The sequence below is a fragment of the Lepus europaeus genome, chromosome 10, assembly GCF_033115175.1.
Source record: "Lepus europaeus isolate LE1 chromosome 10, mLepTim1.pri, whole genome shotgun sequence".
Taxonomy (NCBI): domain Eukaryota; kingdom Metazoa; phylum Chordata; class Mammalia; order Lagomorpha; family Leporidae; genus Lepus; species Lepus europaeus.
The window spans coordinates 4,796,427-5,070,542 of NC_084836.1; the positions used below are offsets into that span (position 1 = coordinate 4,796,427).

Here is a 274,116-nt window from a genome sequence, read left to right on the forward strand (position 1 = left end):
GGACCCAGGCCTCCCCTCGCACCTGCCCAGCGGCCACGCCTTCCACTCCACCCCCAGAGAGGAGGGGGCTCCCTGCAGAGCCCCAGGGGACCTCAGGCCCAGGGAGGGGGGGACCACAGGAGCACACGTGAAGTGGGAGCAGCGGCGCCGAGACCCCGGCCCCCCCGACTCGACTCTGGGAGCCGCAGGCCAGGCTCGGGCAGCGGAGGAGTGAGCAGAGGTGGGTCCAGGAGGAGGAACCATAGATGCCGGCCTCGGAGCCTCCCAGAGCCCGGCTGTGGGCTGGGCGGCAGCACCACACACATCATACGGTGGTGCACCATACTACATACATCCCACACTACATACTACATACATCCCCACACTACATCCCCACATTACATACATCCCACACACACACTGCACACACCATGCGATCCACACACACACACACACAGGTCACCCATTCTGAGAAAAGCTGCCCAGACAGAAAATGGAGAAAATGAGGCCGAGGTGGGGAGAAAACCTCGGTGTGGTCAACGCCCCCATGAGACGGCAGAGACGCGGCACCCGTGGGGCTCCGGCAGGGCACTCAGCCAGGGAGGCACCTGTGGCACCGGACCTAGAACATTCTCCCGGGGAGCAGGAAGCAAGCCAAGACGGAAGACAGCGAAGTGAGTGACCGGTGAGAAGGGCGAGAGACCACGAGGCTCGTTCAGGGCCTGACCCTGGACAACGCGCCGATGGCAGAAAGAGCTGGCACAGGAAGCAGAGGGGCCAGCACTGTGGCACAGCAGGTAGAGCCGCCACCTGCAGTGCCAGCATCCCATGTGGGCACCGGTTCGAGTCCCAGCTGCTCCACTTCCAATCCAGCTCTCTGCTGTGGCCTGGGAAAGCAGAAGATGGCCCAGGTGCTTGGACCCCTGCACCCACATGGGAGACCAGGGAGAAGCTCCTGGCTCCTGGCTTCGGATCAGCGCAGCTCTGGCTGCTGTAGCCAATTGGAGAGTGAACCAGCGGACAAAAGATCTCTCTCTCCTCTCTCTCGCCTCTCCTTCTCTCTGTGTAACTCTGACTTTCAAATAAATAAATAAATCTTCAAAAGAGAGAGAGAAAGGTGGAGAAGCAGGAGGAGATGCTCCCCAGAATTAAATCTGCTTCCCCTAAAGGGCAAGTGAAATGCCCAGAAAAAAATGGGGAAAAAAGCCACTCACACCCCAGGCCCATCGTCGAGAACGGACGTGGACAAAGAACGAGGAGCCCCAACAGCAACGGAATTCTTGATTGCAAAGCTGGGAGCTAAGAGAAAACAGAACGGCGGTTTCCAAATTCTGGGAGAAAATTACTCACAACGCAGGCTGCACACTGCACAGACCGTGAGCAGAACAAACAGTTCTGCAGACACTTGTCTCCAGGCCGTCTTTCTCAGAAAGCTACAGCAGGGCGTGTTCCAGCACAATGAGGGAGTAAACCACAAACAGGGAGGCCACTGAACTCCAGAAGCCGAGGCTCCAGGGTGGGAGAGGGCGGTGGGGGAAGAGGGTGAGGGGACCTCTCAGTGAGGGGCTGGCATCCATCAGTCCAGGCGGGAGCGGAGCGCAGAGGCCAGCTCTGGCTTGGCTATGGTTGGTGTGTTACCCCCAGTCCATGTGTCGGAGGACTGGGCCTTGGCAAGGTGATGTGAAGAGGTAGTGGAGGGGCCGGTGCTGTGGCACAGTGGGTAAAGCCACCACCTGCAGCGCCAGCACCCCATATGGGCGCAGGTTCTAGTCCTGGCTGTTCCACTTCCGATCCAGCTCTTCTGTGGCCTAAGAAGTGGAAGATGGCCCAACTCTCCTGCATGAGAGACCCAGAGGAAGCTCCAGGCTCCTGGCTTTGGATCAGCCCAGCTCTGGCCATTGTGGCCATTTGTGGAGTGAACCAGCAGATGGTTCATTCTCTCTTTCTAACTCTACCTATTTATTTATTTATTCAAATAAATAAATAAATAAATCTTAAAAAAACAAAAAGAGGTGGTAGAAACTTTACAAGGTGGGGCCCAGCCAGAATCATCAGGTCCCTGGAGGCACCCGCCTTGGAGGGGGCCCCAGTGCGCACCCTCAGGGTTGCTGTTACCAAGAGCACATGTCCACCTCTGGTTCCCGGCTCCCTGTCTCACCCATGACCTCAGCCACCTGCACGGCCACCCCTGTGGCACCAGGCAGCACGGAGCCCTCACCGGAGCCCAGCAGATGCCAGTGCCATGCTCCTGCAGCTCCAGAGCTAGGAGGCAGCCGACCTCCCTTCTTCATAGACCACCCAGGTGTCTCACGACAAAAACCAGCCGGAGGCCCCTGCCAGGAAAGCGAGTGCATGGATGACCCGGCACACCTGCCACGCCCCCGAGGGGGACCCAGGGCCACAGAGAACCCACAACCACCAAGCAGAACAATCACAACTCTGCAAGAAAGCAGTGTGGTGTGTGATACGGCAGATTTCTCACCCCAAAACCGTGACCAGGCTTCCCGAAAGGGACAGGAGACATGTTGGCGGGAGCCAGGGGTGGGGGCTACATCTCTGATCCTTCAATATTCCCCATGAGAATTCCAAAATGACTGTCTAAAGTTAAATAGCAACATCAGGTCGGGGCTCAGAGGAACCGGCACACAGCGTCCCTGGGAGCTGCACTGGGGGTGGGACCGGGGCTGGGAGGGGGCAGGGCAGCCCCGTGCATCTGTTACTTGCAGGACCTGGATGTGCACAGAATTTTGACCAAATCCAAAGAAGGCACGGGACGGGGGTGGGGAGACCCTCACTCACCTGCCGGCTCTCTACCAGGCAGTCCGACCTCACGTTTGTGCTGCCCGTCACTTAAAACCAAGGCCAAAAGCAAACTCGGTCACAGCCAAGATGGACAGCAAGGCGGAACAGGGAGGAGACCCAGCCTGGCAACCCCTCAGAGGCTCTGAGGTCAGTGGCCACCCAGGCAGGTGACCAGGCAGCCGCCAAGGACAGCACCGCCATCACCCGCCAGGACTCTGAGCCACACTCGCTCCTGTCCCACTTCCGATCCTCACCAAGGAAGTGCTGTTCTGCAGACGAAGACGTTTAAGTGATGGCACGGCTGGCGCGCGGGGAAGTGGAAATTTGAACCCGGCTCCGCCGAGGCCCCCGGTTTCTCCCTCTCTACCACAACCACCGAGACATCACACTCCAGAGTGACCTGAACTTCAAACTTTCTGAACGCTCACAGGAAGCCACGAGTGGGAAATTCCACCTCGTGAAACTCTGATGCACAAACTCACTAAAAATATGAGGATAATCTGAAAAAGGAAAAATATCCCGGGTGCAAAAACCATCAGAAACCGCGCGGCTCTCGTACGACGCATCTTCATGAATTTTTGAACCCCCTCAAGTGCATGTATTTGCACCGAGATAAACGGGTATTTGAATTTCATTTTCCATGAATTTTTTAAAGTAGCCTCACACTATCTACAAATTACCTCAGGCTATGTGTACAAGACACACATGAAATGTAAATGAATTTTGTGTTGAGACTTGGGTCCAAATGTGCGAATGTTCCAACATGAGAACCCGAATTCCAGACACTTCTGGTCCCAGGCTCTGCAGGTTCGTGCAGGAAGGGTCGGCTCCTGGGTGGCGCCAGCGTGCAGGTGGCCTGCTCCATCACAGCGGCCAGGGGCCCTGGGCAAACGATGGGAGAGTCACCTGCCCAAGCCACGAGAGAAGTCTCCCAGCCAGCAGCTGACCACCGAGCTGACCAAGCAGAAGCTTTGGTGACCACACAGGACTAAGAACACAAACTTCAAATTCCCAGAGAAGCCACCAAAGAGAAGAAATGCAGAAGGGGCAGATCTCCATGGTTGGCAAAGTTCATGGTTTAAAATATCCAATTTCAGGGCCAGCATCCTGGCACAGTGGGGTAAGCCTCCACCTGTGACGCCGGCAACCCACACAAGTACCAGTTGGAGTCCTGGCTTCTCCACTTCCAATCCAGCTCCTTGCTAATGCCCCTGGGAAGGCAGCAGAGGATGGCACAAGTACCTGGGCCCCTGCACCCACGTGGGAGACCCAGATGGAGTTCCAGACTCTTGGCTTTGGCCTGACCCATCCCCAGTCATTGTGGCCATCTGGGGAGTGAACCAGTGGATGGAACATCTGTCTGTCTCTCCCGCTCTCTGTAACTCTACTTTTCAAATTAATAAACAAACACGCTTTAATGACCAGGAATGTCTTCACAGGACTGAAGGAAACCACATCAAAAGAACTCAAGGAAATTGTAAAGATGCTGTTTCGGGGCCAGCACTGTGGCTCACTAGGCTAATCCTCTGCCTGCAGAGCCGGCATCCCATATGGGCACCAGGTTCTAGTCCCAGCTGCTCCTCTTCCAGTCCAGCTCTCTGCTGTGGCCCAGGAAGGCAGTGGAGGATGGCCCAAGTGCTTGGGTGCCTGCACCCATGTGGGAGACCAGGAGGAAGCACCTGGCTCCTGGCTTCATATCGGCACAGCACCAGTGTGTCAGCCATTTGGGGGATGAACCAACGGAAGGAAGACCTTTCTCTCTCTCTCCCTCTCTCTCTCTCTCTCTCTCTAACTCTGTCTGTAATATAAAAAAAAAAGATTGTTTCAGAGACTATAAAGAGATGTAATTATTTTTAAAGATGAAATTCTAGAATTGCAAAGTTTAACTGCAGATTCCATTCCAAGGTATCAACAGTAGTTTCGATCTTGTAGAAGCAGGAGTGAGAAAACAGCAAGATGGGTCAGCGGAGATCACACAATGTCAGGGACGGGAAAGACCAAAAAGAATGAGAAAGAGAGCAGAGCTTGAGTCCGGAGGGAACCATCGGGCCCACAACATACACACAATCAGAGTCACAGGAGGAGAAGAGCGAGGGGGTGGAAGGATGCCTTAGGAAATAACAGCAAAACTTGACTTTGATCTTAAAACAGCATCTCCACATCCAAGAAATGCTAGTGACTCCAAGCAGGATAAATCCAAAGAGACCACAATCCAACTGCCAAAAAGCAGAAGAAAAAAATACTCATCACACGCTAATAATCCTCCGGAAGATGGACAGCTGACTTCTCAACAGAAACCATGGCAACCAGGAAGCAGTGGCACCACACTGCGGAGTGGCAAAGTAAGAGCATTCTATACCTAGCACAACTATCCTCTTAAATGAGGGAGAAAGCAAGTCACTCACAGATACACGAAACCTGGCGGCGTCCACTGCTGACAGACACACCTGCTGAGAATTACAAGCAGACGATTTCCCAGCTGAACTGATCCACGGCCAGAAGCAAAGAGCACTGACGAGGGGAATGGCCCAGACCAACACAGGAGCACAAATGTATCCGTGTCTGCAACCCCTTTGCTGTCCTGGGAGACAGTTACCTAAGCAATAGCTGCAAAAGTGTGCTGATGAGGGGCCGGCGCTGTGGCGTAGTGGGTAAGGCCACCTGCAGGACAGCATCCCACACCAGCTTGAGACCCAGCTGCTCCATTTCCAATCCAGCTCTCTGCTATGGCCTGGGAAAGCAGTAGAAGATGGCGCAAGTCCTTGGGCCCCTGCACTCATGTGGGAGACCTGGAAGAAGCTCCTGGCTCCTGGCTTCAGATCAGTGCAGCTCCAGCCATTGTGGCCAACTGGAGGGTGAACCAACAGATGGAAGACCCTTCTCTCTGCCTCTCCTTCTCTCTCTGTGTAACTCTGACTTTCAAATAAATAAATAAATCTTAAAAGAGAGAGAGACAGACAGACAGGTTGGAAGTAAAGGAAGAGGAGGTGACACACCCTGCCAGCGTCAGGCAGGATGGGACAACAGAAACCGTCACTGCAGAGAGCAGCTTACTCCCCAGAGACGAAAAGCTGAGCCCTGGATGGCTCCCCTGGTGACTGTATCAGACATTCCGGAAAGAATTCACAACCAGGCCTTGACAGAATCTCCCAAGATACCAGAGGCAGCAACTTTCCAACTCGCTCCATCACGCCCTGACACCAGAACCCAAAGACCTCACCAGAGATCGCAAACCCACGGACCAATGTTCCTTCTGAACACAGAAGCAAAATCCTCAGCCAAAGACCAGCAAATCGGAGCCAGCAACCTGCGAAACAGAGGACCCACCACGGCCACGTGGGCTTTAGTCCCAGGAGTGCAAGTTTGCCTCAACACACAACAAGCGATCCATGCAACAGCCCACGAGAATGTGGGAGAAGACACGCCTGGGTGCCCCAACAGTCCAGAAGACTGTCACAAACCCCAACCCCCTTCAAGACAGGAGCTGTCAAACACAGAGCAGAGGGACCTTCTCAAACCCCTGATGGACAGCACCCACAGCTAGCACCACGCTGTGCCGCAGGAGACGGAGCGCCCTCCCCCCAAGCTGCAGGCGAGGTGAAGGTGCCCATGCTCCCCACCTCTGTTCAGTGTCCACAAGCCAAGGAGGGAGCCTCGGGAGCAGCCCTGCGCGCACACACCTGGAGCGTGGCCTTGCAGCTTCTGGGACTATGGGCTGACCCAGTTCTGTTGTCCAAGTCTCTCTCTGCAGGGCGATTTTACAGCAACCCTAGCACCAGATCAACATCCACACAGAACACACACTCCAAGAATCCAAACACAAATTTTCCATGAGACGTGGGAGTAGAATATTTCATAAATGAGATTAAAGTACATAACTACAGCATAATAACACAAGTAGACCTAATTATGAAAGGCAGAGTTTAGAGACAGACCGACCAAGACACACACACACACACACAGAGGTCTTAAATCCACTGGTTCACTCCACAAATGGCCGCAGGAGCCGAGGCTGGGCCAGGCCAAAGCCAGGAGCCTGGCACTCATCCGGGTCTCCCACTGGGTGGTCCATGCACTTGGGTCACCTTCCACTGCCCTCCCAGGTATAGTACTGGGGAGCTGGATTGGAAGTGGAGCAGCCAGGACTTGAACAGGTGCTCATATGGGGTGCCGGCACGGCAGGTGGTGGCCTAACCGCCTCCACCACAACCCAGCCCTGAGACCCAGCGATTTTATCTGTATCCCTAAATAGCTCTCTGCTCGAGTTCAGTCTTACACCGTACTGTTTCTCTGTGCAGTAACAGTACCTTGAAGCAGAGGTAGGCAATGGCCAGCCTGCAGGCCACAGAAGGTCCACGAAATCACGTGGTCTGGCCCTGCCAAGGCAGCCGCAGGCAGGGCTCGAAGTCCAGGCAGTCTGTAGCAGGTGGATTTTTAAGTTGATCGCTCTGTATGTCTGTGGATGATGTCCTAAACAGCCACGTGGCTCTCGGCAGAAAAACAGGTTTCTCAGCTCTGCTACAGAAAAGTCCCATCATTCCAGAGTCTCAGAGGAGAGCCAAGTGGATCCTGGTATGCCTGTGCATACAAGCAGCCCAAAGTGCACAGTGACAGGCGGACGGCTGACACACCGAGCAGACGTGGTCAGCGGAGCATCACTCGGCCTGCGCAAGCACACGCGGGCCCCTGCCACGAGGCAGGTGGAGCCGGGTGGATGTGCTCAGAGAATTCAGCCCGGCACGGGAGGACAAATCCCGGGCGACTCCACTTCCAGGAGGAAGCTGCAGAAGCCAAGGTCAGGCAGGCTGGGCGCCAGGCACCGGGCAGGATACGAGGACTTGGCTCTCAGCAGACACAGAGCCCCAGTCTGGGAGACAAGAAGTTCTGGGGGTGGATGCCAGGGATGGTGGGCCAGCAACGTGAGTGAGCTCCACGCCACGCCCGGCATGCTGCTGAGGTCCAAACAGGAGTGGGCATCGTGGGGCAAAGGCTAAGCCGTCACTTGTGCTGCCGGCATGCCACACTGAGCGCTGGTTCCAGTCCCGGCTGCTCCACTTCTGATCAAGCTCCCTGAGCAGGTGATGGTTCAAGCACTTGCATCCCTGCCACCCACGTGGGACCCCAGGGGGAGCTCCTGCCTGTGGCTTCAGCCTGGCCTGGCTGCTGCAGGCATTTGAGGAGTGAACCAGCGGACGGAAGCCTCTCTGTCATTCTGCCTCTTAGGTAATCAATAAATAGGTTAAAGTGGTAATATTATATCACTCAACTAACGTCATATGATTTAACTCCTTTAAATTTAAACATTATGTGGTTTAAACCAATACAGAATCGGAGGAGTCGGGGCCTCAGACACCAAGAACTGGGAGCAGCGCTGGCCCCGCCCTCAGAATCCCGAGGCCAACCCTTCCAAACACGTCTAGAATCTTAGAAGCCACTGAGGGCTCCAGGTGGGCCACCACCCCGCCCTGCCACCCAGTTCCTGCTGGGAGGCCTCGGAACAGGAGGCCGGGACCCACTTCCGCCCCACCAGAGAATTCCAGCACAGATCTCCCCAGAGTCGGGCCCAAGGCCCTGGATGGGCTGCAAGGCTGGCCACTCGGCCCTTGCGTCACCAAACTCTTCCTCACATGGGTCTGCAGCGCCTCTTGGCCACAGACAAGCCACCGAAGGAGGGTCTGGGGAACTGGCCCAGAGCGATCTCCTTTCCCATGGCAACTGAAGTAAGCATTTGAAAATGATTAAGACTAAAGGCGCCCATCTTTAAAACATTTCCTAGTAAAGCCAGGCTTCTTAAGGCTAAACAAACATTTTGGATGTTAGGAGCCACTAAAACACAAGCATCCCACCGCCTCTGGGTGTCCGTTCCTCCATCCACAGCCGCCCTCCCAAGCGCCAAGGTCCCACCCACCAGAAGGCCTGCAGCCAGCGCGGGAGAAGACGGGGGCGAGCGGCTGGGGGACCTGCAGGGGGCGGCACCGAGCCCTCCATGCTTCCTCCCTTCCTTGGACAGGGAGCTTCCGCCAAGGGGGAATCCCAGAGGGTGATAACGGGGCCGGGCGTCAGGGGGAACAGCCTCTCTCCAGGTGCGTATCTGGCCACAGCCTGGACGCCCAGGCAGATAACGGAGGGAGGGAAGTCACCGCAGAGGCGCTGTCCAGCAGGTGGAGGGTCTGGACCCACCCAGGACATAGCAGGGACCCCCAGGCAGCTCGCAGGCCGGGGCGCGGTGGGTGATGGCTGCATCAATGAACAGAGGAGTCCTCGCAAACACCCATGTGACAAATGTTAGTTTGGAAAGCGACTATTTTGAGAGGCTGGGATGTTACCAAAGAAAGCCCGGCTTTGTCAGCGCGATGCTTCCCCTTCAGTGTCGGGGCTGTCAAACCAGCCTAGAATTAGCTCCGCAGGGCCCTCGCCAGCGCTCAGATCTTCATTTGCATCGAGCGCCCTCAGAAAGGTGTGAAATTCCTCTTCTTAAGAAAAAAAATCAAAGAAACAAACCTATACACTTAAAAAAAAATCTGCTTTTCTTTGAAAACACATTTCAAAGAACTAAATCCTAACTTTTAAATGCCCCATTGAAACGTGGAAGAGGCAGACATCCTGGGAGGATATTAACAACGGTAATTAAAGCCACAGCCACAGAGCGTCTGCTTCGTGTGGGGCACGTCGGGCGTGTTCAGGAAACAACCAGTACAGCGACAGCTGTGTCTATTGCGTCTCTGGTCCTGGACCGAGCCCAGATCACGCGCTGCCTCCCACAGCCCTCTCAATATCAGCCCCATTTACAGAGGAGACACTAAGGCCCTGAGAGAGCCCCAACAGGCCCAAGGCCAGGGTGCTGCCCCACTGTCTTAGTCCTCACCAGAGCCCTGGCAACCGAGCACGCTGCGCCCGACCGCAGGACAGAGTGACAGCTCTCTCAAGGCTGCTGGCCAGCCCGCAGCCAGGCAGGACCCAGAGAAGTCTGCTCATGCCTTCCCACTGGCCTCTCTCTCATTTCAGGAATCAAATCAGGCCAGGGCCACAGTGGCGTCCACATCACACCTCCCTCTGAAATCCCGACGAGCCCTGAAGGACCCCAGGCCACAGCGACTGGGAGGGAGGCTGCAGCCTTCCTGGGACCGGTTTCCAGACCGGCTCTCTCTGCAAACCACTGCCCAGAGGGCCTTCCCCTGCACCCACCCACCCTGCAGCCTCATTCCTCCTGCCCCCCACCCCCACCTCCGCACCATCCCAGCTGTAGGCCTGCTTTGCTGTTTTCAAATGCACCGTGCTCCAGAGAGGGGCAAGACCAGCCCCGGGCTTCCACTTCACCTACACCGTCTGGTCCAGCCCCCATAAACGCCCTGTAAGAAATGTTCCGTTATCTCCCCATTTCATGAATGAAAAAAATAAACCAGAGGCCCAAGGAGACTGCGACACCTGCCCAAGGTCACACATCAAGGGAGCAGAGCCACCCAGATCAGCTGCAGGGCAGTCTGGGCTCTGTGTGTGAACCTCGCCTGCTGGCTGGATGGTGGCTGGAGGAGTTCCAGGGTCAGGACCCAGACAGGAAGAGGCCCAGCAGCTCCACAGTCTGCTGGGGGACCCACAGACGAGCACCTCGTTCAACCAATCACAGCCCACGTGCCTACAGCAGACAGGTGCTGTCCATGGTGCTGAACTCACAGCCTCCACCCAGACACTTGAAATCCCTGCCCTGCAGACTGGGGGACGTCCAGGGAACAGTGTCCCCAGTTTGCTCACCTGTAAAGTGGGGACAACACACGCAGGACCCAGCTGTTCCCTGCAGGGGGTAAGTGAGAAGACAACGGCGCCGGGCCTGTGAGCTGTGAGGCGCCGTGCTGAGAAGGCTCACTAAGGGAGGCTTGCAGCAAAATGTGTTTCCAAACACGAAAGCCAGCACACCAGAAACTCTCAATTCCCATCAGCCACGGAACACGACCTGGGTCTGGACCTCTCGCGCCGGAGGGCGTCCCTCCTGACCGTGAACGTCAGAACCGTCTGGGAAAGGGGCTCTTGCTAACAGAGACGCCCAGGGCCTTCTAGACACACAAGGGCAGTTCCACGTGGGAAAGGCCGCCTTGGGAGCTAACAGCGTCCTAACAGCTTTAAGAGCTGCGTAGACTGTGGGTTAGAATCCCAACTCCGCTTCGCTGGGTGGCCTTGAGCAAGCTCCTCCGTGTGGAGCTCAGTCTTTCCATCTGGGAAGCAGACAGCAGCCACAGGGGCCCCAGGGCTCTCAAGCTGTGTCCAGGGTGTTAACCAGGAATTACCAGAGCTATCTTAAAAAATGTATTGGAGAGACAGACAGAGCGCTCCATCAGCGGGTTCACTCCCACATACCCACAATGGCCAAGGTGGGCCAGGGCTGAAGCTGGGAGCCGGGGACTCGGCCTGGGTCTCCCACACGAGTGACGGGAGCCATCACTGCTGCCTCCTGGAGTCTGCCATCAGCAAGAAGCTGGAGTCAGGCGCTGGAACCAGAAACCAACCCAGGCCTCTGCCGTGGGATAGCAACACTGTAACCACCAGGCCAAGCCCCTACACCCTTGGCTATGTGATTCCAAATTAGTTACAATGAAATAAAACAGAAGTCTCTCCGCTACACTCACTACACTGAACAGGCTCAAAACCCACAGGGTGTTGCTGTGATGGCCTCGGGGCTGGGCGGCTGACCCAGAATCTCAGCAGCCGTGGCCACCGTGTGGTCTGCGCCACAGCCACCTCTGTCACCAGCGCAGAGCATTTCAAGAAGGGCCCAAGATCTTCTGCAGCCTCCACGAAAACCTGCCAGCCATGCCCGGGGCAGGGCTGAGGACACGGACGGAAGGGAAGTCAATCAGAGATTTTGACAAAAAGCAGCAAGAGGCGAATGCAATGCTGGCAGAGGTGAAGAGGAGCCACGTGGAGCACCTCTGCCTTTCTGTAAACCCCACAGCATCTAAGCTTCAGAACTACTGCAAGGACCTCAGCGTGCGTTGCCTCTGTAGGACACTGACGGGCCGAACCAGGCCACCCAAGCACCAAGCCTTCTCATCGGATTGCCAGAGACTGACCAGAGTGGCTCAGAAATCAGAGAAAAGACCAGGCAGAACTTACCAAGGCAGCCTCACGAACCCAAGCGAAAACGAGACGTCAGAAGGGTCTCAGTTCAATGTCAGAAAAGTGACAACCAACAAGCCACTCCCCACCATGATCGAGCTGGAGCTGCCACCCTGGGACCCCCAGTCCACGTCAGATTCCTTCACAAGCATGGGCCAAGGGCTGAGCCCCCAACTCTGCCCCCGTGGATGAGGCACGCGGCTGCTGTAGGCCAACAGGTCCAGGCTGCCCCGCGTAGCCAGAGGGTGGGGGTGGGGGAGCTGGAGGCTGCGTTACTGCGAAGACCGGCAATGAGGCCAGTGATGCACCAAGGCCGTGAATGCCGCTTGTGCCTGCTTGCAATTCAAAGCACCGGGGCCGGCGCCGTGGCTCACTTGGCTAATCCTCCGCCTGCGGCGCCGGCATCCCATATGGGCGCCAGGTTCTAGTCCCGGTCGGGGCGCCAGATTCTGTCCCGGTTGCCCCTCTTCCAGTCCAGCTCTCTGCTGTGGCCCGGGAAGGCAGTGGAGGATGGCCCAAGTGCTTGGGCCCTGCACCCGCATGGGAGACCAGGAGGAAGCACCTGGCTCCGGATTGGTGCAGCACGCCGACCATGGTGGCCTTTGAGGAGTGAACCCATGGAAGGAAGACCTTTCTCTCTGTCTCTCTAACTCTGCCTGTCAAATTTAAAGAGAGAGAGAGACAGTGCAGAGACAGAGCACCTCGGCAAGTTCCTTAGGTTCTGCTGCCCAAGTGTGGCCCCCATAGCAGGCCCCAGGACAAAGGGGCTGTGCTCTGGGAGCCCAGTAGAAATGCTGAGTGTCGGGAGCCCCCGGAGAGCAGCACCAGCGTCTGGCGGGGAGGATTCGATGAGCTGAGGAAGGAGGCACCCCGAGAACGGGCAGCTCTGGACTGATGGCGACGGCATCTGCCGGTTCTGCCCCTCGAAGCAGCAACCACGCGGCACAGACCCACGCAGTCACGGATATTCCGACCGAGTCCAGGTGCAGGAGGCTGGCAGCGGGAGGGGGACTGACAGGAAGATGGCGGAACCTTCCAGACACCAGCGAAGTTTACGTGCACAGAGGGACGGAATAGCTTAGCTCTGTGCTGGCCAGGATTTCCTGGCTTGTTGACTACTCCTGTTCTGGAAGAGAATCCAGTACGAAAATGACATTTTAAAAACCCGCAGGCTTCTTTCACATCCAAACGCATCTCTTCGTGTTTGTGAAAAAAGGGAAGAACCAACCAGCAGGGAGATCTTGCCCCCCCCCCTTGCTCCACAGCAACCAGGCAGCCACTTCTCCCACGGCCTTGACCTTGAAGGAGAGCGGAGGAGCACAGATGCTCCGAGGGCCAGGAGCGAGGTTCCCCCAGGAGGCCCAGCGAAGCCTCAGACCACACGTGCGGCACACACACCAGCTGCCCGGGAGAGCCGAACCCCACTGCACAGGGGCGACACCTGCCTCCATCTCACACCTGGGGCAGGCGAGGTGCGAGCTCACCTGGGTGCTCCGACTCGGTCCCCAGCTGCCCCCTTACCCCGAGCTCAGGGCGTTGAACCAGATGTTTCCAGAGTGAAGCAAGGACTGCACACCCACGGCAGGCAGGGGCTCCAGCCCCGGAGCCCAGGCTAGCCCGCCCCTGCCAGCCAGAAGGCCTGGGCCAGCCCCGCACTCTGCCTTGAGCCCAGGTCTGCTCAAGCGCCGCTTCCTGTGTGAGGCAAACACCCTGCCCACCTGTTTCTCCCTCTGCCCCCTCGCCAGCACTCACGCCCACCACCAGCACCCCTGCTGGGAGCCCCCGCCTCCACCCACAACGCCCCCCAGGCACGCACTGCAGCTGCTTCTCTCCATTCAGAGGAAGGGGGCATCCCTGGACCCAGCGCCCCACCCCTCCCTGTCCCTCTGTGACCCCAGGGCCTGACCCTGCCCCCTGCAGGCCTCGGGGAGACAGGGACCACGTTTCGCTCACTGCCACATCCCCGTGCCCAGCAAACACCCACTGAGCCACCAACCGAGGGGTCACGAGGACGGGGACCACGCTGGGGCGGGGTGAAAGGGGAACGGGCAGTAAAACACAGGCAGCCAAGATGCCTGTGCCGGGGCCCAGTGCGGGTGGAAGGGGCCCGGGGTCCCATCGGGGCGAATGGACACGCTGATTAGCCTTAGACTGTGTTAAGTCAGTATTAAAAATTCATGAGTAGCTGGTAAACAAATCAAGAGAGAATGTAGAATTTCCAAACCAATAGAGAGGAAAAAAAGAAGCTTCAATCAATTCTAAAAGAAGGCAGCGTGGGGGGAGACGAGTGACAGGGTGGACATGTTCATATACTGGGGAACACTGAACGGTATTCAACGCGATCATTCAAATGCAAAAGCTTGTAGCAGGAACGACGTGGGTGCAGGTCTGGGCCCTGGGGCACTCGCAGCTGACGGAGACAAACGCCAAGCACACCGGAGACCGCAGGTCTACCCGAGGGGCCGCCGCAACGCCCAGGCGTCACAGCCAGCAGCCCTTGCATCTCCCTCTTCACTCTGGCCACCAGGGAGCTCAGATCCCAGCTGCTCACTCACAGAGCGCACACAGCCTTGGTGTTGACAGCTAGTACCTCCCATGAACTGCTCCAACTCCCCCAGAAAAAAAAAAAAAAAAAAAAAAAAAAAAAAAAAAAACCTTGGCTTTCAGTGTCTTACCAACACGTTACCACTTACTGTTCTTGTTGTTTTTAGAAGCCTTGATGGCGAACCGTCTGACACAAGATGAGACATAAAAATCAAATGCAGAACAGAACGCACAAAATAAAGCCAGGCAGGAGTTCCCAGGCCCGGACCTTCAGAGAAATGCGTTGTCTTTACCTTCTTCAAAGATATTTAAAAACTTGTTGTCATTGATTGAAAAGACATTTAGAACAGTAAAGATATTCAGAATGATAAACACCCTTGCAGAACACTTTTGAAACATACACGCACACGTGTGCACACTCATACATGCACACACACACTCACACACGTGCAAAGCCTTGTGCTCTAAACACACAGCACGCAAGCTCGCCTTTCCAAGGGCTTCGCGGGAACACACCAGCCATCACTGGGGCTGGCCAGCATCGCCGGCCTCCACTGAGCATTCTGGACTTTCTGTCTTTATTTGAAGTCCGTTTTCTCCTTTTAGTCCCTCAAATGCAGCCTGGCTTGTGGGGGATTCGTTGGGTGAAGGACACAGAAAATTAACTTCTCATGGGCGCACCAGCCCTCGGCCGCACCGCCCATCACTTCCACTGCCCCGGCCCCGGCCCTGCGCCCTCTGCAGCTCCGGCTCGCAGGCCAGCGCAACAGCCGAGCAGAGGGCGCCAGAAACAACGCGAGTGTTCCAAACGGCACACAAGTGCTCCACCTGAGCCCGTGCCAGGCCGTCTGATCCCAGCCACCGCCCCCGGCCAGCGAGCAGAGGAGCCAGCCCCTCCAAGCCCTCTGCACGCCCACTGGGCGCCAGCCAGGCTCTCCAACAAACGTCGGCTGGACTCTAACTGCAGCGCTCTCATCCCAACACGCAGCTTCCCTCGTTCCCGTCACAAACGCCCCCTCGCGCCAGGCTGGGGGACGCTGTGTGTACCAGGTCAGCAGGCCCCCTGCCCGCCACACATCCCCTCGGCAAACCTCGCTGCTCTCCCCCCACCTCGGCCACGTCCAGTGCAGTCCAGCCGCCCTGGCCCTCGGGACGCCCATGCCAGCTGCCTGGCGTGCCCAGGGTCCTCCACGCCGGCCGCAGCCCTTGTCCTGGGTGGTAGAGAGGCCCGAGATGCCCAGCCCGAGGCATGCCCTCCGGGGGCTCTGACTTGCTGAGCCAAAGCGACCACACCCTGCTGCTCCCAGCCCTGCCTGTCGCAGCCCCCGGCCCCCTCCAGGGAATCCACGGCTGGGGACCCTCAGCTCAGCCCCTCTCGGATGCCCCCAGGCACTAAGGTCTCCCCGTTAGGTCCTGTCGGCTCCCCGGGCCTCCCATTCACACCATCTCTGCACTCACCCCCGCTGAACCCCAATGTGGCAGCCCCTCCCCAACCCCACAGCCCAGGGACTCTGTCCCAGGACCAGGTCCCCAGGGAGTCCGAACATCAGGAGAGGGCCGAGGTCACCCAGGGCCCGGGGAGGTCGCCTGTCCAAGGGGGACAGGAGAGGGAGCCGGCCCAGCTGCTGAGAGGCAGAGCCCGGAGTGGCCCCGGGCCCCGGCTTCAAGTGTTCCGTGGCCTGCACCAGCGAGCGGGCTCCACATCCCAACCCGGTCAGCGTGAGGCCCGACCGCCAGCACCAGGCTCCCGGCCTAAGCTGCTGACCCAGGCAGTGCGGCCGTTCCCAGGGACCTCGCGCCCACCACTGGAGGCCAAACCACAGCACAAGGCGAGACAGCAGCAGAGCCCTGCCGTGCACCTGCCGCGGGGGCCCGGGAGGTGCAGACCATGGCGTCCAAGCTAGCGCCCCCTCACCTCCGCCAGGGTCCCTGGGGAGAGGAGGCACCTCAGCGGCTCCCGGGCCTGCGGGAAATGCGTCCTCCCTCGCTTCCCGCCCCTCCTCCCTCAGTCTAATTAAGGGTTTCCTTGCAAAAGACCCAGCTCTACGGAACCAAATAGCCCCCTTTTATATTGTCTCCTGCGTCGCTGGGTGCCAGGGCGCCAGCACAAAGTTAATTATAAGTTCTGCGCACCCCGTGACAGGTCCTCGGCTTCCTCCCGGCCCGACGCCACCAGGGGGGTGCTCACCGGCTGCTCCCCAAACCGGGCCTCGCCTTCTGCCACAACACCCACATCCGCCCAGCACCACCGCTCTGTGCTGGCCGAGGACCACGCTGCCCGAGCCCTGCCAGAGCACCCAGGCTCCCTGCAAGCCGGCGACTGGGAGGCCCACAGCGCTCAGCAGGCGACCAAAGGTAAGTGAAGGAGCTGCAGGGGCAGCCGACACAGCCCCAGAGGACAAGGGAGCCTGGTGGGGCAGGTCCCAGACGCCACCACGGCAGGCTGCACCTGACCACGGAGCCTGCAGGGAGGGCCCAGAGGCTTCGGAGATCAGGAGTGTGAAATCTTGGTGGACACCCAGGAGGAGGTGTCTGGAGGACACAGAACAATACCCAGCTGGATCTCACGGAGAGCTCTGGGCCGCAGAGACGTTCTGCAGGTCGGGGGGGAGCGAGAGGTGAGAGGCCCGGGCAGGAGGGGCTCCCCGGGAGGAGCCACCCTGGTGGGCAGGAGAGTGGGGAGGAGTGAGGAAGGGAGGTGAGGAAGGAGGAGGTGCCGTGGAAGCTGCAGGGAAAGCCCACGTTAGACCAGGCTGCGCCCAGCACCAGGTACCACGGAGCGGAGCGCAGGCGAAAGGGGGCCCAGGGCAGCCTCTCCCCAGGCAATGCAGGGGCTGAGGCCTGAGGCTGCCCCGGGCTGGGGCTGGGGCTGGGGCGGGGCTGGGGCCTGAGGCTGCCCTGGGCTGGGGCGGGGCTGGGGCGGGGCCTGAGGCTGGGGCGGGGCCTGAGGCTGCCCTGGATGGGGGCGGGGCTGGGGCAGGGCAGGGCTGGGGCGGGGCCTGAGGCTGCCCTGGGCGGGGCGGGGGCGGGGCTGGGGCGGGGCTGGGGCCTGAGGCTGCCCTGGGCTGGGGCGGGGCTGGGGCAGGGCTGGGGCAGGGCAGGGCTGGGGCGGGGCCTGAGGCTGCCCTGGGCTGGGGCGGGGCTGGGGCGGGGCGGGGCTGGGGCGGGGCTGGGGCGGGGCTGGGGCGGGGCTGGGACAGCCTGCCCCTGCCAGTCACAGCCGGCACACAGCCCACCCCGGCTGTAGAGCTGTCCTTGCACACGTGGCTGTCACTCGGCAGCAGAACCCGGGCCTGGCGCCCTCGCCTGGGGAAGGTATCGGGGCCTCGGGGCCCGGTGCTGCCCTGCGGCCAGCACCACGGGCAGCGGGGAGCCACCGGGAGCCCCATGGCCGCCAGAACACCTGCTAGCCTCCACTGCGGCCCCTGCTCAGAGCCCCACTCCCCGCCAAGTCCCGGGCGGCCACAGTGACGGCCCATGCCGGTCCGCGTCACAGCCTGCCTTCCCCCACCTCGGTGCCGCGGTGCCTGGTGGGCCCAGGCACCACCAAGCCACTCGTTGTGCCCGTCCCTGTCCTGGCTGAGCCTGGGGATTAGGTCCCCCCCCTTCCACGCCGCCCTCCACGACAGGAGGGCCAGGGCTGGGGGAAGGGAGGGGCAGACACCTATGACCCCACCCCCACCCCGCGCCATGGTGAAGGAGGCACCAAGGCCTGGACAAGGAGCCTGGGTGCCCACAGGGTGCAGCACCTCAGGGCGACAGCGTGGTGGGGACAAAACGGCCTGGGCGATGCTGACGATGGACGGACGGGCAGGGCGCATGGCCGGGGCTGCGGGCAGCGGGGAGAGGCAACTTCTCAGAATCGGCAGCTGCCGCTCACTCCCTGCCGGGGAGCGTCAGTCCCAGGAGACTGCCCGACTCTGCCATCTCACAGGTGGGCACTCAGGGGTGGAAGGAGGCTCGGCTACGGTCACACCGGCCAGAGGCAGTGACAGTGGGGCCCAGACAGAGCTGCTGGAGCTCTGGGCCCGAGCCCTCAGCCCCAGTGCTGTCCCACCGCCGCCAGGATCCCTGAGCTGGGCGGGGCGGCAGGGGGCGGCCGGCACCTTCTCGGCTGTTCCCCGCAGGTTTCGCGGCTCGTCCTGCGTACTGGACGTTCCCAAGGGAAACCCGTGTTTAAATCTCACGATCCCACCTGGGACCCGCAGGGCCAGGGGAAAGAGAATCGGATCGAGGGTCCCATCTCCCCTAGCCAGCCCTCGCAGGGAACGCCAGCCTGGGAGGATGCCCGGCCACAGGCAGGGAGCGGGGCGCCGGCATGCCCCCAGCCCACCCGGCCCCCTCGTCAGTCGTTTAAATCTCTTGGGTCCCTGGAGGCGGCCCCTGGAGCGATTTTAAAGGGTTTCCCTCGAGACCAGGGCTGGGAGAGCAGGTGGCTCTGAGCTTCCAATCTGCAACTTTTATCAAGGTGGGGGGGCATCGGGCCGGGGAAGGGGCGGGATGACACCAGGGTCACCCGAGGCCAGCGCTGGCCCACGCCAGCCCCACGGGGCGCGCTCTGCGGCCGGCGGCGTGTCTTTAAATGCAGGGAGTGGCCGGCTCCTGGCACTTAGAGCAGTGCAGCTCCCCTTGGAAAACCAGCCCCTCCCCGGCTCGCCGCCTCTCAGATTAATTAATTAGTTCATTTCAAAAAGCACAGAAAGGGTGGGCATTCCGCCTAGTGGTTCACATGGCTGCAATCCACATCCAAGTGCCTGGGTTCGACTCCCAGCTCCGCTCCCAACGCCGGCTTCCTGCTATGCAGACCAGGGAGGCAGCGGGTGGTGGCTCAGGGTCCCTGCCGCCCACAGAGCAGACCCAGCCCTGGGCTCCAGCCTGGCCCAGTCCCAGCCACTGCGTGCGTCTGGGGAGCGAACCAGCAGGTGGCAGGTGCCTGTCTCCCTGCCTCTCAAATAAAAATTTTTTAAAGATTTATTTATTTAATAGGCAGAGTTACAGAGGGGAAGGGGGGGGAGGGAGAGAGGGAGGGAGAGAGGGAGGGAGGGACTTCCATCTGCTGGTTCACTTCCCAGATAGCTGCCCACAGCTGGAGCTGCACCGACCAGAAGCCAGGATCCTCTTCCGGGTCTCCCAAGCAGGTGCAGGGTCCCAAGCACCTGGCTCATCCTCCACTGCTTTCCCAGGCCATAGCAGAGAGCTGGATCAGAAGTGGAGCAGCCGGGACTCGAACCATATGGGATGCCGGCACTGCAGGCGGCAGCTTTACCCACTATACCACAGCACCGGCCCCTAAGTTTTTTTTTTTTTTTTTAATCAAAGGGCAAGAGACAACTAGAAAATAACTCTCCATGATCCAGACATCAGTTCTGGAACATTCCCACCCTGATAGATCGGCTCAGCCTTTGGAAACCATGGCTCCTGGCACAGGCTCTTGTCCCCAGCCCTGCCCACAAGGCCACACTCACTGGTGCCCTCTGCCGCCCAAACTCTCCCCGTCCTCCACTTCCCCTGTGGCCACCAGGGGCCTCTGCAGCTGCCCCCTACCCGGCATGGTCCTCCCCCAGGTCTGCACAAAGCTGCCTCCGCTCACCCAAGGACACCACCTCAGGGAAGCCTTCCAGGACTACCCCCGAGGGACCACCACCATGAGCGTCCCGGTTGATCCCCAAAGATGCCTCCCGCTCTCTCCAGCAGTCCCCACTGCCCCCTGGGAGTTCCTGTGCACCCACAGTCTCCCTGTGTCACCCCTGTGCCTGGGCAGGCCCCGCACCCTCCATCCCCGCACCCTCCCACCACTGCCTGGGCCTGTTTCCTGTGCGTGCTGAGAGCAGGGGGCTGCGGATGGCAGAGCCCACACGCCGGCACCCACCAGCCTCCGCCGGCTCCGTGCCCCTCCCACAGGGAGCCCTGACCTGAGGAGGGGGCGTGGTAGTGATGGCGCCTGCCAACCTCCACAGGTCTTCCCTCCCAGGACAGCCTCGGGGTCAGGCAAGACTGGCCAGGGGCACACTCCCTGCTAATGCAGCCAGGAGAGCAGCGGAGGACGCCCCAATGCCCAAGCCCTCGCTACCCACGTGGAGACCCGGATGGAGCTCCTGGCGGGGGCCTGGCCAGCCCTGGCTGCTGTGTGGCCACCTGCACAGTGAAACTCTTTTCCCTTCTCTCCAGCCCCCCCCCCCTTCAAATAGAAAAATAAATCATTTTTAAAGAAGTCAACGAGGCTAAGGCCCAGAGGGTTCACGCGGCTGCCACGCCACCCAGGCTGAAGAGGCCAGAGATCCCGGCCCCGAACGGTGACGTCCACACCCTTAATTCAGATCAGAGAGAACAGAGAGGCAAGAGGGAGAGGGCGCGAGAGGTGGCTCTGGGATCCACTGCCCAGGTCTGGGTCCCTGCGTTAAGGGAGCCACAGCCGGCAGGTGCTCACGGCTCAGGAAACACAGCTCCAGGGAAAGCCACGCCCAGCCAGGGCCCCCCACACCACGCCATGCCAGCCGGGACCCCGAGGGGCTGCCCGAGCCCCAGGGCCCAGCCAAGCCCGACGTCGGCACAAACACTTGCAGGCAGCAAAGGGAGAGGCCCCTTGCCGAGTTCATGATTTCCACCCATGACAACCCAGCAGATAAGAAAAAAATGAACCCCCCCACAAGTGCCGGAGAGCGCAGCCGCCGGGCCCGCCCTCCCCTCCGCCACCACGCGCCAACTCGCGACTCCTCCCGGGAAGCCACGGGCGGTGACCCCGCAGCCCAGGGACTCCCGCTCCACGCAGTGCCGTCCTGGGGTCGGGGCACAGGAACCTGAGTTGTCCTCTGTCCAGCGGGGACTCCAACAGGACCCTCACGAGACTCGCTGGGTGACCCCGCCGAATGCCCGGGAAACCCACGCCATGCAGCCAGGTGGGGGCCGCCCCAGGCGCAGGGCCCCACCCACCCGGCCTCCGCACGTTGCAGACCTGTGGGGCCCTGGATGTGAACTCCCCGTTCAAAAAATCGACATTTACAGCGCTGAGCCACCTGCAGGGGGGGACGCCCCCGTGACCGCCGTGGGCCTGTGCCCGCTGTGAGCCCCGCCAGGCAGCTTTTCCCAGGGCACCCCTGGCTTCCCTCTGATTTTGGGGGAGGGGAACACAGACAAAAGCCTAGGGGTGTGAGGGTGGCTAAAGCCCCCCCACCGTCCCCGGGGAACAGTAAGCCACTGCCTGTGCCAGCGCCGCCAACCGGAGCAGCCCCCGTCTGGCCCCCCAGGCCCTACCAGGGGCCACGGAGGCCGGGGTGCCCCTCCCTGCGGAAGCCCAGCACCCACCCCGGCACCGCCATTCAGAAAGTTACCCACACATTCACTCACCAGCTGCTGGCGCCCACCTGGGCACACACGGGCGGCACAGCCCTGAGCCAAGCCCCAGGTCCTGCATTCCCACCAATGGGCAGTCACGGCCCCAGCAGGCATTGCCGGGGTGTGCGGGGTGGGCGATGGGGGCCCGGGGGGGACAGGAGAGGGGGGGACACGTCCTGGTCTGACCGGGGAAGGCTCCTCGGGCAGGTGCAGGCAAAGGCCCAGGAGACGGCTTCATGGGCAGAGAGGAGAGGCCGCCAGGCCGAAGGGGCAGCCTGCATGGGGCCCTGGCAGCTGGGCCCTGTCACTTCCCGGGGGCACAGGCGACCCTCGGCAGGTGCAACCCATCCCGTCCCAGGAGCACGTGTGGCCCGGGTGGGTGGGACCTTGGCAGGTGCAACCTATCCCGTCCCAGGAGCACGTGTGGCCCGGGTGGGTGGGACCTTGGCAGGTGCAACCTATCCCGTCCCAGGAGCACGTGTGGCCCGGGTGGGTGGGACCTTGGCAGGTGCAACCTATCCCGTCCCAGGAGCACGTGTGGCCCGGGTGGGCGGGACCTTGGCAGGGGCAACCCATCCCGTCCCAGGAGCACGTGTGGCCCGGGTGGGCGGGACCTTGGCAGGGGCAACCTATCCCGTCCCAGGAGCACGTGTGGGCCGGGTGGGCGGGACCTTGGCAGATGCAACCTATCACGTCCTGGGGCACGCGCGGCCTGGGTGGGCAGGACCTACCGAGCCACTCGTTGAACTTCTTCACCTCGCTCGGCAGCCCCAGCTCGGTGAAGTCGCCGGCGTGGATCAGCACGTCGCCGTACGGCATCTGGATGGGGTCCGTCCTCGAGTGGGTGTCGGAAACACAGACAAAGCGGGTGTAGCCGGGCGGCTTGGGAGCATCGTGAGGCACCGGGTCCACCCTGCGGGGAGAGAAGTCCCTGTGGGCCACGGGGTCACAGCGCACCCTGGGGTGCAACCAGAGCTTTAGGACACCCGGCCCTATCAACCCAGATCAGATCCGACCCAACGGGGGCCGCCTGGGTCCGAACCCAGACTGCACACTCGCCAGGCAAAACATAGCCTGTCCCCACAGCCAAAGTCCCCCCATCCCCAACATGGGAACCTTAGAAAGCTGCGAAGGTCAAGGGGACGATGAGCGAAAGGGCTGGCGCAGCGAGCACCACTGTGTGGACGTGCGGTGGCACCGTCACCCCAGCCTCTCGACAATGCAACACCGCCCGACCCCTTTCGCGCTGTTGCAGCCCGAGGGGATTGCAGGCTTTCCCGTCCCTGCCGTGAACGTCTGACGTCACAGATAACGCTGCCGTCTGCCCATCGTGCCGCAGACCCGAGAGTCCACGAATGAGTCGTCTCCTACCCCAAGCACCCCCCGGGGGAAGCACGGACTCAAGTCCACGGTCAGTCACCAGGACCAGCCCGGCACTGCAGGGCAGGTGGCACTCAGAACCACGCAAAGCTCTGGGCGTCTGCGGCCGGGGCCCGCGGGGGTGGTGCAAGGGAACAGCTGGAATCTGAGGTCCCGGCTCTGCCGCTCACCGCCGGGCCTGGGTTTGCCCATCTGGCAAACGGAGCCGCTTCCCCAAGCAAGGGGACCCGGAAGATTCCGAGGGGGCAAAGGCAGGTCGCAGCCCTCCTGTCCCACAGCCCGGCTCCCGCCCCCCCACCCCCCGCCACGCGCCCCGCAGGGCTCCAGACCCGGAAGCACCACGCGATGGCGTGTCCACGAGCGGCCCCTCCGGCTGAGCACGCACTGGAGGGGTTTTTGTGTTCAAATCTAATTATGCGGCAAACCGAGAGCCGGGCGTATCAGTTACATAAATACTTTTAAAGACATCTTTCTAATTATCCTTTTTTTTTCAGACAATATACTCCGAAGAAATTTAATTAACACCTTAGGAGAGCCGCGGGTTCCACATGCTAATGTACAGACGTACGAGGGCACTGCGCCCGCCCACCTCGCCCCAAGCTGCGGCGGGAGGGGCGCCCGGCCCAGCCCCTGGCCCCAGGTGGCACCCAGCAGGTGGCAGCTGGCCGGGCTGAGGGACAGTCCCCCAGGAAGGCGCCGCGCCGTCCACGTCTTCACCCCACACGGCTGACTCCTGCTCGCCACCTGCCCTGAGCTGAACCAGGCCTGGTGGCCATGCGCCAGGGCCATGGACCATGGCCAGTGGCGGCACAGCCAGGGCGGCCCAGGGGCACAGCAGGCCCTGCCCTGCCCCACCCTGGGGGCTTTGGGAAGCCTCCAGAGGAGGCAGCGTCTGACTGTGGTGGGGGCTGGACTCTCCCTCCCCGTGAGTCCCACAGCTCCTGTCCTCTGGGCCCCCTCCTCCCCCAGTCTGCAGGCAGCCCACAGCCCCGCCCACCCCATACAGCAGACTGGGCCAAGGGCAGCCAATCAAGACAGCAGGTAAAGCCATCACCTCAGTGCCGGCATCCCACATGGGCACCGGTTCAAGTCCCGGCTGCTCCACTTCCCATCCAGCTCTCTGCTGTGGCCTGGGAAAGCAGTGGAAGATGGCCCAGGTCCTTGGGCGCTACACCCACGTGGGAGACCCTGAGGAAGTTCCCAGCTTGGGACTGGCCCAGCTCTAGCCATTGTGGCCATTTGGGGAATGAACCAACAGATGGAAGACCTCTCTCTCTCTCCTCTCTCTCCTCTCTCTCTGCCTTTCAGATAAATAGATCTTAAAAAAAAAAAAAAAAAAAGACAAGCCTGGGCTATTGGCTGACACAGGCACAAGTAAGCCAATCACACTCACTCATCCTCCCCCTCCCCCCCAGTTGAAGACCCCACCAGGAGGCAAAGACCAAGCCACAGAGACAAAGAAGGGAGAGAGGGGGGCGGGGCATGATGGCAGCCCTGCAGCCCTGGGGCCCCAGCCCCTCTCCTCCCCAGAGCCCGGCTCAGTAGAGCAGCCCCGAGCCGGCCTCAGCTCCCCCCCACCCCCACCGCCAGCTCCGTGCCGAGCGCCGAGCGCCGAGCGGACGCTGAGGGCTCTTGCGCTGGGCCTGCTGCTGGAGCCAGAGCTCTTAATTAACTCTGCTCTGATTTCCTGCGCCCAGAGGCCTCAGAGCTCGGAGAAGGCAAACCCAGCGATCCCCGAGGAGAAACGGAGACTCTACCTCCCTGTGCCGTCGCTGGCTGGGGGGATGAAGCACACACTCACCCCTGTAATCCTGGCCCCACCGATGGGGAGGCCCCACGGGGCAGCAGCACTCGGGTGCACCTGCTCTGCCCAGCCTCCCGATGACGTCGGAGCAAGGCACCGGCCCTGTCCTGCAGGTGGGAACCAAGGCTCGGAGCGGCCTAACTCGCTGTGGAGTGGGCAGCCGGTTCTTGGTTCCGGAAGCCACCGCAGCTGTGGCTTCCAGAGCCACTTCATCTCACCATCCGTCTACAGACAGAAGCTTTTCCAGGGCCTCCTAAAACACATTCCCCTGCCCAGCGGGAGGGGCGCCCCCGTGAACAGGACGCCACGGAGCTCAGCGGCGTGGGGCGCCCAGAAGCCCGGCGCAGAGCCCAGACCCGGAGACAGTCTGTGCGAGGGGGCATTCGAACCGCAGGTGTGGCTGCGCCAGGGTCAGACCCACACGTGAACGGCCGGCCCGGCCTCTGCCTCTCAGAGGCACCTGAGCACGCCGCCGCCAGGTGCGGGGATCCAACCCCGTTAACGACGGCCTAACAGGTGTGGTGACCTAACCCCGTTAATGACGGTGTAACAGGTGCGGGGATCCAACCCCGTTAGCGACGGCCTAACAGGTGTGGTGACCTAACCCCGTTAATGACGGTGTAACAGGTGCGGGGATCTAACCCCGGTAACGAAGGTGTAGCTCACAGCCGGCCTGGGGGCCCGCCCTGTGGCCTCGCGGGTTAAACTGCTCCCTACGCCATCAGCATCCCATATGGGACCGGCTGCTCCACTTCCAATCCAGCTCCCCGCTAATGCACCGGGGGGGGGGGGGGCAGTAAAAGATGCACAAGTGTTTGGGCCCCTGCATCCACGCGGGAGACCGGGAGGAAGCGCCTGACTTCAGCCTGGCCCAGCCCTGGCCATCGCGGCCATGTAGGGAGTGAAGCAGCGGATGCAAGATGTCTCTTTGCCTCTCCCTCTCTCCCTCTGTAATTCTGACTTTCAAATATATATATATATAATATATATAATAAACAAATGAATAACTGAAGCCTAGAAAAGGCTCAAGGTTTCAGCTGGTCAGCTCAAGACTATGAGGGGCCGGCACTGTGGTGTAGCAGGTAAAGCTGCTGCCTGCAGTGCCGGCATCCCATATGGGCACAGGTTCAAGTCCCAGCTGCTCCACTTCCTACCCGGCTCTCAGCTATGATCTGGGAAGACAGTGGAAGATGGCCCAGGTGCTTGGGCCCCTGCACCCAAGTGGGAGACCTGGAGGAAGCTCCGGGCTCCTGGCTTCGGATCAGCTCAGCTCCAGCCATTGCGGCCATCTGGGGGGTGACCTCTCTCTCTCTCTCTGTTTCTCCCTCTCTCTGCCTCTCTGTAACTCTGCCTTTCAAATAAAAAAAATTTAAAAAAAAAGAGGGTGAATGTGGGCCCAGGTCTTCATGAGTGGAACTTGGGCCCGGAGCTCCGCACCCCGTGCCGAGCAGTGTGGTTGCTTCCTGGTGGCACCCTGCAGGTGCCACGAACGCTCTGTGCCCACTTGCCCGACGCCTCTGCCTGCTGGGGTAGCTGGAGCGCCCACCCCCCATGGGTCCCCGTACCCTCACTTCCTTCACCAGGGTTTGCGCAAAGTTCTGTTTCAAAGCGGGGCCCTGGCCAAACCCCCAGAGGCCTCTGAGCCACCTGCAGAGGCGACGGCATAGAGCAGTTTGGGAGGCGGGGCCGACCAGGTATGGAGCCACCTACCCGCCTACACAGGAGAGCCGCTGGGCTCTGTCCCCGGGCGCTGTGGCTGTGTGGAGCCCACACGAGGAGGGCACGCTCCCACACGCTAACTGGCACGCAAGCCCACTGCGGGCAGGCAGGCATCTCCGCTCACTGCCATGTCCCCAGCACCCAGCCCAGCCGGGTGCGGGCTCGCAACATGGAAGGCTCACCGCCCACCTGCCCCCTGGCCCGAGCCCTGGCCCCTCAGAGAGAGAGGAGCCCGCCCACGGGCCCTGCGGGTGAATGCTGCCCGCGGACCTCAGCCCCAGACAGGCCACCAGGCTGTGTGCGGACAGAGCCCCGGGCTGCGGCTCGCAGCTTCTGTGAGCGGAGAGGGGCTCCTGACCTGCCTGGGCCCTCTGCTCCCCAGGTAAGGCCTGCAGGGAGGGGGCGCCCGGGGATAACGGAGGAGGGTCCCACGGCAGCCAGCAGTCGCCCAGCACTGCCCAGGCCCTCCTCTACCCCTGCCCCCGGGGGCCTCAGGGGAGACTCGGGGGAGAGCAGGGGTCAGCTGCGTGGCAGTGAGGACAAACCCTTGGCGCTGCTGTGAGGGGGGTGCCCTGCCTGGGTGTCCCCCAGTCCTCAGGTACCCCTGCACCTGCCAGCAGAGCCCTGGGGGGGGGGGGCAGGAGACCCTTCCCCACTGCCAAGTCCTGTCGGAGGAACATCACTGACAAGCAGAGGGGCAGCGAGGGGGAGACCACCACCCCCAGACCAGGTCCCAAGGGCCCGGGGCCTGCAGCAGGTCCCCCTCCTCTCTCTGGGACCCAGTCGTCCCCACCCCAACACTGAGGGAAGTCCATCCGACCAAGGGTCACACCCGGGGAAAGCTGAACTCAGCCCCTCAAAGCCGCCCCCGAGCTGTGGGCCCCGGGCGGCCAGCCCTTCGGCTTCGCCGTCTGGAGTTGCACGTGCGTGTGAGCGTGCACGCGCCTGTCACCTCGTGTCCTGCAACGCCTTCCCTGGCCAAGGAGCAGGACTCGGGCTGCCCAGCGTGGCCAGTCCGGGCGCCCCTCCCCCCCCGGGGCTGTGGTGCCCGCCCCCCCCCGCCCCCCCCGCCCCCCCCCCACTTACATCTGCACGTGCGGGGGCTGGAAGCGGCCCTGGTTGATGTTGTAGAAGGTGAAGGCCTGGGTAGGGTTGGAGCTGTATTCGTCCACCTCGACGAGGAGCCGGCTGTGCTGGTGTCGCCGGGCGGCCATCACGTGCGACTGGGAGAAGGCCATGCCCAGGCCGCAGGGGAGGAGGGCCAGGGCCTCGGCCTTCAGGACGCCAGCATCCCACCTAGAGTGCCACATGGACCTGGGCGGGCCGCCCGGGCATCGCCCACCGCCGCCGCCGCCGCCGCCGCCGCCGCCGCCGCCCGGCCCCCCGCCAGACCTGCAAACAGCCTGGGGAGACGGAGCAGAACCGAGCGACAGTTAATCTGTTTGGGATTTGCTTTATTTAATGTCAGATGAAGATTTAGAAAGAGGGAGAGGGCGGGGGCCGGGGTGGGGGGAGAAAAAAAAAACCACAGTCGTACAGCTCAAAAACTCATTACAAATCTTTCCAACTCAGCAGTTTGATGAATATACTTTGGTAAAAAGAAAGGGGAAGGGAGGGAGGGGACAGGGAGAAAAAATCATAAAGAGCCCGCCGCCCGCCCGGCTGCACGCGGGGCCGGCACGTGGGAATCTCTTCATCGGCTTTCCCACCCCCCCAAGACGCCCTGCCCCACACGGCCAGACTACCCAGACTACGGCGGCTGTGTGTCAACAGGCTCACGTGTACTTTCCCGAGCTGGAGGGTGGGGGGCAGGTTCCCCTCCAGCCCCACCCCTCCCCGAGGACCCCCACGCACACCCCTGCAAGCCCGAGCAGGTGCCTGTGGGCGCGGCCGAGAATTCCTTCCTTGACATCAGAGATCTTGAAGGGACTTCCCCACACGCCTGCCTCCTCCGCAGGCCGCTCGGCGGGACCTGGCTCAGCAGGGCCTGGGGAAGGCGGGGACACGGCTTTCACCTCTCCCGCTGGGGAGTGTGGGCCGCACCTCTCCTCCCTGGATGGCAGTGCCCTCTGGCGCCTTGGAAACGCAGGCGGCATGGGCGGGACCCCGCCCGACACCCATCAGGCCCCCACCCCATCCCTTCCCTAAGGATTCTTTTTCAAGTTTTGTGTGTGGTTGTGTTTTCAAGGTTTTGGTCATTAAGAGCCTCCGATGGTTCCATTTGCACTGTATTTAACCAAGGAGAAAATAATGTAATGTAAAGTATTCCTGGACAGCCACAGCCCAGTCACGCTGAGCAAAGAAAACCCCCTTTGCTTTGTGCTCGGAAGAATCGACACAGAAAACAAATTAGATTAGGAAAATGACAAAAATTAGAGACTGGAGAACATTTTAATTGTGTGCAAAGGAGAAATGGGTTATTAATTTTTTTAAAAAAATCTCCATCATCCCCATACAAGGTAAGATGCTCCCCACCTGTCCCCGCCCCCCAAAACTGCACCTGAACTCACAGCACTTCCCTAAGGAGACAAAAAGTCTGCCTCTCCCGGGCTTCGTCCTTGCACCTGGCTCCCAAGTGCATCCGAGTGGGGGCCCATGAGTCCCGGGGACTCCCAGAAGCCCCGGGGGAGGCCACAGGGTGTGGGACACCAAAGGTTCTGCCTGCTGTGAGCCGGGCCTGCCGGGACTGGACGTGGGCTTGAGCCCCAGCACATGGCTGAGTGCCGGGTGACGTGAGGGCAGCTCCCAAAGCCTCAGCGTCCCCCGGAACACGGCTTCCACCCCGGCAACGCCACCTGCCAAGGCGGGCATGCAAGAGAAATAAGGAAACAGAACAGTGGCAGGCACCGCGCACCCAGCCAACAGACGCCAGGACTGGGACGGTCCCTGCTGGTGCAGCGCGGCCCCTGTGCACTGGGGGGCTGCCGTCTGCAGGTGCCGCCCGGGCCTCGGGGCACCTGATCCCGGGGTGCAGAGTACAGACCGAGGGGCCGGCTCCAAGAACTGGCAGCACCTGCCAGGGCCCGGGAGAACTCAGAGTGTCCTCAAACGCAAGCTGATCACACCGCCAACCTGCGGGAAGTCCCTGTAAGACCCTCGCCTGGAGGCCTGCACAGCCTGGCCCCACCCACACCCAGCACGTGGCCAGCCCCTGCACCTCGGGTCCATAGCCACACAGGGGGCCTCAGGGGGCCCTGTGTCCCGAGGGCGGAGCCTAGGTGTCCCTGACTCACTCGGCAATATCAGCACCAGCTCCGGGCCCCCGAGCGAGCGGCTCAACTCCCAGAGAGCCTGCCCCCCCCCCCCCCCCCCGTTTAAAAGCTGGAAGAAAAAGCATCCCAGTGTCAGAGTGGAGAATGTGAGGAAACAGGTGCAGATCCAGAGCCCAGCCCACGGCAAGTGCTCAGCGGATGCTGGCTCCCAGGTCCTCACCTACCCCCAATACTTCATAAATACCGAATTAGTGAACTAGGGACAGGGGCAGGGAGACGCATGATGGACGGATGGGTGGATGCAAGCAGGGAGGGAGGGATACAGGGACGATGAACCAGGGTGCGTCTGGCCAGAGGAGGTGCACGGCCTGGAGGAGGGGGGTGCCACGAGGACTCAGCTGAAGACTGAAGTGGTTGCCGTCTCCCCTTCCCCAGGGGGCTGCCAGGCTGGGCACAGCCCCGGGGAAAGGAGGGTCCCAGGGGCCTGCGCCCAGCCCTGTCCCCGGGAAGCAGGTACCAGCCTGCCCGCCGCACCAGGGGACTGTGCCGGAAGAGGCGGGCGGCAAGGCGTCCCGGCGGCACTCCGCGGTGAAATGCCGCATTTCACATAAAGGGGGATCGCAACGGGCCCCGCGTGGAGAAATCAGGGAAGCCGGAATGCAGAGCCTTCTTTTAATGCCCATTTAATATTTATGGAGCCGCAGCAGCACGTTAGCCACCGTGCGGGAATGCGAGCAGCCTCGGCTGCCAGCGCAGGCATCTGCTGCGGGGGGCGGGGGGCGGGGGGGCGGGGGGCAGGGCTTCCCAAGCAAACAGCTCTCCCAGGGAGCACTGACATGGCCCACCACGCCACATCTGCCTGCCTGGACCCCGGGGCTCCCAGCCTGGCTCTGTGCAGCCTTGGGCAAGTCGGGCGCGCTGGTGGGGGCTGCAGGTGCCTGTCTGGGGGCTGGGACGAATGCCACGCAGCGTCACTGATTCCACAGACCCCTGCCGGGGCCTCAAGCAGCCGCCGCTCCAGGGGCCAGAAGAGCCATGGAAAAGCAGGCAGCCAGTCCTGGCCCTCGAGGAATGGGGGTGGGGGGACAGGCCAAGTAAACAGAAAAGACCCTCTCAGGGGACGGATGCCGGCCACCAAAGATGTTTGGCGGAAACTGAAGTCAAAAGGTATTTATTTCAGTGCAAAAAAAAGTTCCGTAAGGCATGCACACTTCATTCAGAGGCCGGATCTTCCTTGGCCTCTGCGTATGTACCTGGAAGAGCGATGGGGTGACGGGGAGACGCGTGATGGGTGGGGCAGCGGAAGGACCTTACACCAGGCAGGCAAGAAAGACCCAAGTGAGGAGGTGACGTCACCTCACACCCGCGAGCCGGGAGCAGCCGGCCACACCCAGACTCATGAGAGAACCCAGCAGAGGAAGCAGCAGGTGCAAAGGCCGGGAGACGGAGGCGGCACTGACGCGAGGCGGCCGCGAGCTGTCCTTGCCCGTCGCTGGCGAGCTCCGGACTTGGCAGTCGGAGGACGCGGGCTTCGAATCGGCTGTGGGTCGTGGGGCGAGTCTCTAAACCTCTCTGTTTCTGCTTCCTCGTCGGTGTGCTCCCCGGGTTACCCCAGGGATGGAAAGAAACTCACTCCAGCCTCTCCAAAAACTGGGAAGCTCTGGACCCTCCTGGGCCAGAAATGAACTCCATTTTCTCTTTAATTCCTTTTCTCTTTTTTTTTTTTTCCTTTTTTGAAAGGCAGAGAGAGACAGAGAAAATTGCCCCTACCTGCTATTCCTCTCCCCAGAGACCCAGGAGCCAAGAACTCCATCCAGGTCTCCCAGAGGGGACCCGGATACGTAACCACCACCTGCTGCCCCCAGGGTGCCCGTTAGCAGGCAGCCGGGGTCAGAAACAGAGCAAGGCCAGGACTCAAACCCAGGCCCTCGGTGTGGGAGGCGACTGGGGTCTCGGCGGCTCCGGCTGCCCCGGACGCAGGCGCCGGCTCCTCTTCCAAGAGCTTGCTTTGCCGGTCTTACTCTTTCACACGGTATTCACTGATTGGTCCCTGGGTGCTGGGGGCCGCCTCAGGCCCGAGTGCTCATGGGGGGAGTCGGATGTGGCCACTGGACCCTAGCTGATGTCTAGGCAAGGCACGTGGCCCAAGGGCCCCACCCCTCCGACCTGCCCCTCGGGCCGCTCACTGCCCACAGCACGCCAGCCTCCAGAACTCACTCCTGGCCACACCATGCATTGTGGTGCCCGAACCACTGCCCTCCGCTGAAGCCCAGCTCCTTGGGTGGGCTCAGGGCAGGGGGAGGTGGGGGGGGCTCGGGTGGGGTGGGGGGAGTAGGGGTGGGCCCCAGCCTCCTCTCCTTCTCAGGCTGGCTCCAGCACGGCCAGGATCGGGGGGCCTCCCAGGCACAAGAGGAGCCCGACCTCGGGCTGCCCCAAGGCTGCTCCTCTCTGGCCCCGGCCACTACCCCACCTGCTTCCCGGCTCTCGCCCACCCCACCCAGGATGGCTCATGGCCCTGGAGACATCTTCCTCGACCCCCAGGCTGGGCCAGGGGTCTCCACCCACAGCCCCCAAGGGCTTCCCTCATCAGGGCGCCCAACACACAGCCTCCACCTGTCCCAGCCAAGTGCAGAGCCACAGAACAAATGACGGGGAGGGACGGAAACAAAATGCCTGCGCAGGCACGAAGGAGCCGATGAACCAAGCTGCACCGCCTCTGGGCAGCATCGGCTGGGAATCCCTGGGAATCAGCTTTGCTTGGCAGACAGGCAGACCCAGGAGCCTCCTCTCGGGGCCTCCGGGAAGATCAGAGGACCCAGGAGGAACAGCCGGCACACAGCAGGTGCTCACGAAATGTATCCCCCACTCCGGTTAGAAAGGTCTGCAAGGAACATTCCAGAACCCAGAAGTTTCTCAGCTCCTGAGTCGCCGGTGGTTTGACTCCTGGTGTGTGGTGCTGGTTTCCCAGGCACAGGTCACCACCCCATCCTGGGCAGCCTGGGGGACCCTGGGCAGCCCCCAAACACTACTGCCCCCGCTCTGGGCAAGACCTCATCCTGGACCCTAACGACCCAGAAGGGCAACAGGACCTCAAAGGGCTTGGGACCCAAGGGGAGCCGCTGGTCAGCTCAACGGGCCCCCCCAGGACTCTGCCAGAGGAGCAGATAGTGGGGGTGGGGGCGGGGTCTGGTGATCCTAAAGCCAGGAAGGAGAGACACTTAGAAGGGCAGCAGGTGGACTTCCGCAAAGGTGCTGCCTGGGTCACCGGAGCAGCCCAAACCCGCCCAGAGGAAGCCCTGGAGCGCGTGCCCCGCCCGGGACGTTGCCGACCAGCGGCCAAGGCCAGGGTTGTTTCACTGTGGCCTGAAGCACCTGCGTGCATCCCACGCAGGCCTTGGAAGTCAGCACTGTCACCAGCGCCGTCGCCGGCTCTCAAAGGCGCCAGGCGGACGTCAATGGTGTTAAAGGCAGCTCCCAAACACTGACGCTTCCCGCTCACTGCCAGGCCCCGCACAGTAACCGAGAGGCCAGAACAAAACCATGTCCGAGAGGCCGGAACAAAACCATGTTGTCCTGAGCCCAGAACTCGGGGACAACCGCGACGGTGCCGGGACAGCCGCCGTGTTCCGAGAGCCGCCGGCCAGAAGCGGCGACAGCCCAGCGCCCGGCCGGCTCTCCCTGAGCTCACGGCCTCTCGCTGCTCTGTCTCCTCTTCTCTGGGGAGCAGGGGCCACCGGGCGCCCCCAGACTCTCCAACTGCTTGGCTGAGTACAGTCCCCAGGCGGAGGCTCGGGGCCCCACGGAGAGGAAGGCACCGCTCCCGGGGCTTCTGTCGCCCTGTGGAGAGGTGTCCTGCCCGCCACACGGCCCCCAGCGCAGCACAGGCGCTGGCGACAGTGCCCAGAGAGCACCGAGGTGCGCAGACCTGGGAGGGCTCCCTTCACAAGCCGTGCATCCCACGCAGGCTCAGAGCACCGCCAAGTCCTAACTCCTCTCCTAGAACAGGCAACCGATTCCGTCGGTAGTTGGGAATGTCATAAAGAGTAAAATGAATAAATAAATATACAAGGTCAGGGCCGACAGCCCAGCAGGGGGAGGGAAACCAGCCCCCACGGGCCCCACCGTGGGCCGGGAGGAGGGAGCCGGGCTCGGGCCTCCCTCTCCACGCAGGGAGGAGCACGCGGACCTGCAGCTGGTCCTCGCCGTGCGACTGATCGAGCTGACGAGTGGGAGGCAGAAGGAATCCTCACATCGGGGGAAATCAGACCGTGGTCCTTGACAACGCATCACCCGCACGTGACTTTAAAAACCTTTTAGCTGGGCCCAATCTGAATCACGACTACACGACTTTCAATTACACTTCCTAATTCCCCACCACGGCCCCCAGCCCCAGCACTCACTGCCGCCTCCTTTTCCAATTATACACTTTCATTTCAGGACGACGGCGACTGCTACTTACTGGGTCGGGTCCCGTCTGCCACAAATAGTTGCTCACTTATTCCTTTAATGTCAGGTACCAAGGCAGGCCGTCCGCCCGGCCTCTCTTCGAGTTCGGAATCTCCTGCGTTCCCATGCCACGGAACGAGGGCCGAACCTCCCAGGAAGCCCCGGAGCTCGGGCAGGGAAATCGGCCGCTAACCCGGGGCTGCACGCCATCAGTTATTATAATCCCGGGTGCTTGCTACATCCATCGCGTAGCTCAGCAGGCACAGGAAGAATGGTGGGGAGGCTGAATCTCCTTCTGCAGAACGCTGTGGCCTCAATCTCGAAATAAAGCACTCGGAGGTTCCTGTTATCTGCGGAGTCGAGATGGGGAGCTGCCCAGATCCGCGGCAGACGAGCACACAGACAACCCCCACGCCACGGCCAGTAAGAGGAAACGCCGTAGAAGTCAGCACTCCCCATCGCCTTCCACGGATGCACCCCACGTTCACGGGGCTTCCGGAGCGGGGAGAGACGGGAGGGTCGCGGTGGCTCAGGCTTCAGATGCAATTTGCCCAGAAAGTAAATGCAGACGTACAGCTCTTGTGGAAATCTATTAAACAGATGTCACTGGAGCATCGTCAAGCCGGCTCTATGGTAATTCCACGCTGAAGTCTGAGATTGGGGTTTTGCCATTTTTATGATCAGCTCAAGTGTGTCTTTTGTGATCTTGCAGGGATTTGCAATTAAGGATTAAACACCACCCCCACCCCCACCCCGCCCCGCCCCGCCCCAGTCTGATCAGTGAAATAACGTGTCTGAACCACAAACTCACTACAGCAAAACTCCGTCTGCGCCCGGGCTGTGCAGGCGGCCCGGGGCAGGCGAGGTGCAGGCAGGGAGGGTTTGCCTTTTCCAGGAGTCCTGCAACCCCCAAAAGCGCCGCGTTGTGCTGCGGGAAAGGCAGGGCGCGGGGAAGGGCTCCCGCGTCGCAGGTAGCCGGTGCGACAGAGCTGCAGCATTGTCTGGGAAATGCAGAAGAGTGAAATGGAGGGGAAACCGTAAGTGTGCTGGAAATTGGACGCGGCGGCATTTTCTCCGTAAAGTGATGAAATTAGCATGGGCGATGCCAAAAGTCTTTTCTGTGCATCAGCGCTAGGCCTGCAGCTCTTCTTGCGAGGCGGGGATGGGGGAAGACGACCCAGAGCCGAGCTCCGTGGTCACACACACAAACTTTCCCGGGCAGCCTGGGCCACAGGCTGGGGCCACCCGGCCACTGCCGCTCCGAGCAGGGTGCAGGTAGCCATCCGGCTCAGGGCAGAGTTTTTCTCTTCCTCGTCTTTTTTTTTTTTTTTCCCGGCAGCTGCTTCTAATAAGACGAATGTCCAGTTGTGGCACCAAGCTGGCCAGGCTCACTCTGGGGAAACCCTGCGCCCGCCCCAGCATCATTCACACAAGGACCAGGGGACACCTGCAGCCAGTGTGCGAGTTCAAAATGACTACAAGTACCTCGAGGTCGGAGAAGGCTTTAAATGAGACTAGGCTGCCATCATCAGCCATAGATATTTCCAATAAAACCAGAATAGAAGCAAGTCTTGCTCCTTGGGGGGGGGGGGGGAGCCAAAATAAAGCAAACATTTGGTGTCAGCAGCAGCCCCGTCGGGTCCCCAGGGAGAAGGTGCTGCCGCCTGCCCTCCCACACCACCCCCACAGGGGCCTCTTCTCTTCCTGCTGTCCCCCCTCCTTGCTTTTGCTGTGTGCGCTTTCGTCACCTCCTCAGGCCCAAGTCTGTGTCCACGGCACACGGAGAGGACAATCGCTGGCAGTGTCATCCCACGCGTGGCGACATCCACGCCGGGGACCAGGGTCCCGGCACAGCCGGCAGCAGCTGGCTCCTGCCACACGCCACAGCCCTCTACCCGTCTTCCCCCTGCGCCTCCCTGCCAACTGCCTGGTACATCCGACCCAGAAGGAAGACCCCGCCGCAGGCCTGCGGGTGCAGCGTGGGCCTGCCAACCTGCACCTGGACGCCCTTGTCCCCCAAGCAAGGGTCCCTCGCTCCAGCAGTGCGGGCAGACAAAGGTGCCGATTGCCGAGCGAGCGGGAGAGATCTCAAGGAGAAGAATGGAAAAGGGGGAAAACGTGAAAAGACCCTTTTTTGTTCCCAGCGAGGGAGGGGCAGTGGGAGAGACGTGTCACGTTGTCACTTGAAAGATTCTGACAGACAATTCAGGGATAACGAAGAAATTCCGCCCGGAACCGCTGCAGCGCGCCGGCGGCAAGTCCCGGCCTGGCCCAGCCGCTTCCCAAACCCCGCTGGCCGTGACCGGAGCCAAGGCCGCAAAGTGGGAAGACGAAGCAAGTGCATCTTGGGGAGGGCCTCTTCCTTCCAGACTCCCAGACCTGCCTCGGATCGGATCGCTCCCTGCTGTGACATCCGGCCTCCTTCCTTAAACTCCTCAAAGGAGCAAGGGGAGAGAGGGAGAGAGGGAGAGAGGGAGAGAGGGAGAGAGGGAGAGAGGGAGAGAGGAGAGAGGGAGAGAGGGAGAGAGGAGAGAGAGAGAGAGAGAGGGAGAGAGGGAGAGAAAGAGAGAGAGAGAGAGGTGTCCTGGATGCCATGAGCACCAGGGGCCGTCATGGCCCCCGTGGTAAGGTAGCAAGTTCAAGGCAGAACCAATGAATTTAATCACATTCAGTGCACTGAGATTTGAGTCTCCAGGGCGCACTGGGACAGTTTTTAAAGGAGGGCTTTCCATGGACGGTTATTCCCCACGTCGCTCTGTGGATTCCGGGCCCCGTCTGGGCTGCTGCACAGACACCCCGGGGTTCCCAGCTTCTACCTACACCCAGGTCTGCTCCATCTGCCCACACACAGGGCACGGGCTGGGGTGCACGAGCAGGGGCCCGGAGCGCACCACGCAGTGGCCACGGCTGAGGGGCTTCACCTGCCAGGCAGGGGACACACCGGCATCCAAGCCAGGCCCTGGCGAATCCCCGGGGCTGGGGGGTAAAAGGAAGACAGCGCCAGGAAGAACCCCTCGCCCAGGCCTCCGGGAGCGGCCACCACCGCGGCGCGAGCCCTGGATCCCTGCAGCCGGCTCACCGAAATCCATCTTGGAGAAGAGAGATTTTCCAAGTGCTGTGGCGCTGCCACTCGGAAGCTGATTTGCAGGGAGCGGGCACAAGAGGCCCCGGCGTCGTGTGCACGGCTCGCACACAGCGGGCCCCCGGAGGAGGACAGAGCCTTGCTCCAGAAGCGCCAAGGCCTGGGGCCGCGTCCCCTTGCCTCAGCCCAGCCGAATACAGGAGCCCCTCCCTGAATGGCCCCTGGGTGCCCTGGCTCCCGGGACCCAAGGCCTTGCTTCCAGCTGGGAGTCGGCGGCCAGCCCATGGCCTCCCCTCCTCTCCCCAAAACCCCCTCAACCGGGCGTCAGAGTGCTCACAAAGTTGGCTGCATTTTTTTTTCTTTTTCCACAGGCCGGTCAGGGCCTGCCTGACCCCACCCCCCGCCCGGCAGCTCCCCGCTAGCAAGTCTCCCTCCACCATTCAACTCCGGTCCGGCCAGCTCAAGCATTCAACGGCGCCTCACTTTTGTCCCCCAGTTTAACAAGCTCGGGGCTGTTCAATGGGGCCGTGGCAGTGGGGCTGTGGGAGGCAGCCCAGCTCTGAAGGACCGGGAGCGAGGCCAGCCCCTGGCCACGGGGGAAGAGGCATCCCCAAGCGGTCAGCCGGACAGGGCGGCAGCTCCTGGATGCCCCCAGCCGGAGCCGGGGCGGGCTGGGGAGGGCCGGGCACTGTGTGCCTTGCGCGGAGGCTTGCTCACAGCTCTCAGGCCGGCCGGGGCCACTGTCCCCAGGCTGGACAGGGGCTCTGTGGCTAAACTCACTCTCCTACAATTAAGGGGTCTGGGAATAAACACCCAGGAGTCACAAGGGCCCCGTGGCCTGGACAGCCCAGAAATGCCACCTTTGAGGGTGGGACCCCCTCTGGTTCGCCACTGAATCTCCGAGCTCGGCAGGCAGCCCCGCAGCGCTCAGTGCTGTCCGAGAGAGTGGACGGACGCGTGCGCGCATGCATGCGCGGGTGGACGGATGGAATGGACGGAGTTTCCAGCCACATCCAGCAGAAGTGGACATCCCAGCGGCGCGGGGGCCCTCGCCTCCCCCCAGGGCCAGCAGGGGCTCCGCGGCGCACAGTAGGCGCTCCCCTGCCAGGGGCACCATTGTTAGCACCGCAGCCCGCTGCTCCCGCCGGCCGCTCCGAGCAGCCGGCCTCGACTGCGAGCCAGGGAAAAGTTTCGCTGACCCCGCGGCCCCGGCCGGAGTCCCGCGCCCAGGCCGAGGCCCCGCCCGCGCGCACCCGCTCCGCAGGCAGGGGCAGCCGGAGCGCCCGGCCGGGCGCGGGCACCGGGTAAAGTAACTTTGAGGGCGTCCCTGCGCAGAGCCGCGGGCGTCACCCTAAGCCTGGAGAGGGTCCCGGCCGCGCCCCCTCCCGGCCGGCCGGCCGCCCGCGCCCCGCGCCCCGCGCCCCCGAGCCCGCCACGCCGCGGCCCGCGCCCGGCCCGCCCCTGGCCCTACCTGGCCCCGGGCTCCTCTTCGGCGGCCACGGCGGCCGCGAGCAGCAGCGCGCACCGAGGGAGGCAGGGGCCCGGCTCCCGGGAGGGCGGCGCGCAGGGGCGGGGGCTCCTCCGGCGGCGGCCGCCTCGCCGCGCGTCCGAGGCTGCAAGTGGGAGCCAGACTCCTCCTTCGGGGGGCGGGGGGCTCCCCGCGCCCCCTCCCGCCCCGCCCGCCGCGAGGCTCCGAGCCGCCCCGGCGCCCCCGCCCGCCGCCGCCGCCCCCCGCCCGCCCCGCCTCCCACCGCCCGGGCTCCAGGGGGGGCGCGCTCGCGGCCTCGGTCCCGGCCCCTGCGCGGCAGCCCGCCGGGGCCCCCGCCAGGCCGGTCAGGCCTCGGCCCTCGGCCCCCGCCCGGGCCCGGCGCCCGCATCCCGCCGCGGAGGGGCCGGGCGAGGGGGAGGAGGCGCGCGGGGCCCGCGCTGCGGAAAGGGAAGGCGGCCGCCCCCAGCCCCGCGCCCCCGCCCGCGCCCGCCCCCAGCCCCGGGCCGAGCCTGGCCGCGCGCGGGCGGGGCGGGGGCGCTCTCACCTCCGGATCCGCGGCCGCCGCGCCGGGCCCGGCGAGCAGGGGCGTGCGCTGCTCCTTCCGGGGCGCCGCGGCCCGGACCCCTCCCAGGGCCTCCCAGGGCACCGGGCTCTGGCCCCCTCCCGCTCTGGGTCTAGGATTTCCCCCGGCCACCCCGCTTCAGGAGACGTGCAGACCCCAGCTCCGAGTCCTGATGGGCCGGGGTCCTCCTCCTGCGCCCCCATCTCTTCCCCTGGGGGTCCCAGGCCCCAAGGGAGGGGGCAGGGAAGTGGGGCAGGACCCAGGAGAACCCCGCGGCCCTGCCTTAGTGGGCAGAGCTTGGGAGTCCGCTGGGGCTTGCAGCCCCCTGCAGCGGTGGGAGGTGCCAAGAGTTGGGCGGTCAGGGCACGTTGTCAGGCCGGCCTGGGCCTCCCAGACAGAGCGGCTGCAGAGAGTCGGGTGTGGCCCTGCAGAGGCCCCCCAGCGAATGCTTGGGGACCCCTCCCCCACACGGTCACAGTCACATCGGGCCTTGCTCTCATCCCGAGACCCAGTCCCCAGGGTCCTCAGCCTGGGCTGCCCCTGAGGGGGCCCAGCAGGATCAGGGAGGCAGGTGCAAGGGGGCCGGCCCCCTGGTGTGGCTTCTAGGGGCAGAGGGGTTAGCAAGTGCATGCCGGGGACAGGTGTGGGGATGGTACCCCATGCGGGAGGAACAGTGTCAGGGGGGAGGGGTGGGAGGCGATGGGCGCCTGGCTGGGCCCAGGGGTGGGCCTCCTGGGGGGGGGATGGGGAGGCCCAGGGGGTGGAGTTGGGAGGTTCAGGGGGAGCAGCAGGTTTGGGAGCAGGATGTGACTTGGTCAGGTTTATCTTGGAGCTCACAGTGGTGGCCCTGACAGAGGAGGAAGGGGTGGAGACAGGGCGGGAGGGGCAGCCCAAGAGGTCTCAAGCCATCACCCCTCTCCTGCCTCCTTGTCTTGGGCCCCCACCTCTCTCCCCCGTGCCCTTTGGAGCATCCCAGACTCAGAGAGCATCTTTCTCTGCCTAGGCTGCAGGCCTCCTGGGAACCAGGACGACTGTGGTGCCTGCCGCATACAGTCACAGCTTTAGACTGGTGACTGAAGAATGTGGCTCCCTGGTCCCTGGGGTGAGAGCGAGACATTCATGGGACCCTTGTCTTCCGAAGCCAGCCTCGCCACCACCCCCAATCCTACCAGAACCTGCAACCTTCCCTGGATGGGCATTTATTGAGCACCTACTGTGTGCCTGGCAAAGCCCGAGCTCCCCACCGAAGGCCCCTGCCCCAGGCACTGGGCTGTGCCCGTGACCCACGCTGTGTCACGTGACCCCCTGCCTCCCCTGCTGGCCTGGTGCAGGCTGCACCTGCGAGGTCAGGCTCTCCAGAGCCCGGAGCTGCACGCCTCCAGGGCTGGGGCTCTGCAAGACGGTGGAGTGAGGAGTGCAGGGTGGGGAGGACAGACCCACTCCTAAAAGAGCAACCAGTCTGGCAAACACAGCAGACATTCTGCTTTGGAAAAATGAAATAACACAGTGGCACTTGTTCCTGGACTAATAGGAACACCACACGGTCCCATCCTGCTGCACCAGCCAGCGGCCGGCTCGCGCCACGGCGAGGCATTTCCCAGGCACCTGCCGTGTGCTGGAGGCCAGGGGCGAGGAGGAGGAGGAGGAGGAGCAGGCAAGCTCTCTGCCCAGGAGAGGCAGGAGGGCTCCCGACACCCAGGACAGGACAGCAGGGAGCCAGGGGCAGGGAGAAGGGCCACAGGTGCAGCCAGGGTGCTGCAGAGGCGGGGGAAGAGGACTTCCCAGCCAGGACACACTGGGACCAGCCTGCACCAGCAAGCCACCTGTCCTCACAGCACAGGTGATGTCCCCGTGACCCAGCTGAAATTCACCCTCCAGGAACCAGCCCAGAGGCGCTCACTGCAGGCCGCTTGCAGTCCCCAGTTCAAGGCGACCTCTGTGTCCAGCCAGAGGGGATCGGTTTTTTCAGCTGCGGGATGTCCCAGGCATCTCCGGGAACAAATCGCGCTGCTAACAGGAAAATGAGGCCATGCTCGCTCAGCACACGGGCCAGGAACCGGGGAGGCGGGTTATACAAGCGCACCGCATTCTGTGCTTTGGAAAAATGGGAAAGGGAAGGAGACAGAAGGTAGCAACCAGGAACAGGAAAATGCCCACCTTGGGATAAGGGTCTGGGCTTTTTTTTTTTTTTTTTTTTTTCTTTATGGGATGTTTTTTGAAAAGATTTGTTTATTTGAAAGGTGAGTTACAGAAAGAGGGAGAGACATACTGAGAGAGGTCTTTCATCCGCTGGTTCCCTCCTCAAATGCCCACAACAGCCAGGCTAAAGCCAGGAGCCAGGAGCTCCATCCGGGTCTCCCACGAGGGTGCAGGGGCCCAAGCACTTTGGCCACCATTCGCTGCCTTCCCAGGCACAGTAGCAGGGAGCTGGATCAGAAGCGGAGCAGCCGGAACTTGAACCAGCGCCCATATGGGATGCCGGCATCACAGGCAGCGGCTTACCCACCCCACCACAATGCCAGCCCCTTGGTGGGATTGTTTCTTGTCTCCAACTTCCCTGCAGTCATCAGACTATGACGAAAGACGGAGCTCCTGGGCGCTCCTGTGCACGTGGCTGAGGCTCAGGTCACAGAGAGCTGACGGAGTGACCGAAGCTTTCATGCCTTCCCAGGATGCTCCACGGAGACCGACTGGCAATCAACAGGCCAGCAAATGCTCACAGGCACGTGTGAGGCCCCAGGAATGGCCCTGGCAGAGGCAGGGAAGCCAGAAGAGACCGGAGGGTAAGATCAGCACGGGCTGGCGGGTGAGAGAGGCTCCCGGGGTGGGCTGGAGGCTGGAGACCCTGCCAAGCCATGCACCAGCCAGCCCAGGTCTGCCCCGGGCCCCATCCTGGGCCTTCCTGTAGGCAGAGCCAAGGCAAGAAAGCCACGCCCTGTGGGGAGCCTGGACACTGCCCACCTCCAGCAGGCTCAGGTGCAGCACAAGAATACCCACCAAGGCTGGCGCTGTGGTATAGCAGGTAAAGCCACCACCTGCAGCGCTGGCATCCCACATGGGCACCAGTTCGAGTCCTGGCTGCTCCACTTCCGACCAGCTCTCTGCTATGGCCTGGGAAAGCAGTAGAAGATGGCCCAAGTCCTTGGGCCCCTGTACCTGTGTGGGTGGGAGACCCGGAAGAAGCTCCTGGCTCCTGGCTTCAGATCAGCACAGCTCTGGCCGTTGCAGCCAATTGGGGAGTGAACCAGCAGATGGAAGACCTCTCTCTCTCTCTCTCTCTCTCTCTCTCTCTCTGCCTCTCCTCTCTCTGTATAACTCTGACTTTCAAATAAATAAATAAATCTTTTACTTAAAAAAAAGACTGCCCAGCTCCTGAACCATGCCCTAGCCGTGTGTCAGATCCTGCTCTGCCACACTGACTTGACAATCTCTACCTCAGGGGCCACGCACATAGGGCGCCTGGGGCATAGTCAGTGTCCAGCAGGTTCCAGTGGTTAGCGCTGTCATCTACCAAGTCTGGGATCTGGGTTCTCAGAGAGAGAGAGAGGGAGAGAGAGGGAGGGAGGGAGGGAGATGGAGGGAGATGGAGGGAGAGAGAGAGAGAGATGGAGGGAGAGAGAGAGAGAGGGAGGGAGGGAGCTCTTCCATCTGGCAGTTCACTCCCAGATGCTGACAGCTGGCCTTTGGCTGCACCAGGCCAAAGCCAGGAGTCTGGAACGCGCTCCAGGTCTCATGTGGCACCTGCTGCCTCCCGGGGTGCATAGCAGCAGAAAGCTGGATCAGGAGTGGGAGTGGGACTCAACCCCAGGCCCTCCAATATGGGGTGCAGCATCCCAAACAAGCTCCCTTGGGCTCCGGATTATTTTCATTTTTTTTTAAGATTTATTTACTTATTTGAAAGTAAGAGAGAGAGGTAGAGACACAGAGAGAGATCGTCCGTCCTCTGGTTCACTCCCCAGATGGCCACAACAGCCAGCCCAATCCAGGAGCCAGGAGCTTCTTCCCGGTCTCCCACCAGGTGGCAGGAGCCCAAGCGCTTGGACCCTCCTCCGATGCTTTCCCAGGTGCATTAGCAGGGAGCCGGATCAGAAGTGGAGCAGCCGGGACACGAACCGGAGCCCTTACGGGATGCTTGGGGCTGCAAGCTCTGGCTTCTAACCCAGTTCTCTCACTAACTTGCTCAGGACCTTGCAAGGATGGAAAGACCCCAGGCTGTTCCTCCTCCTGCCTCCCCTAGAGCTCTGGTCAGGCTGTGGTCCAAACGCACCCCCACCCCACGGCAGTCCCGCCACGTGACCCGAGCTGTTACCTAGAAAGCCAGGTGGGCACTGGCTGCAGGAACAGCCACCCCTGGGTATGCAGGTAACCGGAAGGTGCTGTAGCCCGCGGCTCTGCAGAGGGGGAAGTCACTGCCCTGTCCCTGCTCTCGAGCCCCCCCCACCTATGGCTGTGCCCCCCACCTGCTGCCTGTGAGGCCTGTCCTGTCTTCACAGACCTTTCCCAGGTGTCTTGGATCTGGTTTATTTTTCACAACAGCCTGGCGGGGACCTCAACCAGGAACAACCTTTCCTGTGAGGGAAGACTTAGAAGACCCATTTTACAGATGAAGCAGTCGAGGCTTTGAGACGTTTCAAGAGCTGTCCAGCCAGTGTATAGTAAAACTGGGACTCCTGGACACCTGCTTTGCCCTCCACCCAGCCATCAAGGCACCAGGCCAGGTCTTTCCAAGCGACTCAGGCCCCCAGTGCGCCCCAGCACTGCCAGCCTCAGGCCAACTCTGCTGAGCTGTCCAGGGTCCTGGCCGGGCCCAGGCCTGCCCCAGCGCCGTCTCTGCACCCTCCCGGGCTGCCCCCTCCCTGGCCCCGTCCCTGTGCTGCCTGCATGCCATGGATGCCACACACCAACACTCAGGGTCTCAGTTTCCTTTTCTGAAAAGTGGGTGCAACACAGGCTGGAGCAGCAGCCTGGGCTTCCAAAAACTTCTGCAAAATGTCTCTGCCACCCGCTCTGGGCCAGGAGATCCGGACACAGGTGCTCCAAGCTGGCCCTGCCCTGAACAGGGGGTCCAGGCGCTGTGCAGCTGAGAACTGTTGAACAGAGGGGCCCCGGGCTGGGGGGCACAGACGTAGAGGGCTGGAACAAGGCAGAGAGAGGCATTCCAGGCACAGGAGCTGAGGACCTTGAGAGGGTGGCTGGGGCCAGGGCTGGTCCTGGGGCGTGGATGGAGGCTGAAGGTTGGAAGCTGGGCACAGCGGGAGCTGAGATCCAGGGCCGAGAGGAGGAGGCCCGGGCGGGGCACAGGGACAGCAGGGGCGCCAAGCTGGGCATCTGCGTCTTCACATTCGCTCCTCCCACTGCTCCATCCGCTCAGCGGGGGGTGCTGGTGCTGGGCAGGGGTGGCAGGAGCTCCTCGGGCGGCCAGGGACCTCCTCCCGCGGGGGCCTTAACGTCTCCGCACACCCACCCCGAAGGTGGGGAGAGCACTGCCCACCCTGGGGGAGGGGCCAGCGAGAGTCAAGTGCACACTGCAGGCGGCCCTGGAAGGCTGGGCCCCCTCTCGCTGTCCGCTGTGCAGCCGGGAAGCCTGCGTCCTGTTTGCAGGGAGGGGAGATGCCTGCCTGTCCCGCCAAGCATACGCCTCCCTGGGCAACCCACCCCTCCTGGCCCACGCCGGGGCTGTGCCGGCTCTGCCCTCTTCCCTGGTGCACCTCGGGCTCCTGAGCCTGTGAACCTCGGGAGGGGTCAGAAACCAGGAGGCAGGAGGCAGCCTGGGGTCCAGCGGCGCACAAGGCTGGGGCCTCCTGAGGTACAGGTCCCTTCCTGGAGCCAGCTCCTGCTGCGTGCAGAGCCCCACGCCTGCCTGCCCCTGCGTGGGGAGGGGAAACCCCAGGAGCACCCCCGCTTTGGGTAACACCTGACATCCCCAAACTAGGGAGCCGTGATCCTCTGGTCAGATCCAGGTGCAGAGGGGACAGAGGACCTCGGAAGCCCATGCAGGTGCCCAGGACCCCACACTCTCAGGGGCCTGCCTGCCTCCTGTGCCCACCGCCCCCCACTTCCCCGGGGCCCTGTCCTTTCTTCGGGGATCCCTACCTGCCATAAGCTTCCTCCCTTTGCTGCCCGCCTTGCCTCCACAGCTGCTTTCCAGAATGGCCCTGGGGACCTGAGCCATCAGCAGCCTCCCTCAGCGGGCTCCTCCCTGGACCCACTGCCCATCAGACCCTGGACACAGCCCTGAGGCAGCCTGGGAGGGGAGGACCCAGCGAAGCATTGCCGTGCTGCTGCCCTGGCAGGACGTGGCACCTTGCCTGCGGCTTCCGACTCGCTCCTAACAGCAAATCCGAGTCCAGATCACCAACGTGCAGCCTAGGCGGCACCTCAGTGCCCTGATCCCACTGTGCACATGGGAAAACTGAGGCCCAGGCTGACCACAGGGAAGCAGAAGTCGCAGGCATAGGGGATAGGGCCGCCGGATTGTTGCCAGCCGGGTATCAGAGGATGAAGACAAACCCCCTGCTCTGATCCATCAGGCTGCTCACCCATCCCAAAATCACACTGTGAGTATCCAGCAGGGCTAGAGGGACATCTAGTCCCGATTTCACTCTGACCCCCAGCCTCTAGCTCCCTGCCGCAGCCTGGGCCAGGGGGAAGAGTCCAGAGAGTGGCAGCAAGAAACTGTTCAAGTTCTGCACTGGCCCTGGTGCACCCACTGCAGACATCACTAATCAATCCCAGCCCCGCAATCCTTACACAGGCCTCCAGCAGCCACTGTGAGAGGCTGTCCCTGGAACTGACGTCCACTTGCCGCTCTGGGCCAAGCCAGGTCTCTCTAGGACCGCCGTCCTCTGCTCTCGTTCATCTTGGAAGACCCAAAACTGATCCAGAATCCCAGAGCCTCTGGCTGCAAGGACTCCGTTAAGCTCCGGGCTTGGCGGTAGGGAATTACCTGCCCAGGTACACAGCAAGCAGGTACAGCAGCCTGCGCTTTGGGCCACGATGGGGTTCCTGCTCCCCGCCAGACCAGGGCCCACCACACAGCCTCCCTGAAATGCAATGCAGTAGGCTACCCCAGACCTGCCCCACCAGCTCAGCAGCAAAGGAGGCTGGGTAGCTGTCTCCAGGAAGCCCATCCTGGAAGCTCCGCCTCCCAGAAAGGCCCTGGGGCCTCAGCAGCTCTCAGCCACGGGCACAGGTGACCAGGCCAGCACTGACCAGGGCCCCTCCATCAGGCAGGGTTCCCCAAGCCTGCGTCCTCTCTCCCCGACACCCGGCCCTCCTCACACCTCACTGGGGTCTCCCGTCCCTTCCTTTGAAGATGACCATGCTTTAGACCCCACTGCACCGTGGGACCCCTCTGGCCTAACCCCAAAGCGGAAGCCCTTCCTGAAGCCCCTGACTCCTCTCCCTCCAGCCTCTGGGAATCCCCTAACACCCCCAGGACACCAGCCCCTCTCCACGTGTGCTCAGCCACAGCCCCTGTCTCTCCCACATCGCCCTCCAGCCACTGCCCCATCTCTTCCACCTTCTCACCTGAGCTTCCCACGACGGCCGCCCGGGCCAGGGCAGGGTCGCCAGCAGCCCCCGGGGTCCACAGCGGCCTTGTCCAGATCCCATCTGGCAAACGCCTGGCTACTCAGGCCTCTCCCCCTGCTCTCAGGACAGAGTCCAGCTCGGGCACGGCCCCCAAGTCTCTGTGTTCTGGTCCCACCGTCCAGCCTCGCGCCACGATGCCTAAACTTCCTTCTCCTTGGCTCTGGGGCTCCCTGCTGGCTCAGTCTGCAGCCTCAATAAACAATTGCACAAACTAAATTGACAAAGCGACTGCTTACCCACAGCTACCACGCGCCTGCCAGGCGCCATGCTGAGCGTGGGTCAGCCCGTCCCTCCCTTTAACCCCATTCGTTCACTGCCTCCGGGCACCTGCTGGGCCCCACACCCCAGTCCGAGCTCTGGGGAGGCAGCCCTGACCAGTGCGCCACTGGTCTGGTTAGATGGCTGTGCTAACACGGAGATTCAGAGAGGCCAGGAGGCCTGCCTGGGCCCACACAGCCACGAGGTGGACTCCAAATCCCACAGCCACAGCCCCGCCCCGTGTCCTGACCTCCTAGTGGGCCACCCATCCAGAACCTGCCTACCCCAGCCCCAGCCCCTCGAGCCCAGCACCCTCAGTGCTTTGTTCTTCTCCTGGGGAGCCCCGCCTGTCCTCCCCGCCACCCGGCCGCCAGCCCGGCTGCTGCCTCCCTGGGAGCGGCTGCCAAGCCGTCAGCTCCCATCATCACCCCAAGGCAGCCAGAGGGAGCGCGGGCAGCAGTCTCCGCACCCTCCTCCCCCTCCCCCCTCCTCCCCCTCCCCCCTCCGGCAGGGCAGGCACCCAGCCCGTGGCTATGGGAGGGGGAGGGAGGGTCAGTGCTGGGGAGTGCTGCCCTTCCCATCGCAAAACAGGGAGCTGAGGCTGGGGAGGAAACTTCCGGATTCAGCTAAATGGGTCAAAGCCGCCCACCCTCGAGGAGGAGTCTGGAAGGCAGGGCCGTGGCTGGAACGGACCCCCACGCAGCGCCCAGCTCCCTCTGGCACCCGCCCTGGATGCTGAACCAGCAGCCAGCCCCCACTGGACACTGAACAGCCCAGCCCCCAGTGGGCGTGGGGCTGCCCGGGGCCCCACTGTTGGCCACCTGCTGGTGCTGCTTCCCCCCAGCGTGGGCGCTGGGCCAGCTCTGCACAGTGGTTGGGCCGGGCCCCTGGAGTCTGACCTCCACGTCCAGGACCCAGCTCTGGGCTCCCAGGCATCAGGGCCCAAGCGCTGAGATCCAGCCCAGGGTCAAGCGTCCGTCCGCTGTCTCTGTCCGAGCCGTTGCCCCCTCTGACAAGCTGATTCCCACTCTTTCAGGTCGGGCTGGTGGCAGGTGAGAGGGGCTGCTCACGGCCCCTGGCCCGCCCACCTCCGGCCGCCCGCCCCTCTCAGAATGGGGAAGCCCCCGGGGAGGGGGCCGCCTGCCCTGTCTGGGCCCCCACACGCGTTTGGCAAAGCCCCTCACCGTCTGCCACCTCAGGGCGCCAGGGAGGAAGGTGGGCAGTGCCAGGACTGCAGCCGCCAGCTTCCTGCCGAGGGGACAGGGGAGAGGGGCCAGCACCCCTCCTGGCCGTCTGAAGAGCTTCCGGAAAGAGGCTGCCCGCTGGGAGGGCAGTTGGTTCAAGGACAGGCCCAGGAAGGGGAGGCCCCAGGCCCCACAGCTGTCAGTAACCCCTGGCTCCGCCTCTAGGGCCCCCCCTTCCGCATTTAGAATTGAGGGAGAGAATCCCATTGGATGGCACTTGGGTCAGGTGTCCACCGTGGGCCAATCATCCATGGTGGGGGTGGAGCCACATAGCACAGGCTTGGGCGGGGCATTCGCTGCGAGACACTTCGCACTGAGCAGATGCGTGGCTGTGTCGCAGCGTCCTTGACCCCAACCCAGAGGAGGACCCTGTGGCGGGAGGGGGCCAGATGTGTCCTTGTGAGGGGGAGGCTGGGGGGCCCCAACAGGGGTGCTCACCGAAAGGCCCGGGGTATCTCTAGGAGAGGGTTGCTCATGGGGCTGGAACAACAGAGGGGGAAAGAGGAGACCACTGTGGCTTGGTGGGTAAAGCTGCCACCCGCGGTGCCAGCATCCCACGTGGACACTGGTTCAAATCTCGGCTGTTCCACTTCCGATCTCCATCTCTGCTATGGCCTGGGAAAGCAGTAGAGGACGGCCCAAGTCCTTGGGCCCCTGCACCCACGTGGGAGTCCCAGAAGAAGCTCCTGGCTCCTGGCTTTGGATCGGCCTGGCTCTGGCCATTGCAGCCATTTGGGGAGTGAACCAGCAGATGGAAGACCTCTCTCTCTCTCTCTGCCTCTGCCTCTCTGTAACTCTGCCATTCAAGTAAATAAATAAATCTTAAAAAAAAAAAAAAAAAGGTAGACACAACCTCCCCCCCCCCCCCCCCAAGTATAGGCCTTCCTGTACCTCCTGTGACGCGGTAAACAGTGACCCTCAGCGCCGGCACAGGCAGGACCTGGCCATTGTCCGCAACCAGTTGAAACGTGGCCGCCCGCGTCCCCAAGGCCGCCTTGTGGAGTCAAGGCTACCCCCACTTTACAGGTGGGGGAACAAGCAGCAGCGACTCAGCCGGGGTCCACGGCACGTCAGAGCAGAGCTGGGCCCCTGCTTGGCCCTGAGGCCCTTGGCAGACCAGCCCGTGGGGCCAGGGAGAGCTCTCCCTGGAGGCCCCGGGGCTGCCCTCCACCCCTGCCCCGGCTCCGCCCAGCACCAGTGCCTGGACTCCAGCAACAGCGACCCCCAGAGGAGGCCCGAGGGCAGATGGGACAGCAGCAAGGCCAGGAAGCTCAGGGGGCCCCCGTTCACGCCCTGGCTCTGCCACGTGCTGCCTGGCCCCCCGGCTTCTGCACAGGCCTGCGTCCCAAGGTGACCCCGAGGATCCAGGGAGCTGCCCTCTGAACGGGTGTCCAGCGCGGAGAGGGAGGGACTGTGTTGGTGTTGGCGTGGACCTTGGGGCCAGCTAGAGATGAAGGGAGGGACCGGAAGGCGGGCATGGCGGGGGACTCCCAGGTCCCCGTGTCCCCAGCAACGGGGGCTGGTGACATCTCCACCGCCTGCCTCTGCCTGTTCTGCGTCCTCGGCTCCGTGGCCAGGCCCACCCTCTGGGGTCTCCGCGTGTCCCCTCCCTGGTGTCAGTGCCGCACAGGCAGCCGCCTGAAGCTCGTGTTCAAACAGCTAGCCCCCCTCAGGGGCATGGGGACCCCCCTCCTGCGGCTCGCGCCTGGCACCCAGGGAGGCCCGATGGGCAGGACGGGGCGGCCCCACACAGGAAAGTGAGTGTTTACACTGCAAACACGGGCTGAGAGAGGGATTGGGCCGTGGATTCAGCTCCAAGGGGGCGCAGACACCCAGGTGCCAGGCCCGGAGCTGGCCCCCATCCCCCGGGGGCTCCTGCCGCCGCCCGCAGCGTTGATCACTCAATTTGTCTTCAACACGTGCGCCCTGTGCTGTGTGTGGGTGGCAAGGAACGCACTTTATCTCGGCATGGCTGGGGTGGGACTTGGCAGGGGCCTGCCACCGAGTGGCCTGGCCCTTCTCCCTGCTCCAGCAGAGGGCCCTGCCAGCCCCCGCCCCGCTCGGGCATCAACTCCCCACTGAGAATCACCCTGTCCGACCACTGCCGCCCTGCCCCAGCCCTCCTCCCTCTGGCTAGCACCCTCGAGACAGGCTCCACCGCCCGCCGGCGGGGGAGGGTAAAGGAGCCGGACTCTCACCTCGGGCAGGTGCCTGCGCTGCCCTGGGCCTCGCTTCTCCGTTTGTTAGACGTGGAAACGCTAACCGGCGTCCAGCTCCGAGGGCCATCCTGGGAATTAGGGAGTCGGGCAGGTAAAGCCCAGCCTGCGAGCTCAGTGGACATCAGGGGCAGGTCCCTGGCTGACATCGTCGGCGCGGGGACTGTGGGTGGGGGGCCGGGGCGACAGCACGGGGCACGCACGCCTCCATCCTCACAAAGCCCCACGAGATGCCTGCTGTCCCAGCCATAGGACAGAACCCGAGGTTGCACCGAAGCCACCAGGCCGTGTGGAGCCTGGACCTGACCCCCAAGCCCAGATGGGAAGGACTGGGCAGGGATGGGGGGTACCCTGCTCAGCTGTGGCAGGGAGGTGGCTCCCAGGGGGCTTGTCCAGCGCCTACCAGGGCCGATCCCAGCACCCAAGTCCCTTAGGAGACGACAGCCCCCAGACCCCTCTCAGGGGCAGCCATCCCTCCCCCTCCTCCCAAGGCAGGGTGGGGTCAGCAACAGCACCTGTGGGCCCTGTGCCCCAGAGCCTGCCTTCCCCGTGTGTCTGCATTGAGGCCCCTGCACGGCTCACCCAGAGCAGGGGGGTACGAAGGGGCCTCGAGGCCTCCCCCTCCCCTTCTCTCAGAACCGACGAGGTGGGCTGGGGGGAGGCACAGGAGCCGGCGGCTGCCGGTGACCCGGCCTCACTGCTACAGTACAGCCAGAGCCGTAGCACCTGGGGGAGGCCCGGGGTCCCGAGCCTCGGTTTTCTCATCTGTAGAGTGGGGCTGATGGTGTCAAGACCAGAGGCGCTGGACCGCGGGCAGCCACACCTGTGCGAGAGGCCGGCAGGTGCCGGCTTCCCCGCCCCAGCGTTTCTCGGGGTTACAAAGCAGGCCTGGCAGCGTGGAAGTGTTAGGTAGGAAGTCGGAAATGAGCCCAGGTGTGTGCGAGAGGGGCCCGGTGCCCCGCACCCACTGCGAAAGCCCCCGGAGCCCGGCATCCTGCACTTCCAAGTCCTGCACAGACCCTGAAAACCTCCCAGGTGGTCCCAGCCCTGCCCCCAAGGGAAGCTCCCAGGAGAACTCTCTCCTCAGGACCAGAGGGGTCACCTGCCCTGAGAACACGGGGCAATAAAACCTCACAGACCCCTAGGGGAAGCCCCTCTGCTCTGCCAGGCCCAGCAAACCTGGGGAGGAAATTGCTAATTTTCACCCAACAAACCCTTTTTTTTTTTATTTATTTGAGAGGCAGAGTTATAGACAGTGAGAGGGAGAGACAGAGAGAGAGGTCTTCCTTCCCCAAATGGCCACTACGGCCAGAGCTGCGCTGATCTGAAGCCAGGAGCCAGGTGCTTCTCCTGGTCTCCCATGGGGTGCAGGGCCCAAGCACTTGGGCCATCCTCCACTGCCCTCCCGGGCCACAGCAGAGAGCTGGCCTGGCAGAGGGGCAACCGGGACCAGAACCCGGCGCCCATATGGGATGCCGACGCCGCAGGCAGAGGATTAACCAAGTGAGCCAGGGCGCCGGACCCCCAACAAACCCTTTCACCAGGGCTCCCCATCCTTTGTCCTGGCTGGGGGTAAACAGACTCCCTTAAACACCTAGGGAGTCCAAACAGACTGCGCGCTCAGCCCTCCGCGCTGTGCCGAGCCCAGGTGTCCACTCAGCCCTGCCACCTCGCTCTCCCCAGTCCAGCGGCTGGGCGCTCCCTCTGTCCCTTGTTCTGACCACGTCCTGTCCCCAGTAAAGCCGCTCTCTGTCTCACGCCTGAAGGCTTCCACGGCCTGCCCTCCGGCGACAGCAGGATCTGCAGCGGGGTCGGCACACTGAGCCCGAGCCTGGGTCCCACCAGGAAAGAACCGGCGCCCCCGTGAAAGCCTCTTGGCGAGGATTAGACGGGCAAAGATCCCGAGCGGTGTCTGTGCCCAGGAAGACCTCGATCGGTGTCAGACTCACGCGCAGCCCTGAGCTAGGGAACCGGGAGGAGACGCCATCTTCACATGTGTGAACCCCTCCCTCAGAGCCACAACCTGCAGCACCTGCCGATTGCTGTGGTGTAACCTCCCCGGGCTCGGGTCCGAGCCGCACGCAGCGTTGCGAACAGCCGGCTTCCCCCAGCCTCCCCTTCTGCTACATCACCGTCTCTCTCCAGAATCCTGCCACGCCCCTCCCCTGTGGCATCGTCGTCAGCCACAGACGCCACCTCCTCCAGGGAGCCCACGGTTTGCCTTTGACTCCGCTTCCTTCCGGCAGGGGTGGGGTGGGGTATCTGCTCCCTGGGGCAGGGCCCGCCCCCTCGGTCCCTGCCCCCTCAGACCCCCACCGGGTCCTGCTGCACAGCACAGAGCCTGGCACACGGCTCAGACGAAACCACAGCACTAACGAAAGGAGGAGTGGACAACGATCCTCGGACCCTACCTGGCCGGACCCTCCCAGGCCCGGCCTGGCCACGGCCCCTCCCCCGCTGGCCCGCCCACGCCACGCCCCGTTGGAATTGCAATGCTTGTCTCTCTCCTCCCCGCACAACCTCCTCTCCAGCAGCCCTATTGTCAGCCCTGCTGACACAGAGATGACCTCACCGGGGGCCCCTGAGAGGGGCCCAGGAGAGGGGGCGGGGATGCCGGGCCCAGGTTGGGAAAGGCCTGGAGGCCCAGCCGGGGACAAAGGCCGGGAGGTAGGACAAGGGCGCTTTTCATCCAAGGGAGTCCCTGGGGGAGGGGCTGAGCCTTAGGCAAGGACCCCCCTTCCCCACTCCGGGGAAGACCAGGGGCCGTGGGGATTTTGGAAATAGACAGATCGGAGCTGGGGGCCCTGGGACCTGCCTGCCTGCCTGCCTGAGGGGCCCTCAGGGGAGCACCTGCTGCCTGCAGAGCCCTGGGGAGCCCGGCCTTGTTCTTGGCCACCAGGTCCTTCTCTCTGGGGTAGGGACAGCAGGGGGGTGGCAGGCACAGGACGCAGGCCCCCCACCTCATCCATGGTGACAAATGCTTCCCCAGGGGTGTCGGCTTCCTGTCACCTCCGAGAGCCACTGGCGTCGTCTGCAGGTCCTCCGTCAGGTGGCCTCCAGGTTTTGTTTTTTTTTTTAAGATTTATTTATTTATTTATTTGAGAGGCAGAGCGAGAGTGAGCGAGCTCTTCTGTCCACTGGTTCGCTCCCTAGATGGCCACAGCACTCAGGGCTGGGCCAGGCAGAAGCCGGAACCCAGGATCTCCATCCGGGCCCCCCCGTGTGGGTGGGAGACCTCCGCTGCCTCCCGGGCACAGCAGCAGGGAGCTGGATCGGAAGCGGAGCAGCCGGGACGGAAGCAGCTCTGCCCGCTGCGCCTCGGCGCAGGCCCCGGCTTTGTTATTTTCATTTCCATTGCCACGCGACTGGACTACTCCTTCCGTGGGCCAACACTTCCCCGCGGGAGGTTCCCATGTCAGAGCTGGGCTCCCACAGTCTGCAGCCACCCCCACCTAGTCCCCCAAGAATTCTGCACCTGCCGGGGTTCCTTTGGGGGCCGTTGGCTCGCACCCGAGTCAGGGCTTCCGAGACACGTTGCCAACAAGCCACACTTGGGGAGCTTGGTTCTCTCGTCCAGCCCTGGATCGAGAAACTTCCCCAGGCACAGGTCAGAGATTGTCCCCGGGAGGTCTTCCTGCCCCGAGCAAGGGGCACGGGCCGTGCAGACCCCTGGGAGCTCGGGGCTGTAGGGCCACAAGGCCAAGGCTCTCGGGCTCGGAACACCCGGAGTCTGACTGTGAGCTGAAGAACCGCGTTTCCAATAAGCTCACCCCCACCTGGTGATGAAAACGGGCAGCTACAACAGCCCAGCCCGGGCAGCCAAGGAGCCACATCCCTGTGAGGCCGGGACCCCAGCGATGCTCACGCCTTGATCTGAGACAACAGCGCCACCTCCATGCAGAGGGCACAGCGACACCGGGGGATGTGTCTCGGCGCGCACAGGCTGCCTGGCTGGCTCGGAAGCTGGCAGCGCCTGGGCTGCCTGGCTGGCTCGGAAGCTGGCAGCGCCTGTGCCAACACCCCGAGGGCAGCGTGCTCACACAGGCCTCTGCGTGACTGCCACCTGCAATGCCTGCACGTTGACCACAGCCCCGGTCACCATTCACAGGTGGGGCAACCGTGGCTCAGGAAGGTTGGGGGCCAGTGCTGCGGCATAGCGGGTAGAGTCGCCGCCTGCATTGCCCACATCCCATCTGGGCGCCGGTTCGAGTCCCGGCTGCTCCACTTCTGATCTAGCTCCCTGCTAAGGTGCTGGAAAGCAGTGGAAGATGGCCCAAGTGCTGGGGCCCCTGCACCCGTGTGGGGACCTGGAAGAAGCTCCTGTCTTTGGACCAGCCCTGCTCCAGCCGTTGCAGCCATTTGAGGAATGAACCAGAAAATGGAAGCTCTGTCACTCTGCCTTTTTCTTCTTTAAGATTTATGTATTTATTTGAGAGGCAGAGAGAGAGAGAGAGAGAGAGAGAGAGAGAGAGAGAGAGGTCTTCTATCCGCTGGTTCACTCCCCAATTGGTCACAACGGCTGGAGCTGGGCTGATCCGAAGCCAGGAGCCAGGCTCCTCCTCCTGGCCTCCCACGTGGGTGCAGGGGCCCAAGCACTTGGCCCATCTTCTACTGCTTCCCCAGGCCATTAGCAGAGAGCTGGATCAGAAGTGAAGTAGCCAGGACTCGAACTGGTGCCCATGCGGGATGCCGGCACTGCAGGTGGAGACTTAGCCCACTATGCCACAGCCCCGGCCCCTGTAACTCTGCCTCTCAAATGAATTAGTAAATCTTTATAGAAGAAAAAGGACAATACAACCAGAGTGCACGGGCCCACGGAGCTGACAGCGGCTGGGGCCGGGGTGGGGGCAGCCAGGGACCCCAGTCCCTTCCTCGTCCCTCCCTCTCGTCACCCAAGAGACGGCACGGACACAAATGCCCGCGCCGTCTCTCTGCAGAGCCCCGGGAACACAGCATCGTGGCCCCTGGACCTGGAACAGGCATCTGATGCCTGCAGCCGCCTGGCTGGAGAGGGGGGCCGGAGTACCTGGCCAGTTCCCACTTCACCTGCCGCTCAAGAGGAGATTCAATTAGAAAAATCTATGGCTAATTTGAAAGCTCTGGTCCTGTAATCTCCTGCAAGGGAGACATGTAAATTGCGCGTCATTTAACACCCTGTCATGGCAGGTGAGTTGGGGAGGGGGGGACGCACTCACCACTGCGTACAGAGCCCAGGCGAGGGGGGAGGGAGGTACACACAGGCCGGTGCACCCTCCCCGCCTGGCACGCAGACCTGGGCAGTGTCTCTGGAAGAATGTTCCAGAAGCCAAGAATACAGGGCACGCGGATGGGAGCAGAGAGGCCATCTTCTCCCTACCCCCCCCCCCCAGCCCTGTGCACCCGGTACCTACTCACTCGGAAGCATCATTGTCTACATCACACATTGGTCCATTTTCAACAAACGGGCCTGGAGCCAGACCCGAGGCCGGGGCCCCACGAGACGTGGTCACTTCGCCTGGAGCTGGCCCCAAGCTGGTCCCTGCAGGCAGAGCTGCGAGCAGACACGGGCCAGAATGAGTGGACAGAGAGCCAGCCAGGACGAGCCGCCCAGCGCCGGGCATCCCCAGCCGGCGGGCAGGGCGGCGCCACCTGCTGGGCGCAGGTGGGAAGTGCATGCAGGCGCCGCACTGAGCGCCTGAGGCTCTGAAAATCTCCGTTCTCTGGCCAGGGTGCACTGAGGGCCTGTGCTGCGCACCCGCGACAGCCCCGGTCCCGGCCGACTCGGAGTACGAAAGCCGAAAGCCGTTACAGGAGGAGCCGCTGAACGCCGAGCTCAGTGGGGAAGCAGTGGGCGCAGCTTCGTCTCCACGGTTCTCCCACCACCCCTGCAAGCTGGGAGCAATGCTCTTTCATAGATGGGGCACAGAGAGGTGCAGTAACCCCGCTCGGGTCACACAGCAGCAGGAAGTGGGCATGGCTGCCCCGGAGGGACAGGGGCAGAGCCCAGCTGCAGAAACAGCCCCCAGCTCCCTCCCTAACAAGACCCAGGGAGCAGCGTCCCCTCTAGACTACAGTGGCCAGAACACAGTCTCAAACACGGCTCCCACCGTCAGGCCCTGCAGGAAGACAGAGCCGTGTCTGGACCACCTGGGAATGGCCGTCCCCTGCTGCCCAGTGGGAGGCCGAGGGGGGGGGGGTCTGAAGCTCTGTAACCCCCTGCCCATCCCCTCCAACAGCAGGTGCAGGGGCGCACAGGCCCCTCGGTGAGGCTGGACCTTCAGAATCCCCAAGGCGACCCAAAAAAACCAGTGTGGCCAGTGTGGAGCCAAGCGGGACTCCCTGGCGGCACGGCCACTCCAGGGGGCGGCGGCCAGCACAGCCACAGGGAGAGCTCGGTGGGCCAATGTGTGGGCCCCTCGCTGGCATCCAGAGCTCCTCCTGGGGAAAGAGTTGTGGAGGGGAAGGCGGGGCCGGCTCATCCCAGCCGCCGGCCCCAGCACTGTGGCTCGGGCCACCCAGCACAGGGGCTGGCGTCCCGATGAGGGTGATGGGTCCTGGGTAGCAGAGGGCAGAGCCCTGGGGCCCCAGCCCTGGTGGTGGGTGGGGCGCAGGATGAAGAATGGACAGGTGCACGCTGAGGGCGCACACGCCAGTCACCTCCGTGACCCCATGTAGCCCTCACTGAAACCCTGGGCGGAGAGCCGCAGCGTGGAGAAGGGGGGCGACGTCCCCAGCGCGGCCCAGAAGTGCTGGGCTCAAGCAACCGCACAGACCCTCGGTGTCCGCCTCACGCCGGCAGCTCCCCTCCGCGGCCACAGGGGGGCAGCAGCATCCCGGCCATCGGCCCGGCTTCCTCCGCTCCCTCCCCTGGTGGCTCGCTAGGCAGTGGCGGGACAGCTCCGGTCAGGCCCAGTCCTGCAGCCTCCCTGCCTTGACGTCACAGGGGGATGCCGGGCGGGGCTGGGGCAGGTGCAAAGCCGCGTTCTCACTGGTCCCCTCCGGCCTCAGTCTGTGAAATGTGGGTGTTGGCCCGGTGGGCAGTGTAGTTCAATCTGCACGGCTCTGCCTGGCAACTCTGCCTCCACGGTGGCCCGGCCAGGCGGGGGGGCCAGGGCCTCCTCCGCCCACTTCTGCCGGAGGCGGCGGCGTCCATGGGCTTGGAGACCCCTGTGTCCCTGATCAAGCCCCCCACCCACTCCAGGGAGCCCCGAAGCAAAACCAGCAGCTGCCAGCCCTGGAGAACCCGCCGCGCACCTGCCTGCCCGGGGAAGACCCCACCCCCACCCAAGGAGAGACGGTCGCCCAGGCAGGGGAGCCAGCAGATCGCTGGTTTATTGTTTCTTGGTTCTGGCGCACCCAGACTGGTGGGGATATTTGAGAGTCTACGCAGGGGCTTCAGCAAGTCCACGGACGTTGTATGTTGTGAAACAATGCCAGGGTCACCAATTGTTGGCACCAAAATAGGTCCATCTTTCTAAACACACACACAGAGGCTGGCGCTGTGGTGTAGCAAGTTAGGCCAATGTCTGCAGCACCAGCATCCCATATGGGTTCGAGTCCCGGCTGCTCCACTTCCCATCCAGCTCCCTGCTAATGTGCCTGGCAGAGCAGTAGAAAATGGCCCAGTGCTTGGACCCCGGCACCCATGTGGGAGACCTGGAAGAAGCTTCTGGCTCCTGGTTGCAGCCTGGCCCAGCCTGGCCCAGCCTGGCTATTGCAGCCATTTGGGGAGTGAACCAGTGGATGGAAGGTCTCTCTCTCTCTCTCTCTCTCTCTCTCTCCTCTGACCTTCAATTAAATAAATCTTTAAGAAAGACATACACACTGATCTTCTGCCATGAGAGGACTTTGAGGAGAGGATTAAGATTTCTAATCAGCTGACCTTTTAAAAAAATGTTTACTCGAGAGGCAGAGAATTCCCGTCTGTGCTCCCCAGAGACCTGCAACAGGGCTGGGCCAGGCCAGAGCAGAACCCAGGATGTCACTCCAGGTCGCTCCGGGAGGGGGCAGGGGCCCGGGCACTTGGGCCATCACCTGCTGCCTCCCGGGGTGCAGGTTAGCAGGAGGCTGGGTGTAGAACCCAGGCCTCCACCGTAGGACGCGGGGGTCTTAACCGCTGAGCTGAACGCCCACCCCTGCGCTGACCACTCGACCCTGTCGCTCCGTGTCCCTCCCTCTGTACCCTCAACCTCCGCGTCGCTGTGTTCCCCATCGGCGGAGCCAACGCCCTCAGCGGGAACACCTGTGCTGTGCGCGCTGCTCTTCCCGCCGTCGCCCCTGAAGGCCACGGCTGTTTGCACAGCACCTGCCTTGCACGGGGCACTGGGAGCCATCTACAGATCACTGGGCGTCCATGGGGGGATGTGGCCAGGTTCTGTGCAAACACGATGCTGTCTCACCCACACCACGAGCAGCTGCGGAATCTGCTACCCACAGGGCTCCGGGAACCCAACCCCGACAGAGGTGACTGTGCACCTGCCACAGGCCCCAGTGCAATCCCTAATGTGCAAACCATCGGTTCACTCTGCCGACCCCACCCAGAGCCAAGCACCGGGTGCCAGCGAACACAGACGCTGGGACCCCAGCGCACTGGGACATCAGCCCCCAACCTCGTCTGCTGGCCCCTGCGCCCCCTAAAGGAGCAATGAGCCCCTCAGGGAAGCCGTGGGAGGGGGCCCTCGGCAGGGGCAGCGGGGGATGAATCATGGGGACCCGTGACTCGCTGACCGGGTCAACCGCTCCAGGACAGGGGTGATGGTAGCGCTGCCTCCAGCAGTACACGAAGCGGACAAAAGACGGAAGCGATCGGTCCAAGACAGGCCCTGGGCCCAGCCCACGGCCCACTGAGGATTCGGCTGCTCTCCTCCTCTTGCCCAGCAGCGAGAGAACCGGGCACCTCCCTGCACTCACGGGGTCCTCTCCACCCACAGCCCACGCCCAGCCCTGGGGTCTCCCAGGCCCACCTGGTAGGACGACAGACGCTGGCTTGAGCCACACCTGGGTGGCCCCTGTGGGCACAGTGGGTGCTCCTGGGTTGGCCGCAGACCCCTCCTCTCCCTGCTGCGCCCCAGCGCTGGGCCCCAGGCAGCTGCCACGAGGCCTGAGTTCACACCGATGTGATCCATACCCCACTGAGGGGGCAGAGGTGTCTCCCTGTTTGAAGGGGAAAAGTCAGAGATGGTGTTTCTCACGGGAGACCTCCGCGGGACGTGTGTGGTGTCCAGAACACGGTGGGTGCACCGTTTCCCACCTGGGACCTCCCCCCCGGCCCCTGCAGGCTCTGGAGTGTGGGAGCCCTGGGTTAGGGCAAGTACGGGAGGGCGTCCCAGTGGGCAGGCCTCGGAAGGACGTGGACACAGTCACGGTCATGAGCCACTGTCCTCGGCCTGACCTGTGCGTCATGCAACCTTGAGCTGTTTGCGAGCTCCAGCAGGTGGGGGTCCCGCCCAGGCCTGCCCACTTCTGGGGCCAGCTGGGCAGGTGCACCTGTGGGCCCGGCTCACCTCTTGGTGTCCGTGCCACAGCCACACGGGGCTTCCTGTTCCCATATCTCCAGCTGACACCCCACAGGGGCGGGAACCCCATAACTGATCCGAGGGAGCATCTGGACCCAGCCCCCACCCCACTGCGGCACAGGGAGGGATGTGAGCACCCACCCCCTGTGCTGGGAAACTTCTAGAACAACAAAGGGTTGCGTCGCCTTTTCAAGTCCTGTCTCTCCGTCATCCCTGGAGAGGACTTGGTTGTCACGAAACCCCTGGATTCTGTGCTCAGCCTGTGGCCAGGCCACCCCACTGTTCACCACTCCAGTCTCCCTCTACCTGTCCCCCAGACCCGGCCCCGAGAGGACCACTCTGCATTCCTCCTTTTAACTTTTTCAAAGATTTTTTTATTTACTTGAAGGGCAGAGTGATGGGGGCTGAGCAGCGGAGGTGTGGGGGGGAGATAGAGGTCGTCCATCTGCTGGTTCACTCCCCGAATGGCCACAACAGCCAGGGCTGGGCCAGGCTGAAGCCAGGAGTCAGGGGCTCCATCTGGGCCTCCCACATGGGCGCAGGGGCCCGAGCACAAGGGCCCATCTTCAGCTGCCTTCCAGGTGCGTTAGCAGGGAGTCGGTTTGGAAGCAGAGCAGCCGGGACTCGAACAGGTGCTCTAATGGGGGGTGCTGGCTCCACAGGTGTCATTTGTAACCTGCTGTGCCGCGGCCCCAGCCCCTTCTTTAACCGTTATCCTGGAAGCATGTAGGCTGCTCCTGCATCTGTACTTATTATCTGTCAATGCGCAAAACTGTGATTGTAGAAGTCTATACAACATCTCGGTTAGCGCCACCCCTGGACTCACCCCCGGTCAGGAGGAAGTTCGGCCCTAGAAGCTGTCGCAATGCTGAATCCTGTCCTTGCTCGCCTTTCAAGATGTTCTACCTATAATCATTTTTGCTGGTTTCTTTTTAAAGATTTACTTGTTTAAAAGGCAGAGTAACAAAGAGAAAGAGAGAGGGAGGTCTTCCATCTGCTGGTTCAGTCCCCAAACGCCCACAACGCCAGGACAGAGCCAGGTCAAGCCAGGAGCCTGGAGCTCCATCTGCGTCTGCCACATGCGTGCCAGGGGCCCAAGTGCTTGGGCCGTCGTCTGGCTGCCTTCCCAGAGCGTGCGTTCAGAGGAAGCGGCGTCCGAGGCAGAGGTGGGACCCGAGCAGGTGTTCCAGTGTGGGACGCTGGCCTGCCGCGCGGCGACTCAGCCCCCACATCGTGCGCTGGCCCCATTAGACTCACTTCTTCCTCTTCCTCTCTGTGCCTTTAACGAATGTGTCTTGTGTCCCAGCCCTGCCTGGAAGCTAGCCACGACGCTGAAATGCGGAATGGCCTGCTCGGCTTCCCCTCCTGATTCGTTCCCAGCACTCCTAGGGTTTCCTTGTGCGTGAGGTCCTCTGCCTCCCTGCACGAGCACCGCGTTCTTTACTGCAGTTTATGTGTTTGTGCTATTTGAAAGGCGGACAGACAGAGATCCTCCGGCTGGGGGTTTACGCCCCCAACGCCTACCACAGCCAAGCCAGGCCAGGCCGAGTCAAAACTGTAACTCCATCTTCACACCCACGCTTTGAATTCCCTTCATATCTGATGGCTTTTTGCAGCTGGGACACCATCTGGGTGTTTCTAAAATTCAGTCTGACACTCGCCCTTTGACCGTCCGTGAGTTCCTGGTAACTCACGGAGGCATCTGGTTTCGGCAGACCTGTAACGCGTTTTCCATTCTCTGTGTTTTCCTTCCTCCTTTCTTGCCTTCATTTGAATCGTGTGCTATTTTAGTCTTTTTCGGATTCCGATTTTGCCTTCTCATCGTTTAGAAGTTGTATGCTCTGGTCTACGGCCATACCACCCCGAACGCGCCCGATCTCGTCTGACCTCGGAAGCTAAGCAGGGTCGGGCCTGGTTAGTACTTGGATGGGAGGAGTTGTGTGTTCTGACTGGACGTTAGCGCTTACCTCGCTGACTTAACGCAGCTCGTTTAACCAAGTCTAAACTTAGTTCAGGTAATTGCTCTTCTCCCAAATAATTGAAAGACTTTTTATTTAAAAGACATATCTATTTATTTGAAAGGCAGAGTTACAGAGAGGCAGAGGCAGAGAGACAGAGAGAGAGAGAGAGAGAGAGAGAGAGAGAATCTTCCATCCTTTGGTTCACTCCCCAAATGGCCACAACAGCCAGAGCTGAGCTGATCCAAAACCAGGATCCAGGAGTTTCTTCAGGTCTCCCACGTGGGTGCAGGGGCCCAGGGACTTGGGCCATCCTCCACTGCTTTCCCAGGCCACAGCAGGGAGCTGGATCAGAAGTGGAGCAGGGGCCGGCACTGTGGCATAGCAGGTAAAGCCATCGCCTGCAGTGCTGGCATCCCATATCAGCGCCGGTTCAAGTCCCGGCTGCTCTACTTCCAATCCAGCTCTCTGCTATGGCCTGGGAAAGCAGTAGAGGATCAAGTCCTTGGACCCCTGTGCCTGACTGAGAGACCCACAGGAAGCTCCTGGCTCCTGGCTGCAGATCAGCACATCTCCAGCCATTGCGGCCAATTCGGGAGTGAACCAGCAGATGGAAGACCTCTCTCTCGCGCTCTCTCTCTCTCTCTGCCTCTCCTTCTCTATCTGTGTAACTCTGAATTTCAAATAAATAAAATAAAATAAATCTTTTTTTAAAAGTAGGGGGTCAGGCCGGCACCGCAGCTCAACAGGCTAATCCTCTGCCTAGCGGCGCCAGCACACCAGGTTCTAGTCCCGGTCGGGGCACCGGATTCTGTCCAGGTTGCCCCTCTTCCAGGCCAGCTCTCTGCTGTGGCCCAGGAAGGCAGTGGAGGATGGCCCAAGTCTTTGGGCCCTGCACCCCATGGGAGACCAGGATAAGCACCTGGCTCCTGGCTTCGGATCAGCACGGTGCGCCAGCCGCAGCGCACCGGCCGCAGCGGCCATTGGAGGGTGAACCAACGGCAAAGGAAGACCTTTCTCTGTGTCTCTCTCTCACACTGTCCACTCTGCCTGTCAAAAAAAAAGTAGGGGGTCAGCATCCCATATGGGCGCTGGTCCAGTCCCAGCTGCTCCACTTCAGATCCAGCTCTCTGCTATGGCCTGGGAGAGCAGTAGAAGATGGCCCAAGTCTTTGGGCCCCTGCACCCACGTGGGAGACTGGGAAGAAGCTCCTGGGCCTGGCTTCGGATCGGCACAGCTCTGACCGTTGTGGCCATTTGGGGAATGAACCAATGGAAGGAAGACCTTTTTCTCTGTCTCTCCTCACTGTCTGTAACTCTACCTCTCAAATATATAAATAAAATCTTAAAAAAAAAAAAGTGGAGCAGTCGGGACTTGAACCAGCACCCAGATGGGATGCCGGCACCGCAGATGGCAGCTTTTCCACTATGCCACAGCATAGTGGAAAAAGGGTAGACTTTTAAGATTATTTTTGAACACCCCTTCCAACTGATATGATATTGTCCAAAATTTTAGTAATAGCCTGGTTTTTTTTAAAACCATAAATTAGATATTATCATTGTGGAGTCATTTAGTCCAGGTGTGTTCAATTTTTTCCCACAACACTTGCCACAATCTTTGTCCGCTGTTCCTTCTTTTGTTTCTGGTTTCTCTCTGGAATAAATTTTATTCTGCTTAAAGCACATTATGTCTAGAGTTTTCTTTAGTGAGGATCTTTGGTGATAAAATCTCACAGTCCCTATCCATCTGAACAGGTTTTTATTTCACTCTCATTCTCAGGGGGCACGAGGTCTGAACTGACAGCACACACTGGAGATGCGATTCCACCGTCTTCTGCTTCCATAGGTGGCCGTGGAAGTCGGCTGTAAATCTAATCACCATTTTGTGCTGACGCTGTTAATGCCGTCTTGATCCTCAGTGCCCCTAGGTGTGTCCACATCTGAATGTCTTCTTGCTTAGGACGTTCTGGGCTTCCTGGATCTGAGGTTTGGTGTCTACAACACTTCCACACACGTGTCTGCCGCCGTCTCGTCACCCCCGCCCCACCGTCTCCTGCTGGAACCCTGGGCAGGTGCACGAGGCCTTCTCTACTGTTCTGGACAGTTCCTGTGGCCGCCTAACTGACCACACCTCTCCTTGGCTGCCCCTGAGCCGCTGTTCAGTCTGTGCGTTGACTTCCAAATCTGAAAGGCTCCGTTTCTCACTCTTGTAAGCTTTACTTGGTTATTTTTTTTTTGTAGTCTCTTATTTTCTGCTCTTTTATTTCTTCTAAAACACAGAAACAGTTATTTTTAATCTGCTAGTCTTCTGCACGCGGTCATTGCAAACCGGGAGCTTACGGCTCCGTGTCTGTGACCTTCAGCCTCCAGCTTCTCTCTTTTCCGTGGGAAGTTGATTTTTTTTTTTCCACTGTGAGCTGCTCCTTCTCTCCACAGCCCGGCCTGTGGATACTGTACGAGACCGGACTCGAGTTTCTCGGGGGAGGTCTGGCGTCCACGTCTTCCAGCTGACCAGGGGCGCTCGCTTTCAGGTCTCTGCTTGAATCCTTTGGAGCCCCACGCGCGATGGGGGCTCAAGCTGAAATCGTGAGACGGCCGCCTCGGGGGAGAGGCTGCTCCTTGCGACTCAGGCAGGTTCCCTCTGCTCTCTTCTGCAGGGCAAGGTTCGCTTTCACCCTCCCCCAGGCTCTGGACACAGGCTCTCTGGGCTCAGCTCAGCAGGGGTCTCCTGTTACACCCCCAGGACAGACCCCGGCTTTGTCTCCCAGTCTTGGCCTCTTTAGAAGCCGGGGTCAGCATCGCCGAAGGCTCCTAGCTCCACCTCGCCGTGCGCAAGGCTTCATTTCCTCTCTTCTCGCACGCCAACTCAGCAATCTGTTTAAAAAAAAAGGAGGTGGTTTTAAAAAATATTTTTTCCAGCATCCTTAGTTATAATCTGGGGAGCTATTAGAGGTACTAATCTGGCAGAAAGCCTGAAACAGAAGTTCTCTGAGAACTTCCCAGAGCTTGCCTTGGCCGGGGGCCCGCTCTCCCCTTCCAGCACGCGCTTCTCGACATGCTGCGTTCGTGGTGGGCTGCCATTGTCGCAGGGGCTCCCCCGGGCTGGGAGGAAGGGAAAGTCCACCCCGTGAAGCAAAGCAGGCAGGCGGGGACGCGTGGAGGCACAGAGGAGTGGACCGCAGCAGGACGCCCAGCCGGCTCAGTCTGCTCCACCCGAGGTCGTCCAGCTCGCACCATGCCCGGGCCTGTCTGGGGTGGGGTGGGGATGGCCAGCCCCTGGGGCAAGATGTGTGCATGGTCTGGCTGCCCAGTGCACCGAGGACCGTGTCTCCGGCAGGATGTGGCCACAGGGCACCTCGGAGCCGGCCTGTCAGGGGCAAGTCTCAGTGCCACAGAGCGAGAGTACCTCTCACCGGCTGAGGCCTGCGGCTAGATGCCAGCCGGAGTAGAAGGCCCAGCTGACCCGCGGCAAGAGCCTGGGCTGCCTGGGGGTGGGGAGGGCGCGAACGCCTCACACGCATCTCTCTTCACATGGGGCCAGCCCGGGTCCCCAAGTACCCCTGGGTCTCCCAAGCCCCGGCTGCTTCCCCCACCTGCCTTCACAACTTCCGACGCAGGGGGAACGCGAGCCACCAGCACCAACCCCCGCCCCCCGGCCAAGGGCTGCCCGCAGCTCCCGCCGTCTTTGCACAGCTCAGTTATTTCTGGTCTCCGTCCTGGCAAACAGCATCGCCGAGCGACCGTGGCCGGGGGCCTTCAGAAGCCGTGCCAAGCCAAGCAGCGTGTCTGGGTCTCCCTCTCGGCCGCCTGCCTCGGCAGAGTGTGTTTGCACTTTACAAGGAGCACCTCAAAATCTCCCGCTGTAAAACCAGCGCCCAGGGAGGGGCGGCGAGGAAACGCGGCTTCCTGCGCCCCCTCTAAACACAGGGGCCGACCGGGCCGCAGAGGCTGCTGGGGCCACAGTGCCTGGGGACGGAGGCTAGCCCATGAGTCCGGCAGGCTACCCCAGGTCTTCTCGGCCCGTGGGGCCCTGGACAGGTCATTTCTGAGCTGTGACACAGGGTGATGCCAGCCGGCCTGCCTCCCAAGGTGGACATACAGCCAACAGAACCGTGGAATCACGGTGCTTGGGAAGTTCCTAGGGCTTACCGGGTTCTCGTTGAGACAAACTCCACATTCTGACCTTTGTGGTGTGACGGTGAGAGTGACGGTGAGGAGGTGACGGAAAGGAGGTGACGGTGAGGAGGTGATGGAGAGGAGGTGATGGTGAGGAGGTGACGGTGAGGAGGTGACGGAGAGGAGGTGATGGAGAGGAGATGACGGTGAGGAGGTGACGGAGAGGAGGTGACGGAGAGGTGATGGAGAGGAGGTGACGGAGAGGAGGTGAGGGTGAGGAGGTGACGGTGAGGAGGTGACGGTGAGGAGGTGATGGAGAGGAGGTGATGGTGAGGAGGTGACGGTGAGGAGGTGACGGAGAGGAGGTGACGGTGAGGAGGTGACGGAGAGGAGGTGATGGTGAGGAGGTGATGGAGATGAAGGCAAAGGAGCAGAAGGAATTGAAGCCGAGAGAACAAAACACGTAATTCAAGGGCAGCACGTGCCGGACCAGGGCTACAGCCCGGCCCCCCCTACTTCTGGCCCTGTAACCCTCCACCGCCCCCAGCCCGTCACCGGCCACGGAGCAGCCTGGCGTGGCTGTGCACCACCGACATTTCGCACACAGCCCGCGGCTCGCTCAGCGCTCCCTTGCGTGCCCTGCTTCTGTTTTCTGTCAGCGCTGTCAGGAAATCTTGCAGGTCCCAGAGCTGAGCCCCACGGACAAGGAACAAGTCCACCTCTGGCGAGCCGGGCAGAGCTGGGTTCTGAGCTCGGGTCTCCCGGATTGAGGGGCGGTCCTTCCTGCTTTTCTCTCCCAAGACGTCAGACCAGTGTTTCCTTGGCCAGGTCCTACGCTTGCGTGGCAGTGAGCGTGACCTGGTCCCTGCTCCTGGGACTCTCGCAGCCTTGGGCAATAAACAGGGGCTTCCAACAGAGGTGGCGGCGCCTGCTTCCTCTCTGTCCCTACCAGAGGGCACAAAGGGACTTCATCGAAAGCCAGAGACTCTGGAGAGTGGAGCGGATGGAATAGCAGACAGACGCAGCCAATCCAGGAAGCAAGAACACGGAGGGGCTGATTTGACCATCGTGGCCGTTTGGAGAGTGAACCAGTGGATGGAAGACCTCCCTCATGCTCGCTCGCTCTCTCGCTCTCTCTCTCTCTCAATAGATAAATCTTTTTTAAAAAAAGAAATTAAAAGAAATATGCCACTGACACCCTTAGAGAAAGAACAGAAAATAGCATACCCATGAAACAAGAACAGGACACCCTAAAAAATGAACACTCCCAGAGTTTCACAATACTCCTGGAATTAAGAGCCAGCAGCGTTCCAAACTCAGTGGAAAGGCTGGGGTGCAACTTGGAAGGAAATACGCTGGAGGCCGAGCAGCAGGGGGACGCTAGGGGGACGCGCGGTGCCTCCCCGAACGCGCCAACCTGCCTGCCTACAGAGCCCGCCCGTGGGCGTGGCCCAGGTGAAGGCAGCGTCTCATCGGCACACTGCGCAGAACAATTTGCCCCCTGCAACGTGGGTGAGCACGACTCCATCCTCCCCCGAGGGCTGAACTGAACGCCTGAGCCCCGGGAGCTTCCTCTCCCTTCTCCTGCCCTCAGGCCCCGGCTTGTGCGGCCTCCCAGGCTGCCCGGAGCTGCAGCAGCCAGCTCTGTAGCTGGAGACCTCCATCATCACAGGACCGAGTCCCGCGGGACGGTGGGTGAGCCCACGAGTGTGTGAGTGTGAGAGCGACTCCTGCTGGTTCCACCTGGCTGGAGAGCTTTGGCAGGCAGAGAGAGAAGCCCCACGGGGCAGTCCAAGAGGCCTGGCATCCGAAGCGTAGAAGTTCCAGAAAGACGGGCTAGGGAGAGTGGCCAGAAGGGATTCCTCGATGACTTAGGGATTTTTTTTTTTTTTTTCAAAACCAAAGGCCCTAAGTGTACAGATTGGAAGGATCCACCAGGTCCTCCTCCTGGGACACAGCATCGTGGGCTCTGGGACAAAGGTGGACGCTCCCAGGGAGAGAGCTTGCAAGGGTCACACGCAAGGGTCAGGAACACCTCTGCACTTCCTGGCCGTACTGGCAGCTGGCCGGCATGGGCGCAGTGCCCGTGAAATGCTCAGATCCAGCCTGGGTCTCCCCGGGCAAGCGCTCCAGGAGAAGTCAGCACAGAAGCACGACGTTTTTCACATGCAGGGTCCTGGAACTCTTTGAGTCGGGTCCTCAGTACTTGCAGTTGCACCTGTCTTCTCTCGTGACCCGAGGCCGGCGCTGGCCTGGCGCGTCCGTGCGCCCGGGAGTCGTCGCAGACGGGCGCGAAGCAGCAAAGCTTTCGCCACATCCACAGTTCCCGTGTCGCTGCTCTGAGGAGCCCCGGGCGCAGCGCGATCCCCAGGGAAAGAAGGCCGGGCCGGGCCTCACAGCACCAGCATGCTGCCTGAGCAGCTTCCTCCTCCAGGCCCGTGCTGACCACCACGAACTCCGTGAGAAGGCGTCAACAGCATGCATTAAATAAGTAAGACGTCTCCAAACAAAAGCACACAGGAGACAAGGTTAGGGCGGATCCGTGGGAGAGACAGCGTGGTGAGCACAGAGACAAGGTTAGGGGCTGACCAGTGGGAGAGACAGCGTGGTGAGCGCAGAGACAAGGTTAGGGCTGATCCATGGGTGACACAGCGTGGTGAGCACAGAGACAAGGTTAGGTCTGATCCGTGGGTGACACAGCGTGGTGAGCACAGAGACAAGGTTAGGGCTGATCCGTGGGAGAGACAGAGTGGTGGTGAGCACAGAGACAGGTTAGGGCTGATCCGTGGGTGACACAGCGTGGTGAGCACAGAGACAAGGTTAGGGCTGATCCGTGGGTGACACAGCGTGGTGAGCACAGAGACAAGGTTAGGGCTGATCCGTGGGAGAGACAGCGTGGTGAGCACAGAGACAGGTTAGGGCTGATCCGTGGGAGAGACAGCGTGGTGAGCACAGAGACAAGGTTAGGGCTGATCCGTGGGAGAGACAGCGTGGTGAGCACAGAGACAGGTTAGGGCTGATCCGTGGGAGAGACAGCGTGGTGAGCGCAGAGACAGGTTAGGGGCTGACCAGTGGGAGAGACAGCGTGGTGAGCACAGAGACAAGGTTAGGGCTGATCCATGGGTGACACAGCGTGGTGAGCACAGAGACAAGGTTAGGGCTGATCCGTGGGTGACACAGCGTGGTGAGCACAGAGACAAGGTTAGGGCTGATCCGTGGGAGAGACAGCGTGGTGAGCACAGAGACAAGGTTAGGGCTGATCCGTGGGTGACACAGCGTGATGAGCACAGAGACAAGGTTAGGGCTGATCCGTGGGAGAGACAGCGTGGTGAGCACAGAGACAAGGTTAGGGCTGATCCGTGGGTGACACAGCGTGGTGAGCGCAGAGACAGGTTAGGGCGGATCCGTGGGTGACACAGCGTGGTGAGCGCAGAGACAAGGTTAGGGCTGATCCGTGGGTGACACAGCGTGGTGAGCACAGAGACAAGGTTAGGGCTGATCCGTGGGTGACACAGCGTGGTGAGCACAGAGACAAGGTTAGGGCTGATCTGTGGGTGACACAGCGTGATGAGCACAGAGACAAGGTTAGGGCTGATCCGTGGGTGACACAGCGTGGTGAGCGCAGAGACAAGGTTAGGGCTGATCCGTGGGAGAGACAGCGTGGTGAGCACAGAGACAAGGTTAGGGCTGATCCATGGGTGACACAGCGTGGTGAGCGCAGAGACAAGGTTAGGGCTGATCCGTGGGTGACACAGCGTGGTGAGCACAGAGACAAGGTTAGGGCTGATCCGTGGGAGAGACAGCGTGGTGAGCACAGAGACAAGGTTAGGGCTGATCCGTGGGTGACACAGCGTGGTGAGCGCAGAGACAAGGTTAGGGCTGATCCGTGGGAGAGACAGCGTGGTGAGCACAGAGACAGGTTAGGGCTGATCCGTGGGTGACACAGCGTGGTGAGCACAGAGACAGGTTAGGGCTGATCCGTGGGAGAGACAGCGTGGTGAGCGCAGAGACAAGGTTAGGGCTGATCTGTGGGTGACACAGCGTGATGAGCACAGAGACAAGGTTAGGGCTGATCCGTGGGTGACACAGCGTGGTGAGCACAGAGACAAGGTTAGGGCTGATCCGTGGGTGACACAGCGTGGTGAGCACAGAGACAGGTTAGGGCTGATCCATGGGAGAGACAGCGTGGTGAGCACAGAGACAAGGTTAGGGCTGATCCGTGGGTGACACAGCGTGGTGAGCGCAGAGACAGGTTAGGGCTGATCCGTGGGTGACACAGCGTGGTGAGCGCAGAGACAGGTTAGGGCTGATCCGTGGGTGACACAGCGTGGTGAGCGCAGAGACAAGGTTAGGGCTGATCCGTGGGTGACACAGCGTGGTGAGCACAGAGACAAGCTTAGGGCTGATCCGTGGGTGACACAGCGTGGTGAGCACAGAGACAGGTTAGGGCTGATCCATGGGAGAGACAGCGTGGTGAGCACAGAGACAAGGTTAGGGCTGATCCGTGGGTGACACAGCGTGGTGAGCGCAGAGACAGGTTAGGGCTGATCCGTGGGTGACACAGCGTGGTGAGCGCAGAGACAGGTTAGGGCTGATCCGTGGGTGACACAGCGTGGTGAGCGCAGAGACAAGGTTAGGGCTGATCCGTGGGTGACACAGCGTGGTGAGCACAGAGACAAGCTTAGGGCTGATCCGTGGGTGACACAGCGTGGTGAGCACAGAGACAAGCTTAGGGCTGATCCGTGGGAGAGACAGCGTGGTGAGCACAGAGACAAGGTTAGGGCTGATCCGTGGGTGACACAGCGTGGTGAGCACAGAGACAAGGTTAGGGGCTGACCAGTGGGAGAGACAGCGTGGTGAGCGCAGAGACAGGTTAGGGCTGATCCGTGGGTGACACAGCGTGGTGAGCACAGAGACAGGTTAGGGCTGATCCATGGGAGAGACAGAGTGGTGAGTGCAGAGACAGGTTAGGGGCTGATCCGTGGGAGAGACAGAGTGGTGGTGAGCGCCAACTCCTTGATCCCAGCCCTGGGCATCCCCCAGAGCCTGGCTCCATTCTGTTTCCATGCTTCCGACGCCGCCCCCCCCCCGGGGGGGGGGAGGTATCTGGAGAGGTGCTCTCCAGGCCGGGGGTGGGGAAGAGCAGCTGCTTCCCACGGCCTGCAGAGACAGCTCAGACTGAATTTTCATTGTTTGCGTCGAAACCTAAGCAAAGAAGACACAAGATGAGTGTTCGTTGGAGGCGGGGCTCCCCGGCAGGGGTAAGAATTTGTTTGAGATCTTTTTTTTTGACAGGCAGACTTAGACAGTGAGAGAGAGAGAGACAGAGAGAAAGGTCTTCCTTTTCCATTGTTCACCCCCCAAATGGCCGCCACGGCTGGCGCACTGCGCTGATCTGAAGCCAGGAGCCAGGTGCTTCCTCCTGGTCTCCCATGCGGGTCAGGGCCCAAGGACTTGGCCCATCCTCCACTGCCTTCCCAGCCACAGCAGAGAGCTGGACTGGAAGAGGAGCAACTGGGACAGAACCGGCGCCCCAACCAGGTCTAGAACTCGGGGTGCCGGTGCCGCAGGCGGAGGATTAGCCTCGTGAGCCACGGCGCCGGCCTGAGATTTGTTTTAAGATTTGTTTCATTTATTTGAAGGGCGCAGTGACAGAGACAGGGACACACACACACTCACAGATCCTCTCTCTGCTGGTTCACTCCCCAGATACCACAAGAGCCAGGGCTGGGCCATGCCAAAGTTCCAGGGCTGGAATCCAGGTCTCCAATGTCAGGGCAGGGCCCCAAGCACTTGGGCCATCTTCCACTGCTTTCCCAGGCCATAGCAGGGAGCTGTGGAGCAGCCGGGACTCGAACCGGCACTCACATGGGATGTCAGCACTTCAGGCCACGGCTTTACCCGCGGGAACACGACCCCAGCCCCCTGGGGAGAGGCTCACGTGAGCTGACTCTGGGCGGCTGGCGGCACTGCAGGAGTTGAAAGCCCAGCCGTGATGACTGAGGGGCCGGCATCCTACCCCTGCACAAAGAGAGAGGGCTGAGCTCCTGGGAAGGCGGCAAGTGCCCGGCAGCGCCGGCCAATCCTCGCCTGCTGGGGTCCGCCAGTGAGGCTGGCAACCGGAAAACAAACCCGCTGTAGCCCCAGAGGCCTGCTGTTTGACAGAGCCAAGTCAGAAACGGAGCTGCCGCGTGGGGGAGGGCCAGAAAACTGCTCTCCAAACAAGCCTGGGACAACCATGGGCGGGCGCGTCAAGAAGAAAAGCTAAAAATGAAGGAAAGCAATAAACATCGCTCTGGGATCCCAGATGGGGCTTGCGATCCCCTTGTCTCTTGCCTGATCCTGCCCTTGGAATAGCAGACACCCCTATGGCCTGGCAGACACCCCCATGGCCTGGCAGACACCCCCATGGCCTGGCAGCACTGTGGGAGAGGGGCAGCATTTGCCCTGGGTTGGGGGGCCGGGGTGGTTGGAGATCCCACCAGGGACCCCCCTGCCGGAGACCCGCACTGCACCAAGTTCCCTGCTCATTCGGGGGCTGCTGGTTTTGAACTCAAGGGGCCTTCCCGGGGCTGCTCTGCCAGCCCCTCCTCCCAGACCCTGGCTCCACAGAGGAAGCCAGCGTTGCCAAGGGCTGTCACCACACAAGCTCATGACATGGGCGCTGACACGTGCAGCCCTCATGAGACACCCCCCAGCTCCTGAAGTCCAGAGACAAAGTAGAATCCATCCAGGGAGGGGTGGCCTCGGGGACACGGCGCCCTCCTCTCCTCGTGCCCCCACCCTGGCCAGTGGAAGCCCTGCCCCTCTCCCCGAGTCCCCCCAGGCTCACTCTCAGCGTCTACTGCAAAGCCACAGCTCCCAGAGCAGAACCCCTCTGCACACGTGCCACCTCCCTCCCCTTCTCTTCATGTCAAGTTCAGCGACCAAAGCAGCCCGGAACTTGGATCCGAAAATGCACGGTTTGGGGCCAGGCGTCCGGTGCCGCGGTGCAAGCCTGCACCCCGCAGCAGAGTCCACTTCTGCCTCATCCAGCCTCCCACGGATGCGCACCCCGGAGGCGGCCGCCGATGGCTCAAGTCCTTGGGCCCTGCCTGCACCCACGTGGGAGAGACCCCATGGAGTTCTAGGTTCTGGTTTGGCCTGGCCTAGGGCCCAGCTGTTAGAGGCATTTGGAGAGAAGAACCAGCAGATAGGAGAGCTCTGTCTGTCTGTCTCTGCCTTTCCAATAAGTAAATTTAAATACCTGCATGAGACGCACCCCTCCCTCCACAGCAGTGAGAGGGTCCTGGCTGTCCAACCCTCGTGGCCTTCTCAGCTCGGCGGTCGGAGGCAAAACTCAGCTCACAGGGCCCAAGGGCTCCGTGAACCATGCAGGCTGGGGCATTTTGGGAATTCACGGGGTGAGAAATCTAAGGAATATTTTGGAACACCAAGCCATCAGCGCTGCCGGTGCTGAAACGGGTGAGTACGCGTGCAATGAGGCGGGGCAGGGCAGGCGCGAATGGAAAAGAATTTAACAGAAACGGGGGAGGGGCAGGCTTTGAAAAATCCGGTTGGCTGCAGCACCACCCCCCCCCCCCCCCCGCCCCACGTAGTCTGCAGAAAGGGTCATTTATTTTAAAGCAAAGTAAACCTGGCCAAAAAGCTGAGGAGCGTACCGACCAGCGCTGTGCCGGAACAGCACGTCCCCGTGCTTCCAAATCGCCGACAGTTTTGAAAGAGGGGAAGAGGAACCGACCGATCATAGAAAAGCAAAAAAAAGGCCTCTGCACCACGGGAGGAAAAAGCACGGAGGGGCAGAGTCCGACCACCAAACGCACGGCAAAGCGGCAGAGAAAACTCGCGGGCAGGAAAAGTCTTCATCCAGCCGCGCTTTTATTTTCTTTTCATTTTTTGGAACTTGACAAAGCGATACCAAGTTTCATCTGGAAAAGTCAACATGTGAAACCTGCCAAGGAGCTTCTGAGCAAAACCAAAAGGAAGGAAGGAGGGCCGGCTTCCCAGGTGCTAGAAGCACGGGGGTCCTCAAGGCTTCGTGCTGGAAGAGAGACAGCCCGCCCGGGCAGCCAGCGTGCAGACATGGAGGGGAACCAGGTAGAAACTCTGCCTGCGGTAGAGGCGTCGCCTGTCAGAGGGAAAAGGCTCGCAGCGCGGCGGTGACATGGCCGGGAACCAGCCAACTGGAAAACGTAAAACTGAATCCCTATCTCATCTCCTTGTGCCCAGATGAATTCCCAACGGAGCCAAGACTTACACACACAGAACTGCACTGTGAGAATCTTGAAGGAAAACATAAACGAATTTAGAATCCTGGACAGATCTTTCCAAGCAGGATACAGAACCCAGGAGCCAAAACAAAGCTCATTTGGGGAGATAAATGCTGATCAATCCGCAGAATGGTTCGGCGATGAGGAGCAAATCTTATCTGATAATAAAATCCATGCTTAGGGGCTGGCGCTGTGGAGCAGCGGGTTAACGCCCTGGCCTGGGGAGCCGGCATCCCATGTGGGCGCCGGTTCTGGTCCCGGCTACTCCTCTTCCAATCCAGCTCTCTGCTATGGCCTGGGAGAGCAGGAGAAGATGGCCCAAGTGTTTGGGCCTCTGCACCCACATGGGAGACCCGGAGGAAGCTCCTGGCTCCTGGCTTCAGATTGACACAAGCTCTGGCCATTGCGGCCATCTGGGGAGTGAACCAGCAGATGAAGACCTCTCTCTCTCTCTGTCTCTACCTCTCTCTGGAACTCTGCCTGTCAAATAAATAAAATAAATCTTAAAAAAAAAATCCATGCTTACTGGAGAGCATGGAAACAAGAGAAGCCAGTTTTCGTCCCCGGAATAATTCATTGCTTCGGTCCCTTCTCCAGACAGTGCACAACGGGAAGAAAGCGAAATCCACGGATTTGGGACATTGTCTTAGGAAAAACCTAAGTTTTCACAGATACCGAAATTTAAATTAGTTACAAATCAAATCAAATCCTGAAAAGACTGGCCAGATTACAAGGGAACGATGATTGGATCTCTGGAGAAGTGATAGCCTTTCGAGCTTTAAAATGAGGAAATAAAACGGGGAAGCAGTACTGACTCAAGTATGTAAATAGTACATTCCGGGGGCCGGCGTTTGGCGTCACCGTTAAACCGCTGCTTGGGACACCCAGGCCACATGTCGGAGTGCCTGGGTTCGAGTCCCGGCTCTGCGCCCAATCCCTGCTTCTGCTCCTGGGAGGCAGCAGGTGGTGGCTCAAGTGCTCGGGTTCCTGCCACCCATGTGGGAGACCCGGACTCAGTCCCCAGCTCCGAGCTCTGGCCAGGCCCAGGCCCAGCTGTATTTGGGGGATGAACCAACGGATGGAATCTCCCTCTCTCTCTCTCTCCCTCCCTCCCTCCCTCCCTCTCTCTCTCTCCCTCCCTCCCTCTCTCTCTCTCTCTCCCCCTTCCTCCCTTCCTCCCTCCCTCCCTCCCTCCCTCCCTCCCCCTCTCTCTCTCTCTTTCCCTCCCTCCCTCCCTCTCTCTCTCTCTCTTTCCCTTCCTCCCTCTCTCTCTCTCTCTCCCCCTTCCTCCCTTCCTCCCTCCCTCCCTCCCTCCCTCCCTCTCTCTCTCTCTCTTTCCCTTCCTCCCTCCCTCTCTCTCTCTCCCTTCCTCTTCCTCCCTCTCTCTCTCTCTCTCCCTCCCTCTCTCTCTCTCTCTCTCCTCTCTCTCCCTCCCTCCCTCTCTCTCTCTCTCTCCCTTCCTCCCTCCCTCTCTCTCTCTCTCCCTTCCTCCCTCTCTCTCTCTCCCTTCCTCCCTCTCTCTCTCTCTCTCTCTCCCTTCCTCCCTCTCTCTCTCTCTCTCCCTTCCTCCCTCTCTCTCTCTCTCTCCCTTCCTCCCTCCCTCTCTCTCTCTCTCCCTCCCTCTCTCTCTCTCCCTTCCTCCCTCCCTCTCTCTCTCTCTCCCTTCCTCCCTCTCTCTCTCTCTCTCCCTCCCTCTCTCTCTCTCTCCTCTCTCTCCCTCCCTCTCTCTCTCTCCCTCCCTCCCTCTCTCTCTCTCTCTCCCTTCCTCCCTCTCTCTCTCTCTCTCCCTTCCTCCCTCCCTCTCTCTCTCTCTCCCTCCCTCTCTCTCTCTCCCTTCCTCCCTCCCTCTCTCTCTCTCTCCCTTCCTCCCTCTCTCTCTCTCTCTCCCTCCCTCTCTCTCTCTCTCCTCTCTCTCTGCCTTTCAAATACATAAACATTAAATCAATCTTCTATATCAAGAAATCAAAACTAAAAACTTTTGACTACATGAAAAATTGAAATTTCTAGGGAAAAAAAGGAAGCATTAACAAAACCAAGACAAAAGCCAAATGGGGGCCGACCTTCATGAGGATTTTGCTTTAGGTTAGAAAGTGCTCCTACAAGTACACAAGAAAACGCTGACGGGGCCGGCGCTGTGGTGCAGCAGGCTAAGCCTCCACTTGCAATTGCTGGCATCCCCTGTGAGCACAGGTTCCCATCCCAGCTGCTCCACTTCCAATCCGGCTCCCTGTCCATGTACCTGGGAACGCAGCAGAAGATGGCCCACATGCTGGAGCCCCTGCACCACACTGGGACACCCGGATGGAGTTCCTGGCTCCTGGCTTCAGCCTGGGCCAGCCCCAGCCATTGCAATCTCTCTCTCTCTCTCTCTCTCTCTCTCTCCCTCCCTCTTTCTCTGTAACTCTACCTTCCAAGCAAATAAATAAATCTTTAAAAATAAAAAGCTAAAGTTGTATAGAAAAAAGAAATCCATACACAAAAACTCTACATGGGAAAAAAACTTAAAATGAATAATACCATATGGGAAAGTGTTCACCCCCATTCACATTTAAGAAAGGTCAGTTGGAAATATAAGATGTCCTTTTTTTAACCTATCAAGTTGGCCAAGATTTTAAGCTTGCAAATACCCTGTTTGGGGAAATGGCCACTGTCAAAACCAACGCGCTTCGGTCTACCCACCACACACCTGATGGCTGGGCCATACTCCCTGCGTGCAGGCCACAGAATGCGGCTCACCAGCTCCACCTGTAGGCATGTCGGGGGACTGTGAGAAGCAGCCCTGAGACGAACATCCCTGGGCACACCTGTTTGCAGTTATGCGTAAATGTGTTTGTAGGGAAGATTCTTGGCAATGAAACTGCCCAGTGAATTTTTTAAAGATTTATTTATTTATTTGAGAGGCAAAGTTACAGAGAGAAAAAGACAGATCTCCCATCCACACTCCAAATAGTTCACTCCCCAAATGGCCGCAACAGCCGGAGCTGGGCCAATCCAAAGCCAGGAGCCTGGAGCTTCCTCCAGGTCTCCCATGCAGGTGCAGGGACCCAAGGACTTGGGTCATCTTCCGCCGCTGTCCCAGGCCATCGCAGAGAGCTGGATTGGAAGTGGAGCTGCCGGGACTCAAACCGGTGCCCATATGGAATGCCGGCTCGGCAGGTGGAGGCTTGGCCCGCCAGCCCACAGCGCCAGCCCCGCGCAGCGAGTTTCGGTAGATACTGAAAAGCCGCCTTCCCAAGGTTACAGCAGTCTGTGCTCTGATCTGTGTGGAAACCGCTGTGTTCCTCGGCCTTCTCCAGCGTCCAGACGCACAGTGCGAATGGTTTAATTGTCAAGTATGCTAAAAAAAAAAAAAAAAAAAGATGGTGGGACAAATGTAGAAAATTTCTCCTGTTCCCCCTCTGTCACTTACCTGCGTGAGAATCTCCACATAACACCCCTTCCCCGGCCTCAGTGTCCCCATCGGTAAAACAGGGGAGAGAGACAGGTTGACGTTTCTGGAAACTACTCGCCAAGTAGAAGGAAGAGTCAGGGGGTCTGGCCAGCGGGTGGAGCCCCTCCCTCCTGCACCTCCGAGAGATAGCCACGCCAGGGCCCCGTCCAAGACGGACAGGCCTTCCATCTCGTGCCCAGAGGAGAGCCCAGGAGGGTCGGAAGCCAACGTCTGCTCTGTAGGAGAGGGGGCTGTGTCCCGGCGCTGTCTCCCTGATGTCTCAGGTGCAGGCCACTCAGCATCGATCCGCAGAGCTGCTCAGAAACCAGCAGTGGCTCCATGGAGTCGGGCCTTGAGGCTGCAGGTGCCGGTGCCAGCCCCACTCGGGGGTCCGGCCGGGCACACAGTCTCCAGCTTCGAACGTCCACCGTCTGCGGGGGCCTTCGTTCACCTGCACCGACGTCCGTGGCCCTTGCGTGTAATCCGCGCCGCTCACTGATGGCAGCAGGACGTCCACAAGCCTGCGTCAAAGCTCCCTCGGTCTCCGTGCATCTTAAAGAAAAGGCATGTGTATGCCGAAGAGGGCGTATATAACGCTAACTCGGTTCAGGTAGGAATTATGGGGGTGGGGGAGCCCGGGAAGACACGCAGCGCACTCAACGTGCTCCTGGGGTAGGTGTCTTCAAGACACGGTGACAGAGGAGGGCGCCGGTCCCCAGGCATCGAGCACCCAGGCCAAGCGTCTCATCCACAGTCCTCAGGCATCGAGAACCCCCCACCCCGGCCAAACGTCTCATCCGTCTGCTTGCTTCATGCTTCATGTGTTGCAAGTTCCCTGCAGTTTATATGCGTGGCTTCTATAACCAGAAAAAAAAAGTGGTTTTTTTTTTAAGTGTTTGGGAACTCAAATGTGACAGACAATGGTCCTAATGCCGTGAAAGGCAGGTCCTGGACAGATACCGGAGGGCAGACGCCCCCTCCCTTCCCGACTTCCAGATGAGCCTCCCGAGATTCTGGACCCTTCCTCTCCTGCCCGCCCCCTGGAAGCAGCCCCCTCTCCCCTCCCCCAGCCTCCTATAAGTGGACATCCCAGAGGGACAGAGCTCAGCCCAGACCCCGTCTGTCTTAACCGCCCACGTCTCCACCACGACCTGCAGCAGCATCAAGAGCTCCTGCCTAGTGACCCCTCCCCCCAACCCCACGGGCGAATCCCCACCCGTGACCCGGCCGTGACAAAGACACCCACCTCCTCTGCAGACCTGGGTGAGAATGAAGTGGGGAGAGCGGAGAAGCCCTGGGGACACGGGTGCCCCCTTGCTTGTGGCTAACTTGTTGGGGTGGGGGTGGGGGGTGCATGGCGGCTGCAGGACAGGCAGCCCCTCAGATGAGCGCATACGGGGAAGGCCTCTGGACGCAGGCCCAGAAAACCAGAATGTGAAGAGGAGGGGGGCTCTGAGAGCCCGACAGAGCCTGGGCCGGCGAGGGGGAGGGGGTGAGCCCCGGACAGCGGGCGCCGTCTGAACTCACCAGGGCCGCTTCTGGGCGCCCCCGAGAAGGGCTATTTTCTCGTTTAAGGCCTTAAAGAGCTATTAAGTTGGGCACATCACTGGTAAAACAGCTGGAAACCCAAGTAGCAATTTAAACAGCCCGTCGCCCTTCCACCCCGACACCGTGGAATGCGAGCGATCCCGGCCGGCCCGGCGCTGTCAGGCCTAAGAGGATTGAGTGGACACCCTTCCCCGGGCCCTGAATGCGGCTGGGAACTTCATTTAGCAACTCCACAGCAACTCCACAGTCGCTGCCCCACACCCTCCTTTTTTTTTTTTTAAGCAAGCAACCCGAACTCTAATTTCCCCCTGCCCCCACCCCCGCCCCCGGAATCGGCCCATTCTTTCATTATGTGGAACTAATGAAGGCTTCTCCGGAGTGCCTACACGGGACGAGAGCCCTTAAATAAAACATGTTTCATTGATCAACTTCAAAAAGTCTTTGGCGGAGCTGGAGGTGGGAGAGGGAGGCGCTGGTGGTTGGGGGAGGGTCTGCCCAGGAGGAGGAGGGAGGCGGAGGGGGCTGCGCCTGGCTGGTGACAGCCCGGGGAGGCAGGGGCTGTGCGTAATGTCTGCTCCTGTCCCCAGTCCATTTGTTTTTCTTGTGGACGGGTGATTGCGCGGGCGCTGGGCCAGGCTGCCTGAAACCTCACCACTCACCCACACAGTGCACGCAAAGGAGGGCTGGATTGTTTTAAATTCTGTATTTTATTTTTTTCTTAATCTCCCCACAAATAAAAATTTTGGCCAACCAAACGGAGCTCTGGCCTTACAGCAGTCCCCCAGGGGCGTGCGGCTGCCGGCTCCAAGCCTCCCTGATGTCCGTTCCAGCCACATCCCCAAATCACACAGCGGGAAGCTGGCGGGGTTGGGGGGGAGGCCCCGCAGAGCAAGGACGGGGGAGCCCTGCCTGCAACAAATCATTTAGTGAGCACCTACTATGTGCCAGGCACCTCTCCGATTCATGTTACTGTGGGTTTAAAAAAAAAAAAAACTGTTTCAATTGCAAAAGCAGTGACTGTTGATTGCAGAAGCAATTCCGTGACACACGTACGTATCCACGTACACACACAGTGAGAAGTCAAGTCCCGGCCGGCGCCGCGGCTCAACAGGCTAATCCTCCGCCTAGCGGCGCCAGCACACCGGGTTCCAGTCCCGGTCGGGGCACCGGATTCTGTCCCAGTTGCCCCTCTTCCAGGCCAGCTCTCTGCTGTGGCCCAGGAAGGCAGTGGAGGATGGCCCAAGTGCTTGGGCCCTGCACCCCATGGGAGACCAGGAGGAAGCACCTGGCTCCTGCCTTCGGATCAGCGCGGTGCGCCGGCAGCAGTGCACCGGCCATGGCGGCCATTGGAGGGTGAACCAACGGCAAAAGGAAGACCTTTCTCTCTGTCTATCTCTCTCACTGTCCACTCTGCCTGTCAAAAAAAATAAATAAATAAAAAGTCAAGTCCCCAGTACGGACCTCTAAATCCCTCATCTGGTAGGAAATTGCTGTTAGCATTCGGATATGTTTCTTTTTGCGATGTTCTTCATACAAATACGCACAGAGAGAGAAGGCAGAGAGAGTCCTCCAGTTTGCTGCGCTTGTGCAAACACAGGATCACAGACAGATCCTGTTTCAAGACTTGGGGTTGCCACAAGGATGCGGGAACATTTTTCCGAGACATTCTTTAATGGCTGTGCGTTCCTGTAGCCTACCGTGTATGCTCAGCCGTCCGCCTACAGGCGGATACGCAGGTTTTCCAGTCCTCCTTGCTACCCGTAACTGTGCCCTAAACACCCCGGGACCCTGGATGTCTCTGTCCCCGGGCCAGTTATGTGGCAGCTATGTGCAACGAGTTCAGGGAAAAAATGGAGTTGAAAGGTGCTGTGAATTGTCCGTGAATTGTTTCAAGCCCCCACGTATTTCTGTAGAGACGCCTGGGTAGGCAATCGCTGCTGCAGAAGTCGGCACATGCTATTCTTATTTCTCCTTGTTATATGATACATGGCGTGAGGGCGTTACGTACACTCATCTTAAATATTTAGCTCAAAACATCTGACACCCGCACATAGCGAGGCACAGGACATTTCCCACACCCCCAGAGGGCTCTCCACCCTGCAGGAAGGAAGGAGAATCTCAAACAAAGATTTATTTATGTGAAAGGCAGAGTTGGGGGGCGGAGAGAGAGAAAGAGAGACCAAGAGAGAAAGAGCTTCCATTCACTGGGTTCACCCCCCAAATGGCCACAATGTCCAGGGCTGGGTCAGGCTTGGAACCCTGTCTGGGTCTCCCACGGGGGTGGCAGGGGTCTAAGCATTGGGCCACCTGGTGCTGCCTTCGCAGGTGTATCAGCAGGGAGCTGGAGCAGCGGTGGAGCAGCCGGGACTCGAACCGGGGCTTCTGTGGGATGCTGGTGTCTTAACACACTGCACCACAATGCCGGCCCCGGGAAGAGCTGTGGAAACTTTGATGGACAGCCCTCCATGAAACGGCTCCACTTTAGCTCCAACCAGAGTGCCCAAGGCTGCCGGTCTTCCAGCAGCTTCTCCAGCGCTGGGTGTCCCCCCTGGGGGCTGCGTCTCAGCCTTGGCTCTCCTGGCCTCTGGGATGGAGGTGAAGCTCGGGCCGTGCTCTGCCTCCCATCCAGCTCCCTGCTAATGTCCCTGGGAAAGCAGCAGAAGATGGCCCAAGCGCTCCTGCCATCCACGCAGGAGACCCGGATGGAGCTCCAGGCTTCTGGCTTCAGCCTGGTCCATCCCCGGCCATTGCAGCCATTTAGGCAATGCACCAGCAGATGGAAGACTCTCTCTCTCTCTCTCTCTCTCTCTCTCTCTCTCTCTCTCTTTCTGCCTTTCAAATAAATAAATACATCTTTTTTTAAAAAGTGGGGGGTGGGGGGGGGTGAAGCTGCACTGCGGGTCCCAGCCCTCCCTGCCTGCTTTACTCCGACCCCGTGGAACCCCTCCTCCTCCTCGCGCCCTTGGGGCTTGGAGTTGCTCTGAGCCCCTGCTCACACTCCACTTCCTCTTCCCCCAGGCTTCCAAACTGCTCACCTCACCAAGAACTCACAAGCTCCCCCTAGGGGCCGGCGCTGCGGCACAGCGGGTGAAGCCCTGCCTGCAGCGCCAGCATCCCATATGGGCGCCGGCTCAGGTCCTGGCCGCTCCACTTCTCATCCAGCTCCCTGCTAATGCGCCTGGGAAAGCACTGGAGGATGGCTCAAGTGCTGGGGCCCCTGCACCATGTAGGAGACCCAAATGAAGCTCCTGGCTCCTGGCTTCAGCCTGGCCCAGCCCTGGCCATTTGGGGAGTGAACCAGCAGATGGAAGACCTCTCTCCGTTTCCTTCTCTCTGTAACTCTGCCTTTCAAATAAATATACAATTTTGTTTTAAAAATGGAGAATGTACAGCCATCAAAACCAGCCCCTATATCTCTGAGGAGTGACCACCTACTCACCTCTACCCCTCAGACTCTGAGCTCCTGGAGGGCAGAAGCCACGCCCAGACAGTGCCTGGCGTACAGCAGGCACTTTGGACTTGGCACTGGCCTCCAGTGCCCCTGCTGACTGTGGAAGCACCCTTTGAAATGGCCCCGCCTTTCACAGCCTGCACCGAGGTCAAGGTGGGCCCACGGCCCCAGCTGGTCCACCTGGAGTAGGCTCACTCCAGAGATCTGAATGTGGCCGCAAGGGCAGAGACTCACGGGGCCTCTTGGCCCTGGGCCTGGAGAACAAGGCCCCTGATCCTGCTGCCTGACCCCTAAGCCGCCCTGGTCCCACCCTCCTGAGGCCCGGCCCAGGCCATCCATTGCTCGGCGAGCATCCCCCTGAGTTGGGAGCTGTAAGCCAGGTGCCTGGAGCCCTACCCGCCGTGGCTGGCACTCTCCACACTGTGCTTCCCACAGGTCCCTCGGCACAGCCCTGCCCAGTCTGGAACTGGACCGGTGCTGAGTGCCGGGAGCCTGCCCTGTGTCTCCTCCCTCCCCCACTTTTCTCCTCGTTTCCCATATAAGATGTCTAAGCGACTGTCCCGGGGATGCACGCTGGCTCACGGGTCAGCCCAGAGGAACAAGGGTGGATTCCGGAGCTGCCCTTCCGGCTGGGCTCGAGGCCGCCCCCTGCTGGTCCTGCTGCGCTGGAGTCTCCTTTCCAGCCTGGGCCGGTCCCAGAGGGGGGCCACGTCTCTTTCCGTGTCCCCAGCACCTGGCAGGGCCTGGCATGGAGCCACTGTCGGGCCGACTTCCTTCTGAACGAAATGAAGTCTCCACACAGCAAATCAGAGGACGTGAGATTCTTGACCTTGGCCTTAAACTCTGGGGCTCAGGCAAGGCCATGGGTGCGCCTGTCGTCACCGTCTCCATACCACCACAAGGCGTAGCTGGCCTTGAGGGAAGAAGAGTCCAGGCCCGTGGCCTGGCTCTCCCTGGACGGCCTGGGCTCCCCCGGCATTCCTCGGGGATAGCAAAGTCAGCAAGAGGGCCCGATGGCTCGCCGTGCACAGGGAGCTGCGCCTGTCTATAGCCCAGCGGCCGTGGGGCACCCTCCCCCTTTGTGCTGGGGACGTCTTGGAGTTGGACTAGACTAGGCCCGGGAGCAGAGAAAGGTTAGCATCGTCTGCTCAAGATGACAACCGGGGTAAACCCAGTCAACAGACATGTCCCCAGCCCTTAGGGAAGTGACCTGTGGCTGCAGGCCCACAGCCACAGCCACAGGGCAGGCTGGCCATGAACCTGAAAGACAGAAGGGGCAACAGGCCCAGCCCCACAGGTCCTCTACCCACTGCGCACGTCCACCTGGAGACCCCTCAAATTCCCCCCCAACAGGGCCCTCAGCATCTCCTGCCCAAGCCTGCTTCTGACAGGGCTTCCTGGCCCGGGGCAGCCCCTCCCCTCCTCCCCATGCCCACCACCCCTTCAATGGGCCCAGCCTGGTGGAGTCCACGTTCGCTCTCTCTCTAGGACCTGCAGAGTCACACTCACACCTGCCAAGACCAAGGCCATGCAAGACCCTTGGGAACTGTGTCTCTCCATCTCTGCCCTCTGCCTGGCAAACCCCGCATTTCCACTCTATCCACACTGCCTCACCCCGGGAGTCTGGCTCAAATCCCGCCTCCACCAGCAGCCCCAGGGGGTGGCCTGAGTCCCTGATGCGACACATGGGACATCTGGGCGCAGTGCTGGCCACGCAGGGATGGGGAGGAGGCAGTGCCACAGGTCAGGAGCCACTGAACGCCCCACACAGGTGGGCCAGCTCAGAGTCTGCAACGTGGGCTCCCGGGGACGTAGGCCTTCACTGGCTGTGTTCGGCCAAGAACCCTCACCCCTGCGTGGCCCGGCGACACTTAGGAATTGCCAAGGAAGACTTTGCTGGGAGGTGGGAAGGAGCCAGAAAGCCCTGGGGGCTCCACTGCACGAGTCCACGTTTAGGAAGACCACAGAACGTCCACAACTGATTTAATCATGAGACTTCTTAGGAAATTAAAAGATGGCGAGACAGGGCCAGCATGGTGGCATAGCGGGTAAAGCCACCACCTGTGACGCCGGCATCCCATATGGGTGCCAGTTTGAGTCCCGGCTGCTCCACTTCCGATTCAGCTCCCTGCTAATGCACCTGGGAGAGCAGTGGCAGAGGGCCCAAGTGCTTGGGCCCCTGCACCCATGTGGGAGACCCGGAAGAAGCTCCTGGCTCCTGGCTTCAGCCTGGCTCCCTCCTGGCTGTTGTGGCCCTTTGGGGATTGAACCAGCACATGGAAGATCTCTCTCTCTCTCTCTCTCTCTCTCTCTCTCTCTGTCACTCTGCCTTTCAAATGAATAAATAAATCTTTAAAAAAAGCAAACAGTGACGTGCTTGCCGCTCCTGGTAGCTGTAGGATTGCTGCTCAGTGACCACAGCCCTGTCTATGCCAGCCACGCTCTGGGGCTGCGTCAGTGACCCTGCCCTGTTTAATTGCCCCCATGCTGGGTGAGGCCGACATTAGCACCCGTCCCGGCTTACTGATGAGGGGAACTGAGGTTGGGAGAGGTCCCACCCACTCCAGCTGGTGGGATTAGCCGGAGGGCTGCGGCCCACCGAGGTGGTTGGGGACTGAGCCAAGGTCGCCAGGGCTGTCCATGAGGAGGGGGGACCCGCGGCCCAGGCTGCCAGGGGCTGCGCCCGCGGCCTCCCCAGCACCCAGTCTGGGGTCAGCCGCCGAGTCCAGTGGCAGAGGGTGTGCCTAGAAGGAAGGCGGCAGGCAGCTCACCTCGCCTTCCCCACCTCTCCAGCCCTGTACCAGGCGTCAGCAGGGGGAGCCAAAGGGCCTGCCCTGGACGGCCGAGGCCTGACCGACCAGCCCCTGGGGAACTGCAGAGGTGGCAAGGGAGGGGGCAGCTGCGGGCACTCTTCAAGGCCCCGGCCGAGAGCCAGAGCAGGGTCTCCCTGCCTTGTCTGGCGCTCCTTCTTCACTCATTTCATCACCATTTCCTGGCCCCTCGTGGGAGGCACAGATCAGAGGCCCCATCTGCAAGGAGACGGATGTGAAAGCCAAGGCCAGCTGAGCTCGGCTGAGGGAGGCTCCGGGGTCTGTGGGAGCAGGGAGGAGGCCTTGCGCTGGGGTGCTGTTGGCAGCAGGTGGCGGGGTGGGTTGCTTCGTGGAGTCCTGGTATTGGGGTCCCCACCCCAGCGGACACATCAGTCTCTGGAGGCAGCCCCCCGTCATGTCACCACCGTGCACCCACAGTGCTCTACAGTCTGCAAGGTGCTTCTAGAACATTCTCTGGCTCGTTCACTCCTCCCTGCCTGCCCTCCCGGAGCCCAGCCCTCTCTGTCCAGTTGCCCATCCTGTGCATCAAGAAATTCTCCTCCAGCTTGAGCTGCCTGCAGGCCACCTGCCCGGGAGCCCCGCTGGCCACACCCCCGGGCAGACACTCCTGTCTTCTCAGGCCCAGAGGCCTCCTCCTTTGGCTCACCCGGGAGGGGCTCACAGGGGCGCACTCCCTGCGCTTCCCCTCTGCCTGCTCTGACCCCTGCACAGGGCAGGGTGGGAGGCGGAGGGTGTCCAGTCACCAGCTCGCTTGGCCTAAGCCGCCCCTTAGCGGGGGGCAGACTGGGGCTAACACTTGGTGTGAGTGCGGGCTGCCCCTGGGCTGGGGGGCGTCACGGTCCACTCCCACCGTGATCTGCAGGAACACAGGCCAGAAGATTCCCGCAAGCCGGGGCGGGGCTGCACTAAAGAGCGTTTAGAGGCCCCCAAACTCATGTCCAACTCCACCGCCCGCAGCAGAGAATGTCGCGTGGGCCCGAGGACGCCGTTCCGCCCTCAGAGTCCCACAGCCCCGTGGTGGAGAGGGGAAGATGGGGCCGGGCCGCGGAGGCTCCCAGAGCAGCCCCCAGCCCCCAGCGGCCACGCACAAGGAAAGGGCTGGCGAGACCGGGAGGCGACAGGAGGCACCGCGCGCCCCACGCAACTTTTCTGTCCCCCTCCTGTGGCGACCCCGGCATCAGCCCAGGCTGGGCCCCAAGCTCTTGTGAACGCGTGTCCCGGGGGGCACAGCTTTCCCGGGCTGAGACCAGCAGCAGAGCTGTGTGTGTGTGTGTGTGGTGTGTGTGGAGGGGGAGGGGTGTGTGTGTGTGGAGGGGGAGGTGTGTGTGGGGACTGTGTGTGTATGTGTGGTGTGTGTGGAGGGGGAGGGGTGTGTGTGTGTGTAGAGGGGGAGGTGTGCGTGGGTGTGTGTGGAGGGGGAGGTGTGTGTGTGTGTGGAGGGGGAGGTGTGTGTGGGTGTGTGTGGAGGGGGAGGTGTGTGTGGGGACTGTGTGTGTATGTGTGGTGTGTGTGGAGGGGGAGGGGTGTGTGTGTGTGTAGAGGGGGAGGTGTGCGTGGGTGTGTGTGGAGGGGGAGGTGTGTGTGTGTGTGGAGGGGGAGGTGTGCGTGGGTGTGTGTGGAGGGGGAGGTGTGCATGGGTGTGTGTGTGCGTGTGGAGGGGGAGGTGTGCATGGGTGTGTGTGGAGGGGGAGGTGTGTGTGGGTGTGTGTGGAGGGGGAGGTGTGTGTGGGGACTGTGTGTGTATGTGTGGTGTGTGTGGAGGGGGAGGGGTGTGTGTGTGTGTAGAGGGGGAGGTGTGCGTGGGTGTGTGTGGAGGGGGAGGTGTGTGTGTGTGTGGAGGGGGAGGTGTGCGTGGGTGTGTGTGGAGGGGGAGGTGTGCATGGGTGTGTGTGTGCGTGTGGAGGGGGAGGTGTGCATGGGTGTGTGTGGAGGGGGAGGTGTGCATGGGGACTGTGTGTGTGCGCGTGGAGGTGTGTGTGTGTGTGTGGAGGGGGAGGTGTGCGTGGGGACTGTGTGTGTGCATGTGGAGGTGTGTGTGTGTGTGGAGGGGGAGGTGTGCGTGTGGAGGGGGAGGTGTGTGGTGTGTGTGGAGGGGGAGGTGTGTGTGTGTGTGTGGAGGGGGAGGTGTGCGTGGGGACTTTGTGTGTGCGTGTGGAGGTGTGTGTGCGTGTGGAGGTGTGCGTGGGGACTGTGTGTGTGTGTGTGTGGTGTGTGTGGAGGGGGTGGAGGTATATGTGGGGACTGTGTGTATGTGTAGGTGTGCGTGGGGACTGTGTGTGTGTGTGTGGAGTTGTGTGTGGGGACTGTGTGTGTGTAGTGTGTGTAGTGTTGTGTAGTGTTGTGTGTTGTGTAGTGTGTGTTGTGTAGTGTGTGTGGTGTGTAGCGGTGTGTAGTGTGTGGAGTGTTGTGTAGTGTGTGGGGTGTGGGGTTTTGTGGAGTGTTGTGTAGTGTGTGGTGTGTGAGGTTTTGTGTAGTGTTGTGTTGTGGAGTGTTGTGTAGTGTGTGGGGGTGTTGTGTAGTGTGTAGTGTGGTGTGTGTTGTGTAGTGTGTGGGGATGTGGAGTGCTGTGTAGTGTGTGTGGGGTGTGTAGTGGTGTGTAGTGTTGTGTAGTGCTGTGTGTAGTGTGTAGTGTTGTGGTGTGGGGGGTGTAGTGTTGTGTAGTGTGTGATGTGTAGTGTTGTGTGGGGTGTGTAGTGTTGTGTGGGGTGTGTAGTGTTGTGTAGTGTTGTGTAGTGTGTGATGTGTAGTGTTGTGTGGGGTGTGTAGTGTTGTGTGGGGTGTGTAGTGTTGTGTAGTGTTGTGTAGTGGTGTGTAGTGGTGTGTAGTGTTGTGTAGTGTGTGATGTGTAGTGTTGTGTAGTGTTGTGTGGGGTGTGTAGTGTTGTGTGGGGTGTGTAGTGTTGTGTAGTGTGTGATGTGTAGTGTTGTGTGGTGTGTGTAGTGTTGTGTGTGGAGTGTAGTGTTGTGTGTGGTGCGTAGTGTTGTGTGGTGTTGTGTAGTGTGTAGTGTTGTGTGTGGTGTGTAGTGTTGTGTGTAGTGTGTAGTGGTGTGTGTTGTGTAGTGGTGTGTAGTGTTGTGTGTGGTGTGTAGTGTTGTGTAGTGCTGTGTGTAGTGTGTAGTGTTGTGGTGTGTGGGGTGTAGTGTTGTGTAGTGCTGTGTGTAGTGTGTAGTGTGTAGTGTTGTGTGTGGGGTGTAGTGTTGTGTAGTGTGTGATGTGTAGTGTTGTGTAGTGTTGTGTGGGGTGTGTAGTGTTGTGTGTGATGTGTAGTGTTGTGTGTTAGTGTTGTGTAGTGTTGTGTAGTGTGTAGTGGTGTGTAGTGTTGTGTGTTTAGTGTTGTGTGTTTAGTGTTGTGTAGTGTGTAGTGTGTGTAGTGTGTGAGGTGTGGGGTGCGCAGTGTGGCGAGGCGGGCGTGCGCTCGAGGAAGGCAGGGGCCGCGGACGGCCGGCTGGACACAAACTGGCGCGGGCGGAGCGGACAGAAAGCGCGAGGGCTGGGCTCGGAGCGGGGCCCGGGAGCCGGGAGGAATCAGGCGCTCGGGCCGGTTGTCAAGGAGATGGGCCCCGGGCGTCGCTGAACTTTCTCCCCTCGGCGCGTCCGCCGGGAGCAGAGCGGGCCCCCGGGCGGACAGGCCTCGGCTGGAGACCCCGGACCGGGGCGGGCAGTGCTCGCCTCCACCCGCCGGGGAAGCCCAGGGCCCCGCGCTCGGACCTCGGCGCCCCGCTGCAGACGCCGGCCCGGGACGGCCGCGCTCGCGGGCCATTGTCCTCGGGCGCTGGTGGAAGGGACGCGTGGACACCCCGGCCAGATCGCCGCGGGCCGAGCCTGGCCGGGGCTGGGGGCCCACCGGGCGCGCAGCGAACGCTTGGAGCCCGGGCATGGCCCTGCTACAAACGGACGCCGCGGCCGGGGCCTCCCCGGCTCTGAGCCGCTCGAAGCCCCCTCCTCTCTCCAGTGTGCGCCCGCGGCCGGGGGTGCGGGGAGGGCGCGGCCCCCAAAGGCGCGGCCACCCTAGACGATGGGGCCGGGGGCAGGGGCAGGGGCCGGGACAGCCTCCGAGAGCCAGCCCCAGCCCGGCGAGACCCCGCGCCCCGGGCCGGCCGAGACCCCCACCCCCCACCTGCCGCCCGCCCCGAGGGGAGGGGGCGGCCCGGACGCCCTGGCCCGCCCCTCCCCCCGCGGCGCCCATTGGCCGGCCCTGCGCGTGGCTCCGCCCCCCGCGGCCGCAGGCCAATGAGCGCGCGGCTGTCAGCTCGTCAGCCGCGCCGGCTCGGAGGCTCGGGAGCCCGAGCGCTGGCGGAGCCGCGAGCACCCGGAGCGCTCGCGGGAGCGGCCGGTAGGACCCGCGCGCCGCACGCCGCACGCCCCACGCCCGGCCGGGCCCACAGCGAGCATGGGCGCGGCGGCCGTGCGCTGGCACTTGTGCGTGCTGCTCGCCCTGGGCGCGCGCGGGCGGCTGGCGGGGGGCAGCGGGCTCCCAGGTAAGAGCCCGACCGCAGGACCCCGGGGCCCCCGCCCGGGCGCGCCGTCGGGAGGACCGCAGCCCGCCCGGCTCCGCAGCCGCCGCGCCTCGGGGCGAAGTAACTTGTGGGGCCGGCAAGGGCTCCGGAGCCCGGCGGGGCCGCTGCAGGGGCGGGGTGGGGGGGAGGGGGCGGGGGCGGGAGGGAGAAGAAGGCGCGACGGCTGGGCCGGGGGTGCCCGCGGCCGAGAGGGGCGCCCCCGGGTGCAGAGGGGCGGGCGGAGGGCCCCCGGGGAGGCGCGAGGAGGCGGCGAGGGAGAGGACGGACGCGGAGAAAGAGGAAGGGGTGCGGCCGGCGGGACCGACGGACGGGGAAGGGGGCGCAGACAGAGCAGACAAAAGGGACGGCGCGAGCAGCCCGGGGGCGGGGGGGACCAGGAGTGCCGTGGGGAAGGGAAGGAGGCGGAGGGACCTCAGGGAGGGGACGGGTCCGAGAAGGGGGCTGAGGGCCGGCGGTGGAGGCACCGGACGCCGAGACCGGAGAGTGGGGGCAGGGAGAAGGACGGAGAGGCCTGGGAAGTGACGGACAGATGGACAGTCGGGCGAGAGGAGGGCGCGGGACAGACACAGAGGGAGCCCGGCTGTGGTCAGGGCGGGCAGCAGAGGCCAGGCGGGGTCCCGGCGGGTGGTGGCGTGGAAGGGGCTCCCCTCCCACATCTGTGTCCCCTTTCTCTGGGGGCGGTGGTGTGAGTGGAAGGGCCCTGCTCGCCGCCACCCTCCTCCAACAACAGCGCAGGGGCCTGGTCCTGGGAGTCACACCTGAGTGACCTGGGGCACCTTCCTGCTGCGGGAACCTGCGAACTGTGGGTGTCTCCCAGCCTCTGCTGTGACCCACCCTCCGTGTGCCCCCGGCCTGCGCAGGCTCTGTGAGGGTGAAGCCCCGGAGCAGGCCAAGCAAAGGCTAAGTGGGCAGTCGGAGGGCTGGGCTGCCCGGCACCGGGATCCCACGTGGGCAGGGCAGCATGGCCGGAGTCCCGCCCCCCTCCAGCTACCTGCCCTCTCCGCTCCCCGTGTTTGCTAGGAGGGCGGGGAGAGGCCCCCACCATGTTTCCATCCTGATGAGGACCCTTCCCCTCTGGCCAGGTGTGTGTGTGTGTGTGTGTCTGTGTGGGTGTGTGGGTGTGTGGTGTGTGTGGGTAGGTGTGTGGGTGTGTGTGTGCATGTGTGTCTGTGTGGTGTGTGGGTGTGAGTGTGTGGGGTGTATGTCTGTGTGGGTGTGGGGTGTGTCTGTGTGGGTGTGTGTGTGTTCCCTCCTTATGTGTGTCTGTGTAAGTGTGTGTGTGTCTGTGTGGTGTGTGTGTGGGTAGGTGTGTGGGTGTGTCTGTGTGCATGTGTGTCTGTGTGGTGTGTGGGTGTGTGAGTGTGTGGGGGTGTGTCTGTGTGGGTGGGGGTGTGCCTGTGTGGGTGTGTGTGTGTTCCCTCATGTGTGTGTCTGTGTGGTGTGTGAGTGTGTGTGGGTAGGTGTGTGCATGAGTGTGTGTGTGTCTGTTCCCTCCCTGTGTGTGTGTGTCTGTGTGCTGTGTGTGTAGGTGTGTGGGTGTGTCTGTGTGCTGTGTGTGTAGGTGTGGGTGTGTCTGTCTGTTCCCTCCCTGTGTCTGTGTGTGGGTGTGTGTCTGTGTGCTGTGTGTAGGTGTGTGTGTGTCTGTGTGTGGGGGGGTATATGTGTGGGTGTGTGTCTCTGTGTGTGTGTCTATGTGCTGTGTGTGTAGGTGTGTGGGTGTGTCTGTGTGCTGTGTGTGTAGGTGTGGGTGTGTCTGTCTGTTCCCTCCCTGTGTCTGTGTGTGGGTGTGTGTCTGTGTGTGTGTGTCTGTGTGCTGTGTGTAGGTGTGTGTGTGTCTGTGGGGGGGTATATGTGTGGGTGTGTGTGTCTGTGTGTGGGTGTGTGTCTCTGTGTGTGTATGTGCTGTGTGTGTAGGTGTGTGTGTGTGTCTGTGGGGGGGTGTATGTGTGGGTGTGTGTGTCTGTGTGCTGTGTGTGTAGGTGTGTGTGTGTGTCTGTGTGTGTGGGGGTATATGTGTGGGTGTGTGTGTCTGTGTGTGGGTGTGTGTCTCTGTGTGTGTGTCTGTGTGCTGTGTGTGTAGGTGTGTGTGTGTGTGTCTGTGGGGGGGTGTATGTGTGGGTGTGTGTGTCTGTGTGTGGGTGTGTGTCTCTGTGTGTGTGTTCTGTGTGCATGTGTGTCTGTGTGGGTGTGTGTGTGTTCCCTCCCTTCATGCCCAGGGGCTGGCCCGTGGGGAGTGGGGGGAGTCCCCCGTTTCCTGTTGCCCCTCCCGGCGGTGCCGCAGAAGTGGCCCAGTCCTCGCCCTGGGGGCGCAGAGCCGTCCTCTCTGGCCTCTGGCACTGCCCTTGAGCCAGCGCCACCCCTGCACTGGCTGTCACTCCCTCTCCGATGCCCCGCCTGGCCCCCGGTCGCCTGTTCACCGGAGCTCTGGCAGTGACTGTCCCTCAGACACCTTTCCGCCCTCCTGAGAAGGTGTAGCCACTCCGAAACGTGAGGCCACGCGTGTGCCTGCGTGGGGCGGGCGGGTCGTGCTGACTTGCTGCTCTTTGATGTCTCTCTTCCACTGGGAGCGGGCTGGAGCCGTGGGTGCTGGAGCAGAGGAGCCGAACCTGGGGAGGGGGGATCTCAGAGAGGCCCCCACATACAGACTCAGAGCCCGGGTATTCAGACTGGACATCCTTGGGGACCAGGGAACACAGGGGAGGCCCTGGGCACGAGGAGGCGAGGACCTTCCCAGCTCGCTCCTGGGGGGCTTCCTCAAGCCAGCTGCCGAGAGCCCCCTTCCTTGCCGCCCCCTGAGCCCTGTCTGACCGCCCTGTCTGGATCCTGCTCCTAGCTCGCTGGAAGCGACGCAGAAAAGCTTGCTCTGGTGGGGTCTGGCGTGCCCCTAATGAGCTGCCAGCCCGTAGCAGACCTCATGGGCCCCAGCGCCATCGCCTGCAGCCTGAGCAGTTGACCCCGAGTGCGGCTGATGTGGCTGAGGTTCCTCGGGCTGTGCACGCCTGCTCCCGAGGCCCCCCTCCCTGTCCGATCTGGGGTGGGGGCGATTGGGGTGCCTACATGGATACACAGTCTGTGGTTGTGGTGGGAGGTGGGAGTGCCAGGAGCTAGAACTGAATTTGAATTTTGAAACTGGGCACGAGGAACCAGGTCCGTTCCTAGACTTCCAAGCCGGAGAAAAGAGAGGACGGGGGTGGGGGCATCAGAACCACCAGTGAGCCCAGGTTAGCCCAGCTGTAGCCCCGTCTGGGGTGTGGAGGCTGCATGGAGAATCCCAGGATGCCACAGCCGAGGGGCTGCTGGGGTCCCACACTCAGGTCGCCCCACGGGAGCCTCAACATGACCTCTGCTCACTGTCCACCCTGGCCTTAATCTCTCCGTATGCACCCCAGAGGGGCTGCATTTAAATGTCTCCCAAAACCCTTCTGGCCCCGAATTCTAGAAAGAGGACAGTGGAGGTGGGGCGGAGAGGTGCTTGTGGGGAGAGAGAGACTTTAGCTGGTTGTGTCCATAGGCCTCAGTGTTCCCGTCTTTTTAATGGGAACGATAGCCGTCCTCAGTGGGTTGATGTGAAAATCAATGAGCCATGCGTGTTGGTAGCATTGTGCCTGGCGCTGTCACGTGGTACTATTACCATTAGCAACCCCAGTGGCCAATGGGAAGGTGGAGGCCAGGGCTCCCCTGGCCTTCCCGGGCCACAGCTCACCCCGTCTCCCTGCCCCTGCAGGAGCCGTGGACGTGGACGAGTGCTCGGAGGGCACAGATGACTGTCACATCGACGCCATCTGCCAGAACACGCCCAAGTCCTACAAGTGCCTCTGCAAGCCCGGCTACAAGGGGGAAGGGAGGCAGTGTGAAGGTGAGTCCCAGAGGCGACAGGCGGTGCTGCTGCAGGCCAGGCCAGCCCCGCCGCCACGCTCTCACGCTGGCTTCGCAGACCCGGGGCCGCCTCCCTCCAGCGTGGGCATTGGACCCTCACCTGGCTTTGAAATGGTGTGTGTGCTTTAAGGCAACAGAGGCGACGCTTCGATGATGTGTTTGTGCACCTGATCCTTCCCCCACCCCCACCATGTCCCTAACTCCAAGTCCAAAACGACCCTGTGTGGCCTGTGGCTTCCCCACAAGACCTGCTCCAGAGCCAACCATGGCACCGGTGAGGCTGGCTCAGGTCTCTGGTCAGCTCTAGAGCCTGGTGGATTTATGCTGTCTGTCTTTCTGTCCAGCCTTCCTTCCCTACACCTGGGCTGCTGGTGTGGCCACCTAGCGTTAGAAGCCGCCTCCCGGGCAGGCTGAGGGTCGGAGAAAAAAGCCCTGGCTGTGTTTGGAGCCTTGGCTCTCCATTCCAGGAGCTCCTTCGGGAACGTTCCCGTGGGAGGTTCTGAGCAGTCATCCTGACCCGGTGGATGTGGGCCAGGGCTCCGACGCAGCTTGGGGAGCTGGAAACTGCTCTCTGTGTGACGGACGCACACCCCTGGGGCGGTCCGGCTCTGAATCTTGCCCACTTGCTCCCATTGTGTAGAGAGGAAAGCTGAGGTCCAGAGAGAGGAGTCACGTCTTCTGCCAGGCCCCCTCACTTTCCAGTGACACGGCGAGGGTCGACCCCAGGCCTTGTAATTCCCGCTCAGTGACTCCAGCTCCCCTCGTCTCCTCTCGCAGCCCTGACGGCTTCTGTGAGATCTGTGTTGGGACAGGGCGATGCCTGCTGTGCGCGTGCAGGGCTCTCCAGGGCTAGAGTCCTGCCGGAGGTACACTCCGCCTCCCCCCAGCTGAGCTGTGTCGCACGTCTCCTGCAGGCCAAGTGCTGGGCAGTGACGCGTCCTGGGTCCTGCTTGCCTGGGGCCCAGGCTGGTGTGTAGGGAGGGGAGGCTGCCTGGGGGCAGACTGAGCAGGTCAGGGGCAAGCAGCCTGGTGGGACGGGCTGGGCAGGCTGCTTGTCCCGCTGGCCGGGTGGCACATCTGGGCCTCGTGACCACTTTCTGACCCGCTGCTCTGCCACCACACCCTGAGCCGTGGCCAGGGAGCACTGTGGTCAACCTGCCTCTCTGCTGCCTGGGTCCTGGACCCAGCTGTTCCTGCACTGGCCAGCCCCTGAGGTCCGGTACCCAGCTGTTCTTGCACTGGGCAGCCCCTGAGGTCCGGGACCCAGCTGTTCCTGCGCTGGCCAGCCCCTGAGGTCCGGGACCCAGCTGTTCCAGCACTGGCCAGCCCCTCCCCTCAGGTCCGGGACCCAGCTGTTCCGGCACTGGCCAGCCCCTTAGTCCTCTGCTGCCGTCCCCTGTGCAGGAGGCCCACACTTTGTCTCCTTGCTTCCCTGAGGCCCTTCAGAGTCCAGCGGGAGCCTCCTGTTCAGCACGGGTCCTGGGCTGGCGGAGGGGGGGGGGCTGGTGATGCACTGCAGGGGGCCAGCACCCACCCCCCGCCCTCTGACCACCGCTCTCCCCCCTGAACGCCCAGCCCCTGCATCCTGGAAAAATCTAGTGGTGAACTCTTCTTTAGTTGTGCTCTGCCTCACACTCCACGTGCACACGTGTGTGCACAGGTACATGCTGCAAACGTGTGCACGTGCAAACAGGCACGCACTGGCACATACATGCACACACATGGAAACACGTGCACGAAGCGCCGGCTCTGCCCCCTGCAGCCCCGGGCGCCGGTGCTGTCATTGCATCTTTGCTCCTGGCTGCTCTGTGTTCTGGAGGGCCTGCCCCGGGCGGGCGTCAGACCTGCTACGGCGAAGCTGGCGAACTTGGGCCGTGCCCAGGGAGCTCACGGGGAGCCCCTCACATCTGTCGTGACACCCCCAGCTCCCGGGACGGGGCCTGGTGGCGGCAGCAGTGTGCTGACCATGTGGACAGCTGTGAGCGATGGGGGGAGGGCACTGGGTCGTGGGCGGGCTCGTGCTCGCCCTGGGGTGAGACAGGAGAGCAGCCCTGGCCTCTGCCTGGGGGCCTGGGGCAGCCCATTGCTGAGGTGACCGTTTGAGCCTCAGTTTCCCTTTTGGGTATATGGGCCGCCAGTATTCCCCAGCACAGCTCCTCCTGGAGATTGTGCGCGGGGGCGCCGGGAACCTGCCTGCCTTGGTGCCTGGCCCAGTACACAGTGGGTACTCACTGCGCAGTGTGTGCCTAATAGCCGATGACGGTGCCGACATCGTCGCCATCGTTCAGAGTGGTTTCAGATGAGGCTACAGATGGCCCTGGCCTTGGCCAGTGGCTCGGGGCTAACCTCAGAGGTGATGGCCGCGGTGCACGCTGGTCCCGCCCTCCGGGAGCTTGTCTGCCGCGGCTGCAGCAGGAGAGGCTTTGCGAGCAGGTGTAGGAGACTCCGTACCTGTGAGTTACCACGTCAGAGCAGCTCTCAGGACAGGAGGGTGACGCCGCTTGCTTGGTCACTTGCTCCTGAATTCCCCCATGAGCGAGAGCTGGCGTGGGTTCTGGGGCCCACGGGGACCCTCTCCCCTTGCACTTGAGTGTCCGCGTCCCTGGGGACCTACCCACGGTCATCAGTGGGGATCGGAGTGTTCACCCAACAGCCACGAGCCCCCCTCTGCCTCCGCAGGACCACTCTGCCGAGACCCCCGGGGGATTTGGGATCCGCAGCGGCCGGGAAGCCGCGTGCAGCGGTGGCCAGAGGGACGTGGAGGCCGCCCAGATGTTCCCCTGCTTGCTTTACAGCTGCAGAAAGCCCAAGGGTGTGGGCGGGAGGCCAGGTGTGGTGTGAGGCCGGTCCTGCGGGTGGCCGTTGTGCCGTCCCTTCCGCCCGGAGCAGAGGGACTGGAGGGTCCACGTCCTGTTGAGCGCAGCGGCGGAGGCCTGGGCTTTGGCGCCTGAGTGCTGCTGTGTTTCCAGGGCACCTTGCTCAGGCTGCATTTCCCTAGGGAGTGGACACGCTGCTAACGCGTGCTTGTAGAGACGGCGTGAGAGCAAAGTGAGCTCACGTACTGAGAGCTTGAGCGTAGCTTAGCACGCGGGATGCACCCTGTGAGCATCAGCCACTGTTTGCGTGGTGAGGAGGTTGTTGGTTTGGATGATGGTGATGATGGTGAAGGCCATTATCACGATGTTAATGATCACAGGAACGTGGGTCATCGTGTTGCCCGATGTATGGGAAGTGTGGTCTTTTCCCAGCGCTTCCCAGGATGTGAAGAGGCCAGGACCTGGGGTGGTCTGGTTCATCTGCTGTTCATGTAAGCCCTGGCGTAGGTCCGTATCCCACCCCCAGACATGTTGGGGAGACACACGTGCTGTCCACAGATGACCGTTTACCAAGGAGGGACAAAAATGTTACACGGGACAGGAGGTGTTCCTTTGTCCAGCTAAACCTATGTGAGTGATGGCGAATATTCCACTCCCCCACCCCACCCCACCCCGCCTCAGCCCACAGCAGACATCACTAATCAATCACCACGCCCTCCAGGCCTTCCTCCCTGGACCCTGCATCTGCAGCTCCTGAGGTGGGGTGAGGGATGGCAAAGGGCCGGAGTGCTGGGCCCGTGAGGACCCTGTGCTGCGGCTCTCAGAGCCTTTGCTGTTTGCCGGGGTGAGCACAGAGCGTGCTGAGAGCGTGGCCCCCAGGCCCTGCCCCACGTCACCTTGGAGCTGTGCTTGTGAACTCCCCACAGCACACCCAGCCCATTCCGGGAACACCCAGGGCTGGCAGATGCGTGGTGATCACGTGGCCTCCGTGTGCACAGCCCCAGGGCAGCCGTGTCCGGGGAGCAGCCTGGGGGCCGTGCGTTCAGCAGACCTTGCTGTGGGCACACAGAGGCACCTGTGGCTCTGGGAAAGGCTGTGAGCGCGGCCGAGGCCATCGCGTGTCTTCTAGGTGAGCCACCTGTTGATGGAGTCAGAAGTAGCTTGAAGTGAAAGCATGGGTGTGTGCCGCTGGAAGAGCTCCGACCCGCGCCCGGCTCTCTCTGTGTTGCCCCCCCCAGGCCCCCCGCCAGACGCACGCACACCTCCAGTTAACCCCTGCCACACTGCATTTATCTTTTCCATCGGCCCCTCAAGGGCAGAGTCTGTGACCTGTTTGGCATCAGCCGTGGGGACCCTGCGCCAGACCTGGCACAGGGTGTGGAGGGCACCAGTTGGATGGACGGGCGGGAGGATGAGTCCCTGGTTCCTGGCACAGGTGAGCCTCCACCTGTGGGCGTCCCGCCCCGGAGCCGCCGGCACACCCGTGGCGATGGCCAGCACTGCCCCACCAGTCCCGGAGGAGCTGGGCGAGGCCTCCCAGAGCCTGGCACTCTCTGGAGGTTTTACCGGGGAGGAAGCCGGGGCCTGAGGGCGAGAGGCCCCCTCTGAAGATACCCGCAGGTCCAGCACGGTCCATCTGCAGGGCCTGGATTCCGGTTCCAGGCGGCCACAGTCTCCCAGCAGCAGGCCAGGCTCGCGCGGGCCCGTCTGAAAGCAGTGAACAGGGAACGGAGAGAGCCGTAGCTGTGGAGTGATGGGGGGGGGGGGGCTGTGGAGACCCTTTCGCTTATGCTGTGTCCCTCTCTTGCTGCCACTGGCTCATCTGAGACAGGCCCCACACCTGAGAGGCCAAAAGCACATCAGCCCCCCTTTGTGCCCAGGTGATGAGCCTGGGGGCCAGCCCCACCCTCTGCACAGCCGCTGTGAACCAGGCTACTTCCCAGCATCCTGTCTCTCCAAAGTTGCCAGCTCTTGCTACCCCGGGGCCTTTGCACATCCTGTTTCCCTGGCCTTTCTTTAGCTCAGCCCTTACATCTGCAGCTCACCGGGCCCCCTGGGCATGGGGCCTTCTGGAAGCCAAGCGCTACACCAGCCTCCTGGTCTGAATTAGCCAGGCCTGTTTGTGCTCATTCTGCCGAGGGGGCAGGCCGGGGCGAGGCCGGGCCACTGCATCCCCTTTAAATGCTTCAACTCATTTAACCTTAATTGCCTTGTTTTCATAGACATTTGCTGAGGAAAAGGACCAAATTATAGCTTGAATTGGGTCTTACTAATCTTAATTAAAAGCTCTCGTTTGTAATCAGGACCAGGCCTCAAACAAGGAGCAGACCGCCCTCAGCTGGCTTAAGTAACTGGGACCCTCCTGGTAATCCCTGTTCAGTCTGGGCCGAGGGCACACAGCACCCCTTCTGCGTGGACCCCGTTCGGGGGGACCATTTACACACGTGGCTTGTTCCACTCACAAGTTCCAACTGAGCCTGTTCCAAAACGCTATAATTAAAACTCTTGGGGAAATAACTCTTTGTTTTGGCCACAGTATATCAAATATATGACTCTTTTCCTTTTTTGGTGTGAAAAGGAAAAAAATGACAACCTCATGGCCATCAGAGATCACAAAATTAGCATGTACGTAATGAATGTAAACAGTGACTTCCTGAACTCTGAACCCCCCAGGGCCTGCCTGTCAATCAGGCTTCGGAGCCTATTATTAAAGTGTTTTAACAAAACTCCTAATAACACACCCAGCCATCCATTTAGTTTAACATCAGAAAAAAACAAAAAACTTACAGCCAATTGGCCTTCCTAGGGAATAATGCCCGCGAGCTTATTAAATCATTCTCATCACTGTTTTTTTGTGTACTTTACTGAAACTCCAGATAAGTTCTGCCTTTTGGGAGGCCAGGGCAGGTGGGAGGAGGTGGCGGTGGGGGGCAGGCTCCTGGCTGTCAAGCTGTAAATCTTGCAATTACACGTGCCGGTGGGCGCTCTCCCGAAGATGAAAGCGCTCAGGCCAGCGGACCGGCAGGCAGGAGGAAGTCGGACGTGCTGGAAAATTCTAAGTTGCTGTTAGCCAGCAATTAGGTCGCATAGCTCGCAACGGCCCAGCTCTGCAACAGACCAGAGGCCTCTGGGCACCCATCTCAAAGTCTTTTTTTTTTTTTAAGATTTACTTATTTATTATTTGCAAGTCAGAGTTGCAGAGAGAGGGGGGAGAGAGGGAGAGAGAGAGAGAGAGAGAGAGAGAGGTCTTCCATCTGCTGGTTCACTCCCCAGGTGACCGCACAGCCAGGGCTGGGCCAGGCCAAAGCCAGGAGCCAGAAGCTTCTTCCAGGTCTCCCACGTGGGTAGCAGGGGCCCAAGCACTCGGGCCATCTTCTGCTGCTTTTCCAGGCCATTAGCAGGGAGCTGGATCGGAACTGGAGCGGCCGGGACAGGAACAGTCGCCCATATGGGACGCCAGCGTTGCAGGCAGCGGCTTTATCCACTAGGCCACGGCGCCGGCCCCGGGTCGGTTTTTAGAAGGAAAAATAAAACTCTCCGGCTCTTGTCCTGCAAGCGTAGGAGGCGAGCTCGCCCCTCTGAACCTCAGTCCGGGCCTTAAAATGGTGCCCTGGCCTGGGCTCAGTTGTTCCAGGGACGTTCACTGAGTACCTGCTCCGTGCCAAGCTTGGTGCTAGGGCCAAGACGTGCGCCCTGCCCCGAGACCTCGCTGGCCCGCGGGAGGGACGGATGGGGAAGGAAGTGGTGATAACGGGGTGTGGCAAGTACAGACAGGCTTTGTGGGTGTGTGGGGGGGAGAAGGTGTCCTCTGGGAAAGTGGGACAGAGCCCATCGCTGACGTCCCTTGCACCTGTGGCAAGGGTTCGAAGCGGACACCTTAGTCCTTGCTGACGCAGCAGCTCCAGCCAGTGGCTTAGCCATCCTCGGCCCCCGGGTCCTCATCCGTCCAATGGGCCCCCCAGCACCTGCTTATGCATTCGAATGCAAAATGCACTCGGTGCGTTCAGCAGAGGTTGGAGGGGGACAAGGCCTCACCGTCCGCCAGAGCACGTGGTCGGCTGCGCCGGGGCCTGGATGCCGGCCTTCCTCTGGTCTCTAAATCCCCACGTCTCCCAGGGCGAGGGGTCTCTGCCCCTGCCCCCTGCCCCAGGGCTCCCCGCCCCACAGGCAGCAGCCCCCTCCGTGCCCTTCCTCCCAACCCTCTTGCCTCCTCTTGGCCGCTTCTTATTACAGTGGCCGTATTTGTTTTTCCGTGCGAGGAATGCTAACCAGAAAAAAACCATTATTTCTAAGAAAATAAACTGTGGGCTGCTTGGCCTTTGAATGCTACTGAAAGGGATGGTGGCCTTCCCCAAAGGCCTTGAGACAAAGGGGGCCGGGGCTCGTGTGTGCGGGCAAGGTCAGGGGGTCTGGGAGAGCTCTCTGAGGGGCTCCTCCAGACGGGCCTGCCTTGGACTTCTGGCCTAGGTTAACAGCAACTGCTGGCTTGCTCACCACCCTCCCCCCAGCCCTCCGGGGTCTCCGACATGTACCCCCGTCTCCAGGAGCCCCGTGCCTTCTGTCTGGGCCCCTGTGTCGGAGGGAACAGAGCTGGGGGTGGGTCCGTGGAGGTCTGGGTAGCAGCCCCGTGTCACCCGAGGCAGCTCTGTGTACAGGCCTTTGTGTGCTGCCTTAAGAGTTCAGGAGGGGTCGGGAGGTCCCGGGGGGCCAGCTCCTGGTTCAGGGCTCTGCTTACTTCTACGGTGCCCAAACTTGGCTCAGTCTGTGGGGCAGCTGGGGGGTCCTGTGGGGGACGTGGGGAGCTGGGTGTGGCTGGCCCCTTGGCAGGGCAGCCCTCCTGGCACAGGATTCGTCCATTTGTGTCTGTGTTGTTTTCTCCCGCAGGCTGGGGCTCGTGTGCAGGCAAGGTCAGGGGTTCTGAGTGAGGGCCAGAGGTGGCCTTGGCGTTGTGTTGACACCGAAGGAAAGGAGCTGTGGAAGGGATTGGATCCTCCGTGAGGACCCTGGACCCCTGGGGCCCTGAGCCCTGGGATGGCTCTGGATAACTGCATCAGAGTCAGGAGAGGGGTCTGGACTGAGCCCACCTGTCCGAGCGTCGGCTCTGCCATTTACTTCCTGGTGGATCTGGGCACGTCACTCAAGCTCTCTGAGCCTAGCTTCTGTCTCTGTTCCACGCATGAAGTTCAGACCTTGCACCTGGGCTCTGGCACGGGGTAAGCCACTACCCAGTAGGACAAGGCCTGGGGTGCAGTTGCCACTGTGGTTTTTTATTGCTGTGTGACAGAGACTCTGCAGAGGGATCTTGGAGAAAAAGCCAAACAGCCCGCCATGGACCACCCCAGCAGGGCAGATGGCCTTGGGGCCAGCTCAGGGTGCAGCTCTCCCTGCACCCGGCAGAGCTCTGGGGGCCCAGCCGCCAGCCCATGACAGCATCAACCTGAGACAGCTTTACTGAGCCGTCATTCACGTCTCGCACAGAGCAGCCATCTAAAGTGTGCAACCCCGTGCCTTCTAGGGTACTTAGAGGTGTTCATCTTTTCTGTCGGTTTTAGAATCTTCCTTTTTGAAAAAATATTTATTTATATTGAAAGAGTTACAGAGAGAGAGAGAGAGAGAGAAAGAGAGAGGTCTTCCATCCACTGATTCACTCCCCAGATGGCTGCAACAGCCAAGGCTGGGCCAGGCCAAAGCCAGGAGCTTCTTCCAAGTCTCCCACTTGGGTGACAGGAGCCCACACACTTGGACCATCTTCCACTGCTTTTCCCAGGCCATCAGCAGGGAGCTGGATTGGAAGTGGAGCAGCCGGGACACAAACCAGCACCAGTATAGGATGCTGCTGTCACAGGCGGTGGCTTTACCTGCTGCGCCACAATGCCAGCCCCTCGAATCTTTTCGATACCCCCAAAAGAAACCCCAAGTCCTTAGCCCTCATCCCCACACAGGCCTCCTCCACTGCAGCCCTTGGAAACCACTGGGCTTTGTTCCCTTAGGTGGCCCGGCTGGATTCTTCATCTCGCAGAGGCTAGGGCAGGTAACATCTCTGGGGCGTGGGGTCTCTGGCTATAAAATAGAGATGTTGGTTCCCGGCTCTCGGGGCTGTCGCGGGTGCCTCCTGGCTCACCTGTCACACTGGCTGTCACCTGTTCAACGTCGCGCAGACTCGTTGAGCACTCTCTGCTAAGTCCTGAGGCTTGCGGAACTGGGCGCAGTTCCTGTCCCCTGCACTGGCAGCGTCCGAGTATCCTAGGCGAGCGAAAGCTGTGATGGCGTCTGTTCAGGGGCCCAGGTGGGGGAGGGGTTGTGTCTGCCAAGAGATGGGCCGAAGCGCTGGAGGTCCGGGGGGGCTCGGTGCGCATGGGAGGTAGCTGTTTGTGAAGAGGAAGGTGCCCCAGGCAGAAGAGACAGCCCGAAAACAAGTATGGCAGCCCGAAGCCACCATGGAGACTGGGAGGCGTCGCCAAGGAGCTTGAACCCCGTGGTGGTTGTAGATCACAGAGAGGGGGGAGCCATGGTCATTGTGTGCCGTTAGGAATGAAAAAGTATATGGATTTGTGTTGGTTTTGTGTGACCTTTGACCTCTCCTGTAATTAACTGCTGGACCCACTTCTGGCGTTGTCTCGGCAGAAGGGAAACCTGATCGATGGATGCCAGGGGTCCTCGGAGAGCCGGGCTCATTACTCAGTCATTACAAACCCAGAGCTTAACCCCGCGCCCCCGGAGACAGGGCCTTAATCCTTCCTGCCAGGCAGCCCGAGAAACCGCCTTCCCTGGAGCGTAATTAGCCAGCAAACCGGATTAAGATTTATTCATCAATGAGGACCCAACTTCCTAAGCCATACATCTCTCCCGAATGGTTGCCTGACCTCAGCAGCGCAGGGCTTTCCCTAAAGGCCCAGACAAAGGAGGGGACATTCGGGTGCCTCACCAGGGCAGGGGTCTTTGTTAGCGCGCTCGGTCCCCACTGTCAAAGGGGGACGCCTGGACAAATGCCCACCCCGGTGGGAAACGCAGAGACATCTTCAGGACTGGTCCCCACCAGTGGAGCGTGGGGGCCCTGCCAAAAGCCTTGTGTTGCTTAAAAATAATAACAGACCGTGCTGACGCTCCAGGCAAATGCCCTGAAGTTATTAAAACGAAAGGAGAAGGCACTGCGGCTCCCTGCTGGAGAATCTTCAGAGAAAGCAGGCATCACCGGACAGGCAGGCGTCTCACGGGGGCAGCAGGGGTCGGTTCTGAATAAATGAAACAGCGCTCTCGTTCCAGGCCGGCGCCGTTGGCTCGCACCCACAGCCGCGGGATGCTGGGCGCACAGGAAAGGCGGGATGGGTGACCTTCCTAAAAACCCCGCAGCGCGCAGCTCCCCGTGCCGTGTCCTCCGCTCCATTACATGTCGGGAGCTGTCTTCCCTCGGGAATTGAGTTTCTGTTAGAAAAGCAAACCCAGGGCCGGCGCCGTGGCTCACTAGGCTAATCCTCCGCCTTGTGGCGCCGGCACACCGGGTTCTAGTCCCGGTAGGGGCACCGGATTCTGTCCCAGTTGCCCCTCTTCCAGGCCAGCTCTCTGCTGTGGCCAGGGAGTGCAGTGGAGGATGGCCCAAGTCCTTGGGCCCTGCACCCCATGGGAGACCAGAATAAGCACCTGGCTCCTGCCTTCGGATCAGCGCGGTACGCCAGCCGCAGCATGCCAGCCGCGGCGGCCATTGGAGGGTGAACCAACAGCAAAGGAAGACCTTTCTCTCTGTCTCTCTCTCTCTCTCACTGTCCACTCTGCCTGTCAAAAAAAAAAAAAAAAAAAAAGAAAAAAGCAAATCCAGGCAAGGGGAGGAGTAGGGAGGGGGCCCGAGCAAGGGGAGGAGTAGGGAGGGGGCCCGAGCAAGGGGAGGAGTAGGGAGGGGGCCCGAGCAAGGGGAGGAGTAGGGAGGGGGCCCGAGCAAGGGGAGGAGTAGGGAGGGGGCCCGAGCAAGCCGCCGGAAGCTTCGTCTAAAGTGCTCAGAGCTCAGGGTGCGGTCCCAAGTTTTGTTCTGTCCACTTTCTGCCTTCCCGTGAGCCACCCTCACCCTCACCCTTCAACCTCGTGGAGCTGAGCTGCAGGCCTTGGAAATGGAGATGGTGCAGCGCGTGGCCTCTCCCCACCTTGGATGCAGCACGGGACATCTCCCCACCTTGTTCCTTAGTGGCGTTTTGGACCACGGAGCACTTTGGAAAAAGTGTTCATTTCCCGTCCCCGGAGGAAGTGGCTCCACCAGCAGCCTGGAGCTGGCGTGAGTGGTGCCCCTGGCTGGTGTGAGTGGTGCCCCTGGCTGGGGGCCTGAGGCGGGGTCTCAGCCCCTCCGGAGGAGGCGCACCGCACTCGCACCTGCTGCCTCCCTGGCTGCGTCGTGCCGGTCTCTGCTTCTGTCATCACGTGGCTGTCACCCCGCTGTGTGTCTGTGTGTCCTCACGTGCTGTCCCCGCCAGTCCCCCTCTCCTTAAAAGGACACCACCATCCAGCGCGTGCGGGATTGCACCTGCAAAGACCGTATCTCCAAATCAGGTCACAGGCGCGGGTGCCGTGGCTTAGGGTTCAGGGTCATCATCCTGAGAGACACAAACCCATGCCAGGCTTGAGGAGCTGACTCCCGCGGGCTCCGCTGCCCCCCCCCCCGTTCCTCCGCCCCCACCTGCCTGTCCTTGTCCTCTGGCTGGAACACTCCTTAAGTAACTGTGGAGCTTCCTGCCGTGGTGTTGGCTCCTGGACGGGATTCCTTTTTTATTTATTTATTTATTTATTTGAAAGTCAGAGTTACACAGAGAGGGGAGAGGCAGAGAGAGAGAGAGAGAGAGAGGTCTTCAGTTTTCCATCCTCTGGTTCACTCCCCAGTTGGCTGTAACGGCTGGAGCTGGGCCGATCCGAAGCCAGGAGCCAGGTGCTTCCTCTGGGTCTCCCACGTGGGTGCAGGGGCCTAAGGACTTGGGCCGTCTTCTACTGCTTTCCCAGGCCATAATAGAGAGCTGGATCAGAAGAGGAGCAGCCGGGACTAGAACTGGTGCCCATATGGGATGCTGGCGCTTCAGGCCAAGGTGTTAACCCGTTGCACCACAGCACCAGCCCCCTGGACGTGACTTCTACAATGATAAACCCACCTGCTTAGGGAGAGATCTGTTTTCCTTCTTTGCATGTTTATCTCTTTAGGTCTTACAGAAGGCACATATGATTTCAAAAAGCAAGAGTTCAAGGCACACACGGGGAAGGCCAGGACAAGTCTGGGTCAGGAGCAGAGGCCTCCATTCAGGGCTCTGGGGAGGTAGAGCTGGCTGCCACGGAAGCCGAGGCGGGGAGGGCCGGGGGGTTCTCAGACAAGTCCAGGTCTAGGGGAGACTCTTCAGGAGATGGATTAAAGGACAAAAGTCAGCAGCAAGCACTCTGTACTCCAGCCACCACGTCTACTGTGCCCCCCGCCCCAAGGGGCGTCGAGGAGGGAGAAGGCCGGAGTGGTGTCGTTGGCTATTTAGCAGTCTCTGTATATGACCTTTAAGGTGAGCACATTTGTCATTCTGTCGAGTGAAAAGCTTGCTGTCCCCAGGCAAGTCGAGGCCTGGGACTGTTCTAATCAGAGGCCCAAACACAGCCTGCTTAGGAGAGCGAAGGCTCCTCAGACCTCACGGCCACTCACACAGCCGGCTCGACTGCGTCATATGGACGGAATGCCTCTGATTGGGTCCTTTGTTTTCGTTTTGCTTTGGCTTTTAGGACGCTTGGGGCCGCATTTGTGACCCATCACTTATAATTGTGCTGAACCACAAAAATGCATTTATGCATTGTCACTCTGTCACCTCCTTTCTCGTTCTTCGTCATGATCTTTTTGCAAATGTTACTCTGTGCACTTTGTAAGCTGTTTGGATAGGTGATGTCTGAAGGAAAGGGTGAGAGTGTGAACAGAGGCTTGGCTATATGGGTGAGTGAACATCTGGGGAAATGGCTGAGTGGGGTAGGGGTGTGTGTGTGTGTGTGAGAGAGACCAGCTATCCCGTGTGTGTGTGTGTGTGAGAGAGAGAGAGAGCTGGGGTTTGGATCAGTGCATCTGTGGATGGGGGGAGGGAGGGAGGGTGTATGTTCAGAGGAATGGGAGCATGGCACCTGGCATGGGTGGATGGCAGTGTGGATGCACATTGGATAGTTGGGTGGATCTCTGGTCAGGTAAGTGGATGAGTGGATGGGTGGATGGGTGACTAGAAGGGTGTTCAGCTGACCAGATAGTCAGATGAAGATATTAGCACAAGTAGATAAATGGAAAAATGGTTGGGGGGGCATTTGAATGGATAGGTTACGGGGTGAGTGGGTGCAGGGATGACTGGCGTGTGTGTGAGAGAGTGGATGGATATGGAACTAGTGGAAGGACAGATGGGTGAACAGGAACTTGGATTGGCTAAGACTTCCTCTGTGCCAAAGGTGAACTAACATCCCTGGAGCGCTTTACCGATGACTGGCAGGTCGTGGGCTCTAACCTATTAGGCAGGATGTGGGTTTTGCGGAGGGCGAGACCTTTGTTCTGATCCTTGCCCTGCACTTACGATGTGACCTGCACCAATTACCCAGACTCTCTGCACTTTGCTTCGCTCAACCATAAAATGGAGTTAACATGCGCTCTCCAGAGAGTTGCTGTGAGAATTAAAAAGGCGGATATATGTTTCAGAATAGATATGTGCATATTTTCTTCTGAGGTACAAGATGAAAAGGAGAAAAAAAATTTTTTTTATCCAAGCATGGAATAAAATCTTTCCCTTTAGTCTGCCTGCCCCAGCCTAAGTAACATGTCTGTGCTGGGACCAACAGCATTGCTAGTGGCACGTGACTTATTGGGCTTCACCCCCAGAGTTGGGGCCAGGCCACCTGCCGAGTCACCCGCTGAGGGAGGGGCGTTTGGGAGCTGCTCCATCAGATCCCATGAGAGGCCATACTTGGGCTGTCGGGTGGGGGAGAACAGGACCGGCGCTTTGGTAGCTGATTGGGCATTGAGAAAGGAAAGCAGTGCTCGGGGTGGGGTACCCAGGGCAGTGCAGGTTGGTGAGTTCAAGTGGTGACGTTGCCTTTGGAGTGTCTGAAGATCTGGGGTGAGGGTGGTTGGGTGGGGTGTCTGGGCTCTGGACAAAGGTCCGAGCTGCCAAGAGAGACTTGGAGGTAATCCGTGTCCTTGTCTTTCTATACCAATGTCTGTCGGTGCTCCTCAAGTCTAGCACCCTGTGAGAATTTCTTTTGTTTTCCAAAGATTCATTTATTTATTTGAAAGAGTTAACAGAGGGAGAGACAGAGGTCTTCCATCTGCTGGTTCACTCCCCAGATGGCTGCAACGGCCAGGGCTGGGCCAAGGAGCCAGGAGCTCCTTCCAGGTCTCCCACGCAGGTGCAGGGGCCCAGGCACCTGGGCCACCTTCTGCCGCTTTTCCCAGGCCATAGCAGGGAGCTGGATGGGAAGTGGGGCAGCCGGGACATGAACCGCACCCGTATGGGATGCCGGCACTGCCGGTGACATCTTTACCCTCCACGCCACAACGGCAGCTCCTTTATTTACAATGTCTATGAGTATTAACTATCACGCCTGGGAACAACTAAGATGAGTTGCGGAGTTGGCCCGCTTCCCCGCTGATGCAACTGGCCACCGGGCAGGTAGGGTGAAGCCTCTGGAGACCCCGGCCGCCTTGCTCCTCCGTCCTCGTGGCTGGGTGGGTGCACCAGGCGCGGATGCCCGGCCCAGACCCCGCAGGCTGGCGCTCTGCCGCTGCTGCTCCCGCCGGGTCCCCCCGCTCGGCGCTGTCTCCGGCAGGCGGGCACCGAGTCACCTCCAGTTCCCCCACCTGGAGGCTCTACCCCGAGATGACGCCTGCCTTCCCGACGCCTAACGGCGAGCCCACGGAGCTCGCTCCCCGCCGTGGCTCCTCCGGCAGTCAAGGGGCGGCCAGGCTGCCGTCTCTCATCCCCACTTTCAGAGCTGGACCCCCGCCGCAGAACGCCCCTTCTCCTGGGCAGGGAAGGAACTGCTCGCTCCGGGCCAGCCAGGGCTTCAGCGGCACCTGCGGCTCCACCTGGCGCAGGCACTTTCCGGGTTTACGTGGGACACTTCCGGTTCCGGGTCGGCTGTGGGTCACTTCCGGCTGCCCTCGCCGCCTTGTCCTGGAGCCCGTGGAGATGGGGGTGGGTGTAGACTGACGGGGATTTGGACGAACCCAGGGAGTGTGTGGGGTGGGGGCACCAACGACCTGAGAGCGAGCGGGGACAGGGCCGCCATCACTGCTCAGAGGTGGGACAGGGCCGCCATCACTGCTCAGAGGTGGGGCGCCCGAGGGCGGGCTCCGGGGTGCGGCCTCCGGGGTGCTTTAGGCCCTGCGTCCTCTTCGCTACTGTGACCGTGTGCAGGGGCGAGTCCGCGTGGCGACCTGAGCCCACGTGGGGACGGCAGCTGGCCGCGGTCCTGGTGTCCTCCCAGGGCCCCCAGACTTCGGAACTCCAGAGCCCATAGCCCGGCTGACCCCTGATGGGAAATGTCGCAGAAGCCTCAGAACAGCGACAAGGGTGACCTTTCCGGAGGCGTGGGCCGTTGTTTATGAGACAGAAGCCTTTGACGGCGAAATTCAGGCATCGCCGGCCGCTGAGGCGGAGCTGCCTGGGGGAGTTCCCGGGCTTCCATTCCAGAGGCCACACTTTGGTCCAGCGCAGTGTTGATCTCACAAGAGAGCCAGCTTCGGGGGCTGTAGACGGGACCCTCAGTTACTCCTGTTGGTGTGGAGGGGTTCCGGGGAGGCAGAGGTGGCTGTGAGTCCTGCCCACCTGGCCCTGGTGGGAAACGAGAGGCACCCGCACAGGCCCCGCGTGCGGCCCTGCTCTTCGGGGTGGTGGCCAGGGCCTCCTGACCCAGGTCAGGTCCCCAGCCCCCAGCAGTCTTCAACCTGTGGCTTTGTCCCCTAATCACTCACATCCTGGTGGGGGAGAGGGGACCCCGCGCTCTCCCTGACACCTCTCGTGCACTCATCCTGCCGGCGTCACGGTGGGGGAGAGGGGACCCCGCGCTGACACCTCCCGTGCCCTCATCCTGCCGGCGTCATGGTGGGGGAGAGGGGACCCTGCGCTCTCCCTGACACCTCTCGTGCACTCATCCTGCCTGTGTCACGGTGGGGGTGTCACGATGAGGGAGAGGGGCCCCGCGCTCTCCCTGACTCTCCTGCCCTTCGTCTTGCAGACATTGACGAGTGTGAGAATGACTACTACAACGGCGGCTGCGTCCACGAGTGTATCAACATCCCAGGCAACTACAGGTGCACCTGCTTCGACGGCTTCATGCTGGCGCACGATGGACACAACTGCCTGGGTGAGTGCCGCAGCCGTGGCCTGCTCCGGGCACGCCCTGCCCGCCTCTCCGCTCTGGCTACGGAGCTGGGGGCTGCGGGAAGGCTGGCCCTCCTTCGGTTCCTTGCACTGGTTTGCTAGGGGTCTCGTAACAACAGAAATTGTGTTTCCTCGTGGCTCCGGAGGCCCTGAGTCTGAGACTAAGTTGTCAACAGGCTCGGTTTCTTCCAAGGCCCCTCTCATTGGCCAGTAGCTGACCGCCACCTTGCTGTCTCCACGTGGGATTTCATTTCTGTGCGCATGGTGTCTCTCTGCTCTAATGCACTTTCCTTGTAACAATGCCTGCCCAGCTCCACCCTGACAACTCCAGGTTTCATTTCATTACCCTTGGCGGGTCCTGTCTCCAAATACAGCCACATTTTAAGGTGTCGGGGTTGAGTTCCTTCAACATAATGCCATTCTGTGCATTATCATACATAGCTTTCTTTGCCCATAGGTCCAATACGTTTTAAACCAGTTGTATAAGAGCAGTCTACTTTTTCTGGGTACATAGAAGAAGGTAGGGGAATGGAAAGACAAAATGGAAGACATCTTAGTTATCTGGTAGATTTCCTTCCCGTCTCCTCCGTGTGCAGCCGTGGTTCTGCCGAGGTGGTGATCAGACGGTCAGCATGGCTTTGTCTCGCTTTTTCCTTGGCCAGCATGTGTACCTCAGACACTTTTACATGGCCCCACCACCACTAAGTTACAGTCACCGTGTCAGTCTCCAGGGATACACAACCAAGTCACGTGCTGGGCAGCTTGGACGACACGTGTGGATCCTCACACTTCCCGGCAGGGCCCGTTCCTCCTGAGGCCTGGGAGGGAGTCTGTCCCAGACCCCGCTGCCGGCTCCTGGCCACCTCGGGCCTTTCCTTGGCTCACGGATGGCATCCCCCGGTATCTGCCCACTGTGTTAGCACTGTGTGTGTCTCTCTGTGTCTGATTTCCCTTTTTGATCAGGGTACCGGTTGTGCTAGATTAGGGTTCACCCTAACAACCTCATCTCAACCTGATTGTCTACCAAGACCCTGTTTCCAGACGAGATCACATTCGCAAACATGGGGGAAGCATGGCAACAGCTGTCGACCCAAAACAGCTTGTTTGCCGTCTGGACGGGCAAGAGCCTGTGGCTCTCAGAGCAGAACCGCCTGTCCCACTGGCCTCTGCCACCAGCTGCTGGGTGCTCAGGGCACAGCAACTGGAGCCTCGGGCATGGGGACATGGACTTGGCAAGGTGCGTCAGCGACTGGTCTGGGCCCAGGTCCTCGTTGGTCAACCAAGGCAGTGAGGAGCAGTGACCAGGCACACCCAGACCTCTGAGACGTGGGCCCGGTGTAGGGAGTGCCAGCTGCTTGTAGCTCTTGCTGTCATGTAGGTCGCCGAGCCTCATCTTCTGTGCCCTAAAGTAAGGGCCGTGTGCCGCCCGCGCACCGGGTGGTGTGTGAGGATGGATGACAGTGTGGACTGAAGTGAGTGGCTCTTAGCATAGGTCAGCAGCAGGGGTTATCTTTGTAGGGGATTCTGCCCCTGCTTTGTGACTGGACATGTATTTATTTTTTTAAAGATGGATTGATTGATTTGAAAGAGTTACAGAGAGAAAGGAAGAGACAGAGATACCTTCCATCGGCTGGTTCACTCCCCAGATGGTCGAGGCCAGGAGCCAGGAGCTTCATTCAGGTCTCCCGCATGGATGGCAGGGCCGAAGCACTTGGGCCGTCTTCCTCTGCTTTTCCCAGGCCGTTAGCAGGGATCTGGATGAGAAGTGGAGCAGCCCCATCTGGGGTGCGGGCGTCACAGGCAGCGGTTTGACCCACAGTGCCGCAGCACCAGCCCCGTGATGGGACATGTGGATTGTTTCCTTTTTGTTTGTTTGTTCCTGCTGTCAGAATCCAGAGGCAATTCTGGGCATAAACTTTTTTTTCCCAGTCGTATCCTTAGGAATGCTTCCCAAAAGTGGAACTTCTGGGTCAAAGGGCCCCCTGAATGTTTTGTGGCTCTCTACGTAGGGCTTCCTAAGAGGGCTCGGCAGACCTGCGCCTCTGCCGGCCTGTGTGTTGGTGCATGGCACAGGCAGTTCGGCTTCCTGCGTGCCCCGGACCTCTGCCCCTCGGTGCACTTGCTGCCTGGTTCTGTTTAATGCATGGTGAATCGCAGATGAGTTTCTTATGTGAAACAGATCTGTGAACATGTAATTACACCCAAAATAAGTGCCAACATGGAGATCTGGAGAGCAGGTTACCGAAGCCCAGAGGGGCCAGTGAAAAGCCGCCCTGGACGGGTGAGGGTAGGGGTTGAAGTGGGACTAACAGAGGGGCCTCGGAGAGAGGGTAGCAGAGTCTCCGGAGGTCGGGGAGAAGTTCGCCGGGTCAAGGGCACGGCCCTGCAGAGAGCTGCAGGCAGTGTTCCAGGCCGGACTCGGGCTGCGTGGGCGGGGCTGCCGGGAGAGGGGCTGCAGAGTTAGGTGGAGCCTTTGAAGCCGACTGCAGGACATGTGTTGTGCCAGATGTGAGGTTAAATATTCTCCAAGTGTTATCTCACCCTCCCAAAACAGAGCCTCGCTTCCCGGTTGTTTGTCCACTTTTCCGTTTCAGGAACTGGTCAGTGGAGGCAGAGCTGTCACCCAGCTGCTCAGGAGGCCAGACCCCGGGACAGCCAGCTCTCGGCTGTGTGACCTCTGGCGAGTCACTGCACCCTCCTCACCTGGGCACTGGGCCGCGCGGCCCTGTGCTGTCACTTGCAGTGTGGACTCAGGGAGATCACGGGCGTGGAGACACAGCGGAGTGGCTGCCCTGAGTGCACTAGTACACCGGGACTGATCTGGTCATCAACTTGTAGACGCCCTGTGTTGACACCAGCAGTCCGCACCTCTTGAGGCCTCATGGGGGCCAGGGCCCTTGCTGCCTGCGCTCCCTGGGGCTCCCTGTCCCCCGTAGCGCCTGTGCAGAACCACCTGTGTCCCAGCACGCTTGTTCTTGCCCACGGCAGGCACACCCTGTGCCACCAGGCTTTAGACGAGTGGTGCAGGCTGAGCGGGCCTCTGTCCCACAAGCTCCTCCTCACACCGGCTCCCCTGCAGCTCCCCTGGCCCCCAGCTCTGCACACGGCAGCCAAGGAGCCGCCCCTCCCTCGCTCCTCTGCCGGGAGCTGTGGGCAGGCTCTTCCCGGCAGACTTCTTTGGTTTGGTCTTTTTCCTTCTCAAGACAAAACCCCAGCTCTAGTGAAGACGGACCTTGGTTCCAGCACAGACTGACTGTGTGACCTTGGGCTCAGTCGGTGACCTTTTGGAGCCCAGCTCCCTCCTCTGTGGAGCGCTCTGAGAATCAGAGTCCCTGGTGTAGGGTCAGGATCGTGGGGCTTGGCCAGCGCCGGCCGAAGCAGACCATGCTGTAAGAGTGAGCTGGGTTGTAGTTTAACAGCTGACATTCAAACTGGGGCGCTACACGCCTGTTACAGTTGGAGACCAGGCCTTCAAACACGGCCAGCTTTAGCTCTGAAATGGAGAGGGTCAGAGTGACAGTTAACACCACAGGAGAGACGTCGAGCCGTGCAGGCGGAAGGAAGACCGCACAGGTCAGACGCAGCCACGCTGGCACAGCCGGGTTCTCGAGCTGCCTGCCCACGGTCCTCTTCTGCCCTCAGACACGTTGTGTTTACCCCTCGGTGCCGTGACTTGTTGTTATGGAATCGTTTGCCAATACTTTACAACCAGAGGATAGCACGTAAAAATGGATACTTGCCGCCTGGCTCCCACAGGGCCGCAGTCCGCCCCGGCGTCTGTGGTGCTTGGGCAGGCGTGCAGGTGGAGGCCTGCTCGGCTGTGTGCGCAGAAGTATTTAGAAGCCCCGAGCTAGAATGTGCCCTGTCTCTCGGCCGTGGCAGAGGTTCCCTCCTAACGACCTGGAAGGCTAGATTAGAGTTCAGAATTCTAGGGCTCCTCAGAGTTTTGTCTCCAAAAGTGGTGTCGTGGGTGGTCCCGGCTGTGTCCCCAGGCCCCATCCCATACCGTAAGGAGCCTCAGGGCACCCTGACCTGGAGGGCTGAGCTCTGCCCATGACCGCCTGTCAATGGTCGGACTCAGGTGTCAGCCGTCCCTCTGAGAACTGACAGGCTTGGGCTGCCCGGGACCCTCTGTGGACTCCTTACTGCACTGGGAGGGCTGCAGCCACCGGGGAGGCAAAGCGGGGACCCCTCCAGGGGCGTGTGCACCTCGTGGCACGTCTCAGTGGCACTGGCAGCAGGTAGAGGGGGCAGCTGGGGGAGGAGGCGGATACTCTCCCGCTTGCCACAGCCCCCACCACTCCCCAGTGCTCACAGCCCTTTGGCTTTGGTCATTTAACTACGTGCTTGAAATCACGTTCATGCCACCCGACAAGGCTTCCAGCACAGGGCCTGCTAGTCTCCCTCCCTGGCCGCCCCTGGTCAGTCACACAGCCTCACCCCACGGCGTACCACCCACCAGGACCGTGAGGCCGTTCGCACCCCCTGTCATTTTGTCTCCAGAAGTCTGGGTCAAGCGTCTTGTCCAGTTGTGACATTGCCCTCCGAACCACAGCTGGGTTGCTCCGGATGGAGGCCGGGTAAGACCCCAGCCCCGAGAAGTAGAGCACGGTCTGAGAAGCAGGGAGCTAGCGAGGGGCGGCAGCTGCCGGCTCCGGGGTGTCTTCCTGCCTGCGTTTCCTTTTCTTTCGAGCGAACGAGGTTATTGGCTTGCAGAGACGGCCCGCCTGTGACTGTCCTGGAGGGTGTCCAGATCTGTCCTTCGGAGAGCAGAACCTTCTCTCTGTTTGACATCTTTATTGAGGCATTTCTCAAATATAACAGAAAATGACACCAGAGGGAATTGGAACCGAGATGAGCTCTTGCTCAACCCCAAATGGCTGCTTTTAGCGGTGTAATTACTTGAAATAGCAGTAGTTCTGTTTGAAAAATATTATTCCAAACGCCATGCAGTTGGACGGCAGGGCGATATTTAGGCTAATAGAATAAGATTTTTTTTCATCTTAAATGAAAACCAGCAGTGGGTAATTTTCCCCGACTGCACGGAGCGAGTCTCCTTTTTCTCTGAAGTCGTTGGCTCAGCAGCCAGATGTTCCCCTCGGCCCCGGGCTGTACCTTGACTTACTGAGAGCCACGCTCCTCCAGTTGCTCACGGTTGGAATTCTGGGCCGGCCGCATAGCACTTTTTCCCCGCTGAAGAGGGGGCCTCTGGGCCAGATGGAGCAGAGGGGCTGAGGCGGGGACCAGCCGCTGCCTTCCCGCCGACACTCATGGAGCGCCCGCTGTGAGCCCGGGCTGGTGCCGGGCAGGCTGCTCTCTTGTTGGGTCAAGATTCTGAGCCTGTCTCTCCCCGCACACACCCCTCATGTTCCACAGCACCCAGACGACACCAGCTCCGTGCAGCCGGCTGCGTTCAGGGAGGGAGCCCCTGGGGTGGCATATTAGACATGCACCATCCATGTGTGTGGGCCCAGGTGTCTCTGACGGCTCTCAGAACCCCAGCATCCGCTGGGCCAGGCTGCCGGAGTGCACTGAAGGGCACGAGGGCCCCATCGCTCCAGAGCGCTCACGCCAAGCAGGCCTCCTCCCCAAGAGCTTGCTGCCGTGTCTGGGAACCGTATGTGGCCTCGAGTTCCCCCTAGGCCATCGTGTCACCCTGTCTGACGGCGCAGAACCTCCTCTTGCGGCTCCTCACCCTGCCTCTGACTCACGAGGCTTCTCAGGTCAGGGTCCTGCATGCCTCTCCCTCTCCCCCGTGCCCTGTGGCCCAGAGGGTCCTGCACTTCCCTGCTGCTCCCCTCCGGCCCGTCTCCCCCCGCACGGGCCCACTCCGCATTCAGGACTCAAGTCCAGCGTGCCCTTGCTCTGAGGTCTGCCGCCCACCCGTGCCTCCACTGGGCTCCGTGTTGGGATCCTTGCTGCTTCCCCTGGCTTTGTCTCGTGTGCTGTCCACCTCCCTCCTCTGAGCCCAGGGCAGTGTCTGGCATGACTCTGGCATTTGATAAATATCCTTGTGGAATGAACGAGGTGACGCCTGTGTAGAAGTGCCTTGTCGTCGGGAAAACCTTCCCTTCCACAAACCTCCGAGCTGGCCCGTAGCGGAGCTAAAGAGAAATCAGAGGGGGCTCTCTGGACGCCCGAGGTCCCGAACAGGTCCGACACCTGTGAGGAAGGGCAGAATGCTCTCTCACAGGAGCCCCGAAGACGTCCACCTAGTGTGCATGTATCTATTTATCCAAAAACGGTCTGAGCACCTGCTGTGGGCCACACAGTTCTAAGTGCTGAAAGTTCAGTGATGCGCAAATTTGGCAACACCTGTACGCCGAGGGGCTGACGTCATAGGTGAACCTGTACCTGTCAGGTCATCGCAGGCCAGATCCACTGAGAATGTGACAAGACAAGGTGCTGTGGGGGAAAGGGTGACGGTCCTGGGTAGGGAGGGCTCCCCACACACACCGTCGTCTTCTGCTGGGGGTCAGGGGTCCACTGCAAGATGGCTGATCACCCCACCGTGTCGGAGGCCTCGGGGGGAAGGCAGGGAGCTGGAGGTGACCTGAGAGCTGGAACTGGAATCATCTGGAAGTTTCTTTGCTGACGTCTAGTGATTGAGATTGGCTGTTGGCCAAACTTCATACGGTCTTTCCATATGACCATGGCAGAGGGAGGTTCCTCCCAGCTTGGTGGCTGGGTCCCAAGGGCACTTTTTAAAGAATACTGAAATGATTTTGAGCTGGTGAGGTGCAGGGGATGTGCCTGGGCTAAGTGCGAAGCCCTTGGACTGGGAGCTGCTCCTCACAGGCTCCTCGGGGCCGCCCAGCACGCTGCTGCTCCCAGAGCTGCCTCCTCGCTGGCGCCGGCTCTTGCACTCATCAGTCCTTTGACCGGGGCTTGCTGCTGCCACTCCACCAGGCGCTTGTTCTGGCACCTGGCACCTCCTTTCCCAGAGTCTCAGTTTGGGGCTCTGTGAGATGGGGATGGCCCAAATCCACTGGGATCCGCTGAGCTGGGCACGCAGGCGACAGGCCAGGCCGCTGAGCGGAAGGAGCAGGGGCACTCAGGAGACTCAGCGGGGCCTGGAGCCCAGCTGTTCCCGGGGGAGGACGTCGCCCCTGGACGTCCCAGCTGCACGGCGGCCGCCGCTCTGCCCGTGCGGGGCCAGCCGGTCCCCAGCGTGATGAAAGGCCTCACGCGGCCGCGGCTCCTTTGAAGGCGCCCCTCTGCTGGAGGACAGCTGGAGACAACGTGTTGCTCCCGTGAGCCCCTAACGAAGCTCGAGTTGCTGCTGTTTATTTGTCCTTCTACAGCTCCAGCTCAAATGCATTTCTTGCTGGGGAAAAAAATGCTGACCGTGTTCATGTAAAACTAAACAGCCTCAGACCGTCACATACTTGCTCCATAAACAGCCGTGTTTTCTAAGGTAAACTCAAGAGGTTTCTTCCCAGCCTCGTCACGCCCCCCGCCCGGCCCCCACGTCTGCCCCACGCTTGGCCCACATTCAGGTGACCTAAACATGCCGGGTCGGAGGGATTTGCTGTCGGAGTCCAGGCCGGACTGGGGCTGGCCTCTCCCCTCTGCGTTTTACAACTGTTAATCTGATGAAATTCTTGGCCTGAAGAAGAGAAACACACTGGGCAGTGTTGTTTGTCTCTGTAAACGAGCGTCCCTCTGTCCTGGGTCACTGCAGAAACGGGGAGGGCGCGGGGTAGGGTGCAGGGACACATCCTGACCCGGCTGTGCTCGGAGAGTGAGTGGCCTTCCGCAGCTTTGTGCCGCGGCCAGCTTAGGGCCTGAGCACAGACGGTGGGGTGCTTCTGATAGAGGGGGCGGGGCCACCGACTTCTGGGGGGACCTTGGGAAGCTCTCTACCGCCCTGTGCCTCAGTTTCCCCATCTTCTGTGAAATAAGGGTGTGGGATTCGACCAGTGGTCGTCAGGCTTTGTGGGGGTTGGTTTGTGGCAGCAGAATCAGTGGGGAGTCGCACTGTTCTGGCAGAAACGGGTGGGAGACTAGCCAGGACCAGGGCCCTGCTCGCCACAGAGCTTGTCCCCAACGCCGCGAGATCCCCACCGCACCCTCGGCCAGTGCAGCTTGGAGCCCCAGGCTGGGCCGCCGTGTGCCGCCTCTCGTGGCCTGGCGGCCTGGGCTTGGTCTGCCAGCAGCCACGCTGTTTGCTGTGCCTGCCTCACCCTGGCCAGGTTGCCGTCCCATCTCCCCCCTCCTGTTTCTCGGAACCATGGCCTCCTGTGTGGAGCAGCGTCTGCTTCCTCACCGTGCGCGCCTTCCCTTCTCTGGACTGCTCTCGGCATCCGCTGCCCACGCGACCTTCTCCAGCCTCTCCCGTGAACCCTTTGCTCGGCTGACCCCTGCTCGTCCCTCGGGACTCAGCTGAGGCCTGAGCTCCTGTGCACACCCCGACCCCCGGCCGCCCTCGTTTGCACTGGTACCTCGGGCCATGGCCCCTGCTTCCTTGGGTGCTCCCAGAACGCCCAGCTGACTTGGCTCTTTGTCCCAGGGCCTGCGTAGGCCAGGCCCAGGGCAGCCTCGTTTATGTGCTTGGGAGATGGTAGGGGGCCGTGTGAGGGGCAGAATATTTGCTCGTGCCCATCACGGGGATGGAGCCGGAGCCAAACAGTGCACAGGCCACCCCTGAGCTGGGTAGGTCTGCGGGGAGACCCCCTTGGTCAGCCCATGGCTCACACCCCTCAGGGCCCATCTCCGTGGCCAGCTCCTCCTGATCTCTGTCTGGATGTGAGCTTGGGGAGCAGACACAGGGCCACTTCCCGGTGGGGCTTTGGGGCCAGCCCTGTGCTGACACTGTGCTCACCTGGACAGGAGGCGTGGTGTTCCAAGGAGGGCTGTAGGGAGACAGCTGGTGGTCTTTGTGAGAGGACGGTGCACACGTCGGGCGGCGGGGTGTCTACTGCCCGCTCCTTCACGCCCTCCCCTTGGCTGCACGTTCAGGCTGGGGGTGGCACCGCTTCTGAGGCGCCCTCCTCGGGGAGGATTGTTTATCAGTGGGGGCCGAAATCTGTCGTCACTCCTCCTGGAGCCAGCCCCGCCTTGGCGTAGGTCTCGATTTGGTAGCCTGGGGAAGAAGTCCTGCTCTGTCCCGGGACAGAAGACCAAGTCCATAAACAGCAAGAAAAACAACCCACCGCAGAGGATGAGCCGGCAAGCAGACTCTCGCCTGCTTCTGTTCCGTCTGCAGTCCCCGTGCCAAGGGCTTGGTCAGAACTCTGGGAAATAAACAGAAAATAAGTGTGCTGTGAAGGCTCTTTAAAAATACCTACCACCAGAGCTTATGCCCCGCGCCAGACACGCAGCCGCGTGCCTAAAAGGGGCCAGCACGCCTCTGCCAGGAGTCGTGCTTGTGTTGGCACGGGCTGCGCCCTGGATGGCATTTGGAGTCACCCTGGACGTTGGCTGGGCCTGGCTGATCTGGGCAGATGCTGCAGCAGCCCCCACGGGACAGGCCCGGCTGTTTACGGTGGCCGCTGGCCAGCCCCTGCACAGCTGCCCGGCACCCCTCCCTGTCACCCACCTCATCCCCACCACATGAAGCTAGAAATAGGCCACCGGCAGAGCTGCCATGCGCCTGGCCGGCACTCCTTGTTTGTGGGAGGTGGGCAGCCACGGTGGCTGCCCAGCTGCTTGATCTGGGGTCTTTGCTTACCTCCCAGGTGCTGCCTTCATGGTAGAAAGAGGACCCCACAGGCACATTTGCTCTGCCCAGCTCATGTGCCAGCTGCCACAGGGTCACAAGATGCCGTGGTTCCCTCTGCTCTGACCCTTGGCTCCACGTCACACTTTCTCCTGCCCTTCCGCTCCCAGCAAACTCAGTGTTGGGCCCATCCCTGGGCATCCGTGGCCTCCAAGCCTCTGCACGGACCATCCCTGCCTGCAGAACCTGCTGTCCACGCTCTGTAGCTGTTCCTGCGACTCCCCCAGCCCTGCCCAGGGACTGCCCAGAGTGAGGCCCAGCGCAGGTGTGTAATCGTTACCCAGAAACACTGAGGAAAGACAGAGGACAATTCCCCCAGCGTGTCCACTGATCATGTGTCCTGCTCCTGTCCAGCCTTGCTCCCACGTGGCTGGTGTGTGGACACTGCTCCTCCCGTATTCCACCAGAACGGTCTCTCTGTCAATCTGTAGTCATTGTGGCTGAGATGTGGGGAGCCACAGCCAGAAAGCGCCGCTGCTGCCCTGTCCACCTGGCTAGGACAGTGAAAATGCCCCGCAGCAGGGGCTCCTGGGATCCGTGGCCTCCACACCTGCCCTGAGGGAGCTCCCAGGCTGTGTGCAGAGATGTTCCCAGGATGGCACCTTTTGTGTGATTCATACTGGGCATGTGCAGAGGGTGGGGTTGGCAGGCGGCTTGCCCAGCTGTAGTGAGAAGCAGGTCCCAGGTTGGAGTGGAGACTGGGAGAGGGGCGGACACTCTAGGAGATGGGGCCACACGTGCAAAGCCGAGAGGCAGGGAAGCTGAGCCGGGTCGGCGTGCGGGCTCCAGGGTGGAGGCCAGAGTGTGAAAGGCCATCGTTGGGGGTGAGCCCTGCGTGCCGAATGCTGTGTGCTCGTGAGCCCTGGAGGTTTCTGCCCGCTGCTGAGACATCAGGGGCTGGCCAGTAGCCGCACACGGGGCCTCCAGAGCCTGGACCTGCTCTCGGGGGCAGCTACGAAGTGGGTCAGATGCGAGCTGCAGTGTGGGGAACTCTGAACAACTTTGTAGAAGGAGGTGAAGACCAAGTCCGGGATGACGCTTTGCAGTCAGAGAAAACCAGCATGCGATGAGACAGAAGCAAAACAGTGCTCGTGAGCACGCGTGTATCTTCCCTGTAGGACTGGTGACCCGTGAGCACGCGTGTATCTTCCCTGTAGGACTGGTGACCCGTTTCTTTTTCACTGTTTCTTAAAAATGTCGCTGTAGGGTTAAAACAGTTTTACTGGACATGTGATCGGGAGCCAGGCGAGGTTCCGGAGTGGGGGAACGCCATGGAAGGGAAGTGGCCGCAGACTTGGCTGGAGAGGGTGGGGTTAGCTGGGGGCAGGTGGGGCACAGTGTTGCAGCCAGGCTCAAGTGCCTCTTGGTCACGAAGCTCCCTGCCCATACTTTCTCAAGAGCATCCACTCTGATGAGACAGAGTCATTTCTCAATCCTGGTTGTTGCCGTGTGACCCAGCCTGGAACCGGACAGTGAGGGGCTCCTGGGTGCTGAGGGGCAAGCCAGGGAAGCCCAGCCTGGGGCCGTCCCAGCACCCCGTATGAGGGCGGAGACCTGGACACGGGTGTGTGCCGAGTGCTCTTGTCCTCGCGGGGAGGACTCAGAGGGGGCTGGCAGATGCACGGAGGGCACCAGCCGATGGGGAAGCCCCTGGGGCAGCCTGGCGAGCAGAAGGCCTGGATTGTACACCTGACAGCTTTGGAGGTGGAAGAAAGTGCCGGAAGAATGCACGCCTGAAGGTTTAGAATCCAGACGACACTGAGGCTGGGGCTCACTCAGCCATCCCGGCTGCAGCCAGGTGGGGCCGGCTGGCCAGACGCCTGTGTCGGCGGAGGTGTTGGGGAGCTCCCGCTGCCCCTGGGCTTCAGGGGAGCCTCTTACAAGGAGCTGGCATCCCTGGCGCCAGCCACAGGCCGTCAGCGGGCCTGCCGGGCTCTGGGGCTGCTGCTTGCGGAGCCGCCAGCCCGGCCGCCCTCCCTTCTCGGGCTGTCCTGCTCCTCCCTGCCACCAGTCCCCCTTTTTTATCCCCAGCAAAAGAAACTGACAAGCTCCAGTGCCTCCCACAAATGGCCGGCCAGGACCACACTCCCAGCTGTGCAGGCAGAGGCCTGAGAGGGGAAGGCGTCCAGTCCCCACTGTGGCTCTGTCACTCGGGCTGGGGACCACCGACAGGCTGCCTGCTGCCGCCCTGGGCTGCAGCGACAGAGCAGACAGTGCAAAGCTTCCTGACAGAGCAGGGCTCGAGGGACACAGCCCCTCCCCTGCCCGTGCCTAGACGTGGTCTTGCCAGTGGTGGCCCAGACACGTCATCTGGGTTGTCCAGACCACTCCCCTCCAGCTCCTGCCTGAAACCCTGCCTTCAGTGGGAGGCTCTGGCCTTCCATTAGGGAAGCAGGACGTGCCAAACTGTGCGGGCCCCTTCACTCCCTGGACAGACGGTGATGCCAGCAGTGGCGGTGTGGGCAGCTGGTCCTCTTCCCTCGCCACCCCCAGGGCAGGCCACGCCGCGGCTGTGGTGGGGATGAAAGCTCTGACCAGGCTTCCCTTGCACCTCCTGCCGTGCTCATGGCCTGAGCCCCCCCCCCCCCCCCCGCCCCCGGCCATGTCACTCAGCTGCAGCCATTTCTCCCCTGGGACCCTGGGACCCTGGGACCCTGGGACGGCAGCCTGTGCTTTGCAGAACACTGCACTGAAGGCCATGCGGCTGAGCTCTGGTGGAGCAGGCCAGGAGCCAGAGCCCCCGGGGAGCCATGCCAGCGGCTCCACTCCCCACGCGCATTTCTGTGGTGCTCAGTCACCCAGTCCACGGACACCCTGGGAGACAGTCGGGCTCCTGTTCCCAAGGACTCTGTTGTCTGCAGGGGTCACAGGTCGCCAGGTAGGAAGGCAGCGGGACAGGGCTTGCTTGTCCTCAGTTGGTGGCCAGGGAGGGCGCGCCGGGAAGTGACAGGAGGCTGGGAGCTGAGCCCTGGGAAGAGACGGAGCCCAGCTGTGTGCCGCAGCGTGGACGATGCCGAGAGCCCCAGGGACCCTGGGGAGCTGGTTCACCTGTAGACTCGGGACGGGTCTGGGGACCATGGACAGGCTGAGAATGGGCGCAGAGCTTTGGGAATGGCGGAATGTTCTGGAATGAGATCCTAGTGAAGCTTGCACAACCAAGTGGAAAACCACAGGGACACGCTGGTGAATTTTCTGCAAACACGATTGAGACACCAGAGGTGGCATGTGCAGAGTCAGAAGGCGTGTCCCACACCGCGGCGTGCAGCCCACAGGCCGCTGGACCAGCCCTGATATGGGGGCGCCCGGGAGGGGCACCCCAGGTGGTGTGGTGTGGGCTGGAGGCTAAGTCTCGAGAGACGCAGAATAAGGAGCTGAGGCTGCCTTGCTGGAGAGCAGAAGGCCGGGCGCACTCAGCACGGCCTTGGGAAGGGGCGTGTTGCCCCGTCCCCCTTTGGAAGGGACTTCCCGCCTCACCAGAGCCTGCATACCCCCAGCATGGCTGTGTTCACCTGCAGCGTGGCCTGTGTTCACCCGCATCATGGCCTGTGCTGACCCCCAGTATGGCCTGTGCTGACCCCCAGCATGGCCTGTGTCCACCCCCAGTATGGCTGTGCTCACCCCCAGCGTGGCCTGTGTTTACCCACAGCGTGGCCTGTGTCCACCCCCAGTATGGCTGTGCTCACCTGCAGCATGGCCTGTGTTCTCCCGCAGCGTGGCCTGTGTCCACCCCCAGTGTGGCCTGTGTTGACCCCCAGCATGGCTGTGCTCACCCGCAGCGTGGCCTGTGTTCACCCACAGTGCCTGTGCTGACCCCCAGCATGGCCTGTGTCCACCCCCAGTGTGGCCTGTGCTCACCTGCAGCGTGGCCTGTGTTCTCCCGCAGCGTAGCCTGTGCTGATCCCCAGCGTGGCCTGTGTTCTCCCACAGCGTGGCCTGTACTGACCCCCAGCGTGGCCTGTGCTGACCCCCAGCGTGGCCTGTGTTCTCCCGCAGTGTCGCCTATGTTGACCCCCAGCATGGCTGTGTTCACCCGCAGCGTGGCCTGTGCTGACCCCCAGTATGGCCTGTGCTGACCCCCAGCGTGGCCTGTGTTCTCCCGCAGCGTGGCCTGTGTTTACCCACAGTGTGGCCTGTGTTCTCCCGCAGTGTGGCCTGTGCTGACCCCCAGCATGGCTATGCTCACCTGCAGCGTGGCCTGTGTTCATCCCCAGTGTGGCCTGTGTTCACCCACAGTGCCTGTGCTCACCCCCAGCGTGGCCTGTGCCCACCCACAGTGTGGCCTGTGCTGACCCCCAGTATGGCCTGTGTCCACCCCCAGTGTGGCCTGTGTTGACCCCCAGCATGGCTGTACTCACCCGCAGCGTGGCCTGTGCCCACCCCCAGTGTGGCCTGTGTTCTCCCGCAGCGTGGCCTGTGCTGACCCCCAGCATGGCCTGTGCCCACCCCCAGCGTGGCCTGTGTTCATCCCCAGTGTGGCCTGTGTTCACCCACAGTGCCTGTGCCCACCCCCAGCGTGGCCTGTGCTCACCCACAGTGTGGCCTGCAGTGCCTGCACAGCTTTGTTCCACAGCTGCCAGCGGTCAGTGCCTGGCTGCCTGTACTGAGACCGCGGTTAGCCCCATGTCACAGAGAAGGAAGCTGAGGCCCCAGGGTCACAGAACAAGTGACTCACCGAGTCTTGGCCCCATCTGATGTGACATTGATTGTCCTGAGGAGGAGTGGCCAGCAGTCTGAGCTAGGGAGCAAACCCCCAGCCTTGGAGACAGTCCTGTAGGGCAGCAGCCGGGGGCAGAGGGCAGGGCTCAGGTGGGAGGTATGGCGAGCAGGCCTCGAAGGCTGGACGCTTCCACAGAGCCTGGCCTCTCCTAGGTAGGCCCTTGGTCCTGTGGCCGTGGGCTTCCACAGAGCCTGGCCTCTCCCAGGTAGGCCCTTGGTCCTGTGGCCGTGGGCTTCCACAGAGCCTGGCCTCTCTTAGGTAGGCCCCTGGTCCTGTGGCCGTGGGCTTCCACAGAGCCTGGCCTCTCCCAGGTAGGCCGTGGTCCTGTGGCCGTGGGCTTCCACAGAGCCTGGCCTCTCCCAGGTAGGCCCGTGATCCTGTGGCCGTGGGCTTCCACAGAGCCTGGCCTCTCCTAGGTAGGCCCTTGGTCCTGTGGCCGTGGGCTTCCACAGAGCCTGGCCTCTCCTAGGTAGGCCCCTGGTCCTGTGGCCGTGGGCTTCCACAGAGCCTGGCCTCTCCTAGGTAGGCCCCTGGTCCTGTGGCCGTGGGCTTCCACAGAGCCTGGCCTCTCCCAGGTAGGCCCGTGGTCCTGTGGCCGTGGGCTTCCACAGAGCCTGGCCTCTCCCAGGTAGGCCCGTGGTCCTGTGGCCGTGGGCTTCCACAGAGCCTGGCCTCTCCCAGGTAGGCCCCTGGTCCTGTGGCCGTGGGCTTCCACAGAGCCTGGCCTCTCCCAGGTAGGCCCCTGGTCCTGTGGCCGTGGGCTTCCACAGAGCCTGGCCTCTCCCAGGTAGGCCGTGGTCCTGTGGCCGTGGGCTTCCACAGAGCCTGGCCTCTCCCAGGTAGGCCCGTGGTCCTGTGGCCGTGGGCTTCCACAGAGCCTGGCCTCTCCCAGGTAGGCCCGTGGTCCTGTGGCCGTGGGCTTCCACAGAGCCTGGCCTCTCCCAGGTAGGCCGTGGTCCTGTGGCCGTGGGCTTCCACAGAGCCTGGCCTCTCCCAGGTAGGCCCGTGGTCCTGTGGCCGTGGGCTTCCACAGAGCCTGGCCTCTCCCAGGTAGGCCCGTGGTCCTGTGGCCGTGGGCTTCCACAGAGCCTGGCCTCTCCCAGGTAGGCCCGTGGTCCTGTGGCCGTGGGCTTCCACAGAGCCTGGCCTCTCCCAGGTAGGCCCGTGGTCCTGTGGCCGTGGGCTTCCACAGAGCCTGGCCTCTCCCAGGTAGGCCCGTGGTCCTGTGGCCGTGGGCTTCCACAGAGCCTGGCCTCTCCCAGGTAGGCCGTGGTCCTGTGGCCGTGGGCTTCCACAGAGCCTGGCCTCTCCCAGGTAGGCCCGTGGTCCTGTGGCCGTGGGCTTCCACAGAGCCTGGCCTCTCCCAGGTAGGCCCGTGGTCCTGTGGCCGTGGGCTTCCACAGAGCCTGGCCTCTCCCAGGTAGGCCGTGGTCCTGTGGCCGTGGGCTTCCACAGAGCCTGGCCTCTCCCAGGTAGGCCCGTGGTCCTGTGGCCGTGGGCTTCCACAGAGCCTGGCCTCTCCCAGGTAGGCCCGTGGTCCTGTGGCCGTGGGCTTCCACAGAGCCTGGCCTCTCCCAGGTAGGCCCGTGGTCCTGTGGCCGTGGGCTTCCACAGAGCCTGGCCTCTCCCAGGTAGGCCCGTGGTCCTGTGGCCGTGGGCTTCCACAGAGCCTGGCCTCTCCCAGGTAGGCCCGTGGTCCTGTGGCCGTGGGCTTCCACAGAGCCTGGCCTCTCCCAGGTAGGCCCGTGGTCCTGTGGCCGTGGGCTTCCACAGAGCCTGGCCTCTCCCAGGTAGGCCCGTGGTCCTGTGGCCGTGGGCTTCCACAGAGCCTGGCCTCTCCCAGGTAGGCCGTGGTCCTGTGGCCGTGGGCTTCCACAGAGCCTGGCCTCTCCCAGGTAGGCCCGTGGTCCTGTGGCCGTGGGCTTCCACAGAGCCTGGCCTCTCCCAGGTAGGCCCGTGGTCCTGTGGCCGTGGGCTTCCACAGAGCCTGGCCTCTCCCAGGTAGGCCCGTGGTCCTGTGGCCGTGGGCTTCCACAGAGCCTGGCCTCTCCCAGGTAGGCCGTGGTCCTGTGGCCGTGGGCTTCCACAGAGCCTGGCCTCTCCCAGGTAGGCCCGTGGTCCTGTGGCCGTGGGCTTCCACAGAGCCTGGCCTCTCCCAGGTAGGCCCGTGGTCCTGTGGCCGTGGGCTTCCACAGAGCCTGGCCTCTCCCAGGTAGGCCCGTGGTCCTGTGGCCGTGGGCTTCCACAGAGCCTGGCCTCTCCTAGGTAGGCCCGTGGTCCTGTGGCCGTGGGCTTTCAGCTCCGGAGCTCTGAGCTCGAGGCCGCAGCGACAACTCTGTGTCCTGCTCACAGCCGACCTGCTGGGGCGTCAGAGCCCCCAGAGGAGGCCTCAGCTGGTGCACAGAGCAGGAAGCAGACAGGTCCTGTGAGACCCTGGTCTGCCTCCTGTCTGCTGGAGCCGGAGCTCTTGACAGCTCGGGGAGTATTCTGGATCCGGCAGAACCCAGGCCCCAGAGCCCTAAGACCCGTGTGTATTCTACCCGAAATCGAATCCATCTGGTCCTCATGTATTTACACTTAACTCATCAAATGCAATTTTGCAAGAGCCGCTCGATGGCCAAGAGGCTTTTCTGCCTACATTGCCCTTCTGAGAGCGCCGAGGCGGGGAGGGGGGTGCACGGCCCTTGGGGACCAGGTGGGAGCGCTCAGTGATGGGGGTTGGGCTTCCTGCTGAGATGGGGGGGTGCCTCAGCCTCCGTGCCCCCACACACACCAGGGCCAGTGCAGGACTGACACCTAGGAGGCCCCTGGCAGCCAGGAAAACACGGGTGGGGTCTGTCACATTGTGAAACGCTCATGGGACACAAAGCGACCAAAGCCGGATCCAGAAGTCACGTTGTTATAAATAGCTACAAACCTGGAGGCTTGGTGCAGAGGACAAACAGCCAGCTATTCACAAAACAAACCACTCGCACCCGGGGCCAAAAGCGGACCTCACGGGCAAACCACATCCCTGCCTGCCAAGGCTTTTCGGAAGCAGACCCACCTACAGCCCGCTGGTGTTAGCGCTGGAAACGCTTCCTCCCGGAAAACACCTGTCAGTCACAGTGCAGGGGCCGCCCCAGACAGGACCTACAGTGGGGGGGGGGGGGGGGGGCTGTGCCAAGAGGGGGCAGCACAAGGGCCAGGGAGGGGCAGGAGCTGCCCCTGAGGGCTGGGCACGTGATCCTTGGGACCAAAGTGCCAGTCCTCTGCCAGCAGTGGCGACCACCCAGACCAAGGACAGGAGGCCGGGAGAGCCAGCAGAGGCGTGCGGCCTGCACCTGTAGGGGTGCTGTGGGGGTAGGGGAGACGCCTAGGCAGGGGGCTGAGGCCGAGCCATCCGCCTTGGGACTGCCCAGGTGGCAGTGTCGAGGACGGGGGCTTTGATGCCAAGGTTATGCTGGGGCCTCGGTGACTGTGTGAGGTTCGGGCCAGGCACTGAGCCGGAGTGAGGCCTGCTTCTGCCCCCCAGGGCTTTGTGCCTCCCCCACTCCTGCCTTCTGCCCCCCAGGGCTTTGTGCCTCCCCCACTCCCGCCTTCTGCCCCCCAGGGCTTTGTGCCTCCCCCACTCCCGCCTTCTGCCCCCCAGGGCTTTGTGCCTCCCCCACTCCCGCCTTCTGCCCCCCAGGGCTTTGTGCCTCCCCCACTCCCGCCTTCTGCCCCCGAGGGCTTTGTGCCTCCCCCACTCCCGCCTTCTGCCCCCCAGGGCTTTGTGCCTCCCCCACTCCCACCTTCTGCCCCCCAGGGCTTTGTGCCTCCCCCACTCCCGCCTTCTGCCACCCCAGCTGCTGACTGAAGGAGCCACGCGGCGTGACGTGGGGCGTGCGTGCACGTGGGGCGGCAGCCCCTCCGTCAGCCCAGACCCCAGTGCGGTCGCCATCAGCTGGGGGCCGGGAGGCTCAGCTTCCCTCCTTCCTGGCAGCTCGGCTTGCCTCCCTCCTGGCGCCAGCCGCTCTGGCGACCTGGTCAGAGTGCCTCTGTGGATACCTGCCAGGGCCTGTTCACCCAAGGGGGCTGAGGCCGGCGCCTCGCTGGCCCTGGGCGCCTCCTTCCACTCTGCGCCCCCCAGTTCTGCCCAGCTGAGGGTTTCCTGAGAAGAGGCTCCTGGAGCCGGCCTCCGGGGAACCCTCAGCTGTGGTTACAAACACAGGTGCTCTGTTTCCCACTGTGGACCCCCCCCCGCCCCCGGGAGTCTCGGACCCTGGAGTGGAAACGGGCCCCATCCCAGGCCTTAGTGGCTGTTGACGCTCTGTGTCAGCCTTCCCTTCCCCAAGGACTGTCCCCGATGCCAGCAGGACCAGTGGGGGCACAGGGGCAGGGCTGGGTTTCCGAGAGCTTCATGGGGTCTCCCTGGCAGGCAGTGCGGGGCCCAGCTCAGACTCTCCCTCCTGCCCAGAGCCCGAGTGACTCCTGGTTGCCTTCGCCATATTGAGGGCCCAGGAGCCACTGCTCCCTCCTGCACTGTGCTGCGCCTCCCGGGAGCCTTTGCTCTCAGATCGCCTCTTGTCCAGGCTCAGCCACAGCACCCACGGCTGCTCCTCCAGGAAGCCTCAGGGCCAGCGCGCAGGCCGCCTGGTGGTGCAGGGACTTGGGCGGCCCCCGGGGAGTGTGGCGCACAGGCGGGTACTTGGTGTGTGTGGAGCAAATGACCAACAGGACATTCTGGGGGTCCACAGGAGCAAAAATAGCTGGTCAGGGGGAGGAAGCCTGCTCCAGAGGGGGCCCTGGCCACTCTGGAGAGGCGAGCAGGCTGTGGAGGGCCTCAGTGGGCCTGTGCCTGCTGCGCTCCAGAGCTGGCCCCGGGTCTCCATCAGGTGTGGCCTCCTGACCCCGAGCACCCACCCTCGCCCTGGCCCTCTGCTGCGTGTGTGTAGACATGAGCAGGCTCGGGTCCCTCCTCACTCCAGAGCAGGGCAGGGCAGCCACGCTGTGGTCCAGGCGGAGGAAGGGGGCGAGGAGCAGAGGCTGGCCAACCTGGAAGCCAGGCGTGCAGGGTTCTGCTGGGCCAGGAGGGTGACACAGGGGGTCCTCTGTGCTGGGTCTTGGGAAGGTGACTGTGTAAGGTGGGGTGGGGGCAGGCTGTGAGCATCACGACTCACGCCAGCTTCCCATCACTGCCGCAGCTGGGCCTGAAGTGCCCTTCAGGGCCCCTCAGGTCAGGGCTCTGGACTGCAACTCTTGGGGCTTCCCATCCCCTTCTGTCTCTGTGAGCACCTGGGCAAGGCTCATCCGTCTGGTAATGAGGTGCTGCTGCCGGTACCCCCGGCCTAGAGCGGTTGTGTGGGTTAATGGGGCCTGGCTGGCAGGAGGTGCCGCTGCGCTGAGAGGAAGCCAGCCAGGTGTTCTCCCCAGGGGTGCACGTGAAGGGGCTTCCCACACAGGCCCGAGCTGCACGGGCGGAGAAGGAGGTGGCCTGCTTATGCCACCGGCACTCTCGGAGGGCTTCCTGGAGGACGCAGTCTACAGTTCCTGACGCCCTGAGAGTGCTTCCTGAGGGCAGAGGCAGACCTCTGAGCCTGGCTCCCTTCCTGCCATGAACGCGCATCTCGTAACAGAGAGTGCTGGGGGGGGGGCAGGGGCCCCCGTGGTGCAGTGTGCTGGGCTCGGCCCTGTCCGAGGGGCTAGTTCCCGTAGAGCTGGTGCCAGGCCTGGCGGGGGCCTCCAGCAGGGCCCAGTCTGTCCTGGGCCTGGGAAGACCATCCATCCACGGACCAGCTGCCCCAGGTGGTCACTTTGCCGACCCCCAGGGCCTGGGGGTACTCCTGGAGCCACAGGCCCTTCATCCGGCCGCTGGGGAAGTTGGGGGACTTGGCAGCCCTGACGTGCTGCTCTGCTCAGGGCAGGGGTGAACCTTGTGCAGAGGGGCAGCCCCCGCTTCCCGCCTGCTTAATCTTGGGGCTTTATCGTTTGGGAGTGGGGAAAAGAAATGTTTACATGGCCTCGCATTTGTTTCCAATTATTCATCAGTATTGGCGAGGCATTGTTCCGTTCTCATGTAAACAGCCCTGTCCCAAGGCCCAGCCGCCCTGCCCGGCCTTGAGGGCCTTGCTCTCAGCGAGGTGCAGGGCTGGGCCAGGCCAGATGGCTGCAGATGGGTGGCACCGGGGAGCTTATTCTTGTCAGGGACCCAGTCGCGCTTCTGCCCCATGAATTCAGCACTTGAGGGCCTGTTTTGTTTGCTTACGACTGAACCTTCACTGGGGCTGTGGAAGCCAAGCTGCAGAGCGTAGACTCCGAGAACAGGAAGAAGGGCAGCTGCTGTGCCAGGAGGGGTCTGACGGAGCCCCGGAACAGCCGCCTGCATTCAGCTAGGTGCCTCCATTGGCGCTGTTGGACCAGAGCACTCACTCCGGTGATGCTGGGCAAGCTGCCTCGGGGACCCATGAGCGTGGGCCCAAGTTGACCCCAGGCTCCAGCCCAGGGTAGGACTAGCCTCTGCCTCATGGTATTTTTTTTTAAGATGTATTTATTTGAGGCCGGCGCCACAGCTCACTAGGCTAATCCTCCGCCTAGCGGCGCTGGCACACCAGGTTCTAGTCCCGGTTGGGGCGCCGGATTCTGTCCCGGTTGCCCCTCTTCCAGGCCAGCTCTTTGCTACGGCCCGGGAGTGCAGTGGAGGATGGTCCAAGTGCTTGGGCCCTGCACCCCATGGGAGACCAGGAGAAGCCCCTGGCTCCTGCCTTTGGATGAGCGTGATGCGCTGGCCTCAGTGTGCTGGCCGCGGCAGCCGTTGGAGGGTGAACCAACGGCAAAGGAAGACCTTTCTCTCTGTTTCTCTCTCACTGTCCACTCTGCCTGTCAAAAATAAAAAAATAAATAAAAATAAAAAAAGTATTTATTTGAAAGGCACAGCTACACAGAGAGAGAGGAGAGGTCTTCCATCTGCTGGCTCACTCCCCAGATGGCTGCAACAAGCAGGGCTAGGCCAAGCCGAAGCCAGGAGCCAGAGCTGCTTCTGGGTCTCCCACATGGGTGCAGGTTCCAGGGACTTGGGCCATCTTCTGTGACTTTCCCAGGTGCATTAGCAGGGAGCTGGATCAGAAGTGGAGCAGCTGGGACTCAAACCGGCACCCATGTGGGATGGCGGCACTGCAGGCTGCAGCTTAACCCACTGCGCCACAGCGTCGGCCCCCCTCCTGTTAGCCTGGGCACGTTTGCTGGCTCAGCCAGCTCGGAACAAGACATGCTCTGGAGCTGAGCGCTGGTGGGGCCCAGCTTTCACTCTGGTCTGCTTGTGATTTTGCTCAGGTTCCTCAGGTCCCCATGCCGCACTCCGAGTTCTCGCAGATGACATGGAGTTGGTCACACAGCCTAGCACCCAGATTGCCAAGAGGGTCGAAGGAGGACACGGCGCCCTGCTGAGAGCTGTTCAGGGTCCCAGGCAGACCCCCAGGGCGGACACTCGCTGTGCCTTGGGGCTGCCCCCAGCAGGGCTGATGTTGGCACTGGGCCTTCGGGGAGCCATGGGCAAGATGTCGCTGAGCAGAGACAGGTGTCCCGATCCATCCCCGTCTGTCCTTCCATGCTCCGGGGGCCGGCCTCCCAGGCCTGCGCTCCGATCACACGGCCCCGCTCAGCAAGGGCCACCTTTGCCTTGGAGCCGTAACCCCTGGTGGCTCTGAGCGGCACTTCCTCCTCTGGCTGCCACATGGCTGACATTTGAGCTTGCTGGAGAGGAATGACCCTCCTCCTCACAGCTGGCCTCAAAGGCAGCCGCCTGTCTCCTGGGTGGTAGAGTGGCCTGCTGTCCGCCGGCCTCAGTAGCGCCGGCTGAACTTGCCCCAGAGTAGACTCGTCTCCCGGGTCACTGCAGGTCACCCGCCTGCCTCACCTCTTCCGTCCTTTTCGTCCCAACGGTGAGAGAGATCTGTGGAAAACAGAACTGCTTAAAGGGTGCCTGTGTGTGCCGTGCCCGCGCGACTGTGCGTGTGCGTGTGGGGGCCAGGGGCCTGGCTGGGAGCAGCCAGTAGCCCGCGTTGCCTTTGTGGTTTTATATATTTGCCTATTAAAATGACAATACAGACATGGAACATTAAGGTTTAAGAAGCCCTTCTTTCATTAAACAAACTGACAGAGCAGGGGTTATGACTCTGGTAATTGAAACATGCTGTTCTGTCAAGACCAGAACTCCATAAAGACTCTTTTCAGCCAATAACACCCTTTGTGCCAGCGGCCTCTGGTCAGAAGTGCGTGTGGGCCCTGGGGTCTGTCTCCCGGAGAGTGGGAAAGATGGCTTGGCAGCCTCCCCGCACTCCTGGCAGCCAGAGGTCAGGGCCTTGGCAGGACCCCCCTCCCGCTCTCGGGACTTCTGAAGCCAATCTGAGGGGCCCGGGGCCTCAGGGTGCCACAGACACCCTGGCTCCAGGGGCTTGTGCCGCTGGCTGTGAACCCGAGGTGCCACTGAGGACTGCGGCTCTCGGGCCGGGGTGGGGAGGCTGCGTGTGACGGGGGACAAGCCCACGCCGCACGGTCTTGCCTGAGAACCCGGGTCTGAGTGCTGCCTCGGCCACTCCCTGCCTGTGGGGCCTTGGGAAGCTCACTTGGCCTCTGTTCTCAGTTTCTCCTGTAAAGTGGGGCTTTCTCCTGGGGTTGACCGGGAGGCTTGCTGGTTCGAGAAGGGGTTCGGGGGCCGGCACTGTGCTGCAGTGGACTTAGCCACCGTCTGCGGCGCCAGCATCCCATGTGGGCACTGGTTCGAGTCCCAACTGCTCTGTTTCCCATCCAGCTCCCTGCTGTGCCCTGGGAAAGCAGTGGAGGGTGGCCAGAATCCTTGGGCCCCTGCACCTGTGAGGGAGACCCGGAAGAAGCTCCCGGCTCCTGGCTCCTGGCTTCCGCCTGGCCCAGCCCCGGTTTACAGCCATTTGAGGAGTGAACTAGTGGGAAGATAGATCTCTCTCTCTCTCTCTCTCTCTCTCTCTCTCCTTTGTCTTCCCTATAACTCTTATTTATAAATCAATAAATATTAAAAAAAAGAAAAAAGATGCGGACAACTATGCTGGTCACACAGGAAGCACTGAGTCAGGGTTAGCAGCAGCCCAGCCATAAGGGCTCTGCCTCCGTAGGTCACACAGGGTGTGCTCTAGGGAGCAACCCCCAGAGCACATCTGTGCAGCACCCTGTAGGGAGCACTGTGCGCAGCACCGTGGAGCACCCTGTAGGGAGCACTGTGCACAGCACTGTGGAGCAGCCCTGTAGGGAGCACTGTGCGCAGCATTGTGGAGCACCCTGTAGGGAGCACTGTGCGCAGCACTGTGGAGCACCCCTGTAGGGAGCACCGTGCGCAGCACCGTGGAGCACCCCTGTAGGGGAGCACTGTGCGCAGCATTGTGGAGCACCCTGTAGGAGCTCTGTGCACAGCACTGTGGAGCACCCTATAGGGAGCACTGTGCACAGCATCGTGGAGCACCCCATAGGGAGCAGCATGTGCAGCACCGTGGAGCACCCCGTAGGGAGCTCTGTGTGCAGCACTGTGGAGCAGCCCTGTAGGGAGCAGCATGTGCAGCACCGTGGAGCACCCCGTAGGGAGCACTGTGCGCAGCACTGTGGAGCACCCTGTAGGGAGCACTGTGCGCAGCACTGTGGAGCACCCCATAGGGAGCACTGTGCACAGCACCGTGGAGCACCCCATAGGGAGCACCACATGCAGCACTGTGGAGCACCCCTGTAGGGAGCACTGTGCACAGCACCGTGGAGCACCCTGTAGGGAGCAGCATGTGCAGCACTGTGGAGCACCCCTGTAGGGAGCACCCTGCGCAGCACTGTGGAGCACCCCGTAGGGAGCACCGTGGCTCTCCGTGTGGTCTCTGGTGCACCTAGGGGAGTGGCTGTCTCCGTCTTCCCGGCCAGGTGTGACTGCCCTCCTTCCTTTCCTCCCACAGACGTGGACGAGTGTCAGGACAACAATGGAGGCTGCCAGCAGATCTGTGTCAACGCCATGGGCAGCTATGAGTGCCAGTGCCACAGTGGGTTCTTCCTCAGTGACAACCAGCACACCTGCATCCACCGCTCCAGTGGTGAGTACGGCCGTGGGCCAGCCCTCCCCGTCCACGCACAAGCCCCGGGGGCCTCCGCACTCTGATTCTGGAACCCTGGGGTCAAGGCGGGGGGCTCTGGTGTGGCCTGAATGGCTTCTTTGTGCTTCTGGTGTTCTACGGAGAGGTCTCGCGGCCCTCCCTCGCCCTGCATCACCTGGGCTGTCGGTGTTTATGGGAGGGAGGAAGCACTTGCGCTCATCCCAGACTGTGCGGTGACCACGTCACCAGTCATCCTGGGATCCTGTGGCCAGGAGCCTGCTGCCCCCTGGAGGCCTTGGGGGTGGCAGGCTGGCCTGGGGAGGAGTTGGGGACCCAGGCCGGGTCAGGCCAGCTGGAGCACTAGGGTGGTCCCAGAACAGACCAGACGTGGACAGGCTGACCTCCAGCCAAGCCCAGCAGGCGCTACCAGCCAGATCCTGGAGGCAGGTCCTGCGTCGCAGGGCTGTGAGCGGGGACAGGGCTAGGGGCCGGGTGCCTGTGCTTGGAGGAGGGAGGCTCCCTCGCAGAGGGCACCGCACCACCGAGGCAGAGGGCTGCTCTTGCTTTAGATGATGGCGGGTTCCCGGATCTCAGCAGCCGAGGCCCCTGTGGCCTGGCCGTCCTGAGCGGTCAAGGGGGAGATACAAAGGTGAAGGCCAGACCAGTGGGCAGAGAGGTTCACGGAGGCTAGGGGCGGGCAGGGAGAGGCCCCTGGGCACACGGCCCAGCTTCGCCGCCTGGAGGGCCGTGTCTCGTGCCGCTCCGGCAGCTGCGTTGCGCAGGCAGGGGGTCCAGGGGCTGGCGGAGCCCCCAGGTGTCAGGTGGTGTCGGCAGGAGTCGGCTGCAGGCTGCAGGCTGGGCCTGGTTCCAAGAGAGAAAAGGCAAAGGGGTTTAAAACGTCCGAAGCCCGGTGCGATGGAGCAGAACTGCTTGACCAGTCTCTGTGGAGCTCCTGACGTGTGTTCCAGCTGTTTCTGCAAAGGCAAGTTGGGCCTGCGAGTCCCTGGCCTGCCGCGTCCCCTGGCGGACATGGAGGCCAAGCTGCAGTCACATGGTCCGGCCTCCCACTGCCCCCACGAGGTGGCTCAGCTAGGCGGGAGCGCGCTGTGCTCTCCGCAAGACTTGCCAGCCATGGTCCGTGAGGCCACGCTGTTCAAGATGGAGGCAGAGCCCATCAGTGGGTCCTGTGAGCCCACAAAGGGGACAGACGCGGGTTCATGGGGAACGGAGGGCGTGGTCGGGGGTGCCTGCTGCTGAGGATGGGGATGTCACAGGCTTTTCCCAGACTCCTCACGTCCCCTCCCCCCTCCTGGAGCCTCCTCCGAAGGGCGGAGGGCAGAGACTGGTTTTCACTAGGTGGACCCAGACGCATTCAGGGGTCCGCCAGGGTCAGTGCAGGCTCCCGGCCCGGAAGCAGGGCCATCTGACTCTGCCCTCCCGAGTGGCCTTGCTTCCCAGGCACCAGCCCCAGCCCCGGCAAGACGTGCGAGTTTGGCCCGGGCTGCGGCTGCAAGTCTTAGGCTCCCAGCACCAGCTCCCCATGCGACTACCACACTGCCACTCTGGCCTCTTTGGCTCTCTTGGTTGTAAAAGGACCCAGGAACCCTCCCTGGCGAGAGACAGATCCATTGTGGGGAAATGGCTTAAGCAGTCACGTGCGCTGGGGTGGAGACCATCTACGCACTGTCTGGGGCTTCAGAATTCCCCTGTGCCCTAGGGACACAGCCAGGCCGCTTCTTGTCCATGCCGGAAAGGGACCCAGAGGCGCTGGGATGTGACCAGTCTCCCTCTGCGCAGTGCTCCCCAGCAGCAGTCCTGGCACCGTGACAGCCCATACTCGCCTCCCACGCACCCCGGAGCTGCCCCATCCCAGCCACACTGCCCTGTGCCCGGCAGTCCACGCGGCTTCCCTCACCCCCACCTTCTTCTTGTCTTCATGTCGTGTTGTGCTGCAGGAAAGCACTGCCCCCGGCGCCCTTTTCCCCAGTGAGCATTGATGAGGAAGTGGACAGGGCTCAGAGAGGCCTCGGCGTGGCTGGCCGCGTGCCTGCGCGTTCATTCTTTGTGTGTCGGTGCTTCCGGGGGTGGGGGGTTGTCTGCCTGGGAAGGGGATCACGTGCCGAGTAAGGATTAGGAGTTGCTGCTTAGTCGTGAGCTGGAGAAAGATACCGTGGGCATCTGGGCCTTTGGTTTCTTTTGCTGGCAGGGCCATCGCTGGTGTGGTGTCCTCGCAGGCTGGGAAGGATTGCTGCATGTCCACGCTGGTCCTGGGCACCGCCGGTGGCTGCCGGGCCGTGCGTGTCCACGCTGGTCCTGGGCACTGCCGGTGGCTGCCGGGCCGTGCGTGTCCACGCTGGTCCTGGGCACCGCCGGTGGCTGCCGGGCCGTGCGTGTCCACACTGGTCCTGGGCACCGCCGGTGGCTGCCGGGCTGTGCGTGGGAGGGGGCACAGGAGGCCGCCCTCCCCAGATGGCCGCTGCGTTCTGCCCTGAGCGGCAAGAGGAGACCACACGTGCTACCACCTGGGGGAGTGGCCCCCTCGCAGAGAGGTGCAGGGCTGTGGGTTTCGACCTTGAGGAGCAGGTGGGCTGGTGGTCTCAGGGCTGTGCACAGGGCGACCCGGGCTGACAGCCGGGGTCCCGCGAGCATCCGGCTCAGCTCAGAGCTCTCACCTAGGGCTGTCCCCAGGGTACCAGCCACCCGTCCTCCTGCAGAGACTGAGTGGGGTGCTAGGCCCTCGCTGCGGCAGTCAAGGGTTGAGACATGGAGAGGGTGGCGAGGTCCTGCCACTCACGCCGCTCCCAGGCCTGGGGCACCTGCCCCGCCTGCTCCTGCCTGGGCTCCCACCCCTGGGGGCTCTGCTGAGCTGAGCCCTCTGGAGAAGCGTCGGGCTCTGCCCGCCCTGTGCTCGGGCGGCCTCTGCTGCTGGCCACAGCTCCCGAGAGCAGCCTCCCCGGGCCAGGACGGCGTTCACGGGACTCTGAGGCCGGTTCCGACTTGAGCCTCTGGGAAGGACAGATGGAAGGAGAATGAGAGGAAGGCAGGGGTGGGCGGGGCCAGGGGCGGGGCTTCAACGTGGCAGGGCAAGAGTGGCCGGCACTGGTGGGAGTGCAGGAGTGGTGCTCAGCTCGCCCGTCATGGGGCTGTGTGGTCAGGCTTGGCCAGCGCCTGCCATGCCGGCAGTCAGTGCACTCCGGGTGGGCCCGGGGCGGGAGGAAGGGGATGCACAGGCTGTCTCTGAGGGCCCTGCTGGGAAGAAATGTGGCCACACAGCTCAGACGCCTGCTGTGCACCTGGGGCCGGGCCCAGCAGCCCAGGCTGCACCCCTGTGGGAGGTCCCCAGCAGGGATCAGCGGCCGACCCAAGTGCATTTCACCTCCAGCAAGTGCTCCTCCCAGTTTCTTTAAATGTGTTTTGCTCTCCACCTATGGACATTCCTTGTGGGACTCAGGGCCGCGTGTCCGCAAAGCTGCAGACTTGGCCTAAGAATGACACTGGCCCCGCCAGTCAGAGGTAGGGGACAGGAATAGGACAGCTTCACTTCCCGAGCAAGTCCCCTTGTGTGGATGGTGATGGCCAGTGCCCACTCACTGCAGGCCTGCTGCTGCCCCTGGCCACACAGGACCCCAGGTTCCAGACCAAGAAACCAAGGCACTGTGAGGCCGGGGTCTTGCACAAGGTTGCCAGGGGCATGGCACTACCAGTGCTCTGCCAGTCTGGTCCCAGGCCTTGGCTCCTGACTGCCCACTTAGCAGAGAGCAGACAATGCAGAAGGTTCCAGAACCCCTCTCAGTATCTGGCCCAGGCTTGCTGGGACCTGGAGGGGCCCTGAGGTACAGCAGAGATGCCTGGGATCTCAGCTGGCACCACCCGCAGCTCCGGGCACCAAGTGGGCCTCTTTTTTTTTTTTTTTTTTTTTTTTTCAAAAAATTATTTTATTTATTTGAAAGACAGAGATAGAGAGGTAGAGACAGAGAGAGGTCTTCTATCTGCTGGTTCATTTGCCAAATGGTTGCGACAGGTGGAGCCGAGCCAATCTGAAGCCAGGAGCCAGGAGCTTCTTCCAGGTCTCCCACGTGGGTGCAGGGGCCCAAGCACTTGGGCCATCCTCTGCTGCTTTCCCAGGCAGCATTAACAGGGAGCTGACCGGAAGTGGAGCAGCCGGGACTTGAACCGGCACCCATATGGGATGCCAGCACTGCAGGCCAGGGCTTTAATCTGGTGCGCCACAGCGCCAGCTCCCAAAATGTGCCCCTGTAAGCCCCAGGGGCTCTAAAGCCATTTTGTGGTGGAAACCTCCCAGAGTGTCTCACGTGCTTCTCCCTCTTCAGGGAGCAGCTCACGCTGGCTTGGCGTCTCCTCTCCTACACTTGGCCGTTTTCATGGGCTCCTCCTGGAGACAGCCACCCTTCTTAGGGCCAGAAAACAGGCGTTAACCTCTGTCGCCACACTGAATGTCCTCAGGCCTGTGGGAAGAAAGTGAGGCGAGGCTTCTCTTTGGATGCCGCTGGCACTGCTGGGTGCCACTGTCTTCTAGTGGGTCTTGCTTTGAAGCGTGGCAGCTGTGGCCTCCCGTCTGCACACCAGGCTACAGACGCAGGACGTCTGCCTGTTGGCGGAGCGCAGGGGCTTCGCAGCTGCTGTCTGCCTCCGTGTGAATTCTTAGCTTCACTGATTCCGGCAGAGTGCTGATTGGGTTCTACAACAATGTACTGGTTGAACTAGACCTGAGCGCCTTCGTATTAGCCCATGCATGGAGGATGTTGGCACCCTGTTCTCTTCATCCAAGTTTGTAGTGATAGATACCTAAGTACAACTGGAGGCAAAGCAATGGGGTGTTTAAAATCTTATACTGTAAAATAAGTATTCATGAGAAGCGGCACACATAGTAGAAACCCAAGGCTGGGCCTGTGGCCAGTGGTTGAGGTGTTCGTGCGCAGATCGGACTGCCAGGATTCAGTGCCCAGCTCTGGCTCCTGACCCTAGCTTCCTGCTAGCGCAGATACTAGGGAACAGCGATGGCTCAAGTGCCTGGGCCTCCGCCGCCCACCTGGGAGACCTGCATCGTATTCCTGGCGCCCACTCTGTCCTGGCCTGGAGCCATCCCATGCAGCCTCAGGGGGACATCTGACACGGCCAGAATCCAGTGTCAGCACCAGGACCTGGTGTCGGTACAGGTGTCCTTGTGGCTTTCTGCGGTCTTACTACATGTGGGTCATAGTCAGGACTTTGCGCTGTGAAGTGTCACTGAAGTGTAACACCACGCGGTGTCACAGGCGCATTACCTGACTTAACTAATGGGCTGTGCCGTCTAATGCCCACATTAATGCTCTATTGAAAGTAAAAGGAGACATTATTATTATGCCAGGCCAGCAGGTGTGGACCGTCCCAGGCAAACTGAGTTATCTGGTCTCCTTCATGATGTTTCATTTAGTCCTTGAACCTTGTGAGGTGGGTACGTCTACTCCAGTGCTGTGGATGTGTGTCAGAAGCTCACAGAGGCAGATACTATACCCAAAATCCGTGGCCCCCAGGAGTAGTGCTAGGACTGAAACCAGGGGCCATGAGTTCAAATCACAACCACCTTCCATACCTTTCTCTCAATGTTTATTTTCTTATTGTCATTATTTGAGAGACAGCGTGAGAGAGAGGCAGAGACAACTCCCATCCGCTGGTTCACTCCCCAGATGCCAACAATGGCCAGGACTGGGCCAGACTGAAGCCAGGAGCCCAGAACCCCATCGAGGTCTCCCATGTGGGTGGCAGAGACTCAAGTACTTGGGTCATCAGCTGCCGCCTCCCAGGGGACACACCTCGGGAAGCTAGAATCTGGTGTGGGCCTGCACTCAACAGGGAGTTCACAGGGAATGTGGCTCTTCACTCCTAGGCCAACTCCCACAGCCCCTTCTCAGTGGGAAGGGGACACGCTACCCTGTGCTTTGCCTCTTGTTTTTTTTAGGTGTGGAAATTGAGTTCTTTTTTTTTTTTAAAGATTTATTTTATTTATTTGAAAGACAGAATTACAGAGAGAGGTAGAGGCAGAGAGAGGGGTCTTCCATCCACTGGTTCACTCCCCAGATGACCGCAACGGCCAGAACTGTGCTGACCCAAACCAAGGAGCCAGGAGCTTCTTCCGGGTCTCCCATGGGTGCAGGGGCCCAAGGACTTGGGCCATCTTCTACTGCTTTCTCAAGCCACAGCAGAGAGCTGGATCGGAAGAGGAGCAGCCGGAACTAGAACCGGCGCCCATATGGGATGCTGGCACTGCAGGCCAGGGCTTTAACCCTCTGCACCACAGCGCCGGCCCCCCGGAAATTGAGTTCTAAGGAGAGAGGCTTCCTTGCCCGATGAGCTGGTCAGCCTGCACTGGGGCTGTGGTGCCCAAAGCTGCCTAGGCCTGGGTTAGCGTGCTGAGTGGTCAGCACGGCCCTGAGGAGCAGGGCCCAGGGGCTCAGCCAGCGGGCTGTTCAAGGCCTCAGTGCTAGGAGCCTAGCAGGTGGACTCTGAGGTGACCGACTGGCGGACAGAGGGCAGGCGGTCAGCAGGCAAAGGGCCGGTGTGACCTGGGGCAGGACTGAGGAGGAGATGGGACGTCAGCAAGGGTTTGCTGTGGGAAGGAGAGGGCGAGAGTGTGGCCGAGGCATCTGGGTCCAGACGTGGGTTGAAGCAGTAGACCCGAGGCCAACCTGGAAGCAGGCTCAGAAGCCCAGGAGAGAGGGGTGAGGCGAGCACACGCTGGCCTCCTTGCTTTTCCAGGGTGGTGTTGGGCAGACACCAGCTGGCCCCCAGAACGTAAGACAGAGGGCGGCCTCCGTGGCTCCCAGGCTGCAGGGCCGGGCGTGATAGGTGATGTGTGTGCAATCCATGCATCAGGCAGCCTCCTAGGGGATGGGAGCCCCTGGACGTGCCCGGCACTCTTGTAGAGTTACAGTTTGTATTTCCATCCCGGCCCTGACTCTGAGACCACCCAGCCTGCACCCTTCTGTTTCACTCCCTGGCCGTCGTCCGGCAGCTCCAGGGTCCTTCATGCAACCAGCCTGGACTCCCCATGCCAGCGTTCTGTCCCGTCTAAGATGTCAGCGTGGTTCTGGTGGGCCAAGGGTGAGAGTCCAGCTGCTCCGTTCCCTCCTGGAGAACACGCGCCTGGAGCCTGAAGCCAGCCCACAGCTGGTGGAAGGGGAGAAACAGGACTTCCTGTGACTGGGAACGTGGGATTTGCTGCGGGGGAAGCAGCACCTTGACAGTCGCAAGAAGGACTTTGATTACGGCTTCGGGAATGGCCTTGCTCACCTGGCGGGGAACACAGGGAGGACTGGCGGCTGAGAGGGCCTGGGGTTCCCGCGGGGGCAGAGGGGTAGCCAGCAGGGCGGATCGGGGAGGGGGACAGCGGGGTGACTGAGGGGAGGGGACAGGAGAGTGACAGCTGGGGAGGAGACAGGAGAGTGACAGCGGGGGAGGGGACAGGAGAGTGATAGCTGGGGGAGGGGACAGGAGAGTGACAGCTGGGGGGAGAGGACAGAGGAGAGTGAGGGAGGTGACATGAGGACAGTGAGGTGACAGGAGGACAGGAGGTGACAGGAGGACAGTGAGGAGACAGGAGGACAGTGAGGAGGAGACAGGACAGTGAGGAGGTGACAGGAGGACAGTGAGGAGGTGACAGGAGCACAGTGAGGAGGTGACAGGAGGACAGTGAGGAGGTGACAGGACAGTGAGGAGGTGACAGGAGGACAGGGAGGAGGTGACAGGAGCACAGTGAGGAGGTGACAGGAGGACAGTGAGGAGGAGACAGGAGGACAGTGAGGAGGTGACAGGAGGACAGTGAGGAGACAGGAGGACAGTGAGGAGGAGACAGGACAGTGAGGAGGTGACAGGAGGACAGTGAGGAGGTGACAGGACAGTGAGGAGGTGACAGGAGGACAGGGAGGAGGTGACAGGAGCACAGTGAGGAGGTGACAGGAGGACAGTGAGGAGGAGACAGGAGGACAGTGAGGAGGTGACAGGAGGACAGTGAGGAGGAGACAGGACAGTGAGGAGGTGACAGGAGGACAGGGAGGGAGGTGACAGGAGGACAGTGAGGGAGGTGACAGGAGGACAGTGAGGTGACAGGAGGACAGTGAGGGAGGTGACAGGAGGACAGTGAGGAGGTGACAGGAGGACAGTGAGGAGGAGACAGGAGGACAGGAGGTGACAGGAGGACAGTGAGGAGGTGACAGGAGGACAGGGAGGAGGTGACAGGAGGACAGGGAGGAGGAGACAGGAGGACAGTGAGGGAGGTGACAGGAGGACAGTGAGGAGGTGACAGAGGACAGTGAGGAGGTGACAGGAGGACAGGGAGGAGGAGACAGGAGGACAGTGAGGAGGTGACAGGAGGACAGGGAGGGAGGTGACAGGAGGACAGTGAGGAGGTGACAGGACAGTGAGGAGGTGACAGGAGGACAGTGAGGAGGTGACAGGAGGACAGTGAGGAGGTGACAAGACAGTGAGGAGGTGACAGGAGGACAGGGAGGAGGTGACAGGAGGACAGTGAGGGAGGTGACAGGAGGACAGTGAGGAGGTGACAGGAGGACAGTGAGGGAGGTGACAGGAGGACAGGGAGGGAGGTGACAGGAGGACAGTGAGGAGGTGACAGGAGGACATTGAGGGAGGTGACAGGAGGACAGTGAGGAGGTGACAGGAGGACAGGGAGGAGGTGACAGCAGGACAGGGAGGAGGTAACAGCAGGACAGGGAGGGAGGTGACAGGAGGACAGTGAGGAGGTGACAGGAGCACAGTGAGGAGGTGACAGGACAGTGAGGAGGTGACAGGAGGACAGGGAGGGAGGTGACAGGAGGACAGTGAGGAGGTGACAGGAGGGCAGTGAGGTGACAGGAGGACAGGGAGGGAGGTGACAGGAGGACAGTGAGGAGGTGACAGGAGGACAGGGAGGAGGAGACAGGAGGACAGTGAGGAGGTGACAGGAGGACAGTGAGGAGGTGACAGGAGGACAGTGAGGTGACAGGAGGACAGTGAGGTGACAGGAGGACAGTGAGGAGGTGACAGGACAGTGAGGAGGTGACAGGAGGACAGTGAGGAGGTGACAGGAGGACAGGGAGGAGGTGACAGCAGGACAGGGAGGGAGGTGACAGGAGGACAGGGAGGAGGAGACAGGAGGACAGTGAGGAGGTGACAGGAGGACAGGAGGAGACAGGAGGACAGGGAGGAGGTGACACGACAGTGAGGAGGTGACAGGGCAGTAGGAGGTGACAGGAGCACAGTGAGGAGGTGACAGGACCGTGAGGAGGTGACAGGACAGTAGGAGGTGACAGGACAGTAGGAGGTGACAGGGCAGTAGGAGGTGACTAATGACCAGCAGAGGCCTGCTGCCTTCTTGCTAGGTGCCGCGTGTTTCTGTCGTGAACAAGGTGAGGCTTTGTTCTTTTGCGGCGTGGTAGCCCTGGGGTTCTGGCTCCTCTGGCCTCTGTACAGGTGTGTGCGCTCCCTCTTGTCCCTCTGAAAACGCCAGGTCCTGTTCTGCCCTCTCGGCTGCCTGTTTCCTGGGTCCCTGGCAGGGCCCGTGCTGAACGTAGGTGCCAACCTGCCTCTCCTCTGGGCTTGTCAGGCCTGGCCCCGGGAATCAGGGCTTCTCTGTGGTCAGCGCCTTGGGTGCTGTTGGAGGTGGGCTCTCCTGCAAGTGTTTCGGGGTTTTGGGCAGCTGGGCTCTGCCTGCCGTCTGTTCCAACTTCAGCGGCCATGCGCCCAGCTCCTCCATCCCATGGAGGACTCGGTGCCTCCCTCTTGCTGGACTTCTCGTCACCCAGGGGCTACAGGAGAGGCCGACTGTGGGGGCTTGGGCAGATGCGTCACAGGCTGCAGGCCCCGAGAGGTCCCGAGGCCCACTCCTCGGCACAGAAGGCCGCGTTCTTCTGCTGAACAGGTGCCTGAGGGCAGGGGCTTCACAAACAGCAGAAACGCTTTTGTCGTTTGGAGGCCTGCAGCCCAAGACCAGGGGCCAGCAGACTGTCTGGCGTAGGCCCCAGCCCGCTTCTCAGACTACGCCCTTCGCTGCAGCCTCAAGTGGCAGACGGGAGAAGAGCGTTCCCGGTCAAAGACGCTGATCCCCTCCGTGCGGGTGGGGCCTTCCTGGCCTGGGCCCCTCTGGGAGCCCACCACCCCCACCCCCCGTTGCACTGCTGCTTTGAGATCCAGTTTCCACCCGGATTTTGGAGGAGCGCAGCATTCAGACCGCAGCACGCGCACTCCGCGTGTTGGGCTTGAGCTGGCTCGCGGCTCCTGTGTGCGTGGCTGGAGCTGAGGCGCATGCTTTGCAGGAGGCCAAGCACGCCCTGCCCCTGGGACCTGAACCCGCCACTCCAAGCTCAGTGCCTCGGGACTGGCCCGGGGGCTCCTTGGCAAAGGCCACTGGTGAATTTGTGGGAGCAAAGCCCCTGGGTTTGGGTCAGGGCAGAGAACTGGTGGCTCTCCCCCCGAGGAGCAACATCTGGGCAGCCCGCATCTGATGCCCTTGTCCTGCGCGCTTCCTGCCCACCCACATGCTTGTCTCCAGCCCGTCACCCCGCGGCCGTTCCCCAGCCTGGTCCTTCATTGCCACGTGGCTGCTTTCATCTCGGTTCTGCGTACCTGTCCTTGGCCTGCAGTCCAGCGGGACACCTTCCTCCCACAGCCCACCAGGCTTTGCCGCCCCCCGCCCCCGCAGCTCGGGATCAGCCTGTGAGGCCCTTCAGATGAGCGCTCTCCTCCAGGGCAGGAGGACGCTGCACCCGGTGGTCAGGGCCAGGGCTGGCCATCTGGTGCCAAAGCCGGTCTTTCTCTCCCACCCCACTCCCTTCCAGATTCAAATAACGGGCCGTGGCCAGAGATCCACAGGCCCTCGGGGCTCTCCTCGGACATACAGTGCTCAGGGGCCTGTCAGTGCTCCTGGTGGCTCCTGGGGTGTGAGATATGGGCCAGGTATTGGCCTGAGGGGGCCCAGCATCCCCTGCCCTGGTCCAGGGCTTTCCATCACCGGCTGTGGGTGCTGGGTCCACGTGACTGAGCCTGCTCTGTTTGAAATGAGGGAGAGCGGCGTGGCCGTGCCTGGGAATCCCAGCCCAGCCTCAGCAGCTGGCCCTGGCAGCCTCTCTGGGGTGGACCAGGGAGCCAGGCTGGCACGCGGGGCAGCCCGGGCGGGGCTGCAGGTTCCCCTCACTCCCCTGCCTGCTGCAGCCCAGGTGGGCAGGAGAGTGAACAGCCCTCAGGCGTCGCGGGGAGATTTACGGCGCTGCCGAGGGAGGCCGGTGCTGGCCCTGTGCGGTCCGGAACAGCCCTCAAGGCGGGGACAATAAATCTAGCCCATTATTTTTTATGAGCCTCCCACCCCATAAACAACTCCTTTGGCTGGTGAGCTGGCTTCACGCCCTTCTCCTGGCCTGGCCCCGAGCCAGGGGCACCCCTGAGCGACTTCACGACATGAACGGTGGACGTCCTCCCCGGCGACAGAGCTTCAGGTTCCTGGAGTGGACGCAGCAGGCGGTGGGGCAGGACGGGCGGTGGGGGTCGGGGACCCTTGGAGGGGACCAAGAAAGAGGTAGCTGGCCCGGCACTGGCTCCCTTCTCAGCCGCTAGTCCTGGGGCCTCAGTTTCTTGCTTGTAAAATAGGACAAATCTTAGTGTGTTTCACTGCAGAATCGTGAGGGTTGGAGTGAGGTCCAGGTACAAGACCTGCCCCTAGCGAAGCGCCTGGCTCTGCGTAGCGCCTGTGCTCGGATGCGCCGAGCTGCATGCCTGGACTTTGACAGGAGCCATCAGATCCCAAGAGCAGGCTGTGACGAGGTGCTGCTCCTAGGCCCATCCTGCGGGCGAGAAGCAGAGAGAGCTGCCCACCGAGAGCAGAAGCTGATCTGACCGCCCCTCTGAATCAGGGCACTGACCTGACAGATGGATGGAAGGGTAGCCGCAGGGCCTCCCCAGCCCGAGCCCCAGGACACAGGGAGCTCCCGCCTCACTGTCCTGCTCTCTGCTGAGTTGGGCAGCAGCTGCCACCCTCAGGCCATGGCCTGTGGCCTCTGGCCTTTCCAGGGCCTGCCCCGGCTATCCCGAGGGCTCCAGCTTCCTCCTCACAGAGTTAGAGAGAGGAAGAGATAGAGAAAGGTCTTCCATCTGCTGGTTAACCATCACCTCCCCAAATGGCCGGTGCTGGACCAAGCCAAAGCCAGGAGCTTCCCCCAGTTCTCCCACATGAGTGCTGGTGCCCAAGGACTTGCACTGGTTTCCCAGGTGCAGCAGCAGGGAGCTAGATCAGAAGTGGAGCAGGGGCCGGCACTGTGGTATAGTGGGTAAAGCTACTGCCTGCAGTGCCAACTTCCCATATGGGTGCCAGTTCAAGTCCCAGCTGCTCCACCTCTCATCCAGCTCCCTGCTATGGCCTGGGAAAGCAGTAGAAGATGGCCCAGGTCCTTGGGCCCCTGCACCCACATGGGAAATCTGGAAGAAGCTCCTGGCTCCTGGCTTGGGATCAGCACAGCTCCAGCCATTGTGGCCAATTGTGGAGTGAACCAGCAGATGGAAGACCTCTCTCTCTCTCTCTCTCTCTCTCTCTCTCTCTCTCTCTCTCTGCCTCTCCTTCTTTCTCTGTGTAGCTCTGACTTTCAAATAAATAAATCTTAAAAAAAAAAAAAAATGGAGCAGTCAGGACTCAAACCTGCACCCACATGAAATGCAGCCCTCCTTGCCACAACAAAGTCCTTGTCACTTCTGTGTCCCTGGCTCTGCCCATACGGCTCCCCCTGGAGGAAGGTCGTCTCCACCTCTACCATTTCTCACCAGAAAACACTGTATGGCAGCACTTACACCCAGCAGCCCTCCCAGTTCCATCCATGCTGCACCCTCAGCCTCCCTGCACTGTCCCTCCTGTCTTTGCTCGAAGATCTTGCTCTCTCATGTGTAGGTCTGCACCCCTGGGGTCCAGCATGGAGCCTGTTAGGGAGCCGGCAGTCAGGACAGCTAAGGAGGCATCCGATCTGAAAGGGCCGCTCCTGGATGGAAAGCCCACCTGCACACCTGTTTGGGTAGAGTGGACCTGTCCAAGGCCACCACAGCCTTGGTGGCAGAGCTGGGCTTTGCCCCGGGCCTCTGGGCTAGGCCCCAGGACAGAGCCCAGCCCCTCACTACGGCCTAGGCTCAGCTTCCAGCCCAGGCATTGTGAGCATCGGCCCCGCACGAGAGCTTTGCAAAGCTGGGGGCATAAGGAGAGAAGCCACTGGGTGGGTGCCCACTTGGCGGGGTGGGACCAGGGCAGCAGTCCTGGACCATTTGGAACTGACCCCTCCACAGCCCGTGGGTCTCGTCAGGGAAAAGTGGCCACAGAGCCTGAGCTGACCTCTTGCCACGGGCTTGAGTGAGCTGTCTGGCAGTAGGAACTTTAGGGCTAAGGGTGTCTTAGCCTGTCCCTGGCCCCCAGCTTTCTTTGGGGTCCCTGTGAAGGGAGGGATAGGGCTGATGGTAGATGGTACAGGTGCCTATTTAAATTGGGACCTCAGAGAGACGAACAGTGCTGTTCCGTTTTTGGTATAACCTGCCCTTAGTTGAAACATACTCAGTTGTTATTTGTCTGAAATTCAGGCTCAGTGGGCGTCCTGTGTTTTCATTTGCTAAATCTGGGAAAGAAAACACATTGCCAGCCTCCCCAGCATGAGGCGAGGCAGTCACTTGTCCCGTCCCAGCCCGTCTGAAGGCAGTCTTGTCCCGTCCCAGCCCGTCTGAAGGCAGTCTTGTCCCGTCCCAGCCCGTCTGTGAGGCAGTCTTGTCCCGTCCCAGCCCGTCTGTGGGGCAGTCTCCTGTCCAGTCCCAGCCCGTCTGTGGGGCAGTCTTGTCCCGTCCCAGCCCGTCTGTGGGGCAGTCTTGTCCCGTCCCAGCCCGTCTGTGGGGCAGTCTTGTCCCGTCCCAGCCCGTCTGAAGGCAGTCTTGTCCCGTCCCAGCCCGTCTGTGGGGCAGTCTTGTCCCGTCCCAGCCCGTCTGAAGGCAGTCTTGTCCCGTCCCAGCCCGTCTGTGGGGCAGTCCTGTCCCGTCCCAGCCCGTCTGTGGGGCAGTCTTGTCCCGTCCCAGCCCGTCTGTGGGGCAGTCTTGTCCCGTCCCAGCCCGTCTGAAGGCAGTCTTGTCCCGTCCCAGCCCGTCTGTGGGGCAGTCCTGTCCCGTCCCAGCCCGTCTGTGGGGCAGTCTTGTCCCGTCCCAGCCCGTCTGTGGGGCAGTCTTGTCCCGTCCCAGCCCGTCTGAAGGCAGTCTTGTCCCGTCCCAGCCCGTCTGTGGGGCAGTCTTGTCCCGTCCCAGCCCGTCTGAAGGCAGTCTTGTCCCGTCCCAGCCCGTCTGTGGGGCAGTCCTGTCCCGTCCCAGCCCGTCTGTGGGGCAGTCTTGTCCCGTCCCAGCCCGTCTGAAGGCAGTCTTGTCCCGTCCCAGCCCGTCTGTGGGGCAGTCTTGTCCCGTCCCAGCCCGTCTGTAGGGCAGTCCTGTCCCGTCCCAGCCCGTCTGTGGGGCAGTCTTGTCCCGTCCCAGCCCGTCTGAAGGCAGTCTTGTCCCGTCCCAGCCCGTCTGTGGGGCAGTCCTGTCCCGTCCCAGCCCGTCTGTGGGGCAGTCTTGTCCCGTCCCAGCCCGTCTGTGGGGCAGTCTTGTCCCGTCCCAGCCCGTCTGTGGGGCAGTCTTGTCCCGTCCCAGCCCGTCTGTGGGGCAGTCCTGTCCCGTCCCAGCCCGTCTGTGGGGCAGTCTTGTCCCGTCCCAGCCCGTCTGAGGGGCAGTCTTGTCCCGTCCCAGCCCGTCTGAAGGCAGTCTTGTCCCATCCCAGCCCGTCTGTGGGGCAGTCTTGTCCCATCCCAGCCCGTCTGTGGGGCAGTCTTGTCCCGTCCCAGCCCGTCTGAAGGCAGTCTTGTCCCGTCCCAGCCCGTCTGTGGGGCAGTCTTGTCCCGTCCCAGCCCGTCTGAAGGCAGTCTTGTCCCGTCCCAGCCCATCTGTGGGGCAGTCCTGTCCCGTCCCAGCCCGTCTGTGGGGCAGTCTTGTCCCGTCCCAGCCCGTCTGAGGGGCAGTCCTGTCCCGTCCCAGCCCGTCTGTGGGGCAGTCCTGTCCCGTCCCAGCCCGTCTGTGGGGCAGTCCTGTCCCGTCCCAGCCCGTCTGTGGGGCAGTCCTGTCCCGTCCCAGCCCGTCTGTGGGGCAGTCTTGTCCCGTCCCAGCCCGTCTGTGGGGCAGTCCTGTCCCGTCCCAGCCCGTCTGTGGGGCAGTCTTGTCCCGTCCCAGCCCGTCTGAGGGGCAGTCTTGTCCCGTCCCAGCCCGTCTGTGGGGCAGTCCTGTCCCGTCCCAGCCCGTCTGAAGGCAGTCTTGTCCCGTCCCAGCCCGTCTGTGGGGCAGTCCTGTCCCGTCCCAGCCCGTCTGTGGGGCAGTCTTGTCCCGTCCCAGCCCGTCTGTGGGGCAGTCTTGTCCCGTCCCAGCCCGTCTGTGGGGCAGTCTTGTCCCGTCCCAGCCCGTCTGAAGGCAGTCTTGTCCCGTCCCAGCCCGTCTGTGGGGCAGTCCTGTCCCGTCCCAGCCCGTCTGTGGGGCAGTCTTGTCCCGTCCCAGCCCGTCTGAAGGCAGTCTTGTCCCGTCCCAGCCCGTCTGTGGGGCAGTCCTGTCCCGTCCCAGCCCGTCTGTGGGGCAGTCTTGTCCCGTCCCAGCCCGTCTGAAGGCAGTCTTGTCCCGTCCCAGCCCGTCTGTGGGGCAGTCTTGTCCCGTCCCAGCCCGTCTGAAGGCAGTCTTGTCCCGTCCCAGCCCGTCTGTGGGGCAGTCCTGTCCCGTCCCAGCCCGTCTGTGGGGCAGTCTTGTCCCGTCCCAGCCCGTCTGAAGGCAGTCTTGTCCCGTCCCAGCCCGTCTGTGGGGCAGTCCTGTCCCATCCCAGCCCGTCTGAAGGCAGTCTTGTCCCGTCCCAGCCCGTCTGTGGGGCAGTCTTGTCCCGTCCCAGCCCGTCTGAAGGCAGTCTTGTCCCGTCCCAGCCCGTCTGTGGGGCAGTCCTGTCCCGTCCCAGCCCGTCTGTGGGGCAGTCTTGTCCCGTCCCAGCCCGTCTGAAGGCAGTCTTGTCCCGTCCCAGCCCGTCTGTGGGGCAGTCCTGTCCCGTCCCAGCCCGTCTGTGGGGCAGTCCTGTCCCGTCCCAGCCCGTCTGTGGGGCAGTCTTGTCCCGTCCCAGCCCGTCTGTGGGGCAGTCTTGTCCCGTCCCAGCCCCAGAATGTGCTCTAGGAAGTTGCCCAGTCCTGGGAGAGATTATGGTGACACCTAGTGACCCACCAGGGGAACAGCAGGAGGGGCCAGGGAGGAGCCGCCCCGCCCCGCTCAGGGTCGGGAGCAGGGCGCTGGCCTGGGGAGTGGACCAGCCTGTGTTAGGTACCTCCTGCGGCCTGAGGTGGCTGTCAGGGAACTGAGTAGGGGTCCATCCCCTCTTCTCCTGACCTTTAATACTCACAAAAAGGAGATTCGTGTCTCCCCACTCTGTAGATGAGGAAACCGAGCAAGTCCTCAGACCGTGCACAGAACGTGGGGCCAGAATGCGCCTGAGAACCTGGGCCGTGGAAATCAGCCTGTCCGCCCCAGCGCCCTGGACAGCTCTGCAGCTGCGCGTGGCCCTCCCGGCTGTCACGGGCTGGACCAACCTCCCATTCACGGAGAAGCCTCCTGGGAGTTCCCAGGCCTGGGGACAGGAGCCAGAGGTCAGAGGCCAGCACTTTGTCCTTCCTAGAAGGCGGGGCCCAGCCAGCCCTGCTGTTGTGTGGCGCAGCCTCGGCTTGTCCGTACGTCCATCCGTGTACGCCTGGGCAGCAGCCATGCACACAGGTGCGTTCTTAGACTGAAGACAAGCCCGGCTGAGGTGGGCATCCCCTGGCTCTATTCACAGGCGGTGCTCAGCAAAGGTTTGCCGAGTGCACGAGTGAGTGTGTGGGGGGAAGGCTGATTGGCAGTCCCCAAACTAGGGCAGCACTGCCTTGCAGGCCACCCCTGCCAAAACTGGATGAGCTGGGGCGTCGGGGTCACCCGTGGGCTCTGTGCCAGCTGCTGTGTGGTCCAGGGCAGTGCTGTCCTGTGGGCATCATCTCCTGAATGGGAGATCAGAGGCCTCACCTGGATGCTCCTTCCAGGTCCGGCTTTCCAGGACGGCTTGTCTTCCTGCACGTGAGCATAGTGCAGGACAGTTGCTTTTGGAGCTGGGTCCCATGTCCATAACCAGTGACCTTGTCGGCCAGCTTGCTGAACACCAGCTGCAGGCTTGCCTGTGTGGTAGCCCTGAGAGCAGAGCTGGTGAGGAGCGCAGACCAGGAGCGGCTGGTCTGGAAAGGGCTGCCCCACGTGGAGTCGAGCTGGGGACACAGGGGCATTCCCTGAATACTTGTGGGGAGGGTGGGCATGGGGTCAAGCAAGCAAGGATGTGGGAAGCCGTGGGAGCCCAGCAGGACCAGGTGTGGGCTGGCATGGCTGGGCTGGCTAGGCCTGGTGCTCAGCGGAGTTGAGGGCCAGTCCTCCAGGGGTCTCCGGGGGGCTCTGGGGAGCCACTGAGTCCTGTGGGGTGGGCTGGGGCATCCCGGATAAGGGCAGGAGAGCTGCCACCGTGGGCCTTGGGTGACGGGGGGGAGCCGTGAGCATGAGCAAGAGCAGCAGGCAGGGTGGACCAGCCTTGGGCAGCCAGGAGGCTCGGTCTCCCCAGGGGACCCCTCCTTCCCAGGCTCCGAGTCTCCCCAGAGGACCCTCTGCTTCCCAGCTCCATCCTGTGTGCTCTGTTCGCCTAGAGAGAGAGGTTGTGGGAAGGACAAGAGAAGCCAAGTGCCACAGGGCTGCCAAACACTGACGGAGCGTGAGGTGAGCGTTTGGCCGAAGGGCTGGAGCCCCTGTGGGACTGGTTTTGGGGTGGCCCCTGGGGAGTCGGGTTGGGAGAGCTGGGACGCATCTCTCCATCTCTCTGGATGGCAGCTGGGGCTGCGGGTGGCCCCCAGCACTCGGTCATTGAGATGGTCAGTGAGGGAGGCTGAGGGAGGCTGAGGGAGCCTGGCCTGGGCGTGGCCCCGTGCAGCAGTAGTTGGAGAGCTGCAGCCACTCCCTTCCCAGGAGGGGTGGCCTCTGGGGTGGCTGGGCTCGTGGTCAGCCGGGCTCTTCTGGGTCAGTCGCTGCTGATGCCCCACCAGGCCTGGGTTTGCCCCAGAAGGGGTAACTGGGGGTCGCACGAGGGGAGGCAGAGCCCTGCATGTCTGCCGACACTGGGCTGTGTACGGAGGGACTCTGTGTCTCTGCGTGCAGAGCTGCTAGTGTGCCATGAGTGGCCGTGGGCTACCTGCGTGGTGGCCAGGTGCTATTGCCTGGGCATTGGCCCTGGTCTCAGGCCCCTCACCAGCATGGCTGGGCTTAGCAAACTTTTCCTGCCATCTGCAGAGCACAGGGGACAAAGAAGGGGCTTGGGCGTGGGCCCTGCCCCTGAGCACCCCGTCCTGCCTGGGGGCGTTGAACGGGTTTGTTTACAGTGAAGACGCAGTCATACTTCACTCTAGAAAGTTCCTGCGCTTCTGCAGGCAGACGAACTCCAGTGGCTCAGGGCAAAATTCCCTCCGTCCCGGCAGACCGCTCCATCTCTGCCGTGCCTGTGTGCCATGGGGTACAGCTGCCTCCCTTGCAGGGCGGTGTCGGCCCCTGGTCTCTGTGCCTGGATGGGGCTGGGCCCTGGAGAGGTTGGGGTGAAGCTCTCCGTGGATCTGAGGAACCTGGTGATGTCACTCCCTGACTGGGGCGGGGCAAGGTGAGAAACTGGGTGCAGTGGCCATGGCCTTGGAGAGGAGAGTGGCCGGCAGTGGGTGTTGTGAAGGCCAGCGGCTGGGCCGCGCCAGTCCTCACATCAAACCCGGGGAAGCAGAAGGATGAAGAGGGACAGCACCAGGGCTTCCCTCCCCTCCCCTCGTGCACGAAGCTCTCCCAGGCTTACCTCGTCAGGCTCACGGCCCTCGCTGAGTGCGGGTGACTCGGTGCTCAGGAAGTGCAGCCGGAGCTGCTGCCACTCCATCCTGCTCCCTTCGGGCCCTGCCCTGGAGCCTGCCCCTCAGCCCCTCGTCACTCACCTCCGTGTGCCTCGTGTTCCCGTCTGCGGAGTGGGCATCACACCATGGCATACCCACCTCCTGGGCTTGTCCTGGGGACAAGCGCAGTGTGAAAAGCAGAGCACGGCACAGACGGTGCAGCCACCATCGTCGCCATCTGTCCCTGCAGTCCAGGCCCTGTGGCCCTTCCTGTCTGTGAGCTGATGTTTTCTTTGATCCCCTTCGAAGTTCGTGGGAGATGTGTTTGTGTTTGTTTTCCCTGCAAGGCCTGGACAGAGGCTGCGGCTGCTCTGGGTGAGGGAGGGCAGCCGCCTCCTGCTCCCCGACCCCCAGCCCTGGCCTCTCTCCGCTCTGCAGTTTCCTATTGATGAGGTGAAAGGGAGAGGGTCGAGGGAGGGCGGAGCAAGGTCATTGTTCTTTTCCCCCTGCTCTGCCGTTCCCAGCTTGCTGGCCCTTCCTGTGTGCTTAGGGCACATGGAAGTGGAAAGCGAGGTTATTGATGAGGTTGCCATAGCAACAACCCTAGGAGGCACACATTCAGCTTTGTTGTCCAGGCCCTGGAGGCTCCTACAGACAGACAGACAGGGCCTGCCACCCACTCCCGGCTGTGGACACCCAGGAACTTTGTGCTGCAGAGGGTGGGGGCTGCACCCTCTCTGAGGGGAGTGTCCAGAAGTGACAGGAGGCCTTGGGGGAGAGCAGGCCCTGGTGTGGAAGGGCCGCCGGGGCCTGTTGGGAGGCCTAGGGAAGACAAGGCTCTGGGGGAAGCCCCCCCCCACAGCCTCTGACGCAGCGTGGCCAGCAGGTCTCCTCTCCAGCCCCCCATCCTCCCTGTGCTCGTGTGTGGTACAGGCCCGGCACTGTCCACTCCTTAGGCTTGCTGTGAGGAAGGGCAGTCAGGGCCCAAGTCCACACACCTTGCATTATGGGAACTCAGCTCCAGGCTCTGAAAGGAGCCCAGTCCTGCCCTTCTGCTTCCCTCCTCGTCCTTGTCCCCCTCACCAGCTCCCAGAAATGTGTGCCAGCCTCCCCACTTGTTCTGCCACCGTCCACATGGCCCCCTGAGGTCCTCTGATACACGTGTGCCCCTCCCTGTTAACGCCATGGCTGCCACCTGCCCAGGATGAAGTCCCACGTCAGCCACGTCTGCACCCTCAGCCAGGCACCTCCTCCCCTGCACAGCGGGAAACAGGCTCGGGGTAAAGGGAGCTGCTGAGGTCACGGAGCCCATGGCATCACGTGGCAGAGCTAGAGTTTGGCTCTCATGATGGGCAGCAAAGCATCTGGTTCTCATTGTGCTCTGGACCATCCTGGGCACCACAGCGACACCGCGTCCAAGTTTGCAGAATGTAATTGGGTTTGAATAGGTTAAATCGAATTAGATTCGACCTGGCGGGGAGCCTGTCCTGACGGGCACCAGGCTTCTGCATGCTAGAATCTCTGGGAAGGAGTCTGCAGTTCCATCTCAGACCCCTCTCGGAGGGCGGACAGGCAGGACGTCTGCCCAGCTCCTCACTGTGTGCGTCTCCCCATATCTCAGCCAAGAGAGACGTCAGGGGCCCCAAGAACAGAGGTGGTGCAGAGCTGGGAGCCACAGGACAGACTCACAGAACTGGTCTCTGTGCCGGGCCCGGGCCGGGCCTCTGAGGTTAGGGGTTGGTGTGAGTGGGCCCAGCCCCTGCTCCTGCAGAAGACACAGGCTGGCATCAGTGGAAACCACCTGCCAGCCACAGGGTGGCGGCTCAGAGGGGTTGGGATGGCACTGGCAGGGCTGCCTCCAAGGCCCTGGGCAGGACAGGTGGGCAGAGACCCACAGAGTCCCTTGCAGTCTGGGGCCCAGGACCTTTCTCCTGGAGCCCAGCTCCCCTGCTAACCCTCAGACCTCCGCTTGGCCCATGGCCCTTGGCGGTTTTTTGCCCCAATGATCCTACCTGCAGGAGGGCCAAGCTAGCTCCAAGTGGCCCTCTTGGGAGACGGCAGGAAGGGCCCTCCACACCACCCTGGGCCTCTGTTGCCTCCACTATAGGGTCAGGGGCTGGAGTAGACCATCCTTGGACCCTTCCGGTCCTGGGGGCTCTTCTAGCCCAGGGTGTCGTGTGAAAGGAGAGGGAGGGAGGTCTTGGCCAGTGACCACAGGCCCTCAGCGCTGTCGGTGTGGTGATGTCCCCCGCTCAGGCAAACCCAGCGCCGTGTCTCTGGGCTCCCCGTCGGGAACAGCATTTTCCAAGTTCTCCCCTTGTCCCCTAAAATAGGGAGTGGCTTTGATCCATCCTGAGACCCTCTGCTTTTCGGTCCCTTCTTCCTGCCTCTCTCCTCTCCCACCCTCCCTCTCTCTTCTTCACCTGTTCTTTCTTCTTTCTTCCAGCCACTGTTGGCTGAGCCCTTGCCCTACGCCAGGCCCTGTGCTGGCCCTTGTGGGCAGAGGAGACAAATAAAGCTCAGTGCTCCCCGCAGGCTGCCCACATGGGCAGGAGAGAAGGCGAGGGCGGGACTCGGGGCAGGCGGCGCACAGCAGGAGCCAGTGGAGGGCTGTGCTCACGGCCCCGTCTGGGATCTCCTTGGAGCCTCTCAGCAGTCTGCAGGGTGTAGACAACGATCCCCCCACTCACAGCCAGCAAAGCAAAGACCCAGAGAAGGAGGCCGTCGAGACAGGGGCTCGGCTATTGCGTGAGGCGCCTCCCGGCCCCCTGTGCCTCCTTTGACTGGCATAGTCTTTCTCAGGTGCCTTGCAGGTGCCGAGCACCCGGCCCAGCAGGTGACGGGTCCAGAGCCGGCTTCTCCTGACGGTGCAGCGGGTGAGCACTGGCAGCCAGCAGCGACTGGAACACACCCTTGTCCGAGGAGTCTGCTGGTCAGACCCGAGCTGCTCTGGGAAGTGAAGCCATTGCCTAGGCAGGGAGGGGTTGAAGACCAAGCCCAGAGAAAGCAGCTGGGCGTGGAGGAGGCTGCCCGCAGTGGTCTCTGAGGCTGGTCCTTTCTCTCCCTGCACTGAGCAGCTGCCGTGGGCGTGGCCAAGGCCTGACCAGGCCTCTACCTTGCCTCCAGCCTAAATGGAAGGCCCAGGGTGGCTGCGGAGGGTTCCAGCAGGACTCAGAGAATGAGAAGGCCAGGGGCCCGGGGCCCAGGCAGTGACAGAGGCAGTGCTGCGGCACCTCAGGCTGTTTGGAGAGGCTGGAGGGGCAGATGGGGTAGGATGTCCATGGTACAAGGGAGCTAAGGTTCCTCCTCACACCCGGGGTACCAGGGGAGGTCGGACGAGGAGCCAGGAGCTGCGCAGAGAGCTTCGCCAAGGCCGAGGAGGCAGCTTCTGAGCTGATCTGGAACCGTCCTGGGCACTGTCGGTCAGGCCAGCTCTCTGCCAGGGTAATAATTCTACTCATCCCAGGAAACATTTCTGCCAGCCAGCAATCGGTCCCCGCGGATGGCCAGGGTGGGAAAGCCACGGCTGGAAGTCCTGCAGCCTGGGTCCCAGTCCTACATATGACCTGCAACATTCAGCCCCCCTCCGAGGGTAAGATGGGCCACGAGGGCAGTGCGGCCCCAGCTTTCCAGGGCTGCTACGGAGTTGGGGGCCAGGGCGGAGAGGAGCCGAGTGATCGGCACGGGGAAGCTGAGGCTGTCCCCTTTTCACACATGATGGCGACGGTCGCGCCACCCCGTTCTCGGGAAGAAGCTGCCCCAGAGGCACCCTGGTGGAGCAGTGCCAGCCTTGCCCACCCAGGCCACCGTGCAGTGGGCCCGGCTCCCTCCAGCCTGGCTGTGGCAGAACCACGAAGCTGCCCCCACAGCCACCCTCCCCTTGTTTGGAAAATACAGGTTTTGGTAAGATAAATTCTTTATGTTCCGTTGTAATAGTTTTTGATGGTTATTTTTCAGTAAGTTCCTAGGTACATTTCTTTCTGTTCCTTTCTGCTATGGTAAATAACATCAGCCGTAAGACAGAAAGCCACCTCTGACAGCGAGCACTGAGAGCTGCGCTCAGTCGGCAGAGTGTCCAGGAGGCTGCCAGGTCTTGAGTGAGCAGGGGCGGCCAGCCACAGGACCTTGGCTCCTCCCTGGGGTCCTCAGCTGGGGGCTGGAGGCCCAGCCTCTTCCCCCACGGTTACTGAGAGACCTAACACAGAGGCCTCTGAACCAGGCCACTGCAGATGGGGACCGGACTCCCCACCTCTGGCTCCCTGCTCAGTGTGGGCTCCTGCACACGACAGCCATGCTAGATTCCTCCCCCAGGCCCTGTGTTGCCCGCAGACTCCAGCTGCACCTTCCTGGCTCATCACTAGAGTGACGGCAAGTCTGCGGCAAGGGAGGCCACGCTGTTGTTGCTGAAGCTTTGTTCAGCTCAGGGTTCAGGGATGTGTCTGCTCCCCGGTGGCCAATTTTTCTTTAAGATTTATTTATTTTAGTTGAAAGTAAGAGTTACAGAGAGGCAGAGAGAGAGAGAGAGAGGTCTTCCATCCATTGTTTCACTCCACAATTGGCCATGATGGCCAGAGCTGGGCCAATCCAAAGCCAGGAGCCAGGAGCTTCCTCCAGGTCTCCCACGCAGGTGCAGGGGCCCAAGCACTTGGGCCTTGTTCCGCTGCTTTCCCAGGCCACAGCAGAGAGCTGGATCAGAAGAGGAGCAGCCAGTATAGAACCAGCGCCCATATGGGATGCTGATGCTGTAGGCAGAGGATTAACCTACTGCGCCACAGCGCCCGCCCCGCTAGGGTTCCATTTACAAGAGGCAGGAGGAAGGAGAAGGGAGGGATGGTAGAAGGGTGTGGAGTGTGTGTAAGGGTTGGGGTGGGAGAAGCAGCCCATTCGCCGGAGAACCTCAGCAGTCCTCCGGGCAGGGGGCGAGGGCTGACCCTGGGCGGCAGGCCCACCACTGTCGACGGGCAGGATCACCACCCACTGTCCGAACCTTTGCCAGGGCAGAGCCCCCAGAGGATGTGCCAGGAGGCTGTGCTGTATCAAGGGCCCTTCGAAAGTCCCTCGACTGCCAGCCTTTGGCAGGCTCCCACGGTGAGGGGCTACAGGCGCCTGTCCTCGGGCGGCAGGGCCCCACAGAGAGCTGCCCTGTTGGCGAACGCTGCCATGCGCCTGCCACTTCCCTGCCCGTGACTCCGTTCAGTTTGCACGCCCACTGCAAGAGGCAGGGCGTAGCGTGCCTGCTTCAGGGGTGAGGGCAGAGGCGCACAGCGACTCGAGGCGCTCAGCTGTCAGGAGGGCGGGTTCAACCGCAGAGACTCGCTGAGCAACGGCTGTCCCGGGCTGGGCTCACCTTGGCTCACAAGGGCCCACTGTGCAGGTTTCTTGCCCTTCCACCTTCAGCAATATCACCTTGGAATGTTTACACACAGAATTTGGCAGAATTCGCTGTAACGCACCTCGCCTGCAGTTCACGCATCAGTCTGGGAACCGGGGGTGCGGGGGTCTTCACGTGCCCGTGAGATGCAGCCCATGCAAGTCTTCACTGTTTCCGCCACCAGTCAGGTGGTGGCTCTGAGTGTCAGTCCAACCATGAGATCTGCAGAAATGAGAAAATCCGAGTCCGCATCTAATACTAGTGTGAACATGAGGTAGAATCAGGAGTTAGGGTGCCGGACAAAACCCAGGCTCCATTTATTTCCGTTCTTTCTTTCTTTCATTTTAGCTCTAGGAGATTGTTGTCTTTATTCTAGCTGCCAAGGTGTTTTTAATCCTTATATGTTCTCAGTTTCCCCACACCAGGTTAAAAGTGGACAAGGTCAAGGCTGTCCTCACCTTGAAGGAGAGGCCAGTGTGGCCCTGGGGGTGGAGGCCACCTGTGCCCATCCCCCCACCTCCAGGAGTGACCTCCTGAGCGTGTGGTGGGTGGAGGCGGCACTCAGGTCACAGGGCCCCTCTCCCCTTTCGTCCGCCTTTGGCCCCTTGATGGACTTGTGACCTGCAGCCTCTCACTTGACCCTTGACCTCATAAATTCTGGAAAGTCCTCACCAATCGCCAGTAAGATAAACACCAGCCAGGCCCAGCGGAAGGAGGCCTGAGTCACACAACAGGCAGATGGGGAGGGGACGTCAAGTGTGCTGGTGGGGGGAGAGGGTTGGACGCCCCGGAACCAAGGATGGCAGAGGGGCCCACTGACTCAGACCAAGGGCTGGAGCTCTGCCTCCACGGGTCCTGGCTGGCTTGTACAGTGTAACCCACAGACTCTGGACCCAGGCACTGTGACTGGATTTCCTCCTAAGGGAAACCCAGGTGGAGGCATGGGTGCACACATGCGTGTGTGCATGTGTGTGTGTGTGTGCTCCCACGCGCACGTGTGCCCACCTCCACATGCACGCATCTAACAGTTCAGAGGCTATCTCTTTCCAGTCTGAAATTTTCTCTCCCTCTCTCTCCCTGGTCCCCACCCCGCCCTTGTCTCTCTCCCCAGAGGGTATGAACTGCATGAACAAAGACCACGGCTGTGCCCACATCTGCCGGGAGACGCCCAAAGGTGGGGTAGCCTGTGACTGCAGGCCCGGCTTTGACCTTGCCCCAAACCAGAAGGACTGCACACGTAGGTAGATGGAGGCAAATGGGCCAGACACCCCCACGCGTCTCCTGTTGCCCGGGGCCGGGGGAGGGCTGTCAGCCCCACAGGGTGGAGAAAAGGGGAGGGGCCTGAGGGACAGGTACTGCCATCCACAGCTTGGGGTCTTCACCTGACCTAGCACCACCTCCACGACCTCAAGGAGTGGGCGGGGCCTTTGGAAGGGCATTGAACCCAAGCTGTCCAGCAGAGACGGAAGGGCGGGCACGGAGGTCAGGAAGCCCAGGCTTCCTGCTGGGCAGGGGACGGTGTGAAGAGTGAAGAGCATAAGAAGGAAGGAGAGTGGCAGGGGCGGCGCTCCGTGCTGAGCAGGCCTTGTCTCTGGGGTCCAAGACCGGAACTTGCAGTCTGACCCCACAGTGCCGACTGCCATGGTAGGAGAGTGGCTGGGGTGGCGCTCCGTGCTGAGCAGGCCTTGTCTCTGGGGTCCAAGACCGGAACTTGCAGTCTGACCCCACGGTCAGCCCCTGGGAGACCTCTGGCCAAAGGCTGTATTTCAGGACCGGCTTGGACCTGCGGGGCTCAAGTGTCGGCAGCCCCTCGGCAGGGTGTCCAGCTCCCCAGAGAGAACAGGACAGGGGCGGAGCCACTCAGCTGCTGCGTGGGAGGCCGCCCAGACCCACGTCCCCTCTGCCCCGTGTCTGCAGTGAGCCACGGGAGGCTGCTGCAGAGTGCTGCCCTCCGCGGCCAGAGACAGTGCTCCGCGCCATGCCCACTTCGATGGAGAAAAGTAGATTGGAGGGGTTCAGACCCAGCTGTCCCAGGAGAGCTGCTGAGAGGGGAGACTGAGGCTGGCCAGCCCTCGTGGAGTGGTCCCCTCCCGCCTGCATCCTGCAGTGGAGACAGCTGGCCCGTGGCCTCGACTGTGGGCGCAGTGACCCCACCACCACCTGCAGCCCTCCGGTGGGCTCTTTGCCACAGCTTTACAATCTGCTCCCGCAGACCTCCCTGTGCACCCTCCTGCTCCAGCTGTCCGTGGCCCACACAGTCCCCGGAGCGCAGCTGCTTCCTTCTGCTGGTCCTGAGACGCGGACCAGCCCCGCTCTTGATTCCGGCTCTTTCCCTGGGTCAGCAAAGATAAGCGTACGTGCCATCGCCAAGGGCGAGCCCCGTGAGTGACTCTCCGCCAGCCAGCAGGGAAGGCGCCAACTGCAGCCTTCCGACTACTCGTTGCTCGACCTGAATTTCCTCGCGAGGAAGACCAACAGCACGAAGGCAGGGCCGCCGGTCGCCTCGCCAGAAAGCAAGGGTGCTCCTTCGACCGAAGTCAGGCTGGGTGTCCATCCTGAGCCAGGCCAGAGCTGGATGCTGGGGATGCTGCCAGCCAGCGTGACCGAGGCCATCTTGCTGCCTAGTTCTTTGATCCACCTGGGACAGTTTGCTCCGAGGGCCTCTCCTTAGGGACTGGCCTGGTCTGAGAGGTCAGGGCTCCGTGACCAGCTGAGACACCCTACCTCCCCCGCCACCAGCCGCCCCCTTGTCAGAGAAGGGCCAAAGCCTTGCCCTGGCGCTTGCTGGCGGCTGCCGTTGTCAGGACGTGGGGAGCCTGGAGGGTTTTCAGAGCCAAGGAGTGCGTGGCCGCACAGGGGCCGCTCAGCCAGTCCAGCTCGGGCTCCTGTGCTGCTGTTGAGGCAGGGTCGGCGCCCGGTCAGTGCCGAGACGTCCACTGCGATGGCCCTGAGGCGCACGTTCCGTGTAGGAAGCTCCAGATCTCAAGCTGTGGTGGGCTGCGGCCTGTCTTCCCCGCCTCCCTGGACGAGGGGCTGCAGGCTCCACACCAGCTCTGTCTTCACTCCAGGGCCAGAAGGGCTTTTCCTCGTCCTTTCCCGGAGCTCAGGCTCAGGCATCTCCCTGTACAGGTGGGCCTCACAGAGTCCGTGGGAAAACGGAATTCAAGGTAAGTTTATTTTGGTGCAACATCTTTGAAAATCCATGTGCAGCTTTTTCGTACTCTGCATTTCCTGCGAACTTATCAAAACCCCCTCATACACACTGAAGACTCTTGGGTCCTCAACGCTGGCCCTTGCGGGGGTCTCTGAGATGCATGAACGTCCTTGTGGATCGAGGAGTGGCCACGGCCTCAGGTGGTCTTTCCAGAACTGCCCCAGGTGCTCTCTGGGCAGAGGAGCCCAGAACCTGGGCAGGACGGTGCTCCCACTGCCCCCCCGCCAGCCCCAGCCCTGACCACTCCCAAATGGGGCTCCTCTGAGTCCCCAAAGACACGTGGTGTCCAGCCCTGGGCCTCCCCAGCCTGAGATCTGTGCCAAGTGCAGCCTCCAGAGCCCCGGACTTCCCTGGCTGTCCGCTGGCCAGAGAGCTGAGCTGTCCCTGAGGAGAGAGAGCGGCCCAGGAGCCCAGCTCCAGCAGCAGTGTGAAGAGAGGAGAGCACTCAGAGAGGCGGGGACGGAGCCGTTCGAGCTCCAAGCCCCAGCTGTGCCCCCGGAAGCGGTTTACAGGTCGTCCCTGGGAAGGCCGGTGACTCCCGTGGGAGAGGAGTCAGCCCACTGGCACCCTGGTTGCTGAGGACAACGTCTGGGGACTAGGAGAGCCCTGTCCGCCTCGGGCCTTTCTCTTTCTAACCTCCTTCGCCAAGCAAGTGAAGAGAGGCGAGGATTCCGGACTGACAGTCAAGGACACCCAGTCCTAAGAGGACACCCAGTCTGCGAGGGCCCGGAGTATCTCGTGCGGCTGCCTCACCAGCGTTGTAAAGTGAGGGCTCTCAGAACCCAGCACACACAGACTTTTGGTCACCTTGTCCTCCTCCAGCCTTGAAACTCGCCCCAGAAAAGGATGACGTGCTTCCTTTTAATAACCTTGAACTTGCAGTTCGTCCTGCCTCCGACTGGCTCCTCTGTGTTCAGCCAACCGAGGTTGCAGGAGTGAAACATCTCGCAGTTCGGGGCTGCAGGGCACCAGGTGTTGCAAACTATGAAACCTGCTTGGGGCCAGCGCCGAAGCATAGCTGGTACAGCCACAGCCTGCGCCGCCAGCGTACCATATGGACACCAGTTCAAGTCCCGGCTGCTCCACCTGTCCAGCTCCCTGCTAATGGCCTGGAGGAAGCAGTGGAAGACTGCCCAAGTGTTTGGGCCCTTTCTACCCATGTGGGAGACCCGGATGAAGCTCCTGGCTCTTGGTTTTGGCGTGCAGCCACCTGGAGAATGAACCAGTGGATGGAAGATATCTCTGTCTTTCTTTCTCTCTCTTTGTAACTCTGACTTTCAAAGTAAACAAATAATAATAATAAAGAAAACCTGCTTTATCTGTGTTGTTTCCAATAGTGTGCTTCAAGGACACTTTTCGTGGGAGTTCTGTCTGTGAGCATGATGGCTTCCAGGGGTGTTCTGAGATGGCCGCTGGGACAAAGGGTGGACATCTCTGGGGACATCCACACACCCCAAGTGCAGAGGGCATCACCTCGAGCCAGGCCTGTGAGCAGGCCCTGCTCCTGATAGACATGGGCCCCCTGGAGACTGGCAGCAGCCAGCGCCACACAGCCTGAGGAAGGTGAAACCCTCTGGCTTGGCTCTTACTTCAGCTGCCATGGTCTGTGCCCAGCTCCATCCAGAGCCCAGCAGCCTGGAGTCTGTTCTCTGGCCCTCGCCAGTTCCCCTGTAGGGGTGGGTGACTCCATCCCAGGCCCTGGAGGGCTAAGGGGGTGGGTATGTGTAGCGATCATCTGCAGGCCTCTGTGGCCCTGTTCCCCAGTCGTCAGGCCCTTGCTCCCTCCCCCGCCCCTGAACAGCAGCACCCAACACTGGCAAACTAATGGTCTTTGTTTTTGTTCTGTCTGTACACACGTGTGCACGCTTTGGGCCTAACTAGTGACCTGTAATTATGGGAACGGAGGCTGCCAGCACAGCTGTGAGGACACGGACACGGGCCCCACGTGCGGCTGCCACCAGAAGTACGCCCTGCACTCAGACGGTCGGACGTGCATCGGTGAGTCAGCGGCCTGGCCGCGCCCCCGCGGCCCCCGGGGCACCGTGTGCCCAAGCCCTGTTGGCACTGGCACTGGCCACTTCCTGGTTCCCAGAAGGAAGCTGAAGGGACACAGAGGAGGAGGGCCCATGGCAGCGATGGGGACAGCAGGGTCCCCAAGGAGGGCTTCCGAGGAGACTTCCAGAGCCCTGCAGTCCAGCCGCTGCCCCTCTGCTCTGGGTTCCCTGGCGTGGTCTGTGCTGACAGTGGGCTGAGGGGAGGAGGCGGCCACGTGCTCTCAGGGCAGCCTCTGGTCACAAGCACCTTCCTCCCCGGGTGTGGAGAACACAGCCGGGCTGTGCAGTGCATCCCAGCCACTGTTAGGGACACGAGTGTGCCCATGGCGTCTGGAAAGCCACGTTTTTCTCAGAACATGGCTTTAGGGGAGATGGAAGGCGTGACCCGCGGTGGGGGCGGGGTTTTAACCGCTTCCATTCCACGCTAACAGGGTTCTGCGGGACTTCCTTTCCACCTGCCGTCTGCCCTTCTCAGAGACACCCCTCCTCCGCTCACCTGTCACACGGACTCTGGATTGAGTCTCCGCCCCCTCCTTCCTCCTGGCCCTTGTTTCCAAGGGGAAGCTTGAGTGCTGTGGTTATCTCATGCCGTAATCACTAAACATAGGGTTTTTTATCCTCCCTCAAGAATAACAGCAAATTTTTAACTGGAAAAAAAAATAGGAATTTCAAAGTTGGCACCCAGAGTTCACCCTCTTCTTTCTCTACAATGTTGGCAAATTTAATTTTTTTTAAAGATTTATTTATTTGAAAGGCAGGGGTGGGGGAGAGAAAAAGGGTTTCCACCTGCTGGATTCACTTCTCCAAACAGGCAGGGCTGGGCCAGACTGAAGCCAGGAGGCTGGAACTCAGTCCAGGTCTCCCTTGGGGGTAGCAGGAACCCAAGCACTTGGGCCATCACCTGCTGCCTCCCACGCACGTTAGCAGGAAGCAGAGTGGTAAGCAGAGTGGCTGGGGTGAACCAGGCACTCCGAGCTGGGAGGCGGGCGTCCCAGGCAGCAGCTTAACCTGCTGCACCACGACTCCTGCCCGCTTTGTGCAGCAAACCCTGGAGACCCAACGCAAGGCAGTCACCATGGTGATTATTTTTTTGAAAAAGAAAGGCCCTGTTTCTTGTTGCCTCAGAAGGTATTTCTTGGGGGACCTTGAAGTGGCTGGAAGGTGTCGGCAAGCAAGCAAAAGCCCGTGGGGCCAGAGCTGCTGTCGCGTTCTGTCCCCGTGACTGCTGCCCCGTGATGGGAGCTGGGGGCCGGGCCGGGCCGGGCGCCGGACCGTCCCTCGGCAGCCGGGGCTGTGGTGGCAGGGTGCTGCCTGCGGTGGCTCTCCTTCTGTGTGGTCTCTTTCAGACAGCCATGTTTTATTTCATTTGATCTCATTCCTCCTGCTTTTCTGGTGATGGTCCCTGATTGCCTGTCTTGTCTGATAACTGATGTTCGTTAATTTCAGAACCAAAAGCCAAAACCAAACCAACCAACCAATCAGAAAAACAAATTAAAAGCCAAACCCGGTCTCAGACCAGTGTCTCTATTGCAGCCTGATCCCATCTAGAACCGCTGCCCTCCTGCCTCTGACCCTCCGCTGTCCTGCTCGGGGCCACCCTGCCTCCTCCCGTCTTGTCTGCTCTGGGTCCCCTCAGGGGTTGCGTGTCCAGTGGAACCAGCTCTGCAGCCACTGGAGCAGTGCACACAGCGGCCGGGCCAGACGCCCCTGTGTCTAACGCACCTTGTCGTGTCCACCGCACTCACCCTTTCTCGTTTTTGTTTTGTTTTGTTTTGTTTCTGTCCTGCACGGGAAGGTCCCCGCTTGCATCCGCTTCCTGCAGTAGCTCTGGAGCTCCTGTCCCACCCCACTCCCACCCCCTCGGTAGAGAGCATTTCCCGTACCCAGCTTCCCCTACGGCTGCTTCCACCTCTGGCCAGGGCGAGAAACCTTGCATCTGATCTTGCTCACTGCTCATCAGCTCCCCTCTTGGGCGCAGAGGTCCCCCCCCCGAGTCCCGTGCTGAGCAGACGCTCCCAGCAGCTAACCTCCCGCACCCCTGCACCGCAGCACCCAGATGCTCCCTGCCCAGCCCAGGCCAGCTTCCCTGCCGCACCCTCCTGATGTGCCTGAGCCCTCCTCGCGCCCTTGTGGAGCGCCTGAGTGTGTAGCTCTGGTCCTCTATAGACAAGCAGGCAACCAGCACTGCCCGAGTCCATCCCCCGGCTTCTGTACCTTCAGTGGGATCTGTCCTCGTGTGTGTCCTTCCTCGTGGTTTGTTTTTAATTTTGCATGAGTGTGACGTGCTTTCCCGTCCTGTGACAGGGGATCTGCTGTCCCGGGCCCACCCATCACCGGGCCTCACGGCCCTGTCCCCTTGTCCTGTGCCTCGTGCTGTGTCTGCCTTCCAGCCCGGGCCATGGGGTCTGTAACCGCTTGTGTCTCGGGGCCTCGGTGGTGCTGTCTCTGTGGCCCTGTCTGCTGTGACCTCAGCCTCCCCCTCTCTCTGTTTGTCCCTGGGCCCCATGTCCCCTCTGTGTCCTGGGCCATTGCGTGGGCACCCCTTCTTTTCTGCACACGCGCCCATCCTTGCTGCCCTCTGCTTCGCCCTGAGCACACCTGCCCTGGAGGTTCCTGGGATTAGCCCTGGCGAGGACGCCGTGCGGGCCCGGCATGCTGTGTTGGCTGTGTGTGCGCCACGCCGAGAGGCTGCCTGTCGGGCCGTGGGGAGTGGGCTGCGTTAACCACGGGCTCCGTGTTTGTCCTTACTTTGTTCTAGAAAAGGATGAGGCTGCAATTGAGCGCTCTCAGCTCAGTGCCACGTCAGTAGCTGATGTGGACAAGCGGGTGAGACGGCGGCTACTCATGGGTAACACTTTTCTTCCACTTCCTTTGTCCCGCTTGCCCGCGTGTGCGTGTGCGTGTGCGTGTGCGGGGGTAAGCATGTGTGTGCTGGCGTGTGCATGCTGGCATGAAGGTGTGTGCACACGTGTGCATGTGAGTGCGTGTGTGTGAGTGGGGGGCTCACTCCAGGTGGGAACTCACTTTTTCCTTTTTAAAGTTATGACCCTCCATCAAACATGCGTGTTTCTTTGTGTGCTTGTAGCAACGCACCCCAAGCCACGCCTATGCCTGTGAGTGAGGCAGTGTTTACAAGCCTCCTGGCATGCGGGAGGCACCCCCATAAGCAGCCAGGACCCCAGGAAAAGGCCACACTGAGACTCGGAAGGAGGAGGCACCAGTGTGGGAGGGCCCCAGCAGACAGTCCAGGAAGGGAGTCGCCATCCAGGACCCCTAGCTCTCAGGGAAAGAGCCACCTGGTGCTCAGGTGCTACTTGGGGTATTTGGGAGGCCTGCTCGTGGGGCTGGCCAGGGCCAGTGTGAGGAGGAGGAAGAAGAGAAGGGAGAGAGGCATGGCAGCAGGTCTGCCTGCTTGTTCCCCAGACCTGTGCCCATCAGGTGTCCCACTGTTCCTTAGGGCTGGCTTCAGGGCTGCACCAGCCCCCAGGGCCGCCCGAGCATAGCGGTAGCCTCCTGGAACTGTCACAGCCCGCAGGGCCGCCCGAGCTTAGCGGTAGCCTCCTGGCACTGTCACAGCTCCCAGGGCCGCCCGAGCTTAGCGGTAGCCTCCTGGAACTGTCATAGCCCCCAGGGCCGCCCGAGCTTAGCGGTAGCCTCCTGGCACTGTCACAGCCTTCTTGGTGGCACTCTAGTAGCTCACACTAGCCTTGGCAGCTGTGGGGTCAGGTGGTGTGGACCCCATTTTTCAGAGGAAGAGACTGAAGCTCACTGGGGGACCCTGGCTTGTCCTGCTCAGCCCAGAGGTCATGTCCATGTCGGCATCTCAAGTGTTTGGGGTCACAGGACTCCCCAGGTCAGAGCCTGAGGGTCCTGGAGGAATTGTCTAGTTCTTGGTCCTCAGGTGGACCTCGGAGGGGTCCCAGCAACTAGAGAGGAAGCAAGAGGGAGATCTGGAGGCCGTGGGGAGGGATGTGGCCTTTGTGCTGGCCTTGGGGCCTGCCCAGCCCTTAGGGCACTGATGAGCAGAGATCGTAGGCCCGCTGGTGCTCTGTGAGCCACTAAGTCCGTGCTAGGCAGGGCAGCGATCACCCTGCTCCTGAGATGAGAGCATCAGAGGCGGAGAGGCCAGAGCAGCGGGCACCAGGATGCACTCAGGCCCAACCTGCTGTCCTTGGATTCTCTGGGTGCGGCTGTCATGTTGACTTGGGCAGTCTGGTTTGGAAGAGCCGGGAATGGCAGAGAGGGTGGATTTGTGGGGCTCTGGCCTGGGTGTGACCACATCTCCTTGGAAGGTCTAAGTCAGGCAGTGGACCCTCTAGAGGGTGGATGGAGGGGGCAGTGGGAGCCCCAGAATGATCAGCACCCAGAGCAGGCAAGACCTGGAGCAGGGGCCCTGGGAAGAGAGTTGGTTGCTCAACAGGGCTGATTAGGGTAGTGTCGAGCAGCTGGGTGATGGGGGGTGGAGGGGCAGGTGGGGAGGCCTCTCTGCTCTCATAGTTAGAATCTGTGTGACAGCCCAGAGCCAGACCCTAGAGGTGGATTGGGGAAGGAAGGAGGGAAGTAGCAAAAATCCAGGTCGCCCCATGCAGGCTTTGGGAGGCAGGGATCTGTGCCAGGCCTCCCTGCATTCCGACCTCTCTGGCTGCCAAACCCCCCATCCTGCACCCCTGGAGCTGATCTGCCCACAGACGGGAGGGGCCTGCTCTGGCCTCCCTGCAGGACTTAGCACAGGCAGACAGGGCCACCTTCCGGGGCCTTCCACCCAGAACTAGGCAGTCACCCTCAGAGGCTTCCATAAAAGGCCAGTCTTGGGGTCCCGAGTCCAGAGCCCAGTTGCGCCTCCAACTGAAGAGCACCTGTCTCCTCTGAGAGATGCCCGCATGGTAGACCTGGGATGTTGGACTTCAGGCCCTAACTGGCAGCCCCCAGTGAGAAGCAGCAGCTGCCAGGCCACAGTCATGGAGATAAGGTATGGAAAATGAGGGAGGTGGCCATCCCAGCCTGCCCTGTGCTGAGCAGGGCACGTCTGGGAGTGAGGTTAGAGCCTGGCCCTGCATGGAGACAGCAGCCTAGCTGGTGAGGAGTCGGACTTGGGTCAGCCTCCTTTGATGATGCCGCCTGTGGGAGGGGTTAGGGCTATTTACCCTGGAAGATCCTGGGCCAGCTTGCAGTCTGGGAAGGGAAAAGGAAGGCTAGGCGGAGGGGATCGACCCAACAGCAGGTGCATGATGGGACCCTGAGAGTCCACGCAAGGTCAGACCCTGTGTCGCCTGGCTCCACAGTCCCTGCCCCCGACTCCCCTGCTGGCCAGCTTCCGTGGAAGGACAGGGGGCGTGCCTGTGAGAGGAGACAGGCAGCCAGCTTGCACTGCAGTGTTGTGACGCGAGCCCTGGGGCCAACATCCCAGGGCGCCTCCATGGCTGGCCAGGCACCTGTGCTACAGGCACAGAGGGGCTGAGATGCCAGTCATCTCCCATGGCCATGGGGCTTCTAGAGTGGGCAGGAAAGGGTGGAGGAGGGCATGAGCTCTGGGCTTGCCAGCCCATGGACCCTGCGGGCACACCCCCCAGCTACGCAGCTCTCCATGGTGCCCACCGTCAGGAGCAGACTTGTCCTGCAGCTTCAGGAAGAACCCCCTCTTTTCCCAGTGCGCTCTCCCCCCTCCCCATAAGGTGTCTGGGACACACGCCCGTTCTGGCCGGAGGAGCCACCGGGGCTCAGAGAGAGGAAGCGGCCTGGGAGCCCAGCTCCCTGCTGCCACCGTCCCACTCCAAAGAAAAGTTGGATCTCACATACTCTTAGCAGCTGTTGGCCTCAGAGGTTTTTCATAAATAATCTTGTGCCCGCCAGTCCCATAAATGTCTACAAGTCATTTAATTAACAGCACAGCCCAGAGCCAGGACAAAAGCAAAAACAGAACACAGAATGCAGGAACTAAACGAGGCACTTAAATTGTGTGTGAGCCTCTCTGTTCCTTGCGTGGAACCTGCCTGCTCTGTTTAGCCAGGTCCTAACCTCCCAACTCCGGGTCCCCGAGTTTAGAAGCCAGCACTTATACAAACACCGGCCTTGACCAAACCCTGCAGCGCCCGACAGGAAGGCGCTGGCTGCCTTCCCCAGGACTGCCCGCCACACCAGGCCACAAGGAAGGCCAACAGTGCTGGAAGCCACAGCACTCAGGGGGTTAAGTGGCTTCGCCCTCCCTGCCCTGGGGGAGACAGAGCGGGATTCTGACTTCAAGTGGTGAACAGAGGGAGAAAACCTCGGAGAGCGCAGGGACCTGTGGCCTCGTGGGGCGAGCTGGCCCTGCCCCACCCTGGGTGCTCTGTAGCGGTCGACAGCAGTCACCCACCCACCAAGAACAGGGCGAGTCACGCTCACTGGACAGAGGCCTCAGAACATGGCGAGTTATACATGCCCATTAGCATGGGTTCAGGCCTTGGATTTAAAGAAAAAGCGATAAACGTCGGTTACCTGGCAGACTTCCTCGTGGGAAGCACCCAGGGCCCAGCTCTGGGTATAAGCCAACAGCTCCCGCAGGGCCTGGGACCCTCTCAGCAAGATCCGTGGCTGTGTGAGTCAGACTTGTCAACTCCAGCCTTTGAATCTGTCCCTTTCCCACAAGCAGACGTGGGCTTCCTGTGGCTGCCGCTGACGCGTGACTGTACCCTGCCGCATCCCAGAACAATGCCAGCACACTGCCTTCTGACAGGAGTGAGGGGTGAGGGTGAGCACGGGGCTAAGCCAGGGCGTGAGCAGCTGTGTCCTCTGGGTCTTGGTGTGAAGCCCTCGCTTCACCTTAGCCAGCTTCCGGAAGTACCCGGGGCCCCTCCCTTAGGCTCCAGGGCCAGCAGTGTTGTGTCTCTGACCGGCCCCTTCTGCCTCCCACTGTCACTTCTGGGGACCCCCATGTTCCCATGGGGCTCACCCTGGCAACCCAGGAGAACTGCTGCCGTGTCAGGGTCCCTACTGTGGTCACCCCTGCGAGTCCCTTTGCCACGCAGGGACCCGGATGTGGGGCTGAGGGCACAGACGTCTTACAGAACAGATGGTTCAGCTTGGGCCAGCAGCAACCTCCCTGAAGGTAGAGCCGCCTCCACTGGCTCAGCCCAGGACCACTGAGCTCCCAGCACACGGCAGCGCCTCCCAAGCCCTTCTGGAAGTGTGGGAGGCACCTGACCCTCCATCCCCCTCCGCCCCTCAGGCAGCCTCTGTGTGTCTCCAGCCCCTAGCTCTGCCTGAGCCCTTGCTTGCCAGTGCTGTGTCCTCACTGCAGTTAGCCAGGTACTTTCTGGTCAGTCCTCCAGTGAGGCCCACAGCCCCAGGAGACAGATGTCCCCACCTCAGTACAGATCCCGAGGCCCTGAGAGGGGAGGCCACACGGTGTTCAGTAGCCACAGTCTGAGCCCTCTGGACCCGCTAACCCCAAGTGAGGCTCAGAGCAGGCCCATGGCTGCCCCAGGCTCTGGCCCGTTCCTAACAGTGTTCTACGGCAGGACCCGCACCCAGCCAGTAGTTCCAGTCGGGGCGACCCTCAGTCCCGGCCTTCTCAGGGTCTTGCTCTCAGCTAGCCCTCATGTAAACCTCATGGCCGCCTGAGAGCCGGTGTCGGCATCACAGAGAGGCAGCTGGGAACTCCTCCCCATGCGCCACAGCTGGCTCTGCCCCTGCCTGGTGCTGCCCGGGCCTGCCGGCCTCCTCTCAGGGTCTTCGGGGTGTGGAGCTCTGGTGGGCGGGGCAGTGAGGACAGTGCCTGGACTGAGGCCCAGGCTCTGGCAGGGACAGGACTCCCTGAACCCTTAGCTGTCCCTCTGCACCTTGAGGGCAGCCCCTTTGTAGGTATTCCCCAGGCCTTTGCCAGACAGGCCTGGGACCAGCCGCAGCATCCACGGGCCCAGGGGAGGAGCCGCACTGCTCGGGCAAGTTCCACTTCTCCCTGAGCCTGCTTCCCCGTCATCAGACAGGGTCGTACTGGTGTGCACCTCTGGAGCGGTGGGGAGGAGGTGAGCGGGCTCGGGGAGAGTGTGTAGAGAGCTTGGCACCAGGGCAGCCTGGTGGCGTGTGATTAGCAGACAGCGGGGCTCAGGGCCCCCGTGCAGGGGAGGGAGGTGGCCGGGGCTCGGCTGCAGGTGAGCATGTGGGGCACAGGGGAATCCTGGGCTTCCTCCCTGGCCCTTCCTTGCCCTGCTGCCCTCGGCTCGTCTCCCTCCCTCCCCCCCCCCCCCCCGTCCCGACCACCTGGCAAGCACTGAGCCTCCTCAGGACCCACTGGGAGGAGGCCCTGCTACAGCTTTGTCAGCCCCAGGCTGCCCGCCCGTCCAAGGGCAGGCCCTGCCAGACTCCAAGAGCAGGAGAGGCAGGCAGGCAGGACGGCGCCGGGAAGGCCGCCTTGTCCTGAGAATTCCAGGAAGGGGGCGCAGGGCCGGGGAAGAGCGCGGAGAAGGGGCAGTCCCGGTAGTGCGGCAGACCCCGGGGGTCCCTGGGGTCCGGCTGTCCACACTGTCCCCGCCACCTGAGCAGTGCACCTCTGTACACACACACACACACTCTCCTGCCTCTCCCCACCCGGGCTAGCCCCGTGCCGGCTCCTCTGTCCATCCAGGGCCCACCTGCACCTGCTCTTCTACTCCACCACCCCCAGCCCTGGGTATCCCCTGATTTCACCGAGCTGTGTCCCAGCTTCCTCCCTGTGCTGCACACATCCAGGCGCCTCCGGGCACCTGTCTCCGTCTGCCCCCAGCTCCTGCACATTGGGCCTGTCCTGGGCTTCCTGCCTCCGTGTGTCACACCACCATCACTGTACCCAGTGCCATCGTGGAGGGCTCTGCCTCTCAGGCCAGCTCTGTCTGACCCCTGCCCCCCCCCCGCACTGCTCACCCCTGCTGCACCAGCACCCCAGCAGGCCTCCTGCACGCACGCTCGCTCGCTCTCTCACACACTCACACTCACATACACACTCACACTCCCAGGACTGCAGGAGACAGGTTAAGGCCTCAGCTATGTACAGGGTACAGTGTGGGAGGGTGCAGTGCCAGGAGGGGCTGACTGGAGAAGAGGAGGGGACAGGCACAGGCTGGCCCCAGAGGGGGAGACTGACTTAAAGGGATGTGACACTCAGGCCCTCCTGTAAGTTGGGCAGTCCTGGATTCCTGGGGCTCAGGCCCGGCTAGAGCGGGCCTCTCTGCCACCCAGCCCCTGTTGGAGAAAGAAGGTGACCATGGTCCCTGCCAGCTTCCCTCACACACCACCCAGCCTCGAGGGTGTCTTTGGGTTCTTGTTTGCACAGAGGAGTCTGGGCGAGGTTGAAGGTTGTTGCCCTGTGTCTGGCCTCATGGGCCACTTTTCCCATCATCCCCTTCCCTGCTCTTAGCGTTACCCCAGGGCCCTGTGCAGAGCCAGTGACACCAGCCCTGGACAGGAGCTGGGAGACCTGGCCTTGCTCAGACCATGCTGCTGGGCTGATAGGAAACTAGAAACCCATGGACTAACGAGCTGACCGGTGCTCACAGTCCACACCCCCACCAGGGTCCACACAGCTCCCAGACTGGAGCTGGGGGCAGGGAAGATGGGCATGAGTGCCAGCTTCACCCTCCCTGCCCTGCCCCCATGTCACAGGGTTAGGTGTGGGGACCACTGCTGGACATTTGTGCTCAGGCACTGGACACAGCCTCCTGCCCCGGGTGTCCCTGCATACGTCCTCAGCCAGGTGCCAGGGCCAGGAACCTGGAATCTGGAAGCAGGGATCTGGGATGCGGTTAATGGTCCCTGCCCTGCAGCTGAGCTGTCTGCACACCTGGGATGCAGTTAATGTTCCCTGCGGCCCCCAAGGTGCCGTTCAGTGCTATAGACGTGGAAACTGAGGCTCAGGGAGAATGGCCTGCCCAGTTCCCTCACCACACTGCGCTCCCTCCAGGGCAGGCAGGCGATGGTCCTGCACAGGGCCTGGCCTGGGTGTGCTCCGCGAGTGTGGCCTGCTGTCGGGGGGTGCTCTGGGCCCCAAGTCCCCCAGTCACATGCAGCTAAGCCCCCGCCCCCACTGTTCAGCAGCTGCTGCGGCTCCCTCCCCTCCCGAGCCCCAGCCCCCAACCAAGCTTTCTGTAGAGCGGTCCGCTGGCCCCTCCCCTTCTCTCTGCCGAGGATGGAGCCCCTGTTTTGCCCTGAGTTTGTGCACTCCACGGCCAGAGCCCAGGCAGGAATGGACACGCTGCTGGGGCCTGGCCTACCATTCGCCTTAAGATGAGGGGCATTGGAGACCCCTGCAGCCAGACGAGGAAGCCTCTCCTGAGGTCCGCTTGTCTCGACCCTGACCACAGTCTTCTCTCCAGGCCTCCCCAGCCCGCGGGCTCCCCAGTCCCTTGCTGCAGACCCCGGGACACCACTGCTCAGGCCCATGTGGCTCCTGCCTTCCAAGCACCGGGAGAAATTGCCCAGCTGGCCAGCAGCATGTGAGGGCGTGGCTTGCCACTCTCCCGGCATAGCTGGTGCCCTTGGGAGGCAGTTCCACAGACCCCCTGAGTTGGCAGTTCTCAGTAGACGGAGGTCCTCCAAGGTGGGGGGGCCAGGCCTTTTATTTCTACACAGAGTCGGCCTCGGAGCTGCGCGAGCCTCATGCTCGAAAGACAGAGCCCAGGACGTAGCTGAGGCTGCCGCAGAGGCTGGCAGCGCTTTGGGCATCGTGGGCAGAGAGGTCCAGCTGGCTTCAGCCAAGAGCAGGGTGGGTGCTGGGCCGGGGCCTCCAGGCGTCCTCTCCCACTTCCCCTTTAGGAGCCCTGACCTTGGCAGTTCTGCCGTCCTGACCTGCACAGCCTCCCGCCTCCCGCTGCCCTCAGCCCCGTCTCCAGCCCCCACACACAATCAGCTGCACATTCCCCAGTGCCACCGCAGCAAGTGGGCCTTGGGGTGGACACTTGGCCAAGGCAGGATGCTGGCCCTGAGCACCTGCCCTGCTGAGGACATGGCCTGTGGCTCAGTTCTAGCAGTGGGCCACAGGGCGTGCCCAGAGCCCAGAGGTTCCCTCAGGCAGGGCCATGATGTGGGCCAGTCACTGAAGGAGGAGGGTCAGGGTCAAGGTCAACAGACCAAAAGGACCAGTCACTGCCCCCTTCACAGCTGACTCTAGTGGGAGGAAGGCAGCGGGACTAACCCTGAGGCGGCCTTGACAGGGCACCCTCAGGGCCTTCAAGGGCAGGGTGGCCGTGGGCACTAGGCCCACAGGGGACTTACTGGGTGAGAGTCTGGGGGAAGGCCGGCCCTGCACCAGTGAGGCTGCAGGTGGGAACCCGGGGCCTAGAGAGGGGAGAACGCTGTACCCAGAGTTCCCTGGTGCAGCTGCGCTAAGCCTGGTGGGCCATCACACGCGCTCCACTGTGGCCCTGCTCCTGCAGGCGGCTCTGGCTTTTCTCAGCTGGTGACTCACCATTCAGCACCCTCCCCCACCCCCCAAGCTCAGTTGCAGCCTCCAGGGCCCATGACTCTGGCTGGCAGGAGCTGGGCCCTTGCTCCATTCCATTCCTGTCCCCACAGGTTAGTGGCCTCTGCTGCAGTGGGCCCATGCAGGGCATTGGGCAGGGGGAACCCTGACGTAGCTCTGGAGGCCGTGCGGTTGATGGGGGAACCACCATGTAGGTAAACCGTGCCATCCCGGGGGTCAGAGGCCAGGGAGGGGCTCAGAAAACGCGCTTGGGGGAAAAGAGGGCTGTGAGTTCCCAGGGCTTAATTAAGTCAGGCCGAGGGAGTCATCCCATTGAACCCTGTGGAGCCCCAGTCAGGGCTGTGGTAGGGCACGGAGTGGAGGCAGCCGTATCCCTTGCTTTGTCTCCCTGAAGAAGTGGACGATGGGGCACGTCAGGTCCAGCTGCAGCTCCCCTCTCTGGGTACTGTGAAATGGGCTCACCTGCCACCCCTGGACTGGCTTCTAGGCGACCAGAGCAGAGCAGTGGATCGGCAGCGGACCCTAGGCTGCTCGGAGAGTGCATGTGGCTCACAGCTGTGTGACAGCCCACACGGCACTGCCACCCCCGCTGCTGGAAAAGTGAGGGATGGGCCCGAGCTCCCAAGGCTGGCAATGGAGTCCTGTCTGTCTGTCTCTGTAACCTGTGTGTTCTGCAGGATTGTCCTTCGCTGGCCTGGCCCCAAGGGAGGGACTGGGACTTTTAACTCGTCAGGGTCTTCCCCCTCCCTTGTGGAGCCCCAGCTGGCCCAGGCTGGCCCTCCCGTCGCCGGGGAAGGCAGGTGTCGCCTGCCTCGGGCTGCCTGCTCTGCTGCCCCCGGCCTGGTCCTGGGCGCTCGCCCGCCTGGCATCGTGCAGCCCTGGGCTCAGATGCTGGCTCCTGACAGCTGCCAGACGTGGCCGGGGCCCTGGCCCGAGGAGGCCACACCGCTGGTTACTCTCTGCTGTCTGTCTGGAAATGGTTCACGAGTGCTGACCAAGGGCCCCTCACTTGTGTTTCTCACTGGGTCCCCCAAACTGTGCAGCCAGTCCTGCCTGCATGCTCTCCCTAACTTCTCTGAGCCGCCCCCGGCTGCTGCAAGGCCTCCGGGGTCAGTGGATGAGAAGTGCTTTCTGGGCTGTCAGCGCCCCCGGCTGCTGCGAGGCCTCTGGGGTCAGTGGATGAGAAGTGCTTTCTGGGCTGTCAGGAGCGCGGGACACGGCAGGGCTCATGGCTCCCACGGCAGATCCTCCCCCAGAGCCCTGGGAGCAAACCCCAGGAGGCCTGCCTACCCCCGCCTCTGTAGTGCCACTGCCAGCCCTCGAGGCTGTGCTCAGCCCCAGCCCAGGGTGCCTGTGGAGCCCCACCTGCCTTCCGCCCCCAGGGCCAGCTCCCGTCGCTGTGCCTGGATGACCCGTGGTGGAGACGCCCACTCGGGAGAGGACAGGGCTGTCTGCCCTCTGAGTCCCTGGGAGGCAGCGTGGCCTCTGGTCTTGGGGGCCAAGCTGCAGGGCTGGGCAGGGCCCCCGGCGGATAGCAAGGGAACCTGTGCTGGGAAACCTCAGCCCCTCCTCTAGGGGTGGGCGTCAGTCCCCAGCAGACCACCCGGGAGATTGCATGCTGCTCTGGGTTGTGGGCGCACGTCTCGGGCTACCCAGAGCGAAGCAGAAGGCTGGAGGGGGCTGCTGGGATACAGTGACACCACAGGACATAGCGGTCAGGGCAGGGGCTGGAGGGGGCTGCTGGGATACAGTGACACCACAGGACATAGCGGTCAGGGCAGGGGCTGGAGGGGGCTGCTGGGATACAGTGACACCACAGGACAGCAGCGGTCAGGGTGGGGGCTGGAGGGGGCTGCTGGGATACAGTGACACCACAGGACATAGCGGTCAGGGCAGGGGCTGCTGGGATACAGTGACACCACAGGACAGCAGCGGTCAGGGTGGGGGCTGCTGGGATACAGTGACACCACAGGACAGCAGTGGTAAGGGCAGGGGCTGGAGGGGGCTGCTGGGATACAGTGACACCACAGGACAGCAGTGGTCAGGGCGGGGGCTGGAGGGGGGCTGCTGGGATACAGTGACACCACAGGACATAGCGGTCAGGGCGGGGGCTGGAGGGGGCTGCTGGGATACAGTGACACCACAGGACATAGCGGTCAGGGCAGGGGCTGGAGGGGGCTGCTGGGATACAGTGACACCACAGGACAGCAGCAGTCAGAGTAGGGCCTGGAGGAAGCAGTGGACCGGGCCCTGGACCCCGTCAGGATTCAGCTGGGGCCCCTGGCTGCAGCAGGGGGTCCTTGGGGGCTGGGGTACCTGTGTGGTTGTGCAGGCCCCCAAGCAGAGTCGGAGACTTAGGGCTGCTGGCGAGCACTGCCCTGACACAGCCGTGGGGCAGTCTGACCGATGGGGGTCCCATCCACAGTGCAGACTGCCTCTCGGTCTCTGTGGCCAGGCACGTGGAGGGCCAGGAGCTGTGAGGGTGGGGCACAAAAACATGGTGTGGAAACCACAACTAGGCACCCGGGAAGTCCCCAGGGCCCTGCCTGGAGGTCAGGAGCCCAGAACCCCTTTCTTTGAAGTTGATGTTCTGACCACTAGACAGGACCACACAGGGAGACCAGAACTGCCCACTGCAGGGAGAGAGTCGTGCGGTGGGCGACCTTCCAGGCCCGGCCCAGCCCACTCTCTCCGTCCAATGGGCAGGCAGGGCCAGCAGGCCCCCGAGAGCCCCTTGGCTCTGGAAGGTCAGATTCCAAGTCCCACCAGGCGTCTAACAGTGGACAGGAGCTGTGGGCTCCTTGGAGACCCAGCCCAGTGCCTGCATGCGCTCTGCCCCCACCACCAGAGAGGCCCAGAACCCAGCGCCTGCTCCCTCGCTGCCACACACACGCACGCGCGCACACACACACACGCACACACACACACACGCAGCTCCTGCTCCCTGCCGAGGCCGGAGCCTTAATTACCTGCACCTGGCGTGCAGGCCTGCTCTCGCTCTTCATCCCCACCCCAGGAAGGGGCCGTCCCACGTGAGAGGCTGCGAAGGCCCTGTTGGGGCAGGGGGGGTGCGCTAGCTCTTCTGCTCGGCAGTGGGAGGCAGGGCCCTCCGTGCTGGGCATCCAGGGGAGGAGACCAGCATTTGCTGAACAACTGCTGTGGGCCAGGACCTGGGCTGGGAGCTTCTAAGCTGGGAGTTTATTCCATCCCCTGGTGTGGGTGCTGTGAGTGACAGCTGAGGTCGGTTCCCTGGCCTGCCACCCCCATTGTCCCACAGGGAGATCAGTGGGCCAAGTGCCAGTCAGATCTTGGCATGGAGAGCCCCTGTCCGAGCCTAGGGAGGGGCTTGGTCTCCGTATCTGGGGCCCCAGGGAGGCTCCTTGTGAGCTCCTTCTGTGAGCAGGGCATTGGTGAACAGGGACAAGGCCTCCAGCCACAGAGCAGCACGCTGCAGGACAGGGCACCAGACGGTTCCCCACTGCAGGCGAGGGTTTGTGGAGACGCTGAGGGGCCAAGGAGCCCCGCCTTTCAGCAGCGCCCACAACGGGAAAGAGTAGCCACGAGCAGGCCACTGGCCACAGCTGAGCCACAGACACCAGGTCCCTGCACTGCCCAAGGTGAAGTTCCAAGGACGCCACCGTGAATCCCAAGTAAGCAGCAGGGACTCCTGGCAGCCGAGAGTGTTTCCCTGTGTTCATCCCAGGCACGTCCCAGAGAGGGCCTGGCAGGGGAGCCAGCGTGGAGGTCCAGGGAGGAGCTGCGCCAGGCCGGGCACCGCGCTGAGGCCCAGGGGGTCAGGTCCAGTCTGAGAGATGCTGCCAGCAGCAGAGAGGAGGGGAGAGCCCACTCGGGCACAGCTTCTGCCAGGTGCTGGGGAGAGGTCCAGATGCAAGGCTCAGGTCTGGAGAGGGGCTCCTGGGGCGGCCGCTCTGCCGGGCCTGGAGAGGATCACTCTCACCAAACAACGACTGCAGTGACCCGAGTTACGCCCCCAGCCACTCCAGCCCCTTTGAATTTTGAAAAAGAAAAAAAGAGCACTAGACAGGCTTCAAGTGGACAGAAACCAGCTGCCTTGGCTCCCCGCTCAGTGAGAACAGATGTGGGGCCGAGAGCCACATCAAGGGGATGGATGGGGCGGGGGCCCTGAGAGCCTCCCCTTGGGGCCAGAGCCCTGTTGTAGGAATCTGGCCCTGGGCAGCTAAATGTTCAGTGCTGGCCTCAGGAGGGACTGGGGCCCCGGATGTGAGTCCCGGCCTCTGCAGCCTCACCAGCAGCCCCACGGCTCCACAGCTGGGGAGCCGGCAGCCTAGAGAGGCAGTTGGAACCCAGGTCTCATGTCCCCATGCATGGGGTGGCGATGGCTGCCGCAGCAAGAGACTGAGCATCTGTGTCTTTCCCTCCCCAGAGACATGTGCGGTCAACAACGGAGGCTGCGACCGGACGTGCAAGGACACGGCCACGGGCGTGCGGTGCAGCTGCCCGGTTGGATTCACACTGCAGCCAGATGGGAAGACTTGCAAAGGTCAGCCGTGCGGAGCTGGGCCCGTGCGCACAGCCGGGAGCGACAGCAGCCACTCACGTGGCTGAGGGGAGGCCGGGGAGCCCCAGGTCCCCAGCAGGGTTCCCGGGCACAGCGGCGGGCCCCAGGCTGACGAGGGGCCGACGGGAGAGTTTGGCTGCATGGTGGGGTTAACAGTTAGGCGGGACGTCCCGGGCCTCCAGGGCCTTGGGCTCCCCAAGGTGTGGAGTGCGGCGCGTTTCCTTGTCTGTGGCTGCTCTTGCAAAGCTGGCGGGGACGGCCGGGAAAGTTGAGGGCGCTGTGTGGCAGTGGCCCGGTGGGGTGGGTGGGGTTCCCCAGAGGATTCTGCCTGCTATAGTGGGAGTGAGGTGGGGGAGGGGCGGGGGTGGCTGCTGCGGTGAGAGGAAGGGGAGGTTTATAGTCCCCTCATCCCCCACAGAATACTGGGTACCCCCGGGGCAACAGGGAGCCTCAGGGAGGAGGAGGCTGGCTGAGCTCCAGGGCTGGGCGCTCAGGGAGAAAGGGACCAGCCCTGCAGGGGGCCAGGACCAGCAACTCACCGAAGGACCAGGCCAGGCAAAGAGGGGCAGACTGGGGGCCCCCAAGAAGCCCAGGCCCTTAGGGCAGGGGATCGGGCACAAACCCCAAGGCCCCTGCTCAGGAGTCGGGTGCAGCCACTCGGCACCGCCCTGCACCTCCGCCAGCCTTCAGATCCCCTCCAGCCCTGGCCCCTCCTCCCTGGCACCTCGCAAGGGGGGCAGAAGAGGAGAGGACCTCGGGCTTCCAAGGCCCAGGCCGTGGAACGTCAGAAGTGGAGGTTCCGGAGACTTAAAGTAGTTCCAGGTGGGCTTGTGCGAGCCTGCGACAGCGAGCAGACGCGTGGGGCTCCCCCCTGCCCGTTCGCTGGGGAGGACCTGGCGGCGACGGACAGAAATCACAGTTCTTCCGCCTGTCTGTTTGAAAATAAAGCCCTTCTGTAAGCACTGTGCAGCCTGTTAGTAGCCGGGGCGCCTCCCTGGCAGGCGGACAGGCAGGTGGGTGGCATCCGAGTCCTCGCCACAGGCACCTGGTGCCAACGGCGCTGTGGGTCTGGCGGCCCCACCGCCCAGTGAAGTCACGGCAGGCCGGCTGCTCGCCCAGGACCCTGGGCCAGAAGAGGGTGGCACTGGCCAGGCCGCCTCCTGAGGTGCAGGCCTGACCCAGAGCCAGAGGGACAGGGCCGAGCTGGATTCCTGAGGGCAGGGCCAGGGCGCCGGGAATGAGGAGTTGGAAGCCAGGAGCTCACCGCTGGGAGCCAACCTGTCTGGGCCAGAAAGAGGCTGGGCGGGCACCCTGCCCCTGGCCCGCCCCTGCTGGCCCAGGCGACGCTCACTGACTGCCACACCACACACCGTTCCCAAGCCCCCAGCTGCGGCCCCGCCACCCCATGGCTCTTCCTGAAACAGCAGGGCCTGTGACCAGGGCTGTCGCTGCTCAGCTCTCAGGCCAACTCCCAGGGCTTGGACGTGGAGCCCTGGCCCTGCTGCAGCCACTGCGCTCCTTGGGGCCTCGCTGCCGCTGGCCTGAGTCAGAAGGTGGTGCTCCTGGGGGTGCAGGTGCAGGGGAGCTGGGTGAATAAGAGAGACCCCAGCCCCCAGAGTTCCTGAGTACAGAAGACCTGAATGTTAGAAATGACGAGCTAAAGCTGCATTACAGACAGCTTCGTGGTGGGCAGAGAAGGGCAGCAGGGCAGGTGGACATGGGCCAGGCCTGCCCTGGGCTGCGGGCAGGGGCGGGCAGGGAAGCCTCTGGGGCTGACACAGGAATTGGGTGGTGGGGGAGCCTGAGCAGCACTTCCCGGCTGTGGCTGCTGCACAGGGCCTGCGAGCCAGGCAAGAGGCCGGCCAGCTCCCAGTGGTGCCGGGCAGAGGTGCTGCCAGCCCAGGTTTTCGTTTGGAAACCTTCCCTGGCCAGCGCTGGGGCAGCAGCTCTGAGCAGGCTCTGCAGCGGCAGTGAGGCCGGGCCCGGGGGACAGTGCTCGGGCAAGGGTGGCAGTGGGGGCGAGGAGGCGGTAGCGCTGCTTCCACGGGTGTCAAGAGTGAGGGTTGGAGGGCTGGCATAGAGCTGCAGGGCCAGGTGGTCTCCAGGCTACTTTGGGGTCTCCTGGCCCTGGCTAGAGAGGCACAGACAGGGTGCAGGGCCTTGGCCGGGACAACCCAGTCGGGGATTCCCAGTGAGCCTGCGGCCCCGGCCCTTGGGGTCTGGGCTGCACACTGAGAGTGCACACCCTGAACTTGGCAGGGGCCCAGGGGAGATATTAAAGGTCCGGTGTTTTCTGGAAGCCCAGAAGTCATTGTCAAGCAGATGGATGGCAGGAGGGGCGTAGCAGAGGCTTGGAAAACCCAGAGCTCAGGGCCCTGGGCGGGCGGGGAGGGCGAGAGCAGGGGGAGCAGGGTGGAAGGCGGTGTTCTCCCTCAGCGCCAAGGACGCGGCCGAGCCCGAGCTTTGTCTGCAGAGTAGACCAGGCAGGGGTCCGGTCCCGAGGCTCCTGTTTGGTGTCGTGGATTCTTGATATTGGAGGTGGGCACCTCGCTAACTGCTCCTTCTAGGTTTTCAACCCCCCTGGTTCTCCCTCAGGGAAAACCTTCCAGAACAGTCTGGGAGAACCCCCGCCCACTGCTTCCTGCTCTCCCTCCCCTGGCCCCGGGCCAGGCGGGCAACCTGCCGGGGCTTTTCTCTGGGGGAGGGTGAAGGTGCCCTCGCCTACCCTCCACCTGGCTAGCCCAGCACAGCGCCTTGCCCGCCCCGCTGAGCGCTCCACGGCAGCGCTGCCCTTGGCCCCCCATTGCCAGGCTGTTCCCCCTTAGGGGACAGTCTGTCGGCCTCTCCTGCATCCCTGCAGCTTACCCTATTACCCTGCACCGCACAACACATGCTCCAGCGTTGGGGGTGCACTCAGAGCTTCCGCCCCAGGTTGGCAGGTCCTCCCCGTGGTCTGGGGTCACCCGGACCCGCGCATTCACTCAGGGGACCTTCCTAGGCCCTGGGGCACCAGACAGGAGCAGGTCCCCTCTGTCATCTCAGGGCTGGGTGGGGTGGCCAGGTCCCAGCTGCCCGGCCAGGAGCTGAGCCTGCGCACGAGGAGGCCAGGCAGCTGGGCCCGTACTGTGAGCCCCTGCACGGGAGCTGGACCTCCCTCCTGGGGGCCCTGGACCTCTGCAGACTTGTCAGCAGGTAGGGGCGCAGCCATGCTTACTGGGGAAGGTGCTGCTGGCAGCCTGCCTTGGGGAGCTGGAGCGGGGCAGGAGCTACACCCCTGGGGGCTGTTGACAGGAGGCCGAGGGGCCTTGAGCCCCGCAGACCCCCGCTGTGTGGCTGGAGGAGGGGCTCCCCAACTCTGACCCCAGGCCGGCCACCCCAGCCTGGGCCCAGGCAAACATGCCTGCCTCCCCCTGTCTGGTTGCCATGACAGCCCGGTAGCTGACAGGCTCTGCTGGGAAGGGGCAGGGACCGGAGCTTCCGGAAGGCCTGCGGCATTCCCAAGGAGGCAGGTGTCGGGGTAGCGACCCCTTTCATCTTGGCAGGAAGTGATGAGAGGCCGCGCTAGGAGAGGTACCAGCCACTGCCCCGGGCCAAGCTGGCCTCTGTCTGCTGTGGCTAGGGACTCCACAGCCTCCTGTGATCCTGGGGTCCCCCGGCCCCAGACCAGGCCACACTGCTCATCAGCCTCCCACCTTCAGAGACGGGCAGGGCTGGCTGAGGTCCACTCTGGGTGTGGTTCTGTGGCCCCATCTGCAGAAGGGGGTCTCTGCTCTCCGGCCAAGGGGATGATCACATGTTTGCCAGAAAGCCCCTGGCATAGCCACCTCCACGGGTGCCAGGATGCCCATGCGGGACCCCCGGCCCTCCACCTCCTTGCACAGAGACCCTATTTCATTGTCGTGGAACAGTTGGGTCACACGGGCAGGGGTCACGACCAGCCTGCGTGGTTTGGCGAGAGGCTCCGTGCAGGACAGAGTCGCTATCGTCTCTGGGGCTCAGTCCCCCCACCTGTCAAGTGGGCACATTTTCCTCAGGGGGCACTGCCCGTCACGTTCTTTTCCCTGCTCCTAATCAGCATGAGACCACCATCCTGAAGGTCGTCTCTCACTGTCGCCGAGCGCAGGCTTGTGTCTGGAGTGGTGACTGGCGTGGGGGCCTGGGGCCCCAGGGGATACCTGGACTGTGTCTCTGATGAGGAGGGCCCTGGGGGACCAGACTTCCAGGGGCACAGATGCCAAGCTGGCCTGGGGCCCCCCGGGCAAAGCCTGAGGGAGCAGTGTGGGGGCATGGGGGAGGGGCACACAGGGGTCATGGCTGTGCTCAGGCCTGCATGTGTGGATGCGTGGCATGTCCGCCAGCAGACCAGGCTGTGCGGGAGAAAGCTCCCCGTCTCCAGAGGTGTGCAAGCAGAGGCCGGCTGGCAGGGGTGCTGGGGAAGTGCATTTCTCCCAGGGGATCAGGGCCAGGTGACCTTCAGAGCTAGCCGCAGCTGGACCGCTGAGTGAAGAGGCTGCAGACAGGCCGGTGGGGCCGGCATGGGGCAGGGGCCAGGGCTGGCCAGTAAGGCCTGTGGCAGCCTAGCTTCCCGCCCACCAGCTGGCCCAGGCTCTCCCCACTTCCTGTGGCCTCCCAACTGCTCAGCGGGGCACACAGGAGCCATCCGGGGGTCCTCACCCGCTGCAGCCTCCCTGCCCTGGGTGTGCAGATGCAGGATCGGGGCCTCCCCATCCCGGCTGCTTCGCCCGGCACAGCAGGTCCCAGGCCCTCTCTGTTCTGAGCACAACGCCGAGCTCACCATGTCTCAGGCGAGGTGGTGGAGCGTGGGGCAGCTGGGCCTTCCCGGGGTAGCCCAGCCCCCGGCCCTGTGTCTGTGAGTCAGTTGGGGTCCTGAGGCCAGCCCTGGGCAGGCAAGTCAGGTGTGGGGCCATCCCCACCCGGGCACCGGCTCAGTCTCTGCCGCACGCCTGCCCCTCGCTCCTGCAGACATCAACGAGTGTCTGACCAACAACGGGGGCTGCGACCACTTCTGCAGGAACACTGTGGGCAGCTTCGAGTGCGGCTGCCGCAAGGGCTACAAGCTGCTGACCGACGAGCGGACGTGCCAAGGTGAGCCCCCCGGGTCTGGGACATCTGGGCTTGGGCACCTCTCAGGAGAGAAGAGTACTCACGGGGTTGGCCTCTTGCTGGGCTGGGCCTTGGTTTCCAGTCCTCAGCATGTGCTCCTGCCCACCCTGCCTGCCTTGTCCTTTATGACTCAAGAGGCTCTCCAGGGAGCCATCAGCACAGGTCCAGGTGGCGCCTCACCCCAGCCCCACCCCTGCCCTGCCTGGTGGCCCCTGGGCCTCTTCCAGGCTCGTGGTGTGTGATGCTGCCACCTGGTGGCAGCATTACACATTGCAGGTGCTCGCCAACGCGCCTTCCTTAGGGTTCCTGGGCACCTGCTAGGAACAAGGATATCAGGAAGAGAGGTCTGGGCAGAAGCCAGGAATCGCAGCCCAGAGCAAGTCCAGCAGACAGGTGGGATGCAGCAGGAGCCCTGGACGTGCACAGGGAGGGCTTCCCAGGGAGGGATCGAGGGAAGGTGAGAGCAGGAGGCTGGCGGGGAGGGGCCAGGATGTGACCCAGGCCAGTTGCCTTCCTGGCCCAGGCTCAGCATCTTCATCCACGGTGGGCATTGCAGCCCTGTCCTCCTCCCAGGGCAGGAGGGCCGGCAGGAGCACCGTGTCTGTCCAGGCGCGGTCAGGGCTGCTCTGGACTTTGATTCTTGGCCGGCCTCACCCAGTTCTGCAGAGGGCTAGGAGGGCCCTTGCCCTTGCATCCCTGCACCCCCACACACACAGCAGGGCCCTGGGCCAGGGCTCTCCCTTCCGGCCCCGCAGCCCTGCCTGTGTCTTCTCCCCCTCTCCCCTCATCCTGCTGAGGCTCTGGCCCTGGGCTCCCCAGGTCCTGCAAGCAGGGCTCCAGGCTTCAGGCCTCAGTGACCTCCCCAGACCCCTGGAACACCTCGCAGTCCCCTGGGTGCCCCGAGCTGCCACCTCCCGGCCTCTGCTCGGGTCACCCTCCCTCCAGCCTCATTCCCTCGGCCCAAGCTGGCCCATCCTGCAGATGTGGCCAGGAGGTCTTCCCAGCCGCCCCAGGAGGCCACGCCCTCCCTGAGCGCCCACAGCGCAGCTGCCTCCTTGGATTCTGCTTCTGAACACACCTGTGTGGTGCGCATGTGAGACGTCACAGGGCTGCGTGTTCAGGGGACGCACTCTGAGTGGCCAGGGAGTTCAGCTCAGTGCTTGCTAGGCCGCGTGGTCTCACAGAAGCCATTTTCCCCAGAATCCGTGTCCAGCGCAGCGTTGTCTACAAGCTGCGGTTTGCATCCTCCGTCCAGGAGCACACGCTCTGCGGCCAGCCCTCGTTCCCTCGGTGTCCAGTTTACATCCTGCCATCCTGCGGGTGGCACAGTCTCCTGCCCACCGCCTCCCTGTGTGTGCCGCTTTCCTAGTTTTCTGAGACGTCCTAGGGTGATGGGAAGCAGCGGTCGGCACCCCAGAGGCCTGGTCCCACTTCCGCAGCTTCTTCAGAGCCCTCGGGCAGGCCCCAGGAGAGAAGTGAGGTGGCTGTGAACCCAGCAACCACGGAAAACCAGGCAGCAGTGGGAGGCCCTGCACCACGCAGCCGGGCCCGCACCCTGCAGCCCTGCAACTCCGCCCCACTCTGTCTCCCTGTGGCCACAGACATCGACGAGTGCTCCTTTGAGAGGACCTGCGACCACGTCTGCATCAACTCCCCGGGCGGCTTCCAGTGCCTGTGCCACCGCGGCTACGCGCTCTACGGGACGGCCCACTGCGGAGGTCTGCAGCCCGCCCGCCAGGGCCACCGCGCCCTCGAGGCACGCGCCTGGCCGCAAGGCCACCTGCACCGCACCCCGGGGGGCCGGGACTGGCGGGCAGAGGGGTCCGGCAACGAAGGCAGGAAGTGATGGGGCACGGGAGGAGGGGGCAGTGAGTATGTGTGGGGGCCAGGCCCAGCTCCTCGTTGACCGGAGAAGCCCAGTGCAGGAGGAGGGCCGGCAGAGTACCGGAAATCCCACCGCAAGTCCTGGCAGCGGGAGGGGGATCCCACAGGGACACATTCGGTCCGGACATGGAGGCATGGCAGAGGGGTTCGCATGTGCAGAGGCACTGAGGCCAGAGGTAGAGCAGCAGGCCCAGGGCAACTACTGCGGCTGGAGCCGCGAGAGAAGGGGTTGGGGGGAAGTCAGTGGTGCAGCTGAGCCTCGGGGGCCTCCAGGGTTTGTTCTGGTGCGGTGAGGAGCCCTGGCCAGCTTCAGCAGGGGGCGATCCAGGTGCCTGTGGGGGCACGGCTGCAGGTGCCGGCGTGGAGAGGCACTGCTAGGCCTATGGAGCAGAGCCGAGCTGGGCGCTGAGTAGGGGCAGGTGTGACAGTGAGCCTAGGGCCTGCACACTCACTCTCCCAGGCAGCCTGAAGCTCCGGCACGGCTGGTGCTGGGGCGGCAGCTGCAGGTGGCTGTGGTCTTCTGGGAGGAGCCTCAGACCCTGGGCACCACCCCCAGCGTCGGGCAACCTGAGCGCTCAGAGCATGGGGGTCCGGCGGGCACAGGCCGGGAAACCGGCTGGGAAGAGGACGTACCCAGAGTCTCCCCGCGAGATGAGGCCCAGCAAACTCTGGGCCAGGGCTCTCAGCCGGGGGGTGTCTGTGAGGAGCCTCCTGCCCATGTGTGTGTGTGTGCAGTGTGTGTACATGTGCACGGCACGTGTGTAACCGGCAGCTCTGTGCCTACGTTGCCGATGGGGTCAGGAGCTTCCTGGCCCTCTGTCCCGGGCAGCCCCTGCCCTCCAGCATCCCGCGGGTGTGGCCCCCCCACCCTCACTCGCACCCCTGCTTCCAGATGTGGACGAGTGCAGCGTGGACAACGGGAGCTGCGAGCAGGGCTGCGTCAACACCAGGGGCGGCTACGAGTGCGTCTGCCCGGCAGGGAGGCGGCTCCACTGGAACAGAAAGGACTGCGTGGGTGAGTGGGGCGCCCTGCGGGGGGCGGGGCTGGCCTGTGGGGGTGAGTGGGGCACCCTGCGGGGGGCGGGGCTGGCCTGTGTGGGGGAGTGGGGCGCCCTGCGGGGCTAGGGCCAGCCTGCAGGGGTGAGTGGGGCACCCAGCGGAGGGGGGGCCAGCCTGCGGAGGTGAGTGGGGCACCCAGCGGGGGACAGGGCCGGCCTGTGTGGGTGAGTCAGGCACCCTGCGGGGCTAGGGCCAGCCTGTGGGGGTGAGTGGGGCACCCTGCAGGGGGGGGGTGCTGGCCTGCAGGGGTGAGTGGGGGCACCCAGCAGGGGCAGGGCCGGCCTGCGTGGGGGAGTGGGGCACCCAGCGGGGGTAGGGCCAGCCTGCGGGGGTGAGTGGGGCGCCCTGCGGTGGGGGGGCCAGCCCGCAGGGGTGAGGGGCACCCAGCGGGGGTAGGGCCAACCTACGGGGGTGAGTGGGGTGCCCTGCGGAGGGGTGGGCCGGCCTGCAGGGATGAGTGGGGCACCCAGCAGGGGCAGGGCCGGCCCACAGGGGTGAGTGGGGCACCCTGCGGAGGGGGGGCCGGCCTGCATGGGGGAGTGGGGCACCCAGCGGGGGTAGGGCCAACCTATGGGGGTGAGTGGGGCACCCTGCGGGGGGCAGGGCCGGCCTGCATGGGGGAGTGGGGCACCCAGCAGGGGTAGGGCCAGCCTGCAGGAGTGAGTGGGGCGCCCTACGGGGGGCAGGGCCAGCCTGCATGGGGGAGTGGGGCACCCAGCGGGGGTAGGGCCAGCCTACGGGGGTGAGTGGGGCACCCTGCGGGGGGCAGGGCCGGCCTGCGTGGGGGAGTGGAGCACCCAGCGGGGGTAGGGCCAGCCTGCGGGGGTGAGTGGGGCACCCTGCGGAGGGGGGGCCGGCCCGCAGGGGTGAGTGGGGCACCCTGCGGGGGGCAGGGCCGGCCTGCATGGGGAAGTGGGGCACCCAGCGGGGGTAGGGTCAGCCTGCGGGAGTGAGTGGGGCGCCCTACAGGGGGCAGGGCCAGCCTGCATGGGGGAGTGGGGCACCCAGCGGGGGTAGGGCCAGCCTACGGGGGTGAGTGGGGTGCCCTGCGGGGGGGGGGGGGCCGGCCTGCGGGGGTGAGTGGGGCACCTTGTGGGGGGGCATGGCCGGCCTGTGGTGGGGGGAGAGGGGCCAGCCTGCAGGGAGGGGAATGGGGGCCTCACCCAGCCGGAGCGGAGAAAGGCCAGGCCCCTCACGGGCAGCAGCACCTGCTCAGTATCTGCCCAAGGCCCAGAAGCGAAGGCTGAGGGGAAGGCGGAGGTGGGATCTGGGAGGGGGTGCTCCTGCTGGTGTTGCAGGGGCTGGGAGCTCGGGGGGGTGTGGAGGCCCCATGGTCCTAGCCGCCTGCTCGGGTGCTCCAGGCGCTGTGGGTACGTGCAGGCCAAGTTCTGGCCGACGCCGCAGTCCCTGGCCGCGGCAGTGCTGGCTGACCTCCTCCCATGTGCCAGGCCCTGTTCTGGGCACTGGGGCCATATGCCTGCCCTTCGAGAGCCCGGGCTCCTGCCCTGCTGCGCTCTGAGGCCCAGGGCAGCCAGCCTGCATCTCCAGAGACTCTGCAAGTCCCCACATTCTCAGGGTGGCCGAAGGCTACTGCCGCCCAGCCTGGTGGCTCCCACCCTCCCTCATCTACTCCCGCCAGCCTCGCCAGCCTCGCAGTGACCCCAGCCACCCCCTCCAGCTCCTCTCCTGGCTGGCACGGCACCCCCCAGCCCTCCTGCTCCCCTGACTGCCCGCCTGTGTGGCTGGAGTGCGACTGAGTGACGGCGGGGTGGCCTTGCTGGGCTGAGCGCCAGGCTGGCTCTGGAATTCCCTGCTGTGGTAGCTGTGGGGCGGGCCATCTCTGTAAGGGTGTCGGCAGGCGCTGTTCTGTGTTCTTCCCCTCCGTCCTCAGAGCTGTAGGAGCAGCCACAGGGCTGTCCAGGCACTCACTGTCCCCAGCCTTCCACCAGGTCATGTAGGGGTCAACATGATTCGACCCCGTTGCTTTAAAGTTTACTTTCATTTATTTGAAAAGCGGAGTGAGAGAGACAGAGAGCGAGCGCTCTTCCATCCACTGCTTCACTCCCGCATGCCTACATCAGCCAGGGCTGGCCAAGCCAAAACCAGGGGCCAGGAACTCCATGCAGGTCATCCACACAGGTGGCAGGGGCCCAAGCGTTTTAGCTATCATCTGCCTCCTCCCAGGGCACACGTGAGCAGGAGCTGGATCAGAAGTGGAGCAGCCAGGACTCAAACCAGGCACTCTGATGTGCAGTTCAGACTTCCCAAGCAGCAGCGTACCTCGGTCCACCACAACATCCACCTACTCCTTTTTTTTTTTTTTTTTTTTAAGATTTATTTATTTGAGAGGCAGAGTTACAGAGAGAGGGAGAGACAGAGAGGTCTTCCATCTGCTGGTTCACTCTCCAAATGGCTGCAATTTGCTGGAGCCGGGCCATTCGAAGCCAGGAGCTTCTTCCATGTCTCCCACGTGGATGCAAGGGCCCAAGCCCTTGGACCATCTTGCACTGCTTTCCCAGGCCATTAGCAGGGAGCTGGATCAAAAGTGGAGCAGCCAGGACTCAAACCAGCACCTGTATAGGATGCTGGTGCCAAAGAGGTGGGCTTAGCCCACTGCATCACAGCACTGGCCCTGAGGGTACAGTGTGCCCACCCCTTGGTCCCCTTTTGCCTCTCAGTCACCTGCTGGGACCCTGGCTACAGAAAGCCTCTGACATTGTGGGCTACAAACCTGGGATGACTGAGACAAACAGGCAGAAATAGGGTGCTGGGAGAAGATACTGGAAGGCCCTGGATAACCACGACCTGAGAAGTCCCAAGCTGCCATGTCCTCCCTCTGACTCGTCCTCGGAGTGGACTGCTGTGGTGTGGGTTCAGAGTGAAGGGGTGCAGACTGCCCCCTGCTGGTCAAGAGGAAATCAAGGCTGTGGATTGGCGACCACTTGGGCCAGCAAGTGGGGTGGTTTGTGGAGCCTCACCCCGGCCTCGGCTGCTGTGTCCCTCGAGGAGGGCAGGCCTCCCGTGACCACTTTGTCCAGTTTCTGTGGGCGGGTCAGTATCCATAGCACTCTGTCTGCCCCGTCACCCACAGCCCTGGCAAGGAGGCACAGTTCCCAGGGGAGCCGGGGGCCGTGCTGTGGAGTGGGCCGGCAGCCCCCACGGAACTCTCAGCCCCCATCTGGATGTGACACTGCTGAGGCTGGGTGTGGGGCCGTGATGCTCTCCCTCGGGGTGCACTGCCTGCAAAGCTGGGCAGAACTGGCAGGGTGCGCATCCGGTCCCTTTACGGCGTTTTCTCTCATTGGCTACACTAGCAATAGCTCGGGAGAGCTGACGTGTGGAATTAGGAGAGTGGTTATCCCCAGTGCAGCACCCTGAGTGAGTTCGTGTTTGCCAGGAAAGCAGGACGGGTTACGTCGCACAGCGCAGTCTCAGCTCCCTCAGCTGGAGGGCATGACCAGAGATCTCAGTAACAGAAGTGTGCAGGGGAGGGCGTGGAGCCGGCACGCAGGCGCGGTTACTCGGGTCTGCTCCAGGTGCTTGCGGACGAACCCCAGGGTGAGGCCTCTTTGTGGGGAGCTTACAGTTCTGGGAAATTCATTCCTAATCTTCCAAAGGAGTGGAGTAGTGAAGACACTGAAACGCCTGGGCAGTCCATGGACAGCCTCGCCGTGAAGTGTCTGTGCGTTCCTAAATGCCCAGGGAGCATGCGCTGGGGTGTCTTAGCCCCGGCGCACTGTGTTCTCCCATCCCAGCACTAACCCGGCCCGACCCCGCCTGGCTCCCGAGGAGACGATCAGGCGTGTTTGGGGGTGTGGCCGCAGGCTAGCGCTGTGTTCTCCCATCCCAGCACTAACCCGGCCCGACCCCGCCTGGCTCCCGAGGAGATGATCAGGCGTGTTTGGGGGTGTGGCCGCAGGCTAGCTGCTCCCGTTTGTCCAGGAAGTCAGCGCTGTCACCAGCACGTGCAGGGGGACAGCAGGGAGTCTGGGGAAAATGCAATGGGAGGTAAGTTTATTTGGGTGCACAAAGAACTTGGAGGGCCATGCCTAGTTTTCTCAGTGTGCTTCTCCTGGACTTCCTGAAGGCCCCTCGTACACAGGGCTTCCAAAGTGCTCTGCACCCAAATAAACTTTGGGGGTTTTTTGAGATTTATTTGAAAGGCAGAGTTAGAGAGAGAGAGAATTTTCCATCTGCTGATTCACTCCCCAAATAGCTGCAACCGCTGGAGCTGGGCCAATCCGAAGCCAGGAGCTTCTTCTGGGTCTCCCACGTGAGTGCAGGGTCCCAAGGACTTGGACCATCTGCCACTGCTTTCCCCAGGGAGACGTACTGAAGTGGAGCAGCTGGGACTTGAACCAGCATCCATATGGGATGCCAGATCACAGGCAGAGGCTTTACCCGCTGCACCCCCAGCGCTGGGGCCCCAAATAAACTTCTAACTCTACTTTCCATTCATAGTTAAGTGTCCAGGGTCCTCATTTTCATAGCCCGTGAAGTCCACAAGGAGACGCTCACAGGGACCTTAGGCCTGGGCTGGGTCCATCCTGACAGTTCACCTGGGACGGCCCGTTTCCTCTGCGGCCCTGGGAGAGCTCTGTGCAGGCTGTCTAGGCCTCGGCCCCGGTGTGCCTGCTGCAGGAGCTGTCGGGGCTGGGGGACTGTCTTCCCTGTCCCTGCGGCTCCTTTTCAGAGTAGGAAGCCACGGGTAGCGCGTCTGGGCTGGGACGCAGGCCTCTGCAGGGAGTTGTGTGTGCACTGTGGGAACAGGAGCGGCTTGCAGGCGTGAGGGTCCTAGACCGTCTCTCCCAACACCCAGCTCTTCCACGGGGCCCTGCGTTCCCGGAGTGGGCAGCAGACCTTTACTTTCATGCCATCCAGGTTGCGTGTTACTTCAGGATCTCCCATGCTCGGTAAACACTCGCCCCTTGGCCAGTAGTTAGCCGCTTAACAAGTCCTCGGAGGGCCGCGGCCAGCCGGTCAGCCCTCAGCGCTCGCACCGGCCTGGAAGCTCCTTGCAGTTCATCCTGGTACTGTCTCCCTGCGTGTTGTTTTCTGTTTCTGTTAACAGCTCCATGAGAGAGAATCCACAGGCGAACAGCTCACGCATACAGCTGATGGCCCACAATTCAGCAGTTACGTTGTGCGCTCACAGTGCACCGTCTGCAGTCTAGGTTCTCCAACAGGAAGCCCCCTGTGCACAGCAGTCATTGCCCGTGCCCCCGACAGCCCCTCGTCTGCACTCGGCTGTGGGCCTGGCCGTCCCGAGCACTGCAGTGGTGGGGTGCACAGGCGTGCCCTCCCGTGCCTGCCGTGTGCCAGTCGCGTGGCTTCAGGGTTTGCTCGTGCTGCGGCACTCAGTCGGACGGTGTTCCTCTTCCCTGCGGAGCTACGTTCCGTGGATTCCGCACGTTCTGTCAGTCCATTCACCAGCTGATGGCGAGACGGGCTGTCTCCAGGATGTGGCTGTCACAGGTTGTGCTGCTGTGTGCGCTGTGTACACGTTTGATGGGGATGCCTTCGTGATTGGCTGGGTGCACTCCTAGGGCTGGAATTGCTGGGCCGTGTGATAACTCTGTGTTGATCTCTTTAAAAAAAATATTTACTTTGAAACTCAGGGTTACAGAGAGAGAGGGAAAAACAGAGACACAGAGAGAGAGAGATCCTCTGTCCACTGGTTCACATTCACTCCCCAGATGGCTGCAATGACCAGGACTGGGCCAGGCCGAAGCCAGGGGCTTCTGGGTCTCCCACGTAGGTGGCAGGGGCCAGGTGCGGGGCCGTCCTGCCCTGCCCTGCCCAGGCTGTTGCTGGATGCCGGCCGTCCCAGCGGGTGTGAAGTGGAGTTTCGTGTGAATCTCTCTCTGTGGGCCTCTTGGCCATTCGTAGTCCTAGTTGTCTGCTCAGATTGTTTGCCCATTTTAGTGGAGCTATTCATCTTTACTGAATTACAAGTTTTCTTTGTATATTTGAACTACAAGTCTCTCTCTCTCTCTCTCTCTTTTTTTTTTTTTTTTTTTTTTTTTTTTTTTTTTGGACAGGCAGAGTTAGACAGTGAGAGAGAGAAACAGAGAGAAAGGTCTTCCTTCCGTTGGTTCACCCCCAAAATGGGTGCTACAGCCAGAACTATGCCAATCCGAAGCCAGGAGCCAGGTGCTTCTCCTGGTCTCCCATGGGGTGCAGAGGCCGAAGCACTTGGGCCATCCTCCACTGCACTCCCGGGCCACAGCAGAGAGCTGGACTGGAAGAGGAGCAACCGGGACTAGAACCCGATGCCCACATGGGATGCCAGCGCCACAGGCAGAGGATTAACCAAGTGAGCCATGGCGCTGGCCCCCAAGTCTCTTATCTGATACCTGACTTGCAAACATTTTTGCCCGTCCTGTGAGTTGTTTGCAGGTTTTGGATGGTGTCCTTTGAATCATAAAAGTTTCTAATTTTTGTGAAGCCCAGCCTAGCACATTTTTCTTCAGTTCCTTGTGTTTTTGGTGTCATTTCTAAGGAACCATTGCAGATTCCAAAAATGTGTACCTGTGTCTTCTCTTAAGAGATTCGTGATTTTAGCTCTTAAATATAAGAATTTTTTAAAAAGATTTATTTATTTGAAAGGCAGAGTTACAGAGAGGCAGAGGGAGGGAGGGAAGGAGGGGGGAGAGAGAGAGAGAGAGAGAGAGAGGTCTTCCATCCACTGGTTCACTCCCCAGATGGCCACAATGGCGGGAGCTGCACTGATCTGAAGCCAAGAGTCAGGCACGTCTTCCAGGTCTCCCACATGGGATCAGGGGCCCAAGGACCTGGGCCATCTTCTACTGCTTTCCCAGGCCATAGCAGAGAGCTGGATCGGAAATGGAGCAGCCAGGACGGAAACCGGCGCCCATATGGGATGCCGGCACTGCAGGTGGCGGCTCTACCCACTGCGCTGGCCCCACATGTAAGCCTTGGACCCATTTGGAGATAGTTTTTTTCTGTGGTGTGAGACAGGGGTCTGAGGGCCCAGTTTCATTCTTTTGCATGTAACTGTCCAGTATGGACATCCTTGGCACCCCTGTCCAGATAAATTCCCCGTAAATACAGGGTTGACTTCCGGACCCTCGATCCCCTTCCACCGATCTTTGTCCCCCTGCAGCACCTCTCGGCTCCTGGAGCTTCGCGGCAAGCTCTTAGATCGGTGAGTGAGTCCTCGGCTGTGCCTTTCCCCTTCAGGGTTGCTTGGCTCCTGGTGAACCTCCCTGGAATGCCCCGTGGAGCTTTCCCGTAAGTCGGATGTGTCACGGACTGGCCGTCTCTGGAGGACAGACACGAGGGTGGGTTTCTCCTCCAGGAGGGGTAGGAGAGTCGTCCGCCGTGACCGTGAGGAGGTCACGAGGGCCGACAGGCAGAACAGGCACTGGGTGTTTGGTGCCGTTGGGAGCACCCTGCGTGTGGCAGCCTGAGAGCTGACGGCGATTTCGGTTCAGGATCTGCAGCTGCTGCCGCGAATTCCAGCCACGTGGCTGCCCCGAGGAGGGAGGTCTGGGCTGGGCCACGGGCTCTGGGCCAGGAGCAGGCCACTGCATTCCCACTCCTTGCTCTGCCACCCACATGGGAGACCCAGATGAAGCTCCTGGCTCCTGGCTTCAGCCTGGCCCAGTCCAGGCCATTGCAACCACTTGGGGAGTGAACCAGTGGACAGACGGTCTCTCCCTCTCCCTCTCTCTCTCTCTCTCTCTGTTTTTGCCTCTCCCTCTCTCTCTCTGCCACTCTGCCTTCAGATCAGTCAATATTGAACAAGCACGGGGCCGGCACTGTGGTGCAGTGGGCTAAACTTCCGCCTGCGGTGCTGGCATCCCATATGGGCGCTGGTTCTAGTTTCGGCTGCTCCTCTTCCAGTCCAGCTCCCTGCTATGGCCTGGGAGAGCAGTAGAAGATGGCCCAAGTCCTTGGGCCCCTGCATCCCCATGGGAGACCCAGAAGCAGCTCCTGGCTCCTGGCTTTGGATCAGCCCAGCTCCAGCCATTGTGGCCATTTGGGGAGTAAATGAGAAGATAGAAGATTTTCTCTCTGTCTCTTCCTCTCTCTGTCTGTAACTGCCTCTCAAATAAATAAATGAAATCTTAAAAAAAAAAAAAAAAAAGAAAGCTAAAGCACAGTTCGGGCGCTGCGGTGTGGGACACTGGCATTCCAGCCGCCAGTGACCGCTGCTTCTGTTTGGAGTCTCCTGCTGCGTCAGATCTGTTATTCCGTTTGTCCCATCTTTTTCTGAGGGGACAGCTGCTCACACGACGTCGCTGCCACAGCACCTGTTCCTCTTGTGCGCAGCCTGGGGTCTGCACCTCCCTCTGGTCTTTGCCCCCTGCTGCTGGCCTCCTTCCCATCCAGATCCCAGCAATGGAGGGAACTCTGCGGCACAGCCCCGCTCACCCAGGACAGTAACTGCCCGACAAAGTCCTGGACCCCGCAGCAAGCGCCGGCCCGCCTCCTGACGTCCACGCGGAGCTCGCTGGGCGCCCAGTGGGGCCGTAGCGCGGGCGTGAAGTCCAGCACGCAGATCTGCCTTCCCATTCAGTAATTTCAGCAGAACACCGTGCAGGGTGCCGCTCTGTCTCCTGAGATGACCCCTGAGGCAGGGGTTGCCCGTGGAAGAGCCGGGGGCGGGGTGGGGCGGGATGGACAGGAGGGGCTGGTAAAGATGGAGGGGCTGAGAGCTGCAGCAGGTGGGGGTTCAGAGGACCTGGGCGGGCGGAAGCCGGCCGCGTGGATTTTGCCAGTCCGAGCTGCCGTGGTGAGCAGTGTTAGTGCCGGAGGCGGTGCTTGCTGTTAGTTGGTTTCTATTTGGTTGTGGTGGTGGGGTGGGGGGGCAGGGCAATGTGCCACCCACACAACACGCACGGGGTAGGATTGTCGTCCACGGATGACTTCCACCAGGCCCCTGTGGCTCTGGCATAACTTAGGATCATCACGAGAACTGATCTCAAGGGCACGCTCGCCTAAGAAGGCGTCCCAGGGGAGCCGGGAAGGGCGGTGCTGACCCTGCCCACACAGCTGTTACCCAGAATCCCGAGAGGAGAGCGCGCCCTCCTCCCGCGGGCGGAGGAGTCCTCCTGGCCTGCAGTCTGACGGCCCCGGCTGGGCCGAGGGTGTGCAGGCCCTGTGCGGCCATCGGCACGTTCAGCAGACACGAGACGAGTCCGAGCGGGACAGAGCACCGGAGGGCGAAGCAAACGCAGCTGCCGAGTGCGGGGCTCAGGGTGCGTCGCCCTCCGTAGCAGTGAATTCGCGAGAGCGCACAGTGCAGCGCATGAGAGCCCAGGCCGGGCCCACTCTCCCGGACACGAGCCGGGAGGACAGGCCAGCGGGGGCACGGGGCTCAGCTTGCCGCTGTTGTAACATGTGGAGGCAGCCCACCGTGGTACAGAAAGGGGAGGTCTCGCCAGGGTTCCGGAAGTGCAGGGCTGGGGGGCTTCGTCTGCCCTCTTGCCGGCAGTCCTGAGGCGGCCCAGGACATGGCATGGTGTGAGACGGGGGCACCTGAATCTGTGTGGCCTCTCCGGATAAAGCCGCCAGAATTCAGTCTCGGGGCTCCACCTTCTCCGTCTAATCCGATTTCATTATTTCCCAAAGACCCTGCCTCTGGACGTGAGAATTGGTACCCCAGTAGTACCACCAACACCCCGTTATCACCACCAACACCTCCATTATCACTATAACACCCTCTTTAACACCCCCTGCCCCTGTTATCACCAACACCCCATTATCACCACCAACACCTCCATTATCACTATAACACCCCCCTGCCCCTGTTGTCACCAACACCCCCCTTAACACCCCTCACCCCTGTAACCACCAACACCTCCATTATCACTATAACACCCTCCTTAACACCTCCCTGCCCCTGTTGTCACCAACACCCCCCTTAACACCCCTCACCCCTGTTATCATCAACACCTCCATTATCACTATAACACCCTCCTTAACACCTCCCTGCCCCTGTTATCACAACACCCCCCTTAACACCCCTCACCCCTGTAACCACCAATACCTCCATTATCACTATAACACCCTCCTTAACACCCCCTGCCCCTGTTATCACCAACACCCCATTATCACCACCAACACCTCCATTATCACTATAACACCCTCCTTAACACCCCCCTGCCCCTGTTGTCACCAACACCCCCCTTAACACCCCTCACCCCTGTAACCACCAACACCTCCATTATCACTATAACAACCTCCTTAACACCCCCCTGCCCCTGTTATCACAACACCCCCCTTAACACCCTTCACCCCTGTAACCACCAACACCTCCATTATCACTATAACACCCTCCTTAACACCCCCTGCCCCTGTTGTCACCAACACCTCCATTATCACTATAACACCCTCCTTAACATCCCCCTGCCCCTGTTATCACCAACACCCCCCTTAACACCCCTCACCCCTGTAACCACCAACACCTCCATTATCACTATAACACCCTCCTTAACACCCCCTGCCCCTGTTATCACCAACACCCCATTATCACCACCAACATTCTTGTTATCACGCCTCCCCTTACCACCACCCATACCCCCATTATCACCACCAACACCCCCATTAACACCCCTCACCCCTGTAACCACCAACATCTCCATTATCACTATAACAACCTCCTTAACACCCCCCTGCCCCTGTTATCACAACACCCCCCTTAACACCCCTCACCCCTGTTATCACCAACACCTCCATTATCACTATAACACCCTCCTTAACACCCCCTGCCCCTGTTATCACCAACACCCCATTATCACCACCAACATTCTTGTTATCACGCCTCCCCTTACCACCACCCATACCCCCATTATCACCACCAACACCCCCATTAACACCCCAGACCCCTGTTACCACCACCAATACCCTATTAGCACCATCAGAAGACTGGAGGGTGGGGAAAAAGTATTCAAAACACAGCAGACAGCTGAGGGCCCAAGGCCCCCCTACTCTGAGGCCATCTTGGAGGCACCCCCATAACTACCAAAGGGGTCTCAGACCTGTGCTGACTGCAAAGCAAATGGCTCCTCTTTCCATGGGATCTGGGGAGCTGTCTCCTGAGGCTGTGTGGGGACACTGCTAACAAGGGGAGCAGGGAGCGAGCGACCCAGCTGGGCCCAGCGGCCTGTGGCTGGGTGACTGCCCACTGCAGGCTCATGAAACGCCTGTCAAGTCATTGCGGTGTTCACCCTGGCTGGGGAACTGTCAGCCGCTCCTAGGGGAGGAGGTCTGGGGATTTCTAATCCTCCAACAGCTAACCCATGAGAACTCTGAGGAGCTCAGTTTGGGACAGCTGCAGCCCTCGTGGACGTGTTGGGGTGCCCAGGGAGCCCACCCCACACCCTGGGGGCATAGGTCACTACCATGGAGCCCGTGCTCACATACAGTCATGCATTCCCGAGACAGGCCAGACACCTGTCCTGGAGAACCCGGGGGACATGGAGCTCCTGCACAGGGCTGGGACAGGAGGAAGCCAGCCCCTGGGCCCCCGGGTGCTGCCATCCCCAGGCCGAATCCCGCCGAGACAGGCTGGCCACGGGAAGGAGGGCAGGGGACCCCCACGCTGGCTTCTCTCAGCCCCTCTCTCTTCCCTCTCCACAGACACAGGCAAGTGCCTCTCCCGGGCGCAGACCTCGCTGTGGGCACAGCTGTTCTGCAGCAGGGTGGGCGGCGTGGAGCGCTGCTTCCTTTCCTGCCCAGCCCACACCCTCTTCATGCCAGGTAACCCCAGGGCACCCTGGGAACGGGATGGGCGGCTTCTTCCCTGGGTCCAGCCCCTGCTCCCTCCAGGAACGAGAGGCCTCGACCACTGGGCGCTCTGGTTCCCCGGGAGTCCCAGTCCCTAACGCACACGGCAGGCTCCTTCCTGCCCGGCCATCGACCTGTGGGCGTGTTAGAAACAGAGTGACGTGAGGGTCAGCCTTGGCCTTCATCTCATTCCGCTACCGCTCTGAGATCCCAGGAATCCGGGGGTCCTGGAAGGGAGGAGCGCCAGGCCCACCTCACCTCTGGCCTCTCCCCAGACTCAGAAAACAGCTACCTGCTGAGCTGCGGCAGTCCAGGCCTCCAGGGCAAGATGCCTCCGAGACGCAACGGCACCAGCTCCGGCACCGGGCCCAGCTGCTCAGGTAGCCCCTGGCTGTGCCAGGCTGCACACGGCTGGGCGGCCCCACAACACCGCACTGCAGGGCTCGGCTACTGGAGACCAGGCAGGGCCAGGACCTGGAGGCCCACAGGCTGCAGGCCGAGGGCCCCGGGAGGGCCCTTCCAGCTCCTAGGTCACGGCCCCGGCGTGGCTCGGTGACTGAAATGCTGGGAGGCCCCTCTGCTGCGGCTTCTGGAGTCACAGCTGCCCACACCTGGGGGCCAGCCCTGCAGGGCCCGGCCGGCTCGGGAGCAGGGGTGTTACCTGGAACAGGTGTTTCCCTGTCCCAGAGGCCCGGATGTGCTCGGAGCTTCCGTGCTTGGGGCGCTGAGAGCTGTGACTTGCTCTTGACGGACTCGGTGACCCCAGGCTTCTGTAACATTACAGGCCCCCTCCCTTCCTCATGCCCCTCCTTCTGTCCCCATTGGCAAAAGCCCGAGCCACGCCACTAGCTTTGCTGTGGGGCAGGCCACAGCCAGTCCCTTCCCTGTCCAGAGCCCAGGCTGCATGGCCCTGGCCTTGGGCGTAACCCCACGGCCCACGCAGTCGCCATGTGCAGGCCTGGCAGGGAGACGAAAGGGGCAGGGGAGGTTCCTACCTGGGGTGCTGTCAGGGCGGAGTGGCCCAGGAGAAGCCCCTTCCCCGGCAGCCCCCGGCCCCCACCGCCTCCTTGCCCGCAGGAGAGGCCACCACCGCGGGAATTTTGGCTTTCCGCAGGTGCGCCCGGCACCCCCGTGAAGCAGAAGGCCCGCTTCAAGGTCAGAGATGCCAAGTGCCATCTCCGGCCCCACAGCCAAGAGCCCGCCAAGGAGACGCCGAGGCAGCTGCTGCTGGGTGAGCGGGGCCACCCTGCACCCACAGCCCCAGGGGCATTGGGAGCTGGAGCCGCTGTGTGTCCTCGCCACCATGGTGCCGTAGCCACAGGAGCTGTGCCGGGGGCACTGCAGACAGCGGGCAGTGTCTCTCGGGAAAACCTGGTTCCCCCCACCTCCCTGGGGGCCACTGTCCTAGCCCCCCAGAGCCAGAGCCTTCTTCCGGGCCTGGATATGACCAGAGGAGCCACAGGCCTCACTCCACAGCTCACGCCTGAGGAATGGGGCCAAGGAGGCTGTTACCCTGTGGGAGGGGGCAGAGGGAAGCCTGCCAAAGCCTGCAGCCCACAGCTCGGCCTGGGGCCCGGCTCCCCACAGCCCGGACCCCCAGCAGGGCCTGAGCAGAGGGAGGGTGCCCCCTCCTTGATGAGTAGGGGCATGGGCTGCCGCACACGGGTGTGGGAGCACTCAGAGGGCTGGGTGTGGGACCCTGCTCAGGGGGCTGGGTGCGGGAGCACTCAGAGGGCCGGTGCGGGAGCACTCCGAGGGCCGGGTGCAGGACCCTGCTCAGGGGGCCGGGCGTGGGAACACTCAGGGGGCCGGGCGCGGGACCCTGCTCAGGGGGCCGGGCGCGGGAGCACTCAGGGGGCTGGGTGCGGGAGCACTCAGAGGGCCGGGTGAGGGACCCTGCTCAGCCCCCACCCCTCACGGCCCCAGGCCAGCCCCGCCTTCTCCTGCCTGTCCCCTCACCTGTACCATGACTGTTGAACACAGAGGGAGCCTGTGCAGGGCTGGCACCCCAGCCCCCCTTACCACAGTGCGCCCTTCCCTGTCCAGACAACTGCCACGTGACCTCCGTGACCCTCAAGTGCGACTCCTCCAAGAAGAGGCGCCGTGGCCGCAAGTCCCCCTCCAAGGAGGTGTCCCACATCACGGCAGAGTTTGAGGTGGAGACAAGGATGGAGGAGGCCTCAGGTGGGCGAGGGCCGTCTGCTGGGCAGCGGCGTGCCAGGGGGGGGGGGGCGGGGCAGAGGTGCAGTGCTGGGGGCTGCTGGGCGTGGAGCTGGAGCGGAGGGGGCAGGGCAGCGCCTGTAGCCATGACGGAAGAGGCGGCCCAGGGACGGCCAGAGCAGGGCCCAGGGTGAGGCTGGCCTATGTTGGGCGGGGGGAGGGGGGGGGAGCGAGCAGCTGAGACCCAGCCGCAAATGTGTGCAGCACCAGCCTGGCCCTGGCGCACAGACCGTGGTCCCTGCTCTGGGGACCCTTCCAGCCACCCGGCGCTGGGGAGGCCACGTGTGGCAGGGGCATGAGAAGAAACGGTGCGGAGCTGAGGTCCCTCCCCAAGGCAAAGGCTCAGGCAGCCTTCCCCGGAGAGGCACCGTCTGAATCAGAGCTGGAAATTGAGGTCCGCAGTTCAGAGCGGAACGGGGAGAAGGGCAAGGAATGGCGTGTGGGCAGAGGGAACAGAACAGGCAAAGGCCCAGAGCTCAGGGTCTGCTGTGACCAGGGAGCCGTGAGTAGGCAGAGTGGAGTCCACAGTGAGTGTCGCAGTGTTACGGATGGAGGCTGGCCCTGAGGGACCTTGCATTCAAGGCAGAGAACAGGGCAGTCTCCTGGGGACAGTGGCTGTGCTCCAGGGTGTTTGAGTGGCAGGAAGCAGCCCCACCCAGGGTTGTGCCCGGTGGGGGCGGGGGTGACGTGGCAGAGGCCTGGTTTGTATTCCCATGTGCTGTGTGGCCTTGGCAGGTCACCCCTCTCACACTGTCCGTGTCACCTGTCAGAGGGTCACTGGCCCAGGGCTGCAATGAGAACACAGGGAGGGCAGGCCCAGCAGAGGCGCAGCCAGGCGGCCCCGGCGGCCCTGTGAGTTCCTCTCATTCGGTGTCCCCGGCCCCACAGATGCCTGCGACTCGGACTGCGCCCGGAAGCGCGCGGAGCAGAGTTTGCAGGCCGCCATCAAGACCCTGCGCAAGGCCATCAGCCGGCACCAGTTCTACGTCCAAGTCTCAGACACCGAGTATGAGGTGGCCCAGCGGCCAGCCAAGGCCCCCGAGGGGCAGGGGACATGCACCACGGGCCAGGTGCTGCAGGACGGCAAATGCGGTAAGTCCCCACCGTGGCCACCAGATATCCACCCAGCGAACTTCCCCCATCGGCATGGGCACGTGGACGAGACAGCACACGTTGGGGACAGAGGCATCAGAGGTCTGCCAGGAAGGGGAGCCATGGCACTCGCCATCACTGTCCCCCCCTGGTGCTGGCCCTGGACGCTGAGACCCTCCCTGCCTGGACCCAGGCGTCAGCTGAATTTCCAAATTTCCTTTGAGAGAAGGATGAAATGTAGAAGCCAAGGTCATCGCTGCTGGAGCGTGTAGGTGTGTGCACTCGCACGTGTACCTGCACCCGCACTGCCGGGGCGAGTGTGCGGTAAACCGTGAGTCCCACTGGCAGCTCCAGGTCAGCTCCTCGGGGCGCTGTCTGACCCTCCGGTCCCCAGCAGAGTGAAGCCGGCTCCCTGTCTTCACTCGCTCGGCTTCCCCATTCCCTCACATCCCCGTATTTGCTCCATGGGGCAGGCTCCAGAGGCTTCCCAGCCTCGGCTCTGCGTCGTCTCCCACGGCTCCCGTCCTCTTGCTCGTGGCTCAGGGCTGGGATGAGATGGCTGTGGGCACTGGGCAGAGTTTATTAATGGGCTGACAGCCAAGGCTGGCGTGCAGGAGTGGAGAAGAGGGAGCAAAGGTCTGGGCAGAGCCGGGGCGCAGGCGCAGGTGGGGGGTTCTGCAGGGGGCTACAGGAGGAGCAGCCAAGGGGCCCGAGACCAGAGTCCTCACAGACCGCTGCCACTGCTGGGCTCTACTGGGAAGGGACTGGGGTTGATACCTGTGGAGCGCAGGACCCAGGGCTGTGCCATACCTGAGGGAGGGAGCCAGGCCCCGGGGCTGTGCTGTACCTGTAGGAGGACCCAGGGCTGTGCTGTACCTGTAGGAGGGCCCGGGGCTGTGCTGTACCTGAGGGAGGGAGCCTGAGTTGAGCCCTGAGAGCTGACCACCAGCCCCATGCCCCATCCTCGCTCCAGCCACTCCACTTTGCCTCCGCAGCGGCCTGTGGGCCCGGTACCTACTTCAGCGGCGAGCCCAGCCAGTGTGTGCCGTGTCCCGCGGGGACCTACCAGGACATGGAAGGCCAACTCAGCTGCACACCATGCCCCAGCAGCGAAGGGCTTGGTCTGGCTGGTGCCCACAATGTTTCCCAATGTGGAGGCAAGTATGGGTGCCCTGGGCGGAGAGGCCAGGGTGGGGAGGGGGCCCAGGGCCAGGGCTGCTCGTGTCTCCAGGCCCAGGCTCCCACAGTGCAGGCCCCCAGGCCTGGCAGGAATCCCGTCGCCATTTCCAAAGCCTCTCCCAAGGAGCTGCGCAGTGACAGCCGACCATGTGCAGCTCAGCGCCAGGCATCTGCACTCAGGGTGCCCTGCAGCGCCAGCTCTCCCGCCTGCGCACAGCACGGCGCATGTGGCGAGGACTGGGCGGTGCTGCCCACGAGCCTGTGGACTGGGTGGTGCTGCCCACAAGCCTGTGGAGTGGACGGTGCTGGGGGCTCTGCGGCTGAGCACGTCTTACGGCACACCCCCTCGAGACGTTACACAGTGTCGCTCCCCTATTTCCACAGCCTCTGAATCCCCCGTGGGAGATGGGCTGTCTCCCCATCAGCCTCTCCTCCTGGGCCGTGTGGAGCTCACCCCAGAGAATCCGGGAAAGGCCCAGCCCCTGGGAGAGGAGACCGCCCGCCTTCCCCGGGGCTGGAGAGCTCGAGCCCAGCCCTGAGCCCCTGCAGGCTGCCCCCTCCCGGAGTGTGGTCTCCACCCCACGGGGAAAGGCGGTGTGAGGCCACAGGCTTGGGAGCCCAGAAGCCCAGGGTCTGGGCGGAGAGGGCACTAAACCCAGCTCTCCCTCCGAGCTGGATTCCCTCTGCCTCTGGGCTTTCGGCAGGAATTCTAGTGTGTTCTTCATGCCAAAGGCACTGGGGTCGCCGTTCCTGTGGTCCTCTCTGCCCCCGTGATGCCCTTGGGGACCTCAGAGCCCCACCCCAGACCCTCTTCCCTCTGCTGTGGCCAGCCCTGCTGAGAGACCAGCGTCCGCCCAGAGCGTAGTGGGCCAGTCCGTCCAGCAAAGACACCGTGCCACCTGCCCCCACACACATGCAGGTCCCGCTTCCCAGCCACTTGCTCTTCAACCCCCTGCCAGACCTGCCCAGGGCCCCTCTGTGAGCCCCTGGCCACATAGGCACGCACAGGGGCTGCCGCGTCCTCCACACCCCAGCCCAGCACCCTTCCCAGGCCTGGGGCCTGAGTGTGCCCTCTGACTTGCAGGCCAGTGCCCCCCAGGGTTTTTCTCTGCCGATGGCTTCAAGCCCTGCGAGGCCTGCCCCGTGGGCACCTACCAGCCCGAGCCCGGGCGCACCGGCTGCTTCCCCTGCGGAGGGGGGCTGCTCACCAAACACGAGGGCACCGCCTCCTTCCAGGACTGTGAGACCAAAGGTGAGGACACGCCCCCAGCCACCCAGGGTTGGGTGGGCCGCGCAGGGGGTCTTCCTGAACACCTCTCATCTCCTCCACGGGGAAACCTCCCAGGCCAGGGGGAGCCCGGAGCCCTCAGGTGGTGTCCGTGGGCGTCCAGTGCTGTGCCACCCACCAGGACAGCACAGAGTGGGCAGGAGCTCCTAAGGGCACTGGGAGGGCTCTGGGCACAGGAAGTGCCTGGCGGTGTCTCTGACCTGGAGACTGCGGCCCAGGCCCCGCTGACGTCCACAGCAGTCACACCCCCTCCTGTGGGCCTGGGTCTCCCCAGGTGACCCTGCCCGCCTCCCTCACACCCCCTCTCAGCAGCTGTCAGGCTGTGCTGCGTGGCCACATGACCCCCCAGCCACGCCCACTGCTCCGAATTCTGCGCTGACAGACGCCGCCCGGCCGGGCCCCTTACCCACCACCTTGCAGACCGAACGGCCTCGCTGCCTTGCCTTCCTCCCCTCCCTGTCTCCCTGGGCCCCTTCCTGTCTCTCCACTGCTCCTTGAAAACTCAGTGCCGGTGGCCATGTGGTCCCTGGGCTGCTGGAGCCAGCGTGCCTTCTGGGTCTGCATCTGGTGGAGGCCTGGGCGCGCCCTGCTGACCTCGGGCGTGCAGCCCTGCCGTGTGCGTGTAGGCAGGGCCTTGGACTCTGTGCTGGCACAGACCTCAGGAGCAGGGGAGACCCCCGGGAGGAGCCCCTGCCCTTTCCCACCGGCACCCCCGCGGCCCCTCCCCGCAGTGCACTGCTCCCCTGGCCACCACTACAACACCAGCACCCACCGGTGTATCCGCTGCCCCGTGGGCACCTACCAGCCCGAGTTCGGCCAGAACCACTGCATCACCTGTCCTGGCAACACCAGCACCGACTTCGACGGCTCCACCAACGTCACACACTGCAAAAGTAGGTGCTGCTCCCTGCAGCGGGGGGCTGGGGTGGGAGGGTGGGAGGGCCCGTGAGGACACCACTGGCCCTGCCTGCACAGTGACCTTTGGGACGCTCCTGGGAGCCCCCATAGTCTTGAGCAGTGTGACTGTACCGTCGCCATCATTGCCTGGTGCTCGCCACATGCAATCTGAGCCGTGGCCTGAGCCAGGTCCTGTCGTTCCTGGGCCCCGGGGAGAGGGAGGCCAAGGGCCAGCCAGGGCCAGCAGGCAGAGGCTTCCAGCCGGGGGAGGGAATCAGCTCAGACGGACTCTGAAGTGTGAGAGGCTTGGCTGAGCCAGGAGAAACGCAGCACCTGAGAGAATGGGGCGCAGGGCCGCCCCCCCACAGCGCGACAGGGCGGGCTCCTTGGACATGGGTGTTTCGAACTCACTTTCCAGAGTCCCTTGGGCCCGGTTTCCAGGTTTTTACCCTTTTCCTGTCACTCTTCGGTCAGCTCCGCCTTCCCAGGGCTGATGGTCGTGCCGGGACCAGCCTAAAAGCCGAGATCACGAGATCAGGGGCTCGGGCCCGCGGGGCGGTCGGCCCCCTGCCCCTGGCTGGCGGATGCGCAAACCCGGAGAGGGGCTCTGAGTGTCCCCATGGGTAAAAGCAGGGAACCAGATGGGGCGGAAGCTTCTGGCACACTAGGGCGGGTGTGAAGTGTTCCCCAGAAGTTTCGGAGTGAGAGGATATTTGGGTCAAAGTGCACGGGGACATGAGATACGTTGAGCCTTTACATTCAGGCTCCTTGCAAAACTGGTGATGTCCCTTAGAGTTTAAAGCTAGGGACAATTTGGCTCAAAACAGTCACGTTTGGCTCAGGGAAAGAAAGGAGGGTGTGGGCTCACCCTCCCTGTGGCATGCCTGTGTGTCCCCTGCTGCCTGCGTGTCCCTGAGCCGCCCGCTCTGGCCCCTCGGCCCCTCGACAGAGCTGCCAGGGAGGAGTGTGCGAGAGGGGCTTCGCTCCAGCCCCCACGCCTGTGGCTGGGCTGAGCTCAGTGAGGAGCAGCAGGGCCAGTGGGGGAGGGGACAGCCTGTGGGCACACTGAGAAGCCTGCTGGACCCCGGCACAGCCAGCCAGAGAGGTGGCGTGGGCTCGCGCTGAGCGGGGCAGCCCAGAAGGGCATTGCTGGGCCTGGGCCTCTGGGAACAACAGGCCTGACCGGGGGACCTGCCCGTCCTTGGGAAGGGCAGCCCGGGGCCTGGCCAGCTGGCACAGGAGGGCCAAGGAGGGGACAGCAGCACCTGCTAGCCCCGTCCTGGGCCTCCAGCCTGGCTGGCCGGAGAATCTGACCGGGGCTGGGGCCACACTGCCCACAGACCAGCACTGCGGCGGCGAGCTCGGCGACTACACGGGCTACATCGAGTCCCCCAACTACCCCGGCGACTACCCGGCCAACGCCGAGTGTGTGTGGCACATCTCGCCACCCCCCAAGCGCAGGATCCTCATCGTGGTCCCCGAGATCTTCCTGCCCATCGAGGACGAGTGCGGCGACGCCCTGGTCATGAGGAAGAGCGGTGCGTGCCGGGCTCAGGCGGCCGGCAGGGCCAGGCCAGGACCGCTGCCCCAGGCCCAGGGGAGGCAGTCACCCCGCGTCCAGCTGCTGGGGCTGCCTGTGTGACCTGGGCTTTACCAAGCTCCGTGGAAAGGCCCAGACAGCTGACATGTGCCTGAACGTGCGTCCCAGGACCAGACCAGGTCCCCTCTCAGCTCCGGCCCCGAGTCAGTCCTCAGCCCATCGTCACCCCTGCAGCCGGGCTGCAGTGCCCACTCTCCCCACTTGCTGTCCACCACCCAGAGTGGGGCCCCCAGGCACTGTGCTCCTCTGCAGGCCTTCTCCCAGACTGTGTGTACACACACACACACACGCCAGGCAGCCCATCCCTCCTCCGCTGAGACACACACACACACACACACACCAGACTACAGGTGCACACACACATAACACACACCAGACTGCAGGTACACACACACACACCAGACTACAGGTGCACACACACATAACACACACCAGACTGCAGGTACACACACGCACACACACACGCCAGGCAGCCCATCCCTCCTCCGCTGAGACACACACACGCACACACACACACACCAGACTACAGGTGCACACACACATAACACACGCCAGACTGCAGGTGTACACACACACACACACCAGACTGCAGGTACACACACACGCACACACGCACACGCCAGGCAGCCCATCCCTCCTCCGCTGAGACACACACACGCACACACACACCAGACTACAGGTGCACACACACATAACACGCCAGACTGCAGGTGTACACACACACACACCAGACTGCAGGTACACACACACGCACACACGCACACGCCAGGCAGCCCATCCCTCCTCCGCTGAGACACACACACGCACACACACACACCAGACTACAGGTGCACACACACATAACACACGCCAGACTGCAGGTACACACACACATAACACACTACAGGTGCACACACACACACCCCAGGCAGCCCATCCCTTCTCCCAGACTGTGTGTACACACACATACCAGACTACAGGTACACACACATAACACACACACGCCAGACTGCAGGTACACACACACACACACCAGGCAGCCCATCCCTCCTCCGCTGAGACACACACACGCACACACACACACCAGGCAGCCCATCCCCTCCCCTCCTCCCCTGAGCCCCAGGCCCCAGGCCTGCAGCCATCAGCCGAGTGCAGGGTGACACAGGACCAGCAGAGGGCGCCCCTTGGCAGTGGGTATACACAAACGCATGCCCGGATGGCCTGGACAGCAGGAAGGTGGGGGGGCAGCTCCTGAGCACCCGCAGGGACCCGGTTCCTTCCTCGCACTGACCCGGGTCAGAGCTCCTATGGGAGTGTTAGGGGAGAAGGCCAGGAACCCGACAGGCCCCAGACGCCCGGGGGGGACCTGTGGTGCTCAGAGACTGGCAGCAGACAGACGTGGAGGAGGTTAGCTGCTGCTGTTGGCTCCACCGTGCTCCGTGGACACTTAGTGCCACACGCGGGCAGCACCCACACGGTGTGCAAATGGGGGCTGCCCAGGGTCAGGACCACCGCCCTGGCCGTGCCCATCACCAGCCCCGCCGGCAGCTCAGCCTTTTCCTTCACTGCGCTCCAGGGCCTCGGGGCGCCCAGGCCAAGCTCCCCCAGAGGCAGCAGGCTCACCCTGCGCCTTCACTCACGGGGCTGGGGGGGTGGGGGGGACTTCCCGGACCTGAGTCCCCTCCGCCCCCGGCAGTGTGCGCTGCCGCCTGTACCTGGCCCGAGCTGCGGACAGTGCTGGCCGCGGGCAGGGCCCTCTAGGCCGGAGGGAGACAGAGAACTCAGAGCAGGGCCATGGCGGGGTGGGCAGGGAGCAGGCTGGGAGGCTTCCTGGAAGACGGGCCCCGGAAATGCATTTCGCTGGAAGGCAGGGAAGGGCCTTGAGGCTGAGGGAACAGCGGGGAGACTGAGAGCTGCGTGCTGGGGACCAGACATGGAGGGTGCCGGCGGCTGGCGCGGGGGGAGAGGCCACAGGCAGGAGGACAGGGCCGGTGGGGGCTGCGGCTCTGCGGGCAGCCGAGCAATGGCGCGGTGCCCTGCAGCCTCGCCCACGTCCGTCACCACCTACGAGACCTGCCAGACGTACGAGAGGCCCATCGCCTTCACCTCCCGCTCCCGGAAGCTCTGGATCCAGTTCAAGTCCAACGAAGGCAACAGTGGCAAAGGCTTCCAAGTGCCCTACGTCACCTACGATGGTAAGGCCTCCAGCCAGGCGCAGCCAGGCTGGGAGGGAGGGGGCGGACGAGGGAGCCATGTGTGGGGGCTGCAGGCCTCTGTGTGAGGAGCTGCCCCCAGGGCCAGCGCAGGTGGAGGGAACTGGGTGCCAGGGCGCACAGGCAGAGCTGCATCTGGTCTCCCCTGCAGCCCGGAGCTGGGGCAGGGGGGCGGGCAGAAGAGGGCAGAGGTCGTGGGCGCCGGGGAGCAGGCAGGCGGGGTCTAAGCTGTCGCCTCCGCTCCTGCCCGCTGCCCGCGCTTCGCAGAGGACTACCAGCAGCTCATAGAAGACATCGTCCGCGACGGACGCCTGTACGCCTCGGAGAACCACCAGGAGATCCTGAAAGTGAGTGGGCTTCCTGGAGAGGGAGGCAGAGGGCCCGGCGACCCAGAGCCGCCCACCACCAGAGGGCGTCCCTCCCCGCCCGGCAGCCCCGGCCCCTGGGGCCCCGGCTGCCAGCCTCACTTCCCTCATCTGTGACACGGAGGTGGCTCCACAGGGTGGCACCTTAACATCAGGGGACCCCCCGCAGCTGCTGTCCCCTGGCGCCCCCTCTGCGACCCAGACCGGACTGCAGGACTCGCTCCTCTTCCTGCCCGTGGCCTGGGAAGCCGCGCTGGCCTGTCAGAGAGCGCAGCCCGGGGCCATCACACAGCCAGAGGCCCGGGCCCTGGGCTCAGCCGCTGCGCCCCCATCCTGGGAGCCCGAGTGGTGTCCAGGACAAGAGCAGGGCTGGGGCCACGCCTCTCTGCTGTGAGCACCTGCGGGAAGAGTGCCAGGCCTGTGCCGGGCGGCCCTCAGCACAGGGCAGGCACCGTGTCCCCAGCACCGAGGCACCTGAGCTCCTCCCGGGACTGCCAGCCTACTTTGGCGGACACAGAGCTGTCCTGGCCTCTCCGTCAGTCTGTCTCCTCCTCACCGGCCCCCACGCCCGGGCCCCTGCCCTCAGCTCTGCCCCTGGCCGGGGGCCTTCCCCTTGCTGCTCTTAGGCCCTGCCCGTCAGCGCCGCCCTGGGCCTCTGGGGAGCATTCCTCCCGCCTCTTTCCGCAGTGGGGTCCCCGTGCACCTGTCACCTGCACTTCGGGGGTCCCGGGGCTGCCTGGCCGCACCCCTGGGGTGGGGAGGAGCTGCCAGGGCGCCTGCAGCCAGCTCGCAGCATCTTCCCCAGGGGCACGGGGAGGGGGTGCTGCGAGTGTGTGAGAGGGGGGACCTGGGTGTGCAGGACAGCCCAACCCAAGACAGTAAGAGACAAAGTCAGCAAGCAGGGGGCCCCCACGGCCCAGGAGGAGGGGGCCGCCGTAGCTGATGCTTCCCGGGGCTGGGCTCCGGGTCTGTGGGCTCCGGGTCTGGGGGCTCCAGATCTGTGAGCTCCGGGTCTGTGGGCTCTGGGTCTGTGGGCTCCGGGTCTGGGGGCTCCGGGTCTGGGGGCTCCGGGGTCTGTGGGTTCCCGGTCTGTGGGCTCCGGGTCTGGGGGCTCCGGGTCTGGGGGCTCCAGATCTGTGGGCTCCGGGTCTGTGGGCTCCGGGTCTGTGGGCTCCGGGTCTGGGGGCTCCGGGTCTGTGGGCTCCGGGTCTGTGGGTTCCCGGTCTGTGGGCTCCGGGTCTGGGGGCTCCGGGTCTGTGGGCTCCGGGTCTGTGGGTTCCCGGTCTGGGGGCTCCGGGTCTGGGGGCTCCAGGTCTGGGGGCTCCCGGTCTGTGGGCTCTGGGTCTGGGGGCTCCGGGTCTGGGGGCTCCGGGTCTGGGCTCCGGGTCTGGGGGCTCCCGGTCTGTGGGCTCCGGGTCTGGGGGCTCCGGGTCTGTGGGCTCCGGGTCTGTGGACTCCCGGCCTGTGGGCTCCGGGTCTGTGGGCTCCGGGTCTGTGGGCTCCGGGTCTGTGGGTTCCCGGTCTGGGGGCTCCGGGTCTGTGGGCTCCCGGTCTGGGGGCTCCGGGTCTGTGGGCTCCGGGTCTGGGCTCCGGGTCTGGGGGCTCCCGGTCTGTGGGCTCCGGGTCTGCGGGCTCCGGGTCTGGGCTCCGGGTCTGGGGGCTCCCGGTCTGTGGGCTCCGGGTCTGGGCTCCCGGTCTGGGGGCTCCCGGTCTGGGGGCTCCGGGTCTGGGCTCCGGGTCTGGGGGCTCCCGGTCTGTGGGCTCCGGGTCTGCGGGCTCCGGGTCTGTGGGCTCCCGGTCTGTGGGCTCCGGGTCTGGGGGCTCCGGGTCTGCGGGCTCCGGGTCTGCGGGCTCCGGGTCTGTGGGCTCCGGGTCTGCGGGCTCCGGGTCTGTGGGCTCCGGGTCTGCCCCACATTAGAGGGGAGGCGGGGGCCGGCACTGCGGTGTGGCGGGTAAAGCTGCTGCCTGCAGCGCCGGCGTCGCGCCCACCTGTTCAGGTCCCGGCTGCCCCACTTCCCATCCAGCTCCCTGCTAATGCACCTGGGAAGACAGCAGAGGACGGACCAAGCGCTTGGGCCCTGCTCCCACGTGGGTGCTGAAGCTCCTGGCTTCAGCCTGGTCCAGTGCTGGCCACTGCCGCTATCTAGGAAGTGAACCAGCACATGGAAGACCCCTCTCTCTGTCTCTCTCTCTCTCCCTCCCTCTCCCTCTAGATAGATAGATAGATAGATAGATAGATAGATAGATAGATGATAGATAGATAGTCAGGCAATTCAAAGTAAACAGATCAGTCTAGTCTAGAAAGAAGAGAAGAGGTGAGGCCCGGGCTCAGCGGGCGTCCCACCAACAAACCCCGCCGGGGTCTCTGCTCCCGGGGCCGCAGGCAGACCGCAGTCTGTGCCAGGCCCCTCGTTCCCATTCACGCCCTAAGTCTCACCACAGCCCTGGGAGGCGCTGTCATCACCTACACTGAGGGCACAGGAGACCCAGAGCGGCAGGGGCACTTCCCACAGTCGAGGAGCCAGGGAGAGACAGCGAGAGGTCCTCCCTTCGCTGGGTCACTCCCCACATGGCTGCAATGGCCGGGGCTGGACCAGGCCGAAGCCAGGAGCCTGGAACACCATGGAGGTCTCCCCCAGAGGTACAGGGACCTAATCACTCGGGCCGTCTTCCACTGCCTTCCCAAGCGCATTAGCCGGGAGCTGGATCAGAAGTGGAGCAGCTGGGACTCGAACCGGGGCCCATATGGGATGCCGGCACTGCAGGTGATAGTGTTACCTGCTGCACCCCAGCGCACAGCACTGGCGGCGGCCCTGCTCTCAAAGCCAGGCCTGCAGCCTCCCGGCGTGCACTTGGCTCAGATTGTTTGGTTTTCCAAGTGCTGTGTTTTGCAGACCCTTTTTATTTCACGATTGATGGATTTTATATGACAGGCAGAGTGACAGAGAGAGATCTTCCGTGTACTGGTTCAGTCCCCGAGAGCCCACAAAGGCCAGGGCCAGACCAGGGCCGAGCCAGGAGCAGGAGCTCCACTCAGGGTCCCACACGGGTGCAGGGACCCCAGCACTGGGGTCGTCTTCCGCTGCCTCCCAGCTGCGCTAGCAGGGAGCTGGGCCTGAAGCTGGAGCAGCCAGGACTCAAACCAGCTCTCCTACGTGGGACGTGGGGGTCCCAAGCGGCAGCTTAACCCACTGTGCCACACGCACGCCCCCAGAACCCTTTTATAATAAAATAACACTGGAACCCCAAGCACTAAAACCAGTAGATTCAAAAAGCCAATTACAGTATTAAAAACAAGACCCCATGGCAAAGGGGGCCTGCGGGGTCTGAAGCCCCCCACCTGGCTTTGCAAACGCCACCCCCTCCGGCCCTTCGGGGCCCCTGGACGTCGAGGCGACGGCCGCGGGGGCCCGGCCTCACCCCGGCTCTGCTCGCAGGACAAGAAGCTGATCAAGGCCCTGTTCGACGTGCTGGCCCACCCCCAGAACTACTTCAAGTACACGGCCCAGGAGTCCAAGGAGATGTTCCCGCGCTCCTTCATCAAGCTGCTGCGCTCCAAGGTCTCCCGCTTCCTGCGGCCCTACAAGTGACGCCGCCTCAGCAGCCTTCCCGGCCCCTCCACTCCCGAATTCCAGGACACCAAGAATGCCCACCCCGGGCCAGCCCAGCGAGACGCCCGCTGGCCCGGGACACTGCATGCCCACCGCGTGGGCAGGGGCCCGGCACGCGCTCCCCCGAGGCCGAGCAACCGAGACAGGAAGCCAGGCCGCAGAAGGAGGGGCGTGTGAGGGCCCCGCGTGGGGCTGACAGGCCTACAGCCACGGCCACTGCCCAGGGGGCCGCCTCGCCACGGCACAGGACGTGGCTCTAAGGATTCTGTGATGGGACGGAACAGCTGCAGGGGAGGAAACCGTGGGTCTGTGCTTCCCGCGCTAGCGCCGTGACTGAGGACTGTATGTATATGTAAATATAAATATAAATATATACACACTTCTCTGGGTGCCCAGGAAACCCCCAGCAACGGCGAATACGCGTGTGGCCCCGCCCCCTTCCCAGGAGCCTCAGCGCCAGCGCTCTCCCCCACCCACCTGCCAGGAGCCGCGGCCTGGGGAGCCCACGGGCCGGCCTGGGACGCACTCATGAGGACGAATTCCTTAGGGCCTGGGCGCTTTGTGGAGCTCTGGCCTGTCCCCGTCCCCCCACGAGCAACCTCCCTGCCCTGGCTGGGGCGCAGAGAAGGGAGCCTCCCCTTGGGCTCCTCCCTGGGTGTCGGGGGCCCCACAGCAGTGGCCTGGGGCCCTGCACCGTGCCTTCGCGTCGCCAAGGCTGAGGGCACTCAGAGGTGGCCCAGTGGGGCCTGGCTCCCCGCACAGCCTCCTCCCTGCTGTACCCACAACCTCTCTGCAGCCTGCCTGTCCAAGGACACATCTGTACACTGTGCCACCTCCTGTCCCAGGAAGCCAGGCCCAGCTGCAACCGCTCGGCCACCCCCAGCCTGCCTGCTGTCCGTGGGACCCTCGCGCAGGAAGTGGGCTCCTGGGTTCACAAACACAGAGCAGTCCCAGGGACCCGGCAGAATCTTGACGTGAACGCCAGCCGCAGGTTGTCCCTGGGCTGGGCCGGCCCGTGGCCACCCCAGCGAGCACAGTTAGAGAAGACGGAGCCGGCGAGCAGTCTCCGGAGAGCGGGGGTCATGGAGCAAGCCGGCCACCACACCTGCTTCAGTGCCGGGGGGGCTGGGAGCCCAGGCTTCGTCACTGTGCCCCGTGTGCATGACCCCCTCGGCCTCTGTCACTCCTACGCGAGTGGGAGGCGGCGGTGGGGCCTCCGCACCTGGCGGGTCGGTCAGTGTCACTGCCCCCACCCGGGTCGCAGCCTGTCCTGTCGAGCCCTCATAGATCCCCAGAAACTGGGAACCAGGGCGTGCTCAGGGAGGTGCCCCAGCCCCGGCTGCGGCTCAGCCCGAGTCCAGAGCCCAGAAGCCGGAGACCACTGCCGGGAGCCCCGGAGTCCAGGCCTGAGCTCCGGGAGCACCGTGTCCGAGGGCACAGGCCAGCGTCCAGGCCCGCAGAGAGCGAGTCCCCTCCTGCACCGTGCTGTCCTGCCGGGCCCTCAGCACCCTGGCCACGGCCACCCGCGCTGGGGAGGAAGGAGCCGCCCATCCGGGTCTCTGGGTGCTCTCTCTTCCGGAAACACCCCGACAGGCACCCCCAGCGGCGATGACGGAGCCTCCCTCCCCTAACCCAGTCACGCTGGCACAGAATCAGCCAGGGGTTTTTACAACTAAATTTAATCTCAAAAACAGAGGTGACCAGAACGCCTCCCTGAGCCCTTTCTGTGTTTCCCGGGGTTTGGCCTCTGGCGGTTGCCACCCCCCTGCCCGTCTCCCTCCTGCCACTGACCCCAGGCACAGCGGGACAGGGCCTCGTCCTGCTCCCCGTCAGGCCTTCTCTGTAGCCCTGGTCCCTGCAGGAGGGAGCCAGCAACCTGGATCCACCCACTGCCCTCTCAGCCACCATCCGGGCCTCCCGGCGAGGCTGCCTGCTGCCATCCAGGGGACTCGAAGCCCTGAACCCCACTGGAGAACTCGGGGGTCCCCCTGTGAGACCCCCGCAGACCTCAGGCCTGGGGCCCTGGTCCTGGGGAAGTCTGCCTTCCTGGACCACTGAGCACGTTGTTGAAGCAGAGGGCTTGGCTGTCCCCGCACTGTCTGTTGGTTTGGGACGGACAGATAAGGCAGAATTGAAATACGGGCCAAAAGTCCCCAGACGCGGTGACAGCAGGAGCCAAGTACGAAAGCCTTAAGGAGAATTTCCCCACCCCCACCCCGCAGCCGGCGCCAAACACGGCCCTGAGTCCTCTGGGCTGACCGCCACCTGTGGGAGCAACGTCGGATGCCTCACTGGCGTCTCACGTGGAGTTCCGGGGCCCCGCACAGATACTGAATGAGCCGGATCATGTAGCAAACCCTCCCCGAGCGCCCACTGTGTGCACTGCACTGCCCGGGACTCAGTCCTCCGCCCCACAGTCACGGCGGACCCCCTGACCCTGCCCGGGACACAGTCCCCGGCCCCACACTCACCCCCTGACCCTGCCCGGGCCCCCAGTCACGGCGGACCCCTTACCCTGCCCGGGCCCCCAGTCACAGCGGACCCCTTACCCTGCCTGGGCCCCACAGTCACGGCCCCACACTGACCCCCTGACCCTGCCCAGGCCCCACAGTCACGGCGGACCCCTTACCCTGCCCGGGCCCCCAGTCACGGCGGACCCCCTGACCCTGCCCGGGCCCCCAGTCACGGCGGACCCCCTGACCCTGCCCGGGCCCCCAGTCACGGCGGACCCCCTGACCCTGCCCGGGCCCCCAGTCACGGCGGACCCCCTGACCCTGCCCGGGCCCCCAGTCACGGCGGACCCCTGACCCTGCCCGGGCCCCCAGTCACGGCGGACCCCCTGACCCTGCCCGGGCCCCCAGTCACGGCGGACCCCCTTACCCTGCCCGGGCCCCCAGTCACGGCGGACCCCTTACCCTGCCTGGGCCCCCAGTCACGGCGGACCCCCTTACCCTGCCTGGGCCCCCAGTCACGGCGGACCCCCTTACCCTGCCTGGGCCCCACAGTCACGGCCCCACACTGACCCCCTGACCCTGCCCGGGCCCCACAGTCACGGCGGACCCCTTACCCTGCCTGGGCCCCCAGTCACGGCGGACCCCTTACCCTGCCTGGGCCCCCAGTCACGGCGGACCCCCTTACCCTGCCTGGGCCCCCAGTCACGGCGGACCCCCTTACCCTGCCCGGGACACAGTCCCCGGCCCCACACTCATCCCCTTACCCTGCCCGGGCCCCCAGTCACGGCGGGGCCCTCTGCCCTGCCTGGGACGCAGTCCCCGGCCCCACACTCACCCCCTGATCCTGCCCAGGCCCCACAGTCACGGCGGACCCCCCTGCCCTGCCCGGGACACAGTCCCCGGCCCCACAGTCACCGCTGACCCTGCCCCGGCCCCCAGTCACCGCTGACCCTGCCCGGCCCTCAGTCACCCCCTGACCCCCCAGCACAGTTGGCTCCTGGAAGCAGGTGCCCGTCTTTTCTCCCAGGGACTCTGTCTACCCCCTCCCCTGTTGCATGCTGGGAAAGTCTGGCCAACCTGGCACGCTGCCTCTTCTTGCCAGGGTCGCCTTCTTCACCAAAGATACACAGACCCTTCTGACCAAGGCGGCAGTGCCAGGCTCGGGGCTCGGCCGGAGCTGAGCTGACGTTTGAATGCCAGAGCCAGCCCTCCTGCTCTGCATGGCTGCCTGTGTTCCTGCAGCCCCTGCGGCCCTGCGGGCGTGGGTCCCGCCCCGTCCAGGGAGAACCCGTGTCACCTCACCCAGCCCGCCTTGCTTCTGAGAAGAGCACCCAGGGGGAAGCCATGCTCAGGGACCCCCCCCTCAACAGCTCTGCTTCCCTGGGGACGCTCCAGCCCCCTGCTGGCCTGGAGGCCACTGGGCGGGCCCTGGGAGACCTGCGCCCCGCGTCCCAGCCAGGAAGGAGAAACGGAGGCCCGGGAGCTGCAGCGCATTCACTCGATGTCTGCTGTGTGCCGGGCCTGGGCACGGGGCTCCACCCCTCTCCACCCATTCTTCAGATATGGAAACTGAGACCGGAAGCAACCCAAGCCCATCCAATTCCCATGCAGGAACTGTGTCTCTGCCAAGCTTTGCTTAACCTGAACTTTACACGCTAGAGTGCCAGCCGGGCCAGCTCTGGCGGCAGGGTGCGGGGAGGGGAGAGGAGTAGAGAGGCGAGTGTGGGAGGGTGCTGGCTTCAGTCCCTCCCCTGTCAACATGCAGTAAAGACATCGGGGACAAGGGCGGGGTGAGTGGGGGGGCCCACGGGCCAGGTGGGAGCTGGCAAGCAGTGCCCCTGCCGACACCCTCCCCCGCCCCCCCGGGCACAGGCACAGGCCCGTTAGGGGGAGGGCAGGGCAGGGGGGGGACAACAGGGCTGGCCCACGCCCAGGATCTTGTCTCTCCATCCAGAGCTCAGAGAGGTGCAGGAAGGGGCCCCGTGCTGGAGTCAGAAGCTGAGCCCAGGACTCCGGCTGCTCCCGGGGCAGGCACCACCGCCCAGGACTCCGGCTGCTCCCGGGGCAGGCACCACCGCCCAGGACTGCCCCGCTCCCGGGGCAGGCACCACCGCCCAGGACTGCCTCGCTGCCGGGGCAGGCACCACCGCCCAGGACTGCCCTGCTCCCGGGGCAGGCACCACCGCCCAGGACTGCCCTGCTCCCGGGGCAGGCACCACCGGCAGAGGTGGGGGTCGCCACCTTTGGTTGCCTCCAGTCCGGGGTGCAAGCTGTGTGGCCCAGCGCGACCCCGCGTGCGTGTAACTACACGTCTGTGAAAATCGCTTCCGTAATAAACAGGAAACGAACCCCACGCCACTCCGCTTCCTCGTCAGAGCTCCCGGCTGCTGGAAACAGGGGAGAGAAGCTTCAGGAGCCGCGGCGACGGGAGAGGGGCCGGGCAGGAGCCTCGCGGGAACCGCAGGGAGCCCGTGTCCCCGGCTCAGCCCAGCGCAGCTCCTCACGCGTGCTCTGACACGGGCCACCGGGAGCCCGGGCACGGAGACCCCGGGAATGAGACGCTTGTCCTGTGTGCGTTTCCCTGGGAATACAGCCCACGGTCGTCTTCCGATTCCAAGGGGTCCAGGCCCCGGGAAGGCTCCTAACAGCTGCTCAACTCAAGAGCAAACCCTGCGGCAAACGCCTGGACAGGAGAAGATCCAAGCTCAGGGAAGCGACGGCCCGACACGAGGCCCTCTGTGGCTTCAGGGTCTAAAGGGGCACCCCTGCGCGTGCACCCAGCCCAGCCGGAAGCAGGGCCCGGAGCAGGGCAGCCAAAGTGAACAGCTCCAGTGGCGGGACACAGGACGCGGTCCGGCCACACGAGGGACACGGGTCAGAGGGAGCGGCACGCGTGAGCCCCGAGCAAAACAAGCCACAAAGGGACACCTGTCCAGAAAGAGGCGTGGCCATCGGCAGGGCTGTGGGAGGAGTGGGTGGGCGGAGCCTCAGCTTGAGGAGGGGGACAGGTGCCGGGCAAAGGCTGAGTTGCCGTGGACTGGGCTGTGGGGGCAGGTGTGGCCTGACCCACTCCCCCCCCAACCCCAGGACCCGAGGTCAATCCGCCTTCCTGAAGGAGCAGGTGCGCCACCCTGGCTCGGCCCAAGGCCACATCCGGGCAGGCCACGTCTGAGCCTTCCCCGTGGCCGCACCGCCCCCCAGTCCAGCTTAGGCGGCCGAGCACGGAAGGGGGCGTCCACTGCCACCTCCGTCCGTTCTGAGGTCAAGACAGTGAATGCAGATGGCACCTGGACGCCCGGGGTTCACACCAGCCGTCCGGCAGGAGAGGCTGAGACACAGCCCCACAGGACAAGCGTCTCATTCCCGGGGTCTCCGGGGACCTGACCACTCGGAGAGAGGACGCCACGCGCCGGAACACTGGTAACTCCTGCACCGCGACCCGGCCCCCACTCCCAGCACTCGCCCGCCCAGCACGAGGCCGCGCCTGCCAGGGCTGGGCGTGGGGACAGAATACCAAAGACCAACGCCACAAGTAGTCTCCAGTGATCACGTCATATCTTTAAACCACAAACACAGACAGAACTAAGCAAGCCGGACAGACAGACAGACACACGCCCCTGTGCGGGACTTGAATTCAGCCCGGCAGCTGAGCCGCCGCCTGCAGTGCCGGCATCCCACACGGGCGCCAGTTCGAGTCCCGGCTGCTCCACTTCAGATCCCGCTCCCTGCTGATGCTCCTGCGAAAGCAGTGGAGGACGCCATGGCTCCTGGTGGGCGCAGCTCCGGCCGTTGCGGCCAACTGGGGACTGGACCAGCGGATGGAGACCTCCCTCCCTCCCTCCCTCCCCCCCCCCCTCTCTCCCTCTCTCTCCCTCTGCCTCTCTCTGCAACTCTCTCAAATAAAAAAAAAATATTTTTAAAAAGTGAGACTTTCACAAAAGACGGACCTACAAAGCCAAGGACGGATCCCGGCTCAGGCAAATTCCCGCGAAGTGGGAGGGGCAGGTTCCTGTCTCCCCAGAGACGAGGATCCGAGGATCCGTGCGCAAACAGGAACAGGATTCATTTAACAGTGAGCGTGGTGAGCGGGTGAGCGGGTAAAAATAAAAGTAAAGAATACAGGTGACAGAGGGCGAGCGCGTGAGAGGAACGGGAGATGGCAGGGACCCGGCAGATCCCTCAGGGTGGGGTGGGGCCAACACTGCGGGCCCAGGCGAGGAGGGGGTGTGGATGGCACCACAGAGACGACTGCGCCACGGGGCGGCACCCCGATCCGATGTACAGGTGGGTGCCCCAGAGAGGGCGCGGCGGACCCGGACTCCCACTCATCCTGCGCCATGGGGGCCATGGGGCGGCACCCCGATCCGATACACAGGTGGGTGCCCCAGAGAGGGCGCGGCGGACCCGGACTCCCACTCATCGTGCGCCATGGGGGCGGCACCCCGATCCGATGTACAGGTGGGTGCCCCAGAGACGGCTTGGCGGACCCGGACTCCCACTCCTCGTGCGCCATGGGGGGGCACCCCGATCCGATGTACAGGTGGGTGGCCCAGAGAGGGCGCGGCAGACCCGGACTCCCACTCCTCGTGCGCCACGGGGGCGGCACCCCGATCCGATGTACAGGTGGGTGCCCCAGAGAGGCGCGGCAGACCCGGACTCCCACTCATCCTGCGCCATGGGGGCCATGGGGGCCATGGGGGCGGCACCCCGATCCGATGTACAGGTGGGTGCCCCAGAGAGGCGCGGCAGACCCAGACTCCCACTCCTCGTGCGCCATGGGGGCGGCACCCCGATCCGATGTACAGGTGGGTGCCCCAGAGAGGGCGCGGCAGACCCGGACTCCCACTCCTCGTGCGCCATGGGGGCCATGGGGGCGGCACCCCGATCCGATGTACAGGTGGGTGCCCCAGAGACGGCGCGGCTTGGCAGACCCAGACTCCTACTCCTCGTGCGCCATGGGGGCGGGACCCCGATCCGATGTACAGGTGGGTGCCCCAGAGAGGGCGCGGCAGACCCGGACTCCCACTCATCCTGCGCCATGGGGGCCATGGGGGCGGCACCCCGATCCGATGTACAGGTGGGTGCCCCAGAGAGGCGCGGCTTGGCAGACCCAGACTCCTACTCCTCGTGCGCCATGGGGGCGGCACCCCGATCCGATGTACAGGTGGGTGGCCCAGAGAGGGCGCGGCAGACCCGGACTCCCACTCCTCGTGCGCCATGGGGGCGGCACCCCGATCCGATGTACAGGTGGGTGCCCCAGAGAGGCGCGGCAGACCCGGACTCCCACTCATCGGGAGCTGTGCACCCGCTCCGCTCTGCGGATGCCGCCCCCGGACTCGGCTGACCTCGCTTTCTCACCAGACGCGGCCCTTCGGGGCCACCCTGCTTCCCCTGCGCCCCCCGGCACAACAGTCTACAACCGGCACAGCGAGGGGAATCGGAACTCCCCAAATGGCCGCAACGGCCGGACCGGAGCCAGGAGCTCCTTCCAGTCTCCCACGTGGGTGCAGGGGCCATCGGCGCTGCTTTCCCAGGTCGCAGCAGGGAGCTGGATCGGAAGTGGAGCAGCCGGGACTCGAACCCACATCCACAGGGGACGGCGGCGTGCAGGCGGCGGCTTGACCCGCTGCGCCACCGCCTTCTCATCGCGCACATTCGCACTCCGAATTCAGACGTGAGGGAACTGACACGGCCACGACTGTGCCGCACCTAGAGTACTTCAGCGCCGGGGCGACGGCGTCCCCGCAGTCTCTTCCGGTTCCCACCGCGTGGGACCCAGCCACCCCGAGCTCCCGGCATCCCCTGGGGCCCCGCAGGACCCGCGAGAAAAAAAAAGGCCGCGCGTGCGCACTGGGCGGCAGCGCGAAGACGGCGCCCGACCGCACCGCCCCCTTCCGTCCGCACGCCGGCGCGGTGGGCGTGGCGGTGGGCGTGGCCGCGGAGAGCCGGGGCGGGGCGGCGGCGCTGGCGGGCTGCGGGCGTCGCGAGGGCCGGGCCCGGGCGCTGGCAGAGGCGCCATGGAGGCCGAGCCAGGCCCGGCAGAGGGTGCGCGGGCCCTGGCCCTGGACGAGTTCGCGGCGGTGCACGGGCCCGCGCTGCGCGCCTCTGGGGTCCCCGAGCGGTACTGGGGCCGCCTCCTGCACAAGTTGGAGCACGAGGTGCGGAGACCCGGGGGAGTGAGGGGCGCCGGGGGCGGGCGAGGGGCGCCGGGGACGGGCGGCTCGGGGCGAGGAGGGGGCGCCGGGGGCGAGAGGAGGGGGCGCCGGGGGCGGGCGAGGGGCGGGGACGCCGGACAGTGGCGCGGGGCGAGGAGGGGGCGCCGGGGGCGGGCGAGGGGCGGGCGACGTCGGACAGCGGCGCGGGCTGAGGAGGGGGCGCGGGGTGATGGGGGGGCTCCTGCGCGCGGCCGGCGACCGAGGCGTCCCCTCGAGCCGGGTCCGGAGCGCCCTGGCGTGGGGGCCCCCTGGGCCCCGTGCCCGTGGCCCCGACCGCCCGGGGCTGCGCCCACCCCCAGGGTGCGGGCGGGAACGCCGGGGCCCGGGCGTGCGGGAGCCCCGCGTTTGTAAAGCCTCGTGTGGGGCACGGAGCGGCACTCGCGGAAACCGGACGGAGTCAGCGGTCCTGGCCGCGGGGCGTCCCGGCGTGAGCGGGGGCGCCGCCCGGGGCGCGGAGCTAGCCGGGTGCACCTGCCTGTCTGCTGGGCCGGGTACCCCAGGTCGCAGGTCCTGGCTCTCCTGTGTTGTGTAACGCGGTGGCTGTTCTGTGGCCCGGACGACCCGCGCTGGCCCGGGTCAGGTCAGGGCTCGCCCGGCCCCCGGCGTGCGAGACCCGGGTGTTAGGGGCATAACCGGGACCCTGTGTGCTGGAACTCCGCCCCACCTGTCAGCCCCGTTCCCCTCTGGGCAGGGGGTGATGAGACAGGAACACGTGGCTCCCGGGGCGCGGGGATGGCTCAGGACATAGGCCCGGCAGTGCCCAGGGCGCAGAGGGCAGCCTCCAGGGACCCCGCCGCCCGGTGTTTTTCCGTGACCCTCCCAGGCCTCCGTGGGCAGCGCTGAGTCACGGCCTGGGAAGGCAGAGCGAGCCCCGCCCACGGGAAGGGGTCCCTGCACCTGGCAGAGCCGAGGGCCCACCCCGGCCTCGGGCGAAGGAGTTCCCTTGGGTCTTGCACCGCCCCAGAAGCGGGGTCACCCCCACCCCACTCCCCTACTCCCTCTTGGGCCACCCCTGCTGCCCCAGCAAGGTTCAGGGTGAAGGCTGGGGATTTGGGGTGCTGGGCAGGAGCTCCCTAAGCCTCTCTAATCCCTAAGCTACAGGGGAGAGCGGCCGCCCAGGGCTGCCGTGGGCATTGAGACGGCGCCTGGGCTCCCATCTCGGGCAGCTGCACCCCCCGCACAGCCCACCCTGCTCCGGGCTTCTGTGCCCCAGGGCCTTTGCTCTTGCTGCATCCGGTACCTGGAGTTCTTCCCACCCCCACCCCGTAGCCACCTGTTCACGCCTCCCCTCCCCTCCGGGTTCACCTCTGAGAGTGGCAGCCCCAGAGCGGTTTCCTGCTGCTGTCCAGTGGCCTGGACCCGGCCCGGGCAGCTCGGCCTGGCACACCGCGGGTAGCTGGCTTCCGGGCTGCGTTTATCGATCCGTTTTGGGGTGCAGCCAGCCTGTGTTGAGTGTGTGCTGGGCCTGCGGCTGCCCTGGAAATGGGTGACGCCCCCTTCCCTAGAGGGAGCTCGATCCCTGGGACGTGCGAGGAGGGCCCCAGGTGCCCGCCGGGCGCTCACCGTGGGCCGCCCTGCCCTGAGCTCCTGTGTGCGTGGCATCGTCCAGTCCTCCAACGCCCTGCGTGGCTCCTGTTCCACTGCACAGACAGGGAACTCAGAGTGGCTAGGGAGCTCGCCGCGCGGCTAGGGAGCTCGCCGCACGGCTAGGGAGGCGCGAAGCCCGGCTAGGGAGCTCGCCGCACGGCTAAGGAGGCGTGAAGCCCGGCTCCGCCATCTGTGCAGAGGCCCCCTTGGGTGGCTCGTGACACACGCAGCGCTGGGGCCCGTGGCGGTCACACGAGCAAGGGCCGAGTGTGCCTCCCTGGGGAGCCGTGCCAGAGAAGCGCCAGGACCGAGGCCCTCACCTTCCACCCCGCGCTGCGTCCCGCGGGCCCTGCTGCCCGGGAGCCGGGGAGACTCCCAGCAAGAGGGAGATCAGGGCGCACGTCCTGGGCACCACGGCCCAGCGCCCGGGGCCCCCTCTGCCTTCGGGCTCACTTTCCCGGGTGCACGTCCTGGGCACCAGCACCCAGGGCCCCCTCTGCCTTCGGGCTCACTTTCCCGGGTGCACGTCCTGGGCACCAGCACCCAGGGCCCCCTCTGCCTTCAGAGCTCACTTTCCCGGGTGCACGTCCTGGGCACCAGCACCCAGGGCCCCCTCTGCCTTCGGGCTCACTTTCCCGGGTGCACGTCCTGGGCACCAGCACCCAGGGCCCCCTCTGCCTTCAGAGCTCACTTTCCTGGGTGCACGTCCTGGGCACCAGCACCCAGGGCCCCCTCTGCCTTCGGGCTCACTTTCCCGGGTGCACGTCCTGGCCACCAGCACCCCCAACCCCCTCTGCCTTCGGGCTCACTTTCCCGGGCGCACGTCCTGGCCACCAGCGCCCAGGGCCCCCTCTGCCTTCGGGCTCACTTTCCTGGGTGCACGTCCTGGCCACCACGGCCCAGCACCCGGGGCCCCCCTCTGCCTTTGGGGCTCACTTTTCCGGTAAAGCAGCGGTGAATTCGGCCCGTCACGGGGCAAGGCGCACGCGTGATGGCACAGGTTGGGGCTGGATCCGGTCCTGCTCCCCTGAACGGTTTGGCGTTGAGGCCTGGGGGTGGCGCCCTGCTGCGGTGGAGGGGAGAGGGGTGGGGTCTCCCCCCTGCTGACTGCTCGCCGCCCCCAGGTGTTCGATGCCGGGGAGTTGTTCGGGATCATGCAGGTGGAAGAAGTGGAGGACGAGGAGGCGGCGGCGGCGGCCCGGGAGGTGCGGAGGAAGCAGCCCAACCCGGGCGGCGAGCTGTGCTACAAGGTCATCGTGACCAGTGAGAGTGGGCTGCGGGCGGCTGACCCCAACAGGTAGGGCCAGGCTCCGCGCGGGATGGGGCCGGTGCGTCCTAGGGGCCCTCCTCCGCCATTGAGACTGCTCGTCTGGTGGATGAACAAGGCCCCGGCAGGCTGCTGGTTACGGGCGCGGGTGCCTAACGCAGCCTGGCTGTGTTGAGCCACAGCCCCTGCCCTACCCTGCACGCGTGGTGCTCGGCGCTTGGCGCAGCAGCAGGAGGAAGTCTCTGCCCTTAGCGGGCAACCAAACCGGAAAACCGAGACAAGCGCAGTGAAAGCAGCCGCGTCCTTGGCAGGCACCCCGGGCGCTGGACGTCTGCTTCCCTTTCGTTCTGAGAACGGCCTCGTGCGGCCACGCCCGGGCTGCCTCTCCCAGCAGGCCCTGTGCGTCTGCACCTTCCTGGTCCAGCAGGATGGGGGCGGGGTTGGGCCTGACCTTAGGCCTGCAGGGCGGGCGTCCTGTGCCCCACCCTCGCCCACCGGGGTTGTCCCCGGGAAGCCAGAGCTTGTGTGCCTGGGACAAAGAGGCCTTGGTCCTTCTGCAGGTGCCGGGCGTGCTGTGCGGGCTCTGCACGCCCACCTGCCAGTGCAGCCTTTGCTCGCTGACGCCCGCTGGTCGCCAGGACGGGGCGCGCAGTGCTCAGTTGGCACGCCGGGTGTTCGGTGCAGCTCACTGGTGAGCGGCACTGGGGCCCCGGCTGCTGTGTTCTGGAAGATTGAAAGTCAACACCTTGCTGAGGGCCTCTGCAGTGTGGCCGCAGAGACGGGGCCATGCTGGGGCAGTGGGGTCTCGGCAGGGGCCGGCACAGGTCTCCCCAGCCCCTCCCCGTGCCCGGCGGCTCAGCAGCGGCCTCTCTCGCAGCATCTTCCTCATCGACCACGCCTGGACGTGCCGGGTGCCGCACGCCCGCCAGCAGCTGCAGCAGGTGCCGGGGCTGCTGCACCGCATGGCCAGCCTGATGGGCATCGAGTTCCACGGCGAGCTGCCCGGCCCCGAGACCGTGGCCCTGGTGCTGGAGGAGATGTGGAAGTTCAACCAGACCTACCAGCTGTCGCACGGGGTGAGCGGGACGCGGGGGTGGAGGGCCGGGCAGGGCAGCCCCCAGGGCGTCTGGTGCTGGAGATGTGAAGTTCAGCCAGACCTACCAGCTGTCCCACAGGGTGAGCGGGACACGGGGGTGGAGGGCCGGCAGGACGGCCTCCAGGGCGTCTGGTGCTGGAGATGTGGAAGTTCAGCCAGACCTACCAGCTGTCCCACAGGGTGAGCGGGACGCGGGGGTGGAGGGCCGGCAGGACGGCCTCCAGGGCGTCTGGTGCTGGAGATGTGGAAGTTCAGCCAGACCTACCAGCTGTCCCACGGGGTGAGCGGGACGCGGGGGTGGAGGGCCGGCAGGACGGCCCCGGGGTGTCGGGCAAGCCCCTCCTTGCTGGGGACCTGGGTGTCCCCCTGAAGTGCGCACGACAGGCCACAGCCCTGACCTCTCGGCTTGGGCTCCAGGGACTCAGCCGCCCTTGCCATCCTGTCACACGCTCCCCCTCGCCCTCGGAGTGCACGCGCCCCTGCAGCCCCCCTCAGCCCCCATCGCCCTCCCCTCCCTGCGCACAGGCCCAGACGTGTGCCCTCCCCCTCGCTGGCCGTCAGCCGGCGGTGTGGGCCTGTGTCGGCCTGTGCAGCGCCAGGGCCCCGTCTGGGAGGCCCCGGGTTAGGTACGGGGCCTTGGGTGGGAGGGGGGTTGGGGGGGCACAGGTGAGGAGGCTGCTGCTGTGCCTGCCCCCAGACAGCCGAGGAGAAGGTTCCAGTGTGGTACATCATGGACGAGTTTGGCTCGCGGATCCAGCACGCAGACGTGCCCAGCTTTGCCACCGCGCCCTTCTTCTACATGCCCCAGCAGGTGGCCTACACGCTGCTGTGGCCCCTGCGGGACCTGGACACCGGCGGTGAGTCGGGGCCCCCGCCGCGGGGGACGGCTCCAGGCCCCGCCCTGCCGCCCCTCACGGGCCGCCTGTCTTGGCACAGAGGAGGTCACCCGGGACTTTGCCTACGGAGAGGCGGACCCTCTGGTCCGGAAGTGCATGCTGCTGCCCTGGGCCCCCGCCGACATGCTGGACCTCAGCTCCTGCACGCCCGAGCCGCCCGCCGACTACTACCAGGTGTGGCCCCTGCCCCTGCCTGCGACCCCGGCCGGTCTGGTGGATGCTGGAGAGTGCTGGGCTGCTCTGGGAGGCGGCTGTGCTGGAGCAGCCCCTGAGGCCAGAGCACAGCTTGGCCACGGGCTGCCCGTGGCCACAGGCGTGGGCTTCCGTCCTGAACCCAGGGCCCGGGGTGCCTGGTGCTGGGCGCCGTCCGTCCCCTCCACAGGGGTGGGGAGCGTTTGCTCTGCCAAGGGCCGTGTAGAAAAAACGTCAGCTGAAAGACCAGCCTGCTGGCGATCGTCAGCTGAAAGACCAGCCTGCTGGCGATCGCAGAGGTGGCCGCCCAGGCGTGCCTGGGCGTGGCCCGTTGCCTCCACCCTTGCTTCAGAGGGCGTGGGGGGTGGGGCGCTGCTTGTTCTCGGAGGGGGGTGTGGCTGAGGCAGGACTTGGCCCCGAGCCCTGCTCGGCCCCCCTCCCACATCCCGTGGTGCCTGCCTCCTGTGCTGAGGCCCACGTGGTATGCTTGCCCACGGGCACCTGCTGCCGGCACAGGCGCTGGTAGACGCCCTGTGCTTCCTGAGCAGCTCCTGGGTCCCCGCTGGTTAGGGAGCCAGGACTCGTGGGTCCCTGAAGAGGCCAGCCCCTGCCAGCCCTGCCCCCTGCCCCCTGCTCTCCTGTCTGCTGCCTGTCACCTGGGACCAGCCCAGGGGAGCCTGTGCGCACACCTGGGGCTCATGCGCTGTCTCCCTCACAGCTGCTCTGTGGTTCTTCACTTCAAGGCCCAGTGAGGTTAAGTAACTTGCTGAGGGTCACACAGGAGGGGGGGAGCTGGTCTGAAACGCAGGGGCTGTGATGGCCCTGCCGAGCAGACCTAGGGCTCGCCTCCACGCGCCCAAGATCGGACGGGCTCACCCGGGTTCCAGAGCTGCCCCAAGTGGTGTCGGCAGTGTGTGAGTGCCCGGCGCTAGCCAGAGGAGGGCTGTGCGAGGCCCCTCTGCTGTTTCCTGCCGGCGGTGGCCACCTGACTGTGCCGAAGGCTCGGCGCTCACCTGTCCGATAGGAGGGGTGTTTCTGGGGACCAGGGCGGTGGCTGTGCCCCACAGGTGCTTAGTGGGCGCCGGCCCGAGCGAGAGGGGCTTGGGCGCAGGCTAGGCCTGGCCCTGAGAGGCCTGGCTCGCAGAAGGTAGATCCGTTAGCATCCTCCCCTGGGGAGCTCCGGGCTGGCGAACGCAGGAGGCCAGAGGCTCTGGGCGCCCGCGCTCCCACGTGAGCCGTCGGCGTGGCCGGGGGACACACTCCGCCAGCACTTGCGCTCGGAACAGCAGGTGTCAGCTCAGGCCACCCCCATGGGGCGGGGTCCCAACTCCATCTCCCATGAGGCTCCCAGGCTGCAGGAACCTCGGCTCCCACCGGGCCTCTCCGTGTGCTGCCCGAGCGAGTCCTGGAGCGGGTGGCCCCGGGGGAGGTGGGCAGGTGCGAGCCCACCTGCTGCCTCCCTGAGGTCTGTCCTCCCTCCTGTGTCCTCCTAGGCCATCCTGGACGAAAACAAGGAGAAGCTGCCGCTGCCCATCACCCCGGCAGCACGTCCCGACGACCACATCTTCAAGTACGTAGCTCCCCCCTCCCCCCCGCTGCCACACACGCACACAGTCCTCTGGCGCCAGGGCAGTGCCTGGCACACGTCGGCCGTGGCCTGGCCACATGCGGCCCGGGCGCAACCGTAGCAGACAGGAGTGGAGTTCCGGAAGCGGAAGTGAGGAGGGCCTCCCCGAGGCCCGGCTCCTCCCGTGGCCGCATGAGATCGGTGCCGCCGGCGCATCCTGTTTTGCTCCTCGTGGGGAGACCGCACCGGCGTTTACTAGACACCCAAGTAGTTCTCTTTGTTCCTGACTCACAGGCAGAGTGAGCGGCCCCCGCCCCTGGCGGGTAAGCAGAGGAGAGGGGTCTGACCCTGGCCACCGGCCACTGGGACTCCCCGCTTCAGGCCGGGGGGCAGAGGGGGGCCGGGCCCGCTCAGCCTGGGCCTCTCTTCCAGGGTCTACACGGACGTGCAGCAGGTCCTCAGCCACCTGTCCCACCCCCGCTTCACCTTCACGCAGAGCGAGGCCGACGCCGACATCCTGTACAACTTCTCACACTTCAAGGACTACAGGTGAGGGGGCCTTTGTGCCAGGCTCCGGCCCCCGGCCCCCGGCCCCGGCCGAGCCCTGAACGCCTCCGTTGCACCCCCACCACAGGAAGCTCAGCCAGGAGCGGCCGCACGTGCTGCTGAACCAGTTTCCCTGTGAGAACCTGCTGACGGTCAAGGACTGCCTGGCGTCCATCGCGCGCCGCGCCGGTGGCCCCGAGGGCCCGCCCTGGCTGCCCCGCACCTTCAACCTGCGCACGGAGCTGCCCCAGTTTGTCAGCTACTTCCAGCAGCGGGAGAGGCGGTGAGACGCACGCGCAACGCACAGGGAGCCCGGCAGCCAGAGACCCCCTCACCCTCCCGCAGCCCCAGCCCTGTCCTCCCACCGCGCCCAGCCTGCTCCTAGGCTGAGCACCTGCTGGTTGCAGATGCCAGGCTGGGGGCCCCTTCCTCCACAGCCTGGCTCCCGGGCTCTGACAGTTCTGCCTGCTCCCCCAGGCCCACCCTCTGACCCCTGCAGCCTAGCCAGCCCCTCCCCTCCCCTCCCCCAGGGGTGAAGACAACCACTGGATCTGTAAGCCCTGGAACCTGGCCCGCAGCCTGGACACCCACATCACCAAGAACCTGCACAGCGTCATCCGGCAGCGGGAGAGCACCCCCAAGGTGGGCCCAGAGGGCCGGGGGCGGAGTCAGGGCCCTGCAGATGGGTGCCCTGTGCGGGGGCTCAGCTGTGACTCGGGGCCACACGGCACCCTGGTGCGAGCAGAGGGGACCCTCAGAGCTGTGCTAGGTGGCTCTGACCTCCAGGCCTAGCACACTGCCCGCACGCTGAGCCCGCCCCGAGAGGACCAGCTGGGCAGCGGGGGGCCTGCAGAGCAGTGGGCGGCTGGAACTCTGGGTGAGGGGCGTGGCCTGCAAACCCCAAAAACAGGTGGGATTTCTCACCTCCGCGGTGAAAGTGGAGACAAACATAAAGAACTCACCACAGCCTGGCCGGGTGTGAGAGGCAGAGGAGGGCTCTGGCCCAGCCACCAGGGACACGGGGTTGGGGGCCCCCAGTGGGGCCCTGTGTCCTGGCTCAGGCGAGCACACTCCTGTGTCCCCCAGGTAGTGTCCAAGTACATCGAGAGCCCCGTCCTGTTCCTGCGAGAGGACGTGGGGAAGGTCAAGTTCGACGTGCGCTACGTGGTGCTGCTGCGGGCCGTGCAGCCCCCGAGCTTGTTCGTGTACGACGTGTTCTGGCTGCGCTTCTCCAACCGGTACGGGGGCGCCAGCCGGGGCCACAGGCGGAGGGCGGGGGGTGGCACCTGTCTGCCTCTGTTTCCTGCTGCCGGTTACACGGCACACCGGACGGGGTTTTAGGGAGAAGAGGAAGGTTCCGGTCCGAGGTGGAGGGCCCACGTGTGGCAGTGGCCTTGCGTGCAAGGACCAGCGGGGCTGGCTTTCCTGACACTCCGTGAGCCGGCGGTCCTGGCCCGGGCTTGGCCCACTTGGTAGTGGTCAGAGCCTCATACTGTATTTGGAAGGCAGAGGGAGGGAGAGAGAGGTCTTCCATCCGCTGGTTCACTCCCCAGATGGCCGCAACAGCCAGAGCTGGGCTGATCCGGAGCCAGGAGCCTCCTCTGGGTCTCCCACGGGGGTGCAGGGGCCCAAGGACTTGGGCCATCCTCTACTGCTTTGCCAGGCCACAGCAGAGATGGGAAGTGGGGCAGCCGTGACTCGAACTGGTGCCCATATGGGATGCCGGTGTCACAGGCGACAGCTTTACCTGCCGCACTGCCCCCCCACCAGCCTCTTAAAGCCCCCCCCCCCCCCCCGCCACCTCAGCGTCCGCTCACGGTAAATCCCCACGCGAGTGGCGGAGGGGCAGGGACTGGAAGCCCGTGCTGTGCCACCTCTGGGAGCCTGCGTGCCCGTTGCCCGGGGCTGGTGGATTTCTCCCCTCCGGCCTCAGCGCCCTGGTGCCGGCTCTGCCCCGTTGTGCTGTGTGCCCGCGCTGCTCTGCGGGGGGCGCCGCACCCAGCACCCATGCGGTCAAGGGGACCGGTGCGGGCCAGCCCCGCGTGTCAGCATCCGCTTGTCCTCCAGGCCCTTCGCGCTCAACGACCTGGACGACTACGAGAAGCACTTCACAGTCATGAACTACAGCCCGGACGCGGTGCTCAAGCAGGTGGGGCCTGCGGGGCCCGGGGCGCGCTCCCGGGCAGACGGGCCGGACACGGGGCCCTGTGCCGGGTCGCCCTCTCTCCACTGGCTCTGCTGGGAGAGCAGGGTGCAGGGCAGCCCCCAGGTCCCACAGCGAGTCAGGCACACACCCTTCCCTTCCTGTGAGCCCGAGGGGCCTGCCAGGGCCTGCCCAGGAGCGGGACCCGTCTTCTTCCCTGGGGTCCGTCCCGTCCTGACGCACGGGCAGTGGCATAGCTGAGGGAGGGGCGGCAGGGCGGAGCTCCCCGCCAGGTGCGGCTGTTGGAGTGGCCCTGGCCGGCCCGCACGCCTGCACAGGTGGACACACTCAGCCGGGGGCCGGGGCCCCGCTAGCAGCACTCCCAGACGTGTCGCGGGTCTCCCAGACTGCAGACTGGCCCCTGGCACACTCGGGGCCTCGGCTGTCAGTTACCGCGCCCCCTCTGCTGGGCGCCCTGCCGGTGGGTTCCTTGCTGTGAAGTGCAGCAGCCACACGGCGTGGAACACTCTAGGGGCGCCTCACCACGCCGTGGGCGCTGAGCCATCATGGTGGCCCGTTCCCTCTTTGGTCCGTGGCCAGTCTCCAGAGCGTTGCGAGAAGCCGTCCCTGGGGTCCGGAGTCCCTGTGTGTCATGTGTGTCGTCCCCAGGAGCCCTGTGCGGACTCGGGTTCCGGAGGGGCCGCTCCCAGCTCGTCCCCTGGAACAAGTCTGATGCCTGCCGGCTCCCTCGGGCGTGGCCCGGAGCTCTCGCTGCCCCTCGGCTTCTGAGCTGAGCCGGTGCTGGGCGGTGACACAGGAGGGGCCCGGCACACTGCAGTGAGCCCTGGGTGTGGAGACCTGGGCCTGGCAGCCTCCCGCGCCCTCGGCACTGGTGGCTCAGCCCGCGAGCGCTGTTTGCTGGGCAGGGAGCCCTCCCACCTCACACAGGAGGACGTGGGGGCTCAGAGAGGTTCCTCGCGTGTCCGGAGCCACACAGCGAGTGCCCCCGTCCTCCTGCAGGGCTCGTCCTGGCTCCCCCGTGGGTATCTGAGGCCCGGGCACAGCGTGGCCCCCTGTGTCTGTTGCAGGTGCACTGTGAGGAGTTCATCCCCGAGTTCGAGAAGCAGTACCCGGGATTTCCCTGGAGCGACGTCCAGGTGGGTCCTAAGCCGCTGGGGCGTGGGGGGCAGCAGGGAGCAGCACAGGTGGAGGAGCGGACGATCGGGCCAGGGCTCAGACCGGGGCAGAAGCCCACCCTGGGCCCTCATCCCCACGGCAGGGCTGAGCGGCCGTGACCGCACCCTCCTGTCCCCAGGCGGAGATCTTCCAGGCCCTCAGGGAGCTGTTCCAGGTGGCGTGCGCCCAGCCCCCACCCATGGGCCTCTGCGACTACCCCTCCTCCCGGGCCATGTATGCCGTGGACCTCATGCTGAAGTGGGACAGCCGCCCAGACGGTGAGGGGCTCCCCCGTCCCAGGGCCAGGCTGCGGTCCGCCTGCAGGCTTGGGCTTGGGGGTGGAGGTGGGGGGGGTGGAGGTGGGTGGGTGTCGGGAGAACACTCCCAGGACGGGAGCCCCTGGCAGCCCTGGGGGGCCCTCTGCATGCAAGCCCACCCCGGGCTGGGCCCCGCCCCTGCAGTGAGCGTCTAAGCTTTGTTGTCCTCAGGCTTGGGCAGCTCCATCCCCGTGGGAGTTAGGGCCCCCGCCCGGCCCTCAGCCATCTCTGTGCCTTGCTCGTAGGGCGGCGGGTGATGCAGCCACAGATCCTGGAGGTGAACTTCAACCCTGACTGCGAGCGGGCCTGCAGGTACCACCCCAGCTTCTTCAACGACGTCTTCAGCACCTTGTTTCTGGACCAACCCAGCGACTGCCACGTCACCCGCCTCCTCTAGGCGCTCGCTGTCCCCCTGCCAGGGGCACTGCCCCTCCCCCCTGCTCCCCTGAGCCATCGGCCCCGCCTCACGCCCTCTGCAGTGTCCCCGTGGCTAAGCTCTGCCCCAGGCCCTGTGCAGCTCGGCCAGCGGCTCTGTTCCTGACACCAGGGCAGTGGGGGGCAGGGGGCCGGGTGTTAGGGAGGGGTCCTGCACCACATGACCCAGTACCCGCAGGCAGGGGTTCCCCAGGAAGCCTCTGGGAACTGTGGAACCGGGAGGGCCAGGCCGGTTTTTTCTCGTCTCCCTGTCGGTGCATCGTGCACGCCTCCCGGGCTCGGTGGGACAGGTTCCCTGGCACAGCCTTACTGCCCAAGCCGCCCCCTTCCTGTCTGCAAGCACGGGCCTGTCCCCTGGAAAGTCGGCCCTCGGGCCCCGCTGGCCCAGTGGCCTCCGGTCCCAGCCGTGTCTGGGGTGCTGGGACGCCCTGGTGGGGAGGCAGGACGAGGGTGGGCGGCAGTGCCGGACAGTGGGCAACCGGGAAATGCCGTCAGCTAACAGGTGCTTCCTGGAGCGCTTGGGTGAGCTCCAAGTGAGGTCCAAGAGGCCAAGTGTAGGTTTTGTTAGTCGGAGGTCACAGGAGAAGGTACGAACCTGTTCCTGTCGAATTTGGTTTCTGAAATCTAAGTCAGCGGTCAGGGTGTTGTGCACCTGGCTCCCCGGGGGGTGGGAGCTGCTTCCAGGCAGGGGGAGGGGCGAGGCTGGGCCTGGCAGTGGTGGTTTCATTTTTGAAGCAAAGTGATCCTCGGAGCAGAACTGGACACGCGTCCACCTCCCATCCTGGACCTGCTGGGGGCGCTGCCCCGCCCCTGGCCAAGCAGAGGCCAGCGTGTCCCCGGGAGAGTGGCCTCAGTTTGTACCGTAATAAAGTGTGCCTTTGTTTTACCACGGGCCCTTCCCTGCCTGGGGCCCTGGGCCCTGGCTGCCCCATGTGTCTGCCAGAGCAAAGCGTCCGGCGGTGGCGTGCAAGGTGGGAGACGAGGGTGGCACCCAGGCCTCGGAGTCCCGCTGCTCGTGCTGGAGGGCGGAGCCCAGGGCAGGGTGGGGCTCAGGCCTCCGCCTCAGGAGCCGCCGGGCCCAGGCTGCCCTCTTGTCCCGGGGCGCTTGGCGGCTGACCGGAAGTGGGCAGCTGTCATCAGGCGGCAGCAGCGCTGGTCGCCTCTGGCCAAGACACGCAGAAGGCAGAGGAGGCCATGAGCCCAGGGCCCCCTGGTGGGTGCTCTCGCTCAGTCGCTCATCCAGACACCCGGAACCCACTGGCTCCCAGGAGGGGCCGGGAGTGGGCCGGGGCGGTCACTGCTCTCAGGCCTGCCCTCCCACCTGGCTGGTTACCTGCTGGCTTCCCAATGAGACGTCCCCTTCCCCGCGCCTGCCTGGGCGTCCTCGCCAAGAGACAGCCCCAGGGGAGGCCGCCAGCCGGGGGCTCCTCGTGGGAAGACCAGAGACCATTACTGTGGAGGTGAAACTGCCCAAAGCCGGAGTCTGCCCACCTCGGGCACCAGGAGTAACACTGACCCCAGGTTCCCTGGGGCCGTGAGTCAGAAATGTGAGGTGCCGGCAGGGGCATCGAAGTGGCTTTAGCAACCCCCAGGGTGGGGCTTCCGAGGCTGCTCCCCCCCCCCCAGGGGCCACCAGGGCCACACAGAGTCCGAGGGCTTGAGCAGCCTGAGCAACCAGCGTCTGCTATAGCCAGGCAGCCAGCGAGCAAGGCAGCTGCTGGGTCTGGGGCCCTGACCTTGGGAGGCAGCTCGGGGGCGGGGGGTACAGACCAGGAGGAGGCCCCACAGGGAGGCCCAGGCACCGTGAGTGCCCAGCGGGTGGCAGCTCAGGAGGGGGGCTGGTCTGGCGGACCTGAGGGCTGTCTGTGCGCAGCGGGCAGGCCAGGTGTGCGCACAGCCTGGTGCTCCACCCGTCTCCTCCGTGGGGCAGAAATCCAAGTACTTGAGCCCCCCCGCCTCCCGAGCCCGAGTTAGCAGGAAGCAGGCAGGCAGGCATCCCAGAACCGCTGCCCCCACCTCAGAGGGACCCGGGGAGTCCCTGGCTGGCTCCAGCCCGGTGGGGGTCACCAGGCCCAAGCAGAATGAGCCCTGCTCCCCCCCCCCCCTGCCCGCCCCAGCTGGGGCCCCAAGTGCAAGGCGCTTGTGAAGAGGCTAAGACTTTATTTGGCTTTAAAAACCCTGTGCTGCAGGAGCGCCGAGCCGGCAGGGGCAGAGGCCACTGGTCCTCAGTGGGCCTGGCTCGGCCCACACAGACCCGCGCACGGCGCCTGGCCCTGTGCGGCCTCACTCCGGGAGCCGCCGGCCCCCACGCCGGCCAGGGTTGTCCCGCCATATGCAGTAGTTGAGTGTGGTGGCGAAGACCAGCCATGCCACGTAAGGGTAGAGCAGCCGGGCAGCCAGCGGGCTCACGCGGTGCCAAGCCACGGTCGTGGCCGTCGCTGCCCCGGTGAGGAGCAGGAGGTCCACCAGGGCCTGCGGAGACACGGGAGGGGAGGGGAGGGGAGGGGGCGGGGCCTGAGGCTCCCAGCTCAACCTCCACTTCCGTGGCTGTGCCGTGGGGACAGCCCCTGCCTGGCGCGTGCCACGCGTGGAGACCACACGCAGGGATGAGGACATGGCCAGGAGGCTCCGGCTCCCGCTGAGGGCAGCCCTGGCCCCTAGGGTACCTGCAAGGCCCAAACAGGAACTTGCCGTCAGCCGTCTCGTGCTGTCCCCGGAGGCGACAGTGAGGCCAAGCCTCTCCTGGCGTCGGCTCCAGCCATGGACGGCAAGAAGCCTCTGACCCAGAGAAGCCCATGTGTAAGCGGCAGGGAGACAGCGGCTTTCACGTGTGTCACACACGGACAGCTCCAGTGTCCTGGGCCCCCCTTCCCAGGGTCCCAGAGCCCAAGCCAGCAACACGGGAGCGAGGCCAGCCGAGGGGAGGTCCTGGGCCCCACCCACAAAGAGCTGACCACCAGCCACCAGCCCCACCCTGGCACCCGACTCGGAATGGGAACCACCCCCACCCCGCGCCTGTGAACAGACTCCAGGGCCCAGCCATACTTACCCAACCCATTTGTCGGGCCCCAAAGAAGATGGGGGGCCATGCCCAGTTCAGGGCCAGCTGCCCGGCGTAGAGGCCTAGGGGGACCACCGCCTCCTCTGTGAAGCCGCCCAGCTCTCTCCAAACCAGATAGGAGCCGTACCTGCAACGGAGGCCACGGGTCAGGGCACCACAGGAGGATGGCTGGAGCCTCACCTGCACGCCCCGCCACTGCTGTGTCAGCTGGGGGGGGGGGGTCCTGGCCTCGGGGGCTTTGGGTGAGCACAGGACGCTCGGTGCCACAGGAGAAGGACACGGGGCCCCGCACAGAGGCCTGGATCCTGGGGCTGGGCCTTGGGGGAGGAGTCGGATCTGCAGAGGCTGAGAGGCAGGTACGAGCCCCTGAGTCTGGTGAGGTCTGTGGGGTCTCGGGGGAAGTCGCATGGCTGTTAGGGCCACAAGGAGACCTGAGGCACAGAGGCCGCGGCAGCGAGATGTCCCAGCAGGCGGTCAGTGAGTAAAGGTGACACTCGGGTTCTTGCCCACCGGGAGAGGGGTCACAGGGAGCAGACGAGAGGAGGCTGGGCCAGGCTCTCAGTGGCAGAGGAAGGGGCGGGGCCAGAGCAGAATGGGGGAGGAGAGAGCAGGGGCTGGGAGGGCCAGCAGTGGGTGGGCCTTGGAGACACCCAAGTGTCTTGGTCATTTTCCCGTGGAACCTCAGGCACCTGGCCTGGCCCCTGGGGTCCCTGGTGTTGCACTGGGCTGAGGACCGACAGCACCCAAGGGTGCACTTCCCCACTGCAGCCACCAGGGGACATCCAACACAGCCTTTTGGGAGGGTGGTATTTCCCAGGTCTCACAGGCAGGAGGGCTCTACTGGGGGCTGCGGGCTTTGGCTCTGTGTCCCTGGGAAGTCCCTTTGTCACATGAGGCTTTGGTAAAATTAACCCAGATACGGTCTGGCCAGGAGCCACTGAACACAGGGAGCCCTTGTCCTGGCTGTGGTTGCGTCATTGACCTTGGAGCACAGCCCAGGGGGCCCACACGACCTGCACGCAGGGCCCCGGTCCCCCGCAGACACCCAGCACAAGGCTCGGCTGTGCCACCCCAGGACCGTGTCCCAGCAGGGAGAAGGTGCCGGCTACCGAGGTCCACCCGGGAAACCCAAGCCTGCCAGGCGGGGGCCGGGGCAGGGACTGGAACAGGCAGCACCTACCCCATGGCTGAGTAGAGCGTGCCCCAGATGGGAGCCAGCGTCCAGCGGGGCGGGTGCCAGGGCGGCTTCTGCAGGGTGGCGTGCCAGCGGAGGCCCTCGCCGCGGACATACTGGGAGGCCATGAAGCCCCCCAGGCTGGGCACAAGCGTGAAGCCCACGGCGGGCACCCAGGGTGGCGCCATGGCTCCTCGGCTGCTGCTCCGGGCGGTTCTGAAAGAGCACGGGATCGGCAGAGGCGGTGGGCGGGGCTCAGTCCCACCCAAACTCCACCCTCGTGGCCCAGTGCCCCTGGGGGGCGGGGCTGCTCCTGCTGGGGCTCCACTGCAGCCCCTGCCCCAGCTGCTCCTTGACCTTGGGTCCTCTGTCTCCTGACCACTCCTGGGGACCTCAGGGGAGCCACCTGGGCCTCAGCTTTTCCCTCTGTAGGACGGAGTATCAGCCCAGTTACTGAGCCCGGCCCAGTGTCAGCCGTGAAGAGGGTCTCTGCACAGCTGTTGTACGGGCCCACCCTAAAACCTCCCCACCCCGCCCTATCCCTGTGCACCAGCGAGGGAGAGCAGCCTGCCTGTGGGCCAGGCGACACCCGGAGCCTCCGGGACAGCACGAGTTCAAGGCTGGGCTCGGGAAAGGCAGGCCTGAGGCTGCCAGGCCCCCTCGGTGGGGCAGAGGGATGGCCATGTCCGCTTGCCTGGCAGCCCTCGGCCACGCGGTACCAAGCTCATCCCGTGCTACGTGCCTGGCACAGCGCTGACTCCCAGGGCTGCAAGTCCGCTGAGAGCCAGGGGAGCTGGGGTGAGGGGCCAGCTTTGCCTGGACCTGCGGTGCGACCCCAAGCCGCTTGGCACCCCCCCACAGGCCCCACGGGGGCTCAGCCTCCCCTCACAGAGCTGCTGGCTGGAGAATCAGCAGTGGTCTGGTGGGGCCAGAGCCCAGGGCTGGATGGGGCCAGGGAGGCTCGAGTGACAACACGCAATCCCCGGGAGGAGGTGGACACAGCCGGGGAGCAGACGCCAGGGGAGACCCAGGGCTTCAGGGCAAAGGCCGCGGGCAGACGCCACCTCACCACCCAGCGAGTGGGGACTTGGAGACGGTGGCTTCGCGGTGGCTTAGCCCCCATGCAAGGGCTTTGTAACCTGAGCACTGCTCTCAGTGGGGGCCAGCGCTGTGGCACAGTGGGTAAGGCCCTGCCCTGCAGAGCCGGCATCCCATATGGGCGCTGGTTCCAGTGGTTCTAGTCCCGGCTGCTCCTCTTCGATCCAGCGCTCTGCTGTGGCCTGGGAAGCAGTAGAAGATGGCCCAAGTGCTTGGGCCCCTGCACCCAGCATGGGAGACCTGGAATAATCTCCTGGCTCCTGGCTTTGGATCAGCACAGCTCCGGCCATTGCAGCCATTTGGGGAGTGAACCAGCAGATGGAAGACCTCTCCCTCTCTCTTTTTTTTTTTTTATTTGACAGGCAGAGAGAGTGACAGAGAGAAAGGTCTTCCTTCCGTTGGTTCACCCCCCAAATGGCTGCTACGGCCGGCGCGCTGCACCGATCCAAAGCCAGGAGCCAGATGCCTCCTCCTGGTCTCCCATGGGGTGCAGGGCCCAAGCACTTGGGCCATCCTCCACTGCCCTCCCTGGCCACAGCAGAGAGCTGGCCTGGAAGAGGGGCAACCGGGACTAGAACCCGGTGCTCATATGGGATGCCAGCACCGCAGGCAGAGGATTAACCAAGTGAGCCGCAGCACCAGCCGCTCTCTCTTTCTCTCCTTCTCTCTCTCTCTCTCCTGCCTTTACCTCTGCCTCTCTGTAACTCTGCCTTTCAAATAAATAAATCTTTTTTTTTTTTTTAATTCACTGCAGGATGACCCTGGCACTGTTCAAACTGTAACAAATGCACGCAGCCAGGCCCAGGAGTCACGTGACAGAGCCAGCACATCCCGGGGAAAAGCTGCAGGCCAGGCAGGGCAAAGCTGTAGCTGTCGCCCTCCGGGAGCCTGGCCACTCAGCCCCGCCTGCTCGGGGGGCACCTGCCCAGCACCAGCCACCTGCCCAGCGCTCTGCTTGGTCAGCTGGAGCCAGCCCGGCCACCCCAGCTCTAATCTGTGAGTGACAGCAATGGGGACCACAGTAGGCTCTGCTCAGGGCACGGGACAGCCCCTCCAGGACTGTGGGGCCAGCGGGCCTCCCTCCCCTGCCAGAGGGAACCTGAGAGGGCGGGCAGGGCTGGGGGCAGCACCGGGCTGGACCAGACCCCGGTCTCCTCCGGCCCCTCCCTCGGGCCGCCAGGAACAGTCGTGTGGACATCGCACTGTGGTGTGACTCCCGGAGGTGGACACACCGTGGTTTTCTTGCCCACAGCGCCAACCCGAGTGCGAGCACACGCAATCCCGGGGACGGGCCCGGAGGAGAGCGGTGTCCACCCTGGCTGCTGGCGCCCAGCACCCTCAGTGCCCAGGTCATCAGGGGCAAGGAGAGACCCAGCGAGACCTCAGCGAGTGCAGGGGAGGAGGCTGATGGGGGGCGGGCGGGTGTCATGGGGGCAGGGCACCGCGGGGTGGGGGGAGGCGGGTGTCATGGGGGCAGGGCACCACCGGGGGGGGGGGGGGGGCCGCAGGCGGGTGTCATGGGGTAGGCACCGCCCACTTCCGGTGCCTCTGTTCTTAGCGGAAGCTGCTGGGGAAATACGGGAACTCACCGCACCGCTCGTTATTTATTTGAAAAGCAGAGTTACAGAGGGGGCGTGCACTGCGCTTCAACTGTTCAAAGTGTGGGGCCAGCGCTGTAGTGTACAGGTTAAGCCGCCACCTGCAGTGCCGGCATCCTGTACGGGTGATGGTTCGAGTCCCGGCTGCCTCACTTCCGATCCTGCTCCCTGCTGATGCCCTGGGAACGCAGCAGAGAATGGGCCAAGTGCTGGGAACCCTGCGCCCCCGATCCTGGGGGACCCCGATCCTGAGTGCTGGGCGCTGGTCCTCCACGCATCAGCAGGCACCCCCCGCCCCCTGCCACCAGGATCAGAGAGGGCCTGCCCCACCCGCAGAGCCAGCCTGGGCAGGGAGCTTCCTGGGGCCTCTCAGGGTCACCCTGAATCATCGGAGAGGGGAGCGGGGGGCGGGACCCACAAAGCTGAGTCACAGATCCGCTCTGGCTGGGGGCCCAGGGAGGGCCAAGCGCCCGCCTCCCCTGGATCCCCGCCCCCTCCAGAAAGTGGGCTCTGCCTCCAACTCCAGGTCCTGTCTGGCCTTGGCCACTCCCGCGACAGGCGGGTGGAACCTGCCCGCCTGCTGGGGGCACCACAGCGGGGCTCCCTGGGAAACCCTGGAGGAGCAAATGCTGCCCGGGCCCCTAGGTGCTGGGCGGGTAAAGACGCTGCACCCAGGGGCACCCTGGCGCTCAAGCGGGCAGCTGGCCTCCAACACCAACACCCAGAATGGGGAAGGGGCCGGCGGGGGAGCTGGGGGCAGGAGGTGGCTCTGGCCACGCCTCCCTGGCTGCCCGTGGGCCCGTGGGAGGGAGCGGGCACCGCCAACATTTATTCTTCCCGAGCGAGCCCTGCTCAGCGCCCCCCCCCCAGGGGGACTCCTTTCCAGAAACAGGTTCAGGAAGCCACAGAACCTTCTAGGTCTGCGTGGCTCCAAAGCCTAGGCTCTGGACCACACGGCCATGCCCGGGACGGCCATGTCACCTCCCCAGGGCCTGCGGGGCCCAGGCACCCACCTTTCTCAGAGCACCGCTGCCCACCTCCCGCCCCAGACCGCGGGCAGCGTGGTAGAGGTCGGAGCCCTCCCTGCCCTGGGGTGTTGGGCCTGTGCCCCTCTGTGAAGCCGGGCATCTTCCTGCCCAGGGAAGGAGACCCGGAGAGAGGACCGAGCTGGGCCCCAGCTCCTCCCGGGCCTGTGGCGCCCGCGGTCACAGCTAATCCTTTCCATTAGGAGGCGGGGGTGTGTGTGCCACTTTGTGGAGAGAGAATCACTCCTTCCTCTACAAGGGCGCGCATCCGGGCACCGCTGGCACAATCGGACCCAGCAGAAATCAAGAACAGACCCGGAGGGAAACTCCTGAAAAGGGGGAAAAGTGAGCCCCTCCCCGCCGACACGGCCAGGCGCGCACGTGCGCGCACACGCAGTGCACACAGCACAGCACAGCCACGCACGGCAACGCACACCCCCGGAAGGAGACCCCGGAGAGCCGATCCCGAGCCCCCGCTCCCGCTGCGGACCCGGGACACGCGCTCCTTCGGCCGCAGCCCCCTCCCCGTTCCAGGCGCTCCCCCGGGACACGGGACCCCCGGAGCTGCCCCCGGGCCTCCCAGCGCCTGCCCCTCGCCTCCTGCTGCCCTGCCGGGGCACCCGACCCCCGCGTGCACACGGAGCCCTCCGCCCACATCTGAGGCTCCCACGTCCCCTCTCCGCAGACCCTGCCCAGCCAGAGCCCCAGGTGGCCCCAGCTCCCCCGCCCCGGCCCCGCGCTGGCGGGCGGGCACTGCGAGGGTCGCACTCGTGCGGGCCCCTGCGGCTTCGCGTCCCACTCACCAGACGCGAGGACTCGCTATCCGGAAGGGCACTGCGCCGCGGGCAGCGGCGGCTGCAGTCCAGGGCCGCCCGCGCCTCCGGGCCCCGCCCCGCCCCGCCAGGCCCCGCCCCGCCAGGCTCCGCCCCCCGACGGTCCCGCCCAGGTAGGGTCAATCTTGTCCCTGACAGCCCCGTCTGCGCCTCCGGGCCCCGCCCCGTCAGTCCCCGCCCCGCCAGGCCCCGCCCCATCTCTGACAGCACCGCCCATCCAGGCTCCTCCCCAACCTAACAACCCCGCCCAGTCAGGCCTCGTCCCATCCCTGATAGCCCCAGCCAGCCAGGCTCCGCCCCCACCCTGAAGGCCCCGCCCAGAAGGCTCGACCCCACCCCGACGGCCCCGCCCAGACAGGCCCCGCCCCGGCCCGGGAACTGGCCGGGAGCCCGGGGCTGCGGTTCTAAACTCCCCGCAGGGAGAGAATCCCTTGGTTCCCCGCACGGAGGCCCGTAACCGCCGCGCACCGGGCCTGACCCAGCGGGCGCGGATCCCGCGGGGCCCTGGAGCCGCAGGGAGGTCGCTGCTCTCCTGGAGCCTCGCTCCCACGGGGCCCTGCAGGCTCAGCAGCTGCAGGTGGAGGGGGGCTCTCCTGAGGCCCAGCCCTCCCCCCTGCGTGTGCCCCTCCCTGCTTTAAGAAACACGTGCCCGAGAAGCTTCTAGGTCTTTCTGTGGACAGGTGGCAGGCAGGCCGGTGGACCCTCGGACGGATGTTTCGCCCGGCTCCGTCAGGAGTCCCCGCACGTAGCCCGGGCTCACCTCTACCCCTTTTCCCTTCCTGACTGCGAAGAAAGGCATTTTCTCCTGCCCCTGAGAGGTCTGTGGCCCCAGGCCTCGTGCCCCATTCCCCGGTGGAGCCGCTGCCAGGCCACGCCTGCTGCCGCCGGGCCAGCCCGCCCTCTTCCAGCCTGGAGCTGCCAGCTGTTTGCTGAGTGAGTGGCAAACTCGCCAAGCTGGAAGAGCCATGGGCCGGCTCCCCCAGCCTCACCCCTTGGAGCTGAGCACGGGGCCCTGGGCCCCCAAATTGCCGGCTGCTGGCCAGGGCCAAAGGGAGGGGCTGGAAACCCAGGCCCAGGCCCAGCCTCGTGACAACAGGGGAACAGGCTGCTGCCCAAGGGGTCTGCGCTGCGGCTCTGGACACGTGTGTGGGCGTCTCCTCCTGAGGCGCCAGCAGCCTCACCGTGGCACCAGCCGCCCTCCCCATCCCCAGCCACAGCCCCTTGCTGTCCCCACCGCTGCTCTGACCACGACCTGCTCTGCTCAGGACGCCCCAGTCCAAGGCACTGAAAACCTAGCACGTGAAGCCCCGCCCCCTGCAGCCCCCACTGCCGGGCACCTGGGGGCGGCTCCAGGGACCCCTCCCGGAGCTCCTCCAGAACCCAGCTCCAGGGCGCCCCAGGCTAAGCGGGCGGCTCCCTGCCCCTCTGAACTGCGCAGTAGGAGCCCGGAGCCCGTGTCCTGGTAGGAGCCCGGAGCCCATGTCCTGGTAGGAGCCGGGAGCCCGTGTCCTGGTAGGAGCCGGGAGCCCATGTCCTGGCAGGAGCTGGGAGCCGGTGTCCTGGTAGGAGCCCGTGTCCTGGTAGGAGCCGGTGTCCTGGTAGGAGCCGGGAGCCGGTGTCCCGGTAGGAGCCGGGAGCCCGTGTCCCGGTAGGAGCCGGGAGCCCATGTCCCGGCAGGAGCCGGGAGCCGGTGTCCTGGTAGGAGCTGAGAGCCCATGTCCTGGTAGGAGCCCAGAGCCAGTGTCCCGGCAGGAGCCAGGAGCCCGTGTCCCGGTAGGAGCCGGGCGCCCGTGTCCCGGTAGGAGCCCAGAGCCGGTGTCCTGGCAGGAGCCGGGAGCCCGTGTCCCAGTAGGAGCCGGGCGCCCGTGTCCTGGCAGGAGCCGGGAGCCGGTGTCCTGGTAGGAGCTGAGAGCCCATGTCCTGGTAGGAGCCCAGAGCCGGTGTCCTGGCAGGAGCCGGGAGCCCGTGTCCCAGTAGGAGCCCGTGGTCCTGGCAGGAGCCGGGAGCCCGTGTCCCAGTAGGAGCCCGTGGTCCTGGCGGGCTCCAGCTTCCAGACCTGCCCAGCCCAGCCCCAGGGGACACAGCACCATGAGACTCAGCTCCTGGCCGCAGCCACCAGGGGAGGAGCCCCGGGCAACGGCCTCCCAACCAGCAGAGGACTGACCCGAGCTCAGGGCTCAGAGGCGGGCAGAGACACCTCCAGGGCCGCAGGCTCCTTGGCCAGGCTGTCAGGGTCAGGGTCACAGCCAGGGCCCCTCTGGTGATTGGATGCAGGACTTCCCTCCTTAATACATATATTCCCTCGCAAGAGCGCCTTCGGGCCAGGACTGGGTCCTGCCTGCTTCTCCCCCTCGCGATGTCTGCCTCTTATCACTGAGAAGTGTTCCACACAGAAATGGGCAGAAAACGGGGTGTGCACTCCAACCATGTGCCCCAGGATCCCTCTCCAGGGACCCCTACCCACGCCGCTCGCCTTGACTTTGGGGTTGAACAATCCCCAAGGTGTGTGAAGGCCGCCCAGGCACAGGTGCCTGAGCCCGGCGTCGATTCGTTCTGCAAGCCGGGGGCAGCACACACCTGGCACGGGAGGAAGGGGCCCGCGGCCAGGGCAGAGCAGATGCTGGGAAGTACCAGTGCCCGAGCCTGTAGAGACAGCCTGGCCTCAACCCCGTGAGCGCCCACCAGAGCCCCCTCTGGGGCAGAGAGCAAGGCTGTGGCTGGGGCTGCGCTGTCACGACCTCGGGGGACCTCAGGGCCACACGAGGCCGTGCAGCAGGTGCACACACCCCTGGGCCAGGAGCCCAGACACTCTCTTCTTAGAGGGGCACCACAGGGGCGGCAGGGGTCTTGGCTGTGACAACTCGCAGGATCAGAGAGAGAGAGAGAGAGAGATCTTCTATCTGCTGGTTCACTCCCCAAATGGCCCAGAGGTGGGCCAGGTGGAAGCCAGGGGCTTGGAACTCCACCCAGGCCTCCCACATAGGCAGCAGGGGCCCAAGGACTTGGCTCAGCCTCCGCTGCTGGATCGGAAGTGGGGCAGCCGGGACTCCGACTGGCGCCTGTATGGGATGCCGGCACTGCAGGCAGAGGCTTAACCCACTGCACCACAGCGCCAGCGCCAGACTGGATTCTTTAACAAGCACTCAGGCCATGGTGTTGGATGTTGACAACAGAACACAGATGGCGACGGCAACTTCCTCCTTCTTGGTTCCCGTGGCCTTGCTCCCCCCACCCCCGCTCTTGGGAAAGCCCGCAGGAAAGGAACACTTGGGAAATCCTGCCCTGCGGTGGACGGGCTGGGCTGAGCAGGGAGCCAGGGCCTCCTTCAGAGTCCTGGAGACAGGCACACCGCCTCCAGGCAGGCACCGCCGCTCCGGGTGACAGGGAGCGCGGGAGGGGTGGCGCCGGTGTCTAGGGAGAGACAGGGGCCCTAGACGGCCTCAGCCAGCCTCCCCGGGCCAGGCCGCTTTCCGCCTCCATCCAGAAGGAGCTATCACCAACAGGAGCCTGTTAGCTTGCTGCCCTGCTGGGAGGGACTTCAGGGCGAGGTCAGCCCAGCCAGGTCGCACCGCTGTCCAGCACCTGGAGGCGCTGTCGCTGGGTGTCCCTCTCCTGTTCTCCCTGGCCGTGGGCTTGTTGTGGACTGGCGTGCTCCTGTGGGCAGTGCGTCCTCCGTCACGGCTTACCTGGGAAATCTCCGTGCCCTGCACCACAGCACGGCACAGGACCTGTTTGATGTCAGTGACCCGACCCTGCTGCTTGGAGACGCCCACCCAGCTCCACCCTCCTGCCAACGTCTCCACAGGGACAACTTTGCTCGTTTGGTTCTTTTCTTAGGATGAACCCGGGGACGCGCATTTGCTGTGGACTGAGCGTTCTGTGCCCTGAAATCTGAAGTTTCTGTGTTGAAGCCTGATCCCAAGTGTGATGGTGTCAGGAGTGAGGGCCATGGGGGTGATCAGGCCATGAAGCTGGAGGAAACACCTTTGTATATATATTGTAAAAGGTTTATTCATGGGGCCAGTGCTATGGTGCAGAGGGCAAAACCGTCACTTGCGTCACCAGCATGCCATACTGGGATCCCATACCGGCATCCCAATTGGGTGTCAGTTCCAGTCCTGACTGCTCCACTTCCGATCCAGCTCTTTGCTAATGCACCTGGGAAAGCAGCAACAGATGGCCCAAGTCCTTGGGTCCCTGCACCCACGTGGGAGACCCGGGGGGAGCTCCTGGCTCCTGGCTTTGGATCGGCACAGCTCCGGCCATTGTGGCCATTTGGGGAGTGAACCAGTGGGTGGAACATTTTATTACGCTCTCCCAGGCCCCGACAGATCTAGCCCAGTAGACTCTCTGCTGCGGACATCACAGCCACGGGGGTGTGGCCAGCACTGCCCCCACTGCCTGCTCCTGGCGGGCCGGGGTCTCAGCGCCGGCGGGCAGTCTTGCTAGCTCTTCTGTCCACTAGCTCACCCCCACGCCTGCACTGCAGGGCCAGCGCCCTGGGGCTTTCTCCTGTAGCAGGCTGAGTGGACCCCACAATCCCACCTGGATTCCTTATTACCAGGTGTGCGGTGTGCGTGCGTCCTGGGCTCCTTGGAAGAGGCCAGCAGGAGGGCTGGTGCTGTGCTTTAGCGGGTAAAGCCACCTGCAGGCATCCCAAGGGAGCCAGTTCGAGTCCCAGCTGCTCCACTTCCAATCCAGCTTCCTGCTAATGCGCCTGGGAGGGCAGGTGCTTGGGCCCGGCGCCCACGTGGGAGACCCGGAGGGAGCTCCTGGCTTCGGATCGGCACAGCTCTGGCCGTTGTGGCCGTCTGGGGAGTGAGCCAGCGGATGGAAGACCTCTCTCTAACTCTGCCTTTGGAATAAGATAATACATTGTAAAATGGGGGAGCGACAGGGCGCCGGAGCAGGGAGCCCGGGCAGAAGGCGGAGTTAGACTCCCTGGGCCCAGGCTGGTTCTGCCTCTCAGCCTCGGCGCCGGGGTGCACCCCCGTGACTCCTCCATGTCCGCTTGGCTGTGAGCCCTGCAACAAGCTACGGGGCGGGCAAGGTCCAGGCCTTAGGTCAACGCCAGGACTCCCTGGGCTGTTGTTCATGGGCTTCGTAGGGGCCAGGCCCAGAGCCTGGTCTGCAGGGGACCCAAGACAGCCGTCACCCTGCTTGGGAGGGTCACGCGAGAAAGAACGCAGAGCCAGGCCCGAAGCATGAACAGCGCAGTTCCGGGTTCGGCTGGGGGGACTGGGGCGGCCGTCGGGGTCACTCCAGGCCCCAGCACGCGCTGGGCGGAACCAGCAGCCGCGGAACCTTTCTTCCAGCTCCCAGGAGCCCCGGGGGGCAAGTGCGCCGCGGACCGCGCCGCGCCGCGCAGCCGCAGTCGGGCCTCGGTCACCACGGTAACGCGCGTGGGCCCCGGGCTTCGCCATGAGCGTCGGGGTCGCGCGGGCCGCTTGGGCGCGCGGCTGGGGTGCCGGGTGGCGCGGCGGCGCCGTGGACGTGGCGGCGCTGCTGCGGGACGCGACAGCGGCGGAGGAGCCCCGGGCCGCGGCGGCGCGGCGGGAGCCGGGCCAGTGCTCCGTGCTGCTCTTCCCCGGCCAGGGTAGCCAGCAGGTGGGCATGGGCCGCGGGCTGCTCGGCTTCCCGCGCGTCCGCGAGCTCTACGACGCCGCCCGCCGCGTGCTGGGCTACGACCTGCTGGCGCTGAGCCTGCACGGGCCGCAGGAGGACCTGGACCGCACCGTGCACTGCCAGCCCGCCATCTTCGTGGCCTCGCTGGCCGCCGTGGAGAAACTCCACCACCTGCAGCCGGAGGTGAGGCCCGCGGCGGGGCGGGGGGCGGGAGCCTCCTCCGGGTCTCCCACGCGGGAGCAGGGGCCCAAGGGCCTGGGCCATCCTCCACTGCCTGCCCGGGCCACAGCAGGGAGCTGGACGGCAAGTGGAGCAGCCGGGACTCGAACCGGTGCCCACGTGGGAGGCGGGCACTGCGGGTGGCGGCTTTGCCCAGACAGGAGTGACGTTCGATTGTAGCGTTAAAGGCGCAGTTACTCCGGTCCCTGTCGCCCTGGTAGCCCCTTGCGAAGTGCGTGCGGTGGTTTTGTAGAGGCGGGAGGAGGGGGAATGGAGGAATCGCTGGGGTGCGCTGGGCGATGGCGACGTTGGTTCCGGGCAGGGCAGCTGCGTGCTGAGCGCACCCGGGGTGGGCCCGGCCCCTCCCTCATCCAGAGGCGAAAGACCAAGTCCGGCCCCCCCCCCCCCCAAGCTAAGCAGTGCAGTTCCTGCGCCTCCCGGAGCCTGGCCCTTCCTGCCTTCACCTCCACTCCTGGTGTCTGAGCTGCTGCAGGCGGGCCCCGGGCCCCCGGAGTTGTCCGGGCCCTCCCTCCCCTTCCCGGGGAGGTTCCCCCTTGGTGACGGTGACGGTCAGGGCCGCCCTGTGGACTCAGGTACCCAGGTACCGGGGAAGCCCCAGGCTGGACTGGTCCGCAAGACAGAGTTGTCTGGGCCCTCCCTCCCCTTCCCGGGGAGGTTCCCCCTTGGTGACGGGGACAGTGATGGTCAGGGCCGCCCTGTGGACTCAGGTACCCAGGTACCGGGGGAGCCCCAGGCTGGACTGGTCCACGAGACAGAGTTGTCCGGGCCCTCCCTCCCTTCCCGGGGAGGTTCCCCCTTGGTGACGGGGACAGTGATGGTCAGGGCCGCCCTGTGGACTCAGGTACCGGGAGGCGGGCTTGACAGGGCGTGGCCGCGGAAGCCTCAAGCCCTCCGAGTTGCGCCCCCAGCACTGGTCTGTCTGTCACGCAGGTGATCGAGAACTGTGTGGCCGCCGCTGGATTCAGTGTGGGAGAATTTGCAGCCCTGGTGTTTGCTGGAGCCATGGACTTCTCTGAAGGTACGCAGGCAGGGCTCGGTTTTGTGCAGCGGCGTGGTCTTGCCGGGCTCGCTGGGGACTGGACTCGGGCGGTGGACGGCTGAAACACTGGGGGACACTTAGGGGTTCCTCCTTCGTTAAGCTCATGCAGTCGCGTGCTGGTCAGTGTGGTTTGCTTGCACACGCCAGTGCTGGCCCCCAGGGAGGGAACGGAGCGTTTCACTGAGCGAGAGACCAGTTCCACTTCAGTTAAACGTTTTTCCTTAAAGTAAGGCGAGGAACGGCACAGACTGACTCCCTCTAATTTATTTTCATTTTATTTAAAAAGCAGACGAGAGAGAGGGAAAGACAAAGATCTTCCACCCGCGGACTCACTTTCCAAATGCCCGTGACAAGCAGGGCTGGGCCAGGCTGAGGCCAGGAGCCAGGACCTCCGTCAGGCTCCCCTGGGTGGGGACCCAGGCACTTGATCTGCCCCTGCTGCAGCCCAGGGTGTGCACCATCGGGAGCTGGAGTCGGAACAGAACTGGGGCTTGGACCCAGCCACTCCCATGAGCAGTGTCCCAAGTAGGGTATTTTTTTTTTTTTAATTTATTTTATTTATTTGAAAGAGTTACAGAGAGAAGTAGAGCCGGGGGGTGGGGGGGGGGTCTTCCATCCTCTGGTTCGCTCCCCAGATGGCCACAGTGGTCAGAGCTGAGCTGACCAAAGCCAGGAGGAGCGCATAATTCTGATCTAGGCACGCGTGGCCTAAAAGTCAGGTCGGGGCCAGCACTGCGGCACAGCAGGCTAAGCCTCCGACTGTGATGCCGGCACCCGACCGGTCACTGGTTCGAGTCCTGGCTGCCCCACTTCTGATCCAGCTCTCTGCTATGGCCTGGGAAAGCAATGGAAGATGGCCCAAGTGCTTGGGCCCCTGCACCTGCATGGGAGACCGGAAGAAGCTCCTGGCTTTGGATCTGTCCAGCTCTGGCCGTTATAGCCATTTGGCGAGTGAACCAGCAGATGGGAAGACCTCTCTCTGGGCGGGCAGGGAGACAAGCTGACCAGGGTGACACAGAGTTAACGCAGGGTTTGATGGGAAGCCCAGCAAGTCGAAGGAGCAAACCCCACACGCTCTCTTCACTCACTCAGCACGCAACCTGTCATTTGTACTGGACTTTAGCCCTGTGCCCCAGAACCTCCGTACGGCCGGCCCGCTGAGCGCCCGTGGGGAGGAAAGAGCAGTAGAGGGGCGGGAGTGCACAGAAATGCCCCCGCAGTCCTCAGTCACCAGGAAAAAGCTGAACCCAGTCGCCAGTGTGTGGCTCCGGGCCGGCGCTGTGGTTCACCGGGTGAAGCCACTGAGCCTGGAGAGCCAGGAGCCTGAACTCCACCGGCTCTCCCATGTGTATGGCAGGGGCCTGAGGACTCGGGCCACCTTCCGCTGCTTTGCCAGGCGTACAGCACAGACCTGGACTGGAGTTGGAGCAGCAGTGCAGGTGTCGGGTAATGCCCTGTGCCACAAGGCTGCCCCTCCATGTGTAGTTCACGTGTACGTGATTTGCAGAATTACAGCATTTTTAAACTTTTTAAGACTTATTTATGTATTTGAAAGGTGGAGTTACAGAGAGGCACAGCGCCACACACAGCACCTGCTCTTTGGCGAGGGCAGTGCCCCTCTGCGCCAGGCATGAGAGTGGGCGCCGTGCACTGCCCCTGAGCCGCCTCCCTGCCTGCCGTGCGCAGCCTGATTGTCGCCCGTGCTCCTCTCTGGACAGGTCTGTACGCAGTGAAGATCCGCGCGGAGGCCATGCAGGAGGCTTCCGAAGCTGTCCCCAGCGGGATGCTGTCGGTGCTCGGTCAGCGCCAGTCCAAGTTCCCCCTCGCCTGCGCGGACGCCCGGGAGCACTGCAGGTCTCTGGGCATAGAGGAGCCCGTGTGCGAGGTGTCCAACTACCTCTTCCCTGACTGCAGGGTGGTCGCAGGACACCTGGAGGTGGGTGTGAGGCCCCAGGAAGGCAGCGGGCACTGCTGGGCGTGGTCTGCAGGCGGTACTTGCAGGCCAGGGGGTGCGTGGTGGACCAGGCTCTGCAGAGGGCGGCCCCTCCACGATGCACAGATGGGGCTGTGAACAGGCCGCCCAGCCCCGTCGGCCGAGCCGGGCGCCTTCAGTCTTCCCTCGTCTGTTCTGGGCTTCGGGCCTCTCCCCTGGCTGCATCCTCAGAGAACAGAGAGCTGGTTTGGTTTTTTTTTTTTTTTTTTTTTTCAGATGTATTTATTTATTTGAAAGGCAGAGTGAGACATCTTGTATACGCTGGTGCATTTCCTAGCTGGCTGCAACAGCCAGGGCTGGGCCAAGAACTCTGCATTTCTCCCACACGGAAGGCAGGGCCCAGCACCCAGGTCGTCTGCTGCTGCCTTACCAGATGCGTTGACTGGGGGATGGGTCAGAAGTGGAGCCGCTGGGAGCCGGCGTTGTGGCGTAGCAGGTTAAGCCTCTACCTGCAATGCCAGTGCCAATTCAAGACCCGGCTGCTCCACTTCCAATTCAGCTCCCTGCTAGTGCTCCTGGGGAAGTGGTGGAGGATGGCTGAAGTGCTGGGGCCCCTGGCTCCTGGCTTCGGCCTGGCGCAGCTCTGGCCGTTGCAGCCATTTGGGGAGTGAACCAGTGGATGGAAGACCTCTCTCTCTTCTCCTTTCTCTGTAATTCTGACTCTCAAATAAATATCTTTTTAAGTGGAGTGGCTGGGATTTTAACAGCTACCTGGCACTCCAGCTGGAGGTTGGCATCAGAAGTGGGACTTCACCCCCGTGCCACCCCGAAGAGCTGTCTGCTGTTGGACAGCTCTGCCCCGCGTCTCCCGCGTGTCTGTTTTTGCACCTGAGGGATTTCCTTTGCTCTGTCCCGTCCACTCGCTGCTTCTGAGCCATTGGTCAGGCAGCTGCTGCCGACAACCCGGGGTCACAGCCGGTACCAGGAACAAGACGGCAGGCCCGGGGCAGGCGGGGCTGGGCAGGGCAGCTTCCTGAGGAGAGGCGGGGGGCCGGCGGAGGGCCAGCCGGAAGCCGGAGCAGCGTCCACCGTGCTGCCAGTGCGGCCGTTTGAAGCCCCTCCGCCTCCCGGGGAGCCACCCTCACTGCGTGCGTCCTCGCCTCTGATCAGGTTGTGGGAGGGGCCAGACGTGGCTTGCAGAGCTGGCCCTGGCGTGGCCGGTGCCGGGCTGTGACCTGAGGACACTGCTGTCTGCCATCTTGAAGACCTCTGCAGATGAGGCGGTTTGCAGGTGTCGGGCCTGTGGGCGGGGCTGTTTCCTCTAGAGAACCAGACGGGCGAGACGGCACTGGGCCCGCGTGCTGAGCCGGGCTCTCGTGCACTGGGCTCCGCGTGCTGAGCCGGGCTCTCGTGCACTGGGCCCGCGTGCTGAGCCGGGCTTCAGATGGGCGAGGCGGCGCTGGGCCCGCGTGCTGAGCCGGGCTTCAGACGGGCGAGGCGGCGCTGGGCCCGCGTGCTGAGCCGGGCTTCAGACGGGCGAGGTGGCGCTGGGCCCGCGTGCTGAGCCGGGCTTCAGACGGGCGAGGCGGCACTGGGCCCGCGTGCTGAGCGGGGCTTCAGACGGGCGAGGCGGCACTGGGCCCGCGTGCTGAGCCGGGCTTGCATTTTCCTTCTGAATTTTTGCCTTGAGGATTACAGAGTAGCAGGAGGAGTGGCAGGACTGTCCTGGGGAGCCAGTGCTGCCCCCTCGCACCCTTCCCGGCAGCCTTGTGGGCTGGGGTACGGAGCTTGTCTTAGCGATGAGGCGTGAAGGCACAGGCCCTGGGACTCACTGTGGTCCCCACCCAGCTGGGGCCAGGAGGACGCCTGGAACATTCTGGAACACCGGTGTGCACCTCGTGGTCACGGGTGGGGTTACACGGGGGTGGCTGCCTGGAGAGGGCGCGTCGTGCCCCAGAGGGGCCCCTGGCATGGTGGCCTGGGTGCTGTGCCGGCGCCGCGCGCTCACGCCGCCTCTGTCCCACAGGCGCTGCACTTCCTGCAGAGGAACGCCGCTCGCTACCACTTCCGGCGCACCAAGATGTTGCCGGTCAGCGGTGGCTTCCACACGCGCCTCATGGAGCCGGCGCTGGAGCCGCTGGCGCAGGTGTTGAAGACCGTCGACATTAAGAAGCCGCTGGTGTCCGTGCACTCCAACGTCACTGGGCACAGGTACGCGCACCCCAGGCACATCCGGAAGCTGCTGCTGCAGCAGGTGGTCTCCCCGGTGAGGTGGGAGCAGACGATGCACGCCATATACGAGCGGAAGAGGGGCACCGAGTTCCCCAGGACGTTCGAAGTAGGCCCTGGGCAGCAGCTGGGAGCCATCCTGAAGAGCTGTAACCTGCAGGCCTGGAAGTCCTACAGCTCTGTGGACGTGCTGCAGGCCAGCGAGGACCCCGGCCCGGACCCCGTGGAGCCCCTGCGGTGACCGCCAGGGCCTCTGGTGGGCTGTGCCAGCCTGCCCGCTCTCCTCACCGGCCTCTCGGCGGCGGAGGCGTTTGCAGAGTGATGGTGTGCCAGGTGCTTTGGATGCCACGCCGTGAGGCACGCACACGAGTGGGCTTTGCACACCCAGTCGCTCTCCCCCTTGAGAAGTGTTTGTCTGCCAGGGCGGCGGCCATGCTGCTTGTGGGGGAGCCCAGACTCAAGCCTGGCCAGCGCCCGAGGGGCTCCTCCATGCCTGCGGCCCACCATCCCTGGGCCCCGGGTCCAGGCGGCCTTATGGCCTCTCAGCTGCACTCGATAGCCGGGAGAGCAAGTCCAATTACTCACGGGCCAGAGTTTGTGGTGGTGGAAAGCAGTGGCCTTGGCCCTGGCCATCGAGGGTCCTTGAGCGATGTGTACGGGTGCACAGGAAGAGAGAGCTGGGGTCCTGGCCCCAGGCGGGGAAGCTGCAAGTCAGTGGTCTGCGGTCGTGCGCTGAGCCCAGATCCGGTGCAGGCCCGGGAGAGCTCACCCTGCTCGCGCCGTGGACCGGTGCAGTGTCCAGCGAGAGAGGAAACCTTGTTGTGAACAAGATCTCCGAGTTTGTCTGCAGATGTGTTGTGTAGATGTGTCGCATCCTGCAGTCTCAGTGCCGCTGCGTCAGGCAGACCCTTCCTGTGGGGAGTGGGGGGGGGGGCGCATGCCGTGTCCCGACCCCTCACCACTGGTTGCGGGCAGTACCCCCAGGTGCCCCACGCTCCCCACCCCACCCCACCCCCAGCCTGGCGAGAACTGCAGGTCTTGTGTAGTTCTCACCATGACCTGAGTCAAAACTCACTGCCCCGGGAGCTTCATTTTTTTTAAAGATTTATTTGAAAAGTAAGGCTACAGAGCAAGGAGGGAGACCTTTCATCCACTGGTTTACTCCCCAGATGGCTGCGATCGCTGGGCCTGGGCTGGGCTGTAGGCAGGAATCGGCAAGGGCCCAAGCATTTGTGCCACCTGTTGCTGCTCCTAGGTGCACTAGCAGGGAGCTAGATTGGAAGTGGAGCAACCGGGTCTCGAACCAGCGCCTATATGGGACCCTGGCATTGCAGGAGGTGGCTTATCCCCTTGCTTTGTGTGTGTGTGTGTTTTTTAATTATTATTATTATTTTTTTTTTGACAGGCAGAGTGGATAGTGAGAGAGAGACAGAGAGAAAGGTCTTCCTTTGCCGTTGGTTCACCCTCCAATGGCCGCCGCGGTAGGCGTGCTGCGGCCGGCGCACCGCGCTGATCCAAAGCCAGGAGCCAGGTGCCTCTCCTGGTCTCCCATGCAGGTGCAGGGCCCAAGGACTTGGGCCATCCTCCACTGCACTCCCTGGCCACAGCAGAGAGCTGGCCTGGAAGAGGGGCAACCGGGACAGGATCGGTGCCCCGACCGGGACTAGAACCCGGTGTGCCGGCACCGCAAGGCGGAGGATTAGCCTAGTGAGCCGTGGCGCCGGCCATTTGTGTGTGTTTTTAATATTTATTTGAAAGAGTTACAGAGAAGGAGAGGTAGAGATCTTCCATCTGCTGGTTCACTCTAAATGGCTACAACTGCCTGGGTTGGGCCAGGCTGAAGCCAAGGGCTTCTGGGTCTCCCCCGTGGATGCAGGAGCCCAGGGACTCCAGCCATCTTCTGCTGCTTTCCCCGGGCACATTAGTAGGGAGCGGGATCGGAAGTGGAGCAGTCAGGACTCGAACCGGTGCCCACATGGGAGGCTGGCACTGCAGAGGCTCGGCCTACACACAGCGCGGCCCCTGCTTCATTGTTTAAAAGCTCGTGGGAGGCACCAGTTCCCGCAGCCATGGCCTGGTCCTCTGGCAGCGCTGCGCCTGGGCAAGCACTTAGGCTCACAGCTCTGAGGACAGAACCCAGAGCGAGCCTGGCAATGTGGGGACCTGAGAGGCAGTGGCGGCCTGGACGGGATCAGCCCACCCTCGGACATCCCGGGCCACAGGTGGGGAGGAAGCGGCGAGAGGCCTGCTCACAGTGCGGGTCGGCCACAGGCGGGGCGGGCAGGCCCGTCAGCCATCCTGGGAGCCTTGCCTGTGCTCCGTGGGCTCTGAGCGTGGGTAGAGGCTGGCACAGCGCAGAGGTCACCACAGTGGGCCATGAGGAGAAATCCTGGTGACATTTTAGGTCCCAGGCCACTGGCCCTGTGCTGCCACATCTGTGGGCCCCACGCCTGGAGAACCCTGCCCGTTCTCGGTCTCCAGAGGTCCCGCACGGCCAGGAACTGGGAAGGTGACTGGGTCTTGGTCACAGTGTGCGGAGGGAGCGTGGGTCTCTGATCCGGCACAGCGCACAGGCCGGGCCCCTCCCGCCCCCACCCCACTACCGTGGGCTGTCGCTGTTCTGCCCCAGGGTATGGTCAGTGTCCACCCCGCCTGGGTCGGCCACGTGGCTGCCATGGTGGGACGCTTTAGCACTCAGGCCCCTGGGTGACCAGTGCTGTCTCCACCCTGTTCTTGGGAGGGACAGGCCTCTCATCCTCTCTGCAGAGGTTGGGGAGCAACTGGTGACGCAGAGGTGACAGTGGGCTTCCCCTAGCAAGGCCACCTGCAGAGGCAGCTCCGTCAGCCCCTTACGTCCCTGGGCCATTTCCACTTGCAATCTGGAGCCGACAAGGGTGACAACCAGCTCAGGAGTCGTGTGTGTCAACACTGGGAGGCCTGTCCTGCCACGCGGACGGCAGTGGACTAGCAAGATGTCACAGGTGCCGGATCCTGCAGCTGGCCCCGGCCACCCCCGCCAGGGGCCACAGGCCACTCAGATGCAAGTCCTCCTGTCTCCCACCCTAGGGCCTTTGCACAAGCCGTTCCTGCTGCAAGGTGCTGGCGGCCCACAGGAGATAACCCCTAACCGTGGACTGGGCACCAGGGCAGGACAGGAAGGGGCAAGGCTGCCAGCCGTCATGCAGAATCCCAAGATGGCATCCGCAGGCCTCAGCTGCCCTGCCCCCAAGGAGGACCGGACGCCAGCTGGAAACCAACATTTTATTACGCTCTCCCAGGCCCCGAGAGATCTAGTCCAGTAGACTCTCTGCTGTGGACACCGCAGCCACGGGGGTGTGGCCAGCACTCCCCCCACTGCCTGCTCCTGGCGGGCTGGGTCTCAGCGCCTGCGGGCTGTTAGCCAGTAACGCCCGGAGGTTCAGGAATTCATCTTACAAAAACAAAACCAGCAAGACCTGGGGTACGAAAGCTCAGCAGTCCCAGCACTGAGTTTAAATATAAAAACGGCATCGTCAGGAAACAGCTCAGTTAAAAAGACAGGCGAGGCCAAGGGCCCCGGGGGCTGGCGGGGGGCGGGGGCCAGCCCTGCCCCTCCGAGGGGCCTCACTGCAGCACGAGCAGCAGCCCCCCGCCCAGCAGCAGCAGCAGCAGCAGCGGCAGCTCCAGGGATGCCTGTGGACGAGGTGGGAGGTGAGGCCCCGGCCCAGCCACACGGGGCGCCTCACCCACAACGGGGAGAGAGGGGAGGGGAGGCCGGCGGGCCGGCTGGGGGTGGGCGTGCAGGCTGGTCAGGGGAGCTGCCCCGAGTGGCAGCTGTCTGGTCTGAGGATTACGTGCACCCAGCTAGCCCAGAGGCCTGCAGGACCAGGCTGGGGTGGGGACAGTGGCAGACCGGACAGGCAGAAGCAGCGCCAAGGGGCCCCTCAAGCTCTCACCCAGGGGCTCCGGAGCTTTATGAGGCTGGCAAGGTGGAGCCCCACGCTTCCGAGAACACCCGTGAAGCCCGTCTGGCTGTAGGCGAAGGCCAGGCTGTAAGGGAACAAGCAGACAGTGCAGGGTCAGGGCTGGGGGCCCGCGGGGCAGGGAGCCACCCCACCCCACCCCCCCACCCCCCGGCTCTCCCCAGAGGGCCTGCCTTCCTCAGCCAGTGTCTCCCTATCTACCACCGCCTGGGCTGTGCCGTCAGCTGGCTGGGGCAGGGGACCCAGGAGCCACCCTCAGGGGCTGGGGCTGGTTAAGGGTTCACGGCCCGCCTGGGGGTGCTGAGGCCAGTTCCTCCCATGGCTTCCTGGGGGCCCAGCCCTGTGCTGATTCCAGGTCTCTACTTGCTGCCCAGGGCCCTCCCCTCCCAGGTGGAAAAACCCTGGGTCAGGCGTGGGCTCCTCACCTGTGCATGGCCACGCTGGGCAGCTGGGCCAGGTGGAGGCCCCGGACGTGCAGGTCCATCTGGTCACCGATGTACGCCAACCTCAGGGCCACCTGGTTACTGGGGAGAAGGCAGGGCTGCAGGCCGCACCCACCCGGGCCTGGGGCTGGCAGTGGGCTCCCGCCTCGCCTTCGGGACGTCCTCAAGACCCCAGCCACAGGTGGACTCTGAGGGCAACTCCTTAAAGGCCCCTCTGCTGGACGAACCATGAGGGGGCCCGGCTGGGGGAGGGGAGAGCTCTGCAGTCCTTGTGGCCGTCCTGGTGGGGGGGGCAGGGGCATGAGTGCTCTCCCTCCACGCCTTGGACGGCCCGGGAACAGTGGCCAAGGGTGCTGAGCCGCTGGCCTCCCTCGGAGTCCCCATCCTGAAACCACCCTGTCATCACCCCTCAGGAGGGAGTGGCTGACAGGCCCCACTCAGGGGCCCTTCTCTAAACAAGTCCCTGAGTGATGTGGTGGGTGTGCACGTGCAGACCGAAACCAGGACCCCTCCCGCACGCCCCACATTCCATCCCAGTGAGCACGGCCCTGCTGGGAAGTCCCGGGCGCTCAGGTGCACCACAGCCCCACCCCTCCATCCCCTGGCAAATGAGGACCCGCCTGACCCTGTCACCAGGAGGTAAGATCACCGCCCCAGGGCTGGCGGGGGGCAGCCGCTGACCAGCCCCATCCCAGAGCCCTGGAGCCGACTCTGGCTGAGGGCCCAGCCCCAAGGGGGGCAGCACCAGCAGGCCAGTGGGAAGGCTGGGCTGAGGGCCCCCTGCTGCCCGGGGCCCCGTCAGGCCTAGGAAGAACCCCTCCCCCCCCTCAGTGGCTCCTCGGGCCCTCTCTGGAATTTCAGGTTTTCTAAGTCTAGATTCGTGTCCCTCAGAGGCCTTCCGCACGCTGCTGGCCACCCTGGCCTCCGTCCAGCTCCCCAGGCTGACCACTTGAGCCGTTCTGATGGCCAGTGCCGTGCCCCATCTCGGGTGTGGACATCTGGAAGCCGAGGGTCCCCCTGGGATCTGAGATCTGGGACCAGAGCCGAGCAGGTGCATTGCCAAGCTGCTGGCCAGGGCACGTCTCTGCAGCCCCACTGGGTGGGCCACTTGCAGCAGTCCCCTCCCCCACAAAGCCACTAGCACCCACCTGCCCTCGAGGCACTCCATGAGAGCCAAGTCCACTGTAGGGTCCACGTCCCCTTCCTCCATGGGGCGGGTCAGGCTGGGAACTTCCGCCGTCAACAGAGGTTCTGGGGCCTGCTCATCCAGGAGGCCTTCCTGGAAGAGGTCCCAGGAGCCAGGTCTGACTTCAGACATCTCTGGGGAGAAAAGACAAGAAGGTTACGGGAGCCCAGGATGTTGTAACATTGGGGCCCGGGGCCAGAGGCCTTGGAGGTGAGCTCAACCTTCTGCCCTCCTGTGTCCCCCAGAGCCAGCACCAAGTCCCTTCTCCTGTGAAGGCTGTCACTGCAGACTGCCCACGGCACGGAGCCCAGGGAGCGCCAGGCTTCCAGCCAGGGCCGACCCGGTGCACGCCGCCCGCCCCACGTCTGTCCGCCTCCCCCCGAGCCCAACAGCATCAGCTCCCCAGGCCTCGCTGAAGCTGACCAGGGGCATTGGCCAGGCTCGGGACGGTGAGGAGAGGTGGCCACCCCGTGCTAGTCCTGCCCCACGCGGGCCGTGCGCCTCTGGGCAGGTGGCTCTGCCTCTCCGCGCCCAAGTGCAGGCGGCCGAAGCCAGGCGCCGACCGGAGAGCCCCGCCCCACCGCCAGCAGCGGGCGCCGAGCCAGCTCCGCGGCAGGGCCTCGGCCTCCCGGCTGGGAACAGCACAGCTGTGGTGGGTGAGGAAACGAGGAAGGAGTCGGGGCCTGCTGGTTCTCCCCGGCCTGTCTGGACGCGTGCACGCGACGCGGCGTGGCTGCAGGCCCGGGCTCACAGCCTCTTCCCTCCGCTGCCCCGAGCCTGGCTGACAAGGCCCCCGCTGCCTTTGGGGTGGTTCTGCGCTTTTTCCGCCGCGACCCCTCCTGTGCTTCCTTTACCCACTGGTTCGAGTCCCGGCTGCTCCACTTCCCATCCAGCTCCCTGCTAACGCACCGGGAAAGCAGCAGACGATGGCCCAAGTGCCTGGGCCCCCGCACCCACGTGGGAGAAGGGAGGGAGGGCTGACGCCGGCGTGGAGCCGGAACTGCCGCAGCCCCCGCCACACGGCCCCGAGGCGGAGTCCGGCCCCGCGTGGGGGCCACCGCGCAGTGCCAACGCGGCCTCCGCTGCACGCGTGCAGAGCCCCGCCACACGGGCGGCCGGCACGTCGAGGCAAGGAGGATTCGGCGCAGCCCCTGCCCAGCCCGGGCACGACCGGAAGCCGGAGCGCTTCGGGCCAGGCCTGCTGGTTCTGACAGCTGTCCCCGAGCACCAGCCGGGTCCCTGGAGAACCCCGCTAGTGCCTGCCCACGGCTGGGGCCCAGGGACCTGCCCTAGCCCGCCACCTGTCGCATCACCACGCTGGGGACCAAGGGCCCAGCACCTCGCCCCAGGCCACACTCGGCCAAGCCTGGTGCGCCATTCCCCGCGGCAAGGCCCTCCAGGGAGCAACAGCTGGGACCCCACGTCGGGAAGGGTGACGGTGGCGCAGCAGCCTGCGGCACAGCCGCGTCCTTTGTCCCACACTGGGCTGAGCAGCCTGAGAGCAAGCACAGTGGCGCTAATGCGACACGGAACCACGAGGCCTGGGTCCGCCCGGGGGCGCCGTCAGCCACTCCACCGTCTCCTCAGCGGTGGACCGGCTTTGATGGCGAGCGCCCGCCGCCGGCTGCTGGGCAGTGAACGAAGAAACCCCCTCCAAGCCCACGAACGCAGGAGGGGAAGGCGGCCGTGTCCCGAGGCCCCGGACATCGCAGACTCGGGATGTGTTCAGATTTCGGCCTATCTGCCCTCCACAGGGGATGGGACCCACACACACAGAGTCCACCTGTGTCGCACGCGCCTCGGACACACAGCCTGTAATTCACGCGACACTCAGGGTGACTGTGTGCATGAAATGTGCACCCTCTGAGCCAGCAGGCTGTGGCATCACCCGGGCACCCCAAGTTTCAAAGTTTGCACCATTTCAGGTCTTTGGGTTCGGGCTGCACAACCTGTACCCCAACTCATTTTCTTGCAGCGACACCTGTGGGGTCTCCTGCACCTGCACTTCCTCACTTCCGGGGCCCTCCCACCACGTCACTGCTGCCTGGCTCAAAGAGGACCCTGGGGCTCAGGGACGTTCACGACTCAGCCGAGGAGGAGAAGAGCCAAGTTCCTCCACCCCCAGGCCAGGGGCGCCTCCCTGGGGGTCCCTGAGGCTGGCACAGACACCTGCACTCACTGTTGGCTTTAGCATCCAAGGAAGGGGGACGGCTGGAAATGCCAACACCAGGCAGGGGCTCCCAGGGACACGGAGGTGACCGCCGGGGTCGTGGGGCTCGCTCCAGGCAGGTTCCCAACAGCACACGGGAAACGCGTGCCGTGCAGGTGGGTGCCCACGACAGCCTGAGAGAAAGCTCCCAGGACAGCCCTGGTCTCCCTCCTAGCGTGGGAGGGAAGGAAAAGAAATGCCCGGAACTCTGAGAGCGAGCCGGCTGCCCAGCCTCCTGAGGCGCCCAGATGCTGATGTCTGCTCCCTTTCTAGGCCCCTAGGAGAGCAGGAGGGGCTGGAGGGATCAGAGGCATAAACACAGCCCTGCAGGCCACAAAGAACCCCCACCTGCCGAACGCCACCTTCCCCACAGGCGCAGAGCGCGCGGGGAGGGGCCCCCACCTGCGGAGAGCACCTGCCCCGCAACACCTCTGACCACCAGGCGGGGTCGTCCGTGAGAACGCGAGTACTCTTCCCGGGTCCCAGGGAGCGCCAGGCGCGCTGGCGGGGCCACCGTTCTCCGCCAGCAGAGGCTGACTTCTCTGTCCCTGGCCCTCCCCACTGCTGGGGGCGGGGGGGGGGGGACGAGGCAGCAGGGCAGGACCCCGCACCCTCAGGACCTCAGCCAATGCCGAAGGAGAAGGCCCAGCGTCGGAGGCCGACGAGCCGGGCGCCTCTGCAGCCGTGAAGGTCCACGGGCGTCCTTCAAAGAGTTCCTGGAAACGAAATTCCGAAGAACTTGGTGGGGGGCCGGCACTGTGGCCTAGCAGGTTAGGCCACCGCCTGCAGTGCTGGCATCCCACATGGGTGCGTTTGAGAGCCAGCCGCTCCACTTCCAATCAAGCTTTCTGCTATGGCCTGGGAGGGCAGTGGAGGATGGCCCAAGCGCTTGGGCCCCTGCACCTGCGTGGGAGACCCAGAGGAAGCTCCTGGCTCCCGGCTTCGGATTGGCACAGCTCCGGCTGTTGCGGCCAACTGGGGGAGTGAACCAGCAGATGGAAGACTCTCTCTCTCTCTCTCTCTCTCCCTCCCTCCCTCCCTCCCTCCTCTGCCTCTCCTCTGCCTCTCCTCCTCTCTCTGTGTAATTCTGAGTTTCAAATCACATCTGCCTGGGGTCCTCCCGGGGGTTCCCACAGCCCCAGTCTCTGCCTCCAACCCACCACGGCTTAGAGCACAGCCCGGGAACACGCGTGCTGGGTGTCTGGGCCAGTCAACGGACCTGTCCAAGGGGCTGTGGCCACTGGGCCGCCCCCGGGGTAGCAGCTACTAGGAGCCACAGTGCGCATCCCTGTCCCCAGAGCAGGCAGATGTTTGCTGCACAAAGGCATCGCCAGAGGCCTCGCCCCCAGGTCTCTGCAGCTGCAGCTCCGGGAAACTGGACTGAGCTGGTTTTCAGCTTGAGGGTTTTTTTTTTCCCCAGTAAATTTGCAAACGAGGAGTTGAAAACCCTTTGTTTGCTGGTGGAACCTCTGCCCATCCATGTGCCCTCCTGGGTGGGGGTGCGGGGCCCATGCTGCCCCTCCTACACTCAGTGGAAAAACCGGCCCCGGCCAGGAGCCCAGCCTCACCCAGAGGTCGGATGCAAATCAGGGGTGGCGCTACCCCCACGCCTGCGGGCACCTGCATGGAGGGCTCCACAGCTCCCGGGGGAGCGGGCAGAGGCCGGCTCCCTCCCGAGGTCAAGGCCAGCAGAGGGGCCCAGACTGCAGCAACTCTGCCGGGGGCGGGGGACGAGGCCCTGGTGGGGACCCTCAAGCCCACCTCGCACCCCGTCTTGCTGAAGCCAAGCCTGCAGGATTCTCACCTCACAGAGGGGCAAACGGGAGTGGAAGGGGACAGACTGGGACCAAGGGAGGCTCGGCGGGGCGGACCCGGCTGAGAAACTGGTCCCCAGCCTTCTCAGAGCTTCCCACCGCACCTCCCTGGTCCCCAGCCTGGCCCTGGACCGCGAATGAGGGCGAGGGGACACAACGTGCCTGCAGCGTGGTCAGCGAGCCCCACCGCCCTTGTAGCCTGGGCTTCCGGCCCCAGCTCTGCCTCTGCTGTGTGACCGCAGGTCAGTCACCAGCCCTCTCTGAGCCATCTCCTGTGGCACTGCCTCCCGCCAGGCTGCAAGCTACACTGTGGCTTACTCCTGCCCAAACAGAATCAACACCCGGCAAGGGAGCCGGAGCAGCAGCCTGGGGCAGCCCGCTCTGCAGCCCAGCGCCAGCAAGTTCACCTCTCCAGGCCACCTGGGCAGTGTCTCTCCGCGTCCCACACAGGCACCTGGCCACCTGCAACAACCCAGCCGCTGCAGGGACCCAGGAGGAGCGGACAGTTTGTAACTCCTGCTTCCTGTTTGGTAAACAGAGCCGCTCAGAGGAGAGGGCGTGGGAGGGACCCTAGTTTGTACCAAGTAATTCTTTTGTGAGCTTGAATTCTGGGGTGGCCCAGAACAGCGAAGTTTCCATAAGTGATGGAGAAATAAGTGGGCAGAAGGTTGAGAGGGAGGGGAAGAAAAATAAATTTCTTTTTTAAAGAACTATTTACTGGGGCCAGCACTGTGATGTAGTGGGTAAAGCCACCGCCTGCAGCGCCAGCATCCCATAAGGGCAATGGTTCGAGTCCCAGCTGCTCCACTTCTGATCCAGCTCTCTGCTATGGCCTGGGAAAGCAGTGGAAGATGGCCCAAGTGCTTGGGGCCCCTGCACCTGCATGGGAGACCCAGAAGAAGCTCCTGGCTTCAGATCGGCGCAGCTGCAGCCGTTGCGGCCATTTGGGGAGTGAACCAGCGGACAAAAGATCTCTCTCTCTCTCTCTGCCTCTCTGTAAGTTTGCCTTTCAAATAAATAAGTCTTAAAAAAAAAGTTTTGGCCGGTGCTGCGGCGCAATAGGCTAATCCTCTGCCTTGCGGCGCCAGCACACCGGGTTCTAGTCCCGGTCAGAGCGCCAGATTCTGTCCCGGTTGCTCCTCTTCCAGGCCAGCTCTCTGCTATGGCCTGGGAGTGCAGTCCTTGGGCCCTGCACCCACATGGGAGACCAGGAGAAGCACCTGGCTCCTGGCTTCGGATCAGCGCGGTGCGCCGGCCGCAATGGCCATTGGAGGGTGAACCAACAGTAAAGGAAGACCTTTCTCTCTGTCTCTCTCTCTCACTGTCCACTCTGCCTGTCAAAAAAAATAATTTAAAAAAGTTTTACTTAAGCAAAAAAAAAAAACCTATTTAAAAAAAAGATGTATTTATTCGCAAGGCAGAGTGACAGATCTTCCTGCTGGCTCACTCCTCAAATGGCCACAGCAGCCAGGACTGGACTAGGCTGAAGCCAGGCCCCCCACCATGGTCTCCCACGTGGGCACAGGGGTCCAAGCACTCGGCCATCCTCCGCCACCTCCCCAGGCCATCAGCGGGCAGCACGCTGTGCCCCACGCCGGCCTCAGGAGGGACTTGGCGCTCGGCCCCTCAGTCCCACCCCTGCAGCACAGCCCTGCTGGCTGGCGCCTGGGATCACACAGGTGCTGGCCTGACGCACCTGAACCCAGGTACAGGCTGAGCCCAGGGCGAGTCCCTCGTGCACAACTCCAGGCCGCTGGGACCTCAGCGTGGCCATGCTCCCGGAGAAGCCACCTTCCCCTCCATCCCGAGGGTGCAGGCCTCCCCTGGAGACAGCGTCCGCCCAGGTCACAGATGGGGACGCCGCGGGGCAGAGCCGAAGGCCACCGCCAGCCTCCACACACGCTGGCCCGGCAACGGCGGGACACAGGCCGCGTTCTCGCCTTCAGGAGCGAACTCAGAAACAGCCTGTTCTGAGGCCTGAAACGCCAGTGTGCCCTGCACTCCGCCCCGGACGGAAGCAGCCGCTTGGCACCTGGCCCCGGGACTGGGCGGGGCGTCTGTCCTGAGAGCCCCCCCCCCCGCCCTTGCAAGTGCCCAGCCGCAGCTCGGCCCTCCGCGGGGCAGGACACTGGCCCCGGGTACAGACGGAAGCCAAGAATGGCATCCGGAGTGGCTGGTCTGAGGTCCCCGCTGTGGCCCCCAGGCCTCTGCCCAAGCTTCCTCACGGCCAGTGTCCAGCAAACTCCCACCCGGACTGGGGCACAAATGCTGCCCCCTCCGAGAAGCCCTCCTGACCCCCACGAGACAAGCAGAGTTCCAGTCCCATGGCTGCCCTGATTCTCAGCACAACGCCACATCCCACTGCCACGCCCCTGCAGGGAGCTGCTCAGGTCTGACTGCAGGCCCCGCCTCACCCTGGCCCCTCTGCGGGCCAGCAAGCAAATGCAAAACCAGCGCCCTGGAGGCCGGCGCTGTGCACGGTGGGTAAAGCCGCCGCCTGCAGTGTGGGCATCCCATGTGGGCGCCAGTTCAAGTCTTGGCTGCTCCGCTTCTGATCCAGCTCTCTGTGTGGCCTGGGAAAGCAGTAGGAGATGGCCAAGTCCTTGGGCCCCTGCACCTACGTGGGAGACTTAGAGGAAGCTCCTAGCTCCTGGCTCCGGCCATTGTGGCCATTTGGGGAGTGAACCAGCAGATGGAAGACCTCTCTGTCTCCCTTTCTATGTAATTCTACTTCTCAAATAAATAAAATCTTTAAAAAAGGAAAGATCACGCAAGAATGAAGCTAAAATTCAGTTCTGGATCAAAAATTGTGAAATCAATTGTGCGCATCATTTCTTCATAGCACACACTTCCCATGACTCCCGAAGGCCACGCCTACTCAGATTTCAGACTTTTCCCACTGAACGCCCTTCTCTTGCCTCTCCTCTCCCGTGTGCTGCGGCAGGCTGGTCGCTGCCCGGCAGGTGAGGCACCGAGCAGGAGGGAGGGGGCCTCGGGGGGCCGCAGGAAAGGCACACAACTGTGTCTCCGCCTCCTGCTCTGTAAACCCACCTGTGGGGGGGCGGGGCCCCCAGGATAGCCCAGGGCAGCAGTGACCGGTGAGGCAGCACTAACCCCTCAGAGCCGAGGAGGGGAAGACCGAAGCCGCTGCCGTGTCCCTGCAGCCGCAGGTCCGCCGGCTGCGGAGTGTCGTCCCTTAGGCAAACGCTCACGGCCCCCAGCTACGGCGGAACAAAACACCGCGGAGAAAGATCCCGGAGCGCACTCGGGTGTCCCCTTTGAACCGGGCAATGGAATCACGGGGTGGGGGGGGACAGACGCCAGCTTTCGCCCGTGGACCAAGCGTGTGCAATGCCTTCTCTGACGGATGCCAGGCAGCCCGAGCCCCAGCAGTCAACACGTGTGTGGCCTGAGACCGTGCGCTGCGTGGCCTGGTCCCCGCACCTCTCCGGCGTGCCCGTGGGATAGCAGTTAGGACGCACGCGCGGAGGCCCTGAAACCCTCCGGGGGCTCTGAGCCGAGGCGCGGCTGCTCTCGGGCGCCAGCTGTCCTGTACCTCCTGCAGGTGCGCCTGTGTGGGGTGGAGCACAGCGCCCGCTGGGGAGGCCGAGGTTTCGGTTTCCATTTCACCAGGCACCGTGGAGTTGAGGCCCCGAGGGTCTGGGTGTGTGCCTGTCTCTCCCTTATGGAAGAAACCAGAGCCAGCACCCAGCCACCCACCCCAGGATGGGGCTGGGCCCACCCATGTCCCAGCTCCTGGGGGCACCGGCTGGACCCCGAGTTCCCGAGCCACTCTGGGCTCGACTGCTCCTCTGTAAAACAGGAGCTGGGGAGAGTTTCTGGTTCACCCTTTCCTGCACCCAGTTAGCAAAACACCCACCAGACGAATCATTGTCTTGACTGCCTTTGAAACGAGCCCGGAAAGGGGCACCTGTCGTCCCCAGCACCACGCCGGGCGGCCGAGGGCCAGGGCCCTGCAGCAGGTGTTTCAGGTGCGCTGGGCCTGAGGCTATGAGCTGCACCTGCTGCGCAAGGCACCCAGAGAGGCAGCCCAGGGCCAAGGTCTCTGTCCTGCCTCCCTAGGTTCTGGGGCTCCCCACGGGCATCACCCCGCCCTTCCCTACACCCCAATCCTTCCCCTCCCAGGACAGAACTGACTGCCACTCGGCACCGCTGAGCGCCCTGGGTCAACCGCGGGGCTGGGCACCTGGCCCATTATGGTCCTGTCCGTGTTTACCTGTGTCTGCCCCGGCCGGCCTGCAGCCTGCGTGGCCTCTGCAGAGCAAGGACCCGAGCACCGGGCAGCTTTCAGCCAAGGGGCGCGGAGCAGGGCTGCGGTGAGCCGGGCGCTGGGCTCGCAGGGCAGGGGCTCGGGGCTGGTGAGCCGGGCGCTGGGCTCGCAGGGCAGGGGCTCGGGGCTGGGCACCACCCCCGCGGGGCCTCGGCGCCACCTGCACAAGGCACAGCCCTGAGAAGGCGGCTGCTGTATGCACTGTATACACTAAGTGCTCACAAGGGCTCATTCGCCGGCCTGGAGAGGGAGGGGCGTAGCCCAGTCTGTCCGTGGGGAATCTCCACACACCCCTCATCCAGCAGCCGCTTCCCGCTCGCCTCAGCCCAGGCCATGGACACACCCGAGCGATGTCGTCTCGGGAACCCTGGCTCCTGCCCCTGAAGTCCCAGGGCCCTCGGCAGAGCCCCCGGGGGCCTTCCTCTGCCACTCGGGTCTGGGAACAGCGTGCGGAGTCCTGGCGCATCCTCAGAGAAAGAGGCTCGCTGTGCAGTGCCTGGCAGGGCCCAGGGCTGCTTTGCGTTGTCACATCCTAATATTGACACTGAGGACAGCAGCTGCCTCCTGTGCCCGCCCTGGGGCCTCCCTGGCAGCTCAGAGCCACCGAGGAGTGCGGGCTGGGACCCACGTGCGCACCTGTGTGCCTTTCCCAGGGCCCAGCCCCCCTAGCCAGCACCAGAACAAGGGGGCGTCCGGGAGGCAGCTACATGCGCCACCCCCCATGCACTCCCACCCACCGCGGGCTTCCTGGGGGCCGGCGATCGTCCTAAGCAGAGGAAAACGGCCGGACTCCTGTGTGTCCACAGCAGGGGCGGCCAGAACCCAGAAACAGGATGCTGTCCAGGGAGGGGCGAGGCCACCACCCGCCGGGGTCCCCTCCAAGCCCCCTCCCCCCGGCTCTCCAGAGAGGCAGCCGGGACGGTCGCTGGCAGCCCCCCATCCCCGTGCAGTCCAGCGGACCCCACCGCTCACTGGAAGCTGCCTGTCTCCGGGAGCTGGCAGGCCAGGTCCGAGCACACAAGGACCAGGATGACCTCACCCAGGCTCTGCATCCTAAGGACAGCAGAGCAAGGGGCCGAGGAGGGGGCAATCATGGAGGACTCCTCAGAGGTGGTGGCAATGGGCTCAAGCAGCAAAGGATAAGAAGTCAGCTGCCCACAGGGATGGCGCTAAGTGTGTCACTCCAGTGACCTGCTACTCCCGCGGGAAGCCCCACATCCCTGGTGCTTGGGGAAACATTCCCGCCAAAGGACAAGCCACCGCAGACACCACGGGGTGCTCACGTGAGCAGGGCGTTCGGACTAGGCACCCCAGCCCGCAGCCCGTCCCCTGGACGCATCAGAGCACAGTGAGGAAGACCCATAAAACCCAACCCTGGCCAGACTGCGAAGCCGGCACCGCCGAGCGTGCCACAGCCCCGGCGCCCTGGGGCCCAGGCCTGGCAGGGCTTCACCGGCAGCATCTCACACCCACTGCGACGCCCCGGGAAGTGGAAATGGAACCCGACTGCGGGGTGCAGAGCGGGTGCGCCTGGGACCCCGCCATGTTGCAATCCCGGTGGCCTGAGAGGAGGCGCCCGTCTATGGCCACGGGCGCCCAGACCACCTGGGGACTCCTCCAGCGGGGCATGCACCCCCAGAACTGGGGGCAGGAGCAGAGCCACGGCCAAGTGCAACCAGGTGTGTGCACCTGCCCCAGCCCTGGAGACTGGGATGCAGGCCCAGCCAAGGACTCACCGCTGCCTCTCCTGGGAGGGCCGGGGACACTGGCACCACCCACGAGAGCTTATCCCAGAGCTAAGGAGGCGCTGAATCGGCTCCTAAAACAGGATGGGCTGGTGCTGTGGGTTAAGCTGTCTGCAGCACCGATGGGCACCAGTTCGAGTCCCGGCTGCTGCACTTCTGATCCAGCTCCCTGCTAATGGCCTGGGAAAGCAGTGGAGGACGGCCCAGTGCTTGGGCCCCTGCACCCCCGTGGGAGACCTGGAAGAAGCTCCTGGCTCCTGATCAGCCCAGCTCCAGCCGTTGTGGCCATCTGGGGAGTGAACCAGTGGATGGAAGACCTCTCTAACTCTGCCTTTCAAATAAATAAAAATACATCTTTAAAAGACAATCAAGAAAAAGCAGCTTCGTCAAGAACACACACCTGCTCCGTGCGTTCTTCACCGGGAGACCTGGGGAGCCCATTTTACAGATCGGCCAAACTAAGCCTCAGACAGGCGCGGCAGCAGAGCTGGAAGGCGGCTGCAGGGACGGCCTGGCGCTTACTCAGCTTCCAAAAAAGGCTCTGGGCTCGTGGCTGGGCGGCCCAGACTTCGCTCAGCCTTGGGAGTCCTTCCCCCTTCCTAGAGGGGGCGCGCGGAGGCCCCCGTCCCAGGGAGCTGGAGCGCGCAGCCGGTGAGACAAGTTACAGCCGGCGGCTCCTTCCAGGAAGTCAGGTTTGCAAAGCGACCCCCATCAGGGGCTCCAGGCCTGTCCCGGCCGCGCCCGGCGGGCGGTCCGACCCCCGCGCCGCCGTCCCCCAAGCCCCCCGCGAGGCCGGCGTGGCCCCAGGGACCCTGCCCGGGTTCCAGCGCCAAGCCCGCGAGGTGTAGGGGGCGCCCCTGGGCAGGGGGCACCTGCGCGGGGGCGTGCACAGGTGTGGGCCGGCAGCCGCGCCCGGCTCGCAGCCAAGTTCCTGTTCCGGACTTTTCCGCGCGTCCCGTCATGGAGCCTTGCCCCGGCCCTCCCGCAGGTGCGCGGCCCGAAGGGCACAGGTGCCCGGCGCCATCTTCCCCGCCGCCCGGCACGCAGGGGCCGTGCCCTGGCCGCCCTGGGGCCCCGAAGCCCCGGCCGCGTCCCCGGGAGGCCGCGCAGGAAGGCGGAGCAGGGGCCGCCGCGCACCCGGCCCCGCGCGCGGCCGCCCCACTGCACACACGCGGAGCCCGAGGCACGCAGGGGTCGGGGTCGCGGTGGCCCGGGCGCGGGTCCCCGGGCTTCGCGGAGCCCAGCGCCGAGCGCGGCGGCCCGAGCGCTCCCCGCGGGGCGCGGACTCACCCGGCGGCGGCGGCGGCTCCAGGCGCGGTACCGTCTGCGCTGGCGGCCGGCGCGCCCCGCCCGCCCCGGCCCGCCCCGGCCCGCCCCGCCCCGGCGGCGCCGCCCCGCGCGCTCCGAACGCAGGGACGCGGCGCGTGCGGGCCAGCGGGGCCCAGGGTTCGCGCCCCGCGCCTTGGGCCCGGAGGGCTGCGGTGTGGATGCGGCTCGCGCGCGTGGCGATCACCCCCCACCCCCGGGCCCGGGCCGCGGACGCGAGGCCTGGGGGGCTTCCTCCTCGCCCCCGCCCCCCGCTGCAGCCTCGGGCCCGCGCCGGCCGCCGCACCCCTGCCCCTGCCCCGCGCTCCTGGCCGCAGGGTCCTGCGGCGGCGGTCCACGTGGAGACCCCGGGAGGCGGGGGCGGGGTCTAGATCCCAAGTGCGGAGGGGAGCGAGCGCAGAATAACAAAGTAGCAGTTAGGGTCGCCTGCAGCGCCGCTAGCAAGTTCACCTGTCCGGCTCGGGGGCGGGGCGCCGTGGAGACGCCCCTCCCCCTCCGCCCTGGTACCCTGGCCCTCCTCCCTCAGTGTCCCCGTCTGTGGAGTGGGACGAGGGCCCGTAGCCTGCGCGGGGTCGAGATAAAGCCGAGGTGTAGTTCTGGGGCGTTCTGACCGTTTTCGTGTGTGTAATCTTTTCTTCCCGGGCTCCCAGGCCGTGGCTTGTAGCGCAGGGGGCCTCCCTGTGGGGGGTGGGGGCCTGGCGACCAAATGCATTTTGTAGGTGAAGACATGGAGACTATGGAGGGGCATGGCGGGGTCTCAGGGCCCAGAGGGGTCTCCAGGCGGCAGGCGGGGTGTCCAGTAGGCACTAGCGGTACGGACAGAGGGCAGAGGCCACTCTGGGGACCCAGAGGAGGATGAGTGCGAATGCCTGCCTTTGGGTTCCCAGGGAGCAGCCGGTCACCTGGAGGAAGAGGAGGGAGGAGGCAGCAACACGCATTTGAGTCAGGAGCGCTGGGGTCCCAGTGGGCCGGGCTGGGGGCAGTGGTAAGGTCATGGTGGCTGCAGCGTCTGCTCAGGGCTGGGGCTCAGCGTTTCGCTTCTGTCGTCCCCCTGTGATCCTACGGTGCTGCCCCGGGTGCAGCAGCCCACACGAAGCCCCCGCAAAGAAGGGGTCCCCGCTCAGAGCCCTTGGAGCCCCGAGGCTCTGAGAAGGGGCCGCGTGCCAGGCCGCACCCAGCCTGTCTGTGGGCAGCAGAGGCAGGTTCAGGCCCAGTCTGCCCGCTGCCCCTGCTGGCTGCACCCCCCCCCCCGCCGGGCGGCAGTGAGCAGAGTGGGGGCTCAGAGCCAGGGCACCTGAGCCAGGCCTTGGCAAGGGCTGAGCTTGGCGCCAGACTTGAGGGGAGTGAGGGTCCGGGCCTTCCCGGGACCTGAGCAGGAGGCCCTGCAGCCTCCAGCGAGACCTCAGCCCCCTGCCTGCAGCCGGGAAGGCCAGCGCCTGCAGTGGCTTGTCACATGCGCCTGCCAGAGGCCGCCTCGTGGGCACAGAGCCCTCCAGAGCCAGGTGGGCTGGGGGCGTCTGCAGGGAGACCTCGTGCCCCCTCCAGAATAGGGTCTCGGAGAGCGGACGAATCTGTGTTGCAGGGGTGCAGGGGTTTTAGGCAGCACAGGGGTGAGCACGCCACGGCGGGGGGGGGGCTCCTGCACCCCTTATCAAGGGGCCTGGGTTCCAGTCCTGGCTCTACTTCCAATTCTAGCCTCCTGCTGGTGCATCCTAGGGGCAGGGGCAGCAGCTGAGGGATCGGCTACTCGGGTCCCGGCCGCCCACACAGCAGACCCAGATGGGGCTCCGGGCTCCTGGCTTCAGGCTGAGCCAGGCTCGGCTCTCGCGGGCATTTGGAGGGAAGAAACGGCAGCTGGGAGATCTCTGTCTGTCTGCCTTTCAAATAAAATACATGAAATAGCGCTTTTAAGTGTGTGTTGTGGAAACGCGGCACGAATGGCTGGGAATTAACAAATGATCTTCGCTCGAGGGATCACCAGAGGAGCGTAATTGAGCGCGTGGCCGAGATGGCCCCTGTCCATCCGGCGGGAGTCGTCTCAGAAGCTCAGGGCAAGCGGGCGAGGGCGAGTGGTGCAGGGGCGGCTGGCCGCGGGCCTCGCCTACCTCGGAGCGCAGCTGGCTCTTCCCAAAGACACAGGCAGAGGCCGGCGCTTCCCGAGAACTTGAGGTCGAACACAGCGGTGCGTCGGTTTTCGTGGTGGTAGTTGGCCAATGTATTGTGGAAAATGAAAGCACAGGTTGCTTTGGGGCCAACAGTCCCGGTTTCTGGAATGTTCTCGCAAATACCCCTAAACAGGCGTGTGCAAGGGCGCCCACTGCAGCCCATCCAGCCGCTCACTTCTTCCTCCCACAGCGTTTCCCGGGGAGACAGCCGTGGGCAGGCACGCGGCAGCCAGGCCGTGGAGAGGTGGGAGAGGCCGGCTTCACTGGTGACAGCATCAACGCTACCAGGAGAACAGGCCAGCCTTAGCAGGCGGTGGCGGCCCCCAGCTCAGAGCCAAAGCAACTTCAGAGACACGTGCTGGGGCCAGAAAGCCCACCGACTGCTGCGACCGAAATAGCCTAATCGCCTGGGCCCTGTCAAGGAGACAGAGAGCAGGCCCGTTCCGCCAGACAA

At 63.2% G+C, this 274,116-nt stretch overlaps 6 protein-coding genes across 10 annotated transcripts in view; 3 read left to right on the plus strand and 3 right to left on the minus strand.

The window, feature by feature from the left end:
- The window catches only part of MPPED1 (metallophosphoesterase domain containing 1), a 48,081-nt gene extending 20,103 nt beyond the window's left edge, over positions 1-27,978 (minus strand). The window contains exons 1-2 of the mRNA XM_062201924.1: positions 27,755-27,978; positions 22,497-22,678 (exon numbers count right to left, since the gene is read on the minus strand). Of these exons, the coding sequence (XP_062057908.1) occupies positions 22,497-22,678; positions 27,755-27,978 (406 nt within the window). The remainder of the gene's footprint in view (positions 1-22,496; positions 22,679-27,754) is intronic.
- A 62,279-nt stretch (positions 27,979-90,257) lies between these two features.
- SCUBE1 (signal peptide, CUB domain and EGF like domain containing 1) lies at positions 90,258-215,158 on the plus strand. 2 transcript variants are annotated; one of them, XM_062201925.1, is made up of 23 exons: positions 90,258-90,345; positions 94,109-94,240; positions 110,286-110,414; positions 134,790-134,924; positions 160,381-160,506; positions 164,365-164,481; positions 167,296-167,385; positions 180,374-180,490; positions 185,492-185,614; positions 187,234-187,350; positions 188,409-188,531; positions 200,186-200,305; positions 200,608-200,712; positions 201,447-201,563; positions 202,379-202,516; positions 203,441-203,644; positions 204,640-204,801; positions 205,908-206,075; positions 206,843-207,004; positions 208,349-208,546; positions 210,630-210,782; positions 211,068-211,147; positions 214,603-215,158. In XM_062201925.1, the coding sequence occupies exons 1-23, from the start codon at positions 90,258-90,260 to the stop codon at positions 214,753-214,755; spliced, it is 3,057 nt and encodes a 1,018-aa protein (XP_062057909.1). In that variant the 3' UTR covers positions 214,756-215,158. The 2 variants fall into 2 exon arrangements, with proteins under 2 accessions (XP_062057909.1, XP_062057910.1); XM_062201926.1 differs by lacking the exon at positions 167,296-167,385.
- An 8,067-nt stretch (positions 215,159-223,225) lies between these two features.
- Positions 223,226-235,552, plus strand: TTLL12 (tubulin tyrosine ligase like 12). Its single transcript, XM_062202729.1, has 14 exons — positions 223,226-223,387; positions 226,156-226,328; positions 227,176-227,374; positions 228,092-228,251; positions 228,331-228,464; positions 229,976-230,052; positions 230,482-230,598; positions 230,684-230,878; positions 231,126-231,237; positions 231,682-231,833; positions 232,663-232,744; positions 233,827-233,895; positions 234,054-234,192; positions 234,477-235,552. The coding sequence occupies exons 1-14, from the start codon at positions 223,247-223,249 to the stop codon at positions 234,626-234,628; spliced, it is 1,902 nt and encodes a 633-aa protein (XP_062058713.1). The 5' UTR covers positions 223,226-223,246; the 3' UTR covers positions 234,629-235,552.
- Positions 235,553-236,812: 1,260 nt separating this feature from the next.
- On the minus strand, positions 236,813-243,514 carry TSPO (translocator protein). Of its 2 annotated transcripts, XM_062202730.1 has the most exons (5): positions 243,426-243,507; positions 241,589-241,776; positions 238,908-239,117; positions 237,716-237,854; positions 236,813-237,138 (listed from the first exon to the last, which is right to left on the minus strand). In XM_062202730.1, exons 3-5 carry the CDS (start codon positions 239,087-239,089, stop codon positions 236,950-236,952), a joined length of 510 nt encoding a protein of 169 aa, XP_062058714.1. In that variant the 5' UTR covers positions 239,090-239,117; positions 241,589-241,776; positions 243,426-243,507; the 3' UTR covers positions 236,813-236,949. The 2 variants fall into 2 exon arrangements, with proteins under 2 accessions (XP_062058714.1, XP_062058715.1); XM_062202731.1 differs by lacking the exon at positions 241,589-241,776 and having other exon boundaries at positions 243,426-243,514.
- A 5,362-nt stretch (positions 243,515-248,876) lies between these two features.
- Positions 248,877-255,131, plus strand: MCAT (malonyl-CoA-acyl carrier protein transacylase). The gene is made up of 4 exons (XM_062202732.1): positions 248,877-249,263; positions 250,251-250,338; positions 252,078-252,295; positions 254,319-255,131. The coding sequence occupies exons 1-4, from the start codon at positions 248,877-248,879 to the stop codon at positions 254,760-254,762; spliced, it is 1,137 nt and encodes a 378-aa protein (XP_062058716.1). The 3' UTR covers positions 254,763-255,131.
- Positions 255,132-255,339: 208 nt separating this feature from the next.
- BIK (BCL2 interacting killer) lies at positions 255,340-271,505 on the minus strand. Of its 3 annotated transcripts, none has more exons than XM_062202736.1 (5): positions 271,462-271,505; positions 260,075-260,246; positions 258,909-259,007; positions 258,457-258,550; positions 255,340-255,433 (listed from the first exon to the last, which is right to left on the minus strand). In XM_062202736.1, the coding sequence occupies exons 2-5, from the start codon at positions 260,242-260,244 to the stop codon at positions 255,419-255,421; spliced, it is 378 nt and encodes a 125-aa protein (XP_062058720.1). In that variant the 5' UTR covers positions 260,245-260,246; positions 271,462-271,505; the 3' UTR covers positions 255,340-255,418. The 3 variants fall into 3 exon arrangements, with proteins under 3 accessions (XP_062058720.1, XP_062058718.1, XP_062058719.1); XM_062202734.1 differs by lacking the exon at positions 255,340-255,433 and adding an exon at positions 257,781-258,193; XM_062202735.1 differs by lacking the exons at positions 255,340-255,433; positions 271,462-271,505 and adding exons at positions 257,781-258,193; positions 260,536-260,614.
- Positions 271,506-274,116: the final 2,611 nt, after the last annotated feature.

Excerpts from the sequence above, each read along its gene's own strand:
- TSPO (XM_062202731.1), bottom strand. The coding sequence starts at position 239,089 with ATGGCGCCACCCTGGGTGCCCGCCGTGGGCTTCACGCTTGTGCCCAGC. Across the intron at positions 237,855-238,907 it reads ACGCTCTACTCAGCCATGGG|GTACGGCTCCTATCTGGTTT; the intron begins GTAGGTGCTGCC and ends CCTCCGTTGCAG. Across the intron at positions 237,139-237,715 it reads GGGCCCGACAAATGGGTTGG|GCCCTGGTGGACCTCCTGCT; the intron begins GTAAGTATGGCT and ends GTGTCTCCGCAG.
- MCAT (XM_062202732.1), top strand. The coding sequence starts at position 248,877 with ATGAGCGTCGGGGTCGCGCGGGCCGCTTGGGCGCGCGGCTGGGGTGCC. Across the intron at positions 249,264-250,250 it reads TCCACCACCTGCAGCCGGAG|GTGATCGAGAACTGTGTGGC; the intron begins GTGAGGCCCGCG and ends TCTGTCACGCAG. Across the intron at positions 250,339-252,077 it reads AGCCATGGACTTCTCTGAAG|GTCTGTACGCAGTGAAGATC; the intron begins GTACGCAGGCAG and ends CTCTCTGGACAG.
- TTLL12 (XM_062202729.1), top strand. The coding sequence starts at position 223,247 with ATGGAGGCCGAGCCAGGCCCGGCAGAGGGTGCGCGGGCCCTGGCCCTG. Across the intron at positions 228,252-228,330 it reads GCGGGACCTGGACACCGGCG|AGGAGGTCACCCGGGACTTT; the intron begins GTGAGTCGGGGC and ends GTCTTGGCACAG. Across the intron at positions 230,879-231,125 it reads TTCCAGCAGCGGGAGAGGCG|GGGTGAAGACAACCACTGGA; the intron begins GTGAGACGCACG and ends CCCCTCCCCCAG.
- SCUBE1 (XM_062201925.1), top strand. The coding sequence starts at position 90,258 with ATGGGCGCGGCGGCCGTGCGCTGGCACTTGTGCGTGCTGCTCGCCCTG. Across the intron at positions 160,507-164,364 it reads AAACCAGAAGGACTGCACAC|TGACCTGTAATTATGGGAAC; the intron begins GTAGGTAGATGG and ends GGGCCTAACTAG. Across the intron at positions 201,564-202,378 it reads GCCGAGGCAGCTGCTGCTGG|ACAACTGCCACGTGACCTCC; the intron begins GTGAGCGGGGCC and ends TTCCCTGTCCAG.
- BIK (XM_062202734.1), bottom strand. The coding sequence starts at position 260,244 with ATGTCTGAAGTCAGACCTGGCTCCTGGGACCTCTTCCAGGAAGGCCTC. Across the intron at positions 259,008-260,074 it reads ATGGAGTGCCTCGAGGGCAG|TAACCAGGTGGCCCTGAGGT; the intron begins GTGGGTGCTAGT and ends CCTTCTCCCCAG. Across the intron at positions 258,194-258,456 it reads TAAAGCTCCGGAGCCCCTGG|GCATCCCTGGAGCTGCCGCT; the intron begins GTGAGAGCTTGA and ends CCTCGTCCACAG.